The 204,549-nt window shown below is 37.8% G+C and overlaps 9 protein-coding genes across 12 annotated transcripts; 4 read left to right on the top strand and 5 right to left on the bottom strand.

Annotated features, from left to right (window-relative positions):
• Positions 1 to 561: 561 nt before the first annotated feature.
• LOC145775700 (vitamin K epoxide reductase complex subunit 1-like protein 1) lies at positions 562 to 6,209 on the top strand. The gene is made up of 3 exons (XM_082587048.1): positions 562 to 724; positions 877 to 983; positions 5,256 to 6,209. The coding sequence occupies exons 1-3, from the start codon at positions 570 to 572 to the stop codon at positions 5,468 to 5,470; spliced, it is 477 nt and encodes a 158-aa protein (XP_082443174.1). The 5' UTR covers positions 562 to 569; the 3' UTR covers positions 5,471 to 6,209.
• A 14,903-nt stretch (positions 6,210 to 21,112) lies between these two features.
• LOC145775790 (uncharacterized) lies at positions 21,113 to 23,170 on the bottom strand. Its single transcript, XM_082587159.1, has 2 exons — positions 23,060 to 23,170; positions 21,113 to 22,740 (listed from the first exon to the last, which is right to left on the bottom strand). Exons 1-2 carry the CDS (start codon positions 23,088 to 23,090, stop codon positions 22,403 to 22,405), a joined length of 369 nt encoding a protein of 122 aa, XP_082443285.1. The 5' UTR covers positions 23,091 to 23,170; the 3' UTR covers positions 21,113 to 22,402.
• An 11,587-nt stretch (positions 23,171 to 34,757) lies between these two features.
• On the bottom strand, positions 34,758 to 37,559 carry LOC145776081 (uncharacterized). Its single transcript, XM_082587486.1, has one exon. It carries the CDS (start codon positions 37,557 to 37,559, stop codon positions 34,758 to 34,760), a length of 2,802 nt encoding a protein of 933 aa, XP_082443612.1.
• A 2,962-nt stretch (positions 37,560 to 40,521) lies between these two features.
• On the bottom strand, positions 40,522 to 63,753 carry LOC145775427 (BRCA1-associated protein-like). Of its 3 annotated transcripts, XM_082586723.1 has the most exons (13): positions 63,618 to 63,752; positions 55,464 to 55,614; positions 47,733 to 47,819; positions 46,917 to 47,075; positions 46,224 to 46,561; positions 45,132 to 45,295; positions 44,309 to 44,551; positions 43,656 to 43,892; positions 42,743 to 42,957; positions 42,338 to 42,447; positions 42,016 to 42,168; positions 41,553 to 41,681; positions 40,522 to 41,122 (listed from the first exon to the last, which is right to left on the bottom strand). In XM_082586723.1, exons 2-13 carry the CDS (start codon positions 55,507 to 55,509, stop codon positions 40,877 to 40,879), a joined length of 2,127 nt encoding a protein of 708 aa, XP_082442849.1. In that variant the 5' UTR covers positions 55,510 to 55,614; positions 63,618 to 63,752; the 3' UTR covers positions 40,522 to 40,876. The 3 variants fall into 3 exon arrangements, 2 of the variants coding, with proteins under 2 accessions (XP_082442849.1, XP_082442848.1); XM_082586722.1 differs by lacking the exon at positions 55,464 to 55,614 and having other exon boundaries at positions 63,618 to 63,753; XR_014290153.1 differs by lacking the exon at positions 55,464 to 55,614 and having other exon boundaries at positions 40,982 to 41,122; positions 42,021 to 42,168; positions 63,618 to 63,753.
• Positions 63,754 to 79,985: 16,232 nt separating this feature from the next.
• On the top strand, positions 79,986 to 116,379 carry LOC145775927 (small G protein signaling modulator 2-like). The gene is made up of 28 exons (XM_082587336.1): positions 79,986 to 80,223; positions 80,919 to 80,962; positions 81,576 to 81,651; positions 89,532 to 89,688; positions 89,890 to 90,051; positions 92,175 to 92,242; positions 95,092 to 95,194; positions 95,907 to 96,075; positions 96,498 to 96,694; positions 97,354 to 97,407; positions 100,143 to 100,210; positions 100,463 to 100,623; positions 100,888 to 101,002; positions 102,951 to 103,244; positions 104,444 to 104,564; positions 104,981 to 105,188; positions 105,785 to 105,979; positions 106,712 to 106,789; positions 107,111 to 107,197; positions 107,512 to 107,610; positions 108,652 to 108,791; positions 108,947 to 109,029; positions 110,233 to 110,306; positions 111,292 to 111,456; positions 111,752 to 111,901; positions 112,369 to 112,465; positions 112,769 to 112,939; positions 113,298 to 116,379. The coding sequence occupies exons 1-28, from the start codon at positions 80,184 to 80,186 to the stop codon at positions 113,381 to 113,383; spliced, it is 3,462 nt and encodes a 1,153-aa protein (XP_082443462.1). The 5' UTR covers positions 79,986 to 80,183; the 3' UTR covers positions 113,384 to 116,379.
• A 918-nt stretch (positions 116,380 to 117,297) lies between these two features.
• LOC145776080 (uncharacterized) lies at positions 117,298 to 130,762 on the bottom strand. Its single transcript, XM_082587485.1, has 8 exons — positions 129,307 to 130,762; positions 127,793 to 127,864; positions 125,258 to 125,962; positions 124,268 to 124,417; positions 121,868 to 122,231; positions 120,800 to 120,870; positions 120,512 to 120,637; positions 117,298 to 117,437 (listed from the first exon to the last, which is right to left on the bottom strand). The coding sequence occupies exons 1-7, from the start codon at positions 130,760 to 130,762 to the stop codon at positions 120,540 to 120,542; spliced, it is 2,916 nt and encodes a 971-aa protein (XP_082443611.1). The 3' UTR covers positions 117,298 to 117,437; positions 120,512 to 120,539.
• Positions 130,763 to 140,917: 10,155 nt separating this feature from the next.
• LOC145775783 (palmitoyltransferase ZDHHC17-like) lies at positions 140,918 to 154,648 on the top strand. Its single transcript, XM_082587151.1, has 13 exons — positions 140,918 to 141,029; positions 143,805 to 143,954; positions 144,215 to 144,334; positions 145,278 to 145,445; positions 145,571 to 145,733; positions 146,092 to 146,223; positions 147,744 to 147,883; positions 148,079 to 148,307; positions 149,412 to 149,474; positions 149,603 to 149,780; positions 150,400 to 150,554; positions 150,798 to 150,898; positions 151,856 to 154,648. Exons 1-13 carry the CDS (start codon positions 141,004 to 141,006, stop codon positions 152,001 to 152,003), a joined length of 1,773 nt encoding a protein of 590 aa, XP_082443277.1. The 5' UTR covers positions 140,918 to 141,003; the 3' UTR covers positions 152,004 to 154,648.
• LOC145775784 (thioredoxin reductase 2, mitochondrial-like) lies at positions 153,706 to 169,112 on the bottom strand. 2 transcript variants are annotated; one of them, XM_082587153.1, is made up of 14 exons: positions 168,941 to 169,112; positions 160,749 to 160,880; positions 159,787 to 159,931; positions 159,449 to 159,523; positions 158,465 to 158,603; positions 157,995 to 158,065; positions 157,658 to 157,677; positions 157,425 to 157,516; positions 156,987 to 157,161; positions 156,754 to 156,890; positions 155,595 to 155,783; positions 155,155 to 155,324; positions 154,836 to 154,998; positions 153,706 to 154,747 (listed from the first exon to the last, which is right to left on the bottom strand). In XM_082587153.1, exons 1-13 carry the CDS (start codon positions 169,062 to 169,064, stop codon positions 154,875 to 154,877), a joined length of 1,593 nt encoding a protein of 530 aa, XP_082443279.1. In that variant the 5' UTR covers positions 169,065 to 169,112; the 3' UTR covers positions 153,706 to 154,747; positions 154,836 to 154,874. The 2 variants fall into 2 exon arrangements, with proteins under 2 accessions (XP_082443279.1, XP_082443278.1); XM_082587152.1 differs by having other exon boundaries at positions 153,707 to 154,750.
• Positions 169,113 to 176,047: 6,935 nt separating this feature from the next.
• LOC145775639 (E3 ubiquitin-protein ligase RNF25-like) lies at positions 176,048 to 184,507 on the top strand. The gene is made up of 8 exons (XM_082586965.1): positions 176,048 to 176,070; positions 176,416 to 176,507; positions 176,842 to 176,913; positions 178,289 to 178,391; positions 178,525 to 178,734; positions 178,969 to 179,208; positions 182,524 to 182,652; positions 183,055 to 184,507. Exons 2-8 carry the CDS (start codon positions 176,476 to 176,478, stop codon positions 183,601 to 183,603), a joined length of 1,335 nt encoding a protein of 444 aa, XP_082443091.1. The 5' UTR covers positions 176,048 to 176,070; positions 176,416 to 176,475; the 3' UTR covers positions 183,604 to 184,507.
• The last annotated feature ends 20,042 nt before the right edge of the window (positions 184,508 to 204,549 follow it).

Raw genomic sequence — 204,549 nt, 5'->3', positions numbered from 1 at the left:
CTATGGAATGTTGTCAAACTAATCCTTAAAGAAGAACAAGTCAAATAGACCTCTGTAGGCAGAGCATGCAAAAAACTAGCATATTTTTTTAGTACCAAAAAACGGCACAAAGTAGAAGCCATTTTGACAGCAATGAATCCAGCGCTTTTAATTAGCCTCCCAGCAAGATGAGCTATAGTAGACGACGGTACCCTACAACCGGTTACCCATATAAGTAATAATGAAATGAGCGGTGATGTCTCTTAACCTCTTTTCTGGTTTCTCAATGTTATCGAAGATGAAAAGTTATCCAAGGATTGCAGGATTCTTCATTTAGGATACAACCAACTGATTAAACATACCATAATAGCCTGGGCTAAGTAAAAAATCAGTCAGGTTGTCGATATTTTGTCTACTATCTAACAACCATAGGTTGAAAAGTAGTAGAGTATTGAAATTGTCTGCAGGCTACATGTTGTCTGTGTGTTGGGTCGCGAGGTGTTCACCAAACTCAGATTTGGGTCACGCTCAAATTAGTTTGGGAACTAACTTAACTATTTGCTAATATTGTTTACAGAAGACTCATTGCAATGTATAAATTTTTAAGGCTATGTTTATGTCTTGTCGGCATAATACTTTCTGTTTATGCATATCATGTTGAAACTTCTAAGGCCATTGATGACGATTATGAAGCAATGTGTGACATCAGCCAGACAATCAGCTGTTCTGCCGTCTTCACTTCTAAGTATGTTGCTGATGCAAAAAAAATTTTGCCTATATAATGTATTTTTTTATTTTAAAGCAATCTTTATCAGAAGTATAAGGGTATAAATTTTGTGTCAAACAGCTTTACTGCTTCAACTGATCGCTTAAAATTATTCAAGCAATTTTTTACAGATATGGAACTGGTTTTGGAATTATCAAACCCATTTTTGGTGAAAACCATTTTTTGTATCAACCAAACAGTGTATTTGGACTTGCATTTTATTTGTTACAACTTACAGGTAAAGTTATTGTTAATATTGCATTTGATGTTTAAGTCAAATTTTTAGTAAAATGTTTTTATTGTACCGTAGAATTCGACTACAGTGATACGATACATGAAGAGACGTTTTAAAAAGGGTCACTCTAGTCTAAAGAAATGTCACTATAGCCGAATTCTACTTCAGTTTAAAAATGGATCTTTGCATCAGATGTCACTGTAGTGATATGTAACTATAGCCGAATTCTACTGCATATTATAGGCTTATTCTTTAATGTGTCTTGTCACAATTCCTTCTAGTTCTTACACCTAAAGAAACTTTGGAAAGATTGACGATGTAGTTTATTGAGATATTAAACGTTAAACAGTCAAATAAATGGTCGATGGCTCCACTTGTGAGATGATAGATGAAAATTCTTAAACTAGCAAATGGTTCACCACTTCCAGCACATTAAAAATCAAATTCTGAACAGCAAACATCTTCGTCGATTTCAAAATAAATGTTCACTGCTGCTTGCAAGTTCAGCTACTTTACAATTAGCAATAACTTCCACTTTCACAATCTATTCAATATCGGCCAGAACTCTACAATTGTCTTCAATATACTTTTCTTTACAACTTTAATCCCTATAACATACAACTCTCAACACAACTGTAATAACAACTTTAATAAATTGTAAACAAATCACGCGGCTATATATAACAGTTGCTTGGACCGGCAACTTCTACAAACTAGGGTAATATTATATCGCAAGAATTCACTCTTTTGGTCAACAACAAGAAGTCTCCAGAATGTCACGTACACAGAAACTTTCTAGAAGTAGATTTCACAATAACAGATTACGTAACTAAAGGTTACTATTGGCCAGTATCATCGAAACACCACTGCAGAATTACGCAAAAACATAGTTCACCTAATTTAGAACAAAAATGTAGCTTGCCGCGGGACTACGCATTTTGATTGTAGCATTCCTTCATAACTTATGGCATAATATGGAATTCCAATTGATGAATTTTTCAGAAACATAGCCTACAGTAGAAATAGTCATAGACTGGATCATCTAGATCTCAAATAAGAAAAAAAGCCTTCACAACCTGAAACTTTAATCACTTGATTGGGAGTTTAAAAATTAATTTAAATACTAGTGATAGGGTCTGTTTTTGAGCATATGTTTAATATCATATACATGATATTTTAACTTTTTAGTTGTTGTTATTAATTTACAGTATACAGTAGAATTCGCCTATAACGGCTTCGTTTATAACGTCAATTCGCCTATAACGTCACATTTCGCTCGGTCCCGGCAGAATTCCTATCTTTTACATACATTCTAGTTCGGCTACAACAGCATCGCCTATTAGAGATGCAGCGAACCTAAAATTTTTATCCGCACACCGCACCGCAACTGAATCACCTATCCACACACCGCACCGCACACCGCAATTTATCTGGAACTTTGACACTGCACCGCACCGCAAATTACAAAATTTTCAAAAAATGTTTTACGCGTTATTTTTTAGAAAGTCAATTGTGGCAAAAAGCACCCAGGGCATATAACTGGTACCGGTAACCTACCGGTACAGTTGTGCACTATAATAACTAGGCTAACCAGATCATATTCTCTTACCAGCAATGCATCTAAGTTCTAAGACATCACGCTTTTTCAAATAGAATGTTCCTGGATCCAGTATCAGGACTTTTGAACAGTTTTTGTAAGCAATAATGCAATTTTAATGTCAGTGGCTGTATAAACTCAGTCCTCGAAATTAGCGGCGGCACACAGCAAATGCCGTGGTAAATGCCGCCGCAAACGTCATAATAGCCATTCTGCTACGGCAATAAAAATGCCGTCGCAAAATGAGCATTTAATTCAGACAAAAATTGTTTAAAATTTCTTCCTGTTTGATTTACTCGCAGCGTGAGTTTATATCAGCAGAAACATCACACCAAGACCTCACCTCAGACTATTTTACTTGCTGTGAACACTCACACAGTCTTCAAAATTAGCATATTTTTACTTCGCAAAAACGTTGACGAGGCCAAACGGCAAAAGATGAAATTGCCTCGGCAGTTGCTGTGAACGTTTATTATGAAAAAATTGTACCAAAACATGTAAAACGAGAAGAGAAAAAAATAATCGAATAGTCTATCACGACCGCACTGTTTGATTTGTTGTGATGTAATAATACCAAAAGTAGCGATGAAGCGATACGCACGCTGTTACGGTGATTCACGTTATAACTCATTGGGGGAGGGGGGGTAAAGTAAGTTAATTTTGGGTTGATTCAATGTTTGAGTCAGCACTAATCGATTTAATTTTCCCGGCGAGTTATATCGCGTAACAACAATGCCCAATAAGAAATTTACGTTTGTTTACATTAATTCTACGTCTAGCGACGTTAAATAATCATGAAATAACGTTAATTGCTCAATCAGGTACCGATTACAAATCAATACCTCCCTGCGAGAAGATTGCCTCGATTTACGTATACAGTACACTAACATAATTTCGACACAATTAGGATAGCCTACTGCGAGCAACACAAAGTCTGTTGGATAAAGAACTAGTCAGAATCAGAATCATCGGAGGATGAGGTTGTCGCGTCGTCACTGGAATACTTGAAGACGCAAAACTGCCCGTTCATGAACGCGCAATGCCATATGATCGGAAGCATTACTTTTCTTTATTGCCGAAGAACCATTTATCCAATTTTGTACCACTTTTTATATTCGCAACAACACCGGTCAAAAATAAGCATTCGATGAAAGAATAACTTTTTCGTAACAATTAAGCCAGTATTTATAAGGTTGTAAATTTTTTACAGTTCACAAGAGCATTGTCAGCGCATAAACTAGCATGCGTGATGCTCTGGGCTACCGCCGTGTGACATGCGATGAAGAAGAAGCGCATAAAATTTCGTTTGATTAAAGCATACGGCAATTGCCGCCGCAATCCAAGGTTTGTTGATTTGGCGACGGCAATGTTTTTGCCGTCGTAGATGCAAGCTAATTTCGAGGGCTGTGAACTACACACAACACAGACAGACAAGATGTCAAGAGTAAAACTTATAGCCTGAACTCACTAGGCTAACTGTTACAGTAACTAATGCGGTAGTTGCGCTAGGCCTATAGCCTGGTAACTGAGCTTATCAGCTAGGCTATTAACCAAAAACACTCGTACAGTTTCCTCACAAGCCAGCCCCAAAATGGCCAAAAACCCTGTCAACTGCAAGCCATTTGCATAGCTTTGAGCTTTCCAGCTTAGGGTTTCCGAAAAAAAAACTGATTAGTGTTTCCAATTTAAATTTGAAGTTTCATAACTGATTTTCTTGAAAAGTTGAAAGTTTACGTTTACAAAAGTTTAATTTCTTGAAAGTTTACGCGGCAAGCGGCGCGGCGCGGCTTTTTCATTTCAACTTTCCACGCGGCGCGGCGCGACACGCGGCAAAAAAGTCATAAGCGGCCGCGCACGCGGCGCGGCTTGCATCACTATCGCCTATAACGTCAATTCGCGTGTAACAGCACCCTTTATTAGTCCCCAGACGTCTTTTGTTCGTTTATAACGTCACTTTAAGCCATCACCTTCACCACGAACGGTCAGTCTTTTAATCCAATTAGCGCTGCTGCTTGCAAAATGTCTTCCATTTATTTTGCTACGTCGTTCTCAGCAGGGACTTTAACTGAATTAACCTTTTTCCCGCGTGAAAAACTATCACGTGTAAAAAGCAGCTCTACAGCTGACCTTTAAACAACTCAAAGCAACAGTTGTACGTGCAGTACTGTATATACTAATTAACTTTTTTTTCCCGCGTGAAAAACTATTACGTGTAAAAAGCAGCTCTACACTCTAGTCTACAGGTGTGTCAAATCCGTGTCAAAACCGAAACAGCTCAAGATCAATGCCTTTTTCGCTAATAAACAATGAACTTCTCTACTACTGTATGTAACGAGCTGTAGCCTATTGCGCAAATTTCCTGTACCTTTCGCTCAGCTTTCGCTGTAGGTTATTTTTTTAAACAATTTCTTTGTTTACTGTATTTTCTGCGTGCCTTTTGTCAGTTTGGTGGTACCGGTAGGCTACACAGTAACCCTGATTGGATTATACACCTCTTTCTTTAATCAAAAGACAGTTGTGGAATAGTTTGCGGTAGTTCGTCTATAACGTCAATTCGGCTATAACGTCACTTTTTGCAAATCCCCTAGAGGTGCCGTTATAGGCGAATTCTACTGTATCTAAGTTTCTTGCCAGTGAGTACCACCAGCAATGTTTGATTGCACATTCGATTTTCACAGGATTGTTCTGGAATGGTGAGATAATTTCCATGATACTGTTCTGGACCAGCGCTGGTGGCATCATTATGTCTTTTTATCTGGCTTACATTCTGGCATTTATTCTCCATGACTTTTGTGTTGTGTGTGCAGCAACGTATGTGGTTACGTTCTTGCTTTTTTACATAAATTATCGTGCCAAAAATCAGTTCAGGCGCATTGCAAAGAAGGTAGATTAAATGATTTTACTGAAAATTTCTGCAAATGTGCAATATAACTTTTTGCAGATGATTTATTCGAATGAAACTTGACTTTACAATCTTGTGTCAGACGCCGTTGGTATTTTTTCTCTTGCTTTTTGAACGTCATATGACGTCCTACTATTGTTTTTCGTCATCCCACTTTCTCTGTGTATTTTGTCGGTTTGTTATGTACCGTATTCTGAGAGAAGTTTAATGGCTTTGTATTTACAGTATATAGACATAACCAATCTTAATGATTCAGCATCCATGCACAATGCACATTCTAGCAACAGATCTTGCACCCTTTGGGGATGCAAGCACTCGTTAAGAACCCGTGGTCTGAATTTTAAATATGTGTTGTTGTACCACTTTTTACTACGGTAGGCCTATATTGACATAAGGCAACATTGATCAAAGAAATGTGTCATAACAAGAAAAATAGTTGCCGTCCTAACTAGTATGATTTAACAAACCAATATTAAAAGTTTAACAGGCTACTACTGAGAGTTTGGCGGGCCACTAACGTGTTGGTTGGACGCCTCTGGTTTAGGTGCCAAGCAGCAAATTTGATATTTTTGAGGCAAGATCACGTCGATGAGCCCACCATTTGAGAGGTTGCTGAAACTCATATGCCAGCAGCGTTATATGATATTTGCATTGTAAATTTTTATATTGAGCTTATAGCGTATAATTTGTGATTCTTGTGACAACCTGTTACTTACAATAAAAATTTTATGATCAATATGTATTGCTATTTTCTATAGGCCCTATTCTATTAACACGTTTCTCGTAGGCCTACGTCCAAGCCCGTTCGTTTCGTACGTCGCCCGCGCTGAAAACCTCTTTTAGATGGACGAAAGATTAGGCGACACTTCAATTGATTTATATCAAAACTGCCAGATTGTCTACGACATTGAGTTATTTGTTATGAGAGCTATAAAAAAAAATTAAAATCTGACACAGTATGATTAGTTTTCTAATTTGGGCCATAAACTAAAACTTTTTCAGTTTTCTTGCTAAAACTTCAAAGAAGTGCAAAAATGTGTTTTCTTTTTCTTCTTTAGTGGTAATAGGCTACTTGTCCACTGTAATTTTCAGAATAACTTAGGGGAAGACGGGGCAACGCGCAGGGCCGGATTTACCAGTAGGCAGTTGCCTAGAGCGGCAAAATATACGAATATATTACATTGATAATACTGTAGGCTACGTGAATATAGTAGGCTAATTCACAACAGATATATAGCAATTAATAAATAAAAACAATGACAACTATTAATACTACAAATAATAAATATGTTGTTATAAATATGTTATTAATTAATAAATATGTTATCACATCACACACATTTATAAACAGTGTGGCAAGTCATCGCCCCTAGAGTACTTCACGCTTGATTGGTTTTCAACAATATGTGCTGCTTAGCGCTTCTTTTAGTTATCTGTCTCGCTTAGTATGGAGGACTAGGCTTTTTCTGTGCAATTTTTATTAATCTTTGTTCGGTTTGTTTCACTGTTAGTAAATTTGAAGGAGCCTAGAAAAAATGTTTTTAGTCAATGTTAGGTTAATGAAAAAGTTGCAGGCTATTTTGTGTACTTGCCTTGATGCTTAAAGTATGTATACAAGCCAAAAAGTAAGACTAGTATACGAAAGAACTTTAGTTTCATGAAGTTTTATAAAAATGGCGGCATTGAGGACAAACGAGAACCAGTGCCTGTATTGTATCAAAAAATCGAAAATCATCCTCGAAAATTTTTTTGGGGCGGCACTTTTCTCATCTGCCTAGGGCAGCACTTAGGCTAAATTCGGCCCTGGCAACGCGGACATCGCGATTTCTCTCGTTTTGTATTCTTTGGCTCCCTCTAACCGGAAGCACTAGTTAGGCAACTATAAACTGTATTTGCTGTGAAAAAATGGCGATTGGCAGAGCAAACGCGTGTTGTGAAGAAGTAGCCTAAAATGTGTTTTGGCATAGTTTGTTATAAGGAAGAGATGGAAAAGTAGCTACCACATTCGTTAGCATAAGCGAATTTGTTGGTAGGTTTGTTTTTATCTTAGACATTGAGACTGTATTTGTACTTGGTAACAAAAGCAACTTTTACCTAAAACTTTACAGGTTTCAGCAGAGATGTTATTTAAAGGCTATACTTTGGGGCAAAGTGGGACAGCTGTATTAGGGCAAAGTAGGACAGTGCATTAGGGCAGCATGAGACTCTAGAAGTCTAGATTGTATCTGTGGTTCTTCTGTTGATTGAATTTTTGTTTATAACTCTTGTAGCCTTCAAGATTGTAAAATATTTATCAGCATTCATTTATATTGTAGCCTACCGGTAGGCCTACACAATTCTGACAATGGTTCGTCGCTATAAGAGAAAAACTGAAATAGGTAGATGGACGGATAGGCTATCAATATTAAGAATGCAATAGAAGATGTGAAAAGCAAGAAGTTGTCTTTGAGAGAAGCGGCAAAACAGTACCAAATCATGCAAAAATGAAGTGTCCCGCTTTGCCTCACGGCTGGGGCAAAGCGGGACATTTAAAAAAAAAATTTTTTTTTGATTTGCACTATAACAGTAGAAAGATTAGAAAAAAATTAACTCAATCCAACCATCACTGTTGCTGAAATTACGTTTATACGAAAAGTGTCCCGCTTTACCCCGTCTTCCTCTACTTATTGTTAATAGTTTTATGCTAATAAACCAAAACCGTATTTTAGTAAATTACGACATCATTTTTTCTTCTGATACAGAGAAAGAAACCTCATACTTATCCGTACCCAGCAGGCTTTCTGAAATGTAGGCTAGTGTGTTGAAAACTAATGGTAAAAATTGATTTGTCCTAATAACTTGACGTTTTTGCCCAAATGATTTTACTAGTAGCTACATTAGTAGGATATAGAGAAAAAATCCACAAGGCTACCAGTGCCCAGCAGGCTTTTGAATCCTACCCGTGAAGAAATGTAGGCCTACGTCACATGCTAGTAAATAATCTTAGGCCTACCTCTGCTCATCAATTGTGCTTTTTTTTTACCTATACTTTTAACATATGTTGAGGTCGATTTTAAAATTTGATGTGGAATAAAGTAGGCTACCGGTAGTTGCAAATAAGTGAAAAACATCTTTGCAAGTAAAAAAATAAGTTAAGTGCAACGATCGCTTGCGGAAATACGATTAAATTCCTAAAAATTGCTCCCCGCGTTTTTTTTTTGTAAGCGCGAATTTGTAGCGCCCTTAGATCATTACAAATCTGCTTCTTTTAGATATAATCAGTGCTGTATTCGTAAAAAAAGCACAGGGTATACTGTCTCAGATTTGATAAAATGTTAAATACACAACTTGCAAAATACCAATCTTTATTCTACCATAACATGAATTGTCAACATCAGAATTGGACAAGAGGTACAAAATTGTTTATTTTTTATGAATAGGCCTACATTCCAAACAGCCTGCCGAGAAGAATCTACATCTTTATCCTCTTTACAAATTTGGGATTTAGTATCCTTAGCTGATCGGTGGTTTGGCAGTCAGGATCTTACACATTTTTAGCAGTAAATTGAGCCACAGGTGGTCCATTGCAATTAAGTTTAGTTAACATCGAACAGCCCACATTATCAATAAGCAAAGATGCTCTTGAACTTGTGATAATAACGTTCAATAAACTGAAACCACGTTCATATTCTGCTGTAGAACAAGGAAAGTTTTGAAATAGCTGTCAAGAGAGGCTTCAAATTATTGGGCACAATTTCAACTTCTTCACTAAAGTCTCTTAACCCTTGGATTGACTGCATTTCATCAATGTCAAAGCGTGTACAAATTCTTCTCACCTCTGCTTCTCCATGACGCAAATTTCCTTCTATCATTTTTTCAGGTTGCAAAGTTAGCAATGTCAACCAGTAGCTGACCATTATTAGTGTCGGCATTAGCACAAAGTCTCATTTGCATTCTGCTAACAATGCTCTGAATGAATTGATTGAATGATAAAACTCTCAGAACGGGTTCATGGTACACCCATGTACCATTGTACACCGTATACCATTGGTCCTCAAAGGATTAAGTAGTTAGTTAGTAGGCTAGTTGTCAAGAATCAGTAGCTTAAGGATAACATACGCACTCTATTTTGAAAACCAGAGGGTATACTATAGTTGCTCGAAAAAACAGAGAGTATACTGCGTATACCGCCGTATACCCTACGAATACAGCACTGGATATAATAGATCGTTTTGAGCATCAATTTGACAAGCCAGTGAGTCAGTTGATCTAAATAAAGCTTTTTCAAATGTTGTTTAATTTCAGCTGGTATGTAATAAACTTTCTTGTTTGCAAACTCTTATTTAAACATGCCAAAAGAAAAACCGCGTTTAACACAAAAACAAAGTGAACAGCATTATGGAAGAGGCCCTTATTGCGTGCTATAGCCAAAACGGAACCTAGCACTTGTGAACAACTAATTCAGCCTACGTTTGATGTCTGACAAAGCCATCAACAGAAAATTTAAAGATATATTGAAATTGGTCAAGGATATAAACCGCAAACACGCAAAAGGCCGAGCGAAAGCATAGTCTGGACAGCAAGTTAAACAAATTTTTTGATATATCTGCATGTAGCCCATGGGCTCCGTTAGAGGGGAGCCGGGGGAGATTACCCCCACCAATTGGAGTAGGGGGTAACTAATGCAAAATTACCCCCCCCCCCTCCCACTAATGACGAGATAAAAATTTCGTTTTTAATATTTTTTTACATTTGTGTTTTACTTTCATTTTTTTAATTTGTTCCACAACGTTTGAGTTTTTTTTGCTTGGAAACTCCGACTCGCAAGACAACGCCAAACTATGTATCCTGTCAAAAACAGGGGCGGATCCAGAGGGGAGCGATTGGGGCGATCGCCCTCCCTAAAACCTAAGAAAGTAACTTTATTCTTCATTTATATGTGTACGATTTGGAAAACAACATATCGAAAGCAATGCTGAATAAGTCTTTCGCCATGTTCGAAGATTAGGTCAGGCTAAGGTAGGCCATAGCCGTACGAGCCAGGGGGGCAGGGGGGGCAGCCGCCCCCCCTGTTGTTTCAAAACGTCGCGAATCCGGGCAAAATCTTAAAATTATTAGGGCAAAAATTGCTATATAAAAAGCTACAAAATGGCATGAATTAAGAAAAACTATAAATTAATATCTTTTACCTATCAAACTAAGTACAGCCTCTTATTTGCACAAGAAATGTGCCGCAAAATTTTCATTTAGCACACCCGTACTGATGTATTGTATTGCATGGTGATCAAACTATAGTATGAAATGCATTTAACCAACTGCATCATGCCAATTTGGGCAGCCACCAAAATATGTCTCTAATACTTTTGTGAAACTGCCCAAATCAAAACACAAAATTTGCTATATAGCTAATTTTATTAATTTTCACAAATGCATCGTGTTGATTTGGGCAGCTAAAAACATGAAATTATTTGATGAAACTGATTAGTCTGTCTGTTTATGCAACTGCCCAAATTAGCGTGAGGCAGTTTACCCAAAATGAACAAATTCATTAATTTTTCCCATTTACATAACTGTATCGTTTAGATTAAGGCAACAAAAAATATGAAATTATCTGATCATAGTCTATTTATAAAACTGCCCAAATTGGCATGATGCAGTTGCCTCGCATCAAAATGTACAAAGTCTTTAATTTTTTTCATAATATCCATAAATGCATCATCTTGATTTGGGCAACTACAAAATATGAATTTATATAAATCTGGTGAATAGCCTACCGGTACTTTTACAAAACAATTCGGGTGGGGAGGTCACAGTACTTTTTCAACCATTAATGGACATAGCTAAGCAACACCACCACAACATTTAACAAAAACATGTTATACCTGTTAAAAGTACTGTAATTTTATTGTTAAGGTGTTGCTTAGCTTTGTTTGGTTACTTTTATAAAAAGGTTCTGCTACTATTCGGCGAGTTCCCTATTCGGCCAGAGCCTTTTTCGGCGAGTTTCCTATTCGGCGATTTTTTGAAAATCCAACGACGCCTTTTGCAAATCCGATGATTGAATATTATTCAATATTCAGACATTGAATCAATGTAAATACGAACTGTTAGGCTAATTGGGTTCTTTGAATCCTACGTCACCGTCTGTATGCAAACTTAAAATATATTAAACTTAGTTATTTTTGTCATCAAATTACCTAGCCTAACTATATTTTTAGAAGTAGTGCTGCCAGACCTTTTTATTTTTGTACTAAAATTCGTATCATCAAAACTACTTTAATTGATTGAACAAAGTTTATTTGAACAGAAGTAGTATGTCTGTGTTTTATTACATTTAATTATAATTTCTCTATTGTTATGTAGTTTTTTCTGAATCCGCATGGTCACCCTGAGCCGGTCTCCTGCAATGTTTATTTTTCTGAGTCTTTTATGACATCACAACTGAATATTTAAGTGGCCTTGTTTATTATTTGTGGTGTGTAAAACAATATTTGTTACTCCTACTTACCATGCTCTTCAAAGATGAATTCATTTGTTCTATCTTGAATACTTTGGTAAGAAGTTCTAGCTAGCTGGTGATCAGTGGCGTAGCCAAGGGGTGGGGGGGGGTATTGCAAAGAGAGAGTTTTGCCATTACCAAGCATTCAAATATCTCAGCCAGGAATTAGCAACAAGAAAACATAGAGAATTGTAGCTTTATTTCTGAAAAATACCGAAGAAAACATGATCTTATCCTTTTGCTATGCCACCGGACAGCATCATTTTACAGGAATATTCATAACCACATTTTTGTTGAAAATGCTCTCAGAATGCACCAAATTCAAAGTAATTTTTCAAAATTTTCTGGAGGAGGCCCCCCAGACCCTCCCACTGCTGGGTGTGTCATAAGCGAAACACGCCCTCAACCCCCGCCCTTTCAAAATTACTGGCTACGCCACTGCTGGTGATCTTGTTATGTTACTTTTTCACTGTTATCATCAGGGATGGTTATCATGCACCGCATACATTATATTTGGGCAATTATTTTTCTATAAAAGCGTGCACATTTGGGCAAATTTACTTTCTGCCCCCCCAAAATGCTTTGGTCTCGTACGGCTATGAGGTAGGCTATAATGATAATATAGTGTAAGGCTATTATTTCGTCACAGAGTCTAATTACCGAACGAAAATAATAAAATTTAAAAAGTTTTTAAACTTTTTGCCGGCACTATAGAGCATAGCTATAAATCCCTTAGCCTAGATAAGTTGGTTGACAGAGCAGGTTATTGGTAACTTTGGCGGTCAGACGTGGAACTAAAACCATTGGAATTCTACCTTGAAATTGCATCTAGAAAGAGCAAAGTTCAATGTTTCTCAATGAGACTTTAGCATCTTGTCACCTAACATCATTGCTACCACGAAATTGCTTCAGTATTGATCCGAAAGCATTGACAAAAGTCATTTGCAATGCCTACAACGTTTGTTACGTCATATATATAGTGTGGAATCAGTGGAATCTGCTCTATGTTCAGAGAGAGAGAGAGAGAAACCTTTTATTTTGTCTGCTGCGAAATAGTAGGCTCTACGGTACAAATATAAACCGGTACAAATATATTCAACAACAGACAACACATATACAAAATATATTATACAACAGACAAATATATTCAACAACAGACAACAATATATTCATTATTCAACAACAGAGATCCAACAATGGAAGGAGAAGTGAGCAAATATAACTGTTCCGGCGACTGCTGCAGTCTTACCGATGACTGCGGAAGAAGCTTTACAACATAGTGTGATGAAGATGTGTACACAATCGTACACTCTCTTCTAAAAATACTATTAACCTTGCCAGTCAGCGTAGCATCAGCCGAAAAAAGCTTTTCATCTCTTCGATCGCTGAAAACCTGGCTAAAGAACAACATTGGCGAGGAAAGACTGAATGGATTGGCCTTACCATACCAGCATCGGGACATTTTAATTGACAGACTTCGTGATAAATCGATTTGCCAACAGTAGAAACCGCAAACTTGATTTTGTGTTGTAGTCAAAGGTACGACACCTGTTAGATTTTCAATAGGTCCTTGATAGGCCTGCCTTTCGTTTTACTGCATTACTCCCGTTGATTTGTGTATTCGCCACCTAGCGTCGTTTCCCCTTCATTGTTATCGCTGATTTGCAAATGGCAACACTCACCACGAGATTGTCTATGGAACTTTCGAGACGTTTTCGTTTTTGCTGCTAGTTTGCCAGCTAGCCGAACTTGTTAGTTACTGTAGTTTGTGACTGAAAGTTGATTGATTGATGTTTATGCTTTGTTAGCTGCTTCTCTGTTATGTAATTCTATTTGAATAAGGACTTAAGTTTGACAACTGCTATGGTAATACTCATTTGCGTGTAGGCTGAATTTCATATTTGCAGCTTGCTATCTCTCAAAGTTCAACTTACTGAGTCAATCACTATAGAATCATTCGCGTACAAGTGCATCATTTGGCATTACTGATCCGGTCATACTACCGTGCGTCATTGGCCAACCTGTGGAACTTGTGTACCGTACAGTGGATTGAGAACTGTTTGTCAACAAATTTGAAAAACCGTATAAACTTCATTGCTGCGAAGCAGTCATTGGAAACCGAGTGATTTCTTCAAGTTGGCGTGCTTTAACAGTTGCTCAGTCCTGCCGGGTGGATTAGGAAAATCGTGACGTCACCGGCGCAATTAACTACCGCACCTGTTATGTTCGCGTCGCACACAACAACACCTGTTAGTATTCCCCGTACCGGCAAAGTAGTTTTTTTTTATGTTCGTTTTATTTGTGAAGTCCACAGAAATAATTGTTTCTGTTAGTGTTAGTTTCTTTCTTTGTCTGGTGCAGCGATCGTGCATGACACGTTTCAAGGAAGACTATATCCTTTCTTCGTCATTTAACTATGTTTAACTGTCATTCTATAGTTTTAATGTACAAATTGTAGTGTTTCGCTGGTCCAAAATAAAAATTTTCAATCGAAAGCTAGCTTATAGTGGCGATTCTACGGGGAGTGGAGCATGACCAATTGTTTTGACCTGGCCCCCACTTTTGTTGCTCATTATGTTGAATGTATTCATAACCTTTCCTTATTGCTCTTTATAACAATTCAAAACTTGTCAGAGGAATAAAACCTCGAAGTTATACAGTAAGTCTATATAACAACCTCAATGTCTGATGTCAATATTATGCTGTGACATTGGGAAAACAGAATTAGGCTACGTGTTATTATCTTTCCGTGATCAATTTTTAAATTGCTTTGAAACAATCAAGAGTGAAACCTTCAGTCTCAACTATAAATGCGGCTAGATTGTTCAGGCTTCAACTTGACATGGCAAGGGCACATCAGCTCTTCATCCCTCCCTTTGTTAAACAACAGCATTGTTGAGGGTTTTTCAAGTTATAGAATTTCTCATAATCTATGTTCAAAATGCTCTCAGAACGCACCAAATTCAATCTAATTTTTCTAGGGGAGACCTCCCGTCGTTGTTTGTGCCGGGCTGATCACTTGCCTGAATGTCAATGACATCGCTCCCCCTAACGTTAATACCTGGATCCGCCCCTGGTCAAAAATATAGGCTACGCATCAGAATGCGCTATGTAGCCTAATGTGTGATGTCATAATTTCTCAATGCTACAAACCGTTTAATTTTGCGGCTTTTTGTTTAACTAGGCGGCTTTTTGTTTAACTGTTTAACTAGGCGGCTTTTTTCGCGGAGATAGCTTCTCTTCGCCTTTGTTTGAACCATGCGGGGCTTGATGGTTTTGCCATGCCATGCAATTTTGTTGATGGCGAGAAGATGGGTGGCTTTTAAAATTGATTGTAAAGGATAGCTAAGTCAAGGGACAGCTATTTGCTGAGTCAAGTAAAATTTCTATTTATTTTTAAACAATATTATTATTTGTAAAACTCCATTTTTTGTTTATTGTTATTTCTTACACGGCTCAGAACGGTAGGCCTTCCTGTAGTATCGATCAAGATGTCTCTCTATTTTCAGTTGTTGTAAAAGTTAATGCATTTTAGCTTTAATTTTATTTTTCTCTGAGTTGAATGTAGGGCTAGCTTTGACCTTAACGCTTTTGGCCTTTTAAATCTAACCTTTTATTGTCTGAAGTGCCAAATTTGGAGGACTTGAGTCAAGGAAGAATACTGAGAGGGATTTTTGCGTACGTCCCCTCTTCCAGCCAAAATTGTCTCAAAACTTCAAAAAATGTGGCAAATGTTAAAGAGCCTTTGCTCGCGATTTCAGATTCGTTGAAATAATTTTTTAATTTTAAATCGTGCTGAAAAGCAAAAATTTTGCCTCTTCAGCGCAAAACATGTTGCCTAAGACGCTGTATAAGAAACTGAAGCTTTCAGTAATGCAAAGGAGGTCTGGGGGCGACCTCCAAGAAGTATATGTGATGTGATAATCCAATAAGCCGCCTGTCGATGTCAAAACATCATTCCCGCCCCTGCTTAAATTACCTCCCCCCCACTCTCAGAAAGTGTCCGAAGCCCCTGATGTGGCCTACTTGTTCGCTGAAAGTTGTGGCATGCAGATTGCAGAGATACTCGAGTCAACTGCAAGCTTAAGCTGTAATTATAAACTATGATTAGCCTACTTTCAGTATTTTTGCTTCGTCCTTTGTGCAAGCAGTTAACAGTTGTTGTTTTTGCGTAGATGTGTCTTTTTTTCTCTTCGTTGTTCTGTTTCTTTTCTCATAAGCTTACTGGTACTACTTTTGTAGGGCGTCATATTTTTTATGTTTCAATAAAACCAGAGGAATTCCCTTAGACTGTCGCAGCAGTAAACAACTTTTGTTTTCATTTCACGGAACTTAAGCTTATCTTGTTTTCAACGCAATGGGGATGCTTCACATTTGTCACATTGAAAGCACAGGAAGCAGCTGACTCGATGACTTATAGTCTTTCGCTGCTTCCTGTCTGTTGTTGAATATATTTGTATCGGTTTATATTTGCTATATAGCCTACTGTTTTCGCAACAGACGAAATAAAAAGGTATTTTTCTCTTTCTTACAAAGTTTTTGGATGTTTTAAGTTCTGATAAATAAAGCATTAGATCTTAATAACTTACCATATCCGGCGATATGTATAGAACAATACAACTAAATCTGTAGCCTATAGGCGATTGCTTGGTTACATAAAAACGACATTACATAATACAATATTGCTATGTATGCATCTTCCTTTAGGCTACTCAAAGCAAGATTGTTAGAGGCTGTTGGCCCGCGAACACTTCAGTATTATCAAATCTGGCTCGCCTGTGAAAAAGTTTAAACACCCCTGAATTAACTGCTTGGTTGAACTATTTTCGTTGCCTGTATTGTGTGTTTACAAAGCTTTCTAGACAAAATAGTTAGCCACAATGGCATTTCTTGCTGCAAGTGTTAACAGTGGCGTAGCTAGGGAATGTGCCGCCCGGGGCGGATTCAGATTTTGCCGCCCCTTCAAGAAAAAGCATGTGAAAATGAAATGCGTTTTTTTTATCAGCACTGCAATACGCAACGTGCTATTTTCAACTTGCGGTGTAAAGTCAGACGAACGTACCATTATCAGTAGCGTAGCCAGGAATTGTGAAAAGGAGAGGTTTTGACGGCCGGCGGGCGAAGTCCGCCGGCGTACTCGCGGGGGGCCTGGGGGCCTCGGCGAGGGGTCTGGGGGGCCTCCCCCAGAAAATTTTGAAAAATTACTTAGAATTTGGTGCATTCTGAGAGCATTTTCAACAAAAATGTGGGTATGATTATTCCTGTAAAATGGTGCTGTCCGGTGGCATAGCAAAAGAATAAGATCATGTTTTCTTCGGCATTTTTCGAAAATAAAGCTGAAGTCTTTATGTTTTCTTGTTGCTAACTCCTGACTGAGATATTTGAATGTTTGGTATTGGCAAAACTAGCTCTTTTAATGCAGTTTCGTTTAAAATTAGGCAAACTTTTTTTTAGAGACATAGGTTGATTGCTTTTTTTTTGCGAGATTATTACAGTTTTATTACTTATCAATTTTCTCCTTAGTTGATCCAAAAAACGATCTTATTCCGGTAAGTCACTAACTTTTATGTTTTAAAGTTAACCCGAAGTTTAAAAAATGTAACGTCATAGACGTCATACATCTTAATGAGTGTCAGACAAAAAGCTTTGAGACAAAGAAGTTACTTTATTTCTGATATATTCAAGTTTTGTATAACAAATCACTGGAATCGGGTATAGGCTATAAAAGGTTAGTGCAATTTTTCACAGCTGTAGATATTGCGGTGTTTCCATCGACTGCACGAGTTAGCTGGATACCATGGATACTGAACATTTGTAGAGCGGTCACACCCTGCTATATGAATTATGAAAGGTCATTCGAATTATAAAGCATAATATGACACACAAGTTCTTACTCATTTTAAAAGATAAAGCACCAGAATTGCTTTAACATGTCGAATTAGTAGAATCATGCTTACAGCTAACAGCTATGAAAAATTCATCAACACAAGCAATAAGAATGCAAAAAATCATTGATACTGATGAAACTAAAGGGAAAAAGGAAGTCGACGAACCTTTTCACACATCTTGTTAATGACATCCTCAACAGTTGGGACCAATTTTCTATACAGATTAAGCAAAGCCAAACCATTTAATCGGTTTTCAGAGGTTGAATTTCTTAAATAAGTTTAAGTCTTCGAAGAGCAGAAAAAGATCTTTCATTGGTGCAAGTGGTAGGCTAACTGGAAGAGTAGCCAGAATGCGGAGTAAAATATTAATGTTTGGAAACGTTGACTGCGGGCAAAATGGCAATGCACTTACAGCACTTTTTGGCAAGCTGGTTTGGGAAGAATTGAAAAGACATCGATACCACATATACGCAGTTCAGATATAATAGCAAGGGCGTTTATACACGGCAGATCTGCTTCGTAAAATTTAAAGAGTGATTCAGTTTTCTCCATTTAGTTTTTCTCAAAAGGGGGGGTTGAAACCCCCAACCCTTCCCCCCCTTTGGCTAGGCCACTGACCATTATAATTTAGTAATATACTGAATGCAAAAGCACAAAAACTGCTGCAGAATTAAAATAATCAATTTGTAACCTTTTACAAGGCTACCCAAATTTGAAGAGCATGTTTCCGCCTCTGCTTAATAAAGGCTAGTAGGAATTTTGTAACGTATTAAAAACATAACGGCAGAAAAATTCATGAAAATTTGAAACGTTTTTAGATATTTAAGATGTTTTGACAGGGCCGGATTTAGCAGTAGGCAGAGTAGGCAGTTGCCTAGGGCGGCAAATTATTGGGGGCGGCAAAATATACGAATATATTACATTGATAAATGATAATACTGTACGTGAATATAATAATTCACAACAGATATACAGGAATTAATAAATATGTTATCACATCACACACATTTATAAACAGTGCGGCAAGTCATCGCCCCTAGAGTAGGCTACTTCACATTTGATTGGTTTTCAACAATATGTGCTGCTTAGCGCTTGTTTTATTTTTCTGTCTCGCTTAGTATGGAGGACTAGGGACTAGGGTTTGTCTGTGCAATTTTTATTAATCTTTGTTCGGTTTGTTTCACAGTTAGTAAATTTAAAGGAGCCTAGAAAAAATGTTTTTAGTCAATGTTAGGTTGATGAAAAAGTTGCAGGCTATTTTGTGTACTTGCCTTGATGCTTAAAGTATGTAAACCATGAATGATCTCATGAATGATCTCACATTTTTGAGGATTAACTCATGTTTACTTGTTTCTACAGACTTTGAAGAAATTATTGATTTGTTTGCAAGAGAAAAAGCCCGCCGGAAGCGATTTTAAACAATTAGTTTATTATACAATGACATTCATTGATGTATTCAAATAAACAGTGCAAATAACTTTTTTGTAAGGAATTGAAAATATAAATCGTATAGCGCACCATCGAAAAAAATTGTTTGGGAGGCGGCACTTTTCGTATCTGCCTAGGGCAGCGCTTAGGCTAAATCGGGCCCTGTGCAGTTTTGAACGTTGCCATTCTGTTTGCTTTTATTTTTCGTGTACTTTTTTGCATTATCAAAAAAAAAACGTCCTATCTGAAAGTGCCGCCCCCCAGGCGTGCCGCCCGGGGCGGTCCGCCCCCCCCCCGCCCCCCCCTAGCTACGCCACTGCAAGTGTAATCCAATGATTTTGTTGATTTTCACATTGAATGAAATTCTTTTCATGCTGAAGAAAGTAGCTAACTTCAGCTTCACGAACATGCATCGCAAGATACAGATTAGTTGTATTTTTGTTAAAAATTATTTTGAGGCCCATTTTTCGTATTGTTTCCCGACCAGTGCTAACTTCTCTCGGTGGCCCTCATCACAACCGATAGGTCTTGGTTAACTCGTAGCCTACCAAAGAAAAAATTTTACACGCAGAGAAAAAGCTTTTTTTACCTTTGAAGCAGAGGCGTATCCTCAATGGAAGCAAGGGAAGCATTGCTTCCCCTGTCAAAATTGAAAAAAGAGAAGCTGATATTTTTCAGTAAAACGATTTCGTAATTTCTTTACCTAAATGCGATTTAGAACGGTTTTTAACTCATGCCCCCCCCGGATGATTTTAACTCGGTTTTAATTTTAAAAAAGTTGGAAGCCAACGGAAGCGAAGATTCGTATTGCATCCGTTGCTCTCGTTTTTGCAATAAGAAGAAACAAGTTTGAAAGAAAGGAAAAAAGCAGCGCAAAGTTTTCGCAATTTACGTTTCTTTTAACTAATCGCTGGAAGCGATTTAAAAATTGCTTCCAGTCGCGGGGTTGCCAGATTAGCTAAATTCCGCGAATTCGTTTTTTTTTAAATAACTCTTCAAAATGCATAATAATCAATATTTCTCTAATATTGTAACCTTACCAGATGAAACCATATTCAACATTGTTCAATACATGTTCTATACTTGTTTAATACTCGTAATGTGGCGGATCAAAACTCATCCGCTACTTTTATAGGCTAACTTGCTATTTTTTGGGCTACTTTCAGAATTATTTTTGCTACAATTTATTAAAATCCACTACAAGTTATAAAATATATATGTAAATTTTATTATTTTTGATAGAAACAGGTAAATATATCCATTTGGCCTTTTTTGTCTAATATTTTCCTTGTTTTGGCCTTTTCTTTGTATTATTTTTGCTTTAAGACTTTTTCATAATCTGGCAACTCTGCTCTGTTGGATGTTGTGCCAGTGAGCTATGTAATGAAAAAATCTAGGGCACTGTATGGTTATACTGTAATATCGGCCTTGTAAGCAAAAGTTTGAGCCAAATGTTGGCTTTACACTGTTATCCTGGCTGGATAGACTTTGGAATAAGACAGGATATGTGAGGTCTAAGCTAGACTTGACTTTGTAGCTGAGTTTTTGGTGTTCTCTAATTATAGTCGCATTTTTTGCCTATTGCCCGTTCGTGTGTAAGAGCTACCTTTAATAAGTTAATAGCTGTTTATCTGCTAATAAATTTCATACAAAAATTACCCTAAAAGTGTTTCCAGAAAGCAGTATAATTCATTATTTGAGTGTAATTTTGCAAAAATTTTCCGGGGGAGCATGCCCCCGGACCCCCCTAGAAAACACGTGCCTTCGGCACGCTCTATTCCCCTACGAGTTTTATTGCTTCCCTTGCTCAACCAACCAGGATACGCCACTGCGTTTGAAGTTACACAAATTTAATGCTTTTCATTGCTAAAAACAAAGAAATCGCCACTAGGCTACTCTGATTTTGCTTTGAAAGAATAGTCATAGAATTGTTGTTTCCCATGTCCCAATGAAGCAAAAATCTTTACATTTTACAGGGGACTAAATAATCCGCTGTTCCATTAGTTCCACTGTATCCACAAATCCCACATTTCCTCCAGGTCAACAACATACGTCGCTGCATCAGTAGCAAAGCTATAGCTTGTATTACGCACGTTTGAACATGCTGATTTGTATTTTAGTTGGATTTTATTTGTTAACATTGTTAGCAGTCGGCTATTTGCAGTTGATTATCAAGCGAAAACCAAGTTTATCTTAGTAGGCTATAGGCCCTACTGTAGACCTACAACGCATGATTAATTATTGTTTAATCATTACAATGATATATGCAATTTACAGTCAAAGGCGGCCTCTTATGATATCAAAAACTATCAAACCCAACCTAAACCGGGTTTGAAAGAACTAGATCATTTTGCACTAGGCTGATATTGTATGATCACAATAAAGTTGATAATATAGGCTATATGGAAGATTCTCTTCTTCCAGCTATCAACTTTCAATGAAAAGTCTTATAGAAAAGACACAACAGTCAAATTATCATATGACGATAAATCAAATAAAAGTTGTTATTTAAGTAGGCTACAGTAGCCTATAGGCTATGTTAACCTAACTTATAAAGTAGACTATAAACATTGACATCGCATAACATGTTGTTGTTTCATGAAATTTCAAAAATAACCAATTCAAATAGTTCATGAGAAATAACAATTCAAACAGTTCATGAGAAAGCTACTTATTTAAATCTTGATGCAAAAGCTTATAGTCTGCTATAAGTCTAGCATATGGTTCATATTTTCATTAATTTCTGCATGGACGAATTCTTTTATCAGTATTTTTCAAATTAAAAGTTTCCAAAACGTATAGATAACAACAGGTTTTCACAAAAACTAGCGAACATGAAAGGTAAGCTATATTAAACTGAGAAAAGCTGTGAAAATGCCCAAGGCATAAATAGCTTTCAAACATAGTAGGCTACTGTAGCCTAAACCATAGTGGTGATCCTTTGTTTTCAGTGAATTGTTTTTGTGACTTATGATAACTTAGTTAAGGTTGGATTTTTGCCAAAAGCAAGACCTTACTGAATAAGCCTATATAGTAGTAATAGTCTATTAGTTTAGATAGGCTAACTCCAATCTGTGTGATGAAAAGCAATGTCTTAAACACGAACAGGACTTGAGGAGACCATTAGTATTAGACAATCATATAAAACAAGCAAATAACCAGTGAAAACAAAGTAAGTTGTCCGGCTTGAAACACTGAAGTTGCTCCAGCAGTAGTTTCATCAACTATCGGTGGAGAAGTCGTAAAATTTCCATCTTTAACTGGAACGACTGGAGCATCTGTATCTTTAGGAGGAACGACTGGAACATCTGTATCTTTAGGAGGAACGACTGGAACATCTGTACCTTTAGGCGGAACGACTGGAACATCTGTATCTTTAGGAGGTTCGACTGGAGCATCTGTTTCTGAGGGTGGTTCGATTGAATCTTCGCCAGCCATTGTAATTTGTATCACACTGGATGCCAAAACTGTAAAAGAAAAAAATACTAGATTTTGAAATTCAACGATTGATGTGGTCTGCAGGCGGCAAACTATTAATTACAGAAATAACATACTGCATAGGCTATTCCCTGTTTACTTTGTAGAAAAATTGTTGCAATAGGCTGATGTCTGTGCCTGGAATTGTAACGTAAGTTTGGTTACAAACGAAAAGACTTTGATTTTCATACGGAATGTTCGATAAACACAAAGATTTTATTTTGAAAATGAAAATGTTGTCGATTTTTAAATATAAGTAGTCATCAACATTATCTATTCAAATATTACTCGTCTCGTAAGCTTACTTACCCATAAAACAGAGGTAAGTAACTGGCTTCATTTTGATTGTTGTGAATTGCTTAGCCTCGATGAATCAAATATCAAAATTTTAAAATAAGCTTTAGTTACGTAAGAGAACCTGTAAAATAAATAAAAATATATCAGGCGCGGATTTATGGGAGGGCCAGGGGGCCCGCCCCCCCCCCCCCCCCCACCCGAAAGTTTGTAAGGAATTGTTAAAATTGTATGTTTCCGCATCAAATGGTTTGATATGCTTCTAAGCAGCTGATATAAGTCCAACGGCGGACTTAACTTATCCCGGGGGGATAGTTTTTTGTTATTATTATGGTTGAAATTATCCATCGATCAGACTCCGTTGTTTTCTTTCATACAACTTCAAATACATTTTAGTAGCATCATTTGTTGGAGCTGACTCAGCTGAAGCCAACGCTGAACCAAATGACGTCAGTTGAAACAATCTAAAACCTTGAATGGTTGTTTTATAGTTTTTAGCCTTCATTATAATTTCAATCAATTACCGTAGGTATGCCTGCAAACATACAAATATCCCATTGGTCATGGACACTGCATACAGGGTTTTAAACCAGATTTCAAGTTTAATTTGCATGCTTAGTAATTTTTATTCCAGCAAAATTTAGTTTTTAAGCATTCACAATTGATAAAGATGGCTGTTTTAATGTCTATATCAGTGGTTCTCAACTAGAGATGTAAAAAAAGGTTTTTTTGTTTTTAAAAAAAACAAACTCGTTTTTTTTTGTTTTTTATCGTTTTTTTGTTTTTTATTCGTTTTTTTTGTTTTTTTTACCTATTTTGACATTAAATGTCACAATATGCAGCAATTAGGGTAAACTCATTGCAATAGCGTCTCTTTCAACAAAGAAACAGTTTCATATCTCGTATAGCTTACTTTAAATCAGACTATATGTCTGGTATAGACCTATTTTTTCATTGCAATTTTGTAGATCCCAAGTCTCAACACACGAGCCATAAAGATTTCTCACTGTCTCAAATAGTAGTAACAGTGTCCTATGGTTGGCACATCTCAAGTATTGTCTGTAATTTGGTCCAGCCAGTTGTTAAATGCAGTACCACACTTGTGTACAGTTTCGAAGCCACCTGGGATTTTGGTTAATGGACATGTTAGGACCAGGTGGTCAGTGTCCTGTTTTTCTACTTAACAAAGGCACTTTTGACCAGCATTCCACACCTTTTCCAGAACAACGTCAAGAGGTTGTTTCAGTTGATGTGCATTTGGTGCAAACTTGATAAAAATCACACAAGCGGTTCTCGAGTTATAAGTGAAGTAGCCTTAGCCACTAGGTGGCTTCATAGATAAGGAGCAATAGAAAAATGGCAATATCTCAAGAACCACTCAACATATTTGGATAATTTTTAGCTCTACCCCATGTTTTCTGGGGTGGGCTATCTGTTTATGAAATTAAATCAAGTTTTGGCTACTACTTTTTCAGATAAAAAGAAATTAACCTCTTGTCGTTACGCACCAATAAAACTATGATGTGTAACTTTAAATAAAAATTTTTTTTTTAATTGGGTAGAGAAAAGATTGATGAAAAGTTTGGCAAAAGCAGTGTAGTGCTAAAGTCCCAACTTTTCGCCCAAATCACATTTAAATGTAGTGAAAGATGGAAACATTTTGATGTTTTTTATTTTCCCTAAAGAGGTTCAATACTCCTTTGTTATGTCATAGTCATGTTTGTTTTCTCTTAATCACACCATTGTGCTGTCATAGACATTTTTAAAAGAAGTATGGTTGCACTTATCCATCCAAATTGAACTACTGTAGTTTTCAGGACTTTGAGACTTTAGCACTTTTCTGTTTTTGCCAAACTTTTCATCAATCTTTCCTCTACCAAATAAAAATAAAGTTACGCATCATGGTTTTATTGGTGCGTAACGACAAGAGATCAATTCTCACTTCTTTTTACTCCAGCGTAGTTCCCAAATAAAATAAGTTTTCATCTTTGATGTTTGTTTTGTATCTTTATCCTGCATTGCGGGAATATGGGTAAAACTTTATTCTTGTCAGGAAAAGTATTATGAAGCATTTATTCACTATGTGCAGTGATGGGCATTATCGGCGATAATTATCGGCGATAAATTTTTATCGCTTATCGTTATCGCTCAATTATTTTTTCAGTTATCGTTATCGCCAAAGGCAATATTTGATTATCGCCGATAATTAATCACCGATAAATTTTATTTCGGATCAACGCACAAGTGGAAAGACCATGAAAAGTAATATTTTTACTAGCCACCTAGTTAATGAAACTAAAATTAAAACCAGTTCTTCTTCAGTGCCTGAAGCGTATGTGCACAGGTCGTTGTCAGGGGAGGGGGCACGCCCCCTGCAGCGACGGCCATGACAACACAATAATTTTTAGAGTTGCAAATTGCAATGCAATGAAATGCATGCAACAAGTCTCTTGTTGTTTTGCTGCAATCGGCAATCGCGAGTGAATTTTACAATTAAAATGTAAGCGCACAGACAGTACAGATTCCTTTGAAGCGAAGCGAAAGAAATTGGCAAGTGGTTTGTGAAAGTGTCGCAATACGAGGCCGCTTTTACATCGGAAACATGGTCTTTCGCGCCACCTCACGATCAACTATTTTATTCTTGTGTTTTCTTTTTTCGTTGGAAGTGTTAGTTTTTAGTAATTGTCGTAAAAAAATAAAATCCCTCTCGTCAAAACATGAAACTTACTGTTTTAAGCGCATTAAATCTTTAGATGAGTAGATTAACTAAAATTGCAAGAACTTGCCTTGAGACGTGCGGTTACGTCACAAACTCAGTTTAAAAGACAAAATTCACACACAATAACAACACAAGATCGGTTATAGACTATAAGATCGATTTTTTTCTAGCTTGGCGATATAACTTTAATCCAAAAATAATAACCAAATTCGTAAGTGCCATTTAACTTATAAAGTTAACCCATTTGTGCCGAAAGTGAAAGTACTTAAAAAATGTTTCGGAAAATTTAAATATTGCATAATTATGACCTAAAGAACATATCACAATTATTTTTTTCCTAATTGTGTTTGTACTTTTTGAGAAAAAAAAACGTCCTATATATAAGACGCTAGGCAAATTCGTTATCAAATTTCACAAGTTCCCTGTGCGTAATGCTTAAGCGTTATTACATTTTACTTATCGCTCAAAGTGATAAATGGGAAATGTCTTGTTTATGTCTTGTCATGTCATTATTGTCATCGAGCATTTTATTAAAATAAAAGTTCAAAAAATATGAAGATGAAAATTAGCAAAGTAACACAATATCACTGAAACAAGTCATTGCGGAATATGGTATTGCTTGAAGCATTTGACATGCAGACCGACATCACATTTTTTGCATCTTGTAATAGTTTTTGCATGACAATAGGCGCATCGAGTTGCGTGGTAAAATTATGCTAAATACAGTATAACCTTTCTCATTTACCTATGCGACCTAGCCTACCTCAATCAACTATTTTTATTCCCACTAATACAGTGCCTATATTGTAATTCTTATCTCAACAACTCAGCGTTCTGCCATTGCTTTAATGAAGGTGTTCACAAAGAAAACAAAAAAATTATCAGTAAATTACAATAATTATGTTATTGTTCTTAAACAAACACGACTAATTTGACAAGCTTGATGGATTTCAAAGTATGCACATTTTTACTACCAATAACGTTTAAGATTACTGATAAATTTTCAAGCATTTTGCGTTTTTTGGAATTTTTTCAATTATTGCTGACTTTGCTGTAAACACTGAACAGCCCTTTAAGCAGAAAGCAAAATACAAAGTTTGAAATTTTTTATGGTATTTTCATTTGATTTAATTATTTTTCCTACTGCGCGTAAGCGGCAGTGTAACTCAATTGATAAAAGCATCCAACTGGTATCTGAAGGTAGGCTATAATTATAAGCACGGCCGTTACCTCAGTGGTTTGATTCTGGATCAAGAGGTTGAAGATTCGATACCTACTGCCGCTGTTGCAATTCTATTCATGCATAACTTACAAAAAGTTTTGTCCCTTTACAGTATATTATGTTCGATTTTTCGTCATGTTGATGAAAACAGTTCGTGCTGCATGGGATGGGGCAGCGCTAATCAAGAAAAAAAATTATCGTTATCGGACATTATTGGCGATAATTTATCGCTTATCGTTATCGCTTAACTTTTTTTTGATTTATCGTTATCGCTTTAGGCATTTTTCGTTTATCGATTATCGTTATCGCTTAACTGAAAAATGAGTTATCGCGCCCAACACTGACTATGTGAACACTGAGCAGTGCTGAAAAACTACACTTTAAAGGGGAAATTTCTTCATTCATGGTTGGTAGTTACTAGCAATAGTCAACATGACTATTGGCAATAGCTTTAAACAAGCTATTGGCAATAGCTTGCATTAGTAAATTACCACAAACAAGGTACAGTAATGTGTGTTCTGAATACTGCCATCTTGTTTTTGCCAAAATTTCGTCAACCCATTGAGTGTGTACAAGAATAACCAGTAGGCTACTTTCCATAAAGGGCACTTCCAAAAAAGGAAAAAGAAATTAACTCATCTACATTATGTCATGTATCAAATTGCATTAATTCAATGTTTGTCAGGTCTACTGCCACAAACATGCCTGGGAATGAAGAAGAAAGTGAAACAACGTAGGCCATAGGGCTATGCAAAGAACATATGCTGCTGCCAAGCACACACACTTAGGAATTTTAGCACACCAATAAAACTAATTTTACTAGTTTAATGTTTTTCAAGAGCGCTATAATGAAACTAAGCTGCAAATTGTAAAAAGTTTGCAACTTTTCCAGAAAAATATAAAAAAAAACAAAAAACGCGTGCTTTTTTTGGCCCAAGTTTTTTTTGAAAAAAAACACGTTTTTTTTTCTTTGTAACGGTCGCAAAATTCTATTCATTTTTGATAAACATTTATTGAAAAACATCAAATCAACATATAGACTACTGATTTTTGATGCTGTATGCCAACATAAAGCTCATAACATAACTTCGTCAATGTCGTCAGTTGTCCTAAGTGCGTTGTGAGTTCAGCAAATTTTTCTAAGTGTGTCGCTGCGGAACTTATGAAACGTTTGATTCTGTTATAGGAGAAGCGATATACCAAAATTTCAGATAATATTTTTTAACGGTCCGCGACTGCTTCAAACGGTTAAAGGGGTCCGCCAAAACAAAAAGGTTGAGAACCATTGGACTCTATTTTATAGCATATCGTATATGTCGTAGTATCATTGTTCATATCTGTTTTATCTTTTTCTTTCTTTTATTTAATTTTCAAATTTTCTGCCCCCCCCCCCCGAAAAAATCTCCTAGATCCGCGCCTGAAATATATTATGTCTATCGATGTTTTTATGTCAAAAATCCACATACTACGGCCATTAGCAATGAAATAGGCTACTGGGAAATGAATAAGAGAGACCAAAAAATGAAACGACTAAGAATATGTTATATATTATTATTATGACTGTTAGGCTACGGCATCCTAACGATAGGCTACCTAGATATCATTATTATCCTAGAATCTAGAGTAGGCTTTAATTCGGATTAGGTTACTTTCGTGCCAGAAAGAGCGATTTATCTTTCTGTTTCCTACGCATTGCTCAGTGCTCACTACTGGTCGTTAAAGCAAAAACAAAATCAACTTGTCGTTTGCGTGGTAAACTGTTAGTAGTATGGAAAATTCCACATTATCTTACGTCGTAGTAACACTATTTCCAGGGGCGCCGGAACGATTTTTGACTGGGGGGGCAAGATTACAAAAAAAGGGCACTTTTGTTTACTAAAAGGCCAATTTTTTTCAAGTTTTAAGATAAGATATAGCGATAATGCTAATCTATCAGCTCACTATGTAGGCTATTGAGTAATGATAGCCTACAAATGTCCGGTATACAAAGAAGGGCATCATGCGATGTTATAATGATGTAACCTACTGTTAAGCCTTAAAGCAGCCTATGGCCACGGCTGCTAAGTAGCCTAGTGCTTGAATGACCGCCGGTGCTACCTCCTCAATTGGCCAAGTTTGGCCGCCAGTCTCTTCTAGCCAATTATTTAATTTCGCAATAGAATGATCGTGGATTAACTGTCGAAAATATGTAGTATCAACTATCAAAGAGTGACGCAAAATTAAGTCAGCGCGTCATAATCGCCACTGTTGCATTGAGCGGGAATATTTGTTATTGATGGAATATATCCATCTGCGATCACCAGCGCTGTAAGTCTTGTTTGTAATTCCCTACGTTTATTTTAACAAAGTCTTAATCCGAAATGCTAGTTTACATCGGCTGGCAATATTGTCGTTTTTATGTCGATTCGATGTTGTCGGACATTGAATCGTTGTTAAAAAGGAAAACTAGGTTAGTTGACATCCGAGGGGAAAAATTTTTTGATCATAAGTTATTTTGCAAAAATTATGCTTCTTTTAGTAATGTCATTCACATCATTGAAATACTTATTTTATTACCTTGCCGTCATCGTCAACACATGTCGAACGTTGTTTTTCGTTGCTAAAAAGAATTCTAGGGGAGTGGCGAACTTCTTTAAAATCAGCCACATTGGAGACACTCGTGCGAGTGTCGTTAGATGGTCCCGCAGTACTGGATTACAATCCCGATAAAGCAGTTCAACAGGCCCAGACTTCAACAACGCTAAGTGATCATTTTAGCATTGTTCCAAGTTTAATTTTATTTACTTAATTATTGTGCTATCGTTATTTTTATTTTGTATTTTGGCCTCCAAGCACGCAGATTTGGCCGCCGAGAAGGAGCTCCCGGTAGGCCACGATGGCTGCCAAAAAAAAACGAGTTTTAAGGCCTGTACTGTGTTGCAGTTGCAAAATTTTGTGCCGTAAGTATTGTATTGAGGCAAAAATGATAGATTATAAATAGGCTAAAAGCGAATAGCAGAAATTGTTATATTGCAAATTGTGCAGTAGCTTACATGACTTTAAAAGGGCACCTTTGCCCCCCCTGCCCCTCCATCTGCAGAAAAGTTGAGGGCAGGGGGGGCATCCGCCCCCCTTGCCCCCCCGCTTCCGGCGCCCCTGACTATTTCTTGTAAATTTTATGATTGTGATGACTAAATCTTTTTCTTTGGTACTGTTGTATTAATGCTCGAAAACTTAATTGTAGTTCCAATGTTGTCTAATCATCTGTTCTCTTGAATGTTTATTGCCATGTGCCATATTCGCTCTGCAAATATTGCCATTGGAAAGAAGGGAAGATAGCTTCGTTTTAGCTATCACCAAAGGAGAGGTTTGTGAGCAAAGGAAGACCTAAAAGAAGAACAGAGTGGATCGATGATGTTCTCGATTGGAGAGGTGGACCCGACCTAGCTAAGAAAGCTGTTCTGGAAATGCATACGGCCCTTCTTAGGGCTATGGTTTGCTGAACTGGATGGAATATTAAAACATGTTATAGTCTCCAGGTTTTATTTTTTGATTTATCGGATAAGTAGTAGGCTACTCCTCTAATTCTTGAATTTAATTTCTTGTCAGGCTATCTCATAGTAGCCTAGTAGCCCCACTACAAGACATTGAAAGTAGGCTATGTAGTAGGCCTAGAGCTACAGGGGGAGGCCGACAAGGGGAGGGGAGGGGGCGAGCAACCATCGCATGGAAGGTTAATGTGAAAACTAAGGTCCAATTTTGTTGAATCTGAAATTAAGCATCAACAACAAAAGCATGATCAAGGCCGGCGAGTATTTTTGTCACAACCAATTTAATTCATCAAAAAAAAATTAGGTTCAGACTTATTGCAGGCTTTAAATCAATTTTCTTGCAAAGCCTAGAGCGCTTTGCCTCAATGCAATTCTATGATAACTTAGGCGACATGCAATCCAGTAGTTTCGTTTTCCAACTTGCTTAGAATATAATGCAATATAATATTTTTCATAAGTGTTTTGTATTTATTGTTGTTTTTACAGATAGCCTAATTGGATATTTTGTCGAGATGAGGGTACGACAACGAAAACATTTTCATTTAAGCTACTGTTTTTGTTTGTTTATCATGGTTTGAATAGGGTCATTCAATCTAATGATGTTGACAATTATTGTCAACGGCATAGCCAAATGGTAAGAGCCTTGGTACGGCACTCAAATAACCACCAGTTCGACACTATGTCTACGCATGAGCATGTGACGGAAGGTGGACACGAGGATTGGCTTCCTTGCCTTCCCGTCCGCTTAATCCAAATCTTCAACCACCGGGCGTAAGCCTGGATAGGTTACGACAAAAATGTTGTCAATCATCTGCTTATCTTGAAGAGTTGATTTGTAGAAGGCCTAGCCTAATATGGCGAGGAGAAAAGCTTTTTCGTTAGCATGAAATTATCTCACTTTTATTGACCAATTTTTTTTTAATCTTTGATCTTCTTTCTTCTAGCTGTAAGTAGATTGACTTTATTCTGACGATAAGGTTCTGAATGGAATCAGACGAAAAGTAGGCCTTTTGCAGCTTCAAGAATGAAGTTCACCTCGTCAAGAAGGGAGTCTTTGAAGTAGCCTAAATTGCTTACCATGGAACTTAATCCGAAAAATGAGAAATTAAGACAAAAACTTTTGCGTTGCAACAAAGTTTCGTATTGTTTAAGGAAACTTGGAAACGATTTCTGTTTGACGAACCGATGATCCCATGAAACCTTACCCTTCATCGGCAGCAGTGGCCGAGTGGTTAGCGCGTTGGGCTCGCAGTCGAGAGCCTGCATGTTCGACTCCAGCCACCTGCACTTGCTGTTGTTTCTCTGGGCAAGAAACTTAACGATAATTGCCTCTACCTAGTGATCGATTTCGAGTAATGGGTAGTTCCAAATTTAAGTCGTAAGTAGAGTAGACAACCGGAAACTTGCATTGCCGTCGGCTGCAGCGTGGGTCAGGTGTAGGCCTACGTCGGAAGGCGTACACCGATGCATAGCGCTCAAGTCCGCTTTCTCGCAATGCAAGATAAAGGTATAACAAACAAACAAACCCCCTTCACATGTTACGTTGCTTTGCGCTGTTTGGGATAGCCTATACTCGTTCATTCTAGTTTCTTTGAAATTCATAACTTGCACAATAATTTGTGTGAAATTCCTACATTCTACTTTTCCAAACGATACATCGATCTTCAAAAATAACCTGCAATTCTTGCTGAGATTTCTTACTTCATTTCACATGCCTCGGGGTATGTAGTTGGATTTGTATCTTTACATCAGAAAACTTAATCGTGCAATGAAATGGGTTACATGCTGACAGCAAATTCCTTTCCTTATATGAAGTAGCGTGTCAATCACGTTAAGATACCAGCAACCCAACCCTTTAAGTTACATACTGCCAAACATTAGCCTATATATTTTGGCGCCGAAGCCACGTTAAAGACAAATTATGAAGGTGATTATTAGTTTTAAAAACTAACTGGTTAAATACACCTTCATAAATCGAATTTGTATGATTTTAGTCTGTGGGCTAAAATAATACATAGTGCAATTACAGGCCTGGCCATATAAAAACACACCGTGCGCTATTGGCCTGCGGCCGGACTTTAGACACCCCTGTCTTAGAAATCTACTGTAGGCTATATTATTAGTAGCAGTGGGGTTTCTTTTCACTTATATTTTTTATTTGCCAAAAAAAGAAACGGTGCATGGTCGAAATATGCAAGTTGTATAGCGTAGCCTACCTACGCTGCAAAAGTGGCACAAGTTCTCATATTGACAGGAAGACAATGAAACGACCATACGATCTACTAGTCGCTTGCCACCCCACAGAAATGATAATTTGTCACTTTAGACACAAAAAATGTAACAGAACAATACCTTCAAAAAATACAATATTCCCGCGCTTAAACCGACTCTCGATTCACCCTATGACTCATCCTTCTTCATAACTCCAGATCACTCATCCCATCCTTCAGCTTAACCATGTTTAGGCCTATGTGTTATCGTGTCAAACCAGATTCGCTGGAGACACACTTTCCAATAATTAATGTAAGAAATTATATTTTCTTTATAAAATTTTTCAACGATATTCTTTTCTCAAACCTTTAAACTCGTGAATTGAATTGAATAAAAAATTGTAACTGAGAAACAACTCAACCAGCCTCCACGCAATTCGAGAATAGACAACGCCCTTTCCAAAGTATAAGCCTACCTATGAAGAGATTTCTCGGCTTTTTTCTTAAAATACTGAACGCCAAAGGCGATTTAACAAACTGCGCCACGCGATTATATTCATCGAACATAAAAAAGATGATTGGGTAGAAAAGATTATAGATAAATAACATGAGTATCAACATAAAAATGTAGTGTACATAAAGCGTTTACGAGGTGAGTTTAAATAACACCCCCTCCAGGTTATTTGACATAAAAATCATCGCTTTGTGTTATTCGGCTTACGATCGTGGTAAAATAACTGGTTTTATATTTACAGAAAAAACGTGAATTTTCAGCTGTTTCAATACTAAATTGCCATTTGATCAATTTCATCAGTTTTTAGATCAATTAAAGCTAAAAGTTTTGATGTAACTTCTCAAACTTTGAAGTATGAGCAAACATAAATGAAATATGGAAGGAGTGAGCTCAACCTTCCCCGTTCGTGAGCTACATCATTTTCAAGCACGAAGTGTAACGAGTTTGGTATTTTCCTTGCGGCTAATAAGAGTCATTCTGAAGCTTGATTGCATGACGTCATTCTTTCACTTTGTAGCAGATTTTCGCTGAAGATAAAAACTGTGAACAATAAGGCTTGATAAACAAACGTATAGGTTAACTATTAATCTTGCACTTTTGCATATCCAGGCGTGTGCAAAACTTTTCTTTGGGAGATGCGATTCGTTTCAATCGTCTTGCTGTCGTTACTAGTTACTACATCAGCAACATAGCAAATATGACATTTAAAGTGCAGTAGGCTATTTTGTTTTGAAGTAACATTGAAGAGTATCAAAAGCAAGGCAACACTTCTTCATATACTGTTTTTCAGAAAGTCTGCCCGTGGGCCAGACTTTTCCAGTCGTAAGCAAATTAATAAATCGATATGTTATGATGATATCAGCGGCTTTAAAAGATATTTTAGATCTGGTACCAATGTCAAGAGGTCCAGGCCTTCTTGTTTTCTTAGTTTCGTGACCCTATGAAAATATTTTGAGCCCCTAAAATAATCCCGAGCTTCGGTTTAATCATTTGGACCCTCCGGGATTAAAGCAGAAGTTTGGAGTCCCACTATGATTGAAAACAGCAGATTTTACTGCTGAATATCTATTTCTAAGTTGGGAACATAGTAGTAGGCTAACTTTTTACTGGAAAATATTTGTTTCTTACAAATGTCTAACCTAGTGGTTTTTGCTCTTTTATAGTTTTCAATCTCTCAGAATGACCTTAAAAACTTATGGCCTCCTGGTCAGCAATAAAAATTGTAGGCCTATATGGTTCAACGTGTAAGACTTTCTCCTGGCTTCGTCTCGGACACAGCAAAGACAATGCCATTACGTACATAGAGGTGATTACTGAATTTTACTTTGATGGTTGGGATATCAGTGTTACGATATAAACCAAACTAGAAACATAACTTGGCTTTAATCAACTTAAATTCGTGCTAAACAAACAAAACAAATATAAGGTTAACTAAATATATCTAAGGTAAACATAGTTCTGCACAATTCTATTCTCCTCGTTCTGCCAGTACAACTGCAAGATGAATCAGTGGCAAGGCTAGAGTACAGAACTAGAAAGCGTACAATTACCTAGGGCACACGTGATTATGTAAGCGAGTAAACAAGGTCGATAACACGAACGACAGCTTTTGCAAACATTTTTCACATCATCTAGAGAAAACGGCAAGTTTTTTGAACGGGTGAATTGCCAAAGACGAGTAACTCCCGAGTGCCCAAGTTGGCGATGAATGTCTTTTAGATTGGGTTGTTGAGAGTAGCTAGCGATCACTTTGGAGCGAGATAGAGTGTCAGGAGCAACGTTATCGACTCCTGGCCGATGCTCTACACTGTAGTCGAAGCAACCCAATTCTGCTCTCCAAAGTTGAATTTTGGCATTTTTGACTTTACCTTTGCTAGTTGGGTCAAGCATAAATGAAAGAGCTCGTTGATCAGTAATTAATTTAAACTTTTTACCATGAAGATAGTGACACCAACGTCTAACTGCTTCGATTATAGCTAAAGCCTCTTTTTCTACAACAGGGTACGCTCTTTCGCATTTTGAAAGTGTTTTTGAGAAAAAGGCTACCGGTCTCCCCCCTTGGTTTAAAGTTGCAGCTATTGTATGTTCAGATGCATCACAATCAACCTGAAAGGGCAAGTCGTCACGAATAAACGATAGACAAGTATTCATAAGTCCTTGTCTTAATGATTCAAAAGCTTGTAACGCCAGTTGAGATAAGGGGAAGGTGTTTCCAGTAATTGCGAGGTTTAGTGGACGTACCTTTTGTGAGAATTGAGGTATCCAACGAGCGTAGTAAGCGAACATCCCAACGACTCCTTGAAGTTCAGTTTTACACTTTGGAACGGGTAAATCCAGTAGTGATTGCAATCTTGTGGGATCGGGTTTGATTACTCCATGAAAAACCCTGTAGCCAAGTACGTCGATTTCGTATTTGCAAATAAGAGATTTTGAATCGTTAAACGTTAAACCTTCTTCATCAGCAGCTTTCAAGAGAGCTTTGAGCTTATGATCATGATCTTCTTTACTTGTTCCAGCAACTGTGATGTCTAAATATGCATATGTCCCTCGGAGTTTATGCTTGCGGATAATATCGTCTATAATTCTTTGAAATGCTGATACTCCATTTGTAACTCCGAAAGGGAGTCTACAGTATTGAAACAGTCTCCCTGCGGCTTCGAATGCAGTGTATTCTCGATCTTCCATGCACAGGGGAACTTGGTAATAAGCTGACTTTAGATCTAATGTGCTGAATATCTTTCCGTGGGCAATGGCATTCACTTGGTCATCAATTCTTGGTAAAGGAAAGGCGTCAAGAAGTGTAAACTTGTTAATGGTGCGAGAGTAATCTATTACCATCCGCTTTTTATGGCGTCCGTCATCTGCGATTAAAACTTGAGCTCTCCAAGGTGAAGTAGAAGGCTCTATAACCCCATCAGCAAGGAGCTTGTTGATTTTCTGGCGAATAAAATGCTGATCTTCTGGATTAAAACGTTTAGACTTCGTCACGATTGGTCGGACTCCTGGATCCAGATTCTTGAATAGACGAGGTGCTGTGACTTTAGCCGCTGCAACACTACAGTTTGAAGGTGTTATTATGATATCCTCTTTTTTACCATTGAATTCAAAAATCACCCGTCGATGCAGCGCCATGAAGTCTTGTCCGAGGATGATGTCTGCACAAAGTTCGCGCCCAACTCGCAGTTGTAAATCATATTCGCGATTAAATAAAGTCATTTTAGCAGTAGTCTTTCCGAGACACTCAAAATTTTGAGTTACGCGAGCTAGTGAAGCTGAAGAAGTGGGTCCTGATGGAGGATCCAGCCCAAGCCATTTCGCAACCTTCCAGTCAATGTGGCTATGAGATGCCCCGGAGTCTAGAAGAGCAGTGATGTGTTTTCCGGCTATTTCCACGGAAACTGAAGAAGACGACAAACAGGATGGCACACCGGCTAAAACCGACAATAAATAAGAAGAAACTGTTGAAGCGACAATGCCATCTTCAGATCCAGACGATAAGTGCTGATCTCCCAGTATTGAAGCAGATGTAGATTGTGCTTTGATACGATTGTTTTGTCTTTTTTGTGATTTTAAACAGGCTCTTTCGAAATGACCCTTTTTTCCACATGCTCGGCAAGAAGCGTCCCGAGCAGGACATTCCATCCTTCCGCCCGGGTGCAGTTTTCCGGAGCAAAAGTAGCATTTCCTTAGTGGGATATTGGCATTTCTTGACGATGCAGCGAAGGAAGATTGAAGAGTAGTTGAAAGACATCCGGATTGGTTGTGCGCTTGTTCGAGTAATTCAGCCTTAGCTATAGCATCCTCAAGGGTGAGTGATTTTTCTTCTAGTAGTTTCTGCTTGATAGCTGAAGAAGAGATTCCAGTAATAAATGCATCTCGAGTTAATTCCCTTTTGAAATCTCCTGCGCTGATAGCTCGCCACTGGCAATCTCGGGCAAGTGCCTTGAGTGCTCTTGCGTACGATGTGATAGTTTCATCACGCTTCTGTTCCCTGGTGAGTAAAAGGTGACGGGCAAAAGTTTCGTTTTTCTCCTTTAAGTAGGCTTTATCGAGTACTTCCTTTGCTGCGTCGAAGGTAGAACAGTCCTCAATAAGGTCGTACACTTCAGGTGACAAATAGCATTGCAGTAATGCTATTTCATCTACTGCTGAGAAATTCTGAGAGCTTTGGTCGCCTTCAGAGGGTTCACGGCTTGGCACAGAACGCTGAACTGCTTCAAGAAAGGCGTTAAACGTTTTCAGCCAATGTCTGTAGTGCTTAGCAGCAAGTGCGTCACTCGGGTCAAGGTCTAGCACTTTCGGTTTCAACAAACGTTCCATCACCAGATAAATAAGTTGATTAAATTGTTACGATATAAACCAAACTAGAAACATAACTTGGCTTTAATCAACTTAAATTCGTGCTAAACAAACAAAACAAATATAAGGTTAACTAAATATATCTAAGGTAAACATAGTTCTGCACAATTCTATTCTCCTCGTTCTGCCAGTACAACTAATAATAATAATGTTATGATTTTATTTATTGTCGCTCTACAACAGCTAAGGTCTTTTAGCGACAGGGCTCATGTTTAATTTTATATCAGGTTTTTACGATGTTATCACATTATTACCCGATTTATTCTCACTGCGTTACACAAGAAAGAACACAATCGGTACCGTTTTTCAAGTCTTCGGTTTGACCCGACCTGGAATCGATCTCAGATCTACCAGCACCAGAGCCGAAGGCGAAACCACTCGGCCACTGAGCTGGTGGCCCAGTTGTTAAGAATTTAGATTAAGGTGACGAGAAGGCAAGGAAGCGAACTTTTGTGCCCAGCACTGATACAACTGCAAGATGAATCAGTGGCAAGGCTAGAGTACAGAACTAGAAAGCGTACAATTACTTAGGGCACACATGATTATGTAAGCGAGTAAACAAGGTGAACTACAGGCAAGCAATCATTACAATCAGAAAATCCAAGATATCAGCAAATGTAGGTCGAAGCAACAATTTCAGCAGACCATGTCATCCATCACTGCCTAACCCACCGGCCTTCAAACGGTGCGCATGGTCTGAGGGTCCTGGACGACGAGACCGCTGAGTGGCTGGTGATTTCTTGCCCTCCGATCTAGCCTGGAAAGATCTGCTCATACGCCGATGAGCAAGCATCATGGACACTTTCTTGCCGACTTGAACCATCGCGACAAGAAACATTATTTGCGTTCTTAAATGACAATTTCATCGCATTTAAAACGTTTAACTCCGTGAGCTCGTCTTATGCAATATGATGAACGGGCGATCGCTCCTCCGAACACAGAAAAGTAACTTTATTTGCGATGTATTTGCAAGGTCATATCATTGTAGACTTGCATAAAGCAGTGAGGATAAATCGGGTAATAATTATCTGGTGACATATCACCCTCTTTCAATCTGCCTTGAGCCAGCATGAAAGCAGTACGGCTCATAAAATCACATGGAACCCTGTCAAGTAATCCATGTTGATGCGCAATCTGCTGCAAGCGGAGATAGCGATTAATTATTATCCTTGTAGACCTACATTACACATCATTGTGTTTTATTGAAATCGCACCCAAAAGCTACTTACTGGATCCGCCCCTGATGCAATGGTGTGCTGTTGAACCAAGATTAGAACTCGGCAAAGACAACGTGGAAGATGTTTACTATGCAAGTATTGCCGTTAACTCGCAATGTTTGACGTTTGTAGCCTACATGTGTTTTGCTGTTTCTTTTTTATTGGTGGGCATCAGTTGGTCGGCCTACACAGTCGTGGTCCCATCAGTGAGCCCTGACTGAGAAACGCTGGTGTAAACCAACTTTTTCGGAACTTTACGTTTCTGTTTTTTAACGCCCACATATAGGGGAAGGTCGGGACCAATGAGCCACTTTTAACATATTCACACATATTTGGTAGCAGGAACAAGATTTGATGCTGAAATTTGGAAGCAGTGTAGCCTACGGCATACCTAAGATCCGTATTGAAACATTTTTTCATTTAAAATAAAATCACCAAAAAATAGGTTCCCATGAGCCATCTCTATACGCCATACAATTGCATCCTTTTTTAAGGCACTGAATAGAAATTGGGCTTGCAAATACACTAGTTACAAACTGATTTTTATAAGTTGCATTGCATTTGCTTTCTATTGTGAAGCGGTTTGAGCGGGGGGGGGGGGGGGGGTGCAAGCTTATCTGAAAGAGGCCCTCCCCAAATAGGTAAATTGTCTTCGAATTATTTGTTGGTGCAATATTTTTAGTGCAAAAAATAAGCAGAGGCAGATTCAACTTTTACATATAACCTAATTTTTACAATTATATTTGACATAGGCTATAACCATATATGGCTCATGGGTTCCAACTTCTGATGGCTCAAAGGACCCGAACTGCTACAATCATCTGTCCAACAAATTTTCTTCCCATGTACTAAAGTTAGCTTTCCAGCTCTGTTACAACGTCTACAATAATAAATTATCTTCGTACAACACGATACTTTACACACTTACTCTTTAATGTGATTGCATGGTTACCAATGCAAGCACCAACTCAAAATTGACTCAACACGCATCAAAACAAACTAACAGCTCCTACGAAGCAAATGTATGATCAATGGTGTCCATTTCTTTGTTGTGAGGTTACTGATGCATGAAAAATAGAAATAGAGCACTAAGCATTAAAAGCCTTTTTTATTTAAAAAATTATGGGGGTGGCTCATCGGTGCCGCAATGATCATGGGTCCCGACCTTCCCCTACCCTGTAAAATTCTATTTGTATTTCATTGCATCTTTTGAAGGTTTGTTTTCAATTACAGCCTACACAGTTTATGTCTACCTAAATTCTCACTGGTGCTAGACTGTGCGCAGTAAATATTGCCCAGTTTGTAGCGGCTTTTCTTTCAAACAAACCAAAACAACTTTTAGCACTTTTGGCATAACTACCTGCTACAACATTTGTCAAAACAATTCCAACATCACGCAATCATGTCAACTTGAATACTAACTGAGCGTACCCCCCAAAAAGGTAGTACAAAAAATGCCTCATTTACTGTACGTCTACCAAAATCCATCACATGTATGGAAGCAATATGGCGTACTGTGAAGTAAGTTTTCAGCTGGGCTGACTGTCCTAAAACAACAAAACAGGCGGCATGCTGTTTGTCAGGCATTGAAAGAGCCGGATAGATGGTGAGATAGTTCGATAGCTGCGACTCTTGTTTATGTAATTCTTCAATTCAAATTGGTGGTTCCGGTCCTTGTGAAAAAAAATACAAGTATGGGATTCATGTCGGTTCATCCTGACGTTTATTTGCACCTGTCATTGCAAAACCTTTTGTAGAAGAATACAACACAGTAAGAAAGACGATTAAAACAACAAAAAAATAACGACAACGATTCACATGAATTGAACGATTTGCGGTTATGGTTTAAATAAAAGAAGAAAATAGGCGGGAAACGGAATCGTTTCCGGAGACAACAGAAGTCAGCACATTTCACATCAAACTTTCGAAGCCATTTAAACAATGTTGAAATCCTGAACTATATGTCCAAGTTAAACTTTCCTTGATTAGAAAGTGCTTGCACATTCGCTTTACAAAAATCCATACAGTTCTGAGTCAGCAATAAATAAATTTGGCCAGTGGTTACCGCGGCCTCCTACTTTTCCCTTTATTTCTACTTGTTCCGCTGTGTCCAGCAGATCCCGAGGGACCCACAAGAAGTTGCCCGTCTCTTAGTTCATCCCGAACAGAAGCATCTTCGGTTTTGATCTTCTGGCTTGCCTCGATGTAGAACATTATGTCGCGAAGTTGTTCCTTAAGTTCACTAATTTCCTCATCTTGTCTTTTACATCGCTCTTCCAAACTATCAACTTTAGTCTTCCACACATCCTAAAAGAAAAAAAAAATTCAAGTGACTATGAAAGTGCCATAGCTGTTCCTTGTGCCATTGCTCAGCGGTGAACTGAGTGCTTCACCATCAATGTGTTGTGTGTGTGTGTGTTCCGTTGGCATAATTGCATAGTACGTAACGCCAGAGCTGGTTGAACTTTGGGCGTATTGATAGTGCTAGAGCTTTGTGTCATGATTTGTTAGCGCTTTAGACCTTAGAAAAAAAATTCCTTAAATACGTAAGAAAAAACAATGCTTTTTCTCAATCCGCTTTTCAGTCGTAAAAAAAGGTAGTCCCTTTATTTCAAAATTAAATTGTTCGTCTGAGGAACGGTGGTGACTGGTGTGGAGAAATATTCAGTATAATACACTCAAATGTTGATGTTACTTGACGACGACGTACGAATATGAATGAACGAAGAAGGCGTACCTGGTTCTGGTTCAAGCTCTTGTTAAGTTCTCTTTCATTGGCAAGATCTCTCAACGCATCTCGCATCTTAGTGGTTAAGTGTTCATTGCGATGACTTAAGCTCTGCTTTTCCTTTTCCAAAGCAGTGACCTAAATGTAGAAAACTATTTGTGAGATAGGTAGAGACAATTGTAGTAAAAAAACAAGCAGATCTTCGATGTAAAACTGTGGTCATGGGTTTTGACACGGCCAGCGTGAGTACAACAAGGGCAAGTCACATGACGTTCAAGTTTGCTGCGTTAAAATGTTGGCGATCCTAGATTGTAAATTGCAACTTAGTGAAAAGGCAATCAATTTAACGGTGGTTAAAAACAGAATCAACACCATCTTACAATTTCCCACACAACAATAGAAGAAAATGTATCCACACTATTGCTTTCCAAGTTTTGAGAACATACAAGCTTGAAGTGGCAACAATACTTGCCCTACTTCTCGTTTCTTCGTGTTTTTCCATCACATTTTGAAGTTGATCAGCAAGTTGCTTTTGGTCTCCAGAAGCCTTCTCCTCCACAAGAGCCATCTGTTCCTCCCAATATTTCCTTTGTGACTCCAGCTGGTTGGTCAGAAGATGCATGCACTGAGAAGAGTAAATACGATAGTGAAAAAAGAAGGACAACTTACAATACCGTACATACAGCACATTAGGTCGGAATAGAAGTTCTGTATGCTGTGGTGATATAACTAACCTACTGAAAGAGTATTAAGTAGTAACTTGTGGTGCTTGACATAACTTTAGCTTAACTGACCTCAAGCTGAATTGCCTCCAATTTGGAATCACCTCCTTCATCAGACAAGCCATGCTTTTCTACCAGTTTACCGTCATCTTTGTTCTGGAACAATCGGTGGACAAAATAATCTAAAAAATGCAGTAAGTATTACATCATGCTCTTAATAAGTTTTTTAAGAGAATGTAGAATATTTACCATAAAAGTATTCAGAGGCATGAGCTGTGAATTGTGCAAGAAATATACTTTCCTACATAAACTAAACAGTTAAATCGTAAAAATAAAGGATTGACCGATTTTCGGTGCAGCTTGCAATCAAAAAAGAAAAACTATTTTATAAATATGAACAGACGCGTCTGATTCCACTTGGTGAAATAATTTCGGTTTCGCATTGAAAATATTACTAGAAACAAGAGTTCGTCTTACCACCAGCATAATCCCACACTCTGTTGTCACTTAACGACATGGCATAATTGTGGTGGGTTTCCAAGTAGTGGCGCTGAGCGTGTTCCGATGTGTATCTTCCACAGCCGACGTTTCCACAAACCAGGCAGATCCATAACTCCTCAGATCCTCCACAAACCATGCACTTGTTCTCGCTTTGTGGTTCTGGGGTTTGAACGTAGCGACAAACCGGACAGCTGAATAGCAACAGGTTTTGACATTTTTTTCATGTTTTCTTTTAGGTGTTGTGATGGAAATATGCCAGACGCAACAAGAAGAAAATATTCTCCTGTCATACAGATTCATAATAGAACGAAGGCGTAGGCCACCGACGAAAGCAATGATTGTGCATTACATGCAATGCCGATTTAATTCACTGAGCTTACAAAGGCGTCGGTTTTATGAAAAGTAGGCTAGGTTTCGCACAATAAATAAACTAAGCTCAGCTTAGATTTTAATGCCCATTGAATCAGTGCAACTAAGTTTTAACAAGTAACCATGTAGCCACGTGACAAAGCGTTCCTTCGAAAGGTTAATTAACAAAATAAGCTCTTCTCCCAGGTGACATGGTACCCGGACATTTTGCCGAAAGACATTTTGCCAAAAGGACATTTTGCCGAAAGACATTTTGCTGAATGGACATTTTGCCGAAACTCATTTTTGTGTTATATGTATCGATATTCTCCACAATGTGTTTTAGTCTATCGTTCACAACCTTAGTCCTTTCGGCAATTCGTCCATCGGCAAAATGTCCCTTCGGCAAAACGTCTTTCGGCAAAACGTCTTTCGGCAAAATGTCCGTGCACGGGTGACATAACCCGTTATCCAGGTTAGGGGTTCAGGGTTTTTAAACAGACTGGCGAGGAAAAACGAAGCTGAACTAAGCCTTACAAACCATAGATCTTCCCATTGCCGCAAGCAAGCCGCATGGAATGAGTGATTGCACAGGATGGTGAGAAGACCTTGCACAGACTCGTCCATTCTTTCCAAGCACACCATGCAGTCCGGAAGTTCAGTGCTACTTGGGAGAGGAAGATATGCTCCTCCTCTGGCCGAGTCCTTGTCATACGGAGCAAAAGCTTCAACTGATGCTACAAAGGCAAGGTGGCAGATTTCTTCAGGGATGAGAGAGCTTTAAAACGAACATACAATCATATTAAACGCTGTCAAAACGTTTTTATTTCCAAATGAAGTACAGATACCTGACTAGATATGAAAACATTTAAAATAATGCCTTGCTGTAGAAAAAATAACGTTCTTATAACAGTAGCAATTCACAACCTGAGATAAATTTACCACTGGGGACAAAGTTCTCTGGAGTTAAACCACGCTAGGTTGACAGCTTAGTGCCTGAAGCAACTGGTGCTATGGTCAATAGAGGAATATCTTGTTTTTTCTGCTGTATTTACAATTGCTATGGCTTTTATATACAAATACTAAGCTTATAATATACATGAAATGAAGATCGTGCAAATCTGAAAATACTAAATGCCTTGGTACCAGATAGCAGGTTAAACCATATGAAATAGTAAGTCTTTTCCAAATCACCTGAAGTACTGATTGTTTAAGTTAAGGAAACAATCACAAGCATCTTGATCCGATATAAATGTGATGAGGACCATGTACTCATTCGGAGTTCGATCTCGTATGATCCTCATCCAGTGAATCACGTCCATATACGGAGCAGTAAACTTCATGATGCTGTGGGCATCAATGGACGCTGGAACTGACAACATACAAAGCATTTTGGTCTTTGGAGGTGGCAAGTCTTCACTGATTGGAACCCTGAAACTAAAATATCTCAAGTCAGCAACAATTTAAATACGTCGCATTTTCCTACGTCAGTGTATCAACGATTTTGCAGTACAAGCTGGAAAATATGTCATCCAAATGTTACGATTGGGTGATAGGTCTTCTTTCTGTGACACATGGCTTGCGTTGAGAATTACACCCAGTTTTCTTTGTGTGAACAATTGATTTCTCAAAAGAAAAAGCTTGCCATTTTATAGCTGAATTGACAAAAGTATTTTTACCAGCTAATATTCAATGATGTCTAAATCAAATTTAACTTAATACCTTCCCAAATCAGAGGATTCTTCATCTTTAACTATGCCAGACACATTTTTATTAAGGTGTAACTTCGCCTTAACATGTGTCTTTCCTTTGCTTCATGAACACTATTGACTAGAACTTTATAGATAGCTGAAAGTGATTATCGTAGTTGTGAACTTTTTCTGGTTGATACTGAAAAGCTTTTACATTGGCCGAAAGTGAGGGATAAAAGATAACTGACGACACGACTTTACTTTCTTTGTGTAAGTATAATATTCGTGGTTGTGCTTCACTAAGTGCATACAATTTCTATACTTACTTGGTTTTATATAAATGAACAATTCCATTTGTGATGTCAACTGCAGGATTACCAGAGAAAAATGGAACACTAGTTGTCTTGGGAGAATCCCCTAAGGAAGGAGTGTATCGACCGGACCTTGAATTAGATCTTGAACAACTTTTCCTTTGTGCTTGCAATGAAACCTGAAGTATACGTTGTTACAGTTGCAGCTTCAATAAAAGTATGGCATCAATACTGTGCCATTGACAATAAAATGTACATTATAATGAAGTATAAAATGACTGATCTATAAATCTTCTGACAACGTTTTAATGCAGTGGTTCTCGAACTTGTGTTAGATGCAACCAGAAAGTTTTGTTTAACCTGCGATGTACCAGCTATAACACATTAAAGTTGCACTGTGAGGTAAAATTATTTGTATGGGAATTCAAGAATGCAGTAATTAATTTTTCTTTACTGAAGCGGTGATGTGACCATCTTAATAAACATACAGACCTGTCAGAACCATAACAGTTTGAGAACCCCTGCCTGAAATGCATAGTTGCTTTTTAAAGAATCTTTAAACAATAGCATGTATATTGTATTCGGTAGTAAATCTAAAAAAAAAATTGGAGGAAACCAGATATATACTTCAAATAATTAAAGATGGCATGATGAAATAAACAATTTGAAGGCCAGGTCCAAAAAAAGGAAATAGTTAAGCAGGTGTGGGGCTTGCCTCCGGAAAATTTAGACAAATTTACCCTTGTTTTGATTGCTTTTTGGGTACTTTCAGGCCCAATAACAATGTTTTTTTAGTGAGACACATACCTTGTATTTAACTAACGAACCAAAGTCATCAAATGAAAACTAAATGTTAACAAGTTCGGTTTAAAATTGAAAGTTTCGTTTTAAATATTTATTTGTTAAAAGTTTTCTACTGCTGAAACCATGGTTTCAAATCCATCCTGAAAGGTTAAAAATTAGGATAGAGCAAGAGAAATTATTTTGCAAAAACATAGAAAATTCACACGTTTTTCTGGATCTGGGAGGGGGGACACACACGTGAACAAGTGCCCTCCTGGATCCACTTCTGCATAGATTTCAGATTTGTAATTTTACTAATCTTACTTCGTGTTCATATTTTTCTGAAGACATCAAATCTTGTTGAATGTATTTGACATGATCTTTAGCTTCCAATAATTTCTTATTCCTTGAACTTTCAAAAACACTGTTTTCATCATTTTCAGTTAAAGCAGCGGCATAAGTTCGTACTTTTGCAACTTTACTATCAATATTTGACCCACTGTCAACAACAGTGCATTCATCATTGGTCCCTGATGCTTCTGATTTCATCTTATCTGTCTCTATTTCATTGCTTCTTTCATCTTCAGTTTCAGTGGTTTTATTTTTTATGCAGTGTTCAGAATTTTCTGATGCCATATCCTGACTTCCACCAGGTAAACGATCTATAGATGATAAAATGTACTTTATCACTTTGTTGTTGAGTGACATAATTAAATATAAGACAATAAATAATTTCAAATGGCAATTAAAAATAATATATATAGTTTTGGGAGAGAGTTTGCTTTCTTGTACCAAAGACAGGCAAGATACAACAATACAAAAGGGTTAAGCATTATAACAATATATTTTATATATTTACAAATAGTTTTAACAGTCGAACATTTTCGGCTTAACTTAAGCCCTCATCAATTAAAAATAAGGTCCAGTTGCAGTTTTTTACTAGCAATAACATGGGTATAAACTAGAAAGACATGTCAAAGTGAGTCATAAATGTAACAACACAATCTTTTGCATTACCTGATATACCGGTATACTTTAAATTTGCATATGTTTCAATAATAAGTTCTCTATCATAACGTAGTCCTTTCAATTTTAATAAAGTTTCTCTGAGATCATTATCATCAAGATTGTCAAGTTGGATAGGAGGCAATTCTTCAGATTTTCTTTTCCTAGGCTCTGTGAAACATCAGTTGCAATTAAGTTACCGGTATTCTTTGTACTGTACCTCTATTTTAAAAAACATAACAACAAATTAATCTACAATTGAGCAGTAAGACATCCACATTCCACAAATATATAATTGGAAATTGGGTACACGACTTCCTGTCGTGACCGACCTGTCGCAGACAACTGACCACCAACTGTAGTGACTATTCACCTAAAAACCTTATCAGGCAGTTTCACCCTTACTAGGATCATCAGAAGATCACTATTAAAATAGAAATATTCAGATATAATTATATATAGCCAGTGACGGTGGTGGTTGATAAAAAAGCATTAAGAATTCGTTTGAACTATTGTTTAACTAGGAGTACAATTATTGTTCATGGCTTTTGGGAACCAGTTCTATAGCACTAGGCCACAAAAGAACAGTTACTATATGGGCATAGCATAGTGAAAAGTCAGGAAAAAAAGAAAAAAACATTATAAATGTGTTTGAGTAAAAAAGAAAAGATTGTAGTAATAGTACATTAGAGTATTTTGCAAACAAGCTGTCAAACTGAAAAGCAGATAGAAACCAAAACTAATCCAAAATATGTTTAATGCCAGTACAAAGGCCAGAAAAGAACTCAACAGAAAACTTGTCAGAATAATTTTTGTAATCTGACTCACTTAAAATCTGGAGATCATGAGATCCTTCATCAGGTTTCTTTTCAGCTTTTAATGTGATGCTAGTTATTGCACGTGCTGTCAAGTGAGCTGCAAGCAAAATTTTAGTTGACATTAATATCTGCAATGTATCGGTATGTATCTGCAAACAATAAATGCTTTAATACCGAGCACTACAAAAAGTACTCAATGCCAAGCAGAGTGAATTAGATCAAAATTAGTTAAATTTACTTTAAAATTTAGTAAAAACTAGTAATAAATTAAAATAAAAACTAGCAACAAATTTTGATGCGTGTGTATCTATCGCTTCGTCAATCAATTGATTTGACAAGTTGCAGCAAACACGCTTGATAGTGCACAAACTCAACACACGTATTCATGACAGCAGCCTCAAGCTGAAGAAAAGAGTTCCCTATAACAACAATACTCTGACTACAAAACCACTCATCATTGTGCATGCAGGCTTCTAAGCTCTTTTATTTTTCCAGTGATCATTCATTCAAATTTTAATATATTTTTTTTAATTCTTATGGTTTACACATTTGCAATGATTTAGCCTTAGAATGTATGTTTAAATCAACCAAGATTTATAAACAAAGCTTTGGTAGAAAGTTTGCTTTGTTAAACCATAGGTAAATAAAACAAAGTAACTTCAGCGGGTTTAACATGATGTATTACACACACATTACACAAATATAACATAATTAAAAATTAACTCTAACATTTTCGACACGTACGTGTGTCCTCATCAGGAATTACATATCTGCAATATACATAAAATGAAAATTGTAAGGTAAATTTTACTTTGCATTATAACTGTAACTGTATACTAACAGCACTCCAGACTGAAAACCACAACTGAACGAGTGACACAGGAATGATTACAAGTTAATTATACGGTGGAAAACAGATCACATGAGGTGTAAACTACAGGCATTTGACAAACAATTAGAACACACACAAGAGGAACGATGAGCCACAGGCGAATAACTGCCTGTTGAGAGACGGATTATTACGTTTGATTCTTAAGGCTTCCATGATCTCAGTCTGAAATTCAGATCTGCCTTGAGAGATAATTTTAAATTGTTCAATCGAGACATTGTCAGTGCACGAGGCGATGTGCTCTTTAATTGCACTTTTGGTTGTTAAGTTTGGGTTTAATTATCTCTCGAGGCAGATCTGAATTTCGGGTCTGCTACTATTCGGCGAGTCCAATTCGGCTAGTCCGATTCGGCGAGTGCCCTATTCGGCGAGTTCCCTATTCGGCAATTTTTCAAATTATTTTTTTTTAAATTATTGGGTACCGTAGCCCTTGTCAACAAATGTCTGGTTGACATACCAATGTATGTCTGCCTGTCTGGTTTGCATCACGCAAACAACTAAATTTATACACAACATTTGAAGAAAGAGCGAAGGGGCAGGCGACTTCAGTTGAAAATATTGATGTACTTTAAATGTTTTATACACAGGATGAATGTCACATGAAAATTTCTTTTTTATAAGTTTAGCTAAGTTTTTTGCAAAGCTTGTTGAATCTTTTCCTAAAAACGGTATACTAATAAAATAACTAAAATCTACTTTTTCAGGCGTGTCTTTTATTTCATCAGCCATGAAGGTGTTTAAGACTTTATTGAAAAAATGGGAAGGATATCCATTTAAATAAAACATATTTTTTAATTTCTTGATTTCTTTCTGAAACAACTGATTATCAGAACACACCAAACGAGCAAGAGACAAAAGACACAAAATTAAACCAGATTTTCATTTGTTAGGGCATAGAGCGTTATAATTTAAAAGTAAGCCAGTGTTTTAAAATTTTAAAAAGCAAGACTCATAAAGCAAATGAAAAAGGATGGGAAAGATATTGTAGGGGGAAGATGTATAAGGAGTGGAGATGGGAAGTTGCATTTCAGCCCGGAAAGCAGAGGAGAAGTGTGGAAGGAACATATGGAAAATGTTATGAATAAGGAGAATGTATGGGATCATATGACAGAGGTTGATCTGGTGGAGGGTCCAGTGGGAAAGGTTACTCGTGATGAAGTGGTGGAGGCAATGGGACAAATGAAACTGCATAAAGCAGCTGGTCCATCAGAAGTGAGCGTAGAGATGATAAAAGCAAGTGGAGAGTTGGGAATTGAAGTAATGCTACAACTTAGCCAAAGGGTATTAGATGGAGAGGGAATGCCGGAGGAGTGGAAGCATAGTATTGTTGTTCCACTGTTCAAGAGAAAAGGGGATGTGAGAAGTTGCAGTGCATATAGAGGTGTAAAACTACTAGAGCATGGAATGAAAATTGTGGAGCGAATACTAGAAAAGAGGTTGAGAACATTGGTGAAATTAAATGATATGCAGTTTGGATTTATGCCAGGAAAAGGTACAGTGGATGCTCTGTTTATATTGAGAAGAATGCAGGAGGAATACCGAGAGAAGCAGAGAAAACTATATATGTGTTTCGTCGATTTAGAAAAGGCATTTGACAGAGTACCAAGGAAAGTGATGGAATGGGCAATGAGGAAAAGAGGTATACCGGAGGTATTAGTGAGAGCTGTGATGTCTATGTATGAGGATGCAAGAACAAAAATGAGAGTTGGATCAAATTATTCAAACGAGTTTTCTGTGAAGGTTGGTGTACACCAGGGATCAGTTTTGTCACCTCTGATATTTGCTATTGTGGTTGACGTTGTAACTGAAGGAGTGAGGGAGGGCTTATTGAGTGAAATTTTGTATGCAGACGACCTGGTCTTGACAAGTAATAGTATGGAGAGAATGGAGAGAAAGTTTGAGAAATGGAAAGAAGCATTTGAAACCAAGGGTATGAAGGTGAATCTTGAAAAAACGAAAGTGATGGTGAGTGGAGCAGAAGGAACAGTTGTTGAGAGCAAAGTAGATCCCTGTGGAATATGTGGCAAGAGAGTGATGAGAAATTCAATGCAATGCAAGGAATGTGGAAAGTGGGTACATGCAAGATGTGCTAATGTCAAGAGAGCCGCAACAAGATTGGCGAAGTGTTTTGTTTGTGGGAAATGCAGTAAAGGAAGGAATGAAGTGGAAGGCCATGATGATGAGTTCTGCCATGGCATCGAAACAGTGACAGACTTCTGTTATCTGGGTGATCGGATAAATGGAAGTGGTGGATCTGAAGCAGCGGTGACAACAAGGGCAAGATTGGGCTGGGCAAAGTTCAGAGAATGTGGGGAAATGTTGTATGGCACAAAATTTTCACTAAGGATGAAAGGAAAAGTATATCGGAGCTGTGTGCGGCCTGCAATGCTATATGGTAGCAAGACATGGGTACTGAGAGAGAGTGAACTGGCAATCCTGAGAAGAACGGAAAGGTCAATGGTGAGAGCAATGTGTGAGGTGAAAACGAGAAGGGAAAAAGGGACTGAAAAATTGTTGGATATGCTAGAGATGAGAGAGACCATAGACCAACTGGCAAGGGCAAATGGAGTAAGATGGTATGGACATGTGATAAGGAGGGAGGAAGGAAGTTTTCTTAGAAAGGCACTAGATCTAAAGGTGGATGGGAAGAGGAAACGCGGTCGTCCAAGAAGAACGTGGAAACAACAAGTGAAGGATGAGTTTAAAAAAGTCGGACTGAAGGAGGAAGATGCAAGGGACAGGGTGAAATGGAGAAAAGAGATTAAGACAATTGCTGCGCGGAAACAATCGGCCACCCCCACTAGTGGGGAACAAACCGACGATGGATTATGATGATGTTGCGAGGTTTTAGCCAAATCCAGGTGTCAAAAGAATTGTGTTTAATTTCAATTTCAACATCAAGAAAAGCGATAGTATCATTAGATTTTTCAAGTGTAAATTCGATATTTTTATGCTGCGAGTTTAAGAGATTTAAAAATTTTGAACACGATTCATCATCATCAAAAATGGCAAAAATATCATCAACATAATGTAAATACAGTTTGGGATAAAAACCACGATAGAATTCAAATATTTTGGTTTCGATGTGTGCCAAGAAGAAGTTTGCTAGTGTTGGGCCCTATGAGGAACCCATGGTGACGCCATCTATCTGTTGAAACAAACTATTGTTGTACAAGAACATGCCTTCTGTGGCTAAATGTAATAATTTTATGAAACATTTTTTCTCAATGGGCGGTCTATTAAGTTGGTTTTCATTAAAAATATGGTCACTTAAACCTATGGAGCACTTAAACCCAAACTTAACAACCAAAAGTGTAATTAAAGAGCACATCGCCTCTTGTGAAACGTGCACTGACAATCTGACATGTCTCGATCAAACAATTTAAAATTATCTCTCAAGGCAGATCTGAATTTCGAGTCTGCTACTATTCGGCGAGTCCAATTCGGCTAGTCCGATTCGGCGAGTGCCCTATTCGGCGAGTTCCCTATTCGGCAATTTTTTGAATTATTTTTTTTTAATTATTGGGTACCGTAGCCTGAACACTTAACGTTCAAATAACCCCCTAACTCTTAACCCCCTAAAGCTTAAACCCCTAACTCTTAACTCCTTAACCCCTAACCCTTAACCCCCTAACCCTTACCCCCTAACCCTTACCCCCTAACCCTTACCCCCTAACCCTTAACCCCCTAACCCTTAACCCCCTAACCCCCTCACTCCAACTCTAACCCCTAACTCCAACCCTAACCTCTAACCCCAACCTCTAAAACGGCAATGATAATTAGGCTACGGTACCTGATAATTTAAAAAAAAAATTCAAAAAATTGCCGAATAGGAAACTCGCCGAAAAGGGCTCTTGCTGAATAGGGCACTCGCCGAATCGGACTAGCCGAATCGGACTAGCCGAATTGGACTCGCCGAAACGGCCCATTCCGCTGAATTTCAGACTAAGATCATGGAAGCCTTAAGAATCAAACGTAATAATCTGTCTCTCAACAGGCAGTTATTCGCCTGTGGCTCATCGTTCCTCTTGTGTGTGTTCTAATTGTTTGTCAAATGCCTGTAGTTTACACCTCATGTGATCTGTTTTCCACCGTATAATTTACTTGTAATCATTCCTGTGTCACTCGTTCAGTTGTGCTTTTCAGTCTGGAGTGTCGTTAGTATACAGTTACAGTGCAAAGTAAAATTTACCTTACAATTTTCATTTTATGTATATTGCAGATATGTATTTCCTGATGAGAACACACGTACGATTGTACGTGTCGAAAATGTTAGAGCATATGCGCCGACTTCCAGGCCCCCCATAAATTTATGGTTGAGGGGCAAAAAAAGGCAATTACAAGTGGTGTTTCAAAGATAAAATATTTTGCGAAAGAAATTTAGATCATTTAAACGCACTTAAAGAATGCCGAAAGCGAAAATCAGCCTTTGTTGCTCTTGCCGCAAAACAGCAGCTGATTGCATGGCTTTCTCTGGAACGTGAATTACGGCACGCACGCTCACAGTCACACACTGCTTATCTTCCTCACGTGAGGAGCAACTTCAAAGTCAAAACGTGTGGTAAAGAAAAAGCGAATGCGAGGTAGAATGTTCATTCTCATTTCATGAGTTATCCAAACGTCCGCTGGATTTTCTGTGACTTCAAACATGAAATCGATTTGACTAAGTTTACCGAGTTGATACTATACGTCACAACGAACAATTACGTGACGAACAGTTGCGAACAACTACGAACACAACAAACAATTACGTTTTTTTAGTTTAAAAGAAAAAAGAACGCTTCCGTGTAGTATCGAACTCATTCCCTCGGGAACACCAGCCCGAAGACTATTGTACGCGCCAGTGACCCAGTTGAATATGATTGTCAAATTTAGAACTTAAATAGGGACTTTTTTCTTCTCTTGTTTTTTGCTTTGAAAGAGAAAAAGTGCATGTATACTTATAGTGACGTCATGACCGATCAAATAGTGTTTCAGATTTTCAGATTCAAAGACCGGAGCCGGTCAAATAGCCACTGCCTTTAAAAATACTATGGAAACAATAGTTGAAGAATGAGGCACACGAAGTCAGACTGAAAGATGCATTAACCGTATCTGTCACTGCTTCCTTTTGGCGTCAAGAGTTACTGGCCGAGACCATCAGGTCTACGTCTCTCTTATTGCTAATTACTCCGTCGGCTTACATCAAATAACAATGGGAAAAAATATGCCGTTGGTCAAAAGCTTTATCTATCACTTCAATCAATTTATTTCGCAAAATATATTCGTGATTGTGTATTTTAGGTAGAAAAGGTGATAAAGACTCGGTTTTTGACCTATTTTCGCCATTTCTTGGTCAAATTTCTCAGTTCGCATTTTATTTTGAAAGTCTTCTAGCATAGAACACAGAATTTCATCAATTTTGTTTTTCCGTTTCTGTGCAAACAGTATTCCATGCACTTTTTGCACTACAAAGCAATTTGCGCGAATAACAAATTACCTCCCTAATTATTGTCTGCCAGCAAAGGATGACTCATCGTTAGCGTGAATGTCTGAACTGTTGTAAAATGCCATATGTGAAAGTAACTAATGGGTTGGTGTCCATATTTACGTCGATTCTACGTCAAGTAATGTCGAATAATTGTACATAACCCTGTAGCAATTATTTTCGACTTGGATAGGCGATAGCGAAATTCTTTAGTCAAAAAATCTCATCTTAGGTAAATTTGACATTAGTAAATGTTAAATCAACACAACCTCTTCATTGACTTGCATGGCTGAAAGCGTTTTCCGCAAGCTAAGGAAATAAGCTCAATCATTTTGCAATACATGTAGTTCCAACTTCTGTTCATAAACAATTCATTATGAAAAACTACTCAAAATCGATGGATTGATTGACTTGGTCAAGGACGTTGTACTTTAGTCAAGACATTTAGCTACTTCAAATAACGCAACGCACATAAACTTCAATTCGAATGAATATTTGTATTTACCTAGATTATAATTCACTTTAATGTAAAAAGTACGTTGTTTTTCGTTTACTTCGTGTTTTTAATATTCTGTATGCTAGAATAGAGCAAGCATGTGATTACGGAAAATATATCATGTTTCTTTACATTGCACTACTCTATTTGCATTGATACAATAAATTTAATCCAAAGTTGAATAAAATCGTGTATATTCGATGTTTCAAAGCGTCAAAACAATTCAATTACTTTGCAGTGAAAATCATTTTCTTCTTCGATAACTTGCTAAAATTTAAAATAGAAATTTTATTACTTACCCAGCTAGCAAAATCCCCCAATTTTAAATTCCCCAAGTTGATTCAATGGAAAAATGGGTGATTTTTCTAGCTGGGCAGGCACCTATCTAGCCAGCAAAATCGGTCGTTGTTACATTGATTCAACGTCGTCGGGCGTTGAATCAACGTAAAAACGGCTGATTTTGCTAGCTGGATAGACATTGCCTGCACTATAGCTAAGCTGCGCCACTGTTTTGTCGACAGACAATGCGTAGTTTCAACTTATAGTGATGATAAATCAACTTATAGTGATGATAAATCTCAATCTGTTGAAGAAGAAGAAATCTACGAAAATATGTCGGATGCGGTTGGATGCGTACGTTTGAGCAAGCGTTCACTCAACTTTTTTACAGATTGTGTGAATTTGCTTTTTGATTATCGCAGTTAGCTCGAATTCGGCAACTTGTTTATAAACCAACAACAACAGGGAAAGCACGTCGGAGGGAAATTTATAGTCAAAAGAAAACCTCAATGAAATGAAATCTATTACACACATTAGTTAGAACAGAAGGACTTTTGGAGCATAAAATATGGGATTATATGATATAAAGTAAAACGAATATAAGCAATACCTTCTCTAGGTGGCGTTGATATAAGGGCCAAACTTCTTATAAACATTTGAATCTAAACGTTTCAAACAAAGCGGTTTTTATCGTCTGTAGAATAATAGAAATGGACTCCGTTTTAGATCAAATGTTTACCAATATTTTGGTTCGTAGATTCCTGTTGGGTAAAAGAAATTTAATGTTATAACAACGTTTCGTATTCTTCAGCCTGGTTGACCCGTTCATTCAAATTACACTCCACTTGGTAACATTAATCGCGTAGGTGTGTTGATACAATGTCTCATGACGTTCCATCAACACAAAATCAGGCCATTTTGTACACTGGCAATACAGTGCACTCAGCTAATTCACGTCGCATAAATGGCAGACTATAAAGCAGACTTGCAGTATACAGTAATGAAATATTACAAGTGGAGCAAGAGTTTTCTGAATAATATCAAACACTTCTTGGCCCAAATATTTACAACATCACTGCAACTCAGTTCACATAGTTTTGACGACCAGAATGATAAACGACTGACTTGAATAACTTATTTGCACGAGGGGCACAATTTGTATGCGTGTTTTATGCAAAGCGGGCTGGAGCACTTTTCACAACAATACACTGTTTTACCAATTTTCTTTCTTTTTGCTGTATATCCTGTACCTCTGATTCCGTCTAAACATGTAGAGCATTGCTTCTTTGAGGGTTGAGGTTGCTGATCCAACTGCGGAGGATTAGGCCTAATACTTCTTCCTAGGTACGACGCCATCGTCTTCCGTAAGTGATCATTGAGTGTTGGCGTGTTATCTAGACGATGCGACATGTGAGGCTTTATCAACGATAGAGCGAGCTCCCAACCTTCGAGGAAGCTTTCGTCTGCTCGTGCATCTGCCAATTGCATCCCTCTATTCATATAGCTAACCGTCATTGCGTTTACTCGAGCTACATCTAATAGATAGGAAAAGGCTGACATCGTCCATTTTGATGATTTTGGTTTGACAGAATAAAATCCCATCTTTTGGTCGACTACATCTGTACCACCTTTCGTAAAATCGTAAAATTTTATGATAGCTGGCTTCCTTTTACCGTCATCTTTAGTTACTCCTAGAATAGGAGTCATGGTTGAAAGTACCAGGACATTTCGCTTTGCGGAAGGTTTCGGCTTGACCACGTAAGATGTAGCAGTAAGATGAGGTTTTGATTCTTCCCAATAAACTTTTGTACTGAGCGGTTCTCTATCGATAAGAGAGCTTATATCGCCAACACTTTTCCTGGCGGTTTGCCACGTTCCCACCAACGTGATTCGTTTCATCCACAGCCATTCTGCCAGCTCCAGCGATGTATAGAACCGGTCAAGGGAAATATTACGCCCTTCTAACGAGGTCGCTTGCTCTAAATTATACACAAGAGTGCGAACATATTCAAAAACATTGCTCAGGTAATGTGGTCCTGGATCTCCAGTTGGTTTTCCAGCATATGCAATGGACGTATATGTGTAGGGTACACGCGCACTGTTGATGCTTCTAAATAGCAATCCGTATTTCGCTGGCTTGTTTCTATTGTACTGACGAAATGCTACTCCCACACGAGTAGCATACAACGTTTCGTCTAAAGACAAAAAATCTTCTGGAGTAACAACTGCCGCACAGTTTGTAATAAAAATTTCAAAAATTTCTCTCATTGCGGCAAATCGATCGCTCTTCCAACGACGGGTTCTGGATGACTTGTCGTCAAATCTGAGGTTGGCCGACAAGAATTTAAATCGATTCAACGACATTGTTGCAGCAAATATTGGATGGCCATACACATGAGAAAAAGAATGCTGAATTCTGTGAAAGGTATGCTTCAGTAACCCTCTCACGTACCATAGACCAATAAATGCTTCAATCTCTGTCGCATTAGTTTCCATCAAATATGGAGCACGCCAAGATACTCGCTGCTCATCCGATATCTTTGCCAATCGTTCTCGAATGCTTGCGTTGGTGCTTGCTACTATAATGTAAATTATTTCGACAGTGAAAAAATTGCGCCAGGCCGCGAATGATGTCATGGCGTTTCTATACGGAAGATTGACTCCAGGAGTGTTATGAATAACATTAACTGAACTTTGTCTCCCTATTCTTGTAGGACGATTAGTTGTCCATACCACACTTTCTTTAGTTCTCTTATCAATTACAACCGAAATTCGCTCTTCCTCCTGATCAGGACATGGTTGAAAATTGTCTTCGTCTAGCGCATTATCCACCGAATTGACGACATGATGCCTCCGCTGCTGCGATTGCCTCGGTCTTGCAATAATTACCTCCTCATCACTGCTTTCCCCCGACATTATAGGATCGTTTTCGCCATCACACAACGGCAAATCCTCGTCACTGTCGGAAAAGTCTGCTTCATTTTCGTCCTCTATGTTTGCAAGTATATTTGCAGCTTGAATAGCGTTATAAGTTTCATTCGAATTTGAAGCCATTACAAGGTATCTAGTTTTGTCCACCTGGAACATTCAATATTTTTTTTAGACGTCTGCATGCATATTATTCTATCCTCAAATATAACAGATTATAAATTTTCAAACAAAACACTGTAAACCTGATGTTCTAACTGGATTCAGTGAAATTGAAGTGGCACAAAATTTTGAAAGAAATATATAGGCCAACTGTAATGGTCAGATCATCTATACTAAATCTTCCGTTTATGTTGATTCCACGTTGGTAGATGTTCGATTGTCGAGACAAAAACAAACTGTTCCAGCCAGATACAAGACGAACTCTAATCGTTGTAAGAATTATATATTACATAGTAGGCTAATGTAAAACTGACGTAACACTGGAACAAATGTGATGTCGTAACAATAACAGCATGAATGTATTATGGGTTGAGTTGAGTCATTCTCTACGGCGTTTATAAAAGTTCAAAATACTTTATACTTTTATCACCACACGTTGAAGAAATGTAACATGAGAAAATGATGCGCATTCTCTTGTGCCAAGCCATGGAGGCAAGACCAAAATATCGCGTCGTTGGTCAGAGACCGACTCCCCATGAAGAATGGAATTTTAGCGCTGTCCCAGTTTGAATGACAAACACAAAATGAAACCGCACGCTAATAGTAAACTGTCAATCAAGCTATTGAATATCGGCAAATCTCTTGCATTTCATAACTGGCTGTGACAAAAGGTTTATTGTGAACTTCACAATTATCCGATACCAACATAATCGGGATTAAAATTTGGGGCAAGAAAAAAAAGTAAAAGTCAAGAAATCTCAGGTTTTTAGCGTCACTGCTTCTATGTGAAATTGCTGAATTAGCAGAGGGCGAGACCATAAGGTCTACGCCAGTAACAGATACGGTTAAACAGAATAAGATGAAAAGTAGAAGTGAAAACAATTGCTGCAAAGAAAGAGTCGGCCATCTCACTAGCGGAGAAAAAATCGAATTTGGATGATGATAAAGGTACCTCTAAATACCCATTGTCAGGCATTGTAGGCATTGTCGGGCATTGTCGGCTTTTCGGGGGGTTGTGGAGCATTTCAAGGGGTTGTCGAGCATTTTCAGGGGTTGTCAGGCATTGTAGAGTAGCTACTTTCAGGCATTGTTGGGAATTTCCAGGCATTGTCTAGGATTTCCAGGCATTGTCGATCATTATCAGTGGTTGACGGATTTGTTAGGCATTATAGAACATTTTCAGGCATTGTCGAACATTTTCAGGGGTTGTCGAGCATTTTCAGGGGTTGCCAGGCATTGTAGAGTAGCTACTTTCAGGCATTGTCTATAATTTAAAGGCATTGTCAATCATTATCAGTGGTTGACAGATTTTTTAGTCATTATAGAACATTTTCAGGCATTGTCGAACATTTTCAGGGGTTGTCGAGCATTTTCAGGAGTTGTCAGGCATTGTAGAGTAGCTACTTTCAAGCATTGTTTGGAATTTCAAGGCATTGTCTAGGATTTCCAGGCATTGTCGATCAATATCAGTCGTTGACAGGTTTGGTAGTCATTATGGAACATTTTCAGGCATTGTCGAACATTTTCAGGGGTTGTCGAGCATTTTCTTGGGTTGTCAGGCATTGTAGAGTAGCTACTTTCAGGCATTGTCGGTAATTTCCAGACATTGTCTAGGATTTCCAGGCATTGTCGATCATTATCAATGGTTGACAGGCTTATTAGGCATTGTCGAAAATTTTCAAGCATTGTCGAACATATTCAGGAGTTGTCGAGCATTTTCAGGTGTCAGGGGTTCTCAGGGGGTACGTCTAAATACCCATTGTCAGGAATTGTCGGGCATTGTCGGCTTTTTGGGGGGTTGTGGAGCATTTTCAGGGGTTGTCGAGCATTTTCAGGGGTTTTCAGGTATTGTAGAGTAGGCTAACTACTTTCAGGCATTGTTGGGAATTTCCAGGCATTGTCTAGGATTTCCAGGCATTGTCGATCATTATCAGTGGTTGACAGTCTTGTGAGGCATTGTCGAACAGTTTCAGGCATTGTCGAACATATTCAGGGGTTGTCGAGCATTTTAAGGGGTTGTCAGGCATTGTAGAGTAGCTACTTTCAGGCATTGTTGGGAATTTCCAGGCATTGTCTAGGATTTCCAGGCATTGTCGATCAATATCAGTGGTTGACAGGTTTGGTAGTCATTATGGAACATTTTCAGGCATTGTCGAACATTTTCAGGCATTGTCGAGCATTTTCAGGGGTTGTCAGGCATTGTAGAGTAGCTACTTTCAAGCATTGTCGATAATTTCCAGGCATTGTCTAAGATTTCCAGGCATTGTCGATCATTATTAGTGGTTGACAAGCTTATTAGGCTTTATAGAACGATTTCAGGCATTGTCGAACATTTTCAGGGGTTGTCAGGCATTGTAGAGTAGCTACTTTCAGGCATTGTTGGGCATTTCCATGCATTGTCTAGGATTTCCAGGCATTGTTGATCATTATTAGTGATTGACAGGTTTGTCAAGCATAGTCGAACATTTTCAGGGGTTGTCAGGCATTCTAGATTAAGTTACTTTCAGGCATTGTTGGGCATTTCCTAGCATTATCTAGGATTTCCAGGCATTGTCGATCATTATTAGTTTTTGACACGTTTGTCAGGCATTGTCGAACATTTTCCATGCGCAGCAGAATGATCCCTTTTTATTATGCGTAGGTTGTAACGTATTTACGGTATACACAAACACAGCAGCGTTTAAATGACCTGGCTATCATAAGTACTTATTGAGATCATGTGGAAGCCCTCGATCTCATCGAAACCGTAGATGAGTTTGTTTCCAGAAGTCAAACCCGTCGCAACAAGTTTGGATCGAGTTTGTGACTTCATTTCACAGATAGAACGCAAAAACTGTTCAAGCTAGCCTATATCAGGATTGTATGACTGTTTGTTATCAAAACATGTGTTAATGTTTGTTTTTTGCTGTGTTTTGTGGATAGTGTGTAAAATCGACAATGCCTGACATAGCCTACCTGTCAAAACCTGGTAATGATCGACAACCCAAGAAAACGTTCGACAATGCCTAACAAACCAATCAACCACTGAATATGTTCGACAATGCCAGGAAATCCTAGACAATGCCTGAAGATGTCCGACAATGCCTGCCAGAAAGAATCTAAAGTACTTTACAATGCCTGAGAACCCCTGACACCTGAAAATGCTCGACAACCCCTGAATATGTTCGACAATGCCTGAAAATGTTCTATAATGACTACCAAACCTCGTCGTCGTCGTCTTAGCTTCTGGGGCCGAGGGTCTATCCTTTTACCACCCCAGATTCACGATGTTCCCGGACTACACTGGAAGGCTGCTAGAGAGCAGCCAGTCTTTAGTTTCATCATCCATGACGCGCAGACCTTCCACTCCGTTAGGTGGCTTGAAGATGGTACAGTCATTGATGATGTGGTCTGCGGTCTGTTCCTCGGCACCACATTCACAGGAGGAGGAAGAAGCCATTCCCCATTGGTGCATGGTTGAGCGGAAAAGCCCGACGCCCGTACGGAGACGGTTGAGGCGCACCCATGCCTGTCTCTGTAGTGTCAGGCCGATGGGACGTGTGTCGGCGTCGGGGATGAATGAATGGAGTCTGGTGGTGCTTGACCTCCATTCAGAATTCCATTTATGGTCCGCCCAAGTAGCCGCAGAGATGTCTTGTTCATCAGCTTCGTTGATCAGAAGCCGAGCGGCTGGCACGAATGGGTGTCTTGATTTCAGTCGGCGGGGGTGCCCGTTTGGGAAGGCAGAGATCTTGTGGTGGAGAAGATGATTAGGCTCCAGTGCCCGTCGACCGAGGGACAGAGTGGCTTCTTCGCGACGAAGCTCAGCAGGTTGGATGCCAGCGAGAATGGGGAGATTGTCCAATGGTGTGGGACGCAGGCATCCGGTCACTGTGCGCAGGGCGCTGTTTATGGCAGTGTCAATGTTGTGGCAGTGAGCACTGCGGCACCAGACAGGTGCACAGTACTCTGCTGAAGAGTAGACAATTGGGCTAAGACTGCTATTCGCAAAGTGTCAGCCCTCGCCCCCCAGCTAGAGCCTGCCAGGCGCTAGAGCCTGCCAGGCACTACCAAACCTGTCAACCACTGATAATGATCGACAATAACTGGAAATCCTAGACAATGCTTGGTAATTATCAACAATGCTTGAAAGTAGCTACTCTACAATGCTTGACAACCATTGAAAATGCTCGACAACCCCTGAAAATGTTCGACAATGCCTGAAAATGTTCTATAATGCCTAACAAACCCGTCAACCACTGATAATGATCGAAAATGCCTGGAAATCCTAGACAATGCCTGGAAATTCCCAACAATGCCTGAAAGCAGCTACTCTACAATGCCTAACAACCCCTGAAAATGCTCGACAACCCCTGAAAATGTTAGACAATCTCTGAGAATGTTCAACAATGTCTAACAAGCCTGTCAATCACTGGTAATGATGGACAATGCCTGGAAATCCTAGACAAAACCTTGAAATTATCGACAATGCCTGAAAGTAGCTACTCTACAATGCCTGACAACCCCTGAAAATGCTTGACAACCTCTGAATATGTTCGACAATCCCTGAAAACGTTCGACAATGCCTAAAAGCCTGTCAATCACTGATAATGATGGACAATGCCTGGAAATTATCGACAATCCTTGAAAGTAGCTACTCTACAATGCCTGACACCCCCTGAAAATGCTCAACAACCCCTGAAAATGTTCGACAATGCCTGAAAATGTTCTATAATGACTAACAAACCCGTCAACCACTGATAATGTTCGACAATGACTGGAAATCCTAGACAATGCCTGAAAGTAGCTACTCTACAATGCCTGACAACCCCTGAAAATGCTCGACAATGCCTGAAAATGTTTTATAATGCCTAACGAACCCGTCAACCACTGATAATGATCGACAACGCCTGGAAATCCTAGACAATGCTTGGAAATTCCCAACAATGCCTGAAAGTAGTTAGCTACTCTACAATGCCTGACAACCCAAGAAAATGCTCGACAACCCCTGAAAATGTTCGACAATGCCTGAAAATGTTCTATAATGCCTAACAAATCCGTCAGCAACCGCTAATAATGATCGACAATGCCTGGAAATCCTAGACAATGCCTGGAAATTCCCAACAATGCCTGAAAGTAGCTACTCTACAATGCCTGACAACCCCTGAAAATGCTCGACAACCCCTAGAAATGCTCCACAACCCCCCAAAAAACCAACAATGCCTGACAATGGGTATTTAGAGGTACCGGATGATAATATTAACTTATATTAGGAAGTGACAATTTTTCCATACTTAATGACATGGTTACAATCAGGTGTTGCCAGAGTTAGGATGAAAGTTAGGAAGGGTTAAGGTAAGGGTTAGAGTTAGGAATAAGATTGAGGTTTTGATCTTTCCCCAGGACTAAAAAAAATTTCCAAAATACTGTTTTCATTTTCAACAACTTTAAACTTTTCTCAAATTAGGGCAGAATTCCTTATCTGGCAACACTATTGAGGCTATTCTTACTCTATATAGGGTAAATATAACCACAGCCTAACTTATACATATACAATTATAGATGCCTTGTTTATTTCTGAAATGCAATGTCATAACTCTATTTAGCATCTAAATTTTCACAGATTGTTCAGAAGAAACATGTGTTTTAAAAAATAGATCACAAAAAACACTCACAGTCACCATTGTTATCTTACCTTCAAACTTTAGATCAGGAATTACATGACCAGCAGCAATACTAATTCGAACATGTACAAAACAAACTTTCATTGATTAATTTACAAATTTCTGCAGTTGCAACACCTACAAACAACTTCAACCTGGTGAAAGCTTTGTCAAGAAATTACACAAGTTCCCGAACAATGCTGATTTTATTTATTTACACGTTAATGTTAGGTCGCATCCTAAAAAAATGGTCTTTGTGTGGTGTTGGTGTATTGTGACTATTGTCACTGCAAGTCCGCCCCGATAGCTCAGTGGTTACACGCCCAGCTCATGATCACGTGGCGCTGGTTCGACTCTTGGGGTGTGTGCTTGAATTGAGCAACGCATTTCAGGACTACTCTCCATTCAGCGGCACCTAGTGAATGGCATAGTTCCCCGGCAATAACACTTCCACAATCGTAAAACTTCACTCTGCCAAACTTGGTAACTGGTCCTGCGTCAAGAGCCTCTTACAAGTATACGAAACTACCAGGAATAACGGCCTTCTTTAAATGTAGCAAACCTAGCAAACCTCACAAACCTAGCAAAGGTAGCAACTTGCAAGCTACTAGATGTATGAGTGTATAGGCTAGCCATCAGGGGCGGATCTACCGGGTGGGCCTGATTGGTATAGGCCCACCCAGATTGACAGTGGGCCCACTCAAAATAGGATTGATGAAAAAAAAACATATTAATGTTCAACACTAGAACAACCAAGTGCATAAGATAAGACATTGCAGTTGCTTGATGTATTACTAGAGGCTCTAGCTGGCTTTTCCGAAACCAGTGGACAAACGAAAACAGAAGCAGAGTACCGGTAGCTCAGTACCGTAGATACAAACGAAGAAGTTCGTTTTCATGCTTCTGCCTTTTTGCAAACTGTTTGAAAACAGCGATTTTGCCACCAAGGGCCTGCAGAGCTCAACACTTTGTGTGACAGACTGTATATCACTGATTGAAACACTGAAAGCTACATAGGCTACGCAACTTTCCGCGAGGATTTGAAGGGTGACTGTGGTGACGTGCTCAAACTGACAGAAGAACTGATGGTAAAACATGAGATAAGTAACTGGGACGTGGTTGCTTCTCGTGAACGTAAGCTGCCTTCGAAGTTTCACAAGTCTGGTCACCACAACGCTGGGAAAAACATCGGCTGTCAAGAGCAATGAGGATTTAAGGGCGCTGTGGAACTATATTCTTGACAGGCAGATAACGGAGTTAAACTGCCGCTTTATGGACGACGCGTAGGGATTAATGAGAGCAGTGGCCACTTTTGTACCTGGATCTGCCACTTTTGGCAAAAATAACATTCTAAATGGTCTGTGTGCACTGTATCGCATTGAGATCGCAGATGCTGAACATGCTGTATTGATTAAACACATCAGACAAAAAATGGATCGGGAAAACTTTCCTACATTAATTGAAGTAGGCCTACTGGACAGCTGCCCTGCTGACATTTTCCCGAACATGAACAATGTTTTAAGGTCCATCATAACACTACCTTCCACGTCCTGCAGCATTGAGAGACCTTTCTCCGCAACAAACAGGATCCAAAAGCGCTTTAGATCATCTTTGAATCATCATTGAAAGACAACTCATTGGCAGTTCGGATTATGATGACATAATCAACTTTTTTAACTCGAAACCTAGGAGACTCCGCCTTGTGTAGAAGTTTCCGTAGTCCGGTGACACTATAAGCTTTTGTATGCTGGCCCGCCGTGGCATTATTGGTAAAAAAGCCCACCAAGATATTTCCTAGGCCCACCCATAAATTACGTTCTGAATCCGCCACTGCTAGCCATTAAGGTTAGTTTTGACTTTTGAACTAAACTTTTTGCTGTGTGAGTTGTAGACTGCGGCTGAGGAGAATTATCATGCCTGCTTACTGCTTACAGTTTGGTGTACAACTACGATAGCTTGGTTCTTAGCAATAAACCCTGCTTAGCCTTTTTCATTTGAACATAATGTTGAAAAGAATAACTCAAATTCACAATAAATAAATGTTCAGCTCCCCTTTGGTTAAAAACGCGATGACGTCACAGAGAAGGTATCCACCAAAAAAATAAAAGAAAAGTGGGGTGAAATCAGTCAACCATGACGATAAAAAGCATGCCTTAGTAAATTAGTTGTGATTTGCTTGTTTCTGCTTCAATTTTTACAATTGAACCAGCCCTGCAAAGCAGAAGATCTCACCTATGCAAAGCAATGTAACACAAGCCCGAAAAACACCACATATCTCCTTAGAAAGGAATTAAATTTGACCAAGTTTAACTATTTATCCGAAGAATACTTCTAAAGATACCAGCATTAAATCAAGAACATACCTCTGTCGTTTCTGCTTCGATTTTTACAATTGAACCATTGCTGGAAAGCACAAGCTATCGTCTACCCAAATAAAGCTAAGCCAGATCCTAGAAGTTAAAAATATTTCCTAGGTAAAGAGTTGAACTTGACCGAGTTTAACCATTTATACGAAAAATACCTTCAAAGATACCAGCATTTAATAAACGCTAATCTAAAGAGCATATCTCTGTCTATTTACAAGCAAAAGTTGAGGTTGATACCTTTTTTACAAAGCGAGTAACCGGGCTTCAAACACAAGCAAATAGCGCCCGATGACTCGTTGCATTTCGGCAGCAGTGGCCGAGTGGTTAGCGCGTTGGGCTCGCAGTCGAGAGCCTGCATGTTCGACTCCAACTACCCGCAGTTGCTGTTGTTTCTCTGGGCAAGAAACTTTACGATAATTGCCTCTACCCAGTGATCGATTTCGAGTAATGGGTAGTACCAAATTTAAGTCATAAGTAGAGTAGACAACAGGAAACAGACATTGCAGTCGGCTGCAGCGTGGGTCAGGTATACGTCGGAAGGCGTACACCGATGCATAGCGCTCAAGTCCGCTTTCCCGCAATGCAGGATAAAGATATGAAAAACAAACAAACAAACAATTTCCGAATCGAAGCAAGTATACAAGTCTCCCTCGGTCTTCGATCATTATATGGCTTTATTAAATTAGTTGTAAGTTGCTTGTTTCTGCTTCGATTTTTACAATTGAACCATTGCTGGAAAGCACAAGTTATCGTCTACCCAAATAAAGCTAAACGAGATCCTAAAAGTTAAAAATATTTCCTAGGTAAAGAGTTGAACTTGACCGAGTTTAACCATTTATACAAAAAATACCTTCAAAGATACCAGCATTTAATAAACGCTAATCTAAAGAGCATATCTCTGTCTATTTACAAGCAAAAGTTGAGGTTGATACCTTTTTTATAAAGCGAGTAACCGGGCTTCAAACACAAGCAAATAGCGCCCGATGACTCGTTGCATTTCCGAATCGAAGCAAATATACAAGTCTCCTTCGGTCTTCGATCATTATATGGCTTTATTCAGGGGCTCCGGACACTTCCTGAGAGTGGGGGGGTAATTTAAGCAGAGCGGGAACGATGTTTTGACATCGACAGGGGCTTATTGGATTATCGCTTCACATATACTTCTGGGAGGTCGCTTCCCAGACCCTCCTTCGCATTACTGAAAGCTTCAGTTTCTTATACAGCGTCTTAGGAGGCATATTTCGCGCCGAAGGCGCAAAATTTTTGCCTTTCAGCACGATTTAAGGTCGAAAAATTATTTCAACGAATCTAAAATCGCTTCTAAAATCGAATCTAAAATCGAATCGAATCTAAAAACGAATCTAAAATCGAATCTAAAATCAAGTCTTCCAAATTTTGCGCTTCAGACGCTAAATAGTTAGATTTAAAAGATCAAAAGCGTTAAGGTCCAAGCTTTCTATAACTTAATTTACAATTGCATGAATACAACACGATAACCTGTGCCATAACATCCACAGTGAAAGAAAAAGTTTCGGCATCTAGGGTCTAGGCCAACGGTGTTTAACCTGCGGCCGTATGGCCGCATGCGGCGTCGATGAATAATTATGCGGCCGTTAACACGTAGCCTAATTTCATAAGCATGTGTTGGCGACCGTGTCCTATTGTTGAAATGAAAATATTATTTCAATAAAAAAAATGAAATGTATTTTAAATATTATAGGCTACAAGGATATCTAGAACCACTGGATACCTTCAAATTTTAGAGCTTGAAAAACATTTTCATCGTAAGTTTTTGTAGGCTAGACTGTATTGTTAAAATCGTTTAGAGACAAAACTTTTTCCTCGACCCAATTTCATTGTAACATTAGCCTACATTGCATTATGTCCTTAAAAAGAAAAAGAACACTAGCAGAGGAGAAAAGGGTATTCAGTTCCGAATGGGAGTTGATTATTTCATGATCGAGACGGCAGCGCATACTATGATGTGTCTAATATGCAGTCAAGTTGTTAAAACTGTAAAGGAGATAATGCAAAGCAGCATTTTCGTCGTCATATGTCACACAATTACGCAAAATTAGGCAAGTCGAGGAAAATCTGTCGAAAATGTGGAAAAGTGCACTTGATTATCCAATGTTGCGAGAATTGGCAAGAAAAACTCTTGTTCTTTTCGGAAGCCCTTAGGCTACGTGTGCGAGTCTGCCTTTTCACAAATGAAGTAGCCTACCTGAAAAACGAGTAGCCTACCGAACGCGATTGTTGGACGGAAACCTGGAGTCTCAACTAAGACTGTATCTCGAGAGGTTCTCAACTTAGCAATTTTATCTGCTCGTATGCAAAATCAAGGGAGTCACTTGTTGCAATGTCGCAGACGGAATAAATTTATTTCAAAAAGTGTTATGGCGCTATTAGGTATAAGTGTGATAAGTTTAGTAGATATTAACGAATAAATTCTTCTCTTTAATAACGCAAATTAAAAAAAAAATCATTTAAAACTCACTAGCGGCCGTGCTTTGTAGAATTAATCTGAATGCGGCCGGCAATAGCAAAAAGGTTGTGCACCCCTGGTCTAGACCTACATTCAATTCACAAAAAAAATAAATAAAAGCTAAAATGCATTAACTTTTACAACAACCAAAAGTATAAAGACATTGAAACAGTGCAACTGCAGTGGGTTTCGTTCGTGAGTGGTAAAAGCGAAATTAAACAGTTTGTAGCAGTGAGAAACTATGACGTCACACACAGCGCATTGCGATGCGTATATTTTTGACAGGATTCATAGTTTGGCCATAGATGACTTGGCGTTGTCTTGCGAGTCGGAGTTTCCAAGCAAAAACCTCAAAAGTTGTGCAAAAAACATAAAAACATAAAAATAAAACACAAAAGTAAAAAATGTATTAAAAATGAAATTTTTATCTCTACATTAGTGGGGGGGTAATTTTGCATTAGTTACCCCCCCCCACTCCGATTGGTGGGGGGGTAATCACCCCCCCGGCCCCCCCCTCTAACGGAGCCCATGGCTTTATTACATTAGTTGTAAGTTGCTTGTTTCTGCTTCGATTTTTACAATTGAACCATTGCTGGAAAGCACAAGTTATCGTCTACCCAAATAAAGCTAAACCAGATCCTAAAAGTTAAAAATATTTCTGAGGTAAAGAGTTGAACTTGACCAAGTTTAACCATTTATACGAAAAATACCTTCAAAGATACCAGCATTTAATAAACGCTAATTTAAAGAGCATATCTCTGTCTATTTACAAGCAAAAGTTGAGGTTGATAGCTTTTTCACAAAGCGAGCAACCGGGCTTCAAACACAAGCAAATAGTGCCCGATGACTCGTTGCATTTCCGAATCGAAGCAAGTACGGTATACAAGTCTCTCTCGGTCTTCGATCATTATATGGCTTTATTACATTAGTTGTAAGTTGCTTGTTTCTGCTTCCATTTTTACAATTGAACCATTGCTAGAAAGCACAAGCTATCGTCTACCCAAATAAAGCTAAGCCAGATCCTAGAAGTTAAAAATATTTCCTAGGTAAAGAGTTGAACTTGACCGAGTTTAACCATTTATACGAAAAATACCTTCAAAGATACCAGCATTTAATAAACGCTAATCTAAATAGCATATCTCTGTCTATTTACAAGCAAAAGTTGAGGTTGATACCTTTTTTACAAAACGAGTAACCGGGCTTCAAACACAAGCAAATAGTGCCCGATGACTCGTTGCATTTCCGAATCGAAGCAAGTATACAAGTCTCCCTCGGTCTTCGATCATTATATGGCTTTATTAAATTAGTTGTAAGTTGCTTGTTTCTGCTTCGATTTTTACAATTGAACCATTGCTGGAAAGCACAAGCTATCGTCTACCCAAATAAAGCTAAACGAGATCCTAAAAGTTAAAAATATTTTCTAGGTAAAGAGTTGAACTTGACCGAGTTTAACCATTTATACAAAAAATACCTTCAAAGATACCAGCATTTAATAAACGCTAATCTAAAGAGCATATCTCTGTCTATTTACAAGCAAAAGTTGAGGTTGATAGCTTTTTTACAAAGCGAGTAACCGGGCTTCAAACACAAGCAAATAGCGCCCGATGACTCGTTGCATTTCCGAATCGAAGCAAGTATACAAGTCTCCCTCGGTCTTCGATCATTATATGGCTTTATTAAATTAGTTGTAAGTTGCTTGTTTCTGCTTCGATTTTTACAATTGAACCATTGCTGGAAAGCACAAGTTATCGTCTACCCAAATAAAGCTAAACCAGATCCTAACAGTTAAAAATATTTCCTAGGTAAAGAGTTGAACTTGACCAAGTTTAACCATTTATACGAAAAATACCTTCAAAGATACCAGCATTTAATAAACGCTAATTTAAGAGCATATCTCTGTCTATTTACAAGCAAAAGTTGAGTTTGATAGCTTTTTTACAAAGCGAGCAACCGGGCTTCAAACACAAGCAAATAGTGCCCAATGACTCGTTGCATTTCCGAATCGAAGCAAGTACGGTATACAAGTCTCCCTCGGTCTTCGATCATTATATGGCTTTATTACATTAGTTGTAAGTTGCTTGTTTCTGCTTCGATTTTTACAATTGAACCATTGCTAGAAAGCACAAGCTATCGTCTACCCAAATAAAGCTAAGCCAGATCCTAAAAGTTAAAAAGTATTTCCTAGGTAAAGAGTTGAACTTGACCGAGTTTAACCATTTATACGAAAAATACCTTCAAAGATACCAGCATTTAATGAACGCTAATCTAAAGAGCATATCTCTGTCTATTCAGAAGCAAAAGTTGAGGTTGATACCTTTTTTACAAAGCAAGCAACCGGGCTTCAAACACAAGCAAATAGCGCCCGATGACTCGTTGCATTTCCGAATCGAAGCAAGTATACAAGTCTCCCTCGGTCTTCGACAGGGCCGGATTTAGACCATGAGAGGCCCTAGGCTATTCTATTTGTGAGGCCCCTCCCTATTTTTGAGCTCACAATTTCTCTCTAAACAACATTACATGTCATTGCTTAAATATTAAACATTAAAAATACAAGTGCATTAAACTCTTAGTTCTTTTTATTTTCCACATTCATGGGTGCAAATTTTTAATTAAAAGAATAAAATTTAGTTAAAGGAAAAATTTTCAGCTCAGCTAGGAAAGTTATGAATCTCTCACTTGGTAAACCGTTTACAGGAGACACATATCTGATAATCAAAGTTAACTGATCGGTAGCCTATGTGAAATATTGGGAGTAGAATCCACAGAAAAGCTGAAATACCTCGATTTTTTTCACGTCAGCCACAATTGACTCTAACTTTTTTGGCCATGTGCTGAATCATCTCTTCGCAAATAGTTTTTGACAAATAAGAGGGATTTCCTGATCCTGAATTTCCATAGCGATTGATATGAGCAAGTAAAAATGGATCAAATTTGGCAACTAGTTCTAAAAGTCCAAGATAATTGCCGTTATTGGGAGATCCAAATCGTTCATTGTCCCTTCTAAAAGGCAAGCCTCGTTCTGCAAGAGTACAAATTACAGCGGTGATTCTTTCCATTCGGGGAAGGCGGGGCAAGTTGTGCAACGGGGAAAGTTGTGCAAGTCCCCGTTTGAAAGGAAATAAATAGCGTAATGAATCTTTAACGCCATTATTATATTTTACCTATAATGCCTTTGAAGCAAGTGAATCGCAGTTATCAGTTTTTTGGGCAGGTTAGGCTTGATCAACCATATAAGGTGTTTAGGTCTTAGGATCTAAATTCGGATGCAAACGAAATTTTGATTTTTTGGATGCACAGTAGAACTAGTCAAACTGTAGCAGTAGGGGTCAGTAGACATATGATGTAGTTGTATTTTCGCAGGTAAAATTTTTTCGTACATTTGTCAATTTTCTTGAAATTTTTTGTTTTTAAAAAAAAGTGTGAATGGAGCAAGTTGTGCCATTGATGACGGGGCAAGTTTTGCAACTGTTCCTGTAAACCGCCTTTGTTAATTTACAAATGTTCTAGCCTATTAGCCATTTTTACATAGTTTCAAAGTCTTCCACGTGAATGAATGTAAAAAATGACTAGTGAATGAATGTAAAAATAGCTGATATGTTATTGTCCGTACTTTTGCTGGCCGTATTATGTTGCTCAACTTGCCCCTAGTCAAAACGAACGATTGTTGTTGCTCAACTTACCCCATGGTGCTACACAGCTTGCCCCATGGTGCTGCACAACTGTTCAATCGTTACTTAAACTTGAATGCAGTGCAAAATAATAAATAAAACCAACCAGTTTTTGTCTAAAAACTTGGCTTACTAGCATGTTTTTGAAATGCAATACTTGAGTCTTCGAAAAAGTTAGTGAAAAAAAAAATAGATTTAAAAAAAACCTGCTCAACTTGCCCCGCCTTCTCCTACATGCCACCAATACTGCTGTTCTGCTTTTATTTGCTTCTCCAGCTTTGAAGTAAGCGTATATCCTCGCTTCCTTGTTAGGTAGATTAACATGGCATTTGTGTGTTTTTCTGAGTTTTCATGAGCTTGGATAAGATAAGAGTTGTGCCAGTCATCAAAACCATCAGAAGCTAAAGCCGAAGAAGATGAATGATTTGGAAAGAGTTTACAATCAAAGCAATATACGCGTGCTTTTGCGGGGGAATATACAATACAAGCCACTTTCTGCTATACTGTATGTTTCACCCAGGGATTTCACCATTGACTTTCGTTGCAAAAAACAGAGTTTTTGTGCAAAACCTGGATTGCTTTTTGTACACTCGTTTGGAACTAGAAAATGGACCACAACTGTGCTGAACTTCAGAAGGGCCTCTCTCTATCCAGTAGGCTATTTCTTCATTTGATAATTCTTTCCACAAACCAGCGTCTTTTAAATTCAGTGTAGCCTATGTGTAGATCTATGTTCGGCATCACCTGCATAAATATCTGTAATACCTTGGGATTGATCTACTTCACCAGGTGTGAATTGAAAATTTTGAGTATCTCCACTACTTTGATGTGTTACCTTTCCCTTCGCTTTGCAGCAACTGAGTTCTGAAATATAGCCTACTTGTATTTTCATTTTCACTAGGCATGGCTCCTTCCTCATTACCAGGTTGTTGTTCAACGTCCTGCATTGCTTTTTCTGTAAGACTTTCTTCTGGTTGAATGCTAGTAGTTGGTTGATCAGCTTCGTCACACTGATTTTCTTGTGCCAGCGTCAAGGCACCTACTTCACTGCCAGCACCTGTTGCTTCTGTCAGAGGTTGATGCAAGAAAGCTTGATATATAAGTTACATAACTTACTTGAGGTAGGGTTTAAACTTGTCAAGTTTTTAAAAGAATTACAAACTTCGAAACCGAATTTCGAGGCCCCTGGACGTTGAGGCCCTAGGCTTCAGCCTGCCTAGCCTATTGGTAAATCCGGCCCTGGTCTTCGATCATTATATGGCTTTATTAAATTAGTTGTAAGTTGCTTGTTTCTGCTTCCATTTTTACAATTGAACCATTGCTGGAAAGCACAAGTTATCGTCTACCCAAATAAAGCTAAACGAGATCCTAAAAGTTAAAAATATTTCCTAGGTAAAGAATTGAACTTGACCAAGTTTAACCATTTATACGAAAAGTACTTTCAAAGATACCAGCATTTAATTAACGCTAATTTAAAGAACATATCTCTGTCTATGTACAAGCAAAAGTTGAGGTTGATAGCTTTTTCACAGAGCGAGCAACCGGGCTTCAAACACAAGCAAATAGCGCCCGATGACTCGTTGCATTTCCGAATATATTATCACGAAGAGACTTTATACTCGAGCTCATTGAATGTTTGTGCCACCAACTACAAAACAACTATTGTCATGACACCTGAGTCAAGAAACGCAGGAAATGCTATAGATTCTATAACATAGTATAGAAGAGGCTGTAACAATGCAACGACATTTAGCCTACGTGTTCCAAGTGTCAGAATCCTGCATGTGGAAAGTGTTCTCAAAATGATTAGAAAGTTACTTTTGTGAAATTCAGCGGGTGTTGCAAATGATACTGTGATGCATTATATATATGGCTGGTCACAAGTGTACTCATTTATGTTTCTTTTACATCTGTAGGCTAGTCTAAGATTGCTAAACCGTGTCCCATGGAGTGCTTATTTCTTATGCTTTTTTGTTCGAAATAAGTTTTCAACAATACAAGTTGCATGCAAATGTGTTTTTTAATAAACTGCTTTTTAATGTTTAAATGTTTTTAATGTTTTTTAATAAACTTTTTAATGTTTTTTAATAAACTGCTTTTTAATAAACTTGTTTTTTAATCATTTAGAATGCATAATAATAGTTAAAACACTAGCAGTTAGACAGAAAAACGCTGCAATACTGAAGGTGTCCTATAGGACACCGTGGTAATTCTAGGGTGTAAAAAATCCTGGTAATTCTAGTGTTAATACAATGTGGCCCAAAACACTGGCCACAATTTCAGCATTCATTAGGGTAGGTCTGAAATAAATACAGTAGGCTATATAGTAGAGTGCATCAGTTGCCCCTTTATTTCTGAAAATTTGGAAATTCAATTGTGACATATTTCCTGCTTTCATGGGTTGATATGGTTTAATTGTGTAGCAGTTCATGATTTACAATGCTTCTACGAGGATTTTGACAAAAATTACTCTCAAGAAACACAAAAAGTTTCTTAAAAGCCATAATTTGACAAACTTTGACTTTATTGGCAATTTTGACTTTATTTTTGACCTATCAACTTCTTAGAAGCAGTCCCCCAGGTGCTGAAAACAACTTTATTCTTTGTTTCGTGGACAGACGAGGCCCTTAAAAATTTTTGACTTTATTGACTTTTGCGGGCCCTATATAGGCTATCACATATTGATTAGCGGATACTTTGTTCCACTGAACTTCAAAGTCATAACATATTTACTTTTCAGATGCCAAACCACCTATGACGAACAAATTCGTTGATTCATCATTGGATAAACTGTTGAGAACATTAAAAAAATCACCTCTCCACCAAAATCGTAACATTGAAAAAGCTACATAAACACTGGCAACACATTCAGCTGCTTATAAGAAGATAAAACATTTATACACTGTCTTACTTTTAACCGCAACGAATACTGCTGATAAAGCTGAAATTGTGGCCAGTGTTTTGGGGCAGATATAGTAACAAAATTGGTATTCTACAGTAATAAAGTAGCCTACTCATAATTGTATCAATTTAATTCTGTGAGATTTAAGTTTAATCACTCACCAGCGAATCACGATGCACAAACACTCTGAGAAAATCATTACTTCGTTTCATTCCATTTCTGGTTTCATTCCATTTTTAATACCTGTAATAGATACAATACACGTATAACCACAGTCAGGAAAAACGTTGCAGCACCGGTAATAAAGTGCCAAGGTTACGGTTTTAAAAACTTTAACGTCCTCATTTGTATATTTTGCATCACATATGACCATCAAAACAACAGAAATTAACCTTCATAATTAAGAAACTGTAAATTTCTTTTAGAAGGAGCTTTTAGACTAGCGTTTCTCAAAGTGGACGAAATCGCCCCCCAGGGGGCAAAAATATCAAAGGGGGCAATCGGGGGGCGAAATCACTTAAACGGGGGCGAATTTATCAAACAACCAATAACAGTACAACGCTCTAATCATTTCTATGCACTATGACTATATGGTATTATAAACTATTAGCCTAAGTTTAATAAGCCACAAATTCAATTGTAGACATAGAGCAACAACATCTCACAATCTTGCCAAAGTTTACTTTATAACTTGAAGGAGTTGAAGCTATCGAAATCTAATCAATTCATTGCAAAATTATCTATTATTGCAGCGTCACAGTGCTCATAGCAAAGTATGAAGTTGAAACGTCACATTTCTCTTTCATATTACCAGATATTGCAATTGTTTTGGCGTGCGTAACAAGAGACAGACATGCAAAATTAGTTGTAATTGTTAGTAGTTTAGGATCAATTTTTATCGTTCAACTATAAACAAGCAACTTACAGCAAATTTATTAAGACATATAATCAGTGGTGGATTTCCAGAAGAACATCTTCCGGAGCGTTATTTTTTAACTTTCCAAATGCTCTAGGTGCCGTAGAAGAGATTCAGAAATATGCCCTTATAAGACTTTGAAACAACACACTTGATGTACGTAAAACGTTGCTAAAGTATAAGTATCATGGTCTATAGATGGTATAGCGTTGTTCAATGCAAATATTCTTATTTTAGTGAAACAAAAACACAAAAAAGTACAAGTTACAGCATACAATTGTGACATTTATCGAATTCAAAACCATAAAACTTCAGGCGATTTTGGGTCTCAATTGCCGGGTTAAGTCCCTGGCGCAACCAGGATCCAACATACTTCGCTGGTGAAAACTTTCTCAGTGGAAGACCGAACATTCGTGTAAAGATTAAACTTGAAACAGTTACTTAATGTGTAGAGAAGCAAGGTCAGATGTCACTATGAGGTTCATTTGTGAAAATCTGCGTTCACACTAGTTCGATAAAATTGGAAGGGATTTTAGTGACGTTATCAAATTTTGAAGACTCTGGGATCTTCTTTTCGAAGTTATATATTGACGAAGTCCTCTCACAACTTCGCGTTCATTACAATTAATTTAATAAAGACATATAATGATCGCAGACCGAGGGAGACTTGCAGGCGCGGATTTATGGGGGGGGGCCCAGGGGGCCCGGGCCCCCCCCGAAATTTTGTGAAAAATTGTATGTTTCCGCATCAAATGGTTTGATATGCTTCTAAACAGCTGATATTAGTCCCTCGGCATCACAATTGATGAAAATGGTTGTTTTAATGTCTATTTTCTAGCATATCGTATATGTCGTAGTATCATTGATCATATCTGTTTAGCTTTTTCTTTCTTTTTAATTGATTTTTAAATTTTCTGGCCCCCCCCCGAAAAAAGCTCTTAGATTCGCGCCTGGAGACTTGTATACTTGCTTCGATTCGGAAATGCAACGAGTCATCGGGCGCTATTTGCTTGTGCTTGAAGCCCGGTTGCTCGCTTTGTAAAAAAGCTATCAACCTCAACTTTTGTTTGTAAATAGACAGAGATATGTTCTTAGCGTTGATTAAATGCTGGTATCTTTGAAGGTATTCTTCATATAAATGGTTAAACTCGGTCAAGGTTCAACTCTTTACCTAGGAAATATTTTTAACTGTTAGGGTCTGGCTCACCTTTATTTGGGTAGACGATAGCTTGTGCTTTCCAGCAATGGTTCAATTGTAAAAATCGAAGCAGAAACAAGCAACTTACAACTAATTTAATAAAGACATAAAATGATCGAAGACCAAGGGAGACTTGTATACTTGCTTCGATTCGGAAATGCAACGAGTCATCGGGCGCTATTTGCTTGTGTTTGAAGCCCGGTTGCTCGCTTTGTGAAAAAGCTATCAACCTCAACTTTTGCTTGTAAATAGACAGAGATATGCTATTTAGATTAGCGTTAATTAAATGCTGGTATCTTTAAAAATATTTGTGGGATAAATGGTTAAACTCGGTCAAGTTCAACTCTTTACCTAGGAAATATTTTTAATTTTTAGGATCTGGCTCACTTTCATTTGAATAGACAATAGCTTGTGCTTTCCAGCATTGGTTCAATTGTAAAAATCGAAGCAGAAACAAGCAACTTACAACTAATTTAATAAAGACATAGAATGATCGAAGACCGAGGGAGACTTGTATACTTGCTTCGATTCGGAAATGCAACGAGTCATTGGGCGCTATTTGCTTGTGTTTGAAGCCCAGTTGCTCGCTTTGTGAAAAAGCTATCAACCTCAACTTTTGCTTGTAAATAGACAGAGATATGTTCTTTAAATTAGCGTTTATTAAATGCTGGTATCTTTGAAGGTATTTTTCGTATAAATGGTTAAACTTGGTCAAGTTCAACTCTTTACCTAGGAAATATTTTTAACTTTTAGGATCTGGCTTAGCTTTATTTGGGTAGACGATAGCTTGTGCTTTCCAGCAATGGTTCAATTGTAAAAATGGAAGCAGAAACGACAGAGATATGTTCTTGATTAAATGCTGGTGTCTTTAGAAGTATTCTTCGGATAAATAGTTAAACTTGGTCAAGTTTAACTCTTTTCTAAGGAGATATGTGGTGTTTTTCGGGCCTGTGTTACATTGCTTTGCATAGGTGAGATCTTCTGTTTTGCAGGGCTGATTCAAATGTAAAAATTGAAGCAGAAACAAGCAAATCACAACTAATTTACTAAATTTTTTTTTACTTCACAGTGTAGATTCAAACGATCTGTTATAGCCTGATGCTGCGGGTTCTTTTTGCCAATATCAAATTACACTAGCTTTCGGAACACAGTTCCCTAGTCATGTGCTATGACAAATGGTGTTGAAGTCAGTGAGTTGAGTTGTCAGAAGTCAGTCAGAGTCAGTCAAGTCAGAAGTCAGTCAGTGAGTTGAAGCCACTCACTGACTTCAACACCATTCGTCATAGCACATGACTAGGGAACTGTGTTCCGAAAGCTAGTCTAATTTGATATTGCCAAAAAGAACCCGCAGCATCAGGCTATAACAGATCGTTTGAATCTACACTGTGAAGTAAGCAACAATCATGCTGCTAAAAGCGAAACTCATTCAACTACATAATTTACTAAAGGCGGACACTTGCATATTTTTTTATCGTCATGGTTGACTAATTTCACCCCACTTTTCTACTATTTTTTTGGTGGATACCTCTTCCGTGACGTCATCGCCTTTTTAACTAAAGGGGGAGCTTGTAAACCAGCTCCCAAATTTGTAAATATTTTGCAATTGAAAATAATTTCACAGAATAAGCTCTAATAGTTTTTTTTATCAATAATGTTTTCACAACTTGTGTAATAACTATTTGCTTTGTTTTTGGTTTATTATGGTTTATTTTAATGTCTAAATTATGTTTTTTTACAAAAAGATTGTTTTTTATAAAAAGAATTAAAAATAGCATCCTGACTTTTAATCAGGATAAAAGTAAATATGTCAACAAGAAGTGCTTTCATCAGGGTCTTCATATTGTTGCTGTCGTCACATTATTTATCACATGTTTTTTGCGGATTGTTTTATTGGGCAGATTGCGCAGCATTACGGTATTCTGCCAAAATGACAGAGTGTTCAGATGCATGTTGAATATAAAACAGCAATTACAAAATGCGCTATTGTAATTTTGATACACACATCAATACCATCAAATTATTACATGCTTAAGAGTATGACATTGACAATATCTTTCTAAAAAAGAGCATATAACTGTTTATGAACATTACTACACGATTTTCAGAGGTCCTTGAAAAAAATGGTTGCAAATACGCACATGGTATATACTATATAAAATTAAATATAGGTATTACTATCTGAATTCTTAACAGCCTGTTTCACCTCAAACGGATCATCAGAAGGGTCTTATTCAAATAGAATAAATTATTATTCAAAAATATTCAAAAATAATAGGCTATTCAAAAATTCTATTTGAATAAGACCCTTCTGATGATTCGTTTGAGGTGAAACAGGCTGTTAAGAATTCAGATAGTAATAACTATATTTGATTTAACTTGCTCTGCTTTGCTTTTTTGCTTAGCATTGAGCACTTTTTGTAGTATTAATAGTTTTCATTGTTTTATATATCTACATTTTCATTGTTTACATTTCATTGTTTGTTTTACATTTTCATTGTTTTATATATAATAATATATATACAGTGTGATTTCATGTTTCTGACCCTTCTCTGGGAAGGTTCTTGACTCTTAAATTTACTTGTTTCCAAAATTACCCACTGGACTCTTTGTTAATGCCACAAAATCCATCATTTTTATATTGATTTAACAGACATGGAATCAATGTAGAAATGACAGAGTTTGCTCTCTGGGTTGCTTGCTTTCTTAGCTAAAAAGTAGGCAACATGATCATGTAAGTTTGCCTACTTGTTGTAGCCTACCTGTGTCATTAGGACAGTGTCAGCATTATTAGGCTAAAGCTAGGTTAAACCATGATATCAATCTATTAAGTTATTTACATTTTTTATACAGCATAGGGTAGTTTTGTGATAATTACATGTGTACGACTGCTTGTAATCATGATTGCCTCTACGACACAGTAGTCAATTGACAACTGTTCATCAAGCTCACAAGAATACTCATACACATTCAGATTATTTGGATTAAGGATTGTTGGATCTGTAAAGTCAACCTCTGTTTTCCTCATCAAAGCTGCATTGTCGTGGATATATATATGTACTTGAAATGAGCATAATGACAGCTGCTAATGAAACTGATCCTACAGGTAATACTTTGAGGCTGGTTAATTGACTGGTTATAAGATTTTTTTACCTTTATAAACAGCATTATTTTATCAGTACATATCTGTGGTGGATACAATACTATATAAAAGTGCACAAGTATAATTATTTGTGTTTGAACAGTATGAACACTCTTGTACCTCAATAATTAGCAATTCTTCAAAGCACATGTATACTTGCATAGTCCTTTGTTTCAAGTTGACAATTCAACAAACTTGCATTTACTTCAACATGAAAATGATTGCTTTATTAAAAACTTATATTGAAATGAAACCAAGACAAAAAGTACTGCATGGAAACAAAATGTTTTGCAGTATACATATTATAGATATATCAATTAACCCCACTTAGTTGCTATATATACTGCTTAAGTGAGTGTGCCAGCCTATTCACTACTAAAGCTACTGTGCTGACTGCTAATGCTACACTACCCTTGTCTGTAATCTGCAACTATTTTGTGAAAAGGACATTGTTAAATCCAATCCACAATGGCTGGTTTTTGCATTCTTGTTATAAAAGTCTTGTTTAATAAGCAGTTGCAAGCCATTTTTGAAGGTGAACCACACAAATGATAAATCACTAACATTGATTTATTGCTTATTGCAATCTCATGCAAATGATGTGTAAACGTTTTGTTTGATTTGCTCAATGCTCACCCTGTATCTTTTCATGAATTTAGACCAGGAAAGACATGACAATCTGTTGCGACTTGTCAAGAGCCAGGTTGGTGTTTTAGGTTTAATTTATATACAACAAACATTTGTCGTGTGGTACAATCACATTGGTTTGATGATTGAACACAGTTAAGATTATGTTACTTCCAACTGAACTGCAAGCATTAATTTTAATGTTTTTCTCATTTTATTTTTAGTTTGAACATTCTGGTTTTGCAAACGTTTTTAACACAGTGAGTAAATTATACAATACATCATAATGTATATTATATACATTATACAATATACCATACTGTACACTAGTATATATTGTAGTATAGTAAACTATAGCATTAGCCTATATAATGAGAATAAAATAGGCAATGTGGAAATGACTTAGGCGCTTGTAGGTTTTAAGCTGCTCGCATTCGATGGTCGGCAATGTCTCTCCTGTATTTCTCTCTCATAAAATCATGTGCGGCTTAAAACCTACAAACCCCATAAATTGCACTAATAGATTTCACTTGATCTAACACCACAAACAAACAAAACGAAGTGACACAACTGGATGTAATGTTATTTTATTAAGAGACATAGGCAATAGGCATAATATTTAAATATAATTGTGCTCAGTTTTATTGACATCACAAAAGTGTTCCTAACTTTACTAATGATCATTTTAGTTGAAAGCGATTATGGAAGAATCGGTTACAAAAAAGTTTATTCATGTTGAAAGCCCTCATGTGTTACGTTTATGTGGTAAGTATTTTTGGCTTAGTAATGGTTGTAACTCTTTGATTTGGTTAAAAATTGTTAACATTTATTCCTGTTATTTTTAAAAATTACATTACACACTAACGAAAATAGATTACAAACAAAAAAATGGTGCAATAATGCAGTTTATTGAATACTGAAAAGTTTGGGTGTTTATCAGGACAATTATCGTTTCTAGCACTAGTTGCTACGTAGCAACTAGTGCTAGAAACGAATGCAGTTTATGTTTACTGTAAAATAAAAACTTTAAATGTGTTTTAATAGGAACACAATAGTCCGGTTGCCAAATCCAATTTTTTGGCTGAACCTGGAAATTTTATGCAAAGTTTTTTTTTTTATTGATTTTGGTAGCCTAGAGTCTACTCTTTCAGAATCTGCCGGGTGCACTCCGCGCATCCTTGAGCGTTTTGAGAAATTCAAGATGGCGTCCAAAATGGCTGCCGTTTCAGATAACTCCTTATAACTCAGTTAGTATTTGACCTAGGATGATAATTTTGGTGTCTAACCATATGTTTTGAGGGGCAAGGAATACATTGAAGCTATTTATTTGACTGGTTGGAGATTGCATCAGGTAGAAATGCAATAATGCCGCCAATGGGGCTGCCATATTAAAAAATTCAAACAAAAACAAACAAATTCACTTGTATTTGGTCTAGAATGACAATTTTGGTGTCTATCCATATGTTTCGTTGACAAGGAATCCATTTAAGGGATTAAAACATTTGCATATAACTTATATCACAGCAAAATCCAAAATGGCTGCTGATATATTTGCCTGATATATACTTACTGTAAATTTTTTAATCTCGAACTCCCACTATGCTACGTAATCACTTTGCTTTCTGACTGATAAGTGCGAACTTGCGTCTCAGCAGGCTTGTAAGAAATATCGTATAATAAGTATAAAGAAATAAATATAAGAAAAGTAAGTAGAGAAGTAAGAAAGTAAGAAAGTGTTCTTATAACGAGGTATTACGCTTTAAGCGTTCAGCTGTGAAAGCTGCAACAATGGAACGATCCTGTCTTGGCATATCTGATGCATCAGACGGTTTGGTACAAGTAGTTATCGATACTTTTGATGCTGAAATCTCGTGACAAAATGGAAAACTTTCCACCCACTCGTTAGCTGGTCTGGTTACACATCCTGAATCACCATCTGATGATGATCGATACCATAGAGAGACAATCCCACGAATTTCAAAGGAGGAGATGTCGGAGGCAATAGAATGTGATGTCACTATACAGAGATACAATGGTTCCAAGAAACCAAAAATGCCCGAGAGTGTTGCTGTTAGAACAGTTCTCTCACTCAAGTTACTTACGCAACAGGCTACTCTAAAACAAAGAGCGGACGAAACTGACTTCGCCTTCTTTCAGGATGTTCAGAAACAGAATTGTCCCGAGTACAATGGCTACAACACAGCTCTTACACGCAATCAAGGCCAAACAGAACAACCTAAGACTAAGACGGCATACCTGCCTTTGGTTGATCCTGTGCCATCCCACCCAGATACAATAATGACAACAATGGTGGAAGCTCAAAAGGTGACACATAATGCTGACCAAAAGCTTGTGTTATTTACCTGTGACTTACAACTATATAAAGTTGCATTACATGTGAAGTGGGCTTACCCAGAAAGGTTTTCAGATGTCATCCCGCGCTTGGGTGGTATGCACTTTTTGATGAGTTTCATAGACTGCATCGGGGCTCTGATCGGCTGTTGGATCTTGACTTGAGGCATGCAAACAAATGCTTCCCTATTTCTTTGCCGCTGGTCATGTGCATTATGCAAGGTATAGGATGTGCTACCTAAGGGCAATGGAATCTCTTCCAGAAGAGGTACTACTCCGGTTCATGAAAGGGGAGCATGTGATGAGGCACCTACGCGGACTATAGAATGGCCTATGGAGTGATATGTTTATAGAAACTACTTTCATGAGATATGGCCATGCCCCAAATGGCATCATAGGAATAACCTTGAAGCCGGACACGCTCAAGATCTGGGCATTGAGTCTTCATACATGTAGTACTGTGGAGGCTGCTCTGGGCGAAATGCTTGGAGATTCTGGAGACCAGGAAAGTGGGCATAAGGAAGAAAAGAAGGCACGGATAAAGAATGACAACAAGGACCGAGAAGCCACAAGGACGAAGCTTCAAAAATGTATGGATCCACTTGATCCCGAGAAACATCCAGAGGATCTAGTGAACATTGCAACTGGTCAACATGGAACCCCGGCAGTGAATGTGCAGGAGGCTGTGCAGAAAGGATTCAAACAGATGTGCGAATTTGGAGAGAATTTACTTGATGGCTTACATGAAACAATTCACAAGACCATGCCTACCATGATGGCTACAAAGAAACATGTGAATGTGGGAGGTAGTAAAGTGTACGACATGAATGTCATCTACTCCAGGATCATAGGCCAACAGGCTAGTGGGCGTGATGTTGACATAAAAGATGTCCTATCCTACGAAGTGGCCCCAGTACCAACGTCTATGTTTGACCCCACAGAAGAAATGAGAGCTGCAACATCAAAGTCCTCCTTAAAGCGACAGTTTCAGGTTGAGGTATCTGCTCGGACAACAGCAAGTGACACTTCAGTAGTTGTGATTGATGGTTCAGCCCTACTCTGGGTGATTTATTGGCCTGCAGTGGGCACCACTACAGACTACGCAAACAACTTGAAACACGCCATTGCCAAGAGACTAAAAGTTGGGGACGTTCACCTAGTGTTCGATCGGTACTACGATTACAGTACTAAGAGAGTCACCAGAAGTGCTAGGGCCACTGGAGTTAGCCGAGTCCACGAGCTGCAGTTGAACACCAAGTTACCACCTCAAAAGACTGTATTGACGGTGACCGAAAACAAGAAGCAGTTGATAAACCTGATTGTCAAACTTCTGATTGAAGACGAGTCATTCCATGAATACACCCAAACTCACAAGTTGATAGTGATTGTTGAGGACGTTGCCCCATTTGAGATCAGCCATGGTGGTGTAGTGATCAGAAGGACAGACCTTTCAAGTAGTCATAAGGAAGCGGACAATATCATTGTCCAACAGGTGATGCTGTCTGCTCGAAATAATGAAGAGAGTGATATAACTGTGATATCTGATGACACTGATGTTTTCATTCTCTTGCTTCATTATTATCACGTTGGAAGCATGAAAAATCGTATCACCATGGAATCACCAATTAAGGAACGAACAGTCATTGACATTGGAAAAACCGTAGAGAAGCATGTGTCTTTTGTGAATGAACTCCTGCCAGCCCATGCTCTTGCTGGGTGTGATACGGTAGCATGCTGCTGTGGGGTTGGCAAAGGTACTGCATTGAAGGTTCTGAAAGATGGTCACTCACTGTCACTTTTAGGGGTCATTGATTCTCCATAGAATCAGTGATCGCGCAGGCAACCACATTCATGTCAGCCTGTTACGGTCAATATACTACGAGTAAATCAATGTCCGAAGCACGCTGGAGGATATGGGCATCCAAAATGGGTCGGGCCTCCGCGGTACCACCAAAAATTTGTTCTCTTCCTTCTACAAGTGAGGCCTTTAAAGAGAATGTAAGAAGGGCCCATCACCAAGCCATTGTGTGGCGTTCATTGGAAGACAGCAATCCGCCCGAACTTGATGCAGAAATGTACGGATGGGTGAAAGACTCGACACTTAAAACGCTACAACCGGTCCTCCTTCCCGCAAATGTTGAACTCACCCCAGAAACTGTCATGATCAGATGTGGATGCAAGAGTGACAACCCCTGCAAAACGCTTTCTTGCAGCTGCACAAGGGATGGTTTGAAATGTACAATACTCTGTGCGTGTTATGTTGCAGGTTTCAGCCAGACTCTTACTTAGCATTTTAATTCAATTGGACAACATCACAGATTTATGGACTAGGTGACTTAATGACGAGATGATAACCACAACTGACTGTCTTGTGACTGTGAGAGAGGCTTGTACATTACTAATGGTAACATTTGTGATAACTAATGGTTACATTTGTGAGTGATGTTATATGTTAGATGGTATTTCACAAGCAAAAGTCGCAAAAATAATGATTTTCTATAAGTATTCAGCAAATATATCAGCAACCATTTTGGATTTTCCTGCGATGTAATTCATATGCAACTGTCTTAATCCCTTAAATGGATTCCTTGTCAACGAAACATATGGATAGACACCAAAATTGTCATTCTAGACCAAATACAAGTGAATTTGTTTGTTTTTGTTTGAATTTTTTAATATGGCAGCCCTATTGGCAGCATTATTGCATTTCTACCTGATGCAATCCCCAACCAGTCAAATAAATAGCTTCAATGTATTCCTTGCCCCTCAAAACATATGGTTAGACACCAAAATTATCATCCTAGGTCAAATACTAACTGAGTTATAAGGAGTTATCTGAAACGGCAGCCATTTTGGACGCCATCTTGAATTTCTCAAAACGCTCAAGGATGCGCGGAGTGCATCCGGCAGATTCTGAAAGAGTATACTCTAGGCTACCAAAATCAATAAAAAAAAAAACTTTGCATAAAATTTCCAGGTTCAGTCATACTTCTGCCGGACTACAACTAACCTTTTAGATTGGTTCTCGCATACTGCAACTGTTTTGAGGCTAGTAGTATGTTTTATTTTATCTTTTGTCATTAACGGTTCTATTACAAAAAAGAAAATACAGTTAAATGCACAGTACATCAGCACATTAATTAATGCAACAGAGAAAGGTGGCCACTTTGCCGATTTTCCACCACTGGACCCATGGCCCATTTTTAGTCATACTGGCCAGTGGGCCCGGGTCTGCTACTATTCGGTGAGTCCGATTCGGTGAGTTCCCAAACTCTAACCCCTAACCCTAAAACGGCAATGATAATTAGGCTACGGTATCCAATAATTAAAAAAAAATGGAAAAAATCTCCCGTTAAAGGATCGGACTCATCGAAACTGGCCATTCCGAGTGGGCCCACCCTTTGCACAAACCTGTACTTACATGATTACATCACTGGAATACGGTAAGATAAATCTCTGATTGGTTGTAATGTGGCCACAAAATCGAAGGTAACCATTGACTGTACATAACTACACATATACTTATTACTTATATAACCTATTGAACATATTGTATTTATTTCTATAAAAATTAGTTGAAACTTTTATTGTACGAACTATTGTCCAAAATTCCTACCCCCCTTTTGAAATACTTACGGTATACTGTATTCCATTTTGGTAGTATGTTGTCTACATATCTATCATACAGTTCTTAAAGGGGGGAGTTTCGTGGCTAACAACAATATTATTTTGTCATAATGTCTCTCATGCTTATTTACTGGGTTAAAGAAGTGAAAATCAGTTAAATTAATGTAAGGTTTGGACCAGAGGAAGAGATTGTGTTGGAAACTTCCACCTTATGGTTTCAATAACAGATAAAAATATTGATAGTTTCAAAATGGTATCCTGCATGCCTTGAAAAGGAAGTATGTATCTTTGAAGACCTTTTTGCGCATTTACAATCCCTTTGTAATGGATTCTAATGCAGCGAACATTAGTCTTGGGCATGGTCTTGGAACAGAGAAAAATTTTCTCACAGTGGGGTAAAATAACTTGATTGCATTGCTCATTGGTGACATTTTGTTGGCAGTCATTTTTTCTTGCAGGGATGCCTTTTGATGAAGGTATTGAATAATTTATTCTAATCAATACCAATTTGCCTCTACAAAGGTCTGTGCTGAATGAAATTCAGCGGCTGTTAAGATATTGGCAATCGTTTGTACAATCTTCATGAATTAAAATCGTGTCTATGGAATATTAGAAGCAGGTTTTATCGCTTTGTCGATCAAATGGTTTTCGCTGGTAATTTGGTATTGATTTCATCCGTCTAAATTTGGAATGTGAAGCTAGCCCAAAAACATGATTGTCAATTATATTTTGACTTAATCAACCTGGTAGTACGTATGAAACCCTCTTACGGGTAGAAATATCTGTGCATGAGCCAGTGCTACCACAGTTATGCTCATAAATTAATGTATGTGAAATCAGTGCAAAAATGAACTGATTTGCTTGTAGAATGTAGAGCTCTACAAAGCTTGACCAAAGGTGGTGGATTGCAGACCCACTGGTCATAAAACACTCTGCACTCCCATACACGCTTTAAACAACGCGTTTTACCAAAAAAATTCTCTTGAAAGACGTCATCAATTGGCTCCGTGTCGGGTGCAAAACGCAATGCTACTCACCAAGTCTACAAGGTTCACCAATACATCTAGTCATAGCCAATCGTGCTGGCTGACGAAAATTTGATTGCTGCTAGTTATTTCACTGTATATTCTTGTTTGTAGCTCTTGCCAAACATTACAAGCGCTTCTGTTATCATCAAGTTATAGTTGTAAATAATGAGTGGTTTGCAACAACTTCGTCTGATCAACGAACCTTTTTCGTTTGTAATTGTCTTACTGGAAGTAACTAACCGGACACGATCAGTTTATGTTGTGCTTTGTCCGACAACGTTAAATGCATGGAAACCCGTGGTTTTTGATGACGCATTTCTTAGCGTAGAATGACACTTTGCACGGGGCTTGGACATGAATTGGCTGTTGATTATTAAAATTCATCTTTATATTTTGATCCCGGTGCAGACTAAGCCACAAAACAGCTCTTCTTTGCATTAATGGAACGTCTGCAGACGTGAAAGTAAAAACAAAGGATTTGCATGCTTGGGTAGTCATAATATCATTACGACAGTGCAGTGTGCAGTTTAATTTCGAAGAATTTTCTCAACCTTCCACGCTTGAAAGTTGTCTCGTCCTACTTTCATTGTATCAGATCTTTAATCTTTTGCTGCATCAGATCTCTGATAAATTTTGTGTCTGAGCCAAGAGCTCATTCAAAATACTGCTTTAAAATTTGTGGAAACACGCTTGTGCACAATGACTTGCGCGATTGGCGCTAATCGATTTATTTCCGTTTTATTGAAAAAAATATCGTTTCTTCATAAATTTAACCTTTTCCTGCAAATTAAATTTATTTTGGTGCCAAATAACCATATTACAGAATATCGAAGCATTTGACGTCTTGGGATGACTAACTTATGCATAATTCATTAACGCTTTGCATCAAGTAGATGTGTGGTGAGGCATATAAACTTAAAACTTTTTTATTTTACATTATTAATGATGTCTAAACTTGCATTTGCTTTATCAGTCTCAAGTTGCTTCGATTGAAAGTTAAGCGTACACTTGACTGGATGTTTTGATAACCTCAAAAATATAGAGAATGACATTTCCTACTGCCTTCCCAGATAGCACAGACGTTGAATCAATGTAAAAATGACAGATTTTGCCGTCTGGGTCGGTATCAGCTAAGGCGAAGATATTTTCGAAGCCAAAATATTTCACTTCCACCCAAAATTTCTTGAATTTGTTTCGTTTCAAAATAAAACTTATTTCATTACGTTGTATCCTGAAAACATAAGCGAAACGCACGAGGAACGACAATCTTAAAACAGTAACCCTAAATTCACTTGTTTCGCCAAAAGAAAATTCGTTTCGAACAGCCCCGGCCGAGCTTTCTTTCTACATGCTGTTGTGTGAAACTTATAGAAAGATTTGGTTATACCCTCGTTGTCCGTCATTACCAACTATGTGCTCTACTCCTTACATCTAGTTGGCTTTTTACATAAAAGCAATACGGATGTAACGCTATTCAAACACACAATTGTTATTTCTTAATGGGTTTCTAAATTAAAACCAAGTTACTTAGATCTTTTCAGTGGATATTTTTTTCCTCGTTGGTTTGTTGCGTAGAAAAATACCAGACTGTGTGAAATGTTATTGCTATTCAAGTGATCTCGTCAACTGCATTTTTAGGTACAATCGAGCAATGCTTACTAGATGGCATAAGAAAACTTGCAGTTGCGTTTTACCGCAACAAAATTGCTTATCTTTTCACAAGAGTTGGAAAAGTGATACCGCAAGTAGCTAGCGTTGTGACAAAGATTGAAGAAGCGGAAGCCAAATACGAAAAGTATGCCTTTTAACCTCTAAATCTGACCATTTTTTGTCTTGCATGATTTTCTGAATTGTTAGTTGAGTTACCAAATACAACAAAATTTTATCTTTTTGTGTTTTATCCTTATCCTTTGGCAACTCAAACCGGCCTGTGGAGTAATTTACTTCTTTCGTTTCGGCAAAACTGTCATTAACTTTGTAAATTCTGATGCACCAGAATACCAGTAACGGAAGATGGAAGACCTTATCGTACGTCGTCTGTCAGCAGCTCCTCCAATAGCATCAGCTATGCCGCTGGAAGGAAGCACCTTTGGATCAGGATGGCGATTACTGAGAAAGTAATCGATAAAATAACGGAATATCTTGTTGCCAACCACAGGTGAGCACTGAAGCTAGAATTTCAATGAGTTCAACGATTGAATTTCAGGATTTAACGAGCAAAACACGTTTTAGTTTTAAATGCTTGTTCAGACAAGCATTCAAAACCAAAATGCCTCTGCACTTTCTCTTATGCTCGTCGATTCAGATCGGACAAGGATTTTCAAAGATTACGCTTCGGAGATATGGCAATTTAAAAAAATGTCCACTTGATAATGTCTTCGCTGATATTGGGTATATGAACGTAGAAGCTAAGTTATAAAATAAGAGCCAAAACGCGATAAAATGAGAGCCAAAACTTTGCAAGGAAGGCAACAATCTTGATGTTGGCCGCTGCTATAAAGGACATTAGACTCACTTATAAATTTTCTTATCTGCTTTCAGTATGAGCTTTTGTTGAAGTTACATTCTTTTCTCAAAAAGGGTTCGTCGTTTTATCAACGACCTTTCCATAATTTCTGAATGATAAACGCAAACATCCGGACAGGGGAAAGGAATTTTGCAACAGATTCCAGATTTCTAGTGCCGCCCAGATAGTTACCTATATACAACGTGCCTAGATTTGTACTGAATAGTTTAGGACTAGCACATCAACAGTGTCCACTTTTCCAGCAGTCGCAGCATTGTTCATACGGTAAATTATAAAATAAAAGAAAAAGATGTAAATTATTTTTAATGCTTGCTTGACGATTCGCACATGATGACATTGCGCATTCTCAGAGCGAACATTGGTACAATAGTTTATATATATACTGCAACACCAAGATAAAGTGTAGCAACACACACGCTTAGATGCACTTTGTTGACTTTAGGAATGTTTCTTTTGGCATTATCCATGAGAAAGTGTATATTTGCAACAACAACAGCTTAATTTAGTAAAAAACTGGATGCCCATAGTGTGGTAGTTTCTTCTCTATGCTGTTGATGTAATAACTGTAAACACTGCTGAAGCGTATATGGATCGCAATGACCTTTTTGTTTATTAACAGAAAAGATTGTTTCATTTCAGCTCATACAAGCAAAACCACTTTACACAAATTAATTTCTTTTTGATTCAACGTCGGCAGACGTTGATTTGATTTGCAGTGTTGTTTAGTGAAATAAGCTATGAATAAGCTGATGCTGAGACTAAAAATCGTAACCTAGCTGGTTGCATTTAATAAATTGCTTGAAACCAACGTTTTTAAACGTTGATGAGCCACAAAGTGTGCTATTCAAGGTCATTATTCACACACTAATGGCCACGCAGTCATTCATCAATCATCAGCGGGGTGGCCTGTTTGCTTTGTGATGCGATTATGTTTGAAAGAAACAGCTGTTTTACCCAAAATTGGCTTTTCATCTGTAACCAAGACAGCGAAAAATCGATAAGACAAGCAGAAAGCGAAAAATAATAATTGTGCAAGAATCGAAAACACGTTTCATTCCTTTACGTTTAATGAACGTGCTGCAGATTCATCATCATCATCATAATCCATCGTCGGTTTGTTCCCCAGATTGATTTTTTCATTTGTTTCACATACGAAATTTTTATGGGATCAGTGCTGTGTGATTGCATTCAAAATTTGGTTGATGGCTTTGACTGGTTGTCGCCGTTCTTACGTGAAAAGTTATGTTAAAAACTTCGACTTTTTGCTTTCGCCACAGCATGATATAAAACACTCTCTGTTTATATGGTTAAAAACTTGACGTTTCAAAGGAAAACTGAGGAATTTATGAGCGTGGTCTAACTCATGCCATTGAGTGCTGGGCAATCAGCAAATTGTCATAAGCATGGTCGTAAGCATGGTTTGATTATAATTCGGTAACGGCACTGAGCAAGTGACACTGGCGTACATGATGGCACACGCAAGATTTTTTTGCCGATAACTATTGACTACTGTTTTTGAGAAACAAAAATCTTTTTTTGACTTGCAGCCGGTTTAAGCAAATCTGCTGGCTAATTATATGACGTCTTATCTGCTGCGCCATAATACTAATTGGCAAAAGAACATGGCAAATCTGGCAACCTTGGAACAAAATAAAAACCTGATAATGGCCATACATAAGTGAGGTTGGACTTTTGGAGCATTGGGCTATTTCCTCATACACTGTTGGATATTAACCAAATTGTCTGTTTTCCAGCAAGTTCTACGAAAAATCGTCAATCATGGCGGATCCAATTCGAGGAAAAATATTTGCTTCTCTGCTGGGTGAGTGGCGTTTCCTCCATTTGCGTCGGACAACAGATATTTGTAACCACCTTACCAGACAAGAAAGTTTTCTTTTTCACATCCTTTCAACGTCGCTAGACGTTCAAACGATTTCAAAACGAAAGCTTTTACTGACTGGTATGTTCGCTACTGAACAACTTTGCTGGCAAATGCGAAATTACTTTTTGACTTCAGAAACTTTGTGCTGCATAAGCGTAATTTAATTCTTGTTTCATGCATTGGTGTTTGTAGATTAATGATTTCGTTTATACACAAGGCCTGGGCAATGTGCATGAGTTTTTTTTCTTTCTGAACCGCTGTAATCTACTCGCGTCTTACATCGAGCTCAGTTTTTATGATATCCGTCAATTTTTGTTTTTGAAATGAGCTATTTCAAACAATTCTCACTAATTGTACAATGTGCATCAATTCTGAAAGTTGTTTTTCACCTTACAGATTTTGTCAGGCTTTCGTAAGTACTGCATTGCGTATTTTCATGCAACAATTATATTTATTTTACCATGAGGTCGCGCTCTGCATATGTATAATCGCATATGTCGGTGCAGCACTTCCCCTGTCTCGGTCATCTTGTGGATTCCCAATCATTGTTTTGTTTTTTTGCAGACGTTGAATCAACGAAATAAGGACATTTGTTATTTTTGAGTTAGACTAGGGGCCAGGGCCATGTGTGGTGTACGCTCATAATTGAAGTCATCAGCTGATAAAACAACAGTGTCCCAAACAACTAATGTAAACCGAAAAGGTACACGAAGTATTTCAAATATACTGTAGAAGGCACTAGAAAAAAGCTGTGGTTGACAGCCATGTGGTAAGAATATTGTGGTGCTGATGAAGCTCATTAGACCGAATTTTCACCGAAACAACCTTCTTCGCTATCACCGTGCGCATAGCGACAGTCAACTGCCGTTACACATAAAATATTTTTGCTGCCCATGCAGATACAGTGACGTAGTAAACCCTCAATCAGCAAATCATTTTTTTATGGAAAATGAACTTCTGCAGACGTTGAATCAATGTAAAAAAAGTTTGATTTTCTCGCTGGCAGTAACATTGCTCCTAAAAAGTCTACGGCGGCAATTGGTGTCGTCAGCGCACAAGCTTGACCACTTGACCAGCACAGTTTTGTTCCATTTTCACGCATTTCTGATTTCGGGATAGTAAGTTGTGGAAAGCTATTTTAACCTAGCCGATGACAAAGCCAACGACTTGTGTCACAAGTTTGACATATTTCACGAGTAATAATTTTAGTTCGTTAGCGGGGCCACCGTGGACCCACGCAATAGCAAACCGATAAATTTCTTAAAATATCAATTTAAGAGGATTTAAACTATTTTAAAGCCTTGCCTTTCATGATTTTTGATAGTTCTTTTTTCATCTAGCATTGCGTTTATTATAGCTTAGCTGTTTCCAAATTAGGCATCGCAATGCCCTTCTGTATCGTTTCGAAATTACGAGGCTGTCACAAACTTCCTCATTTTCCGACTAAGATATGAAAATTCCAGGAAGTCCTGCTCAATTGCTATGTTGCTAACTTTAATTATGTTTCCATTTAAAATTCCATAGTAGTAACAAAGTGTCATCATCCAGCGATATTCTCTGTATCATACCGGTATAGTGTATATGTTTGTAATCTTTCCACTGCGCGTGTGTTTTATTTTATTATATATATATTACTTTTTTTTCATGCAACTCCATATGGATGTGTAACATGTATGCATATCTGAAGCAAATAAATTGTTGTTAACACTTTGCCCACAACTGACGCGCTGTGACTTTTTGATGTACCATATAAATGTTTTCAGCGCAGCACTGTGCCCTTGTCAGAAAATTATTAAATTTGATCGAAAAGAAAAATCTGTAACAAAAATGCAAAAAGCTGTCTTTTTCACAGGCTAGAAAAGCTGCCGACTTCCGAAGTTTTTTTAGTGGCCAGTTACTTTAATTCCTGGGGGGGGGGGTTTCGCTGAGACTTTTCGGTCATTTGTCCGAAATAACTTGAAAAAATTCGGTCATTTTTTATTTATTTCGGTCATTTTTTCTGATGAAAATATTTCCTTTCAAGTAGCTGATACAAACCAAAAAATTTTCGGACATTTTGACCGAATTGACTATATATTTTTTCGGACATTTTGACCGAATTAACTATATTTTTTTCGGACATTTTGCTAAAAAATCGGTCAATGACCGAAAAAAACACCAGATTATCCATCGTCCAGGGATAAGGACAAGTGTGTAATCACCTCAACAGAACAGTTCAAAGAGCTGCTATTTTCTGACGAGGTTCTTAAAAGGTTATTTTACGGTTTTAAAGTGACTGTGCATTTCTCTCCATCCCCCCCTGTTATCATTATCCGACCCGAGAGGGTGCCTCCTATGCTCACCGAAATCGACGTCTATGTATATTACTGACTGGAAAGACTGTTTTGTCAGTCCCTTTTTCACGCAGCAATCCACAATGAATACTGAAAAGTTTTTATCAGGATGATTATCGTTTCTAGCACTAGTTGCAACGTTCATAACGTTGCAACCTGTGCTAGAAACGACATTTCACAAGAAGAATTGAGGTCTATTAACTCGATCCTTCAGAAAACGTTTTGGGTGCGCAAAACGTGCTGCATTTGTGTTTACTTGCATAGAAAGTTTTACTCATAGTTTAATAGTCCGTGTCTCTCCGAACATCCTGTTACGTCTGTTGCGTTCATTTTCTCGCCGAGCTTATTTTTCAAATTAAAACGCAACATAGCATCGTTTGTCGTTGTCTTGATGTTCTGTCATGTTATGGAAACTTTATTGAAAGTCATTACTCAATTGCAATTTTTACTCCTCAGTCGGACCTTGTGCTTTGGATTACACGAAAGTGAAGACTCATGATCATTACTGGTCTGATCCTCCTGCAGAAGAATTGCTGCAAAGACATAAATTGCACAGTCGGTGGGTTAGACTAAATGTTACTTTGAATAATTCATGACCCATGTTGTTTAAGTGTCAAAGTTCTGTGATTCCCTGGAGCTTTTTGTTTTTTGGCATTTGGGTTCGGTTGATTTATTTTTTTAAGATTCAAATAGTTACCCACACAATTTATGTTTTTACAATTGGAATATCAACTCAAAGTGTGTTCATTGATCCATGATTGATCACAAAAATGTTTAAGCAAAGTATTTCTCACAAAATGTAGTTGCGACTGGCGAAACAAGCTACCACTGTGTGTCTGTGTTTTTTCATTACTCTATATCAGTACCACTATATTTTCCATAATCAAAGGGCTCCCAGTTAGCATAAGAGGATGAACAATTTCTTCCGAAACTCACAAACATGATTCAACTAAGTAAGAATAGGAAATTCTTCTCGGATTTTAATCTGTATGAAACATTTTAGACAAGCCATCTTTATTAACGCATTTTTTCGCATGAGATGGGTTTGTAAAAGTTTGTTTCAATTCATTTTATTGGACTTTCACTTATTAAATTCATAGAAATTGAATAACTACCAGTAAAACCCCTTTATGCAAACACAAGAGAAGCCTTAACTCTCTTAATTATGCTGAACGTCCATCACAAAAGCAAGCAAATTGCCTGATTAGGCTTAAAAAATATTTTCTTTTTCAATTTCTTCAGTATGATCTAACTTCTTTATGTCGTCTCAGTGGTCCTCCAAGTCCGAACAAGCGTCCTGCGTTGCGTTACTCCAACCTCCAAAACTCCACCTCCGAATCTGCGGCCAACAGTACTTCCTTCCGTGCTTACGTTGAATCACTTCATCAAAACTCTAAGGTCACTTTGCTGTATGGGAAGAACAACGTGATTGTGGAACCGGTCAGTTGCATGTTGCTTACGATACAACTCATTTCAGTTTGGGTTATTGATCATGGCTTGTGAATTTTTTACATCCCGCACTCCTTTTTTACATTGGTTTAACATTTGGAGACATATATTAAACCAATATAGAATAGAACTGATCTGCTAGTTTGGAATAAACATAACGAAATCCCGTTTAGGGATCTTATCGACAAAATCCTACCTTTTTTTCTTATTTATTTAGCGGTCATGGAGATTCGACTGTGTATTTTATATAAAAATCTTGGATGTGTATCTTCAAATCATCTTTGCGAACACTTAACGACCATATTGTTTCTGAATCCTTGGCGTATTTTGGGAATATTCTTCCACTCCATTTGTTTGAAAAAGAAATATCACAAAACCATTTTTATGAAGAGTTTTTCTCATCATGTTTGCAGGAGGATGTTGGGATCATCCCTGGATACCTTTCCTTGCATCAAGAGTCCAGTAGGTTAATGATCAAATGGACTCCCAACCAGTTGATGTACGGCTCCGGTTCTGGGTCTTCCCTATCCCCTCCAAGCAATGAAGTTCACCAAAATGGCGACGTCCTAAGAACGAACGGGAAAGATGACAAGACCGAGGATAGCGTGAGGTAATTTGAAAGTAGTAATCACAACAAAGAAACTGGCATAAAGCAGTAACGTTGTCAGCAAACGTTGCCATTTTTTCATATTTTCAACAACAAAGAAAGGTCAACTTCTGCCAGCTCAGTAGCACCACCAGGCCTTCAATTTCACCTGTTTGTGCGCTGCAAAAGCGTCAAGTAGCGTAGGATTGCCTGATAGGTTAAGAGTTTCCTTAAATTCTTAAATCACTTTTCGCATAAACAAAAATAGAAAATAGTTTAACCCATTGTCGTTCAGTTTTATATGTCACTTTTTCATAGTTTTAAACCCAGCGCATGCTATGTCGAATTTGTGTTTTCTTGTTCCCAACCAGCAAAAGTTGCCATGTTTACACATGGCGACGTTGAAACGATGTAAAAATGGCAATCTTTGATACTTAAGGAAATCGTAGTCATGGGAAGTGTTGTCTATTTTTTCACTTTTTGATTCATGTTGTTCATACTCCCTGTTGAATTGCATCAAACCTTTGACGCTTCTTGTAGCATGGTTTACAGCAACGCGCTTGTTTTTGAATTGCTTCGTCGTCCAATGTCAAAGCAATTCAAAAACAACGTGAATTGTCATTTGTTGGATCCTTGTTTCCCACCAAGCATGACTTCTGTGTAAGACGTAAAATCCATCACAGGTTTCCCAAACGAAAGCTTCAACAAGTGTCCAGTTCATATAAACGGAGCATTAGGTGAGGTGAATGGCACTGAAGGTTTTTCTTTAATGTCTTGTTCAATCTTTTTTTGTTATTTTTGCATAGCCTATCTAATCATTTTGATTTTTGTATGGCAAAAATAACAAACATTGCTTGTTGTTTTTGGTCCTAGTTTGATGACAAAACACCGTCAAAAGACGTTGACACAACGTTTGCCATTGGAGGTTTGAAAAAGACAACAAATAAATGAAGGATTGTGAACTCGTTTGATAAACAGCGACTCTCCCTTACACATAACTAGGTTGTGCTATACTACATGTGTTTTTACAACAAACTCACTGCTTGTGTTTCCTTTTTAATCTATGTCTACATAATTCACATGATTTGTAAAATTTCTTGGTAGTACTACGCTTGCATTGTTTTTATCATAACATAAACAAAGATCGTTTTTCGTTTGCAGTGCATGATGTTTATTAAACGTTAATGATGGGACAATTTCAACAGCACGTCGTCGCTTTTGTATCTCGCACTAACCAATTACCTAAACAACAAATCGGTCGTCTACAGACGTTGAATCAACGTAAAAAACGACTGATTTGTTCTTAGACAGCAAAATTCGTCATTTTGACATTGACTCAACGTCGGCAGACGTCCACATTGATTCAACGTTTAGCGAATTTCGCGGTCTGGGTTGTCTAGGAATATTGTGTTCAAAGTTTAAATGGAAAGCTCTTCCAAGCCAAGTTGTCAGACTTTGAAGCTTTTTAAAACGAACAGTTTTTGCTGCTGGATTGTAGCTTAACTTACCGACATGAACAATTGAACATGCTAAGCTAGAGCAATCCAACGTACGTTTGGTTTCAAACGCAATTTTTTCCAAGCTGTTATCAAATGATAGTGTTGTTATCTATTCCTTGTAGTTGTGCATGCACTTGTTGTTGTTGATACCAAGCTTTTTGGTTTTCACCCGTCAAAAACGACATTTTACGTCCTGAAATAAACAACTGGTCAGAGCATGTGAAAGCATTCCGTTTAGTGAACGTGTATTTTTCTCTGCTAGCGGCATGATCGCTTGTCAATGCTCGTTCATGAGTCGTAGACGATGCATGGACTTCATTTTGCTGTTTTACCACCTTCATTACCAAAGCATGGCACGCAACTGTTTTGTGTTTTATCGGCTCGTTTCACGTTTGCGCTTGCAACCAAATTTCATTTCATAAAAGTGTTTTCATGACTCAGAAAATTTTGAGGTTGTTTTTACAGTTGACACCATAAGTGTTGTCACAGATATTGTTGTTCCAGTTTGCATGTGCAGTGAGTGATCCATTTTTGACAAATTTGCATTTAACGTTGAAATAACATTTGTTTTAATTCGAAGTTGGTTTCAACTGTGAGCGATGAAACGGCTTATCCACATCTCTTGTTTCTACAAAAATTGTCTCAGTTAGAAATGAACCATAATAATCAAATGTAATTCTGTTTAAGTTTGTTCGTTCATTCAGTGGCTCAAAGCCAACTTCTTAGCCAACAAAAACGGCAATTTAACCTGTGCAGTCTTGCAGACGTTGAATTGAGGTAAACGTACCATGGTTTGAAATATCCTAGTCAGCAAACCTGTCGTTTTTTATATTTATAATTATTCTTCCAAAATTAATTTGTTTCCAATGCAAAAAACGACTGATTTGCTGTCTGAGGTGCCTGTTGTTGACGATATCATTTTACGCTACAGCGATGACGTTTGATCTAACGTAACAATGTGAAATCCTATTTGCTTCATAGCTGTCCGGTGTTTGTTGTCTCTATCACAACACACGTAGGTTTTGTGAGTATTTTTTTCAGAAAATAGGTTGTTCTGTCATTTTAAGCCTTTACTCAGCCCTTCAATCGAACAGTGATGTGTCTTTTTCATACTAAATAATCTGACCAGGCCTGCATCTAACCACAGCGGCCTTTTTGGTGTTCGTTGATCCTTTTATGGTCCATGAAAGATTGGGATTTGCATCAAAGTTTTTTGTTTTGTTAATGTGCGGCAGTCGAGTATAGTAAAATTTTATCTCTAATTGTTACTGTTATTGTTATTTTTCTATTTCACTTTTAGCGAATTGGGGCGTGGTACTGTAATAGTTAAGTGCTGTACCACTCAAACAGCTGTCCGTGCATGTTCGGAATCTCAAACTGTTTGCCATCTTTTCCAGTAGATGTAATACATATTGCAGCTCTTGCTTTTTTTGGACCAAACTTGTTTCTGACGAAAAATAAGCTCAAGAGATGTTCTGCATGGAAAAAAAACAATGCTCTATCTATGTTTTTCGATTACTTTCCCAGACAGCAAAATCCGTCATTTTTACATTGATTCAACTCCTGCAGTGTAGACGTTGAACCAATGTAAAAACGACGGATTTTGCTGTATGGGTCTTCACGTGACTTCGCCACTTGATTCCTTATCCCCAGCGAAGATAGTCCTCTTGCAGCCACCTTCTCATGTACCACCACGAAAGTTTCCATGTATTTGTTAACAGAAATATACGCTATTTTTGACGTTGAAACGACGTCACATCATCATTTAATTTCGAATCCCTGTTTCTGCCAACGAGTGTTTGTAAATTATTCATAAAGCTTGTAGATAAAACAAAAATTATCGTGCAGTGATACATCATGTCAACCCCATCTCTTTTGGGACCCAAGCCCGGCAACAGCGTACTCACGGTCTTCGTTTTTCTGCTGCGTCATATAATTCGGTAACTTAATTATTACGCATTTTTTATCCCCAGCTCGTATTGGGACTACGCCATTTCAGCCGACGTGCAAGATATTGTGTATCTTCATTGCCATCAGCAAGGTTAGTGGATTTTTACATGCTGGATGGGTGTGTATTCCAACCAATAGTTTGCTATTGTGATGGACGATATCCTAAATCTTATCTTTTCAGAGTTAAGGTAATTGTCCCACCAACAGGTGACTTTAAAACCTATAACATGCAAAGCCTTGATCGTATTGCCCTTTTGTCATTGCTGAATGAACGAACAATGCTATTTTGACATAGGCCTACCAGGTTTGTAAGCCACTACAACTCTGTAATTTTTTTTAACAGAGAAAAGCTCTACACTGGTTTTGATTGGTCAGGACGGCGTCCAATGGCCTCCTGTTCGCTTTCCACCTGGTGGACAACTACTCACATTTTTAACGTCATTAGAAACTGCTTTATTGCCCCACGGCTATCTTGATCCTCCTTTGTGGTCACAGAAAGGGAAAGTAAGACCATGGTTGTAATAAATTGCTTAAAATATTTCTGTATCTTGTTAAAGCTGTGTTCCTCAAAGTCTAAAAGCGTAGTTGGCAATGATTGTGCTGAACTCACCGGCCTTGGGTATACAGGTACTGTAAAAAGGTTAAGAGAAAATGTTAAATTGCCTGGACAACCGGAATAAATTCTGCCATGGATTTATCATCATTTCTCATCTCGTCGCTGCAAGGAAGCCATTCAAGTGAGATCTTCATCATTCTTTTGCATCGCAGGGTAAGATGTTCCCACGAGTTCGTCGAAAATCTTTTCGAAGATCAGAGTCCGGCAGCGAGTCGGATGAATCCACGGACTTCGTCTTCCGAGTCTCCACCACCTCTGACAACAGCAGTAAGTGATGGAATAAAAAACTCGTTACCTTTACATGTCAACATCTTGTAATTCATGAAAGAGTAAAGCAAATTGTTGATAAAATCGGTTTTCAGTCCTTCCACTGTCTTGTCTTTCCACTGTATATCGCTTTAACAGCACAACAAAGTACTGGAATTATGCCTCGAAAACAAAGTACTGGAATTCTGCCTCGAAAGCGAAACAAACTGAGCATGGTGAAAAACACGTAGTGATCAATACTAAACTATATTCAATAAATTGTTTTGTCGCAACGCAAGGCCATGACAGGCTTATGTAATTTGTGAATATTCTCGTGTTGTCGTATTTCAGTTATTTCTTTTGAACACAGCCAAGTGAATGAAAGTCGAGAAGAGCATCAATGTCTTTATCGCTGTTTGTAAACTGGAAAATTAACGTCTTAATTTTCATCAATATTAATACTTTTTTGATTTTTATGTTGTCGCAATGTTCCACTTTGAAACGCGACCGTCACTTCAGTCGACATTTTTCTGGCCATTAAAATGTCTCACATGTCAGCGTACCCGCCTAAATGCGTAGGCATTAAAATTAAACCGAGCAATATGAATCCCAATTGAAGCTGCCTGTGAAGGAGCACGTGAAACGAACGCTTTGAAGAGTATCGGTGTGCGACGGACCATTGCACTGTTGTCGTGTGCGTGGGTCACGTAACTACAGTGGTTGTTGAAGTTCGGTTTCGAGAAGATTCATGGTTGACTTCAAAGTTCATTCTTTTGAGCTGTTTATCCACACCACAGTACATAGCCTTGTCTCGAACCACCCACTTCTTTGAAATATTCACTTCAAGCATATAACAATAAACTGCAGTTTTTAGACAACGATTTGACCGGGATATTAGGGTACGCTTGCTTTTGGACCGTCATCTTAAATATAAATTGTTACATTTCCAAGCAACTTTGTGCCTGGTTGAGTCACTGAATACTTAGTGAGCTGGCGTCTGTGGATCGTCATTTTTCCCCCACATAATGTTCTGATATATTTGACGTTGCATGCAAACAAGCACATGACTTGACTGAAGTACTTTCGTTAGAAATGCTCCTCCATTATATTGCAACTTTCGTTGAAATTGAATGCGATTGCTCACTATTTTTTTGCAGCAAGAACTTGACTAACTTGGTTGCAAGTACAAGAAATACTAGTAAACTACAGCCTTCAAGTGGCAATCCTTTCTGCTATACCATTACAGTATAAGGCATATATCCTCATGGCGATGGTTGAAATTTTTTGACAATCCTGAGATCGTTTGATATCAATGACAGCATAGTTTCATGCACGCACGGGTTGTGTGTGTAGTTTTGGGCTAACGTTTTGTTTGCATAACTTTGCAGAACTGTCTGTGTGTTTAGTGTTTGTGGTGTTTTTCTTGCATGTCTCACACTAATTTCAATATGTGAGCGTTTGCACATTTCATTGCTTTGCTAACTTACCATTGTTATTCCAAGATACATTTCAATCTTTATTAAAAAGAAGACATTTCAACTTTTCATTTTCATCAACGATTTTGCACCGTTTGTTAGAAAATGTGACATATTTGGTTAGTTATGTAGTGTTAACTGTTTGACACTCTGTTCGTGAGTTACTAATTTCATGGAGGCATTATTTTGAGGCAACATCATCATCAAACTTAGAAACAATTTTGTACAATTTTAGAAATTCTGTTAAACGAGAAGACAGATGTGCATTGTGCAAGGATGCCATCGCCATTGCACTTATCTCAGAGCACTGAAAATTGCGCTTGGGGACACGTGCATTGCGCAAGATGTCATGCATTACCTAACAAAAAAACTCGTTATTTTTACATTGATTTAATGTCTGCATAGGTTGAATCGATGTGGAAAGGACGGCTTTTTCTAGCCGGGACAGTCGTTTGGATCGTCGGTGGTTATGTTTGCATGTTTCTGTTTTGTAGACAGCATCTCACCACCCATCAGCAATGTCACCACACGCGTTCCATCACCTCACTTTGGTCTAATGCAGTCGATAGCCGATTTTGCAAGTTTGTGGAACAACGACAAAAAAACAGAAGTTCCGCCGGTTCCCAAACCAATCAGTTCGGTAGCAATCCGCCGTGATTTTCGCTTTCGGCGATGCGTGTCATACGACAGTGGTGTTGTGCAATATGGTGCTCGAGCATGTCCCTGGTGTGGCCGCCATGTTAACTCAACCAGGGCGCTGGATTCAGCATGTTCATGTGGTTCTACAGGTGGAACTGCATATTTTTGCACGTTGTTTTAATTAACAAAGCTTGCTTTAGCTTTTTTGGTGGTCTCGATTTCCTCTTCTAAATATCTTGCATGACGTATCATAATTTCTTTCTTTATTAACGTCATGTAAATTGTAAGTACCATGGTTGTATTTCGCAACCAACCCCTTCAAGCCTCCTCTGCTTATCTTGAGTTTATATTTTGTCGGAATATTTACATTAAGCTTTTTCATCTAAAGTCGTATTGAAGTTCCCTCTAAATTATTGGATCAAGCTTTTGAGTTGCAATCTCAATTGGTCTAGTCCAGGGCTACTCAACTAATGTTAGCAAAGGTCCATTTTGACAAATTGAACAATTTTGCGGTCCGGTGAATATTTCATATGCAACCACGAAAATTAAACAACCAGTAGCCTACGAGCACCCGAACAATTTTCACGTAGTATGTAACACGACTTAGATTTTTGTCTGACACAAACAAAGAAATAAAAAAGGAAAAAATGTATTGTGTTTCTTTGTAGTGTATCCGTGTAGATTGCACATCAGAGAAGACGTCAAAGCGTTGGGGGGTCTGGGGGCGAAGCCCCCAGATCTTTGGATAATCACAAAAAAATGCCTTTTCCTAATGGAAATCTGTTTAAAGAGGCCCTAAAATGTGGCAATGAGGTTATTCTTCCAGAAGCCCGAGGCCCACCTTTAAAACCCAGAAGGTCCGGATTCGGACCTCGGTCCGCCAGTTGAGTAGTCCTGGTCTGGTCCTAAATCTTTAAACTTTGCATTTAACGCTCTCCAAGAATGTGAGAAATATCAATCATAATTTATTTCCGCTCTGGGTCAGAGCAAGGAATCAGATTGCATGGCTTGTGATGCGGTGGCTTGTCGAAACCAACATGGTGATAGTGGGGCAGGAGTCTTGAATCGTTTTAGAGCCATAGACTCCACAGAATATTGTTGCCACTTTTCCGGACTGTATGTGTCTACGTTTCAACGCAATTATACTAAATACACCATATAATTTGGTAAAGATGCTAAGTATACTACACAGTAGCCGATCCAGAAGAGGGCAATTGGGGCAATTCCATACCTCGGGGGCCGGGGCATCCCTGCGATTGGGGTACTTTACAAGCTGGATCCGCTTCTGGTGCTACACATCCCATGTATAGTTATTAAAATCCCTAATATGTACTGTATCTTTTTAAAGGCACACTAGAATCAGTCGACGAGTTTGTACCAAACTTGGACATGTACACTTGGGACCAAGATGAACTGCGACATTACAACGGCCGTCTTGATTCTCATGGGCAACTTGAGAAGCAATCGGGGTGAACTGATGTATATACTTATCGCGTAAATCTAAGGAACTGTGATGAACATGCAGAAGAATAAAACATGTTCACTGTTCAGTGAAGTTGTATGAGACGCACCACTATTCACTGCAACATAGAACACTGTCAAGTTTGTTGCATGTCGTGATTTATTTTTAAGTCTACATCACTTTTTAGGATATACTCGGGTTTCGTGAGATTTTTTGTTCTATCATGACTAATATTTCCGTCGAAAGTTTTGAAGAGCGTCCCGGTTTGTCACGAACGACAAACTTATCCCAGTTAGCAAAAGTCTCCATTTCCACATTATTTCAATCCCCAACGATGTTAAAACGATGCAAAAAAGGCATCGTTTGTTATATGAAATTTAGCATGTTTATATCAAACTAAGATCAACAGGTTTTGCTTCTTAGATCCTTGAAAGTTCTTTGCGAGTCTATGCGACGTCAGATCATTTCCCGCGCTTTTTACGGCTGGCTGGCTCACTGTCGTCATATCGCTTGCGTGCGGACACACTTGACTGCGCTTGTCAATGGCAAAGTGGTGGACAGTGACACGCCAACTGATGCCACTGTGGGTGTCACCGAGGAAGTTTGGAATCAACTGGTGGATGATGGAAAGGTGATTTTGTATGCATTGCACCGTGTGAAACTAACGTCCTCATATTCTACATCCAGGAAATCAAATCTGTGATGCGCATATTGTTTGTTGTAGTTTACTGTATTGTTTACTGTAGTACTGTAGTTTACTATATTGCATTGTTTACATATTGTTTACTGTATCGGCCTACACAATACACATGCAGCAAAATTTAAGTAGCTTTTGCTTCAATTGAGTTACGGTCAACGTTGAATCAATATAACAATAGTAATTTAACTTTTGCGTTACTTCTATAAATACGCGGTTCTGTTGCTTTTCTTTTTATCAGACATTGAATCCGTTTTTTCAAAGTTGCTGATTAACTAATTGGCAATATGCTCTCAATCTACAAATACGCGCGATTAAGCATCTTTTGTTAGTTTTTGACGTGTACAGTTGTAAATGACTTTGACACAGCACAGCTTGCCGCTTTTGCTTTGAATACTCCGTGCCCACTGACTGTAGAAGTTAATAGCAAGCAATTTGTGATTAGGAGATGTTTTCTCGGTATATAACAACAAGGCAAGCGCACAGCAACATATCGCAAAAATATTGTACTTCTGGTTGTTTTCGACTAGCTGACGAATTTTGACGAGTTGGCACGTCACGTCTACTTCGGTGGCGTGAAAGGAAAGGATCTGCGAAAGACTGTCTGGCTCTACTTGCTTGGTTACTATCCGCCCGGATGCTCGGAAACAGAACGTCACGAGATTGATGCGCATGCGCGAAAAAAATACGACGAAATTCGATTGCTGGACGAATTTATCAAGCAAGTATGTAGCTGGGCATATAGTAGCTAGCATTTTGTTCAACCTGTGCATACAGTATATGACTTTTTGCTTTCAAAAATGCTTAGAGTTCCACAAATGCCCAAAGCCAATCGTTGTTCGGTAAATATCATAGGGTGAGAATGCAAACAGTTTACAGTTATGTTTTAGTCTAAACGATTTGCATTTATATTTTTCTGCTTCGATGTGAAGCAGATTTGGTCAGCTTGGTATACATCCCACGTGTTCCGCTTTCCATACACGTCTCAGAGTTAATGAAAATACCAAAGACGTCCCCGTATTCATGAGGTGCTATTTTAAGAGATGGTTTTGTGTCTTCCAGTAACATCTTTTCAAAATAGATACTAGCCAAGCTTGTTTGTGGAACTATGACGTATTTCATCATCAGATTTTCTGTTATTTAGCATTTGGAAGTTCATGGTTTTTTGCGAGTAACCTTTTGTCCACCAGCCCATATTTCCGACTATTTTTCACACTCATGATTTCTATGAACCACTTTCCCAGCAATCACATGTTGATTCTTTATCGCTTCAACGCCTAGCGACATTAATGTGATGCAAAAACGGACAATTTGCGTTCCCAGACATCACATCAATCGTTTTTTTTTTCATTAATTCAACGTGTATAGACGTGTACAGGCTTTACATTCGACTAATTTGCTGTTGTCTGGGTTTTGATGACGACATTTTTCTGATTTTCACAAATATTTGTGAACAGAGAGTTGCCGAATTGCCAGGTCGCCAATCCTCAAGCAGCGGTACCTCTGTCTCATCAGCATCGATCGATCTAATTCCGGTGAGAATGCTCAGAAAGAAATATTCTGTTTTAATATACAATGAAATAATTGTAGACCAAAACGAAGTGGATGACTCATAGTTCAAAGTACATAATGAAAAGGTTTCGAAATGAACTGGTATTTTCGATTTATGGCCATTCAATATCATAAAAAACCTGTTGTCTTGTAACGTATGATTTTTCAAAGAAATTAAAAATACATAATCGTATTTTATCATAAAAAATACATTAAATCCCTAATCACATAATCAATTTTTAAGAGTAGACTTATGACATAAATGTTGGGATTTTTCCTGCTCTTTATGAAACCTTTGCTGTCAGAAGCGACTCCTGAAGCAACAATCATCGATCGTAAGCGATGTGTTCATGCCAGAAGCTGACCAAAGCATGGATGTCAAAACACTTCAGGTTTGTAGTACGTTTGTTTGTGTTTTGTGTTTCCTAAAACAACGTTTTTCAACGTAAATTGGAAGCACTGTGTGTTGTTGGGCAGGGACATGCAGTTAGAAGTATTCGTTAAAACAATAAAAGTTTTAAGTTTATACGATACAATGGACTAAAAGCAGTGAGAAGCTTGCGTAAATATTTCTTCCCTCTTTCTTAGTGGCTTGAAGTGCGCTTCGCACAAAATTTGGTTCAACATCCAGAGGCATTTTCGCCATTAGCAAAGCACTGAAATATCTTCAGTGGGGCATAGAATGTTGAAATGTTTTGATTACCAGGTGAAGATTGACGACATAGAAGCGGACTTGTCGGAGGTCCAGAGGCGGAACTATTCATCTGTTCATACACTGCGAGAAAGATCACAACATTTACCTAAGGTGCTCAATAAGTTGGTGAATTATGAGGACCGCTCTTTTGCAATATGAACTTGAAATTTTGACTTTATGTTTTACGAAATTTAGCGTAAGGAAAATCTTATCGTAACAACCTGAAATTCATTTTATAGATTTTTTTTTACAAATTTTGGCAAGGCAAATAAAAAATTGAATCTTCTGACGTTTGGTTGTCCATTGTCATTGTTTTGGCTTTCTATTTCTCGTCAATTTTTTCTTTAAAATAGAAAAACTTTTTTCACAGACTTAGAGGTTGCTTGCCTTGGAAGTACAATTGTGATAAAGCATTATTACTCATTTTCACTCTGCTCTTGGTAACATGCATTTTCAATCTAGTAGCATCAACATCAAAGACTCTTTCCCTGCAATCTTGAATAGAATGATATATCAAACGAAGTTTTTCACAGCAATTGCAGCAACAAATCAAAATCAGCTGAACATTTAATAAAATGTTGAAGAGAAAAGTGTGTTAAAAAAATCACCGACGATAAATTTTAACTGTTTTACGACTTTATAACTTTCGAACAAGCTCTCATAGTAGGCCTATCACCCCGAAAATTAAACTGTCATTGTTTTATCAGCTTTTAACGAGGCAAAAGATGGCTTTATTCACGTTTGTTGTTTCAGTGACCATTGCTGCAGGGACAGCGCAATCCGTGGGCCATCGTGCTTTTGTATAAACGTCATGCTAGATTAGGATTTTTCGTCAACTGTCGTGTTTGTGATTTGTAGAGAGTGTTTTGAGAGGTCATTATTCGGCTTCTTCGGGAAATATAAACTCTTGATTAATTTTTAATGAAAGACAACACGTTAATAATTTTGCCATTTGCTTCTGAAAACATTTTCAGAAACTGACAACGGGTTTCCTTTTTTAATTTGAAGATTTTTTTTTTGTATTTTTTTTTCACAACACACCTGACAAACGCCTTGCTGAATGAGCAGAAAGAAAATGCGGCGATTAACGTTAGTTTAACTTAAAAAGGCTAAAACTAAGCAATAATTGTCTTGAAGCAAAACTGTTTTCAGCACTCCCATTCAGAAGAGAGCAGAGCCAGGCGCTCCTCCGGGAACACCGCTTCATCCGCGGACGCTCATTCATCCCGCTCCGTAACCAGCATCAGTATGGAGGAGGACTGCGGGGTTCTACAAGCTCTTTCTGAAGAAAAGTTTGTATTTGCGCTTCATACCCAGAAAGCAAAACCCGTCATGTTTACAATAATTCCAAGTCTGCAGACGTTGAATCAATATAAACATGACGGATTTTGTTGGTTAAACGCAATTAAACATCACTTCAACATTGAAATGTCATTTAACTCCGCAGCGAAATGTCATCGAGCAGCGACGATGAATACGACATCGACGAAGAAACTAAAATAAGAAAAGTCCAAAAGCCTAAAGAAGCTGGTAAGCATCGTCAGTCAATTGATCCAGACAGCAAGTCAGTCGTTTTTTACATTGATTCAACGTCTGTGAAAAAACGAATGATTTGCCGTTTGGGGATGACGATACCATTGCTTGTTGACGTAGTTGGTGGCTTGGTTACCGTATTCTGATTTGACCTCAAAATGGTATTGTTAATGCTTGTAGTGAAGTCACAGCGCTCTTCTGCTCCAACTGTGGCACGCTCGGCGTTGTTTTTTCTCTTGAAAATAACGGAAACTTCAAGAAAATAACGGAAATGAGTTAATGTTAGTATTCAACAAGCATTGGCCTATTGTTATCAGACAATTTGTTTATCTTGATTCTGCTTAAGTTACGTAACCCAACCCCACGTCATTCGCTCGTCATCATGAGTCATGTTGAGTTTCTATATTGGAGTCGGAAGCCGATCCCACTGAAACCAAAACATTAGAACGAAGTAGTTTTCTACGTCTGCAGACGTTAAAATAAACCAATGTAAAAAAGGCGGATTTGCTGACTGCCATCATACCAGTTCTATATAAAATGAGGTCTTGTGGAATATCTACTACCTCCATCATCTCTAGTAGAGGGAAGATTTCAACGTCTGTTGATGAGTTGATGTTCCAGGCGGTCCAGAAAGACTTTCCCAGTCTACAGACGTTGAATCAACGTCAAACAGATTTGATTTATTTTCTGGACCTATCACACTTGATGGTGCAAGAGAGTAAGGTTTGCAAGCCAAATATATTTTGCAGTTTTCTGTCTGAAAGGTCTTTAAAACGTTCTGTGTGGCGAAGGCATTCAAACCATTCCGAAACGAGTTTTGAGCTGTGTTCTTTTTGATCTCAGCAATAGTTTGATGTCGATCACCCATCGTACTTTGTTGGCTCGGTCGTTTTACGTCGCAACAGCGTCTTTTTACGTTGAAATCTGCCCTTTACCTAGAGATGGTGGAGGTAGTAGATATTCCACTATGTCTAGCTTTACATAACGCTCTATTAAATGATAGGAGTTTTAATGAAGAACTGATATGATGGCAGTCAGCAAATCCGCTTTTTTACATTGGTTTAACGTTTGCAGACGTAAAAATGTAAAAAGGGTAAATTTTCTGGCTGGGAAAAGCCTCGTAAACATAACACAGACTAAACTCCCACTGGTTACTGTTGTAGCCGTCTGTGATATCATAATGATGGTTTGTTTTTCTAGAAGTCACGTGTAATGGAATCAATGGAACGTCAACAAATCACTCATCCGTGGCAGATCAAACTTCTCGTTCGTCGGTAAGCTAGAAATTTCAAATCACAATTCACAACCACTTTTTAATCTTATCTGGTATTGTTTGCCTCGTGCGTACATTAGTGTGATGATGATGATAATGGTTGCAGTAGCATTTCATTGTCGTAAAGTTGCATCAGATTAACGTTGAAATATCGCACACCTCAATTTGTTTGCTGTGTTGGTCGTTAGTCTTCATCCAAATAAAAGTTTTAATCATGTAATAATTTAATCTCTATGTGTCTTGCTCATCATCATCCTAATGCGGTTTTGTCCCCATCAGTGGGGTGGCCCATTTTTTCCTTGGAGCAATTGACTTGACTCATGTTCTCCATCTCATCCTTTCCATCACATCTTCTTCCTTCAGTCTGACGTCACATGATCTTTTTGGACGTCCCCGTTTTCTCTTATCTACCTTCAAAGTCAAAGCCTTTCAAAGAAAGCTTCCTTCCTCTCTCCTTTACATGTCCATACCATCTTACTCCGTTTTCCCTGGCAAGATGTTCAATAGTCTCCCTCTTCTCTAGCATATTCACCAGTTCTTCAGTCTTTTCTTTCTGGTTTTTACCCCCACATTGCTCTCACCATTGTCCTTTCCGTTCTCGGAATTGCAAGTTCAATCTCTCTACTACCCATGCCTCGCTGCCGTACAATATTGCAGGCCCCACTAACGGCATTAACGAATCTAGTTTATCGTGGCTTCAAGGACACGTCGCAATTTCTGTACAAAACTCAGAGATGTGCGGTACGTGGACACTGACATTGGACATCTTAGCCGTGAGCTTTAGAACCCTTGTGTCTGAGATTACGTAATAATTGAAACAAAACGTAATGCTAGCTTGTAGTGAGATTCCTAGGCTTGAAATGTGTTTTACAACTCCGTCAGGAAATGGCGCTTAAAGTGGAATAGTTTCAACCTGCAGTGAAAGTATTTGACTTTCTTGAATAGAGTCTTGGCGAATAAAAAACACGAAATCTCAAAACGTTTAGACTTGCGGCGAGGACCCTTTCAGTGCGAACCTGTCGCAGATCGACAAAGACGTTTACAGATGCGACCGGAACCACGTCTACTTCACGCAAACCGAAAACCTGGTCAAGCTCAGCAACATCATGAGTTGCTTCGTGTGGGAACACCCAGACGTGTCGTACATACAGGTGAGGATGTGACGTAGCTGGATATTCCTACGCCATATTGCCGTTGTCAGGCAAAATTATTTTCGGTCTTTAAACTGTCAAGTGAATTGCCATCAAATGTCTTTTGGGTGGCTTTGGCGGCCAAGTTTATCTCTCCCCAGCTGGCAAATCAGTCGCTTTTTACATTGATTTCTGTCTGTCATTCTTTGCCTAGTCTGTCTTTTGTCATTGACGTCTGTAGACGTTAAATCAATGTAAAAGGCGACTGATTTGCTGGCTGAGTCACTTGTTAACCGAAAAATGCTTTGACTTGCAGGGAATGTGCGACCTTGTGGCTCCACTGTTGGTTCTCTACGACAACGAGAGTCTCGTGTACGCCTGCTTCGTCAACCTCATGGAAAGGACGGCTTTTCATAAGGGAAACTCTATGGACGTCCGCTTGGCTAACCTAAGGTCACTAATACAGGTACTGATTTCAAGTTTGCATATTCAGACAATACCAATCAACGTCAAAGCGACTTGACTGAAAAAACATTGAAAAGTTGCTTCAATCGGCCACAGGAACGGATCCAGTTAACGTTGATGATAGAGATTGCAGTTCAATTCAGTGGGCAGTGCAACTTAGTTAAGTTTTCACCAATTGCGAATGTGCACATTCTATCTACATTAAATTATAGAATTTGAGTAGAAAATAGGAGAAAAGCGATGGCCTATACCCGCTACCCATGGCTTACCTTAACATGCTCTATGCACGGTTTTTATTTTCGACTGAGGAGTCGTTATTTTTTGCAATTTTTTACGAGATTGGCAGCCCAATCGCTTTTCTGAATCCCTTACTGAGAGAACGTAGATTAGTCGTTTTTTGTTTAAAAATTACGAGAAAGTGTTTAAGTGAGCTACTTCATCTAACTTGTAGACCAACTTTTTTTCCAGGTCTTAGATTACGAGTTGTACGAACACCTCCGCAAGAAAACAGATGACACGCACTTCTTCTTCTGCTATCGCTGGTTCTTGCTCGAATTCAAACGAGGTTTGGGCGGTTTTGTTAGTCATTTCAATAATTTAGTATCAACAACAGCTCTTGTGGTAGAATTGCATCAATATTTTGACGTGGAAAGATTTGTTATTTTTCAATTGAATTTGAAAGTGCGTTTTGACCACGTTGCTTTAACGTACGGCAATGCTTTACAAATCAATACATAGCAAAGTTTAGACCTCATACATTGAAATGTTTAACCTCCTGTTTTTACAACATCGCTTTTGTTTATTTCGTTTGAGTCGTTTTTTTTTGTTTCTTTTTGCAACAAAGTTTTATTCTCTTTCTTTCTCCTAGAGCTCTCTTACGACGAGGACGTGTTTGCCATGTGGGAGCGAACGTGGGCGGCGAGGAGCTGTTCAACCGACGACTTTGGCCTCTTTTTCGGCCTGGCCATGCTTGAAACTTACAGGGACATCATTCTTGAAAATGAGATGGATTTTTCAGGGATTGTCAAATTTTTTAACGGTAAGCAACCTAAGTCACCTAAAGTTGTCATTTTTACATTGTTTCAACGTCTGGCGACTTTGAAATCATGCAAAGGTAGCAACTTTGGTTGGTTGGTTTACATGTATATTGAGATTTCAACATGTCGTAACCTGAAATGTAAGCTTGGTTGCTGAATAATTTATCTTTGTTTTTAATTTTGCATTTTATCGTTAATTCGATGAAACTTTTTCTGCTTTTGTTGCTTCATTATCTTTTCATCGACTCAATAAAAATTCAACTATTGGCTTTTCTTGTGGCACGTTATCAGGCTTTTCGAGGAACTGCGTTCACTCCCTCTCATTTTGACGTTTTTTTCACTTCCTGTTGATATTTACAGAAATGGCGGAAAAACACGATGTTCAAGCTTTGTTGCAATTGGCGCAGAAATTCGTCGCAGACGTGCAGCAAATGATCCAAAAGTAAAAAAATGAAATTTATTTTTTCAAGAACCTACAACATTTACTGTCCTGTTTTATACTTGAATAATATACAAGCTGTCAAACCAAGAAGTCTGTGAACAGTTTGCTTTGCTGCTTTTAATAGCCTTCGCTGACGAAGTTTTTGAAATGAATACACTTGATTATTTTTGTTTCATCGTTGTCACAGCAGTCCGCCCCTTTTTCTTGCTTTTACAAGGTTCTTTTTACTGCGCTACAAGATGTTTATTATTCTTATTTAACTTTTTATTTTCAAACACAATGTGATGTTTAAACTCATTCTTTTGCAGTCCACTTTGGCTTACACACAAACAACTTACCTTGATGTCGACTGATATCGTTGTGTTTACACGTTTTTATCTCACTTTGCAATGCACAAAATATACAGGTACTGTTTCAAGGCTGTGATGGCATTTAGCGGAAAACTTTGTCAAAAGCAACGTTGTTTTTGCGTAATGCCAACGTCGTCATCCCATTACCCGAGTTTTTTTCGCTTTCTATTAGCAATGGTGTTGCTGAATATTCTTCAAGAGATTCCCCATGACTTTGCACTTTACTTTCTTCATTAGCTGCTGTAGCTCTTGTTTAATATAAATTCTATTAAGACGTTTCGTCGATTGATTGGTCGATTTGAAGCAGAAGTTTTAAACTTGCTGTGCGTTCAACTTTAGCTTGTTCGAATAATTTATTGTCAATTAGTACCTAGACAGCAAAATCCATTATTTTTGCATCAATTCAACGTCTGCAGACGTTAAATCGATGTAAAAATGATGGATTTTGCAATCTAGGTGGTAACTGGTTGCAGAAGCTGTCATGTTCACATCACAGAATCTCGCGCAAAAGCAACTGTTGTTTGTAGTGGTGGTGTAGCAGAAGTGTTGTTTTCGGTCGTTTTTTTTTCTGTACAAACCCCAGGTTTTGTCTTATGTGGCACCGAAGATTTAACCGGTACTTTAATGGCAATGTGAAAATTCAGCTCATTAGCGCATTGCCGCAGTCATTTCTTGATCACTTCGGACGCGTGAGGTTTAGCTTATTTTAAAAGCCGTTGTTACGGTATAGGAATGCTTCAACTGTAAAAAGTGAATTGTTGAAAGAACAGCTCCTTAAAAAGTTTACATTCATTTCTGAATAGATTTATGTTTTAATACAGTTTGTAAAAATGCATAAGGTAGCAAAATCCGTCCTTTTTACGTTGATTCAACGTTAGCATACGTTAAATCAATGTAAAAGAAATTGATTTGCTTCCCGGGTACGAAGTGCTTATCCTTTTCTGCCGTCTTTAAGTTGCAAGAGAAATTGTACGCTAGGAGACCTTGTTCAAATGAGCATCACTGACACAACACTCAACATTTTCTGATTAAGTAGGTGCCACGCATCTCACCGTCAAGCACTGTCACCCAGCTAGAAAAAGCATTTTTTTCACATTGATTCAACATTGCGTTCTTATTTTTACATCACATCTGTGTCATCTTGAAAAATCCGTCGTTTTTGCGTTGATTGCATTGTTTTTACTACATCTGTAAACGGATGATGACTTTTGCTGGCTGGGCTACACCATCTGACAATGTCAAAAGTTTCAAAGTTGCTTTTAAACTAAGGGCTAAGCAATGCAATTTACTCAACTTTTTAACAACTGCTTTAGCTTTGTATTTTTGTTTTCTCATATTTTCACTCAACATCGTGCAAATATCTGTTAGTGTATATTTTAGTTCTTTGTATAATCATAGTTTGGATTTCAATAAGTGGGTTTTTGCATCGACGCCAACATTTTAAAATGGCGCAGCTTGCAAAAATTATCAAAATCACGTCTTGTGGACGCGAAAGCAAATTCTGCTGGTGAAGTCAACTTTGAAAGATTGGACACAGAATAAGTTCTTGCCTTTACATTAGATTGTCCGTTTTTGTCTTTTTTTAAATTTTAACCGATATATCACAGTTTTATAGTAGTATTAACGCCTCCAGAATTCTTTAAAAGCGGTTTTTTCATATTTTCACCAAAATTGTTGGCTTTACCTGTCATCCAGATAGCAAGACCGGTCATTTTTACATTGATTCAACGTCTATAGACTTGAGTCAATTTAAAAATGACCGGTTTCGCTGCCCAGGCAGTTAAAGTCGGCTGCGTGGCCGATCAGTGAGACCGCCTGAACGACCTTCGAAACCACATCGGTTCGACACGTGGCTATATATTGATTGGACGCTTTACGACATGCTTGAATGAGTTTGAACCTTCACCAGCACACACCTGGATATGACAAACTTCAAGCTGCAACAGCGTTACCTCATGCTGCAGGAAAATTTTCACGCTGGCAAACATAACCTTCGTTTGTTTCACAAATATTTTAATACATTTAAATGTGATATAAGCGTCTTCACGCTTGGATAAACAGGACATATGACGAAGTAGGAGATTATTATGAATTAAAACAGGAAGCAAGAAATCCACGAGGGATAAAGCATGTTTTATAAAAACATGTACGATAAGTTAAAGTACGAAACGGATTGTGATGTTCGAAACGACATTAAATGAAATTCTGTACTGAATATCGTCGGTAGAAAACGAGTACACACGAAGAACCTTGATTTCAAAACAAAATTTCGTTTTGAGATTTACTCGTGTAAATCTTATAATAATTAGTAAACAGTCAAATGATCATCATACATGCATTGAAGTTGCACTTTTCGCCCCCAATGGGTAATCATAACAAAGGATTTTTTTGTATCGAAACAAAATTTTGTTTTGTCTAGGTCTGTGATGAGCTACATGAAACAAGTTTTGAAAACTGGTACGTACGTTTACAATGACATTTTCATTGGAAAAACATTATTTAATCGTTGTCTGAATCTAAGTATGTTTACAAAGCCACTGTATTGCACGATAGCTCGTTGTATTTCACTCTCTGCTGCTTAGTCTGTTGATGTATTTAAAAAACTCGCAAATAAATCTTAAGTGTACAATTGAAGACGCTCGTTGAAAAACCGCACACCAAAACTCACAGTCGTGTGCTATCAGTCCTTGAGTATTTCTGTCGGTGTAGAAAAGGAATCGTGTCAACAGCAGCCAGTGCTTTTCACTGCATCTTTAAACCACGCTGATGCACAACTCCTAGATCAGTTGCGTGTGACGTTAAGACCCCGTATGTAGAGCCATGCCTGAACTTGTAGCCAGGAACGTAGCCCATGTACTTCGGCACAATGCCTTCGTGCTTGTGGTAAATGACGTCATCGTGCCTGTTTAGTTTTCGGTCTACGTCAAACGATTCTTGCCTGATTATTGCATGAGGTTGTTTATTGGTCTCTGGCCACGAGTACCAGAAACTTGCGCCGTACAGGGTTTGTCCATCACCGTTGGGTCGAGTAGGAATAACTTGTCGAGTGATTGGACGATTCGAGACGGTGGAAGCGCTCGAATTCGGCCGGGATGCCGCTCCTCGGCGGGTTGGAGGTCGGTGCGGTGACATTACCGCCATTTCCCGCCGAATTGAATCTGCGCTCCCAGCAGACATCATAGACAAGCGAGAAGGCATAGGCCTGTCTTCGCCTTTAGTTACAGATTTGCGCGATTTGACTTCTCGTAGTTTTTCTAAAGGGGTGTTTGGAGTGGTAACGTTGTCTCGAGAATCTTTCATTGATCTTGCAATTGGTGGGGCTGATTGAGCACGTTTTGCGGTTTCTTCGTGATCGTTGCCTTTCGTTTCTTCGGAGTCAGCTTTTTTCTGTGGAGCAGCAGTTGCCGGTCGTTCCAATGTAGGAAACCGGTTCGCCTTACTTCCGTATCCCATGGCAGTCGTTGGCTTCGTAGGGCTTGTGAGACAACGCACCAAGGAACGGACCATTCTCTGCTGCTGCAGGTTGCTCCTATAACACGGCACGTGACCACTGTAGCCTGCTATTGGTGCAGGGTTTTCCGCAACTTCAATTGGATCGTTTTGATACTTAAGCAGATACAAAGCGTTTTGTCGCTTCAGAAACTGGGTGTAGTCGAAGTTCAAACTTGGCATGATAGCTATGTACCTAAGCGGTCGAAGAACTTTGTTCTGCATAAAAAAAAATGTACAAAATATTTAAGAATTATGTAGGGTAAGGCTAATATGTTGTTTTAGTTCTTTTAGTAGAAAGCTAATGAATGGTCTTGCGTTTAATAATAAGTATAAAGAATGACGAAAATATGATTGGATTGTAAGTCAGATTAGGATTAGACAACCCGCAATGCCAAACGAAGATAGCCAATACTTTTTCTTTTTTGTGGCATTTCTTTTAACAATTTATTTTGCCTACCAGCCCCTGTCAAATCGCACTTAAAACATTTAATTTAGACGAGTGTCCAACTGTCTAACCAGGATTGCACGACTTGCTGTGTGGGTCGCTTTCAGTCATGTAGCCTATACATGTTAACAGTTAATGGCTTACTGCTTAGATACATTTTATGTTGACAAAGAACCCCCTCAATCAAAGCTATTTTCTCTTCCAGAAGATGTTTCGACGAGCTTCGTTCGCCAACATAAACTTCATTATGTTTAAGCACCGGATTGCTCTCAAACGTGCGTAAAAATAATTTGTCAAAAAGTGCCGCGACTATGCTAAATTATTTAACATCATTTTATTTTGATTACTCTTCTTTGCGTTTTGTTGCTTCTACCTGCTTCTAGACCTCTGTAGGCTATGTAGAATTTTGTTGTTTTCGTTTTGTTCAGAAATAAAAACTACCTGAACCGAACTACAGTAGTTACAAATTGCCCAGGGGCCTATCTACTGTAAAGAAGGGGATACGAAGGCTTTTATTACGTCTGACAATAGAAGGGCTTCTGTTTATTGTAAACTGACAATTGGCACCGATAGTAGTTTAATAAATCTTATGATAACCTGCATTGCGCTATTAGCATCATGCCTGGATATTCACTGCATACTCATGGATAGCCTACTTGTTGATTCAATTACCCGTATAGGCTACTAATATACTTGCTTTACATCTAGCTAATGCAAAGGCTTTGTGGAGAAAAAACAGCTTACTGGTAACTTTTCAACTGTCTTTCCAAACAAGTATTCTACAAATATGCTCTATGTATCATTTTCTAATTGTTTTCTGTAGCTGACTGTACCAGCTACAGTACAAAACTTTCTACAATTTCAAAAAGAACCGCAAGTTTAATGTACTACAAACTGCCGCCCTGGTAGTGTCGTGAGAACAAGGCAATCGCTTATTGGGAAGGGCTTCTTTATCGTCTCATCGACAATGACACAGGTGCATTTTTTCAAAAGTACAAAGCATTAGGTTGTTGATAATTTCTAACCTTCCCAAGTTTTTTGCTTTTCCTTTTTTGATCGCTTCTTTCAAGTCACAGCTATTTTGAAGCACAGTAAAATACGACATGTCGTCTCACAGATATTTTTAGTGGACTGATCTTCTCAACACAAAATCAATCAAAAAAACTGCGGATTAAATGACCACGAGAAACCAATTGATCATGGTTAGATTTTGTTTCCATGGTTGCTTTGTTTACATATAACAAAGGTTTCATGTACAATCTTTACAACATTTAAGACAATGAGAGTGGACCTTAAAGGGAACGTTCGTGAATATTTCATAGCGTGGTTGAAAGGTAACAGCATGAAAAAGTAAGACGTGCAGAAAAATAACATTTAACTATTTTTGTAAAAATTTTGTGAAAAATTATATTTATAGCGAAATTTACCGATAGTATCTGGTAAAAATAAAGCACATTTTATTATTCCAAGAACTCTCCTTTGTCGAGGGAAATTCGATACTGATCTTATGAAAACTTCATTGTGATCACAGGTTGTATTTCCCCACGAGTACATGATCGAATGATTACCACAAGCATCGGATTATTTACACAGTAAGCACGAGGGCTGCCTTGCTCAGCGTAACCAAAACATAAGCCTACTTCAACAAAATTGCAAAAAAGCATTTTCTTGGAGCATCAATTTACGAATTATTATTAAACCGTGAAAAGTCTGTTTGGTTTAACAACAAGCTTTTGTGTTAGTTAATATAAAAGTTGAAAATAGTAAAAAGAAAGCTTAAGTAAATAGTAGGCTAATTGATTTATGTTTATAGTTAAGCTGTGATCGTATTTCCGTAGGCATTATCATATACAACGAAGACTCATTGCTAGGATCATGGCGACTTCTAGTGACCGCTATGTTTAAGATAAAATTAGACTACAACTCAATAGCGTTTCTTTTTTTTGTAGACATCTTCTACTACAGTTTAATACTTTGTTAACAAACAATTTTGCTTCCAAAAGAAAAAATACGAAATTACGCAACGAAACGAAGTTGTTTCTAAATACCGTTCAGTAACCGAGTAGGATTGACGGGGGTCCAGGGGTAGGCTACTTTAGGACCCGGGCGAGGGATAATTTAAGGACCCGGAACCTTTCCAGGGGAAAAACGGAAACATAAAGAAACCACAACGTGTTCTTTGGATACACTGCAATTTTATCATTAATATCTTGATTTAAGGTATCATTGGTACAGGGCCCAATAGGCTTTATCCTCTCAACGAATCTACAGTAGCCTACTTCAAAAATATTTTAAAGCGGGATAACGAATCTTTAATTGTTTAATATCAAGTATCCTTTTGCCTACCAGTCGACTATGCCCAAGGCCTGCTAGGTACGTTATATTCGCTTCAGGACCGGATTTAGCTGATGGGGGGCCGGGGGCACTTTTTAGATGGGGAGCCCCCGTGCAAACAAAACACTTCTACGTCTACAGTAGCATTAATCCAGCACTGCACTGCACAGCCTTTTGCAGAAACTTCAAAGGCTGAAAGAAAAAAATAATAACACAAAATCACAATTTTTTCTAAGTCAGGGGACCCTTCAAAAGGAGGGCCCGGGGCACCTGCACCCTCTACCCCCTAAATCCGGGCCTGTTTCGCTTACAAGTTTTCTTAACCTTTTTCTTGCCATTGTTCCACAAAGGGAACAGATTGTTTGGTTCTGTTTAAATTATAAAAGAATTATTCAAACATACGGTTATGTTATTTTGATTGACTCGCACTCTTTAGTCTCATATGCATCAAGCATGAATACGTTTCCCTGTGCTACATCACATCGTTAGGTCTATGCTTGTTTTGGCTAACCTCCTTTCTTCCAAGTGTGGGTGTAGCTTCAAGGATGATTCGTGGCGTATGTCTGCGAATATGAGTCCTCGTACATTGGTAAGGCCTGGATCGCATATTGCTGCGAGGGCCATTTTGCTGCTTGTCCTAAATACAGTTGGTAGTATTTTTATTAAAGTGGGTTTCAGAAAGAGCTGTTCTGAGGAGTCGTTAAAATTTCTTTAGACAACAATTTGTATTTAATTGTTTGTGAGACCTTCCGATAGCAAAATTTTGAGAACAATTAGTTAGTTTAATGCAATACTGCACCTGGAAAAATAATGTTCGGTCTTGTTGGAGCGTTGAAGTTTTCGTCACCGTTTGTCACATGAGTTTCGTTTCTAAAACAAAAAGCCAACTCATTAAAATCATAATGGTTATTCCATTCATTTTGCATTTACAAATGTTAGTGCATTAACTTTCAGCCAACGACGTGACTTCATGTGAAACACTATATTCGGAATGGATTCCAACCTGAGCTGCTAACGATCTCGAACTAAACATAAGAACAGTCAGACCACTCTGGAAGAAAGCAAATGAAAAGTTTCCAAACAGTCAGTTAACGTTTTGACGTCCTGGCTCTTATGGTTTTTGCGTAGATTTCCAAAACGGTTCATGTAACGTGCAAACGGAAATTGTAACAACAAAATCTGAATGAGTAGGCCTACAGCCCGCCATGGTTAAGCCCAATGTGATTGCATGTGATAAAAAGTGAGATCATACAGTACCAAGGTATGAATTTATACCGCAACTGTGCCGCCTAGCTGGCCTACTTCAAACTTGTCATGAACTTTTGAAAGCGTGAGACGTCACATCAAAAAAATAGCCAGAAATATTACAATTTCTTTGTCTTCCTCAAAATGAGAAAACTAAGCAAAAAAAAAACTTCTTTTTTTCAATTTAAAACCGCAAATATATTTCAAGTCTCTGACAGTCTTTCAAAATAAAACCAAATCTCAGAAACAAGGACCGGGAAAATGACGGCCTTGGTTGGAAGCAAGTTTGTAATCTCTAACGTAAAAACTCGATTTTTGCCTGCTTTTGCCGAATTTGATCTAGAACACAATCAATCGGGTTCGTGTTTCCTGGTTGAGAGACTTTGGCAACGCAAAACAGAAATCGCAGGGAAATTATGACTCAAAACTAAAAACTCCAACTTTGCACTTGGAAATATTTTTTACTAAAAATAGATTCGATTGCGATTTCAATCCTGATTTAGACACACCATAAATTTGATCATACATAAAATTTGTTTAAAATAGAGAAATGCACTTGAACTGGACACGATTGTAGATTAACTGCTCCTAAGAAAATAAATCGAGCAATAGGATTGCTTACTTGATTCCTGTCTGATTTCTAGAGGATGGTTGCTTCCAACATTCCTCCAAAGTATTGAAAGTCTCCTTATGAGTGTTGCCATTTGAAAGCTGACCTTTTTTTCCGGCATCTTCTGTCGAAAGCAGTGCTTTCTGCTTGAGCGCAAGAAGTTCTCCGTTTGAAGGGTACTTTCGGTTCCTTTCTGAGCTGTCATGTTTCTTGTAGTGAGTATTTCTGTGATCCGTCCTCGCAAAAGCACGAAAGCATATTTTGCATACGTGCGGCTTTTCACCAGTGTGTATCTTCTCGTGTCTTTTCAACTGATCGGGTCGCTTGAAACTTTTACTCGGTCTGCAGTACTTGCAAAAGTATGGCTTGGTCAAATCTGAAAAAAAAAGCAACAGCGTTTGTTTTCATAGCAATACAGTAGAATTCGCCTATAGTGACACCTGAAGGGACCGCGGAAAAAGTGTCATCATAACCGAAGTGTCACTATAGCCGAATTCTACTCAACTGTTGCGTATGCAAACGGGACTTTGCAACAGGTGTCACTATAGGCGAAGTGTCACTATAGCCAAAGTCACTATAGGTGAATTCTACTGTACTTTGATTCTACGTTTTGCAATTATTTTACTCACTCTATTGGATGATTAGCCTATGCTGTGCTTAATTACAGTAGCTTGTTGATTTTAATCATTAGTAGCCTATCCTAGCCTTATTAGACAGTTAATCAGGCAGACTCACTAAGCTTCGTGTGTATGTAAAAAAAGGTATAGATATGTGCTACGCAACAGTTAATATGTTGCAGATACAAAATGCTGAAATGGAATTTGTGGTTCATTGCCTAGTGATTAGGTGTAAGTTAATATCAATGTTAATAATTGCACTGATGAAATGTCGGCATGCCAATTACATTATGATTTGATTAAAGGCATACTAAATGAAAATTTCAAACGGGAATTAAGCATCAAAATGAGTAAACTGAACATTCAAGAATACATTTCAAAAAAAATTACCCAAAAAAATTCGTTTTCAAAGGCGCTGGCAAGGCCCAAAGTCCAATGTTTCATTTATTTTCATTTTTTTTCAAAATAACCAAAAGTGCAAACACTACTCGAGAATACGTCACTAAAGACAGCAATAACAAAAGCCACTTTACCACATCTGATGTTTCGAGCAAACTGTCTGATGTTTTGATGTTGAAATGTGTTGTATTGATGTACATACATACATACATACATACATACATAGCCTACAGTCAAATCGCCCGCAGTAACAATTATTGCGCGATTAGCTGATTGCTATAGTCTGTAGTGACGTAACTGTACAGTCGCACGCTTCGTTGCTCAGGCCAATTTCGTTTTGAAAGCTCTGACAAAAGCACGCGCGCAATGGTGGTCAGACCGCAATGGGGCAAAATTTTATTGAAAATCGTTTTATGGTAGTATGTTAAACACAAAGAACGTGGAAAATCGCCAAGTCAGGTTTTTCCTTTAGTAACCCTTTAATACTAACACGTTGGGCAATATCAAATTTTCGAGTGCTGCATGTTCACATGATCAAAAACGTAGTTTCATCAAAAATACACAGCCTTAAGTAGGAAAGCTAAGCATTACATTTATATTAAAGATGTGCCGATTAATCGAAATCGGCTGGTATCGGCAATTTTTGGAGAATCGGTATCGGAATCGGTATCGAAAAAAATTGCCGATTCTTTATCAAAGTTTCCTAATCAAGAGTAGCGCTTAATGCGTTCAACAAACAATCGTGTGATTGCGCAAACGTAATCAAACCAGCTACCCAATAATCTTTTTTAACGTGTTTGCTAAGCAACAAGATTGGCTGCAACTCTGCGTTCGAAAACAATACTAATTTCTTTACAAGATGTTTTTCTTTTTTCGCCTATTGATGCACTTTGAATGCAAGGCTGGTGTGTTACTTTTTTAAAGGTTTTTGTATATTCAATACCGCTGCGTTCATTTTCTTTTACACTCTAGTCTTTTTCTCTTGTTTCTGGCACCTTCTTGAATTCTGCGAGAAAAATACTGCAAACCGCACAAGATAATATTTTGCACTCTGTGAGCGATGGCGATTTTTCTCTTTTAACTGATTTCCGCGACAAATAAAACGCGTGTCATCACCACTTTGTAGCGCGCAAGAAGTAAAGAACTCCCGTAAAAAATCACGCTGTCTAGAGCAAGCGACAAAGTGAACGCTTTTAGACATTTCAAAGGCATCAACTTGTAACAAAATTGCAACCACTTGTAAAGCGCCAACTAAAAGCAGCTTTAATCATTTAACCAAAGAATCGGAATCGGTATCGGCATCGGAATCCGCAAATATTTAAGAATCAGCATTGGAATCGGCATCGGCATCGGCAAAAATTTTGTAATTGGTACATCCCTAATTTATATGACTCACGTAAATGATATTTGTTTATGTGAACTTCTAATTCCTTTTCCTTTGAGAATCGTTTAGTACAGTCCCTTTCTGTACACACGAATTTCTTATTTTCTGTTTGCTTTGAAGACGATCGCACACTTCGTGACTTCTTTTGTTGTGTTCTCGAAGCTAAAATACAGTAACATGATGTTTGTTAAAACTTTTCCGAAACAAGTCGTCCCCTATCAAAAAATGCATGTCAGCCTACTATAGACCATGGCCGTAAGTGTGGTCATGTATAGACCTGATTATACAAGAGCCTAAGTATTTTACAAGTATTTAGTTTTAATGTACAATTATACCAATGTAAGTACAGTATTTTACATGTTACAAATGCTTTTACAAGTGTGCGAAATTTCAGAGTGAAGATTTTTTCCGAGGATAAGGGTGCCAGCTACTGATTAATCGATCAATAAACGTAAGCTACAACTAGGTTTAAGATAAATGATCGCAACTTTTTTCTTCAATTTGAATCTTATTCAACTTCTGGCCAACACAATCGCTTTGAATGGCTGAACTAACTTTCCCTATAATCAGGCTCGGATTTAGGGAGGGGGCAGAGGATGCAGGTGCCCTAGGCCCCCGCCTTTTGAAGGGCCCCCCTACGTGGAAAAAATGTGATTTTTGTTGTTTTTTTTCAGCCTTTGAAATTTCTGCAAAATGCTGTGCAGTGCTGGATTAATGCTACTGCAGACGTAGGAATGGCTTTTCGCGCCGTAGGCTTGAAAATTTTTTTTGCACGGGAGCCCTCCGATTTAAAAGTGTCCCGGGCCCCCCATCAGCTAAATCCGGCCTTGCCTATAATCAATGTGCAACTTACATTAACAAAATTGATATTACGTGCATTGTGCAATCATGATTTTATAGCAAATAAATCTAATAATTTAGACATAATTTTTGCCGTGGTGTAGGCTATGCTACGTTCAGTATTCAATATACTTATAGAGCTTATATCCTGCAGTGTCTTACCTTTTGGCACACCGTCTTGATGAAAGTTTGTGCTTGAAGACCACATTTTAGGCACGTGCGGTACTGCATGAGTCGCATTATTCCCAGTGGTTGTTTTATCTTGACCATTTATGTATGCGTAATTGTTCGATATGAAGCCTATGCTTGAATTGTTATTGAACTGCAATGATTGCGACACTGGAATGGATTCAAGCAAGCCACCTTGTGTTGGACATGCTGCAAATGTCTGCTGGGAAGTGATCCAAGCAGGTGCCTGTGGTGGTAGTCCCGAAAACGGATTGCTAGGCAAGCCAATTACCGGGGTGTACGAAGTCCGAAGAGTTACATGATCTGCAATAGGCCTTAACGGGACATTACATAACTGGAAGTCCTGGTATGCCTTTCCATATTCTTTATCAAATCTCTCGCTACCAATTGGTGGATTTGAACTTGGACAAGGGTTTGCAATATAACCTATACCTGGCCCTACATCTTGATTGGCAGGTTGATATGTAACTGCTGTGTCATTTGTTGGCTTTGTGTTCTTTGATTGCTGTGCGTTAAGAGAAGGTAGTTCATCCAAGTTTTTATTTGCTAGATCACCACTTTGAGAGTGTACTTGCTCGTATGCAGAAGTATTTTGTTCAATTGACTTGGAACCTACTCTGCCAAGATGCTGTGAGCTGGTGTTGGTGGGAATGGTATTGAATTCATTTGCAGACGTTCCTAAAGTACAAAAAGAGTTTCATGTAACTGATGGGGTTCTATTTTAGGAGGTTATGGAAAAAAATTTGTTACAATAAATCATGGCCACCTAAAGATACGGCCTGATTTGTCACATTTTGCAGAAATTTCCAGGTTTTTCTAACTTTGAGAGAACGTTTAAATGAATTTTTTCTAAAAATTAGATTTTTACGCTTTCTTTACTCTTTTCCCAAATGACACAATAGGTTTTAACATCCTGACATGTGGAAAAACAAAGAAAATTTGACTTCGAAGATTTTAGTTAGACTGTTAATTTTTCAATAACAGTCTGATTTAGCGTTTTTCAATTTACTTTTTCTCATTTGCTACTGCTTCCCCAAGGCAACAAAAAAGTTTTATGTCATTAGGAAACCGCAAAAAGTAAAAACATCTCAAAAAATGACAGGCAAGCACTAGCAGTAGCTATAATCAAAATCTGCAAAATGTGACAAATCAGGCGCATCTCCAGGTGGCCATGCAATAAATTAATTCGAAACAAAATCATGATAAGAAGAAATCCTGAGTCAACACAAAGCAAGATTTAAGAAAATTTTTTCTTTGCAAACTCTTAATTCTGAATGGTTGGCAAATCTTCGAAAAAAATGATGGAAGCTCATACACTTAAATTTAAAATACACTTTCTGTGTTTGAATATTTTTGTGTGTTGTTTTCATTTCGTTTATTAAAAAAGAAATTAAATGGTAGAAACATACACCAAAATTTAGGCATTCACTGCATTCAGTTTAACCTCTAGGTATCTTGTTGCGTGTTTTAATTCTGATTCTTGCTGCTTTACTTTATTCATTTTATCAGTATGTTTTTGTGTTGTGCCATCGTTGCTGAAAAGGTTGTGTTAACCTGTTTTAGCCACCTTGATAAAGTCAGTCGTGCTGACTGACGAAACGTCGGAAATACAAAAGCTAGTTATCATCTTTAACATCAGGAGGTAACCTAGTAAATAGTCACCAGAAGAACGCAAATTACTTTTATTATACACCAAAATGTTGTGCTAACAAGATTGATGCGAAAAAAATGAAACCAAAAAAAAAAAAAAATTTTTTGTCCAGTCCTAGTCTACGTTTGCTGGGGCATTGACAACAAATCAACAAAACTTGTTTCTTTTCGATGAAAACAAAAGAACATTAGTGACCCCAGAGAGCAAAATCCGCCATTTTTTACATTACTTTACGCAGACATTGAATCAATGCAAAAATTACAAACTTTACTGTCTAGTGTGGCCTTAACATAGATTCGTCGGTTGGACGCTTGAAGAGATGTTCTGAAGCCTTTTATTTCTTGCCCACTTTGCAAAGATGCGTTTATTCAACCTTATTTTCGAGTCAGAATTTTTGCGTTGACGATGCTGCTGATCGTTTTGACTTAGTATTTTTTCCTTCGTAAAAAATTGATTCTAAATGGTTAACTCACTCGGTTAATTTATCTCTGATTTATCCCTGTACTAAACCCTCAGCTGTTCAGCAGTCAGTTTGACAGTTCAAAGAATTGAGTGATTTGCCCAACTTTGTAATAAAAACTAGTGAAAACTGTCGCTTTTATCATAGCCTAACTGGTGGTTGCTTTTAGAATCATAAAATTGTTAATTCAAATTTCGTCATTAGCCTACTACCAAAGTATAATATTTTATACATAATAATAATATAAACACTATTTATTAACATACAAAATTACTGCCCAAATACAACACTATTATTATAGTCCAAGTTCAGTTTCTAGCAACAGGTTTTTACAGCAAACAACTAGTGAAGATCAAACAACACGTTAAATAGAGAAGTTAATTCAACAACAACTTACCATCATTCTTCATAGGGTAACCAACCATTATTGAAGTTTGTCGTTGTTCGTGAAGCAACAGATGACGAGGTTCTGTAAATTATTCACAAATTAAATCGTGAGAAAAATATTTTCTTTTTTACTTTTACGAGCGTTTTTAAACAACTATAATACAAATCGCAATATTCACATTTTTTGCTACTTTACAAGTTCCAGATTATATTTGCATCAATTGAAGCTCAATATTATGCGAAATTTATCTTTGCCTATTTGATACTTGTCCAATATAATTAAACAACCTATTAAAAATGGCACAGGTTCAACCTATGCCATTTTTATTGCAAGAAGCTAATTAAAAATTGTTGACATGATCAATATATTTTGCTTGTTTATTTTTCTTAAACGTGTCCTTTGTTCTGTTTCCAAAATTAACAGATGTGATGTTATTTGAAAGCCAGATAAACGCCTAAAGTTTGAAGTTTGCTTCAAGCAAAAGCATTTGCAAAAGAAAATGCATGCATGATCCATATTTAAGGGACGATATTTATGCAACAAATCAATTAGGAAACAAACGCCTAAAAATTTATAGCGCACAGGATAGTTTGTGCTAAACCAGCGTTCTAAATTCTTAATTTTACATAGGGCTAACCCTACAAATGAGGCAGCAACAGACAAGCGATGTAGCCTACATGAAAAACAAAATTATTTTTAAAATGTCTCAAAATCACTAAATTTAAATGAAAGTATTACAAGCTTTGAACTTGCATTAATACGTGAAATAACAATGACTTTTTTGATTTACATCAAAATCGTATCTATTTCGTTTTATTGTTCTCTGCGGCGGTCGACGCCATTTTGATTGATGCCGCCGTTGTTGGATCGAGATGGCGTCACGCTGACTTCGATCAACTTCGAAATAGATGGCGTCAAGTAGAACACGATGTTATCTGATGCAACTACTTTACGCACGGCGGGTGGCTAGGCTTCACATTTGTTTGATAATCGATTTTATCCAATTCTATATTTTGATGCGGAAATCACTTGCTTCTAAATTTGGCCTCATCATTTTAGCTTGTCTCTTTAAGAAATGTTAGCTGTTTTTACATTTATGTATCACAAATAGACGTAGCACTTCTGCAAAAGGATGGACTAAGTGTCATGAGACAACTTAACGGTCTATCAATCTCATTGGAAGACAATGTGACCATTTTTTTTTGTGAAATCACAGCGTGCAAACGAGGTGATAAAAACCATCACATGTTAGATTAAAAGTTCAAAGTGACAAATTGCATAAAATCAGCCTTCTGTATCATCAAGTGATAATTGATTCTTATTCCAATACTTTTCGTTTTCGCTTTGAAAATTTGAAATCTCAGAATTTGTCATCAGTTAGGTAATTTAATATCAGTTTGAATTATCTCTACAAAAAGCTAGTTTTATACAGAATTATCGTCAGCAACGACTAATATTTCCAAGCCAAAAATAGATTTTTGTTTTATCTATTAGATACGGTAATTTCAATTTGAATTTCTTACCATTAGAGAAAGTACTATATCCGCCTTGATTTGGGATAAATTGTTGAATTGCACTTTTTTCACGGCCTTGCTTGTTGACCAAGCTTTCGCCAAGTGATTGATTTGGTACATGACTTTGAATCTCACCACTTTGGTCTTGTAACTCTGCTGAATTTTCTTGAATTGTGTTGTAGACAACATTGCTACTATTAGGAAACTGCTGATCAGCGATGACGCAGTTTGGGCTTGATGCTGTATTTTGGTTAGAGGATGAATATTTGTGCGGCCATACATTGTTAGTTTCTCCCACCATAACAGGTGACCCGTCTTTTTCAACGTTGTTAGTAGCAACTCGCTGTTGTTTCTGATTATTCGTTTGCGGCATCTGCACCGCAGTAACTCCATTGATAAAGTACGGAGGCGGATGATTTCTGAAAGGGATTGCACCTGGAGCCGGGCATTCTGCCTCGAAATGAGTGAAAGTTCTGATGCGAAACTTGATTCTTGAATTTTCTCTTCCGTTTTGAACAAAAGATGTTTCGCTTTCCACCCCGGCATACGGCCTCATGCTCCCGGGGTAGCTATTGTATCCTTGGTGCATTTGCACTGGTATTGTGTTTGCGACTGCATTGTTTGGGTGGGGAGTTAAATAATTCATATTTTCTGGTGTAAAAAAACCTTCCTTGTTCAATGCGTTTTGATTTTCGTTTGCTGAAAATGCGCTGTTGTTTGATAGGTCATCAATTACAACCCCTGCTTTATTTTGGTGCTGGTTTTTTACATCTTCTGAAGTAGAGCCAGCTAGTTCTGCTAAAGCGTTAAACTCGACTTGCTGATAATTGGAATTTGAATAAAACGGAACAATGGCCAAATTATTGGTTTCAGAACGTAAAAACCGGCTTGGCTGATGAAAGTTCGAGTCTCTGTCACAATAATGATTTTCTTGCTCTAAAGTTTGTTGGTGATACTTTAATGGCTGCTCAAGATTTTGAAATTTTGAGGCGTATTCATCACTTGATACTTCAACGACAGGGCTTGAACTGACAACAAAATTTTCAAAGTTTTTTGGCTTGCTAACATCAAAACCAACCTTACTCTTTTCTATGTCTTCAAACCACTTAACTTTATCAGTTGAATTTAAAGAGTTTTCAGGAATGCCAATGTATTCAGGCAATGATTGGTTTGGTGCTGCGTAAGATAGAGCACCTTGGTGGCTAAATTGTTCTTCTAATTCCCTTTGATCTGTTATGGTTTCACTTCTTGTACAACTGTAAGACAAAGGCCAACTGTCAACGTCGTAGCCTTCATACAAAGGCAGGTTTGTCGCACTAAGCTTCACTTGCCGTTCGTTTAACTTATAAGCTTGACACTCCTCACTCCTACAATTTTGTGGAATTTTACTTGTTATGTTTGAATCCACATTGTAGCTTGCTTCTTGCAAGGGAGGAAACTCCACGTTCTCAGATGTTTTCCACATGGCAGACGGTTTTTCTTGAAAAATTGCGGTTTTGCCCAATTTCGGCAACACGAAAATTTAAATGTTATGCAAACGTTTCTTCCAATCTAACTACATTAGTTATCAACTAAAACAAATTTGTTTGCAATTAGTTGAATGAAACTCAACTTTTTAATGCGTATATTATCAATTCATGATTAAAGCCTCTGAGCATGAATTTCGGTTAATTTTACAGCTAACTAGAAATTCGGCTAAGTCGTAAAATCAAATTAGAGCTTTGATAAAACTCCCATGTAACCAAGCACCTGATATTCTCATACTGAAACCTTGCTTTCCAATCTGATTCATGGTCTACTCCTTTCTTGAGAAAAACGTGATATCGGAACATGAATGTAAATTTCTCTTCCATTTTATGACCTTTTGGACTCCTCGGAGAAGAATTCCGCAGAAGAAAGAATTCTCCTATACAAATGGTAATATAACATCAGTCATCGTTCAATTAACGTAAAGTTATGCTGTTTTCTTAGCCCCACACTAATACTGACTTTTAATTTGATTACGCTATTTTTTCTATATCATTACATCTTTCAGTTTTGCCTCAACATAACACTTAAATCAGAAAATAAGACAAAAGGCTATAAAAAAAATATTATTGATAACTCGGTTTGCTGTTTTCTTCTATTTATCGATAGTATGGGAGTTAGTTCATGCTTCTGATAACACGGCAAATCACTCAGTGAATGTGAAATGAGAAACAATGTTAACATCGGACCGTGGAAGCTGCGTGATAAATGAGTCATTTTTGTAAAAAAGATGTTGGTTTGTTGCATTGTTGACGTGTAAAGTGGACATTCCTTTTGCTGACATTTTAATAACCAATAACGTAGAAATATCAGGGAAAGATGTTTCATCCTGAGACCATGTAATAAACCACTGAATTTCTGTGTTGGTGTACAATTCGCAGCAGCAGAAACCATTATCTCTTATTGTTGTTTGTTAATTTTATAACTTTTACTCTAATGACCGACTGTCTTCCGTAGTGAAAGTGAATATTTTGGAATCATAGAAATAATTTCCAGAATTTTTTTATAATCCTATTTCTGGGCTCGAACGTTTTCAAAGTTTTGATTTCGTATGCAAACCTCTTCCCTGTGGCAAGTGAAAGACAAAGAATCGTACCATGATGTTTCGACATCTCACCAGTTTACAAACTTTACATAACTGTTATAACTTATGAGACACTCCAATAAATGTAAAATGTATCCTATCATCGATTCCTCCTTAACCAGATTGTTCTAAACTCGCACCCCCAAAAGCCCCAGCGCTTGAAATCTCGACGCCCGTTCTCCCGACATGCTGCAGCTATGTGCAAATCGAACTTCCACATTTCCGAAGTTTGGAACCGTGAATGGAGAGAAGTTGCGAGACCAACTCAATTCACAGTTCTTCCCAATACCAGCACCTCACCTGGAGCAGAACTACCCCGGAAGGAATGGGTGAAGCTCAATCGCCTGCGGACTGGAGTGGGCCGTTTTAGCAGCAACATGTTCCAGTGGGGCCTCGCCGATTCACCATCTTGTGCGTGTGGCTCAGATTTTCAAACTGCGCACCACATTATCTATCAATGTCCTGTATACCGACCACAAGATAGGCATGTGGACCTAACAACGCTCGATGAATACACAATCCATTGGCTGCTGCGCCTGGATGTAACAACGTGATCTGTGGCGGCCTCAAACGCAAGAAGAAGAAGATTTTGGAAACTATTACATGTGGTACTGCAATTTGAGCAGAATGATCAGTGTCGACTCAACGTTTGCAAAAAGTAAGTGTGAAAGAGAACAGTTGGCGAACAGAAACCTTATGAGCTTTTTAATGCAGTTATTAATAAAATCATTTGGCAAAAATGTCTAGTTATTTGAACAAATCAACTTTTTACCACCAGTTTTCAACATTTTACCGCATAGTGTTGTATTTTGAAGTAGGCCTACATTAATATTTTTCTTAAAATGTAAAATGTAGCATCATCAATTTTGGAAGATTTTGTACTTGATATAGCAATTTGGGCTGAATGTTAAACTTCGATTCAATATCTGCAGAAATTAAATGTACAAAAATGCAATTGGTAAGCAAATGTAAGCTTATTTCAGATATTCATTGGGATACTAACGTACTTTTCTTCATCGGCAGGCCTACAATTTTGAAAGCCTGCTGGGTGCTGATAATGAGGTTTCTGTTTTAGTATCGTAAACCTGTTCAGGTTTTTTATTCATATTACATTTAAGTTAAGTCAGCTTTATTTACCTAAGTCAAGCGTTTTTTTGCTTGTGTTTTTGACTTTGTACACTGCCAAGTTGATGCCAGGAGTCTGCCAAGTTAGACCAGGAGTCGGGAACCCATGGCTCTCCATATATGACCCTTCCTGACGGCATATGTCTCACAGGAAGTTTATCCTCGGATTGAGAATTTATCCTCGGATTGAAAAAGAGTCATTATACAAGGTCATCAATAATTAACGTTACAAGAGATCCAATTCAAAAAGCTGGCATAGGAGGCGAGTGTGGCCTATGGAACCATACTCACAGTTCTCAAGAAGGAATTGAAGATGAGCCCATTCAAACACACGAAGAAACAGTTGCTAAATGCCAATACCATTGAGAAACGTCTCTCCAGCATCAGAATTCTGCTCTCACGCATTAAAGAATGAGGCAGGCTGCCAAATCTTGTGTTCAGCGATGAGAAGAAATTTGATGGCCAGCATCATTTTAACAGTTAGAATGATCGTGTTTGATCAAAAGATGGTGACGTGGAACCCCGGGTAGTCATTCGGAGACAAGGGACGGCATCAGTGATGGTGTGGGCCGCAGTCAACAAATCAGGAAAGAGTTCATTGATTTTTGTGGACCAAGGAGTGAAATTGAACCAAGAAAACTACCGGAAGGATATTCTTGAGGGTTAATTTTGCCTTGGCCAAAGAAACACTTTAAAAAACGTAATTGGTTATTCCAACAAGATTCTGTCCCTTCACATGAAGTTGAGAGAACACAAAACTGGCTTTCAGCCAATATGAATGGCCTCCTTCATCTCCAGACCTGAACCGCTTAGACTTTGGTATCTGGTCTTACCTGGAGAGCAAGGTTTCGACTAAACACCACCAAAGCTTGGAAGCACTGAAGGCTAATCTGAAAAACGAATGAGCAAAAATACAGCAAAGAGTTATTCGTGACTCTTGCAGATCCTTTTCGAAGCATCTCCGACTTGCAATCGACGCAAATGGCGGACACTTTGAGTAAAACTTGTTTTTCCTAAATATTTATTTATGTGACAATATTATATGTTATTACTCAAAAATTGTCTACCATTTGTTAGATATAGTTGTTTGAAGTTATAACGTTAATTAATTATTATTATTGATGACCCTGTACATACTTCTGATCAAGCCAAAACAGCTTTGCATCTACCTCATCATTTCTCGGGATGTGCGCTTGAGTAACGCATTTGAGGACTGCTCTCCATTCGGTCCACCTAGTGGATGAAATCATTCCTCGGCAACAACACTATTGGAAATTGCACTCTGTCATTCTCGGTGACCAGGCCTGCGTCAAGAGCCTCTACAAGTATGAGAAACTACCAGAAAGCAAAGAAGTTACTGCACTCAAAAAAGCTTTCCCAGTCCGAAGATACAGATCAAGTTAATCACTTACAATAATAGCACTGAGATTAAACTTCATTTGAAACACTCAGAATTTGTTCTCTAGCGCTACGTAGCGTAGTAACCTATAAGTTTAGTGTGAAATTAAATCAAACAACCTGAGAATATTGTAACTTATATAAATATTACCCTCTTTTTCTTTGTTTCATAAAAAAAAACGCATGACGGCAGTTGTTTGTGTTTATCGGTGACGTAGACTATTCAATCATTAAACCTGACAAAACAAATTATGGGCAAAATACAGTAGGCTAGATCAGTGGTTCCCAACGCATGCGTCGCGAGTCGCGACCCAAAGTTGGGTCGCTTGATTATTTTTTTAGGTCGCTTGTTTTTCAGGCATATTGTATTCTGGGCAAAAAAATAACAAGAAAAAGAATTAAAACGTGAAGAGATCGATTACAAAACTGGAAAATATAAACACAAGTCATCGTCGTCGTCTTCGTGTGAGCCTCTGGGGTCAAGGCCTGAGAGTCTACCTTTTTACCACCCCAGATTCACGATGTTTCCAGGCTACATTAGAAGACTACTAACTTAGAAAGCAGGCAGTTTTTGGTTTCATCATCCATGACGCGCAGACCTTCCACTCCGTTAGGTGGCTTGAAGATGGTACAGTCATTAATGATGTGGTCAACGGTTTGTTTCTCGGCACCACATTCAAAGGAGGAGAAAGAGACCATTCCTCATTGGTGCATGGTTGAGCGGAAAAGCCCAACTCCTACACGAAAACGGGCGCACCCATGCCTGTCCCTGCAGCGCCAGGCCAATGGGGCGTGAAGTCATGAAGCGTTTCATGTCGAGACATCGGAAAGCTTTGTAGCAATGTAGCATGTTCGTACTTCGTAGTGCAAGAACTTTTAACTGTTTTGGTTTTTATTATTGCTATTATTATTGTGCACAACTATAGAGAATCTTTAACACCTAATATAGCCAAAATAATTGGATAATTGATTCGTTTGCTGGAAAAGATCTGTCTCAACTTTCCATGTTGCAGAACAGTTTATGGACATAACGACAGAAGCAGCAAATCGTATTTCTTTGCGTCCTACAAAGACAAATACCCCAAAGATTCTGCAAACATCCACTTTTGGGCTTCCATGTACAAAGGGTATCTCACAGTTTTAAAATTAGTGATTCAAAAACTGATTCCATTTGCAACAACTTGGCTTTGTATAAGATTGGATTTAGCGCCATGTGTGTATTGAAATCCAAACAGCGAAGCCGGCTGGAAGTTAAAGCCGACATGCGGCTATGCCTAACCAAAGTAACGCTTCGATTTCAAAAACTTACTGACAATAAGCGAGCACAGCTATCATTCGTGATTTGATAAACATAGCCTAATAGGCTACTTTCGAAAAAAGTTACTGCTTTGTAGTGCTGTTTGTTTGCAAAGCAATCTTGGTATGGCTTAGTATTACGACAATTTGCTTGGGTCGCAAGATTTTACCAAACTGAATTTTTTCTAAATGGGTCGCCTTAAAAACGTGTTGGGAACCAATGGGCTAGATGATAAAGTTGTGAATAAACTAAGCTATCAATTTTTGGAAGTATTGGTGGCTTGAATTTAAAAACAAAACAATATTCAGAAACAGTGAAACCTGCTTTCCAGGAGAAACGTAAGAAAGACCTCGGTTACCATTTTAGCACAGTGTGGCTGCTGTAAAAAGTGAATAGCCTATTGTAGACGAATTTTGGAAGAACTGAGTTTGAAAGTATTTACGCTACTCTCAGTAGCCTTCAGGGTACAGGCATAAACTTTGCGAGAGCTGCCAATCTCGGTCACCGGGCCACATATTTACAAAAGGGGCCTCGTTGTCCTTTCTCGAAAATTGACCAATCAGAAGCCGTATGGTTTTGTTTCGTCATTTTACTTGCAAAATTGTTTCGAGTCTTGGAAAAAGAGTTTGCAGGATTGCAAGCTGTCTAGCAGACTGATAAGTTAGGTTGGCAAGCTAGTCAGTGAACTTTGTTTGTTTATTGAAAGCCTACTGATGTTTGATGCTATAGCGTAAATTTGAGCTAGGCCTACATCACAGATTGTAGCCTACACCATTTATTAACTATGCCTACACGTAGAATTGGAATAAATAAAAATAAAACAAGTTTCGCTCAAGATGTGGATATCAACTGCAGGAGGCAGCTTTCAGTGGCGTAGCCAAGGGGGGGGTTTTGGGGGTTACAACCCCCCCCCTTTGGCACGCGTATGACGTCACGATATTGAGAATGATGCTTTCAGTCTAAAAAAAAATTGCCTAATTTTAAACAAAATTGCATTAAAAGAGCGAGTTTTGCCAATACCAAACATTCAAACATCTCAGCCAGGAATTAGCAACAAGAAAACACAGAGACTTAGCTTTTTTTCCGAAAAATGCCCAAGAAAACATGATCTTATCCTTTTGCTATGCTACCGGACAGCACCATTTTACAGGAATATTCATACCCACATTTTTGTTGAAAATGCTCTCAGAATGAACAAATTCAAAGTAATTTTTCAAAATTTTCTGGGGGAGGCCCCCCAGACCCCCCGCCGTTGGGTGGCCAAAACCCCCCCTTTCAAAATTCCTGGCTACGCTCAGGGCCGGATTTAGCTGATGGGGGGCCCGGGGCACTTTTAGATCGGGGGGCCCCCGTGCAAAAAAAATTTTCAAGCCTACGGTGCGAAAAACCATCTCTACGTCTACAGTAGCATCAGTCCAGTACTGCACAGCATTTTGCAGAAACTTTAAAGGCCAAAAGGGAAAAAATAACACAAAATCACATTTTTTTCCACATAGGGGGGCCCTTCAAAAGTCGGGGGGCCCGGGGCAACTGCCCCCTCTGCCCCCCCCTAAATCCGGGCCTGGCTACGCTACTGGCAGCTTTATACACTTTTTGGAAGAATTATCTGTCCCAATAGCTCAGTTAGTTAAGCGCTTGACTTCACGAACGAAGAAACTTCAAGATTAAGCGGCCCTGGTTCGACTTTCGGGATGTGCGCTTGAGTAACGCATATCAAGAACAGCTCCCCATTCAGCGGCACCTAGTGTTTGACTTGCAGATAACAACACTTCAACAATCGGAAACTTTTGTCTACTCTGTCGAAATCGGTGACAGGGCCTTACCCTACTTTAGTGGTTCAACGTGTTTACGTACACTGCCAAGTTGATGACTGCTGTGGAGTTATTAGACCAGGGATCGGGAATCTATGGCTCGCGAGCCATAGGCTATGTTTTACGAACTGTAACTTTGAATATTTAAACTCCGCTGAAATATGGTTCATACAAAACATGCAACGGATATCATACCTCAGCCACAAACAAATGAAAACGTAGCTTAGGTTACTTACTCAAACCAATCAAACCACTACCAGAACTCTCTTAAAGAACATCATCAAGCTTTTTTTGGCCATATCACGAGGAAGGAAAAGTTAGAACATAGGCCTACTGCTTTTTGTGGAAAGATCAAAGGAAAACGAGCTCGTGAAAAACAGCGTCCTACTTTCCTTAAAGATTATCTTCACGTTACAACTTCAACAATTTTTAACTTTTAGGAATTTTTAATAGAGTCAAATACCGGGATAAATAGAAAGAAAAGAACTCTGCATGAACGCCTAGCCTGGATCAGGCATGGTACACAAAGAAGAAAAAGAACCATTTAGAAATAAAAACCTTTCAAAGATTTTCAAAGTAAAAGTTTGAATTCAAAAATGTTTTATTTGTTCAATAAAGCTAAACGTTTAATTTTATTTGCTTGTTATCAAAGCACGCTTCCGCTTGATATCTGCAAGACATAACATACCTGGGTATCATTAGATTTCTGCAAGATGATGATGCTGTTTTTGTTTGTTTTTGTCATTGTTTCGTATCGTCAAGCTGTAACTATTTTGTGAGTTCCGAGTCGTGCAAGGCCTGGTGCGTTGCGCTTGAAATGGCTTTACCCATGGTAATATTTCTTTGTGGGGTTTTGTTTGCCTGCCTTGCTCTTCTGTGCTATGAGCTAAACGCATCAAGATATGTTCCCCTCATGACGATCAGCAGTCTTGATAACGCACCAAAGCCGATCTTCATAGGAAATGTCTATTTACCGGTATAGCCTACTAATTTTGAAAATATCAGCTAAAGCTATTTGGCTAATAAAGCTATTGCCTGAATATACGTTGTTGTTTTTATTTTTGTTTGTAACTTTTCCTTTTGTTCCCCCTTCTATCGTAATTTTTTCTGAAGGTGTTGCAACCGTGCCAAATTTCTTTCAACTTATTTCGATCACAAGCACGTTTTAACGTTCTCGTTTTGTTGCTTCTACCTTTGCTATGTTGACGTGTATTGTTTTTGCTGTACTGGCCAAAAATAAAAACAACTGAACTGTTCCATTGCTCTATTTGTTAATTATTTAGCTTCTTATAAAAGTTTCTGATGGCAACATTGTTTTAAGCTAGAATTTAGAAAAGAATAAACTGGAAACAGGTGCGAAATAAGATTGACAGAACTGTTTGTCCGTTATTGGTATTTATTCAAAACAAGGATTTAAGTTATAAAAGTTAAAAATGTTATAGCCAGTTAATTAATTTAAAAACTTATTTCCTTAAAAAAGGTATTTGTAATAAATGACGTTTCACAAAGCACAGCTGTTTGTTGCTGCTTCAAGTATGCTTCAAGCTAGATTGGTACCGTATTTGCTCATTAATGAAATGATAATGTGCTCATTACTGGTATGCCTTTTGTTTCATTGCATTTTGATTTTATTGTATACCCTAGCTAGGGTGTTGTCACAATGAGCAATCAGTAAATCATTAGTGTTCTATTTTGTATTTTCTAGATTAAAATTAGTTTTTTTATGCTTATTCAATTTTGTTTGAGTTAAGATTCTCTACGGTAATTGAAAAATTTAATCAGCAAAAGGATATTTTTCTATGGTTTATCATATAAATTACAAAGTAACCTGCAATTATCTCTGTATATTTACTGGCTATGTTATTCACTTGTAAACTTTTGTAATACCGGTAATGGCTGATTCAATTTATTTTTCTTTGTTGGAACCCAAAAAAAGGTCTTCTATGGTGGCAAACAAGATCTTTTATGGTATATGCAGAGATGGGCACCCGCTACTTTTAAAGTAGCGCGCTACCGCTACTTGGACCAAAATAGCGCGCTACCCGCTACCGTACCAATTTACAAAAGTAGCGCGCTACCGCTACTGTACTCGAACCAAAGTAACGCGCGCTACCGCTACTTCTTCCGCTAGTTTTGTCTAAAATGACACTGGGAAGCACTCTTCCAGTTCCTAGTGACGCAAAAATGACCTTAAAAACAAATGTTATCATTCGTTTACACTGTCATTTTCACGTTGTTATAGAAAACACATTCCAAGAGAAGTTTATTGTTACGCATCTTTCAAAAACATGTGCATTTGTAAATGAGAGTAACAGCAGACGTTGAATCAATGTAAAAATGACAGATTATGCTGTCTGGGTCATTGTCTTTTAACTAGTTTTTAAATATATTTTTGCATCGGTAAACTGTGTTAAAACCACTGGACTGGGTAGTGCAGTCTATGGACAGTCTAAAATAAAATGATCAACATTTGTTTTCTTTTTGCACGGTTCACTCTCCCCATGCTCTGCCGTTATTTAAGTTTTATGTTGATTGATAACATTTAAACTTTTTTTTCTAGTTTGCAAAATTTACTTGCGTAAATTTTTGTTTAAAAGTTGAATTTCATTTTGCATGTTGGGTTGGTATACAGCAACATGGTCCTGTGTTTTGCCATGCTAGACTGGTAGTCGCTACCTGACCTAGCCCCCTGAAGCAGTCAGTCTTGTCTGATTGACAAAACGTTGGAATAAAAGCAGATTTTCACAGCTCATACATTTTGTGATAGTTCAGCTTAGTTTGCACCAGAAGAACGAATATCATGTTGTTTAGGCTACCACAATGATATGGTACAAAAAATTAGATTTATTCAAGATCATGAACCTTACCACAGCCACATACACAGTTTGCACATACACTTCTGGATTCGGGCTGGAGCCACTATCACCTCCGCCCGGAGCTGTAGTTGAAAAATATGGCTGGCGTTTGGCTGGGTTTTTTTTTGCTGAGACTTTTCGGTCATTTGTCCGAAATGATTTGAAAAAATTCGGTCATTTTTTATTTATTTCGGTTATTTTTTCTGATGAAAATATTTCCTTTCAAGTAGCTGGTACAAACCAAAATTAGCACTTCCTGACTAGCTACAACATTAAGTTTCGACGTGTTTTTTTTGGACATTTTGACCAAATTGACTATATATTTTTTCGGACATTTTGACTGAATTGACTATATGTTTTTCGGACATTTTGCTAAAAAATTGGTCAATGACCAATAAATGACCGAAAAAAAACCAGGCGTTTGGTGAAACCAAAGCCGGAGGTCATTTCACCCTTATATATAACCTGCATTTCATTAGTTTGAACAAGGTTTTACTACTTTCAAGCTTGTTATTTAAAGTAACAAGATGGTTGATTATCTCTTGTTGGCTTGTTAAGTCCATGGTTGTGTGGACAAGAGACTTTAAGTGTTTTACTATTTAAATAAGTATGGCCGGACAACATGAAGATTACAGGTAAGATATATATAGTTAATCAATCATCTATTTCCTCATTTGTATAAGTTGCTCCATCAAAGTTTGCTTTGTAGGTAGTTGTGTATTTTTACCGAGCAGTGACCTATTTCAAAAACATCACGTTTCATAGGTTTTGTCACCATATTCGAAACAAGGCCTTCTGCCTGTATGCAGTGGGAAGCTTAAATCCTACATGGATAAAGTTCAGTTTATGAAACTTCATTGAAATGCAATCATAAAAATTCCCATGCTTGTGAAGTGTGTATTCATGCGCTGCGTATTGCATAAGCTTTCACTTGTCTGGTCTCAATTACAATAGTAATTTAACCACTTGTGGACAGATAACGTATCTATACGAGCCTGATACGAGCAAGAAAACTTTTGCAATAATACAGATGACACATATACAGTATACGCATTTTGACTGTTGACAAAAAGACGGGTTAATATATGGAATGGCCCGTTTCGGTGAGTCCGTCTGATCCGTATTTGATGATTTTTTCAATTTTTTTTTTAATTATTGGGTACTGTAGCCTAATTATCATTGCCGTTTTAGGGTTAGGGGTTAGAGGTTAGGAACTCACCGAATCGGACTCACCAAATAGTAGCAGACCCGTTAATATACGCAAAACTTTCAGAAATTTTCTATTTTAGTATTGATAACATTATTATGTTGTGCACTGGGGAAACCACTGAACTAAAAAACTCTATTTTGGCTCAGTTTTTCAAATGATTCGTGCACGAAACGTGTGCCATATATAAATAACTCAGCATTTTAAAATGATTGCTTTTGATTTGATAACTACAAATAAGATTTTTCTAGCTGTGCCATATCATAGTGGTCATTGAAATAATAAAAACACATTGGTGGTTGAGTAGTGGCAAAGTCCTTGCTATAACTGTATAAATAATAATAATAATAACAATATTTAATTTTTAACAATATTGTACTCCAGGCCTCGAAATTCGTTTTTGTTGACGGCGGACAAACGTGTCCGGTCTGAGCAGCTATCTCGGCGGACAAATTAAGTCTCACGGCGGACACACCAGTTTTAGCGTCGATCGTCATGCTTAATCACTTTATCTTGATAATTCTTCACCATTTGGGAACTATAGCTACGGTTTAGAAGGCTTGTTAAAATTGCAGTGAAGTCACTCTGAAAGGCTTTTATCAGACCAACGACTTGCGCTTGAAGAGTCAAAGCGCCCTGTAGCTGCTTAATACGCCGCATAACTGATTAACTTCCACCGAACGAGGTCGTGTGGCTTCTTGCGTCACAATGCTCTGGGGCCTGGGCACGAATCGGAAAACTTCTACACTAACGCTACTATTTTCTGCTGTGCAAAGTTTCACTAGGCTTTTTATTTAGGTTTATTTTTGCGTGTCATGTGAGCGAAAGTGAATTTTCCCTAGGCCTTTTCTTTCTTACTGTAATATCAAAGCTTAAAAAATTTTGTAACCAACCTTGCCTTATCAATATTACTCGGAGATCAAAGCCAGAGATTGTGACGTAAGACGTGAACAAAGTTACGCGTGAATAGTGTAGAAGTACCGTACTCCCATCGATTCTTGGCGAAGAATTCACCTTTGTTACGCTGATTCAATGTCATCAATCGTTGAAGCAACGTAAAAATCGAAAGTTTTCCTGATTGAATGGAAACTAAGGGTTACGATACAATATTCACATTTTCTAGATGCGTGCTAGAATGCGAGGGAAATTATATTCTCGCACCAATTGTTCGTGGTATGCAATGACGATTTGTATCGCTAGTTCCTGTGTTCTTTCTCGGCGGACAAATATGACCGATCTAGATGGTACTTCCCGCGGACATCACATGCTGTGACGGCGGACATGACCGCCGTGTCCGCCGTGAATTTCGAGGCCTGTTGTACTCTATAGCAATTAGCAATATATTTTTATATAGTTTCAGAAAAGAGTTTGATTTCTTGTACCAGACAGGCACAACAACCCTGTTGTGTTGTTTTGTTTGTTGTAAAGCAATATTGTCATAGATTTTACTGTTTTTATCAATGTTATGATTGCGGGTCCACGTCTTTTAGGCGCAGACAGTTAGGCGCCCGTCAAATAGGCGCGCACACTGTGGCGTCAGGATATTTAGGTGCTGAGCACTGTGGCGCCCGTTCATTTAGGACTTAGGTGCTATTCCTTGTAAAGTCTGCGAATTGTATCAGCTCAGCTTTGGCAAAACCTAGTCAGGGTTTTGACGGGAAACTAAGTTACTCTTCACTCAAGCCTACCACCCGCTTGAATATACGCTACGGTATACTTTTTTCTGATGTAGTGTAGTTATTATTTGACTTATACAGTATAACTAAAAGTGAACTCAGTCATGTTCGGAAATAACAGCTGACTAACAGCAATTAAATGCCGAACACGCGCATTAAAAAAACAATATTTTTTTGTTCAATACAACATTTTGTGTAAAAAGCATTGCCGGATAAAGCAGCTTCACTCACTGAAGCCATGACTAACAACAAATAAATGCACGCGCATTAACAAAACAACATATTTTTCTGTTCAATATAACATATTGTGTGAAAAGCATTGCCCTTCCTGCCAAGCTCATACAATCTGCAGACTTTACTAGGAATAGCACCTAAATGAACGGGCGCCACAGTGCTCCGCACCTAAATATGCAGACGCCACAGTGTGCGCGCCTATTTGACCGGCGCCTAACTGTCAGCGCCTAAAAGACTTGCTCCCATGATTGCTGCACAACAAAAAAAGTTTTTTTTGTTTGATGTATTTTTAGCTCTTGGGATATAGTGAAGGCAACACAATATGGATATCTGCCACGTTGCAAAGAATTGGTGGGAGCTGGTTATGATGTACGAACACCAGATGCTGATAATATCACTTTATTGCATTGGGCAGCCATCAACAATCGATCAGAAATAGCAAGGTTATTGTGACATTTACTTGACAGGTTTCTCATACTAGGATCCCACAAAATAATATCATATAAGAACTTCAATAGCTTTTTGTGTGTTTTGCTATCTTGGAAAGATGTGTTAACAGTAAATATCAAAATATTATCCACAGTTTATTCTTGATGTGTTTGTATACTGTACCGTAGCAAAGAAACATGCAATAAAATTGTTGAAAATTTGCATCCCTTTTACTAGCATGATTTGCAGAGTAATGGTGGCTTCTTCTTTTCAGGTATTATGTGTCGCTTGGGGCTGTGGTTGATGTTTTGGGTGGAGACTTGCTTGCCACTCCATTGCATTGGGCAATTCGAGAAGGCCATCTTCAAATGGTTGTTCTTCTTTTACAATTTGGGTAACGTCATAAATTGAATGAATTGTCGTGAAATTATATTTCTAGCTGATGTTTTATCCACATATCCAGTGACTCTTTGGATAAAATTGTCTTGAAACACTCTTTGCTGCACATCATGTACAGTATATAATATATTATATATATTACTTAGTTTTACCCCGAGAGTAGGCTATAGGAAATACAATCAACAACTTCTGCATGTGAAAAGTGTGGTTGTGATAAATTTTGTAATAGTTTGAAAAGTCATTAGTGTGCAATCAAGTTTGAAACGAGTGACTGTTCACTGTACGAAGTAGCCTACATACAGGCACCCAGAAGTTTTCTACTTACAAAATACCATCATCATCTGTTATTGGGCCAGTTTTGTTGTAGAAATCGTTCTATTTATTTCAATGGACGTTTACTCAAACTCAGTGGTGTACTTTTAATTTGGTTGCTTCTGAAATTGGCTTTATTCCCATGTTGATACCCTTCAAGCCACTGCAAAACCAAAACAGTTTGTGGTTAGTCATTGAAATTAGTGACGTACGTGCTAATTTGTCATGAATGATGACTCTCACATGAAGTAGTGTACACAAAACCGAAAACGTTTGTATCATTGTATTCACTGTTCATTGTAACGGCTAATAATAATGTTTCTCATTTCCCGTTTGCATTTAGACAGATCGGAGGATGGTGTGTGCTGAGATTTTTTTATGTTGTCGTATCGCATTCAGTCTACTATGAGTCTACTTAATGTACTGTAAGTCTTTATCCATTTGATGTAATACGACAAAACGGTTATGTAGCACGTTACGTTGTTTAAGCGAAAAAAAAAACAATTTTATGAGCAGCAAAGTTCTTGACCTTTCAAAGGTTATACGTATTGCAATTTAATGCAATTTTGGATAACGTTATTACCATGTTGATTTGCGTTGCCGCAACGTTTTAACGGTAATTACAGTGCCGATCCTGGCGTGAGAGATGCGGAAGGGTGTGCGGCTATACATGTTGCAGTGCAGTGTTGCCATACCAGCATCGTTGCTTATCTTATTGCCAAAGGAGTAGATCCAGACTTGTATGATGCGAATGGGAAGACGCCTTTAATGTGGGCTGCTTGGAGGACGCTCGGGTATGTTCCTGAGTTATATATGTTTAAGCAGAAATTTGCACTGTTCGGGTTTAAAATTGTTTTTTCGAGCTTGTTTTCACCTTCTCATCATACTTCCACTCACTGTGAACACTTTTTCAATGCAGGGTTGATCCTTCTAGAACGTTATTATCGCTATATGCCAGCGTGAACATGAAGGACCTGGTGCAGCACAACACACCTTTGCACTGGGCGTGCTTGGCACAGAACACGAGCGTTGTGATGCTTCTCATCAACGCTGGAGCGGATATCGAAGCCAAAAATGACATGGTTTGTCGCGTTTGAATTTACGATACGGTTTTTTTTTTTGCAAACTTTAGTCTGGAGATTATCGCTTGTATAAATTTACACGGGATATTTGTTTCGAATTTTGTAATTATTTCCGAGACAGCAAATCAGTCGTTTTTTACGTTGAGTGAACGTCTGCAGACGTTGAATCAATGTAAAAACGACTGTTTGCAGGAACGTCATTCTTTGCTTCATTCTTAAAATTCACTCATAATAATTAACACTTTTTGGAAAAATTTCAAGTTTATACCTTCACTTATTGAGCAAATCCAACGGCATTAATATGATGCAAGTTTCCTCAATAAGTTGTGATTAAACGGACATGTTTTTCGCCTCGTAGGGAGAAACTCCTCTCGACATCGCCAAAACGAAAAAGAACGTGTGGATTGCATCGAGGATTCGAATGATAAAAAAAGAAAGGGGTCTTGATAGTAGCGACAATTGTCTTTCTCGAGCTGTTGCCAGCAAAAAGGTCAGTTGTATTCTTCATAAGATAAACAGACATTCTATGATAATGCCACCATCTATTTGACGAATACGTCATTTTGAAAGCTATGTCTTAATTGGTATGAATCTGGTAGGTTTGTTTGATTGAAAATGTTTCGATTTTAAATCAACGACGTCTTTCACACCCCGAAAAATTTGCAAACAGTTTTTTTAAACAGTGGCGGCTCTGGTGGCAATTTGAAAGAGGTTGCAGCATCAATTTGGCTTGTGTGACGACTTACACGTCTCTAGAAGCAAAATATCGATGCTGAAAATATTCTTTAATGGAGGGTTGAGATGAACATGCAAAAATGATACTGCTGCCTTAGAATAATGACCAGAGCCGCGTTGTTTCCAGGTCAAAATCTGTGGTTCGTTTCTTATCATCAAGCTTTCTCACTGACCAGTTTCGATCATACAGCCCTAGTTTATTCTGCTGTTAGCTTCATGCTGGGTGCTAAGGCTTTTACATTTTCTGCTTGTGGTTGTCTCTATGCTGCAGGGTGTTACTACTGTTTTGCATTCATCGAATACTGGCCTTTGTACAGCAATCTAAATTTTTAGCATAATTTATTTAGAATTGATTTAGCTATAATAATAATAATAACAACATCTTCAGCTTATTCAAATAGAATCGTACACTGCAAGTACACGAACATGTCAAGAATACCCGACAGTGGCTTTCTTAGTTTGGTGAAACATGTTTATTCTACCTCTGGGCATGCGATCACTACTGTATGTCTCCAGCTCTCGCATTTGTAATTTGCCTATTGTGAGCATACAGAGCCCAAACTGCAGAAACTACTTTCATGTTCTGCAAACGTTTCGAAAGATTATATAGTATAATATAGGCCTACCATATTTTCATCGCCTAAAAAGAGGACACGTTTCGCCAGCAAGTAGAATTTTACGCTTGAAGAATCTTTTACATGTTTTTAGAATTTAGATCATACAGTACATAGGCCTATACGCAGCAAAAGTTACCAAAACAAAAACAAGGAAACAGATTGACTGAACGTTTAATTTATTTTTTCTCATTTTTAGTGCTTGCTTAAGACAACAAATGATTTTATATTTTTAAGAGTCAGCAAAATGTGAAAAAAAGACTTAATTTTTATACAGTTTCAGTCAGACAGCAATGATCGCAAAAATCTGCAACATGTGACAAATCAGGCACGACCTCCAGGTCAAGCCTTAACTTTTTTCAACAAGGAATAGTCAGCCTTAACGAAATTGTTAAATTATTTGCAAGAAATATGACTAAAACAGTAGGCTGCACAGTGCGCATAACCGTTAACATGCTAAAAACGGCGTGAACTAAAAAGCTGTTCCTTTCCTTGTAAAGCTGTATAAGCCTATCCATGCCACAATTTGTTTTGCTGTAGGTTAGGTGTTATACTCATTGCACTTCAATATAAAACGTATACTAGGGCCTAGTATAATATGCATATAGCATAATATAGCGTTACAAATCAAATGATCAAGTTTTGTTTTGTGTTTTTTTAGTTTCGTCAGCGCTCCACATTCGCCATCACATTCTTTGCTATGTTTTGTATTGGCTTCATATTTGAGCTTTCGACGCCGTCTTGGCTTTTCAAAGGCATTTCGTTTGCGATCTGTTACATCACTGTGTATGGCGTTTCATCGTAAGTACTTTAACAATGATTGGAACAAACAACTGCTTAATTGAACTGAATCAACAGTCACATTCTTCATCATGTTCCTTCCCAAACAGCAAAATCCTTCATTATTACATTGATTCAACGTTCGCAGACGTTGAATCAATGTAAAAATAAAAGATTTTGTTGTCTGTGTTATGCCTCACTATGGTATATTTACAGAATGGTAATAACCGCAAAAGAAGTATCCACCATACTACCTCTCGCCGTGTCGATGGCTACGAAGTTCTGGGTTTATGTCACTTCTTTCCTCTATTTTTGGCCCGTCATATATTCCCCTCTCGCCAAGTTAGCGATGGTGGTGTTTACACCGGGAATGTGGTATTTTTTCTTCAAAGCTCTCAAAGCAGACCCCGGAATAGTGGCAAGTCCGGAAGATCTAAAGAAGCGAGTAAGCAGAACGCGACCAGCAAGCCAACATTCGACGTCAAACGTTGAATCAATGTAAAAAGGATCGATTTATTGGTTTAGAAATGCTCTTGACTTCGTATGCGTACAAACATAATAAGACTGAGTTACATTTCTGCACGGTGGATGGAAAAGCTTGTACTTGCTTACAACCATCCGTGCTTTATTTTACACAATGTACATCGTGTTTGCCATTCATTCCTTTGCACTTGATCCTAATACATGATTTGCATAATTTTGAATTTGAATAAGAACATTCTGATGATCCCAAACAATGTGAAACAGCTTGTAAAGGGTTTTAGAAACTAGTAACTGCATTCGATATAATTCGCTCTGCTTGTCTTTTTTGCTTGGTATTGAACACTTTTTTGTAGTATTACTAGTACAGTAGTACTCGGTTAATCCGGATTCGATTTGACCGGCGATTCCATCCGGATTAGGCGAAGGTCCGGATTAACCGATGACGGTTCTATCAAGCCTGACGTTACCTAGATAGAAGGGTATCGGTAAAAATCACCGAAGTTGAACGCATTAGTGTGGTCATCTGCCAATTCCGAGACGCGCGATTACCACATTAGCGACCCAGTGACAGAGTTCTTTTGTAATGCAGTATGCGTGTAAAATGAATGTATTTGTAGACTCTGCGTCTAACGCAAGAACACACTGGCAAAAGTTACATCTTCAGACATGCGTGTCGGAATAATCTGTAGTCACTCAAAACGTTTGAAAACAGTTACCGAAGACGAGTTTCTATTGAAAACTTACAAAAAATCGGGCAAATCCGGATAAAGCGATAGAGAAAGCGCAACTTTTGTCCGGAATAGGCGAAGGATAATCCAAAGCTGTTTCTCAAGAAAAAGATTACAAATCATTTGTACTTCCAGTTTTATCCGGATTAGGCGAAGATCCGGATTAACCAAATCCGGATTAACCGAGTTCTACTGTATATATTATTTAATTTGCAATTTTGCATAATATGTAAACTGCTTCCAAAAGTGCATGGCATCCCGCGAGTGGTGCTTGATAAACTTTCTGGCTTTGTATTTGTATACAATTCAAACAGCTTCAAAGGTGTGAATATTTGCAGACCATCATCCACCTTGCTGAGACCGGAGGCTTGAAGATGGAGAATGTGTGCAGCTCTTGCATGGTAAGGTCATATAACGAGACGAAATATCCTTCAAATAAAGTAACATTTCCTTGGTCGTGTAGCCAACAAACTGCAACCAACTGAGGAAACTCCAAGTACTTCAAAGCTGATGATCGTTTATCATGCAGATTATCAAACCCTTGCGATCGAAGCATTGTGTCGTCACAAACAAATGTGTTGCTAAATTTGACCACTATTGTCCCTGGGTCTACAACACTGTAGGATCGGGCAACCATCACTATTTCATCGGCTACCTTTGCTTCCTACTTAGCATGTTAGCTTGGAACGTCTACGGATCGTTTATATGTGAGTCTGTATTTTCTTTCAAGTAAAAATTTCAGATACTACATAATAATCCAGATTGCAAAAATGTTCGTTTTTATACCGTTGCCGGACCTGAATCGTGTCACATGACAACCGTTAGAAGTGGTTTTCACGTGCTATTTGTGTGTTTTATTTACGAGCAACTTTTATGTGATGTTTTTTTAGTGCAATTTATCATTTGCATATTTTTTTGAAGCAAAATATTTTGTAATTTTTGTATTGTTCATATGCAGTATCCAATATTCATCAATAACAAAAAACTTGTAAGGTTATAGGCTATTTATGGTTTTTTAAATATACGCGTTTCAAACATCCCTGGGTTATTTTCCGTTTTTAGGAAATTCATATCTCGATAACCAAACGAACTACAGATCACGAGCTTTTTGAAATAACACGAAACAACTTTAAATAGTAAAATGGAGAAAGCTTATTTTTGAAAAGTTTGCATTTCCGACCTTTTTTGTTACTGCATAGTGCATAAGGGACGATGAACACTTCAAGCCAACACCGAGTGGTTTCTCTAACGTTTTTTTTTTCAGGTTAAGTACAACACCTACTTTACGTTTTTACTAATTCTTTCATAAAAAAAATTTAAATTTAGTTTGGGGCAAAATTAACTACACAACGAACAGCGGTACCACCCTGGAGAATATATGGGAAGTGGTTCAGTACTCACCGTGGGTGGTGTGGATCTTCCTCAATTGCGCCTTTCATCTTCTGTGGGTCTTTATTCTCCTCCTTTGTCAAATATATCAGGTGAGCATCCGTTGTCTTTCATTGTAAACTTAACTAGTTCTTTGATACCATTTCCTGCAGTGTAGCCACCGCAGTTTGTTGTGATTTCTTCCTTCCAGATGACACTTCTATTCATAGAATGAGCTCGTAACAATGCAAATTTAGTTTTCAGCTTTTACATGTTGTCGATTAAGTTATTTTAAGATTTGAATTGTATTGTTGTTGTGTGTATATTATATTGGTAACATTGTTGAGTGTTGACAGATTGCCTGGCTTGGCGTGACCACAAATGAGCGTATGAATGCCACAAGATACGAACACTTCAAGACTTCTCATCATGGCAATTTGGAGTACAGCCCTTTCGAGTAAGTGAAGGCTACCCAAACAGTAAATCAATCGTTTTTTACCTTTGATGCAACGTCTGCAGACGCTAGGAAGATGTAATGCGATATTCGCACTGAGTGGTTTGGTGCGTTATTATCATGGTCTGAATCGCATCGCTTTCAATCAAAGCATGGGTCGCTGTGTTTCAAAAAGTCCAAAATGGTAATTTAAATTCGAAACTATATATTAGCATGCCGTCGAGTTTTTGCTATGTTGTGTATCGGTATGGAAAAGTAAGCAATGAAATTTTAAATGTTTATACACCTGCACAAATATTAATTTCCACCCAATGTGCATAATTTTTGACTTCTTCGCTTTGGTGTTGACTGTTGGTGACCATAGCCAATCGCCATTCTATTGACGTTTGCACATGTCATATCAGAATTTCTTATTTTGTGCTGTGAGTCAGCTTTCTATTGATTCTTTCCCTCTTCTCTTTTGACCGTTCTCTCCAGTGCCAGTCGGTGTAATTGACCAGCATTCTCATCCAAAAAGAATGTATGGCTCTTTAAATAACTTATAACGCTTTCGGGGGGTGTTAGAACCTCCACATTTTGTTACAAAGTTAACGAAAAACGTCACGTTTAGCAAACCATTTGGCAAGGAAAAAGGCAAGAAGTGGCGTCACATGATATTTGAACAGCTCCTTTCTGCTCTCTAGTAGCCTTCCAGTGTAGTTCGGGAACATCGTGAATCTGGGGTGGTAAAAGGATAGACCCTCGGCCCTAGAGGCTCACACGATGACGACTACGACGAGCTCTTTTCTCAAAGTTCACCAAACAAAGCTAGTTCACTGGCATGTTTTTATCTATACATAATTCAATGACCAAAATGTGAAAGACTAGCAAACCCTTATTATTGTAGATGTGCAATTGTGCATGCAATTTAAGATCTTTCTAGCACGTATTTTCCGGCTCAAAGATTTCTCTATTTTGCAGCCGCGGATTTTTCAACAATTTTGCTGATTTCTTTCAATGTTCGTGCTTTGGTCTCTTCAAGCCGTTACGGATTGACTGGAAGACGAAAATGAAATTTGAACCAGAATTTCAAAGCTCTCCTGGTGGTAAAAGATACGAAAACGTCTGAAGAGAAATCACCGACGACTTTATTGTATCTGTTGTCTTATTGCTCTGGTCAGGTAGTTGATGCTGCGGACAGGCCTAAAACCTTACTGTAGACTTTCCAGTTAGAAAATCTCTATTTTTACATTACTTCAATGTATATCGACGTGAAATTAGCTGAGTAGCTAGTTTAATCTTCCCAAGATTAAACCACCAAAAAAGGTAACTTTTTAACATATTTTTACATTGATTTAACCTTTAAAGATACTTAGTAGATGCAACGCAGCAATATTACCTTTTCTGACCGCGCCATATGAGACCTCGGAAATTTTACTTACTTGTCACAGTTTGTCAAAAAGTACGTTTTTAGATATTAAATCAATACAAAAGCGCTCATTCTTATCAAGGAAAGGCCTAGATGTTTTTACTGGTTGAAACCGTTGTCCTTCCGTAAATGCACCTGTCTTCTCTCTACTTGACTGCAAAACTAAAGAGTTGATTTATAAGATAATCAGTTTGCAAGTAGCCCAACACTAGCAAATATACTGTTACAAGTAACTTCGCAACGCAATTTATTAATTGTAGATGTTTTATATTTTATCGTGACATAACCTACGTTGTTTAGCTAGGCTACTTTAATGCTTTTTTCCTGTATTTTGCCTTTTATGAAATTATCAGATTCTGAAGGCGAAGATTGAAAAATAGTGTAGTGCCGTGTATTTCAACAGCAACTCAAAGTTAAAACTGATTTAGTTCCAAATAATTTATTGGATGAATGAAATGTGATGACATTATCGTGTTATTTTCCACAAATGTGTCATGTGTGTTGATTGTAATTAAGTTTTTGTCGTCCATTGTAACGTTATTGTACCGTTTTAGAGTGTTTAGGCCAAGTTGTGTGCAGGACTGTGGAGTCGCTACAGTTGATACAAAGCGATGAACACTAAAATTTATGTTTGCAGTCTCTTTTTTAAATAATGTTTCTTGTTCACTGTTTTGCGCTCTAAAACTTTACCAGAAAATGAAAGTGTATGTTTTCGTCCGTTTTTGTAAAGGTTTCAATTTCGGTCGGAACTGCAATTTCGGTCGGAACTTAAAAGTGAATTGAAATTTAAAAAAAATGAAAAAAGCAAAATTTAAAAAAATCTACCAACAGCGAAGTTGGCCAGTTATAAATGTTAAAGTCGTATATTTTTCGACCGATTCCACAGCCCTGGTTGTGTGAACTACGTTCACGTTGCTTTCGTAACAACTTGCACTGATTGCTATTTATACTGTTCTCTATATTTTATCAAGGCAGGATTTTGGCTGAGTGACTGTTTCAATATTCCGTTACGCTATTTTCTTTCTCACTTCACACTCCACCTTTATGAAGTCCTGACATCTTCAATGAGGTCATAGTATATTTGAGCAACCTCAACGTTGTTTGCAGCAAGGAAGTAAACTGATTCACTTTCTTGTGAGTCGATTTACGAACAAGCTGTTCGAAGCAAGGCACCCCCACCTTACGGGGTTTGAACAAGCTGTTGGATTATCACATGACCTCCTTTTCTTGATTTTACTCCCCTTTTTATAGGATCCCAAATGTGGCACTTTTTGTCAAAATATATGACGGTCCTGAGAATCCCCAACTCCTTTCCATGTGATATTTGAAAAATCCTAAACCCTTCATGGCTCATATGCAAGCAGAAAAAGCATGAGTTCCAGATAGTTTATTGGTGACAAACATGTTTTCAACGATTAATTGTCGAACAAATGTTATTTCATATCTTTTTCGTGTATAATGGCTTTGATATACGCTCATTCAATCTTACTTGCTGCTGTGTTACTAAATTTGGTATTCATTTATAAGTGAATTTTGTGTTTGCTCCAGTTTATGAGTAGGCTACGGTACTGAAAGCATTAAGTTGTACCACCGGTAAAAAAGATAGGCCCAGTGCCTAGTAAGGGCGCTATGTTATCAAGGGGCTAGTATCTGGCTGACACTGTGTTTACTCTCTTCAGGAGGTATGCGGATATGTACTAATTTTTCAACTCTGCATAATGGTTTGATCTGGTATGGCATGAAGATCTAGATACTGGACCACTGGGCTATTGTCGCCAAAAGGCATGTCCTTGTTACTGTTTTGATAAAGCTAGTTTTACCAGTCCATTGCATTAGTATCACTTACACAATTACACATCTTTCGAAATTTTTTGTGGATTTATTTTGCTTTTTGATTTGACACAAATTGGAATATAAAAGCACACTTTCTGTCCAATGTTTGAATTCGCGAAGCACAAAAACGCTTGAGCTGTTCAAATAAAGTATTTCATGATCGTCAATAGATGGAAGAGAAACTTCACGTTTTGCATTTGAACAGTCCCCAGACAGCAAAACCATTTTTGTATCAATGTGAATGACGTTTTTTGCTGTTTGTGTGTAATGTTTGGAAATATCGCTCCTACGTCGTGTTTTTGCAAGTGATTTCATCCCATTTAAACACAAGCCTTCAACTTTAGCTGCATGCAGTCAGGTATATCTTTGGGTCACCTCAAAATTCCAACACAAATATTAGAGCAGTCTCTTATCACATTTTATTCAATATCATTCAGTAGCGTGTTACTGTGTGTGCCATCTTTAGTGTTGTGACAAACGTATGCGATGAGAATACGAGTTGGACCCATGTACATCAGTCGTCTTTCTTCTGTTGCCAGGCTTGGAATGACAACGTCATAATGGGTCCCTTGTGAGCTTGAAGGTAGGGGTGAGGTTTGCCGAGCCCGCATCTTCTGCAATAAAGAAAATGGTGATTCTGGTGCAAAACAGGTAAAAGTCGCGTAATATCGCGTTCCAAAGTAAAAAAAATACCATTACCTGTGAGATGAGATGGTGCTCTGGCAAACCAGCTTAACCTCAGCAACCAGTCACTGTAGGATCGAGACCAGATCTCTTTGTGATGTGAAGTTTGACAAATTCCTCAGCGCATGTGGGATGGATGCCAACAGTGTCGACCAGTTGGTTGTAGGTTATTTCGCACCTTTGGAGTATCGATGTCAAAAAGTTATAACACATACGCCTACGCCACTATACTACTGTAGAAAGCAAGCATTATAAACACAGGCCTGCCAGAGGCTCTTATCAAAAAGATAAAATTAACGTTGGTTGTAGGCTACTTGTAGTGCGGTCACGGTACCTAATTGCAGCGGCGAAACCTTGCGTTAATTCGCCAGCGTGCGGACCTAGAAAGTGGAGACCCAAAATAGGTACGTCGCCGTCTGCAGGACACACCACTTTCATGTAGCACTGCTTGTGGTTTTGCTCGGGAATTGCAAACTCCAATGGCTTATAAAACGCGTGGTAAACCTAGAAATAATCGTTCGTGATTACCAGTCGTTTAAGAAAGCAATTACGACAAATATTGTGTCTAGATAAGTAGAATTTACTAGTTTTTAGTGTTTTAAACTTCATATTAAACTTTAAAGCCTGCTTTAGCTCAATAAATAACTTACATTTCTTTTACAGCCAGCTCAACAGGCACAGGTTAAAAACATAAAATTGGTTTGTCCGCAAATACGACTTTAGTGAATCTTTAAACCAATAAGAATTAAAACAGTAAGTTGAAGAGTAGTTCACCTCTATGGAGTCATCTCCATACTTAGCAGATGCCTCCTCCTCACTCAAACCAACACAGCCATATTCAAGCGGTGTGAAAACAGTTGTGGGAACACGACTGTAATCGGCCAGCTGCTTAGAGTTTCCAAACAGCCTCCTTGCTAATAACTTGCCAGCTTTTATGGCTGCTGGGGTTAACTCTGGCCGACCCTGCATGAAAAATTGAAAATACATTGCGGGGGTATTAACACAAGAAAGAGAGGTTGTTCAAATGTAACCGATGCCGTTGAACGACAAACGTCGCACATAACTGAATGGCGTAACAGCGTTCAAATAGATCTCACGGATTTAATATGCAAGGTGTAACAAGGGAATTTTGAGAAAGAACTCGTCACGGTAGCCACAGCCTACTAGAACACGGCCAAATATGTTGCTATTTGAGAAAAATTCTAAGAGTCTTAATTGTTACAATCATAGCCATGACAAACCTGTCATTTTCTCACAAACGTATGTAAAATAAGCAATATTTGCATCTAGACAATTTTTGGCGGAGATTAGATAAGTACGTTAAGCACAATTTATGCAATAATAATGTAAAATATGTAAGATTTTCCAACTGCATTCTGGAGGTAGTCTCATAATACAGTCGTTAGGTTTTTTGTTGTATAGCAGGGTCTTTCACCAAAAGACTTATTTTTCTTGCAAAATTAAACTTGGCGAAAAACAAAACAAACTAAAATTTAAATTGGCACATCAAATGAACAGCTTACAACATAGAATTCACAAAAAATCCTTGATATTTTAATGGAACATGCAATTGCACCAAACGATACTACCTCCAGAGTGCAGTTGGAAAGTCTTACATATTACATTATTATTGCGTAAACTGTGCTCAACGTACATACCTAATCTCCGGTTAAACAAGCCAAACATATGTCTAGTTGTCTAGGTGCAAATATTGCTTATTTTACATATATACTTCTGGAAATGGGAAGATGACAGGTTTGTCATAGTTATGATTGTAACAATTCAGACTCTTAGAAATTTCTTCAAATAGCAACATATTTGGCCGTGTTCTAGTAGGTCAAGCGGTAGCCTATTACCACACATGTTGCCATTTTCTGACCTTCGGTGCACACCATTTTTTAATTATCCCAGTACAACTAGTGTATTGACATACCAAGGCAACGTCTCCTATGGCGTATATGTTGGATATATTTGTTGTATCTCGGTCGTCTACCATGATCTTTCCGTTTCGTTGATCATAATTCACACCAGCATTGTCCAATTGCAACTCGGGGGTCACTGGATCTCGGCCTGAAATGAAAAGGTGTGTTTTTCAGACAATGGGCTACCTGTTGTTTCAGAGTAGAATTAAAATTGTAACGACTGAATAACAATTGTCCAACAAACCTATAGCAAGCAAGACGCTGTCATATTCTTCAGTACTAGCGGCTGTTCCGTCAGTTTTTGTAGAGAGAACTTTCAATTTATTATCTTGTGTTTTCGTCACTTCCTTTGGTATTCGCAACCACTGTATGTGAGTGCCTTCCTCTGTCATGTGGTCGGTTATTAGATGAGCGATTTGCTGTTTAAAGACTAAGAACTTGACATCGTCGTAACAGAGCAATAACGCGGCGTAAGTGAGTTCAAACAAAAACAGTGACTAACATGCTCGACTTGCAACAAGCCTAAAATAAGTATCTTCAGAAATAAATTTCTCTTTTGAATCATTCGTTGAATAGACGTTCAGATCAATTTCAGAGGTTGCAACTTTCAACCGGGCATTAACTTAATTTAGTGCTGGGTGAAATAACAAAAGTTTATACATTGTGATAACTGACAACGCACCTGATCAAACCCCCTCAATGGGATAGATCTTATCATTAACGTCGTGTCAAATCCCAATCCATTCAAAAATCCCGCGCATTCTAAACCAACATCTTTGAGTAATTGACGTTAAGGATTTATGACAGTTTCAATACACTTGCTACACATTACTCAAGGTAGTAAGCGTTGTGTGTGTAATGTATACAATATGGTTATCATGCAAGATCGATAAAAAAAACTAGACAAAAGGATACAGCTGCTTCCTATGACAAGCCTGAAACACAAAAGGTTATAGAGACTATAAACCAGAAATTCAGGCTTTGCGTCCTTGTATGACACTAAAATCACATTAATATAACAAGTCCAATTGCATTTCGCTTGCGTATTGTTACCACGAAGAAATTAAACATTAGAATACACAATTTTCAAACTAACACCTGAAGCAAATAACTTTACTAAGAAACTGCTGAGTGTTTTATGGGTTTTATAAATACATAGGACAGTCAGAAATAAACTAAATATTTTATTTCTATCGGGTAAAATCCCCTCGGGACAATGAAGTAACCTAGTCGGTTAAAATAGGATACATACGTTTTTCCAGGAGGATCTTTCATCCAAAAAATATCGTCGCTGCTCATACAGTGCTCTCTAGCACCTGGAATCTGAGACAGAAGTTAATTATGTTTTATTTAGTGTGTGAATATACGATGATCATCATTATGATGTCGGATTCGTACCGATTATGGTGAATTCTTGTGACGGCATTTAAATAGCCTTTAAACATAATGTCATCTCATCACCTTCAGTGTCTGAGGTAACTTAACAGGACTGTGGCTGTTTTGTAACATCACTATAAAAATGACTGTGATATTGTTGATCGAAAAGATTTGTTAGCAGAAAAAAATGTTTGTTGAGAAGTGCCAGATTATACATCTTTTCAGAAAAACTAAAGTTTACCAGACCAGACATAAAGTACGACAATAGTGTATAGTGCTCTTGCAACTTAAAACACTTTAATGATATCATATGTGCTTTCGTGTTTAATTTGGCAACCTTCTTACTTGAGGGTATCTCGGTCTTCCTCCAACTGCAATAACAATTTCACTTCCTTGAATAACGGTGCTTTTACCTTTTTTATCTACCACGTTTACGCTATTTCTATCAATGAAAGATCCCTTTCCATTAATGTACTTTATGTTTCTGAAAACAAAAAACAGCATAAGATTGTAGGTCAACTTTTGCAAGAAAAAAACACAAACTTGTCAGTTTGGTTTTGCTATGCCTATGACAACAGAAAGTCTCGGCAAGTGCTCAAACTAAGCAAGTGTTGTTCAACATGTAAAACACAACAATGCAAAAAGAACAAGTTATCATATTCTACAAGCAATATAATATAGGCTAACTGTTAAATTTCGGAGTGAAAACCACAGTTGTTGAATTTAACTCACAACAACTAAGTCCACCTTATCATTTGTTAATATCAATTAAATGTCGCGTTAAAGGTTTTAAAGTCACTTTCTCATAGGTAGACACAGAGTTACATGCAAATCAAAACACGACACAGCTTAAAACAAACAAAAAATACTATCAACACTACAAAAAGAGTGCTGAAAAGCTAAAAAGCCTATCAGAGCAAATTAAACCAAGTGTAGACGCTAATCTGCTAAAACCTTCAACAGCCTGCGTCACCTTCATTGGGATCCTCAGAAGGGTCCTATTCAAATAAAATCAATAGACAGGGCTTTTCTTAGTTGTCCTTAGTTGCATCACAAAATTGTAAAATTAGGCAAAAACAAGATATTCAACTTGCTTTAATAGTATTTAACATGGAACTGTGAGTTAAATTCCAGCATTAGCTAGTGGATGGTGCATGTTTCATTTATTTCTAATGCAACACATTCTCAGGAAACAAAATATAATGTAGTGGGTTTGTATTGGGGTTGGTATGTTTTGTATAGTATAATATAAAACTCCTTACGTGACAAATGAAAGAAAAACTCACTGTCAACTGTACATAAGTATTAAGTGGGCTATACAATACATACTTTTCCGTGAGTTGAACCTTGTGACCCCAATTTAAAGATCGGATGTACATTTGCACAGCATGGGAAAGTTTTGACCTGGCAAATACAAACTATTGATTACTGACAAAGCAAAAATACATTTTACACTACCAAAAAAAAAGCAAAAATATCATTAATGTTTATTTAAGTTTAAAAACATTTAATCTTGTGTTTGTTAAGCTTTAACTTAAGTATAGAAATTATTGCTGTTTCAACAAAAATCAAAAACTATAATTTCAAACAGTGCATTGAAGTCACCTTGATCTTTTTTAACAGCCAACTACACTCAAACATTACATAGCCCAAAATTTGTTTCTTACCAATCATGGTTTGGAACATTTTGCACATTCCAACCATAAGCCCCAGCATTATTGAAAGAATGTCTCATTGAAGCTGCTTGGTGCATAAGTTTTTTTGGTATGCATCCAACATTCACACATGTACCTCCTATGTCCCATTTTGTTCCTAGAATAAATTACATGTATGCAAAAAACTGTTCTCATCTTACTATACTTTTCTCGTGTTAATATTGATGATAGTTTGAAAACTGTTAACTGTTATATCACGGCCTACTAGAACACGGCCAAATATGTTGCTATTTGGGAAAATTTCTAACAGTCTTAATTGTTACAATCATAGCCATGACAAACCAATATTTGTATATATTTGCAATATTTGTATCTAGACATATTTTTGTCGTGTTTTGCCGGAGATTAGATATGTATGTTAAGCACAATTTATGCAATAATAATGTAAAATATGTTCCAACTGCATCCTAGAGATATAGTCTCATCATACAGTCGTTAGTTTTTTTGTATAGCAGGATCTTTTGCCAATAGCCGTATTTTACTTGCAAAATTAAACTTGGCGAAAAACAAATCGAACTAAAATTTAAATTGGCATGTGCATCAAATGAACAGCTTACAACATAAAAATCCTTGATATTTTAAATGGAACATGCAATTGCACCAAAAGCAACACACCAAACGATACTACCTCCAGGGTGCAGTTGGAAAGTCTTACATGCATATTACATTATTATTGTGTAAGCTGTGCTCAACGTACATACCTAATCTCCGGTTAAACAAGCCAAACATATGTCTAGGTGCTAATATTACTTATTTCTGGAAATGGGAAGATGACAGGTTTGTCATAGCTATGATTGTAACAATTCAGACTCTTAGAATTTTTCTCAACCAGCAACATATTTGGCTGTGTTCTAGTAGGTCGTGGTTATATTAAAAACATAAAATTACAATTGTTTAACATTCATTTTTCATACCTTTTGGGCTTGGGGTTACAAAATCAAGCACAGCCACCTTTTTTCCTAAATCTGCAGCTTCTTTTGAACAAGCCAAACCACCAGATCCTCCTCCAATGACAATGAGATCATAACGATCTTTTGCAAAAATTTCTAAAGCAAAAGGTTGTAAAAGCATGACAGTTTTTATGGTCACCACATATGCTAGGCAATTAGGCATACACGCTGAGGCTATGGTTTCCTTGTCACATGAAACTGCTTTTTTCTGTTATTGACTCTTCACCAACGAAGAAAATTTGTTTAATGACTTTATAACTTGTCACTTTTCGTATCAATGTGTGTGGCTTTTCAGTAATGACTGTGGGTGAGATTTCATAGGACACAGTTCAAAAGTACTTTTTGTTTGCCAAAAATGGATGTAAACCACGTCCACCAAAAAAATTGCATGCAGTCTTTGTTGCATGGTGTAATTGATTATTCAAGTTCAATTAGTCAAGTTTTTTTTTAGTGTACCAGTGTAGCGGTTGAAGTTATTGCAGACCAGGAGTAACTAGGGTTGCCAAATATTTTATTAACATTTTTTCGAAAAAATAAGTATACTTCTAACCCAGTAGTTCTTAACCTTTTGCCTTGTCAGCACCACCTTGAAATTACCAATCAGTTCTTGCACCCCTTCCTTGGATTGGCTGAAAAGTAATAATTGCCTAGCCTATAGTTCAAATTTTTTTTTGAAACCTGGTAAAACAACTTTGCTTCTTACGTCATATTATAACAAACCTTGATAATTCAGCATCCCCTCACCGCCTAGGAACAGGTCTCGCACCCCTTAGTGGTATGTGAACCTTTGGTTAAGAACCCCTGTTCTAACCCCTCAAAGTCAAAATGATAATTTTAAGCATTGATTAATCTTAATTAAAGAATTATGCATTTGTTTAAGACTAACAAGTTAATTAAAAAATTTGCACTTTTGTATAATTTGCAGACGCAACTGGCGGTCCTTGTAACTTCTGGTCTGGCAGTAACTTCTGAACTGCAACTCCACCATAGCAGTCCAGAAGTTATTGCTATCGTAAGTGGCCAGTGCTAGTTTGAAATTGGTGTGAGAAAACTTGCAAATGGGTAGAATAGGCTATTAAGCAGTTGAAACTTTTTTTTGCATATTTTACAGCTAAGCTACAGAGTAGAGATGTAAATGCAAAAAAAACTTGGGCCAAAAAACACGCGTTTTTTTTCATATTTTTCTGGAAAAGTTGCAAATTTTTTACAATTTGCGGCTTAGTTTCATTACAGTGCTCTTGAAAAACATTAAACTAGTAAAAATAGTTTTATTGGTGTGCTGAAACTCCTAAGTGTTTGTGCTTGGCAACTAGGGATGGTAGAAGTAGTCCCTATTGGCAACATATGTTTTTTGCATAGTCCCCCGTTGTTTCACTCTCTTCTTCATTCTCAGGCTTGTTTGCGGCAGTAGACCTGACAAACATTGAATTAATGCAATTTGATACATGACATAATGTCATCATCATCATTTAAATAATATTTTGGAGCATAGATTTTCCAGCCGGATGCCCTTCCTGAGTCCTGACGCTAACCACAGTTATTGGCGGTGGGCCTAGCCTTTACTTAAAAAGTATTTCCTGCAAGGCAGCATGTAGATGAGTTAATTTCGTTTTCCTTTTATGGAAGTGCCCTTTATGGAAGTTAGCATACGATATTAGTATATCGCTACTGGTTACTTTTGTACACACTTAATGGATTGACCAAATTTTGGCAAAAATAAGACGGCAGTATTCAGAACACACACTACCTTGTTTGTGGTAATTTACTAATGCAAGCTATTGCCAATAGCTTGTTTAAACATGTTTTTTAACTGATAGCTTTGCAACGATGTATAATGCTTTATAAATGTTGAAACAGAAGTATTCCTTTCGTGTGTTGTAAGGTCTTAGACCAGTGGTTCTCAACCGGGGGTCACAAACCTTAAGGGGTCCGCAAAAGTTTCCGAGCTTTCAGCATGATTGATAAATTACGAAATTTAAAAATTGTTTGTGCTTTGTTTATGTATTAGCCTACAGTGATTCTCAAACTGTACGTCGCAACGCACTGGTGCGTCGTTTAAAATTGCAAAGGACATGGCACAAAGGTTTGGTTTCTTAAAGGGCGGGGAAACCCAAATTAACTTTGCAATTTTTTTGTTTCAGCATGATGTCATTGTGTACAACATGCATTTTAGCAATAAAAAAATCCAAATTTTGTTGCCCTCGTCTCGCTAGGGCCGCTTTTGTTTGATACCCGTTTGCGAGGTCTCGTTGCGCATCAAGCTGTGATTCTGTTCGCTGTGACGTCACAAGGTACATATAGTTGTGGCCAAAAGTTTAAGACCAGACTTGATTTATGACGATTTTTGCATTACTTCAAAACACTGCATCAAATATAAGATGATGCAACTGAAACAATATATGATGCAGTATTTTGAAGTAATGCAAAAATCGTCATAAATCAAGTCTGGTCTTAAAGTTTTGGCCACAGCTATATGTACCTTGTGACGTCACAGCGAACAGAATCATAGCTTGATGCGCGCGAGACCTTGCAAATGGGTATCAAACAAAAGCGGCCTTAGCGAGACGAGGGAAACAAAATTTGGATTTTTTTTTTGCTAAAATGCATGTTGTACACAATGACATCACGCTGAAACAAAAAACTCGCAAAAAGTGAATTTGGGTTTCCCCGCCCTTTAACTACAAATATCATATAAATGATTTAAACCTTTTAATAAGGCTATGTTCAATTTAATTCTTTTGAGACAGCAGATTATCGATCAATGGTTTACTTAGAAATGCAAATGTTAGTCTAGTCTATCACCACTCACAGTTTTGCAATGACTGCGATTATAACGAATTAATATTGATTAAAATGAAAAAAGGGAGAAATTCTTTGTAACGGTCGCAAGTATTCTATTAACTTTTGATAAAATTTATAGAAAAACATTAAATGAGCATATAAATTACTGATGTTTGATCCTGTATGCCAACATATAGCTAATAACATAATTTTGTTAATCTCATCAATCGGCAAATGCGTTGCAATTCAGCAAATTCTTCTAAGTGTGTTGCTTCGAAACTTATGTGACATATACTTCCATAAGGAGGCGCGATATACTAAAACTTCAAATATAAATTTTTAGGGCTCCGCGACCTCTTTGAAGGCACCAAAAAGGGTCCACCAAGACAAAAAGGTTGAGAACCACTGTCTTAGACACTTTGTCATTGATGCTTCTTGCAGATCATTTGTGACATACAGTAATGCAAGAGATCTTATCACTGATATTTTTAGCTGTCAAAAGTAAGTGCATTTGTCAGAAGAGGTTTAGGTTAAGATTTGAAGTACCTTAAGTTATACGAGTTATGAGACTGTTTGTTTGTTGAAAAAGACTCTATTGCAATGAGTTTACCCTAATTGCTGCATATTGTGACATTTAATGTCAAAATAGGTAAAAAAACAAAAAAAGAATAACAAAACAAAACAATAAAAAACAAAAAAAGCTCTCTTTTTTTAAAAAAACAACAACATATTTTTACATCTCTACTACAGAGTCAACAGCAAAATTATGGCTGATAAAGCTTTTGGTAAAGCGAAGAAGTTTAAAGATTTTGCAGATATGTTTTTTAACAGACTTCTTAAAAATTTAATTGAGTTATGTTGTCATACTTTGTCGATAAGTGCCTTATTTTTGTACACAATGATAAGCAAAATTAATCAAGTGTAGCCTATAAGCTTAGTTTTGAAAATTAATTTATTTTATAAAAATTTTGCTTGCACCAGTGTTGCCAGGTTGGTTATCTCGTGAATTTCAGCACAGCTACAAAGTCTAGTTGACATTTTGCATGTTGCCAGTAGCAAAAAGGTAACACAAAATTATGTAAAATATAATCTGACAGCAAATATAATCAGAACTACAACTTAGACAAGCAGTTTACTTTTGCAACTTACTCTGCAATCAAGCGTAAACCAGTCTGCCTTAAATCAAATTCAAAGCTTTCACGATGTATTATTGAGATAGAATGATGATGTATAACTCAAATATTAACCAATTTTTTTATTCCAACTCAGCAATGATTTTTGTCACAAGGTTTTGCTTTAAATTTAATTTAATTATAACTTGTGCAACTGTCAAATCTAGTAACTATATTTGGTTACTTCTGGTCTGGCAGTAACTTTTAAGAAAGTTGCGGTAACTTCCATACCACAGTAACTCTTAAACCGTTACACCGGTAGTTGTTCACTAGTCGAGTTTGAAGAAACAACTTATCGTATGCATTACATTTTCACTGTTAACAGGTAGGTTTGGTGGCTGTGGATACTAATTATAAAAATACTAGAGATGTACCGATATATCGGTATCGGTGATATCGGCCATTTTTTGAGTATCGGCATCGGCAAAATTTGGCCGATACTAAACATGTAAAAAAAGGCGTTTGCTGCGGATTTTCTGCGAAAACAAAGATATAGATTTTTTAAAGTAGTAACTAACGTCACATTAAAGTAGAAAAATAACAACCTGTTCAAATTTTTAATACCTCACAGTCCCATGACATCATGCGCGCACCTTTTGGCATTGTTTGCTTACAGTGAATCTTTCACTCAAACTAAACATTTTGTTTCAGCAGTTTTGCGTTGTTCGATTCTTAAGTTGTGAAGGAGACTCAATTTCTCCAATATTTATCATTTGTGTTTTTTTTTTTACTCTCAGCAGAGGATAAAACCAGGCCAAGACTACCCAGGTGGCGGGAATGTGTAGTTTTGCATCGTTTTTGCGTTGCTGGACGTTTGAGGGACCCGTGTGGCTTGGTTGTTTTTTGGTGGGCTGGTTCTGTTAGTTTGTGATTTGGTTTCCGCCTTTCGTTGTGGTGGACTCACCAGGCATGAACAATGTTGTGGCGGAGTGGGTGGGCTCGGGGTGGGGCGGTGGGACTGCAAATCCTCACTAAACTAATCAATAAGTAGTCTTGTTGCGCCTGGGATGGCGGCCGCATTGTGGTGGGGGGAAGTTTCCTTCCCTACTGTCGGCACGGGGCTGGGCGCTCACTGGTGCGGCGGGCTGTTGCGATTCGCTGGCCATAACGGTGTAGCTTCCACGCTAGCCATTTAGACCATCCAATCAACTATATATATGTTTCTCGGCAGCCGTTTTGTAGCAAGAATTGACATCGACAAGAATTGAAATGGCTAGTGTGGAAGCTCCACCGTTGTGGTTGGGGGGTCGCGGCAGCTCGCTGTGCTGGTGAGTGCTCAGCCTTGTGCCGGGGGGGACGCTCCTTTCTTCGCAATGAGGTGGTCATCTTGGGCGCAACAAGACCATTTTGATTGGTTTGGTGAGGATTCGTGGTCCCATTGCTTTCTTTTTGGGCCTACTTATTCTGCCGTGACATTGTTTGGGCTTGGTGAGTTTGTTGCGGCTAAGGGTGGAAGTTGAATCGCCGACTGGTGGAGCCGGCTTGCTGGGGGCAGCCGAGTTGCACGGGTTTTTTGAGCATTTGGCGGGGTGGGAGCGATGCAGAATTGTGCATTTTTGCTACCTGGGTAGTCTTGGCCTGGCAAAAGCTTTTCAACCAAACGACAAGCGCCCTTAGGTTGCACATTACTTGTCGAATAGTTTTTTGTACGACTACACAAATCACTTGGTTTACATTTTACATCTTATTATCAATTATGATAGCCTATTTGGAGAGTTTGCGCAAACACTTTATTAATTTTTCAGAAACCCCAATTATGATGTAATGTTTCTTCCCTTATACCCCAATCATCAATTACGGTGGCTTTTCATTACTAAAACCTACTATTATGACACAACAATGCGGTTGAGATTGGATTCTTGAATCTTTAATAAATTATGCCAATTTAAAGCTATTTTTAATAGTTTTATGCAAATAAGGTAAAACTTAGCATTTGATATAATTCCTTGCAAATACCAAAATTGCTTCTTTTTGTAACACCAAAGTATCGGCCAAAATATCGGTATCGGCCTAAAAAAGTGATATCGGTATCGGCCAAAATATTGGTATCGGTACATCTCTAAAAAATGCCAATTTTTAAAAAAAAGTTTTTATTGATGTATATATAGTTTTAACATTTTTATTTTGTTATTTTTAATTTTTATAGATGTTGAGTGTATGTCTTTATGATGCATGCGTTAACACATATTTCGCAAAGTTATATATACGCTTAAGCCCTCAAGCGCTTGTAATCATGCTAAAGTAATGTCAGGTAACTATAGCCTCTGCAAAAGCACAAAAAACTTAGTTATGTCATGGGTTTCAATTTTTTTTATGTTACTAAGTGCTTTATATCTGTTTTTATTATATAGATACAATTAGAGATGTACCGATATATCGGTATCGGCATCGGTATCGGTGATATCGGCCATTTTTTGAGTATCGGTATCGGCAAAATTTGGCCGATACTGTGGCCGATACTAAACATGTAAAAAAAGGCGTTTGCTGCGGATTTTCAGCGGAAACAAAAATATAGATTTTTTAAAGTAGTAACTAACGTCACATTGAAGTAGAAAAATAACAACACAGTCCCATGACATCATGCGCGCACCTTTTGGCATTGTTTGCTTACAGTGATTCTTTCACTCAAACTAAACGTTTTGTTTCGGCAGTTTTGCGTTGTTCGATTCTTAAGTTGTGAACGAGACTCAATTTCTCCAATATTTATCATTTGTGTTTTTTTTTTACTCTCAGCAGAGAATAAAACCAGGCCAAGACTACCCAGGTGGCGGGAATGTGTAGTTTTGCATCGTTTTTGCGTTGCTGGACGTTTGAGGGACCCGTGTGGCTTGGTTGTTTTTTGGTGGGCTGGTTCTGTCAGTTTGTGATTTGGTTTCCGCCTTTCGTTGTGGTGGACTCACCAGGCTTGAACAATGTTGTGGTGGAGTGGGTGGGCTCGGGGTGGGGCGGTGGGACTGCAAATCCTCACTGAACTAATCAATAAGTAGTCTTGTTGCGCCTGGGATGGCGGCCGCATTGTGGTGGGGGGAAGTTTCCTTCCCTACTGTCGGCACGGGGCTGGGCGCTCACTGGTGCGGCGGGCTGTTGCGATTCGCTGGCCATAACGGTGTAGCTTCCACGCTAGCCATTTAGACCATCCAATCAACTATATATATGTTTCTCGGCAGCCGTTTTGTAGCAAGAATTGACATCGACAAGAATTGAAATGGCTAGTGTGGAAGCTCCACCGTTGTGGTTGGGGGGTCGCGGCAGCTCGCTGTGCTGGTGAGTGCTCAGCCTTGTGCCGGGGGGGACGCTCCTTTCTTCGCAATGAGGTGGTCATCTTGGGCGCAACAAGACCATTTTGATTGGTTTGGTGAGGATTCGTGGTCCCATTGCTTTCTTTTTGGGCCTACTTATTCTGCCGTGACATTGTTTAGGCTTGGTGAGTTTGTTGCGGCTAAGGGTGGAAGTTGAATCGCCGACTGGTGGAGCCGGCTTGCTGGGGGCAGCCGAGTTGCACGGGTTTTTTGAGCATTTGGCGGGGTGGGAGCGATGCAGAATTGTGCATTTTTGCTACCTGGGTAGTCTTGGCCTGGCAAAAGCTTTTCAACCAAACAACAAGCGCCCTTAGGTTGCACATTACTTGTCGAATAGTGTTTTGTACGACTACACAAATCACTTGGTTTACATTTTACATCTTATTATCAATTATGATAGCCTATTTGGAGAGTTTGCGCAAACACTTTATTAATTTTTCAGAAACCCCAATTATGATGTAATGTTTCTTCCTTTATACCCCAATCATCAATTACGGTGGCTTTTCATTACTAAAACCTACTATTATGACACAACAATGCGGTTGAGATTGGATTCTTGAATCTTTAATAAATTATGCCAATTTAAAGCTTTTTTTAATAGTTTTATGCAAATAAGGTAAAACTTAGCATTTGATATAATTCCTTGCAAATACCAAAATTGCTTCTTTTTGTAACACCAAAGTATCGGCCAAAATATCGGTATCAGTATCGGTATCGGCCTAAAAAAGTGATATCAGTATCGGGATCGGTATCGGCCAAAATATTGGTATCGGTACATCTCTAGATACAATTAAATGAACTTTAACCAAAGCTTTATCATATACGGTATGAATTTCACAATTTTTAAATCAAGTCAAACTTTTCTACAAAGTTATTCACACAGGTAATCTAATTTTATTCTCACTTTGGCTTAAGCTTAAAGGACGACATAACTGTAATATGGTCTGACATGTTCCATTCCAATGCTTAAAGATACACTTGTGTTTCGTCCCATAAAACAACATACAAAGTCCATGTGAAACTGGCATTGCTGTCAAATTTTAAAATTTTTAAAATCATGTGCCTCTGTTTTCACACTAACCTAAAAACATCAATGTTTAGGATTACGGTGTTTCAAACTACAAATCTAAGTGTAACGCTATGGACAAGTGAATATGAAAGCCTTGATCTTCTAATTGACTTGTATGGATTGAAAGCGGTCTGCTACTATTTAGAGAAATCCTAGTTTGAAGAAAGCCTTTTTCGGCGAATTCGACAGCAGCATCTGTTATTCAAAGGAATTAGCTTATAATAGGTTAACAAAGCAAAGTGTCAGTGAAACAGTCTCAACTAAAGAGGAAAATAACAGTTATCATTACCAAACGTTTCATGATTAACAATAGAAGTTGATCAAATGAAAAATGCAGTGGTCAAATAGTAAGTAAGTAAAGTGTCAGCAAAAAACTCTCAACTGAAGTCTCAGCAATAAAAAAATAAACAGTCATCAAACGTTAAATGGCCTCGGAAACTACCGTGTCAGTAGGCTACGTTACGCCGGCTTCCACAAGCCAACATTTCTCCATTCTATTGGTATTTGAAATGTTTTTTTCTTTACTCGCACTCACAATATTTTTTCACCCACAAAGCAAAGTATGAACATCACTGTCGACCTATAATTTTCCCCATTGCTTGGGGAAAAATTTACCTCTGCATCCGCATCCTGTTGTTTGCAATAAAATGTATCTCTGCATCCAGTGCTTATCAGTATATTGGAGAATCATATATATATATATATTAGGGTGGCTCTTATTTGGCAAAAAATGAAAAAAATTTGAATTTTGTGTGGGACACCCTTTTAAAAGGTGAGGTTGTCAGAAAAAATAACTCCTGCAAAAAATTTTTGAATTTGAAATTGATTTAGAGGTGGCCCTCCCCCCCTAAAGTTTTGCTCCCTCCTCCAAAATACCAAATCTGCATATCTCAAAAACTGCTTGAGCTAGAGATACGGTTTTTGTGTCAAAAGATGCAGAAAGCATGATTTCCTATATGCTTTGTGAACAGTGATTGCGTCTATCTTGAGTAGAAAAGCAGTTATTTAGAAAAAACCTGTTTTCGGTATTCTAGCACAAAACAGTGCTAAACAAGTATTGTGGCCCAAGCTATTCAATAAACAAAGTTCATAAACTAACCGGTAAAACTGGTAAAGCAATAAACGAAATAAGTATTCCTAAACTTTTATGCATTCATGCATAGCTAAAATGCCCGTTTTGTATCATATTCCTTGGAGAAACTCCTGAGCGTGGAATTCGCTTTCAAGCTTCAGGTGCTATGCATCGCACTTGTTGGATGGCAAAGGCGATTTATGCAAAAAGCTTGGTGTGCATTTATGGTATCTGTCCGAAGAAATGGTTGGACTAGCCTTGTTTGACTCTCGATTGTCTGTGGAAAGTAAAAAGCTAATGGTGGCAACCATGTTAGATGAAACAGGAGAACGTCCACCAAGGAGACCAAGCATCAAAGTAGATGCGTTTCTTAGCAATAAGGGTCTAGAACAGTATTGCACCTCTAATTCAAAATGGCTTCTTCAGCTGTTGGGTGAAGATGAAGCAATAATTATACTTTCAAAGGATCCTGCTCATTGGACTGAAGATGGTGCATTTATTCAAGCTTTACACATGGCAAAGGGACTTTCAGTAGTCAATGACAGAGCAGAGAGAGGAGTTGCTCTAAGTCTAATCCAGGATTTTAACAAAATCTTAACTGAAGATGAGTACCAACTTCAGTTTCTTTTGCAAGTTGTTACTGAACACAGAAAACTGTTTCCAAATTCCAACAAGAACAATATTGTCTATTCTTCTTCGTTTAAACCTTCTTTGTTACTCCAGGGGTCAAGGGCTCTGTCTTTTACCACTCTTGGGCAGTGGCGATGCGGTTTAGATGCTTGAGCAGGTGTCGAGCAGCAATCCTTTGATTCGTCCATTGATTCGTCATCCAGTTCAAGCAGACCACGCACACCATTTGGCGCAGTTACAGATGGTGTGGTCTGTGGTTTGTTCCTCTTTGCCACACTCACAGATTGCGGATGGAGCCATCCCCAATTTGTGCATGTTGGTGCGAAATAGTCTGACTCCAGTAGGCTAGCCCAGTACGCAGGCGGTTGAGCCGCACCCAGGCCTTCCTTGGCAAATTATGCATTCCGGTTGGATGGGGGCTGGTGTCGGAGATACAACTTTAGAGTCTTGAGGAGTTCTTCTTCCACTCTGAGCTCCATTTGTTGTTCTCCCAGGTAGCCGCGTAGATGGATTGGTCTTCAGAGGTTTTCATCAGAAGTTGTGCGTCACATACAAATGGGTGTCTCGATTTCAGTTGCCGAGGATGCTCGATTGCTCGCTCACAGACTCGTAGAGATTTGAGTGGAGCAAGTGGTTGGGGTTCGTAGTGCGGCGAGAAAGAGACAGGATGGCTTCTTCGCGACGAAACTCAGCTGGTTGGTTGCCTGCAAGGACAGGGAAATTGTCCAATGGTGTAGGTCGCAGACATCCTGTCACGATGCGCAAGGCAATATGTGAAATATTGTCGATAATATCGCTTCTTCCAGTATGATACTGACCAGAATTACATTTTGATATGAATATCGTTACCAGTGTTCCCTCTAAGGTGCAAAAATTAAGACAAAAAAACGAAATTTTGTAGACGGTTTCGTGGTCACAAAAAAGGTTGTAAAATCAAGATTTGGTCAAAGGCGTTTTTTCTAAATAACTGCTTTTCTACTCAAGATAGATGCATTCAATGTTCAGAAAGCAGATAGAAAACCATGTTTTCTGCATCTTTTAACACAAAAACTGTATCTCTAACTCAATTGGTTTTCGAGATACGCAGATTTGGTATTTCGAGGGAGGGCACAGAACTTTAGGGGGGGAGGGCCACCTCTAAATCAACTTCAAATTAAAAAAAAATTTGCAAGAGTTATTTTTTCTGACAACCTCACCATTTGAAAGGGTGTCCCAAGCAAAATTCAAAAACTCAATTTTAAGAGCCACCCTAATATATATCAGCAGGACTGGATTTCAGCCGGAACGGTCCGGAGCGCCGCTCTGGAAGCTCGATCAAAAAGTTGACTTGTCCGGAACTGCGTTCCGGAAGCTCAAATATTTTATACTCTTAAAATACTTTGCCCTGTTCAGTAAAAGTATATATAATTCTTGATGAGTCGACCACGTTAAATTGCGTATCTACTCTGATAATATATCTTCGTACCAGTCTTGACGGAACCGAACCTGTGAACGTATTTGTAGATCTTGTTGAGCTCGCTAGTCTTACGGCGAATGGCATCTTTGATTCCCTGAAGAGCTGCCTAAAATAATATGGCATGTCTACAACATTTTTATCTTCTTTTGATGATTTTCCAGCACTTGTCAAACATTCCAAAAAGGGAGCTAGTAGCGACACAAGAGATTCTCGGGAATGAGCAAAATATCAAAAACTCTTGTCAAAGATAACATCCACGGATTTTTTGTTGGACTTGGCTTTGATATGTACGAATTCTCGCAAGAATTATCCGAAGTACCGGTAGCCTAAGCCTCGAACTGCAAAACAGAGCATGTACTATTTGAGATGTAGGTAACAAAATTAATAATCTTGCAAAATTATTTAAAACACGTAGGAATGAACCCGGACAACATTATCGCATTGCCAAAGGATGCTGAAGAAAACTTAGAGTTCAAAGGTGTGGAATTGGATGTAAATAATTGCAGAAATAGCCCGCCAATCAATTCCTGCATCTTCTATCATCACTTAAAAAATTCCATCCAAGATTGTTTGTTGAATTCAACAGACTTGTCATCTATTACCAGCTGCAAAATACTTGATTCAACTACGTGGCCAGAGGACATAGTAATGACACAGGGAGAAAACGAAATCATTGAAGTGGCAATTGAATAGGCAGCACCTTGACTGGTTAACCGCAAGGTTGTTTGGTGCTGCCAGACCTTTCTATTGCTATATTTTGATTTGTATGTAGCCTAATTGTGTTTCTTTTTCTCGACTTGTATTAGAAAGGCAAATAAACAAACATCTCTCTCTCTCTTTCAAAGAGATTGCGCTTAGATGAACGTGAAGTTGTGAGAGGACTTCGTGAATATATAACTACAAAAAGAAGATCCCAGAGTCTTCAAAATTTGATAACGTCACTAAAATCCCTTCCAATTTAATCGAGTGAGTGTGAGCGCTGATTTTTACAAATGAATCTCATACTGACATCTGACCGTGCTTCTCTACACAGTGTAACTGTTTCAAGTTTACTCTTTATACGAATGGTCGGTCCTCCACTGAGAAAGTTTTAACCAGCGAAGTATGTTGGATCCTGGTTGCGCCAGGGACGTAACCCGGCAATTGAGGTTTTATGGTTTTGAATTCAATAAATGTCTTAAAAAATTGTAGGCTGTAACTTGTATATTTTTTTGTTATTGTTTCACTAAAATACAAATATTTGCATTGAACAACGCTTATCATCTATGGACCATGATAGCCTACTTACCTACTTTAGCAGCGTTTTATGTAGGCTACATCAAGTGTGTTGTTTCAAAGTCTTATAAGGGCATATTTCTAAATGTCTTCTACGGCACCTAGCGCATTTGGAAAGTAAAAAACTAACGTTCCGGAAGCTTATCAATTCTGGAAATCCACCCCTGTATATCAGTTACATTCGTATTCAATTTATAGTATCCTATGCATGCAATTGCAACCGCTATTAATTATAATATACGGTAACTTAGATGCATAAAGGAATTAAAAATGGCACAAGCAGCAAAAATCTGTCCGCTGCCTGCACCGCACTGCACTATAAAAAATCTGATAATCTCACTTTGCGCCAGCACCACAGAAAAAACGAAAATACTACAAATTGTAAAAGCAAATTTTGGACATTTAGGCTACGGTACCAAGTGTATGAGTAACTTACAGCACTTATTATTTGCTTTGATAGCTCATCTGGTTTCGTGTAATTTAGGTAGACTTGCTGCAACTTTTTTCTGTAACTCTTTTTATTCTGATATATGCAAATGACATGTTCCCATATTTTAACACCTTATAGCCCATCACATTTCAGTTTCACACTTGCATTGCTGTCCTCTAAAACATCACTACAATGTACAAAAAAAACACTCTTTTAATTAGCCACATGTATATTCTTACCACTAACCTATAAATAATGAAAGCTTTGCCTTTGAATGGAATTACAGTATGTTAATGTTGCTGAAAACTGAAACCTTTCACGCAACACTTGCAAGTTACTTACAAACTTTGCATCATTATTATGATTGAAATAGTAGCGTTGCCAGATGAGATAACAATCTTTTTTTTTAAATGGTGTTGCCAGATGAGCAAATGTGATTTTAAAAAAAACATTTTTTACAGAATTTTGTTCATATCCTCCGATTTTTCTGCACGGTGCTCGCGCCGCGTGGTTGACAACACTAGTTGACAACACTAGGTGCTTTTACCTTTTTTATCTACCACTTTGAAGAAAGGCTTCCTTGCCTTCCGTCCACTTAATCTAAATCTTATCATCAACGTCAAGTCTTATGAGGAAACAGACATTGCCGTCGGCTGCAGCGTGGGTCAGGTGTATGTCGGAAGGCGTACACCGATGCATAGCGCTCAAGTCCGCTTTCCCGCAATGCAGGATAAAGATAAACAAACAAACAAACAAAAATCTTCAACCACCAGGTGTAAGCCTGGATACGACAAACAAAAAATCTACCACTTTTACGCTATTTCTATCAATGATATATCTCTTTTCTAGAGATTAAAGAACGACTTACTGACTTCAAAACCATTCGTCATAGCACATGATTAGGGAACTGTGTTCCGAAAGCTAGTGCAATTTGCTATTACCACAGCGAACTCGCAGCATCAGGCTAAAACACGTCGTTAATATCTACATTGTGAAGCAGGTTGTTAAGGTTTTTAGTGAGATTTGTAACTGACTTTAATGTAGCCTAATCAAACAATTTTGTTAACTTACTCATATAGATGAAATTGGACAAAATTTATGTTTCTTGGTCTCAACTAGAAACAGATTTTTTCAGCTGAGCTAAAGTTGTGCGATTGTGATTTCAAACTCACAGACATTTTGTCTGAGATATTCACAAAAATACACAACATATATATTTTTTTCTTGATTGGCATCATGGTGATTTTACAAACGAATCAATCAAGCGTGAAGCAACAAGCCAACAACATCTGAATCTGATCCTGATGACGGAATTAACGAACGGCCCTATTCAATTCAATTTATTTTTCTTTGTCGGAAAACAACAGCAATGATAAAGTTACCAACAGTTTATGGGAATAAAACCAACAAAAGGAAACGGCGGCAAAACCAAAGAAGTTTAAAACGTGCATGCGATGTAAATTTAAAGGAAACGTCAACGAAAGTAAATTTAAGCAGGGCCACCAAACCTAAGTCAGTAGCCCTAATCAGTAAATCATTGACTAGGGTCGTTCATTATTCCGTTATCAGGATCAGATGTTGTTGGAAGTTGGCGATTCCAGTTCCATATTCTTGAGAGTGATTGTGATATGATCAATTTAGAATTTTAATACGCTTATTGTGTCAAGTATGTCTAGTGCAAGCCTGAACATATACATTAAGTCAACTCAGTGGTTGTCAAAGTATATATATATTTTAGAAGCAAAATGGTTTGAATGCCTGGTTAATCTAATCTTAAAATAAAGAGACTAAAATGTATATAGATACTAAACTCGGAGTTGGTGTACAAGTCTCCGCCCTGCGGCCTGGGTAATGAAGCACCATGACATCATTATGAACAGGAATCGATCAAACATATAAGGTGAAACTACTTTACCTTTGCTTTACTGTTCAATGTTTACACACTTCAACCCATGTGTCTTGGTCGATTTCTGTCTATGTCGTCACATGGTATTTTTTATCAGGTGTAAATGTAGATACTAAATTCAGAGCTGGTGTACAAGTCTCCGCCCTGGTAATAAAGCACCATGACATCATAAACAGGAATCGATCAAACATATAAGGTGAAACTACTTAACTATTTTACCTTTGCTTTACTGTCCAATGTTTACACACTTCAACTCATGTGTCTTGGTCGATTTCTGTCTATGTCGTCATGGTATTTTTTACCAGGGTAGAAACTTGTACACCAGCTCCCTAAACTCATGTTCAGCAAACAAATGTTTCAAAAACTATACTGTCTTCATCTTCAGTGCTATAAATGTCATTTATTATTATTAAATTAAGCACTGAAGATGAAGACAGTATAGTTTACAAAATATTTGTTTGCTGAACATGAGTTTAGTATAGGCTATACATTATACAATACATCTTGGCTCTTTAATTTTTGATTATATATTTTCTTGCAGTTATCTACATTGAAAGGCAAGTAGGGCCCAGGTTAAAAAGTTGTAGGCTAAACACACACAATGTCTTGTTCTGGTATATATGATACAGAGAGGTAAGTTCAAATCTTTATTCACTTTTGGTGGTTTTGCAAAAGTTTAGTATATTTGTGTTGTTTTAGCTGCTGACTGATCAATTTTTTTCTATTGAGTTAATTTTTAAATTTTTTCCTAATTGTACCATATTGTAGTGATTTTATTAAATTTTATCTTTCAACCAGGCAAAAGTGCAATGCTTGACATAGTTTTGAAATGTACGGTAATTAGTAATGTTGTCTGAAAACTGCGTAGTATCAAAAGCTTTTGTCATGCTTGTGAATGTGAAAAATTCTTTCGGAGCTAATTAAAAATGTTTCACAATGTCTAATCGCTTTAAGTGTACTGTTGCAGCTTTATAGCTGATGAAATTATGGTTTTGCAATCTATTTATGAAGACAAGCTGGAGATAGCAAAAGATGAAAAGTATGTTCAGATCATGAGATTCTTCTAACTGTACTTTAACAATGTTGCTTTTAGGGATGTGCCGATTTCAAAATTTTTGCAGATTCCGATGCCGATTCTTAAATACTTGCCAATACCGATTCAATTTCTTTGGTTAAATGAATAAAGCTGCTTTCAGTTGGCGCTCTACAAGTGGTTGCAATTTTGTTACAAGTTGCTGCCTTTGAAATGTCTAAAAGCGTTCACTTTGTCGCCTGCTCTAGACAGCGTGATTTTTTACAGTAGTTCTTTACTTCTTGCGCGCTACAAAGTGGTGATAGACACGCGTTTTATTTGTCGTGGAAATCAGTTAAAAGAGAAAAATCGCTCACAGAGTGTAAAATCAACGTAGCTTAATGCAGTGTGCAAAATATTATCTTGTGCGGTTTGCAGTGTTTTTCTCGCAGAATTCAAGAAGGTGCCAGAAACAAGAAGAGAAAAAGACTAGATTGTAAAAGAAAATGAACGCAGCGGTATTGAATATACAAAAACCTTTAAAAAAGTAACACACTAGCCTTGCATTCAAAGTGCATCAATAGGCGAAAAAAGAAAAACATCTTGTGAAGAAATTGGTGTTGTTTTCGAACGCAGAGTTGCAGCCAATCTTGTTGCTTTAGCAAACACGTGAAAAAAGATTATCAGGTAGCTGGTTTGATTACGTTTGCGCAATCACACGATTGTTTGTTGAACGCATTAAGCGCTACTCTTGATTAGGAAACTTTGATAAAGAATCGGAAAGAATCGGCAATTTTTTTTGATGCCGATTCTCCAAAAATTGTCGATACCTGCCGATTCCGATTAATCGGCACATCCTTAATTGCTTTCTGTTCAATTTTGACAAGATTATTCGTTTACACTTTTACATTATTTAAATCAAATATAGTTATTACTATCTGAATCCTTAACAGCCTGTTTCACCTTTAACGGATCATCAGAAGTTCTTATTCAAATAGAATTACATTCAAAATAAATAGATTCTATTTGAATAAGAACTTCTGATGATCCGTTAAAGGTGAAACAAGCTGTTAAGGATTCAGATAGTAATAACTATATTTGATTTAATTCGCTCTGCTTTGCTTTTTTGCTTAACATTGAGCACTTTTTGTAGTATTAATAGTTTTTATTGTTTTTACATTATTTAAATGTGTTAGGCTTATGTATGTACATTAAGTACTATAGAAAGATGAAAAAGTATTTCAGTGTTTACAACATTAATCATTTTATCATTTCATAAATTTTTAATTTACTATTCTATAAATCTGAAAATTTCAAAATGTTATTGACTTGTTAATATTCATTAATATTCTTTCAATGTATCATACAATTATTCATGTTCATGTCAATTTATTGTGTTTAGAAACTGTTCTACAACTCTGACCATAATGTTGTACCCAGCAACAGCTGATGATGCTAGCTCACAATTTGTCAAACTATTGCTTCAACTTATTGTACCACATCAGGTAATGCAAGAAATTTCAAATTTTGTCAAAATATTTAATGACGTATATTCTGAGGTTAAATGACATTATAACATAAATAATAATGGTAGGATGAGAAAATACCCGGTCAGCTTAGTTTATGATTGTCTTTCAGTATCCTGATGTTCTTTTGGACGTAAACATAAAGTCATCTCGGGGATTGTCTGATGATCATCTTGAAAACTTATCGTCCAACCTAAAGAAGCATGTTGCAGAGTCTATCGGAACGTCAGTAATTTTTGACCTCATTGAAATGACAAAAGATTCCTTGACTTTCAATAATATTCCAAGTTGTCCTTGCCCCATATGTCTGGAAATGTTCCAGGTTTGTGGAAATTGTATAAGAGAATTTCTTAATTCTTTTGATAATATTGTACGTTGTTCTGTACAGCTGATGACTACATTTTAGTTAATACTGTGGTGCTTTTCTGTGAGAATTTTCAGTGCGCAAGGTTAAAGTATTTCTATAAAAAAATTTACTAATTTTATACAAATGGCATTTTATGCAAGTTGGTTACTGGGAAGAAATACTGCTATTTTACCTTTATTATTACTTCAGGCTTTTCATGACTTTGTGAAGACCGAATGTTTTCATTATTTCCATTCCTATTGCATGCATGAGTATGTCACTTTCCAAAAGAAGCTCTTCAGACAATCAGCAAACTCTCATGGCCACCACAAACCACATCCTGGCTCACACAATGATGAATTAACTCACGTCCCATGTCCTGTCTGCAGGAAATCTGTCACGTTTGACATGGAATTGATTGCTAATTCTAAGAAACCTGTTGATTCAGAGGTATTTTGGTTATCAGTATCTTGTAGACCAGGGCTTCCCCAAGTATGGATCGCAACCCCAAACACTAACAGGGTTGCAAATCATAATTTTAGGGTTGCCATACAAATTAGAAGTGGGCCTTCATTGGGTAGTTTACGCTGTAAACTGCCCACCAAAGGGCTGCATATGAAATTATTTTCTAAAATGGGGTTGCAAACTAAAAAAATTTGAGAAGCTTTTTTTTATCATCTAATTTATTGGGAACTCTATCTTACTTCTACCGATCTGTTCGAGGCTTTTATGCTTCTGATGATGTCAAGTTATAAGATAACTTATTGGTTATTGCACACATTATGACGTATTTACCTACTTTGTTTGGATATATATCTTCTGAAAGCTGAGCTTTTTTTTAATGATGCAACTTTGTTTTTACATGGTATTAATCGTTTTGAAAGTCCCAGTCACTTTGCCATGTTTCATTAGGCTGGCCCCTTTTTGGGTGATTTTGGAAATTGATTAGGCCTGGGTGTTAAATTTTTGTTTTGACCCAAAAAAATGAGATTCCCAAATTTTTTTTGGATTTGAACCATGTCTAGACCCTGCCCCGGGCCCCGGTCCGTCTCGCCAGTTGACGAAATTTAAAACAGCTGTAACTTTTACAATATTCATGTTAATAATGTCATGTAAGTACTCATTTTCATTGGTTTTTCATGGAGAACAAGAATCTAAAGGTTTTTGATACATATGGCATGATTTACAAAATCTTGATTTTTTATAATTATTTGAAAAATTACTGTTATTACGCTTGTTAGCCTCATTTTGCATAGCAATGTCTGAAGCAACTGCCTTTGTGTTTACTGTATTTATTCTCTTGATTTCAGCATAGTATTGTAAGGTTTGTCAAATTTTTAATATGGATGAGAGAAAAGAAGACAAATTGCAAAAGATCCGCTTGATATTGGTACGTACCAACCCATGAGTCAGTCAATGCTTCCACTTAAGCTAGATGTCCTGAGGCATTATCTGTATCTGCGAAATATTAAGTACACAAATGATGTAGGACAAACTGTGCTCTACAATGAAGTTTATGACTGCACTTGTAAAATCTACATCAGCTCATTTTTTTCTTCAGCAGTGCCCCAGAAATATTTCCATCATTCATCACCATGCACATTTGATAAAGATATTTTGCATCTGTTGACAAACTATTTTCGACTTCTTTGCTTAGCAACGGAAATTCTGCAAGCTTGAGAGGATCAAACTTCTGGCAAGGCTGTTGCCATACATCTGTTGCTGCCAGCTGACCAATTGGTCCAGAAAAGCTACTTGGGCCTGTTGTTGAACCATCAAGTTTTTCAAACAGCTTGCGTAGTGGCAGTTCACAATGATGCAACATGCATACTACTCGTTGACATGGTCTTGCCAGCCTTTGTTCAATGCATGCCATTGAACCCCCTTTCCACCCAGTGTTGCAGCTTGTTCCGTCACAGCCTATCACACAGATATCCCCAGCATCAACCTCCAATGATTCCAAGTAGTCCAAGATGCTATCAGCTACACATTTACCTGTTGAGAAAAGTGTCATTGTTAGAAATATCCATCCAAGAACAGAAGCAGTCTTTCATAGGTTACTTTAGTTCACTTTGTATCATGTGTACTAGTTATGCTTTATATGGTTATCCAGCTCCTTTAGTTCAACAGATAATATAAAATCGTATGCAGTACATACCAGTCCCATTTTCAGGGCTGCAAAATCCCAGATAAGTTTTGTCAGGCTGTGAAACAACAGAGTAGTGGGCTTCTTTTTGTGTTGATGATGATGAAGGCAATGTGCTCTCTTTCACAACCGTTTTAGCATCCAGGCGCCCATCGTAATAAAGACCTGTTTGATATATGGAGTGTTAAATAGCTGTTAATTTTGTTACCATAGCTCAAAATCTCATTCACAAAGTTAAAAACTAGCTTATCACCATACCAAACATACCATATACAGCATTTTGTCTCATTTCACTTATCTTTTGTCTCCGTGCTTTTTCCCTCTGACCACAAACTTTCTTTCTCGTTACCACTGCTTGGTAACCAATGTCTTGGTTATAAGCAGTTAAAATTTTGGCTACCTGCTCTTCACCAACACTGATCTGCGCTGCAACAACAGCTGTATTTTGCAGTGATTGTGTGAAGTATGAAGAGCTAGAAGCTGACTGGTGTTCCTGACAAGTTTCTTCTTCCCATAGTTCGGAGCTACTTGCACTGCTCTTTTCAGATCCGCTTCCTTGACAAGAGCTGCTCTCTTCGTGGCATTCCAACATTGATGGTTCCGGTTGAAGACTGGTCAGCTGGAGTTGATTTCTGAGTTTATGCTGATATTTAGCAGTTTGTTGTTTGTCAACAGAGAAGGAATTCATCATTTTCCTGTCAGTGCAATGGTTATTGTAAAATTCTCTCTCTGGTATTGGTACATCAGTTGTACTTGTAAGAACAGAGAAAATCAAACTTAGATGATCTGTGAAGTCAAGAATTCGTTTGGGATTCTTTTATTAACTTCCTTCCTCATTTTTTCTAGTTCTTGCATTTCGGCTATTATTCTGGTCTTACTTTTTGTTACTGGAATGGATGCAGCTGTGTAGATTTTACAAATGCAGTCATAAACTTCATTGTAGAGCACAGTTTGTCCTACATCATTTGTGTACTTAATATTTCGCAGATACAGATAATGCCTCAGGACATCTAGCTTAAGCGGTAGCATTGACTGACTCACGGGTTGGTACGTACCAATATCAAGCGGATCTTTTGCAATTTGTCTTCTTTTTCTCTCATCCATATTAAAAATTTGACAAACCTTACAATACTATGCTGAAATCAAGAGAATAAATACAGTAAACACAAGGCAGTTGCTTCAGACATTGCTATGCAAAATGAGGCTAATAAGCGTAATAACAGTAATTTTTCAAAATAATTACAAAAAACAAGATTTCTAAATCATGCCATATGTATCAAAAACCTTTAGATTCTTGTTCTCCATGAAAAACCAATGAAAATGAGTACTTACATGACATTATTAACATGGATATTGTAAAAGTTACAGCTGTTTTAAATTTCGTCAACTGGCGAGACGGACCGGGGCCCGGGGCAGGGTCTAGACATGGTTCAAATCCAAAAAAAATTTGGGAATCTCATTTTTTTGGGTCAAAACAAAAATTTAACACTTAGGCCTAATCAATTTCCAAAATCACCCAAAAAGGGGCCAGCCTAATGTTTCATCCATTGCAAGCAACCATGAGCAATTTAGAATGGGTCTAATTTTATTTTCTAACATCACTTGTTTATTTCCATAAGCCGACCGTGTTTGACTTGACCAAAGTTAAACAAGAAGTAAACGAACTACGGAAAATATACGATCGTCAGAAACAAGTTGGCGGAATTATCGATCTTGAAGCGGAAAAGAATAAACACTTAATTTCGTCGGTAATTGAACTCACAGATTTAACTGGTTTTTGGTTTACGGTACAATTGTGCTGTTCTGTATCCACTATCCATATGAATTTCACTATCCACAATTCCACATCGGTTCATGCAATGTCAGAACTGTTTGTTGCACTCTGGACATCTAGGCTAAAAATAGAAATACTCGACGAAGGGACATGACTTGCGTTACATTGGCTATTCTTACTCCATCGAAGATAAATTTGAGCAAGATCAATTCAAGGCATACCAATTTTTGCTTAAAAGGTCTTTGTGAGTAAACGCGAAAAACAATAGGCATTTTTAAGCCAGTTTTGTCTCAAATACAATGAAAAAAGTGTCAATTCTTACTAGCAAACCGTACTACCAAGCTTAACATTAACACTTTCGTTATTTTATTTTTAGATAGAGCAATCATATGCAAGCAGTTCTTCTGCTGGAACAAGCGTGGACCTTGATGGTAATGACATAACTGAAAGTGTCTCTTGTCAGCCAGTGGAAGAGACAAAGAAAGAAACGACTCAGCAACCTACCTTGACGTCATTCGATAAGAAAGTGCACAATCAATTCCACCGATCAGGCAGATACTTTCGTAGCCATGGTCACGGTGGGACGAATACAGAGCCTCGTGGTAAACCGCTGAGAAACAACGCTAACATGCCCAGGGATGTGACGAAAAATCGTTTTGCGTTTCACGGTAAACAAACTCTGTCCGAACACCACACGCCTCATACGAAACCAGACCGCTACAATTCTTCATACAAGCGAATGGACAGAGGAAGAGGAAAAACTCTGTCGACGAGACACGGCGGCTACGAATCTCATCAAGACCACTCGGTTCATAAACAATCACAAAAAAAATTGCAAAGTTCTTTCAAAACTGACAGTCAGCCTGGAACTAATGCGCGAAAGCAAACTAATCACAATATTAAACCCCCACCCGGGTTTACCTGACAAACTATGGAGAGGCTGCTCGTTTAAATGAAGCTTGTAGGCTGCGAGTGGAATTGAAGCATCAGCAATAACACTTTATTTTAATTATTAACATTGAAATGCAAACTTTAACAAACGTAACGAATTGAATATGGAAAATTGTCAATCAAGCTAGCTGCATGTCAACGAGGTTTTCCTCGTTTTCTTTTTGATTTTTATGCCATAAATGGTAATTTTTTCATGAAATAGCACTATCATAGTTTTTTCTGATATATGTTATTGCTATCTACCGAAATTTTCATGGTTGGACTGCCTCCAATAATGAGAGCTTTTTAAGTAATTTATGTCGTCGTGATGATAGCGTCATATGATATTTGAACAGATCCTTACTGCATGCTTAGGTTCATTCAAGGTACTTGCTTTTGTCTGTTGCGAAGTCAGTCGAAATTGTTCAAATTCTATAATTTTCGCTATGTTCTTCACTGATCAGTGTCACTTCGTGATGCTGTGTGCCTGTGTACGTAGTATTTACGATCTGGCAGTATTGTTTTTGAGCCGTCATTGTATCAATCTGTTCTTTGTTATTGCAAAAGTACTTTCATGTTTGTTTGACTCAACGCGTACAGGAGTTGAATCGATATAAAAAGGATCGATTTTGCCAGCTAGGAGACATGTTGAGAGATGATTGATCTAGCTTACGACTGGTGACGCTAATACAGAGCGATATGTGGAATTGTATGTACATTGGTGGGGTGAGGAGTTTGTGAAGTGCAAATTTTGTGTCCACGCCATGTTTTGAACAAATTCTAAAGTCTGCACGACGCGACTGATGACGGAACATAGCAAGTTATTTTTTATGAAACTTCCTGTTGTGCCTTTGCGTATTGCACTTGAATAAATCTATACATCACTACGTTTCAAGGAATTCGGAAAGTTGTTCTTCCTTCTTCTGGTCATCAATAGATTTCAAATCAAAAATGATAAATCACTCAACTTCTGAGATCCGCTTGCAAGGATGTATGGCGCGAAACAGCTTCCATAAGAACCCCATGCGCCAAAGAAGCATCATTGCAAAGCAAAAACGGAATGTTTTCCCTGGTTCGCATCCTTCAATCGAATGAGTTCCTCAGATTTTCAAATGTTGTACGTCAATCATGTTCTCATTTATAAATGCGATCTTGTTGCATCAACTATTTTATTGGGGTTTTAAACCCACGAAGCAGTTTATCGGAATTTGAGTTGGATTTCGACTGAAGGGTCGCTGCACTTGACAGATTTGATATGGTGTGAAGGTTGATAGCAAGCGTCATATTTGAAAAAAAGAATACCTCGTATTGGAACAAACTGTAAAGATATCTGGTAAATTCCTGGTCTTGATAAATTCCTATCGAGCAATCGATGACCACGTTTTCGCTGTACTCTAAAGAACCTTGGTACAAAGTATTCACAGATTAAGTAAACCGATCAATTAAGGAGTTCAATTCAGGTGCAATCTTTTTCCTTGTGAACCAACCACAATCCGGTGATTTGAATTGCTTTTAACTTTATAGCGACAGTTGTAACAAGTTTAGTTTCCCTAAGTCGGTACTTGCGAGGGCGACCACGTGGAGGTACTTGCTTTCGCCCCCAATTTTAAATTGCTGATCCACCAATAACTTTAGTTCGCCCCAATAGCTCAGTTAGGTTAGCGCGTGATTTCATGAACGAAAAAGCTTCAAGATCAAGCGTCGCTGGTTCGATTCTCGGGGTGTGCGCTTGAGCAAAGCACGTTAAGAGCTGCTCTCCATTCAGCGACACCAAATGGATGGATTAATTCCCCGGCAACAACAGTTGTAAACTTCACTCTGTCAATCTCGGTGACGGGCCTTGCATCAAAAATCTCCACAAGTATGTCAAACTGCCGGGATTAAGCTATCAAAGAATCTTTCCCAGTCCGAGGGTAAAGGTTCCATCAATCAACTTTCGCCCAAACCAAATCTCGATAAACAAAGTTAATTAAAGCATTTGTTTAATCTGCATTTAAAAGATCATCTGTCGGTGCAAACAAACAGCCCATTGACCACTAATATTGCATGTTTTGAAAGATTGAATAAAACTGAGTTTAAGCGACAAAAAAGTCGAATTTAACGCATTTTGTGCAGATGAGCATGGCTAATTCACTTACGGTGACACCTATTTTGGTAAAAAAAGAAAATGATCTGCAGATATCGGTACACCAAAAACTGGCATAACGCTTGAGGTCAGAAGTGAGTTAACATTTTCATCAGGGCACTTGTTCAATGCGTGACGTCGCAAGTTTTATCAATGCGAGTGTAACATGTACCATGTTTTTAACTAACAAATTTATATTTTAACATTTAACCGAAAATTATCAGTATTGCAAAATGCATTTCAATGCTGCAAATTCAAAACCTAACGTTCTCATAGAACATAAGTCAAGCTTCCTGTAACAAACGCCACTCACACAGAATCTAGCTCAACACATCTGTATTTCTAATGCGACATAACTATGAAACCGGTATAGCTTTTCCCTTGATTCTTACGATAGCTGTTATTGATGAAAAGGCTCTACCGGTATATTATGAAGTAAGCGGGGAATTGAAAAAGGACAAGCATTCGAAATTTGACTAGCAAAACGAACGGACTGATTTTTAGAACAAGAAGGTTGAATTCACGACTGGGGAATGTCGCTCTTCTGACACCGGTCGCACTAAATTATATTGATTAGAGATATTTTTCAATTCCCTAATAGCAAATTTGAAACTTTGATTTAATAAAAAATGATTCATTCTATTTAATTCGTTTGCTTTTTTGTAGGAAGTCATACCCCTAGACTAGACAGCCAGAAGCCTAAATTATCCTTTTTTAATTAGAGACTTAGAGTCTCTCAAAATCCCTTTAAATTAGCCTTTTTTAATATCCTTTTTATTTTTCTTGTAAAAAATAATACGACAGTTAGAAAGCCAAACCCTACACTGGGGAACTAAGTTAAGCAAAACCCTACACTAGGGGCTTCAGACACGTAAAATCCCTACACGAGAATACAAAATAAATCATTTAAAAAGCGAGCTTTAGTGTCTGAAGAATGTGCGAAAAACAGTATGTGTTTTACGTAAAATAAAAAATGGGCTGTCATAATAACGCTACAATACCGTACTTTTTTCAAACCGTATGCTCAATGCTGTGTAAGTGTGATAACATTTTGCATTACGTTTTGTTCTTTGACGCTGATCTGTTTGTTATCCTCATAATATGCATTCCTCATAATATGCATTCCTTACTTTTGCAATTCGTCCTTGGAAGATTTCGTATTCTTGTGACGTGAGTGACTTGCTTTTGTTGTTGAGTAGTGCCACAAGCTAGTTTAGCACAGTTGCGATTTCAACTTGTTTGAAGCTTTAAAAATAAATTTTGTACGCTGATTTACTTCACGACAGACAGTTAACACCTAAATGTTGAACTAAAGCAAACCTTTAGTTTTGAAAGCGACAATAGAAGAAATAACTGGAACATAAGAATGGCAATAAAAATTACACTCAGTTGAATGCCACCATTTTCAGGTTTTTGAACAAAATGAAACCGTGCTCCAGCGTAGCCTACTTTATTGAAGATTTGATGATAATCTACATCTACATTCTCCCAAATTTTATTTTTAAGGTTGGATGGCTTAACCCACAAAGATTATATTATTATAATCACGGCAGGATATTTACAGATTGGATAAATTAGCTACTACTTCATTCGACCAAGTCTCATTGATCTCAAACTGCGAGAAGTTGATCAAATATTTGTTAATCTGTCAGGAAAATGACATTCGTCACGGGGTAAATACAATTTTTATTTCTTTAGATAAGGTTTGTTTATTTATTTTAGAGTCATAACACGCTATCAAAACAGAGCGATTGGAAACGATTTTTTTCTCGTTGCTATAAATTCGTGTTTCATGCTCCTTATCACTTGACGTCGGTTTCCCTTGTCACACACAATAGCTTTACCACACTCAGCAAACCAATTCTCTACATCTGCAGACGCCAGAATATTGTAAAAATAAGGACTGATTTGCTGACTGGGACAATGTGAGCTGTTACGTGCGTATTCGTCCGTCCATGAATCGTTTCATTTAGTGTTTATTTTACTTTAATTGGCCTTGAAACCATTTTCATTGACGAGGGTTGCCATGCACCAAATACTGTCCGCTTGTGTCACATGTAAGTGGATGACGCTGTGATTGCGATATGAACTGGGGCAGCATCCGGTGTCTTTGATCAAAACAGTTTAAGGCTGTGAGGTAGAGAAGAAAAAATCCTATCAGAGGTTAAATCTTTTGTTACTAATATAATATTCCTCTGATCCCAACCGTTTTAAAGGGATTTTTTTATTTGTAGGCCTATACATCTTATTGTTTTGATGTTTAAAAATGTAAAGACTTCTAATATCGGCCTCTCAATCACCAATAGCCTAACTATTATTCAACCTCTTCTTAGTTTAACTCTGGAAGTTCCAATTTCATTCATTACATCATTATTTTGGTTACTTTTATGGCTCCGATCTATTCATGGTAATTGGTAAGCTACGTTTTTTAGAAAAAAATCCTTTGAAACAATTTCAATTAAAAGTTTGTAACTGATTTAAGAGTTAGGCCTATTGCAGTTGTTCATCGTCGCATGTATCATATCCTATGCGGCCTTTGATAAACTAGATGCTGAACTCATGAAGTTTTCCAACGTTCACGGTGAAATTGCGGCTACTGTATTAATGATGAGGAACTCCAGATCCTCACAGTTTGTTCAACATTCCCCATGTGATGTATGTAAACAATTGCAAGTTTAGCTTTAAGTTAATGGATTTTAATGAGGCAGCAACAGGAATGACTTGAAAACTTAACATAGTCTATACCCTTGATTTATATCTGCATTTGACGTTTTAGAATTTTAATAGTTTATAGTCTACTGCAGGGATGGCGAACCACTGACCCGCGGGTCACGAAGTGACCCATCACAGATTTTCAGTGACCCACTTGTCTTTTTTAAAATAATGAAATTTAAACAAATATTTCAGCAAAGAATAAATGTTTCACTAAATATTTGTAATAAGGCCCCACCCTATTTTAATCTAGTACCGTACCGAATTGCCATATAGCAGTCTGACACAACTAAAGCTAATTAAAGCGAATTGTTGGAAGAAGTACAACTTTTTTTAGCTGAAAAAAATCAAAAATATCCAGAGTTAAGCGAAAGTACGTGGTTGAATGATTTACATTTTTTCGCTGATTTCACAATGCATAACAATAAGTTAAATACTAAATTGCAAGGCTGTGGAAATATTGTATTATCCATGTTTGGGCACATTAAAGCATTTGGGAAGAAACTCGCTATTTTTTTTGTAGACCTTGAACAAGGTCAGCTGAAATATTTTCCTCAGTTGTTGAAGCACTTTACTAGCACCAATTTAACTTATGAACAAAAGCAAACTGTACACAACAAGTATGTTTTACTGACGAAAGAGGCCAAAAATGTAATGTCAGAAAGGTTTTCCGAAAGCTAGATAGGCTACTACATTGCAGTTCATTCTTTTCCCGCATGCAATTCAATTTGAAAATCTTGAATTATCAAACTTCGAATGGCTTCGTCTTTTTAACTTGGAAATGGAAATGATAGACTTTCAAGAAAGTGCAGTTTGGAAAACAAAATTTGTAGACTTAAATCATCTCCTACAAAAAACTGAAATGAAAACGGATATGGATGGTTGTGACTTTCCTGCTGTTGAAAACCATGCTAAAAATATAATTCTTACAGAGTGGAACTCCCTGCCAAATTCGTTTGAAACTATGAAAAGATTTGCGGTAGCTCTGTTAACGTTGTTTGGTTCTTCATATTCGTGCGAATCTTTATTTTCGCACATGAATTTTATACAATCAAGCACACGGAATCGTCTCAGCTCAGATATAAGTGCTGCATGTGTGAAGCTAAAAACTACGGAATACCAACCAAGGATAATAAGACTTGCAGATAAGATGCAGCAGCAAGTTTCGCATTAACATGTAGTTTCGCATTAACATGTAATTAAATGTATGACCCACTTTTGCTTTTTCAAGGATTAAGGTCTCTTTTGTGACCCATGCACTAAAAAAGGTTCGCCATCCCTGGTCTACTGTATAGTCTACTTTTGTAGTTCTATAAAAGTTGTAGGAAACTTATTGCTCACATTTTACGTTGTGTCATCGGGATGGTGATTTTTTTCACTGTGTTGTCTTGGTTATCTTACATCGTTTCACCCTGACCGTCTTATCTAGTTAAGCCTAAACCATTTTAATGCCTTTGGTGTGATTCGATTTCGAACCCAAACCTTGGCTCAGCAAATTTGACTTTTTAACAAGAACGACTTGGCCCAAGTAATTTTTTTTTAATGAATAAAACTTTAAAAAAGGTTACTTTAAGTTGATGGCAATGCACTGAATAAACAATTGACATAGCCTAAGCGCTATAAAAGGTAAAGGTGGTTTCATATTTGATTTATGTGTCTGGGTTCTCATTGTTCTATGCCTTCGGCACTAAGGAAAGTCGGGCGGCCAGTCCCTTTCTCTCGGCCGCCTTTCCAACAGCAATTATGCCCACCGAATTTATCACACCTTAGGTAAAGGTGAGCGGTATTTTCAAGTTCAACTAGCTGAAGCCGGGAGTCAAACCAGGTTTGCATTACTGGAAATCCAACGCCTTATCCGTTGCACCATCCCACCTATAGCCAGAGATGTACGTATACGCCACAAAGTCTACGCCGCAGACTTGCGGCGTAGACTTTTTGTTTACGCTAAGGCTTACGGCCACATTTTTTTTTGGATAGTTGTCGTTTGAGGCTACGCCTTAAAGTTTTCGCGGTATTTTAGCGTATAGCGTCAACGTATACTTTTTTAATGTCTTAACTGTTGTTTGCATTTTTTTTTATCAAACTGAGAAATGTTTTTTCACTATACAACACGCCGATACCATCCAGCGCTGAAGTTGAAAGAATGTTTTCAATGGGCAAAGACATATTGAAACCAAAACGCAGCAAAATGTCAGATGAACACCTTCAGATGCTTCTGTTTCTTCGTGAAAATTCAAAATAAAACTTGTTTGTTTCGAGTGGTTTATACCGTGTGAATGTTTGGCACCTAGCAAACAAAATGAGTTTACGCTAGTGTATGCGGTGACGCTGACGCTGCCAACTTTTTTTACAAGTTGCGTTGACGCGTACGGCGTATGGTTTTTCGAACATTGCGTTTACGCTGACGGCGTCAATATTTTTTGTATGCGCGTACACCACTGCCTATAGCCAACTAAATTACAATCAATTTATCTCTTTGTTTTTTAGTTTTATTGCTTTTAGTTTATAACCTACAGCAGTATCAAATTTATTTTAGATGGACTACAATAAAAACACGTTTTTCCAAGTGGCAACTGGAATTAATTTTAAATTGATATCTGAAAGATAAAAAGTGTACAAACAAATAAAACCTTCTTTCCAACACCTACAAAACTTGGTATTGAAAAATGCCTTTGTCCGCTCTTTTCTTTTTGCGAAATAAAAAACTTAAGATCAATTTTGTTGCATTTTTAAACAAAAATTAACTAGTTTAAGCAGTGTCAAGAAAAAGTGTCAAAAAAGTCCAAAAGAGTCAGGAGGTGTCGAAATGCACAAACATACTTGCAAGTTTTCCCCTTTGTGTCTCATTAACGTTCCTTGCACGACTGGAGTCTATCTGCTGAGAAGGAGCGATCTTGCTGGCGTCAGCACTACCTTACTACTCACTACAAAACAGCGAGCAGTGTGTTTCTCTGCTCTAACCATACCGGTGTAGCCTCCACATTAGCCATCAAGACTTTGCCGAAAGTGTCAAGAGATGTCGAAATGCACACACAGTTTTGAAGATTCTTTTGTAGTTTCAGAAGAAAGTAGATTTTATCATATATTGCACTTTCATGTTACTTAGCTTAGTGTAAGCTGAAATTAACCACAAACCAACACCTCAGATATTAATCTGTTTTACGTAGAACAGATTACATACCATGCAATGCGTTACATTATCGAGCCTCTTAATGCCAAAGGTCCGATTATGCTCTGATAGCTTATTGCAAAACTATCTCGCTTGTTTTAATAAATCATCCCTGTGCCGTTATGATTGGAAAAAGTTGAATGACAAACATTGTTTAGTTACAAACTATTTGACGTTATCGCAATCAGCAATGACTGGGAGATCAAATTATTTTGCAGATGTCTCCCATGCAATCTTAAGTAGGTTGTTGTTCACAACTTATCGATGTTTGCAAAGTGTTGGCTATCTCGGCCATTAGACCGCTTGAGCAAAACTCCAAGTTGCCGTTACAATCTTAAGTAGCTATTTTTTGCCACCATGCTGGGTTTGGTCACGGTCTAGTAATGTTTGCTTGCTTTTTTACAATGCTTTATGCACAAATATTACATTTTCAACGTTCTTACAGATTGAGTCAAAGTTAATTAGATAAATTTGCAAGTTACTTTATTTTGTTTTTAGTTTAGGAGAACAATACCAAGACAAGAACTAGTCTATGCTGCTTTCAGGAGTCCATAATCTTTGGTTTCCACAAAACAACCACAACGTAAAATTATTGCTTGACTTTTAGTGATACAAATAAAATACTGGAATGGTTTTTGTAAATGATAGTAAATGATAATTTTGTGTGCTGGATATTAAAGTCCAAGTTAGTGTACAATCAGAAAAGGTTTTCAGTTATAACTCATTGAGATTACTATTTTTGTTGATGCATAATAACCACTCATTACACAATGGCAGTGACATACTTTTGTGGAGTCATTAAATATTATCCTCTGTTGTAGCTTTAATCTAGCAATAGTAAGTTATTCAAGTCCATGTGTATATGTTATTATGAAGGGTCTAGTCTTGCAAAACGTTGTACCCGCTTTCTTCATAAGTAGGTAATTGTAACCGTCTCGATAACTCAGCTGGTTACGCGCCGACTTTATGCTTGAAAAAACTGTGAGAACAAGCAGTGCTGGTTCGACTCTCGGGGTGTATGCTTGAGCAACGCATTTTAAGACTCCTCTCCATTCGGCGGCAGCTAAAAGATTCTTCTGGTAGAGAATCAGCGTTATGTTAGATTTGGTTAGACCTTGTATATCAAACGAAGCTTGCTACTACGACAATTTGCGATGGTTCTAACAACCAGGCCCGGATTTAGGGGGGGGAAGAGGGCGCAGGTGCCCCGGGCCCCCCTTTTGAAGGGGGCCCCCCGACGTGGAAAAAATGTGATTTTGTGTGATTTTTTCTTTTAGCCTTTGAAGTTTCTACAAAATGCTGTGCAGTGCAGGATTAATGGTACTGTAGACGTGGAAGTAGTTTTTGCGCGGGGGCCCCCCGATGTAAAAGTGCTCCGGGCCCCCCATCAGCTAAATCCGGCCCTGCTAACAACTACGCTATTTTGAGTTCTAGCGCTTAGCTCAACCGGTGTTGGCCTCTATTTTTAGATATGCTGCTACGAAAAAGAAATTTCTTGAATAACGCCTGGTCTTAACTCTCAGGCATGCGGAGTAGTTGGAATAATGTGAAATCCTCGCTGCGTGCGTTAGTGTGACAAAACCTCGATAAACATTGTCGTCATAGGTTAAAGGTTACGAATTTAAAGTAATGACTTATTGTAAGTTCCCACCCAAAGAGAGTCTCAAGTTTAAGAGAAGCAATTAAATAGGTTGTGAAACAAAATACACACTTCTCAGCTTTTACCTGACCAAGTCACTTTTTCGCATCATCTTACACAAAGTTTGCTGGAATAAGATAAACAGCGATTTTTCCGTTTTTATCACTTTGCATATTTTGACACCTTGCTAATGTAATATGCAGATTTGTCCGTCGAAAAAAGGTACATCTACACCTATTGAACAATTTGAACTCAGTAAAAACTTTGATCAGTCAAAAGGTTTATGGAGAACAAGCCTTCTAGCGACTTTTGTTTTTGCGATTTTTCTGCAACCTTGCTGTTTACTTACCAAACAAAACAAGAAGACAATCTAAGAGAATCACATTCATCACAGTTTTGTTTATTGTCAAAGACGTTTTTTACATGTCAAGCTCAAAAACAATTATCTCGAAGCAGTGTGAAAATACTTATGGTCAAACAAAAGACAAAAATGTCATGGGTCGCAAATATTGAAAAAATATGGTTTTACTCACATATGAACAAATCGGTGTTGCTTTACATACAGTAACACAAACACATTACTACTGTTATTTTGATTTTTGCAACCTTGTCATTTTTTAAGCGAATAACATCCCAGACAGCCACTTTATCTGGTTCAGATCTTACCAGGTCGGGTACGGATCTGACCAGATCCTTACCAGACCTGGGCCAGATAAAGTGGCTATCTGGGATAAAACTTTAAGGTAATTGAAGTGAAATAATCAAACATTGATTTTTATAAAGTTAAAAAAAGACAGAATACCATTCACTTGAAAATTACCGCTCGATACTTCTAGCGCTGAATTTGCCTGGTATAACTTTGTGGTTAGTTAACCTACAGTAAGTATTTTAGTGGAATACTACAACAAAATGTTGGAAATCAGTGAGGCCGTATTTGATGAAAGCTAGTTTGTCCTTATTTGGAATGATTGATCTGAAGTTTCTAAATTGAGAAACAACTTATTTTATCATCTTTATTGCTTAACTCTTTATTTTACACTCAGTTTGCTACCACAGCACATTGTTGCTGTATTAACATTACTAAATCACCACAATCATTAAATCAATGCCAATCTGACCAAGTGTTTTGACGACTACAAATAACCTTACAAGTGTAAATCGCTCGCTAAGATTCTTAGAATGACGTGAGATATTAAAATTGTAAAAATATGAAATGTGAATGTTGCAGACCCCAAATGTGACCAACCTATTCATAGCTCATGTGTTTGTTTACGTGTGTGACCATATGTTCCTTTACCATGTGGTCTGCTTACTCCAAAACTGAAACAACAACAACAAGCTTTTAAAAAATTATTGAAATTTTATTTTGCGTCATTACAATTCCACATAAACAAATGTTAATTGCGATGAAAATATCCATAGTTAGCTTACGTATCATAAATTAGCTGAAAAATCGATTGGAAACGTTATTTTCAGCGCAATCTGCAGGACACTTTCGTAAATCGTTCCTTGCTCGTAAACTGCTTAAGGCTTACATACATTCTTAGAAATCGACGACCTTGTTTAACTTTGCAGGTCGTGAAATAAGATCATATGGCACGTTTTGTATTTGATCTCGATCTTAAATGACAAATAATACAAGATACATACATACACACAGTCTGTTGTGAGACAAACTGGCATGCGTTATGGGCTATACACACAAAAGTTATGAAACATGCACCTGTTAAATTAAAACCAAAATTAATAGCTGTGATCATGTATGTCTTGATAACTCAAAAGCTTCTGATTGATTTATTATTATATTTCAAAAAGTTGCTTATTAACACTTTTTAGAATTACAAGAAAATATTTCATTAATACCATTTCACGTTTTTGCATTCAATTCTCACTCACTGCAAGAAGCTAATTAGCAGCAACTCCATTGCCACAAATGGAGCCATAACCGTGGGAGAGTAAAATATTTTGGGGCGGGGGGAGAACAAAATTTGCCCAAATTTTATCTTTGCAAATATAATTCCAAAACGCAATAATACTCACAATTTCTGAAGCGGTGTATAGTCTAATACAGGGGTCGTAAATAGAGATGTAAATGCAAAAAAAACGAACCGTTTTTTTTTTAAAAAAACGTGTTTTTTTTCAAAAAAAACAGTCGTTTTTTGTTTTTTTTTGTTTTTTTTCATATTTTTCTAAAAAAGTTGCAATTTTTTTGCAATTTACAGCTTAGTTTCATTATAGTGCTCTTGAAAAACATTAAATTACTAAAAATAGTTTTATTGGTGTGCTGAAATTCCTAAGTGTTTGTGTTTGGCAGCATATGTTCTTGCATAGTCCTATGAGGACCTATGTTGTTTCGCTTTCTTCTTCATTCTCTGGCATGTTTGTGGCAGTAGACCTGACAAACATTGAATTAATGAAATTTGATACATGACATAATGTAGATGAGTTAATTTCTTTTTCCATTTATGGAAGTTAGCCTATGATGTTAGTATACTGTGGTACTGGTTATTCTTGTACACACTCCATGGGTTGACGAAATTTTGACAAAACAAGGTGGCAGTATTCAGTACACACATTTACCTTGTTTGTGGACGTGGTAATTTACTAATGCAAGCTATTGCTATTGCCAAGCTATAGCTTGTTTAAACATGTTTTGTAACTGATAGCTTGCCAACGATGTATATGCTTTATAAATGTTGAAACAGAAGTATTCTTTTCGTGTGTTGTAAGATCTTGGATTGGACACTTCGTCATTGATGCTTCTTGCAGATTATTTGGGACATATAATGCAAGAGACCTTATCACTGATATTTTTAGCTGTCAAAAGTTAGTGCATTTGTCAGAAAAGGTTTAGGTTAATGTTCCTTTCAAATGCCCACCACCCATGTTGACTATTGCTAGTAACTACCATTCTACCAACCTTGAATGAAGAAATTTTTCCTTTAAAGTGGAGTTTTTCAGCACTGCTCAGTGCTCAGTGTTCACATAGTGAATAAATGCTTTATAATGCTTTTCCTGACAAAAACAAAGTTTTACCCATATTCCCACAATGCAGGATAAAGATACAAAACAAACATCAAAGATGAAAACTTATTTTATTTGAGAACTAGGCCTACTGTTTTTGAGATAAAAAGAAATTGACCTCTTGTCGTTACGCACCAATAAAACCATGATGCAAACTTTAATTTTTTTTATTGGGCAGAGGAAAGATTGACGAAAAGTTAGGCAAAAACAAAAAAAGTGCTAAAGTCTCAAAGTTCTGCAAACTGCTTCAAATTGGATGGATTAAGTGCAACCAATAACCATACTTCTTTTAAACATGTCTATGACAGCACAATGGTGTGATTTTAAGGGAAAACAAACATGACTATGACGTCACAAAGGATTATTGAATCTCTTCAGGGAAAATAAAAAAACATCAAAACGTTTCCATCTTTCACTACATTTAAATGTGATTTGGGCTAAAAGTTGGGACTTTAGCACCACACTGCTTTTGCCAAACTTGTCATCAATCTTTCTTCTACCCAATTATTTTTTTTTTAATTTACGCACCATGGTTTTATTGGTGCGTAACGACAAGAGGTTAATTTCTTTTTAGCTCAAAAAGTAGTAGCCAAAACTTGTTTTAATATTCATAAACAGATAGCCCACCCCATAAAACCGGAATGGCCCGTTTCGGTGAGTCCGATTCGGTGAGTCTGATTCGGTGAGTCCGATTCGGTGAGTCCGATCCCTTAACGGGGGATTTTTTCAATTTTTTTTTAAATTATCGGGTACCGTAGCCTAATTATCATTGCCGTTTTAGGGTTAGGGGTTTAAGGTTAGGGTTAGGGGTTAGAGGTTAGGAACTCACCGAATCAGACTCACCAAATCGGACTCACCGAATAGTAGCAGACCCCCATAAAACATGGGGGTAGAGCTAAAACGTATGTAAATATGTTGAGCGGTTCTTGAGATATGGCCGTTTTTCTATTGCTCCTTATCTATAAAGCCACTTAGTGGCTAAGGTTATTTCACTTATAACTCGAGAACCGCTTGTGTGATTTTCATCACGTTTGCACCAAATGCACATCAACTGGAACAATCTCTTGACGTTGTACTGGTAATGGTGTGGTGTGCTGGTGAAAAGTGCCTTTGTGAAGTAGAGAAACAGGACCCTGACCACCTGGTCCTAACGTAACATGCCCATTAACCAAAATCCCAGGTGGCTTCGAAACTGTACTGCATTTAACAACTGGCTGAACCAAATTACAGACAATACTTGAGATGTGCCAACCATAGGAGTCCTCTGATAGGACACTTGACGTGTTACTATTTGAGACGATGAGAAACCTTTATGGCTCGTGTGTTGAGACTTGAGAGACATATTGTCTCATTTGAAAGATGTTATACGAGTTATGAGACTATTTTTTTGTTGAAAGAGACGCTATTGCAATGAGTTTACCCTAATTGCTGCATATTGTGACATTTAATAAAAAAATAGGTAAAAAAAACAAAAAAAACAAAAAAAAACAAAAAAAACAAAAAAAACGATAAAAAACAAAAAAAACGAGCTCGTTTTTTTTAAAAACAAAAAAAAACGTTTTTTTACATCTCTAGTCGTGAACCTTTTAGGAATGAGAGCCATGAAAGCTGCATTTTTGGAAATGTATTTCTGTAAGAACCACATAATGCTTTAACATTTAATACAACTAACCTGTAGTGGCAGGTGATGAGTTGTAAAAGTGAGGTCGTGTGTTTACTGAAGATGAAAAAAACAGCGGGGGTCTGGAAAACCTTTCCAGAAATTTTTGAAATAATGCATTTAATTTGGTACATTCTAAGCGTAGTTTCAGTTTTAAATTGTAATAAAAAAATATGATAAACCTTTCTGTGAGCCAGATGCTTGCTAATGGCATTCTTCTACATTTAAATTCTGCTGATACTGAATCGAAGCTCAACATTCAGCCCAAATTGCAATATTAAATACAAAAGCTTCGAAAGTTGATGATGCTATTTTACATTTTAAGAAAAGTGTTACTGCACTTCAAAATGCAACACTATACAAAGTTCCTAAACTTATAAAATGTTGAAAACTCACGATAAATATTGATTTGTCTAAAAAATAACTAGACCTTTTTGCCCAAATGGTTTTATTGATAACTGCATGAGTATGATACAGAGAAACAAGTAAAAAAAACTCATAAGGTTACCAGTACCCGGCAGGCTATAAAAATAAGCTACCCGTGAAGAAATGTAGCCTACATGCCAGTAAAAACAAAGTATTCAACAATGGAAGATCCAATACTGATGATTTATGAAGAATAGTCTTTGTGGCAATTGGTTGTATTTGCGTGTCATAGCGGGATGTTATTTGCACAACCAACTATGCGAGTTCAAGTTTACACAATCATATTAATTACTTGCAACAACATTGTTGAAACTTGCAGCTTAACACAATAGGAAAGTCAAATATACTGTAAAGAAAGCAGTTTGCTTAAGAGATTAACAAAAAACATAATGCTGATCAAAATAGTACATTTACGTTGTTTTTGCCCAAGCGTCAAATTCCATTTAAATGTTATATAATGTTAGGAGCATTATGCAAATCAACTTTATGACGACAAATGGTTTAGCTGGCATCGCAACTAGGCATTGCAACTAAGGAACTCTTCAAAAATCCACGTACTGCACCAGGGGCGCCGGAAGCGGGGGGGCAGGGGGGGCGAATGCCCCCCCTGCCCTCAATTTTTTTGTGGATGGAGGGGCAGGGGGGGCAATGGTGCCCTTTTAAGGTCATGTAAGCTACTGCACATTTTGCAATACCATATAACAATTTCAGCTATCAGCTTTTAGCTTAACTATAACAGGACTCGAAATTCGTTTTTGTTGACGGCGGACAAAAGAGTCCGGTCTGAGCGGTAGGCACTTTAACATGCAGATATCCAAACCAGCACGAACCAATCAGAAGCTACGCTGTTCATCACGTCATCAAGATTGCGTTTGGGAAGAATAAAGGAAAAACGCAAATTCTAGCTAAATTAAATCATCGCTTTACCATCGGTTGGCTTGGCGCATTGGGTTAGGGCTTTAGTAGTCATTACATTGACGTGGCTTTGATTCCCACCTCTGCTAGTAATTACCAAACAAAGTTCAAACTAATAAATAATTCTCTGGCTGAATGCTGGAATGGTCACAACTCACAATAACAGATAACGTAGATAACGTACAGATAACGTAGCATCTCATTGGTTCGTGGTTGGATTGGATACGTTCGTGGATTATTAGAAATCTGCTTGTTAAAGTGCCTCCCGGTCTGAGCAGCTATCTCTGCGGATAAATTAAGTCTCACGGCGGACACACCAGTTTTAACGTCGATCGTCATGCTTAATCACTTTATCTTGATAATTCTTCGCCATTCGAGAACTATAGCTGCGGTTTAGAAGGCTTTTTAAAATTTCATGGAAGTCACTCTGAAAGGCTTTCATCAGACCAACGACGTGCGCTTGAAGAGTCAAAGCGCCGTGTAGCTGCTTACGCCGCATAACTGATCAACTTTCACCAAACGAGGTCGTGTGGCTTCTTGCGTCACAATGCTCTGGGCACGAGTCGGAAAACTTCTACACCAGAGGTGACGAACCTGCGGCCCGCGGGCCGCATGCGGCCCGTCAAAAAATTTTGTGCGGCCGCAAAACAATTTGACAATCGCTCATGCATTAAAAACAAAAGACATCTCAAAGCTTTTAATATTTTTTGCTTCAATTCTGCATTAGATAGCTTCAGCTGCATGATTTGCATGGGCTTTTGTTTGTTGTTTGAAAAAGAAATTTCATTAACTGATTTGTTGTTTCGGAGCATAATGGTCGAAACATTTAGTCAACTTGAGTAAAAAGCATAGAGCGAAAAAAAATAAGAAATCATACTCATATGAAAGCAAACGCTTCGAAAATTAAACTGTCTTCATTATCAATGCAAGTACTCTTGCTCTATCCTCTTTGCTCAAGTTGATTTGTTTTTATTCGACAAGTTGATTCGACAAGTTGTTTTGTTTTTATTCGTTGAAAGTCTTTGGTATGACCCGACCTGGAATCGAACCCAGGGCTACCAGCACGAGAACCGAAGGCGATAACCACTGAGCCACGGGTGCTGGTAACTCATGCTGGCCCGATAACTCATGTGTAATTGACAAAGTGGCCCGCGACCGCAAAAAGGTTCGTCACCCATGTTCTACACTAACGCCACTATTTTCTACTGTGCAAAGTTTCATTAGGCTTTTTTATTTAGGTTTATTTTTGCGTGTCATGTGAGGGAAAGTGAATTTCCCCTGGGCGGTTTCTTTCTTACTGTAATACCAAAACTTAACAATTTTTGCTGTATCTTGCTGTAATATAGCCTTCTCGTATAATCTAATTTTGTAACCAACCTTGCCATTAATATTACTTGGAGATCAAAGCCAGACATTGTGACGTAAAACTTGAACTAAGTTGGGCGTGATTAGTGTAGAAGTACCGGTGTTCCATCAATTCTTAGAAAAAATTCACCTTTGTTACGTTGATTCGTAAAAATCGAAAGTTTTCCTCCTTGAATGGAAGCTAAGGGATACAGTATTCACATTATCTAGATGCGCGCTAGAATGCGCAGAAAATTATATTCTCGCAACAATTGTTCGTGCTATGCAATGACGATTTGTATCGCTAGTTCCTGTGTTATTTCTCGGCGGACAAATATGACCGATCTAGATACTTCCCACGGACATCACATGTCCGCCGCCGAATTTCTATAATCTTTCATTTCTGCCTCAAAATAATACAGTATTCACGACACAAAGTTCTGTATCACAGTAGGTAATTAGCTTACATCATCATAACATAGCACGATGCTCTTCCGTGACATTGTTCTTTGTATACCGATCACTTGTATCATTACTCGATGATGAGCTGATGGATGAGCATTAATGCTATATCTTATCTTAAAACTTAAAAAAAATGGCCTTTCAGCAATAAAAGTGCCCTTTTTTTATAATCCAGCCCCCCCAGTCAAAAACCGTTCCGGCGCCCCTGTACTGCACTGACGAGGCCAGAAGGCCGAAACGCCGTTTCGGAAACGGTGTGCCAATGTCTTCAGTTTAATACTGATTGAAATGTCAGGTCATAGCTATTGTAGATGCAATATAGTATTCACAATGTAAGCGTTTAAACATAGGTCATTGATATTTATTTTAACAGCATGAAACGGTACGAAAAATTGTAAGCAACCCCTTATTTTGAGCTGCAAAGCACACATGCGTCATTACTTGATATAAAATAGTTGTTCGCTTACGATTTAATTGCTTTGGTCGGTGATAAACCTCATTACTAAACCTGACGCAAATTTTGAATCAATTTTTATTTGACTAGTACCGTAACATCTATTTTAACCAACCAGGTAAACGTCATGTTCACAGACAGGCTGTAAACATGTGCTGTAGGCTGTATATTAATGATGTGAAAACTTAAAAAACTTTGACACACACCAAAATGGCTTGAACAAGCGTTTGTATAATGTGGAGTGGGGTTGAAGGAATGGTGCCGCTCAAGAATTATTCCTTAATAATTTACTTTTAGACAACAATTTTGTACTTTTTAGCTTTTTGTTTCGACTTTTTTTCCTACTTTTGAAGTTTGTAAGATAAATAGCCAAGTGTACATCTGACCCATGGGAAAAAATTAGTTTGATATATATTTTTTATTGCTTTAACTGTAATAATGCTGCCACTGTGAATTTAATAAATGTCAATAAAAAGTTTCCAGCAGTGATTCCTAACCCTTCGTTTGATGAATTTCTCCTCTGGCTTATGTTGGTATTTTTCATTTCTCTCCTATAGCATTTTGTAGGCAGCATATGGCTAGCGCAATCACTCATTTTGCACTTCTGCGCTGAACTATTACCGCAGTAAAGTTGGTGCGTTTTTAGATAAGCCACCATAGTTGTGACATGAGTTGTCACAGAGGGTGAAAACAAGCGCGTGTTCAATAAAAAATGCCCTCGCAAAAACAGTTTTTATTTTTTTTCCGTACAGAAAATTCACCTTGTTTATGATGACAATTTGTCAGTAATGTAAGACTTGCACACCTCTCGCCCTTTTCCCCCAAAGGCAAGCCTGAACAGATCTATCAGTACAGACTAAAATACCAGAGCATAAACTTCCATCGAGGACATGCTGTACGACACGGACACTTACTGCCATTTGTCAAGTTGAATGTAAAGATTCTCTTTTCGTTTACATGACTAAAACCTTAAACTGCCATACAGTACATAAATCGGGATGCGACAAAATAAGGTTAAAAACTTCCCCGACTGTACAATCTGAAGTTTCTCGGCAACCGATTGTAGCAAGCATTGACAACAATGCAATAGACATGTGTTTTGCCGGTTGGGCAAGGTTCATCAGTATCGCTCCACTAATTTACGCCACAGACTATCGACTGCCGCCTTTACCAGTCAACTGAATTCTTACCTCTGTAGAAAGACAAAAACTACAATATAAAGCGGTGTAATTAATTTATAAAGCCAATGTCAATTTAACAACAAAAAGGCTTCTTCAGTTAAAATTTCTCTCCGAAAATTATGAAATTCCTCCCTTAGAGGAATTCCTGCTCTGTTGGACACCATTGGTATACTGGATCCTTCTTATTATCAAATTTTCGTGCTTCATGGTGTTAAGTCGCTTAGCATACACTAGCCTACACCAAGTTTCTTGAGAATAAACTAGTGTTTTTTTTACAGGAAAGTATAACTTGATGCGTTTGAAGTTCGCATTGATCTCCAAGTTGTTTCATATTGTAGATGTAAAAGAACTATCGGTATAATACATTTCATTATAAATTTTATAAAATGTAGTGTTTTCGTATTTTTGGTACTCTTAGGCTTGTTGTAGAGATTATTCCACACCTGTTCCATGATTCAACGGAACAGTAACCAGTCATTAACGTAACTATGTCACAATTAATACCTTGCAATTAAATTCATTCTAAAAAATTTGGAGCCCTGTTACAATGCTATTATGTCGTTTAATGCGGTAACTTTTTAATAAAGATTTTTTATTACATGAATGGAATAATTCCAAGGACAAGATTAGGCCTACTTCTCTGCACAAAGAAAACTCAACCTGCAAAAACTTTGAAACTTGCCAAAGTTCTTGCGTCGGCCACGGTCAAGATAGAAGAGCTGTGTATTTTTTATAACAAGCAATTTTAAAATAAGTATCTTTTTTCAGTTTGTTTGCAATCGTTAAGCAGTCTCACAAATATCGATATTCTGCTGAGGCAAAAAACTATCAGTTCTGCAGACTCAACAATAAAGGGCAAAGCTTTTTCGTAATTAAAGAATTTCAAATTTTTACCACAACTGAAAAATATCTTTTGCACGTTTTAATGAATTTTCGCAAAACAAACTACAAGTATAAGCAAAAAATGTCAAAAAGAGAAACAGCTTGAAACTAATCGATTAATTTTTTTTTGCTTTGTTCAATTATTCAAATGAGAATTAATTTAATAGAAGGGTGGAGTATATAATCATTTTGATCGTACAAAAACTCTTGTACCATCATTACAATTAATTTGTGGCTCTTAATCATTGAAGATAAGATTTCTGAGTGAGAAGAATGGGCGTAGACTATAGGCAATGTGCACTGCTTTGTAGAAACCTAAATAATTTCTTGGTGTAAAGTTTTGAGCACGCAAAACCCCTTGGATAGGTCATGGAATTGATCCATTCTTTACTTGGCACCTTTGAAGAGCAACTTTAGGGATTCATTTAAACTTTATTGCTTTTGTAAATTTTTTTTTGTAAATGTTTCTACATTGAGGTAATACCTTTGTACTTCACAAGAAGTGTTTCTTGGTACGTATCTTGAAATTTGTCTGTGGTTTAGTAAAAACCGTGCCTGGCTTTTATAGGCGCTTATTTACAGGTGTGATTACAAACCAAGGGTAATTAATTAGAGGTAATTTCATAGGATTTACGTAACATCACTTATGATGTACGTTCAAACATTTTAAAAGTATGAAAAGTTAAACAAACCGGTGTTTGGCTTCGTTTGTGAGACTTGTCCACTTGGTCTAAACATTCAAATACCGGGCATAAAACTAAACAAGTAAAACAAAATTACGATACAGTTTGACTAGCTTAGTGACTTTCCTTTTGATTTGTCAATGAAGAAGGCATATCAAACGCAATTTATTAGAAACTCAACTCTACAATTTCAATAAAATTCGATAGTGAAACACTGCAGGTATGAGGTAAATGCTACTTGAAGTTGTTGACAATCATCTGCTGT

Source organism: Aplidium turbinatum, chromosome 8, assembly GCF_918807975.1.
Source record: "Aplidium turbinatum chromosome 8, kaAplTurb1.1, whole genome shotgun sequence".
NCBI lineage: Eukaryota > Metazoa > Chordata > Ascidiacea > Aplousobranchia > Polyclinidae > Aplidium > Aplidium turbinatum.
The sequence above is the reverse complement of the archived record's forward strand: the minus strand, read 5'-3'. Positions and strand labels throughout refer to the sequence as shown.

Excerpts from the sequence above, each read along its gene's own strand:
- LOC145775700 (XM_082587048.1), top strand. The coding sequence starts at position 570 with ATGTATAAATTTTTAAGGCTATGTTTATGTCTTGTCGGCATAATACTT. Across the intron at positions 725-876 it reads TCTGCCGTCTTCACTTCTAA|ATATGGAACTGGTTTTGGAA; the intron begins GTATGTTGCTGA and ends AATTTTTTACAG. Across the intron at positions 984-5,255 it reads TTATTTGTTACAACTTACAG|GATTGTTCTGGAATGGTGAG; the intron begins GTAAAGTTATTG and ends CGATTTTCACAG.
- LOC145775790 (XM_082587159.1), bottom strand. The coding sequence starts at position 23,090 with ATGAAGCCAGTTACTTACCTCTGTTTTATGG. Across the intron at positions 22,741-23,059 it reads TACTTACCTCTGTTTTATGG|TTTTGGCATCCAGTGTGATA; the intron begins GTAAGTAAGCTT and ends TTTCTTTTACAG.
- LOC145776081 (XM_082587486.1), bottom strand. The coding sequence starts at position 37,559 with ATGGAACGTTTGTTGAAACCGAAAGTGCTAGACCTTGACCCGAGTGAC.
- LOC145775427 (XM_082586722.1), bottom strand. The coding sequence starts at position 63,690 with ATGAAAGTTTGTTTTGTACATGTTCGAATTAGTATTGCTGCTGGTCAT. Across the intron at positions 44,552-45,131 it reads GTTCATTTATATAAAACCAA|TTTCAGGGTTCCAATCAGTG; the intron begins GTAAGTATAGAA and ends GAGATATTTTAG. Across the intron at positions 42,958-43,655 it reads CGGCAATGGGAAGATCTATG|CTGTCCGGTTTGTCGCTACG; the intron begins GTTTGTAAGGCT and ends GTTGCTATTCAG.
- LOC145775927 (XM_082587336.1), top strand. The coding sequence starts at position 80,184 with ATGAGCATAATGACAGCTGCTAATGAAACTGATCCTACAG. Across the intron at positions 107,611-108,651 it reads GATCACAACATTTACCTAAG|CACTCCCATTCAGAAGAGAG; the intron begins GTGCTCAATAAG and ends AACTGTTTTCAG. Across the intron at positions 110,307-111,291 it reads ATCAAACTTCTCGTTCGTCG|ACTTGCGGCGAGGACCCTTT; the intron begins GTAAGCTAGAAA and ends CAAAACGTTTAG.
- LOC145776080 (XM_082587485.1), bottom strand. The coding sequence starts at position 130,762 with ATGTGGAAAACATCTGAGAACGTGGAGTTTCCTCCCTTGCAAGAAGCA. Across the intron at positions 122,232-124,267 it reads CATAAACAAATATCATTTAC|ATTTGACCAAGCCATACTTT; the intron begins GTGAGTCATATA and ends TTTTTTTTTCAG. Across the intron at positions 120,871-121,867 it reads AGAAATCAGACAGGAATCAA|AAACGAAACTCATGTGACAA; the intron begins GTAAGCAATCCT and ends TTTTTGTTTTAG.
- LOC145775783 (XM_082587151.1), top strand. The coding sequence starts at position 141,004 with ATGGCCGGACAACATGAAGATTACAG. Across the intron at positions 147,884-148,078 it reads ACTGTGTATGGCGTTTCATC|AATGGTAATAACCGCAAAAG; the intron begins GTAAGTACTTTA and ends GTATATTTACAG. Across the intron at positions 149,781-150,399 it reads CGTCTACGGATCGTTTATAT|TTTGGGGCAAAATTAACTAC; the intron begins GTGAGTCTGTAT and ends ATTTAAATTTAG.
- LOC145775784 (XM_082587153.1), bottom strand. The coding sequence starts at position 169,064 with ATGCCAGTTTCACATGGACTTTGTATGTTGTTTTATGGGACGAAACAC. Across the intron at positions 157,162-157,424 it reads CATTGAGGGGGTTTGATCAG|CAAATCGCTCATCTAATAAC; the intron begins GTGCGTTGTCAG and ends GTCTTTAAACAG. Across the intron at positions 155,325-155,594 it reads ATGGAGATGACTCCATAGAG|GTTTACCACGCGTTTTATAA; the intron begins GTGAACTACTCT and ends GATTATTTCTAG.
- LOC145775639 (XM_082586965.1), top strand. The coding sequence starts at position 176,476 with ATGTCTTGTTCTGGTATATATGATACAGAGAG. Across the intron at positions 176,508-176,841 it reads GGTATATATGATACAGAGAG|CTTTATAGCTGATGAAATTA; the intron begins GTAAGTTCAAAT and ends GTACTGTTGCAG. Across the intron at positions 179,209-182,523 it reads AGAAACCTGTTGATTCAGAG|CCGACCGTGTTTGACTTGAC; the intron begins GTATTTTGGTTA and ends TATTTCCATAAG.